The sequence below is a fragment of the Lissotriton vulgaris genome, chromosome 1_1 (assembly GCF_964263255.1).
Source record: "Lissotriton vulgaris chromosome 1_1, aLisVul1.2, whole genome shotgun sequence".
NCBI classification, from domain to species: Eukaryota; Metazoa; Chordata; class Amphibia; order Caudata; family Salamandridae; genus Lissotriton; species Lissotriton vulgaris.
This window is the reverse complement of record NC_141685.1, coordinates 1,914,778,830-1,915,067,187: the sequence shown is the minus strand read 5'-3', so window position 1 is coordinate 1,915,067,187 and position 288,358 is coordinate 1,914,778,830. Positions and strand designations below refer to the sequence as shown.

The 288,358-nt window shown below is 43.7% G+C and overlaps 1 protein-coding gene across 1 annotated transcript; it reads left to right on the top strand.

Moving 5' to 3' along the window:
• The first annotated feature begins 77,853 nt into the window (after nucleotides 1-77,853).
• Nucleotides 77,854-229,103, top strand: EPYC (epiphycan). Its single transcript, XM_086919545.1, has 7 exons — nucleotides 77,854-77,955; nucleotides 79,418-79,606; nucleotides 177,877-178,039; nucleotides 190,556-190,714; nucleotides 212,936-213,138; nucleotides 220,918-221,013; nucleotides 228,306-229,103. Exons 2-7 carry the CDS (start codon nucleotides 79,442-79,444, stop codon nucleotides 228,474-228,476), a joined length of 957 nt encoding a protein of 318 aa, XP_086775671.1. The 5' UTR covers nucleotides 77,854-77,955; nucleotides 79,418-79,441; the 3' UTR covers nucleotides 228,477-229,103.
• Nucleotides 229,104-288,358: the final 59,255 nt, after the last annotated feature.

Genomic DNA, 288,358 nt, shown 5'->3' with positions numbered 1-288,358 from the left:
CAGATTCTCTGGGTTCACCTCATAAGGAAGGAAGCCACTCCTTTGAGTGTGTGGTTTGTGATTCTGATCTGGCATGGTCATTCAATGAGTGTGTGGTAGGAGATGGTGTCAAAGGATCTTGAGGGCAGCTTATTCTCCTCTATTGAGTAGAGTGTGGATGTCATCTGTTGCGGCAATCAGGGCTGTCTCAGTACTGTGATTAGCTCTGAATGCTGCTTGGAATGGGTCCAGCAGGTTGCTTCTCTCCAGGTGTTCCGTGAGTTAGAGGTTGATGACCTTCTCCGGGACACAGTGAGATTGGACACTAGTTCTGTTGCCTAGGGTTTCTTGGAGAGTGGTCTGACCTCTGAGTATTTCCAGGCATCGTTAAAGGTGTCTGATACAATGGAGGTGTTCAGGATGTAGGTGAGCTGGAAGTTGATCTTGTCCCTTCTTAGGTGTAAAGGTTAGTGTTGGCATGGATCGATGGGTGATCTCAAGTGCATGGAGTTCATTAGAGTGTTTGTGTATGGTGTATTGAATTGTTCTCATGTGGTGAGCTGGTGGACAGAGATCATGGTAAAATGGATGTTGGGTATGTATAGATGTTTAGTACATAGCAGTCAAACAATGTTTAGGAGAGTGAGCACAAGTACTTTAGGACTGGTCAGCAGTGGTAAAGTGCACAGATTCCTAAAGCTAGCAAAAATGAATTCAGCAAAATTGAAGGCAGGTGGGCAAAATGTTGGAGGGAAGGCCACCCTAAGGCTGGCAGTTCTAACAATGTCTGAATTATGAGGATTGTTTACTGGGTCCACAGTTATCATTAAAAGTCCAATTGCCTGGCTCAGTCCTAAGAACAGAGGTCTTACCGAAAAGGTACCCCATAAATCAGAATGAGCCTAAATCTAAAGCAGACCAGGCAAAGCCATGACAGTACATAAAGAATTAGCACATAACCTATTTCCTTCACAATTTTGCAGGTACAGGTGTCGGATGATTTTGCCAATATCTAAAAAAGCAGCAATTAAAATTATACCACTTCCTAGCAGTAATCTCTTATTCATAATGCAAATGTGGATGCAAATATGAAGTTAGAAACACTGTACATTCTCGTATAACGGTAATCAGGTGCACACTGAATTTTTCAAAATGTTTAATACACTTGGTATGTATTTGATATCCTTCACCTGTCCCAAACTTTGCATCAAAAGTATTGCTGCTTGTCCTAAAGAAAGAACTTGTGAACATGTAAGAACCGTGAGACAAATAAATATTATATATTTACTAACCAGCCATTTTGTAGAGAACAAACATAGCATAAAAAGTGACATTTTTAGGTTTAGACCCTATATCTTATTTAGGATATAATGACAATTATACTCTCAGACTATGACAAATGGATATCATGCAGATAATAAAATTAAGAACCACCCTCCCACAGGTTTAATATAGGCGGAGAGATCATTAAAGCATTTCCAACCAATTAAGAAATTAGGGGCGACTGTAGGCTGATGGCTTTCTGTAAAGGGGACTGCAGTGAGACTTCAAAATATATATTGTTGTCACTACAATGCAAAGTGATGATGTTGATGTGTTGCCGATAGGAGTCCCGTAACATCCTGTAATGAGATTTTATCCTCATACATTCCATTTGCTTTTCAGAAGCAGAAGTTGGATGAGGATAACAATTTCATTTCTTTAATCTTTTCAGCAATTGAAATATGATCTTTAGCAAATATACAAATATGTATAACTCATTACAGTTGGTAGGTACAATTTACTGCTCCAGGTCATGCAATTTTGAATTTTTAAATACCACATAACTTGCCCATGTCCACTTTATACAAAGGTGGTGTTCCAGTGCAAGATGGCTATTTCTGAGAATCATAAATATTATAGTATTCATGACCAGGAATTTTCAGTTCTATTAGGGGCATGGAGGGAAATTATGCATTATCCACATTGATTTATTTTAACAGCAGCCATGTAAATAAACACAGTAGCCACAAAGTTGTAGAAGAAAAACTACAAATCCCAGAGTTCCAAAATCACTACATATGCTATTGCTCAATTATGAATTTACCTTTGAAAACAAATGACAAGAGTTGTTTGTCAAAATAGGAAAAGTAATTTTATTTAAACACTTTGGCTTGACAGAAATGGATCTGAGTACAATCAATCTGTGCAAGTTTTGATATAGTTTTTGGGTATCATAAAAATACTTCAGGTGAACCTTTTTGGCAAAAGAATGCAGGCCTTTTCTGTGGACTCATAAATAAGGGCCCTGGTAGCAAATGCAGGTGAGCCTCGACCTTGCGTGGACACAATGTGGACCAGTGGGTAAAGTGTCCAGATGTCCGGCATGAGGGGCATATGATCCCTGCATGTACTCTGTGTGCGGTGTCCTGATGGGCTATGCGTTCCTAACTCCATGTGGCATCTGACTTTATGACGTTTTAGGAATGCGGGCATCCCTCTGGCAATGTGTGCTTTATTGGGACCAATTTCCCATTCACAAATTTGTCTGCCGGCTATGCACCACCCCACCTGTAATGCGTCAAACAGTAATCCTAAGCCTATATTGCAGAGCCAGCCAGACTACACATTTTTGAATCAGGGTTGATGAAGAGTTCATGACAGGTGAGTTTGATAATAGTGTTAATAGTGATGCCAGCTCACTTGTCCATGCAAGTGTATTATTGTAAAAGCGATAAAAACAACAAATAGAATAATAAGAAGATTTAAAGGAGTAAACAACACAGGCAACAACTTATTACAGTTAAAACATACAATCTATCATATGCATGGCTACAACAGAAGACCAGTATAAAATTCAGCACATCAATAGCACCCAGCAATATTAAAACAACGTAAATTAATAAACCGTATGTTGAAACAATATAAGAGAGGAAGGGGCGTCACATGATTTCACAATTAGGGCCTTAGCAACTGGACCCAGTTCCCGATACCCAGGGTGCCTAAATATTGGTTATTCCGACCCTACTCTGGACAACATTCGAAGGGGGCTGTAAGCGCCAAAGTGCCTGTGCATACCATATGGGTCAAAAGATAAAGTGCTGTCCAGTGGGCCCTAGTGCAGCTGTATGTGGTCCCGATCCTGGAGTGTGCTATAATGTTCCTATCTGGGCCTTTCGTCTTATGAACCATGCATGGCTTAGGAACTTGACCACTCCGCAAGCAAAGAGTGGTCTGGGGTCCGACCTCAAGATTCGCAAGGTGACCTGATGGTTCCGTGTGCAAATCGGTGTAAGCCATTTCAACCTTGGTTTGGCATATGCCGGGCAAGCAAACATGACATGGTCGACACTTTCCAACAGGTTCTTACAGCATGGGCAATCTTTTGCAGTTGAGTTGCGTGGGTACCAATTAGATGTTACTTTCCATAGACAAAGTTTTCCAAATCTAAAACGGATGTACAACATTCTGTACCGAGGGACCTGGATTATGTCTAAGTAAGTTTCCAGGTATCTAATCTGTTTATGGAGAAGGAATTCAAAAGTTAGTCGCCCAAGGTTAGGTTTGCTTGATTCTTGCTGGCCCACCCAGTCCCAGTAATGACGTTTGAGCACATCTTTCCTCGGAGGATCCTGCTTGGCCCACTGGGTTTGGAATCCTCGTGCAAACATCAGCTTCTTGCCATTGGTGATCCAGCCTACCTTGTTGCTTGTATCTCACCTGATAACCTCACACAGAGCTTCTGCATTGAGTAGGAGCTCTGGGCCCACCTAATGCAATCCCCGAAGAGCAGAAGGCGAAGCCTCACTATGTCATCGATGCAACACCTACCCATGTTGAGAATTAAGGTAATGAGCAGGATATTTTGGGGCAGCATCACTAAATCCCTTAGGAATTTATGCTCAGATCTGCAAAGATTGATGATCTTGTTGAATCCCCACAGCTCTGCACCACACAGAGCTGTACTAACAGCCTTTGCATCAAACATCTGAAATTGTTCTAATTCATGGAGGATCTAATTGTGTACTCATGATATGTATTTCTGCACACCTATGTGACATGTTGCCATTTGTCTCAACTTCAAGATATACATCAAACATACTGAACATTGAAAACTATCCTGGTTCAGTATTGTTTCACTTATTTTTATCAAATTCTTTCACTGTTATTACACACACTTTTCACTTTTTTTTATGCAGTAGCTACACTACCGACCCTGAAAGAAGAAAGCTGTGACACGAATCAAGGTCTATCAGGCTGAAACATGTTGGTCTTGTAAGAGCACAGGGGTCTTGAATCCTGGCAACTGTACTACGAGTGATACTTTGGTTTTAATACTGACACTGGGCAGCTGAATTAAAAGTTGACCCCGTAGCCAGTTTAAATCATTTCTAATCACTCACAATATAGCACTGCACTTTAATTCAAACACATCGAGCCCTCATGTGGTTTTGGTACACCCACCTTCCATTTTAAAACATCCCTGAGCTCCTCCCTCGCAACGAGGGGGTGCTCTGACCGGGTTTTTGTTCCCCTTTTTGAGTGAAGGTGACTTTAGCCTGCTATCATTCTAATAGAAGGATTAGAGCCTCAGACCTGGCCTATTTACAAGGTGTTTGATATGATTCCCTATTCTTTTCTTTATTCTAGGGCCTATCAGTTTATGTTAGGGAATAGATTCCTTAGTATTAGTATTATTCTGTCCTTTTGTGAAGCTATTAGTATATTTCTGATGGAGTTATGCTTATTTCGAGCCTTGTAGGCCTCAAACGAGAGAGACTCTGTCTTTCTTTCTGCCTCGGCTGCTTGAGATGCTTTTAGGTCAAATGTAATGTTTTAGTTATAAGGTGTTGTTCGCTTGGAGAGAACCGACTCTGGCTGGCCCTTATCGAAAGACTGTATTTTTCTTCGTGTCGAAGACATAACATCAGGCCGGCCGGCTGAGAACGTGTCCTTGGCACGGGGTGGTACAAGAATTTGGTGGGCGGCAGGTTACTGGCTGGAAATTTCCATGCATGAACAAGGTTCTATATTAGCGAAAGTACGGAGAGTTCAGAGAGTTAGTTAGTAGACGGAAGCTAGTCATTAGCATTATTGCAGTTAATCAACTTAAAGGCAGACAGTCGCCATTTTGAAGTCCGAAAAAGATTGAAGGCTGATAATCTCTCAGAAAGATTGAAGTTACTTTAGTTGGAGCAGCTGGTGAGCTTTGATACTAAGATCAGAGCATACAGAGTGAAGAAGTTAGCGGAGCGAACGAATACTAGAGCGGCAGAAACTGATTTATAAGATCGAAGTCGGAGGGTGAAGATAGTCCGTGATCGAGAGGAGAGAGGAGCAGTGCAGAACGACGAGAGTGAGACAGACGAAAAAGAGAATGAGAGAGAGGTTCTAGTGACTTGGAGGGAAGCAGAGGAGACAGAGTATAGCGGTGCAGACGTGTATCCGTGACTGCAAGGGTGATCCTAAGATGAGCCAAGGCACAGACGAGAGGGGAACCCAGATGACAACTGAGTCCAGACTTCGTACTCATAAGGTGACGTCGACCCTTTCTTATTAGCGTGCACGCACATTCTAATTCTTTCCTTTGCTTTTCAGGCTACATGTTATATTGCAGTATTATATTGTTGTTATAATTTGTTAATGCATAATAAAGGGACCCCAGTTCTTAGTGAACCATTGTGTAATTGTTATCTATATGACACAGTTAACCTTCCTTCTAGTCAGATGCTGTTATGTGGACGGATGCGTTTCCCGTCCGGGTAAGTGGTAACTGAGCAAGGAAGCAGGGAGCACTTGAATCAAAAAATAACCTTTGCATATCGTAATTCGGCTATTCTTGTGTGAAAGGATTAAACTGTATATGAGATATTCCCAGTAGTATATAATGAAACTTCCCAATAGAGAGAGAAAGAGCTAAAGGTATCAATAGGACAGTGATCGTCGTTGGGTAACGGCGTTAGTGAGAGCACTGGGAGAACCCAGTGTGTATACCCACAGGATTGTGGCTTGTGTGAGAGAGTGAGAGCATCGGGGGGATACGATGCCTGTACCCACAAGATTGTGGCTTGTGTGAGAGAGTGAGAGCATCGGTAGGATAGGGTGCCTGTACCCACAGGATTGTGGCTTGTGTGAGAGAGTGAGAGCATCGGTAGGATACAGTGTCTATAACCACAGGATTGTGGCTTGTGTGAGCACTGATTGTGGTCAGTGTGTAATGGTAAGTAATCAGAACTGCCCCCTTTCACTATGAGCAGGAGGGTAGCATAGTCTGGTCCCACGTTGCCGCGAGACTATAAGATATAAGTGTGGTGTAGAAAATGGAATTCCGTAGCGATTAGTGATTGTTTTTAGTAATCCCTATAGATTTGGTGGTGTGTTAGAGGATCTAAGCTTGTATATTGCTAATTCCTCATCCCCAGGTAGGTACTCAGGTACCGTGGTAAGTAGGTCCTGAGGAGCGAGGTGGTTACGTTTCTGCTGGATTGGTGGTGTCTTGGTGAGCTGATTCTATCTGGTCCGAAAATCCGGTCGTTACAGGGGGTTGTAGCCCACATGAGGACTAGGTTCTCACATGAGGAGGTATCCCCATGATGAAGCATGATACCTCTGGTGTGTGAGGGAACTGTCTTTAAAAAGGGGATCCCCTGCTTAGATATCCTGCTTCACATGCTAGACCTCCCTACGAACCTGGACCCTGGGCTTCTTTTGTTATGTGTTAGTATGAATGGGGAGTTGGCTCCCGCTGGTCCTTAAACCTCCTCTAGCCCACGTTGTGTTATTACTCAGCCTAGTAATGTGCATCTGTGCGCCCTGATGATGTCATCTTTAATGACCGAATGACAGCCCCTAATGTGGTGGATCCAATGGATCGCTTTGCTGATCAAAAAGTCTTCCCCCTCATATCCCTTCCTCATGCCAAGTTTAGGGACATTACCCAAAAAGATATTCTGGACAGGTGGCAAAACTGGAGGGGCTGGTTGTAATGAGTGGTTCCTGCCATGATGAAACAACAGTTGTCCTCGAGACTGGTTGGTGTTGCTAATCCCCGGGGGATTACAGGGTCCATACTCAACCATTGGATTGAGAGAGTAATTTACTCGATTGGCAGTGGGGTTAGAAATATGTGGGTGCAGGAGACAGTAGCAGGGTGTAACTCAGGGGGCCCAGGGGTGGGGGTATCCCTTTGGCATACATTTAGCTGGTGGGGCACAGGATGATTACAATTGGGTTGTGTGTCATTTCCCAACATGGGTTTGGCAAACAATGCGGGTGGTGAGCCATTCTGTAGTAATGATTTGCCTTGTGTGGTAAGACCACCAATCATCACTCTCAAGGTCCCTGCTTTGGCGTTATGTCGATGATTAGCTGGTGGGTGATTTAGTCCAGAGACTCGGGGTTTGGAGCAGCTGTGATTGCATACAAAAACCCAGGAGCATGTTGGAGAAGGTCTTCCTTGGGCTCATCGGGCAGGGCCAAGAGGGGAGTGAACCTGTTGGCACAGGGAATGGTGGGTTCTAACTGTGGTGGTGTGCTATAGGGAGGGTTAGGAGAATTAGGAAGGGGAGAATGAGAGTGAGTCCTTGCGATGTGGAATGTGGAATGAGGCCTCCTGATTACGTGCAAGGGCCCCCCTAGGAAGTGACTTTTTAAACATAACTGGGTTGGCCGGAGGACAGTTAGGACTAGTAGTTCTGGGAGAGGGTTTGCCAGTAGGGATGAGTGAAGAAACTGGTGATTCTACATCTAATATATCTTCACACTCAACTCAGGTTGTCAATGCGATCTAATACTCAATTACTGGCTGTATGTTTTAAAGATTTCCTGACCTTTTTCCCTTTCCCAGGTTGTCCGCCACCCATGCCCTCCATAGATTTTCTCTTCCCCATCCCACAAGCCTCGGAGGACTCAGCCTAAGGTGAATAAAAGCCAACTACGGTTCAAATCTTGTTCAACAAGATAATAAAATGGAGCGGCGGTCATGATTGCAACCAGCCCAACAAATGGCCTAGACAAGCAGAGGACTGTAACCCAGCGCACAAAATGGTTAAAATAATAATTAAAACAAGGTGAGGGGAGACACAATCCAGGCAACGCAAAACGTAAGCTGTCTACATTACTCTCCCCCTGTAGCTGTAGCAAGGGTACAACCTATACAAAGTCCTGGGGAGGCAGCCACAGGAAAAAGTAACTAATTTAACATACAAGGTCCAGGGTCTTGGCAAAAGCAAATAGCCAGCATCCACAGTCCTTAAAAAGTGTATGAAATGAGTCAGTAGACAGTACCAGATTGCTTGCTGAACAAATATTCTAATCCCTAATCTTGGCCGAGTCCGGTGAATCGAATGAGTCAAAAAGACACAGTACCTAAGGCGCCACAAATTGCCATGCGCAGGACTGCTGATGGTCAATCGTAAGAGGGGTGGTCCTGCCCTGCCTCTTCCTGGTAATGTCTGGCAAGGGTGGGCCAGCCCTTGGCCCGGGCTTCGCCTGTGCAGGGCCCACACGCCTCCTGCATCACGGGAGTCAGTTGGTGCTTTTAAGCGCTTTTCCGGCCCCTCCCTTCTAGGTGCTATGTATTCTGGGGAGTGTGGTCCCCACACAGAAAAACAGCAGCAGCAAGGATGGTGTCCCGCATAGCGGGAGTCAGTTGGCGCTTTTAAGCGCTTTTCCGGACCCTCCCTCCTGGGAGCTATGGATTCTGGGGCATGTTGTCTCCACACAGGAAAGTGACAGAAGCAAGAAGTTGCATCAATGTTATCAATATTAACTTTCCTCCCTCTAGTTGAATTTTCTACTACATTATCTAACCCATACTTCATGACAGTCACATAATTGTGGACATGTTCTTCTTCAGTTTTGAACTATTGCTACTTTCCTAGTTAATCTCATTCTATCTAGTTTTGGGACTGTGTTTTTACTGCAGGAAACTCCCAATTGTAGGAAACTACACAAATAAATACAAAGATAAAAAAATATGAAGACAGGCAACAATGACAGGCACAGTCCGGGGAAGCCAGAAAAACCAGTGGGGCACCTCCCTCCTCATACATGTCTCTTTTTAAATGGCTCAATGCTTGCATGGCAAGAGTTAAAGTCCATTTGCCTATATTGTTGCCTTGGATACACGTGCAGCAGGATGCTCAATCTTATTGCATTCATTTAGTCCAACACATATCGATGTTGTACTACCATGAGGCGGCTGGCTCTTAGTTCTTCCTTGATTACATTAAGGCCAAGCTCAGTGTGAATGAATGAATGAATGAATGAATGAATGAATAAATATACACTTATAAAGCGCATGGCTACCAAAGGCCTCCCAGAGCTAGAGACAAAGCCCTCACTGAAGTGTATCAGGAGATTCAGGGGAACAGCAGAGTCTTCAAAAGTTTGCGGAATGAGAAATTGTTGGTTTCAAACCGGATATGATCTGGTAGCTGATTCCAGCATTTCACCGCGATTAAATAAAATAGACGGCCACCACTCCGCACTCGATTTACTCTGGGAATGGTTGCAAGATGTTTCATCTCAGAGCGCAGGGATCTTTTTGAGAGGTATGGGGAGATGATAGATCAGAAAATCGGCTGGGCCCTGGAGAAAAGCGACTTATGGGCGATGTACAAGGCCTTAAACTGGATTCTTTCGGCCACCGGCAGCCAGTAAAAAGAGATGATATGTGGCTTAGCGGATTCCTGATTATGAGCCTTCACAAGAAGTCGTGCAGCACAATTTTTAACCATTGCAGTTTCTTAATGGTAGAGCAGGGAGAACCTAGATAAAGCATGTTCGCGTAATCAAGCCGCAAATGGATCAGGGCCTGCACCGGGAGTTTCCTGGCATTAAAGGGTAGAATGGGTAGAATTTTCATAATCATTTTCAGGATACTATAACAGGTACCTGCCACCCTTTGTGCCTGTTCCTTAAAGTTCAGGTTGTGGTCCAGCCACACCCCAAGGCTTTTTATTAGAACTTTGGGGGGTGGCATAGCACCTAGGCATCTAGGCCAAAGAACACTGGTATCAAGATTGGTGGTCTTGCCCAAAAACATCAGCTTGGTTTTAGATGCATTCAGCTTTAGGAAGGATCCATCCATCCACGCTGAGACCCTTTCCAAGCAATTGGCTAAGTTGGTCTTGGTATTATCCAAAAGATTGAGGGACACAATCATCTGAGTATCGTCTGCATACGTGATGAACCTAACCCCAAAGGGCTTGACCACCTCAGCCAAAGTTCGCAAATAAACGTTAAAAAGTGTGGGGCTCAAGGAGGAGCCCTGAGGCACCTCACATCGCAAAAGCATTCTTTCAGAGATGAAGTTGTCCTCAAAGACCTGAAAGGATCTATCTCCCATTTGAGTAAAAATCCTGTGACCTTGCTTTCTTTGAGTCTCACTATCAGTAGTTGATGATTGACCGTGTTGAAGGCCACGCTGAGGTCGAGCAGTACAATGACCGTGGACCCACTGACATTGAAAATTGTTCTGGATTCTTCAACTACTGCTAATAAGGCCGTCTCTGTGCCTTGTTGGGGTCTAAACCCCATTTGGAAAGGGTGAAGGCATTCATTCTCTTCCAAAAACGTGCAGAGAATGGAGTTGACATACTTTTCACTTATTTTAACAATCCCTGGCAGGAACGAAATCGGTCGATGGTTAGTAAAGATTTCAGGGTCAAAAGTGGGTTTCTTCAAGAGAGCTCTAACCATTGCCTGTTTCCATGGGGAACGAACAATCCCCAAGGAAAAGAAAGTATTATTGAGAACCAGAATAACTGGAGCAACGGAATCAAAGACCTGATTAAGGATGATGGGAGGTACCATATCACTATGGGAGCCGGATTTCAGGCGGTCAAAGTAGATTTTTAAAGATTTCATGTCCATGGGAGGGATTATAGCTATAAAAGGGTCTTGAGGACGAGAATGATCATCTACCAGGGGGGTATTTGCAGAAGCTGATAGGGAGGGAGCAGGTAGAGTAAATGTCTTTAATTTCGTTATAAACAAAGTATGCCAAATTGTTGCAACGTCCTAAGACATCTTCTGAGGACAAAGGTGGTTTAGGGTGTTTAAGGAGGGATTTCGCAATTTAAAGGGAGTTAGAGGCTGAGATGATCTTCTTTTCATAATACCCAGATTGGGCAGTTCTAATGTCTGCCTTATAGGCTTTAATGGCTGCAGCCTCTGACTCCTAGTGGGTTTTCAATTTCATCTGCACTTTGAAGAAGGCAAAAGACCCTCCTGCGTTTATTTTTGTGCCTGAAATTAGTCTGAATTCTTCTGGGATTCTGGGATGTCCTTGTTTTGAGCCCAGCCAAAATACTCAGCAGTTCTTTTTTCTTGAGCCTGATGCAAGAGAGTTGTCTTGTTCTTTAGAGGATGTTGGTGCAATTCTGGCAGGTCTTCTCCAGGAATGAGCAGGGTTAGGTGTGTATGGTGGCGAGGGAGCAGAGGCCACTTCATCTGGGGACAATCTAAGATTAGGCAAACTCACCACACTAACAGTAGGCATCCATCAGCCTAGAGGTGCTCCATTGCATGACCAGAATCTGCAGTACTAGGCCACAGTTTTCTGTTGTTCCCAGTGGGATGGTTCCTTTACCTCTGAAACATAAGGAATGTAGTGCACGTGTCCCTTCACTTGTAAACATGTATACCTATCACCTCAGTATCCCAGATTTCCTGACATGTGGTATCTTTGCTGTGCTTCAACCCTCCCCTACGAGACTAGTTTCCTTTGTATCATCAAGGTGGATGGACCTACACTGGAACTCCATGGTCTGGGGTTTATTTGTTATTAAAAAAGACAGCCCTAGAAATGCTAAGGGCTACCCTGGGACCACAGATGGAAGCAGGAGCACATGTTTTCATGCATTGGTGTGGTAGTTTTGCTACCTCCAAGAATCTCTTTTCTGGAAAGTCTTGGGACCAACAGTATCCTCCCCTATTGTGCCCCTCCTAAACAACCTATCTAGCTCAGTCTGAATGTCACTAGGATCAGCAAAAAGGCACAATGCTGTGGTATTGGTCTAGTACCGGGTCAGATTCACTTTACTCTATGAGGTTCTATTCTTTTGGGTTGTATCCTGGCCCTAAGCCCTACATAGGTATAGGTGGAGAACACATTTTGCTACCTCTTGGGACAAATAAAGCCTGTCTGCACCTACTGCATACAGTATCAGCGAACTGACAGAACATGGCCTGGCAGTTGTCTTGGAGCACACGCTGGTCATGTGCTGATACCACATGATGTGTAAGAGAGCGCTGTGTATTGCGTGTAGAATGCTAGTGTTGGGTTAGGTGTAATTATAAGTGATGCGGGGGAGTTCCCTATGGAAGCACAGTGATAGCTTCGAGGTGGACTCCATCAGACTGATCATTGCTTTGGTAATAATTGGGTTTAGGTTGGTGCAGCATTTTTGCAAGGTAATCTCGTGAACATGGGATGGTATTAATTTTAACTAGTGTTACATGGGCGTTGCCAGCCCCTCTCTAAGATGTATATATGGGGGGTGCTGTTGGTGCGATTGGTGTCTTTTAAACTACACATGTAAATTAGGATGTGTGTTGCAATTGAATGTTGTTGGCAATCGCAGCGTGCCCTGAGGTCACGTGTATTTGCCTCCACTCCCATCATGCAGATTGCAATGTGACCCTCCCTAGTAATCTCCCACCCAGTATGGATTTAGATAGGACATTGGGACAGCTGATCAAGGTTTAACTTCCATTTATTAATATTCGACTATGTGCTTGCTAAGGAAGGATGTCACTAGTTTGTGTTTATGGATCTGAGTGCAGCATTTGATAACGTTATAAGATCAAAATTGTGGAGTATGCTATCAAGTAAGGGTGTTAATCCATATATTCTGCACCTTCTTGCTCAGCTGCATTTCAGTGTTGAGGACTGTAATAGATTTGGTCCAGGTGGGGAGTGCACCCCTTATATTAAGATCAGAAAAGAGGTTTAGATAGGGGTGCGTATTGGCACCATTCCTTTTCAGCATGTATATCAATGTTCTCGATGATCAACTTGTGGGTGCTGCAGCCTGTGGTGTTCTTGAATAAGTTGACAGGAGATTAAAGGTGATTCAAGAGCATAGTTTATTTGCCTCATCCATGAACAGCTTCTGGAAGTAACTGACACCAACATCACTAACATTCCTATTCTAAGAGCTATCAAAACATTCCTATTCTAAGAATGGAAACCAGGAGAGGGAAAGCATTCTTAAAGAGCCAGAGTGAATACATGTGAGTTACAACATCACACATCTCCCTCCTTTACAACAACTTAGCAAGATATAAAAAGAAGGAAAGATAAGTATAAAAAGAACAAACAATAAAAGCGAGATCAATCTTGCTTACACATAATCTTTCATATACATGGGAGCACTGCGTAATCTCTGACTCCTCCCACGATTATCAGATGACAAATTTGAACAGGATGAAGAAGGATTAATAGTACCACAAAAGTTGGATTCAGAATCATCGTTAGCACGAGAGGTGTTCTCAGACTTAACCACCACAACTCGACTTTTGTTCCAAATCCTCCCATCCTGTGTTTTAATTGCATTGCCAAAAACTTTAATGACAGGTCTAACATTGGTGTATTTTGACCAAGACCTTCTCCCTACGGGTGCCTTTATCTTCACAAGATCACCAACCTTTACCTCATGGAATTTTACACATTTAATTTTGTCAAAATATGTTTTCCTGCAAGTTTGCTTCTCAATTTCTCTCTCTCTCCATGCCCCAACACGATTATCAACAAACCCCTTCTTCAGATTCATCCAACCTGGGCACCACATAGTGTTCGGAACTCTACCCCTGAACAGTTCAAAAGGAGATTTTCCAGTGGTTGAATGAGGGGAGCAACGATATGCATCAATTCTTTCCCTCAGTGCCTCCTTCCAATTCAAGCCACTAGCTCTAGCTAGCTGAATGCACTCCTTTAAGGTACGGTTGACCCTCTCAACGGCACCATTTGTCTCGGGATGATATAAAGATGAACGTTTATGTACTATTCCACATTTGTTAAGATAATCCTCAAACATGGTAGAGCAAAATTGCGGACCATTGTCTGATAAAATGCTATTTGGAAAACTTTCCCTCATAAATATGTCAGATAAAAATTTAATAATAGAACCGGACGTAATGTCACTTACTGCAGTTACCTCTATCCAACGTGAATATAAATCAATCAAGACAATCAAGAAAGATGTGTCAGATACACCTGTGAGGGGACCCACAATGTCAATGGCTAATTCATCCCAAGGATGATTGGGCAAATCTCTACATACCATAGGCATTTGTCTGACTTTTAGAATCTTGTCACTTGCACAGCATTCAACACAGTCCCTAACCATCCGCTCTATCTCTAAATCCATCCCAGGCCACCAGAATTGAGTACGTATCATCTCCTTGGTTTTCACGATGCCTAAGTGACCGGAGTGTGCATGTGACAACAACCTTTTCCTTAAAGAAGAGGGAGGAATAAGTCTTAATCCACGAGTTAACATGTCCTCAGAAATGGATAATTCCTGAGAGACTAACGACCAAGGTTTGTCTAGACGTTTATTGTCTTTCAACAATGACATTACTCTCACCAACTCTTCATCTTTCGATAATTCCTCTTTCCACTCATCCTTTCCTACTACTCCCTCTGTAACCTCACAAACATTGAGATAGTCATCTTCATCAATGTAGTCTTCTTCACAACATAAATTATCACCCCTCACTAATCTAGAAAAACAATCTGCAGCTTTGTTTGAGACACCAGGTAAATATTGTACCTCAAAGTCAAATTCCTGCAAGGATATTATCCACCTTCTAATCCTTGAAGAGATAGAATCTAAACCCTTTTTACAGAAAACTTCTTTTAATGGTTTGTGATCAGATTTGACAATGAATCTAGTCCCCCACACCAAATTTTTAAATTTCTTAAGTGCCCAAAATATGGCCAAAGATTCCTTTTCAATAACGGAATAATTCAGTTCCGGACCACGGAGACACCTGGATGCGCAGGCAATTAGTGAATCATGTCCATTTTTATTCTGTACCAAAACCACTCCTAATCCCTTATCACTAGCATCTGTGAATATATACGTGGGTAAACCAGGAACAAACGCCTGTAGGCAAGGAGCTTTCTTTAATTCCTCCTTTATACCATCAAATTCTTTTTTACACTCCTCTGACCAAACAAATGTGACACTTTTCCCAGTGAGTCTCCTCATACTCTTTGTTTTGTCTGCAAAATGTACAATAAACTTCCCATAAAATTCTACCATCCCGAGGAAGGATAACAATTCATCTCTATTGACTGGTTCAGCCATGTTATCAATAGAAACAACCAAGTCTGACTTAGGAAAAACACCTTCACTTCTAATGCAGTGACCAAGATAATTCACTTCCTCCAACCCAAATTTGCATTTTTCCTTCTTGAGTGATAAACCAGAGTCAGACAACCTTTTCAGCACATCACACACACGTTCATTGTGTTCTTGCATGTTAGACCCATATATCAAAAGATCATCCTGGTAGCATTTTACTCCTTTCAACCCTTTAAGTATATGTGTCATGATTCTCTGAAATACAGAGGCCGCTGAAATTAATCCAAAAGGCATCCTTTTAAATTTAAAGGTACCCATGGGTGTTATAAAGGCGGTTAAATCTTGACAAGAGATATCCAATTCAACCTGGTGGTAGGCTGATGCCAAATCCAGGGTGGTAAAGTATTTGGCACCCTCTAATGTACCAACGATCTCGTCTATATTAGGTAAGGGAAATCTGTCTACTACCACCTCCTTATTTAACGCTCTTAAGTCAATACACAAATGAATCTCCCCAGTAGGCTTCTTCGCTACTACAATAGGAGCCAACCATTCTGTTGCTTCTACTGGTTCAATTATGCCATTTGCAATCAGTTTTTCAATCTCTACTTGAACTTTTACCTGTTCTGCAAGTGGAATCCTTCTTACCTTTGCTATAATAGGGATGGCATTTTTCTTAAGCTTTATACAATGTTTGTATCCTTTTAAACATCCTAGATTATCTTTAAATACAGCAGGAAATTTTTCGGCAAACATTTCAGACAAGTTTTCTATCTCTAATATTTTTACCTGAGGTGAGGCATTCGGATCAAGAGTGACACCAAGATCACGTTGATCCCTCCAGCTAATTAATGCATCACCAAAATTTGTTACATAAATCTTTCCTGGAATGATTCGGCAGCCCAATTCCATTGTGGCCATGAAATATCCTAAAATCTTAATTGGTTTGCTGCCATAACCTAGGGGTAAAATATCACTCTTAAAAAGTTTTACATTTTTTCCAAAAGTCTTATGCATTAAATTTTCATCAATCATAGTAATCTGAGAACATGAATCAAATTTAAATTCAATCATGGCATCATCCACTTTGACTAAATGCGTGGGATGTTCTAGATGACCACTACTGATCTGGAAAGTCACAGTCTTGACCTGTGGTTGGGACCATCTCCTACTGGTATTATCCCTCTTGTTACCTTTTGTCCTACAACATTTTGAAAAATGACCCCTTCTTCCACATTCATTACAAATAGATTTCAATGCAGGACAGTTTGGTGAATTAGCTAGATGACCTGTATTACCACACCTGAAACAAGAAAACTTGTTAGACATGTTAAAACCTGGATTGAACCTATTCATCCCATTGTCACTTTTCACACTGTCAACTTTTTCTTCCTTTTTTACTTGACAAACAACTTCTTCGACTTTGGATTCCGTTTTCTTCTCAGATTCCACTGTCTTTTCTTTTTCTCCTTTTAGTTCATCTACACATTTCGTCATGTGTTCTACCTGCTTCGCTATTACCAGAACTTCCTCTAATGGTGGTTCATCCTTTAGCCATAGTTCTTTCCGAATGTTATCATGAGCACATTTTAATACAAACTGATCCCTTATCCTTTCCTCCAATGTTTGACCAAACTTGCAGGAAGAAGCTAACTTTCTTAAAGCAGATACATAGTCTTCGACAGACTCATCTCTTTTTTGACCTCTTAATCCAAAATGATACCTCTCCATTATCGTGCTCAACCTAGGAAGATAATGACGATCTAACTGTTCTATGGCTATTTCATATTCATTTAAATTCCTCTGCTCCGCTGCAGTGAGTTCAGGTAAATGTTCCAGTACATCTTGGCCTTCTCCTCCTAAACAGTGTAATAATAAAGAGTGTTTTCTTTCAGCACTTAAGTTTGTGCCACACACCCTTGCATAGTTAGCAAATATTTTCTTCCATTTTTGCCATTTCACATTTGGTTCTCCTGGACTTATTAAAAAGAATGCAGGTTGTGTCACGTTTTGCATTTTTCTTTCTCTTTTTTTTTTTTTATTCCTTAAGAATTCTGCTTGAGTAACTAATTTTCATTAAAGTAATTCTTCTTTACCCTGAGTATTTTCACTTAACAATGTCCTATTTATTTCCAGTCTTTATTAAAACAATTGCTCTTTTTATTGTGTATTGTCATTTAACAATGGTCTGATCACTTCCAGTATTCTTTCCTTTTTTTTTATGTCATAAAGGAGCAGAAGATAAATGTTGTACTCTTTAGCCCCTTCTTTGAACAATGCTTTGTTCCTTTTCGAATCTAAAGAACAGAACGTTCAGCTGATGTTCTTTTTTCCTTCTAGCTGCTTTATGCGTCAATGCTTTGTTGCTTTTCGAATCTAAAGAACAGAACGTTCAGCTGATGTTCTTTTCTCCTTTTAGCTGCTTTATGCGTCAGTGAAACGCAAGGAAAGAATGAAGCGCCGCGTCTATTTGTTTAACAGCGTGAGTCATGAGTCAGTGACACGCAGCGTGCGAGAAGGTGAAACGCACTACGTATTTTAAACTCAGATGCGTTCTATCGCACGAGCAGCGCGAGCGTCTTTCAACTGTTATTGTCTACGAGCGCATTAATTATTTTCCCTTCTCTTTTTTTTTTTTAAGTCCCTTTTTGATTAATTATCCTCCCGCTATCTCCTCACCGCACAAAGAGTTCTCTTCTTCGTTTTCGGTCTGCCGCTGGGAAGACAACACTTCCTTTTTCTTTTATTCTGCCGCAGGAGAGGAAAATCGATATTGGGACAGCTGCATGTTGAGGCGTGTCGAGGTAAGGATCGTCGCCAATTTAAATGTGGTGTTCTTGAATAAGTTGACAGGAGATTAAAGGTGATTCAAGAGCATAGTTTATTTGCCTCATCCATGAACAGCTTCTGGAAGTAACTGACACCAACATCACTAACATTCCTATTCTAAGAGCTATCAAAACATTCCTATTCTAAGAATGGAAACCAGGAGAGGGAAAGCATTCTTAAAGAGACAGAGTGAATACATGTGAGTTACAACATCACACAGCCCATCCAGCTAAAGCATGAAATTGCCCAATACCCATCCTTATGTACACAGATGACAGCATCCTTATGGCTGGAGCGGGACTAGGACTCAGAAAACTCCTGGACACTTTTATACATCTTATGTCTGACATTGGCCTAACAACAAATACATCTAAATCAATATGCCATGGTCTGTGGATGCCCCAGAGGCAATTAACGCATTTCCAAGTCAGCAGGAACACACTTAAGTGTATGACCTCCTTTACCTATTTGCGGATTCCGTTCAACAAGATCTTCTGGGAGCACTTGAGGAGTGTGAGAATAACCTAGTACAAACAAGCCATAGCTTCCCTGGTTAGATTTGCTGCTTGGATATAGTCTACACCCCTTAAAGCTTCCATTGCAATATATAAAGTCAGATCTGTGCCGATTGTCACCTATGGCATGGGGTGTGGGGATTCATTGACAACTCCTAATTGCAAATTAGTTAACATAGATTTCTCTGTAGAATAGTGTCACTTCTCAACTCCATCCCACACATTTTAGTACATGAAGAACTGGGACTTCAATATGTGGAGGACAAATTGAGGTTGGCAACCACCCTGTTATGGGTTTCAGTATGGACCAGGCCAGAATCAGTCATAACACAAAGTGTAATTACTGACTGTCATACGTTGGACAGGGTTTACAATTTAACTGGCGAACACATATTAGAGATCATCTTCACCTAATCAGCAGAAGGGATGTGTTTGATAATCCATCAGCAATCAATCGAAGCCACAAAACCATGGTAAAATATGACCAAAGTGTACTTGAAAGCAGAAGAGAGGTGGGAGGCTGAAATTAGGAGGAAATCTGTTGAGTTATATTTATCAATACGTACAATCCCAGCCATTGAGCTTTACCCACTCAAAAATCCACGCAACCAAAGTTTTTACCCTATTAGATTTGGGCTGGGAGTGCCTAATGTTTTAGTATCATATACCTCAAGCGTATATCACAATAACAATCTTCTTCCTTGTCAATATAACTCGATAGCACTGCAGTCACAACTTCATTTGTTCTTTTTCTGTGAGTCATATAGTGAACAACGAACCTGCATTTTGAGACCTTTACTGAGAAGTTTAAATATACTAAAATGTAAAGAGGCAGTAGAGCATTTGCATTTGCTGAAGATTGTCGTATGTCATACTGTTTAAAGATTCCTTGTTTCTGTAGTTAAACCCAGGAGAATGGTCAGGAAGTGAGTGTGTACATATGTATAAATATCCAGTACATTTTTCCAGTTAAGTCCAAAGCTCTGCCTTTGTCTACATAACATCGACATAGCCCAAAAGCCATGCATTGTGTACAGTATTAAGAAGGGGAGGGAATGGACTGCACTGCCTGTTTTAACATATTTAGATATTTTATGAATTTTTTTCACAGATTTTATCTGTTTTGTTGTGTTTTTATATTAAGGAAATTGTTTATATTTTTGTATCATCCTTTATTATTTGTACTTTTATGTGTGCTTTTATGCTTTGATATAAACCGAATTAAGCTTTTCTGAACTGAACTGTACTGACCCTCCCTAGTGCTAGTGTCTTGATTGCACCCCTTTTCTAGAATTATTTTTTGGTTTAGCTTTGGGCTTTTTTTATCGGTCTTTTAGGCACTTTCCCTCGGTCTCACTTGATCTTCTATTCTTTTATATAAGGGAAAACAATGAAGGTGTTAGGCAGGCTATCCCGTGGCCTGTGTATGCTTGTGATATTGGAGTGTCAAAGATTTGGCTTGCTTATTCCTTCAGAGAGTGTGTGGAAGGCCTGGTGTATTTGGCAGATTGCTAGGCCTGATACGAGGGAGAGCACATTATTTTTAATGGATCTCACACAAAGCCGTGATGGGCTTACAGATTAGGCGTGAGCAGAGAGTTCCGTTCTGCCTGCGTAGTGTACGGAGATTTGCCTACACCGCGTTCCACGGAGAACGTGGAGTAGGCAAATCTCCGCACACTCTGCAGGGGAGCGGAGTTGACCAGCCCCCACCTCCACCTCCATATTAAGAATTAATCAGAAATGCATTAAAGGTAAAAGAAAAAACATATCTTGACTGCGGCGTCCCCCGGCTGCCCTCATCCTCTTCCTCACTGCCCCTGGGTGATCTGCCAGAAATGCACATGCGTGGGCGGCGGAGTGGAGCGGACAGGAGTTCCACGGCCTTTGTTCCCAACTCCGTGGACCTCCACATGGTCCCGCTTCGTCAGCTCCGCCAGCTCTGCCTAAGACTCCCTTTTCCCCTGTACCTCCTCTCCCTCAGAACAATGTCTTTTAATTGGCAGCATGTTTTTGTTGTTATTCTGGAGAGTCATGACTGGGCGAACAGACATTGGACACTTGGAAAACTTTGACGGGAAAGGGAAAGTAACATTACTGAAGAGCTCATCAAAATTCATCTAGTGGAGGTGCTAGACTGAGACAGTTGGTTATCCAGGTTGAACCCCCATCCCAACTGACTCGGCGCAGTGCAGTGCTTCACAACCTGTCAGATCTTGTGCGGTGGAGGTTATTGGATATTCGCTATCAGAAGCGAATGGGAAACCTGACTTCCGACACTGGAGGACAGCTTCTTTTTTGAAACTTAAAGGGGGCCTCAATTGGCTGGAGGCTGCTAGCTTTTTGCGGGTGTTATGCCATGAAGAAATTTTGGTCCCAGACGGGGGCCCTGAGAATGCGGTCCTTTTGACTTGGTAATCCAAACCCATCACAATTGACTTGTTAAAGTGTGGACATGTGTGCCTGTTTTCAAGGACTGAAAGGGTAGCCACCAGGGTGTGGTCAGCCAGCCCCGCCCTGAGGGGTCAGCAGCAGAGTGGAGCCTAGGTTCCCACAGGCACCGTGAATGTCAGACTCTAGTGAGGATCCTAATTTAGAAAACATGTCCAGCAGCCCTGAATTCCTGAATGCAACAGTGAATCGTGAGGTGTGCATGAAACGGATACTTCACGTTGGGGGTTTTGCCTTAATGCTCATTTAGGTTCTTTGTCTGCACGAAAGCGTTGCCTCCCCAGACAGTTACCCCTCACTCCAGTGAATGTGGAAAGGGGCGACCACTCGGTCCCCCCGAACGTATGGTAGGGTGCCCTGACCCCCCCGGGAGACCATTTTGGGCGGGGGGCGTGCCCCGGCTGGTATGCCCGAAGCGGCGTAGCCGGGGCGCGCCTTTTCCCGCCCAAGAGGGGTTGTCCTAGACACCTACACCGCTGGCCACGCCCCGTAGGCGGATCGGAAGAGGGTACACGCCCTCCCGAGGAAGAATAAAAGAGCAACAATCTAAGGAAGCATCCTCTTGTTCCTGTGCTTGGAAGCTGCACCTCCTCGTTGCACGTGAGCCCGAGACGGAACAAGGAGCCAATTTTGAGAACTTGTAATTTTTGTGTTTCTCTTTTCAGTGATTCCGAAGCTTTGGATCCAGGACCTCGAGTCGAATATCCGTGAACGATGCCTGGCAAAAAGGTCGGAAAGAAGGTTGGGACCGAACAAATGCTTCGCATGCTGGTGAAAGACATGGCGAACATGAAGAATCAGATGGCGGCAATGAATGGTACGGGTAGACCGAAGAAAGTCATCGGGCCAGCATTGCTGGAAGTAGTCCCTGCCGGGTGAGGTAAAAGGGCCAGGAATAGGGCGGCAGGGGAGGAGGCCCCGGTTCCCGAGTCACCTCCGGCGAGCCCGGTCAGTCCAGTGGAGGCCCCAGTTTCGATCCCGAACGCGGGACAGCCGATCCCTGTGGTAGTTACACCCGTTAACGAGGGGGATATGCCTCCCGAGCTGGCCGCCCAGTTGGCAGCGTGGTTAGGCAAGAGCAGCGAGGGTGCTGTGGCACCGGGAGGCCAGGTTAACAATGAAGCAGTTGCGGCAATCGAGAGATGCTGCGAAGGCACCTTGTCCTCTTGTTTCCCCGCAGAAACCTTCGGGACAACCGGCGTCGAGCGTTGGAACGACAGCAACAACAGATCCAGCTACTGGTTCGGGTAAGCAGCCGTTGCCAATGGCGGGGGAGGGATCGTTACCCTCGAGGAGGGAAAAGGTGGTCCAACATATCCCAATTGATGTGAAAGAAAGGATTTGGGCGGATAAATATGTGAACATGTTTTCACTGTTGACAGATCATTATGAGATAGAACACGTTAGAAATCAGAAGGAGTTGTTACATCCGAGTGTATGGCGTGCCAAAATGGCGGGTTTCAGGGTAGATGAAACAATTGCTAATTGGGCCAGAGCGTTTGGAATGTTTACTGCAATCATGGGGGAACGTAGGCCTGAAGTATTGTCGGAATAAGCTTGTTACCAGACACGTTTAATGGAATTTTATGAAACGTATGAAGGCAAGCAATGGATGGGTTATGATAACAAATTTCGTAAGGCCAAGGAGCACGACTCATCCCTGACGTGGGATTGTTTCGACTCCATTTCCTGGCAGAAGCAGGTTATGCCGAACACGACGAAGTCGTCTTCTTTCGGCGGGAATGGGGCGGAGCCTTCCCGCCATAATTTGGCGGCGCCCTTTCGGGCGGGCGCCAACAGTAATCAGCACACAAAGAATAATGGGAACTCGGGCGGAAAAGGGGTCTGTTGGAGCTTTAACAGGGGCAAGTGCACTAGGCCACAAGGGACATGCAAGTTCAGGCATGAGTGTGCAGGGTGCGGACAGGCTTCACACCCCGAGAGTTCGTGCAGAGCCAAGAATGGTGATACAGGAGGTAGAGGAGGGGCCAAACAGGTCTAACGTCGACCGAGGGGCACCGTTACCTACTCCCGTTGATATCATGGCAATGATCCCTTGGCTGAACGAATACCCTGATCATGTCTCTGCCGGGGTGTTGCGAGACGGTTTCTCATATGGTTTCCGCATCCCGGCGGGGGATTTTCGGGGGGAAGCACAGTGTAAGAACCAACTATCGGTTCAACAAAATACGGCGGTGGTACAGGCAAAGATTGCAAAGGAAGTGGCCCGAGGTCGGGTTACGGGTCCATATGGAAACCCGCCAGTTGTTAACTTTGTTTGTTCACCGTTGGGAGTAGTCCCCAAGAAGGACCCGGGTGAGTTCAGGTTAATCCATAATTTTTCCGCTCCTAAGGGTCTTTCGGTGAACGATGCGATTGACCCGGGAGTTTGTTCGGTGCGGTATGCATCCTTTGATGAGGCCGTCACCATGTTGAATCGCCTGGGGCCCGGAGCGCTGATGGCTAAATCAAATATCGAGTCAGCGTTCCGGTTGCTCCCGGTACACCCACACGATCAGCGTCTTTTAGGTTTTGTGTTTCAAGGACGCTACTACATGGATAAATGTATGCCGATGGGTTGCTCCATCTCTTGTGCGTATTTTGAGAAGTTCAGTACTTTTTTGCAATGGGCGTTCACCAGAGCCACTGGCTTTACGCAGGTTATGCATTACCTTGATGATTTTCTGTTCCTGGGGGCAGCTGGGGACATGGAATGTGCACAGGCTTTGAGGGAATTCCGTAATCTCATGAAACGTTTTGGCGTGCCACTGGCACCGGGCAAAACGGTAGGGCCATCTACTTCACTCGAGTTTCTGGGAATTGAGCTCGATTCGGTAGAGGGGTGCTTCCGTTTGCCCAAGGAGAAGGTAATGAAATTTATAGCCTCACTTGAAATGTGCCTCAGTGAGAAAAAAGTAACTCTCCATCAGTTGCAGCAGGCTGTGGGTCAGCTTAACTTTGCCCTTCGAGTGATACCGATGGTTCGCCCCTTTTCCCGCTCTATCGCACAAGCCATGGTTGGCCTCAAAGAAGGGCACCACCGCACACGACTGTCAGCAGAGGTTCGCCAGGATATGCGCATATGGCTGGCATTTCTGGCGGATTTCAACGGTCGCGTCGTGTGGAACAAACCGCCAGCTTCCTCCGAGGAGCTGGGGTTGTGGACCGACTCGGCGGGAAGTGTGGGCTTTGGCGCCATCTTTGGTAATCAATGGTCGGCACGAACATGGCCCGGCGTGGTGGCACGATAGTGGGCTCACAGGTAACATTGGGTTTCTTGAGCTGTTCCCCATTTTGGTGGCCCTGAAAACATGGCCAGAAGGGTTTCGTGATCGCACTGTGGTGTTCTGGTCCGATAATATGACAGTTGTTGAATGTATCAATAATCAGGCAGCACGCTGCAAATGGATTTTGAGATTGCTGAAAGAAATTGTCCAGCTATGTATGAGACTAAACGTCCACTTTAGGGCAAGACACGTGCCTGGGGTACTGAACCAGGCGGCTGATGCACTCTCTCGTTCCCACATGCAGGCCTTCCGGGGTTTTCTGCCCTCAGTGGACTTGGTGGCGGCACCATTTCCCGAAGCTCTCTGGTCTCTCGGTGCCCCGGATTACAAAACCTCGTGGGAGAGAGTCTAGCACCCAGAACAAGGAAGGCATATGAAGGGGCGTTACGTTCCTATTGGGAATTTTTGTGTTCAGCTAGGGGGGAGCATTGGGGGCAGGAGGAGTATGTCCTGAAATTTCTGGTATCACTGCATCAGGCAGGCCGAACACTGGCAACAGCCAATAGGCACAGGGCCGCCATTGCCTTCATGGCGCAGGCTCATGGCATCCGGGACCCCACATCGTCCTTTCTCAGAGTGGAGCCTAGGTTCCCACAGGCACCGTGAATGTCAGACTCTAGTGAGGATCCTAATTTAGAAAACATGTCCAGCAACCCTGAATTCCTGAATGCAACAGTGAATCGTGAGGTGTGCATGAAACGGATACTTCACGTTGGGGGTTTTGCCTTAATGCTCATTTAGGTTCTTTGTCTGCATGAAAGCGTTGCCTCCCCAGACAGTTACCCCTCACTCCAGTGAATGTGGCCCAAGTCTCTGTTGGGCTGGGTTTCCTGTCTGTTAATGCTGTTGCCAAGCGTGTGTCTAACTACCGGATCCCTGTTGTGGTGGTGTGGTAGCTGACTGATTTCCCTGGGGCTGTGTGTAGGGTGTAATCGGGTTCCCCTGGGCTTGGTTTTGTAGGTGAGGGTTTTGTGGGGACTGGCCCAGGTTTATCAACCTCTGTACGTGGTATGCTTCTAGGCAGCATTGGTCGGCCATGTTGCCCATTCTGTGGCAATGGTAACATTCTCTAAGGTCTGGCTACTGCCATCCTCCGTGATGTCTGCCGTTATAGTTAGGCTGAAAACCAGGCCTTTCATGGTCCAATCTTCCTATGGTATCGCTGACTGGGGGGAGCATGTGACTACCTGCTCATCTTATGCTCGGCTTGCTTCCCTGCATGGTCAGTGGGTACGCATTCTTGTGCTGATTTTCTATTTACCTATTCCTTACAGTGGCCAAGCATTTCAGTACCATATCTGACAGTGGAAGGGGGGCTTCGGGCATGGGGAATGGCCCACATAGTGCCAGGCAGCCTGGCCTGTTCCACTTCCTCGTGCATGGAGGTACTAAGGTGGTGGCAGAGGCTGCGCTTGGAGGGCCTAGAGGCATGTATGTTCCAACTGTTGCCACCATTACTCCTGTGTTCCTTAACCCTGCTCTCGCCTTACCTCGGGGGACCCAGCAGGTGTGTTCATGTCATTGTCCTGACTCTGTTCTTCCACCTATATCTTATTGACTATCGAGGTCTTAATCTTTTTGACTGTCTAAACTAAGAGGTGGTGTGAGCGGCATGCCCACTATCAAGCAAGTTTGCATAATTCAAAGCGATTCTCCGTATATTCTAAGACTGCCTCAGAGAAGGGGGTCTGATTGGTAGAGATTGTACATGCAATGTTGGAGTGTTTTAATGGTTTGGGCTCCAAGGAAGGGCATCCGATGGAAGAGCGAGCTATAGTTCCGTCATCGGAACAATAGATGGACATTTTGAATTTGATCATCAGTTCTCGCCCTAGTATATTAGGCAATTGATGAGGGACAGTAGAATAAATGTTCCTTCAACCGATTTTCCCCTACCTGTAACTTAAGAGGTTCCTTACTTGTATCCCTGTCACCATGCCCAAGAATCATTTTACACCTGTGGTAGTTTTTGACAAGGGGGCTACTCTTTTCCTCATGCATGTCATTATCAACCCTTTGTTTATTAGGAAACTGCACGGGATGCTGTTCACAAGTACTGGGATGGTTGGATCCATCTCTGATCGGTCTAGGGTGGAAAGTAGGGCGTGGGTATGTTTGGGAGCCTATTCTGCTTCTGGCATTGATTCCTAATTTCCCCCCTTGGTCAGCTGGGCCAACCCTGCATCATTATTTTTGCATTCAGACCTCAGGGTACTGAGTCCCCCACCCTTGCTATCTGTATCACTATCCAACCTCTTATGAATCTCCTTGCACTCAGTGTGTTTACCTGACACAGTGGGAGTGTGCATTCTTAACTTCGCTGGGGTTCAATTGGCTGAACATGATGGCCTGGAGGGTTGAACTTCAGGGAGCTCTAGCACTGGTCTGGGATGGTGCTGGGATCGCCCAGGTCTGGTGGCCTGTTAGATTCACATGCCTTGACCTAACAGTTTGTTGTTCGTTTGGGGACCCTTCAGCTCCATCATCTGGCGGATTGGTGTATCCTAATGCTGGAATACCTAGCATCGGGGAGAACACCTCTATACCCTCATATGGTGGGAGAGGTGCAGACCCTGTACATATTATCTTTGGGATAGGATCGTCAGTCTGGGCCTCCTTAAAGATCACCCACAGCTCTAATAGTGCCTCTCTCCTGTCCTTTTTTCTGTCCTGCGTTAGGCCATATGCATGTCCTCATGGGTTCGATTATGTTGATGTTGAAGGTTCCCTCCTTTTAGTCAGGGCAATGCATGTACTTTAGTATGTGCATGCCATTTGTGGAAATATTTGTTAAGTGCTTTAGCCTGTGTGTGGAACGCGGTCTGCATGTGTTTTAGTGGTGATGCTGTGATAAGCTGGGTCCTTTTTTTAAGGGACAGATGCGCCCTATTTTTCTGGCTTTTATATAATTTTTAAGTTTTCCTCTGCTTGTGGGGAAATATGATACATGGGGATTGCTGGTTCTAAGAACTTGCTATGAGCACAATGATATTTACAGATGTATCAATACAAACGTTTCACAAACACAAATAGCAATGCGTATGAAGAGCCACAACTTAGAAGAAAGTGCAATTGTTAAAATGTAATGGAATTTGGCACTAAATAGCAGATTTTACTTTGATATGAAATAACAAATGAAAGAAATAGCAACGCCTTCATATAGACATCGACAAAAACACAATACTCAAGAAAAAATACTGTTGCATTCATTTACCAGCACAGCAGTAGCAAACTACATCAAATATACCATGCATTAATTTCAGTACCATAAAAGAAAAAACCGACAGAAAAAAAATTATGAGTTTCTCAAAAATACCTTAGCATGCTATCCTGCGACCAGGGGAGACCTGTGTGGTACTCTGGGCTAAGTGAGCTTGATAGTATGTTAATATAGGTTCCAGGACAAAGAAAATGACAACTTTTTTGCAGTGTAAAGTAATAACTCAAGAACCACAGACCTCTCTAGGCCAAACACAACTACACCTAATCGTCCAACTCCAAATCTTTTCCTAATGTCCAAATTGCACCCTGTTTCAGCCCAGGAGCTTCCCATGCCATTTGTATCATTCCCAGCATTCTAAGTGAACAACACTTCTCACTTCTTTCAGATACTAACAGTGTTAAGAAACTGGTAGCACTGAGGAAACCCTTTAGACTGAAAAATAATATTTAGGTGCCAGCCCTATTTCACACCAAGGGCCCATGCACACCATCTGTATCAAACCCAGCAGTCCATGCTGTGAGGCCTAAACCCTGTATTACACCCAGCGGATAAGAGTACCATCTGTATAACACCAAGCTGTCCAAGAGATAACCAATTTCAACCTTCCTAGCTATTGAAAAAAGGTGATCTCCGCGAGAACACTTCTGAGACTTCCTTGCGGCTACTCAGTTTGTGCACATAAAATAGGTAACATGCCAGATTTCTGGCAGGGAGCTCAAGTTAAACTTTTGCGTTTCTTCCTAGTTTTCCATACGCCAAGTGCTGGGTACTAAGGATCAGATGTGGTCTGTTACCCTCTGACAGACCATTGATTACATGCTGCTTGATTATGTCTATGTGTGGAATCCGACCAGGCTTTGTAGATGAGGTCAAAATTCTGTCCCGGAATTCCCAGCACTTGCCAGCATCTCTGACAAGTCTCCATCCTATTACCCTCAACTAATGTGTCATGACCAAGGGATTTTGACACCTGAGATATTCCCAGAGGAGAGTTGGGAACTAAGGACATAGGAGAGGGAAATCGCAAGAAAGTTCCAGTAAAGTCATAAACCAACTCTGAGTCCTCCAAACAGTCAAGATCAGGATCAATTCTGCTGTTTGACATCTGGCCTGTAGGACCCCTCCAAAGGCATATTTCAGTCCAGGCCAATTCTGCAAGAATGCGTCCAATTCTAGAGCTAGGAGGTCCGGCCTCCAGCTAGAGAAGTATGGTAACTGGAATGTTAGTAGAGATGCAAACAGGTCCATCTGCCATGGACACCATTCCTGCATAGTCCTGGAGAACAGGTTCAGATCTAGTTTCCACTTGGTGGTATCTGTGTTCTGAGTGCCCAGGAGATGAAGAGCTATGATTGAAATCTGCTTCTGGAGGCAAAACTCCAGAAGTCTTTTGCCATCTCTGCAAGAAGTTGCTATTGTATGCCTCCGAAACAATTGATATATTGGACTGCTGACATGATGTCTATTTTTAGCAGGATACAGTAATGTGGTTGTTGAGGTGAACAAGAGTAAATGACAAAAGAACATTTAACAGCTGTAAACAGTTGATATGTAAATAGAGTTCTGTTCTAGACCATCCTCGCTCTATTATGTTGTTGAAGAGAGCAGACCAACCCCAAGGGCTGGCATTGGATTCCACCATCATGTCTAGAACGAGACCAAAAATTGACTTCCCATTCCAGTCATCCATGTTGTCGACAGCCGCAGCCAGTGCAAGTAAGAGCAGTGGAGCCTGGAAGGGGGGATTTTGACAGACGACGACTAGGGAAAATTAATTATTTATTTCATTTTCCCTTGTGGTCATCTGTCGAATTCTCCCCCACTCGGCCCCACCACTCTTACCTGCATGGGCAGCGGCTGGTTGTCAAGCCACTACAGCAGTTTGTGGCGCACTTCCTGAGTAAGAGCAATCTGATCTGAATAAGACACGCTTTTTTGTAAGTCAGCAATTTCCAGTTACTTTAGAGCCCAATAATGAAGTAGTCTCAGAAAGATGGCCTGGACGGATAATGTCAATATACCTAATAATCTCATAAGCCATCAACAGGTGTTCGTTGTTTGTGCAATAGTCTTGCATATATCCTTTTTTATTGCTCTGATCTTTTGATCTGAAAGAGCCAAAGTGGCTGGAACAGCATTAATTGCAAATCATCCAAAAGCCATTAGTTTGGCAGGAAGAAGGTTGGACTTGTCATAGTTAATGATAAACCCTAGTGATTCCAACAGGGCAATTGTGATACTCTACTCATTCTTGAACATACCTGGGTCATGAGACATCAAGAGGAAGTCGTCTAAGTACACGATCAACAGGATCTTTCTGGCTCTCAATAAATCTACCACTGGTTTGAGAAGTCTGGTAAAGCACCAAGGGGTTGAAGATGGGCCAAATGGCATTGCCAAAAATTCATAGGTATGAGTCCACCATTGACACAGACACTTCCATATTTTTAGTCCACGAGGAAAATATTGTTTAGAAAAACTGTGGAATGAGGATTGCATGAGGCTATGGTTTGCTTTTGTAGGAGAGACGATAACGAATGGCCTTTGAAGTGAACCTTGTGAGACTAAAAGTGAAGTTAGTAGTGCATAATAATCTGGCATGGAGTTGCTTAGAATTCCAGCTGAACACCTTGAACTGTCTGCAAAACGCACGCATCATGGGTTATGGAGCTCAAGTTGTTTTGAAAATACTGAATTCTGCCCCCAAATTCTGCATAGGAAGAATGTAGAAGACTCACTTGGAAAGAGGAATCGGTAGCTGTTTCAGTGAACTTCCTGCAGTGGAATCCTCCTCTGGAACCCTTTGCATGGGAAGGAAAGGAGGGAGTTCCCCTTTGTGTATCGTTCCCTTTCGCAAACCTTCTACTGTTCTGTTAACAAAAGGAGGAGCGTTAATATTGAAGGTGGCTGGACCAGCCCAGGAAAAAAAGGTGGGACTGGGAAAAGTTTTTATTTCTGGCTGGGCCGCATCTAGGGAGGTGAAGGTATTCACAAATTTTGTCTACTCCTTTATGAAAGGATCAGCAAAAGCAGCCCATCGGCCAGTGTGCCTGCTTCTTTTGTAGCCAATTTGCAGAATTAAGGGTCTATTCTAAGAATAGAATGACAGCGCTCTAATGACAAAGCACAATCAGCATTGCACAATAAGCAGGTGGCCCATTGGGCCCACAGCCAGAATGTCAGGATCAGTGATGGTGCCTTGGTCTGAAGTCATGAAGGCCATATTCAACATTTTTGATAAAGGAAATAAATATTTAAGAGCTTGTCCTGGCAAGCTGTCCAGGAGAGATCTATTCATTAATTAGGATCCTTAACAAACAGTCTCGGTCAGGTGGACAAATTTGGGTCAATGGCAGTGGTCATGGCAACTTTGCCCTCTCTAAGGAAGGTCTGGACTATTCTTCTCGAAAGGGGCTTTCAACCTCCTTGGGGAAGATTTAAAAAAAATCTGCTTTGGGCAATGGCTTCCACTCAAACATGGATAAACAATATCTTCAGGATCAAAGCTATCCCGTAAAAATAAGGGCTGAGATAAAGAACCAGCTGGGCATCACCAGAGTCAGAATGTTTTAAGTGCCTCTTTTGAGTAGCATGTAACCAATATATATTAGATTGGTCCCAGTGTATTGGTGGCTTTCACATAAAGGGGAGACATAAACACATCAACAAATATTCAAGGTATTAAATGAGGGAAACAAACACAATCATATTCACCTAATGTTATTTAATCACATTGGAGTTACGCATTTTATGCAGGGATAAATCGTAAGAAAAACCTAACACAGTAACATGATTCACATAAATAGTACCCAGAGAAGGGGAGTAGGGAGTGCAAGATGGTAGGGCAGAGAGAGAAAGTTAGTGGTGGTGACAAAATTTCACAAACCATTCTGGTATATATATTGTTCATATACCGGATGGTCAAAGTACACATAGTCTATACATATTTAGCACGTAACCAAGGCCTAGAGCCTGATTATGAGTTTGGGAGTGTGGGAGCGGGTTGCCACAGCAACACCCCGTTCGCACTCCGCCAGACTAGACTCCCGACCACCCGCCAGATTAAGAGTTTTCTCCTGGTCTGGTGGACGGTCCTTTGGTGGCCCCGCAGTGTTGCCGTGCTAAGGCGCATATGTTAGACTTAGCACAGCATTGCCGTGGGACGGCCAAAGCAAGTTCCTACATGGGAAACTTTTGTTTTTTCAGTGAATAGCTATAAATGTAGGTAGAGACATATAGATATAGATGCATGAATAGATATAGATAGATAAATATACTTGTAGATGGGCCCGCCAGTTTTATGTGAGGCTCAATGTGTGCCCCTGCCAGAATTCACTTCTAGAGACGCCACTGTGTGGGCTGGGTGGAATCCATCTTAGATTGCTACAAAAACATGTTGTACAAAATAGAGGTAACAGCAGCCTACCAGGCAGGGATAGTGTATTGCTTGCATTCCTGTAGCCTTTGTGTTAAAGGGCTAAGCATTACAGGTTTTCTCAGACCTAGTAATCACAGTAAGTGTGAGTACAATGTGAGAAAGCCACAGACAGAACTCTCCTTAGATGTCCGTATTCGGGATTCCTGTTTTATCCCACTTTATATGCATGTTCCATATGGTTGATAGGTGCAACATGCAAAAGCTGCCTTTGTGCTAATGTTATAGGTGTCTGGAAGTAGATTACTATAAGCGCCCTTCCCTCCTGTCTAGCATGCACCAATGACAAAGATGATGTCTGCCTGTCAAAGTAAAGCTACACAAAACAACCCTTCAACCTCATCTGGTTCCAAAATGTGGACCAGGATAGACATTCCAATCTAGGATGTAAGAGAAGAACTGAAACATGCAGTCATTGATCAAGGCCTTCTCACTGTCCAGTGTAGGCACTTACCTGATGGCTGGTGGAGAAATTCCTGAAGACCAGTGCTGGTGTCCTTGACAGCCAGCTCCACAATCAGGTGAGGGAACTTCACCTGAGAAGTCTATAACCTGCTCCTATCTCTATAAGGTCTAACCCACTTCTTGCCCTCCAAGGTCCTATTTATTTATTTATTTTAGTGTTTTATAGAGTGCAAACCCGACCTGTGAGGATATCAGAGTGCTTTACAGTAGTAACAGGTAGGATACAAGGACATAGGGGGTATAAAGTCAAAGGGATAGGGACAGGTGGATACAGCATATGGTAGAACAAACAATTATAATATCCGGATACATTTTGGGGTAGGATCAAATCGATGCATTAAGTAGAGAAGCAGTCTCAATACCTGGGGGGTTGTTCGGAAGTACCGGGTGGGTATCATAAGGAGAGAAGGCCCTGGGCTAATGCCGTGACTATAGGCAAAGCCAGGTTACGGAGGTGGTTATAACGTGAGCATTAGGATAGGAATTTGCCCATTAGGAAAGTTTTGGCCTTTTTTTTAAGTGAGCTAGATACTGTATTCTTCTGATGGCGGGTGGGAGTTAGTTCCATATTCTTGTAGCAGCCCCAGAGAAGGCACAATTATACGATCTTTTTTTACTGAAACGTGCAGGTTGGAGCAAAATGTCTCTGGCGACCCAGGAGTTTCTGGCTCCTCCAGATATCACAAGTTTCTGAGCAAGAAAAGCAGGGGACTTGGAGTATAGGGCCTTGTGGGTGATGCAAGTCAGCTTGAATTGGATTCTGGACTCAAGAGGAAGCCCGTTTTGGATGAGGAATAACCTTGGTTGCTGAAATGTGCACTAATCCCCTGCAGAAGCATCTGTTAAGAGGATAGCCTAAGTGTATTCCTGGTGGAGGACACAAAATGAAGAAGTCTACCAGTGACAACCACACTGGTATGTCTCTTAGAGGAGCAGAACTGCTGGTACCTTAGATGAGGGCTATGAGACGTTGGCCTGGCATATGCTGTCCACTATTCTAGTGGGCACCTTGCATCAGTACAAATGAACCCTTATTGATGGTAGGTTGAGGCAACCTTTATAGAAAGCTATCCTAGTGGTAGCTGTGGAGAGCAGCCTTCAGGCTAAGTCTTGGAGGAATGCAAAGCAGCTTGTTTTACCAGTCTATATTCTCATGAATGACCAAATGAAAGGAGAACCACACCAGGTATATATATAAAATATACAGTGAAGTGAGTGCCAAACAAGTATGGCCTCAGCTTCTTCAGAGCCCTAACCACAGCAAAGGCCTCCCTCTCAATAGCTGAGCGCCGTTTCTCTTTAGGCGTCAGCCTTCTGTTAATAAAAGCTACTGGTTGGTACTGACCTTCATCATTCAATTGTGACAGCACAGCCCCTACCCCCAACTCAGATGCATCTGTTTGGACAATGAATTTTTAGAAGTAGAGCAGAATTGGGACAGTGCACATGACCTGCTTCAGGTCATCAAATGCCTTTTGACAACTGACTGTCCACTGAACTTTCTTAGGCATTCTTTTAGAAGTCAAGTCATTTCACCCCCTTCTGATTAACCTCCCTGTATGCCAATAAAAGGCAGGGCAGTAGCATATCAACTTTGCAGGCCCTTTCCAGTGCAGTTATCCATTTGTGGATGTCATCCCTACCCTGGCAGAGAGGGACAATCTTGTTTAAATTCCTATGGTCATAAGTTATTTATCTACCACTAGGGAAGTTGCTGCCACCATGGGACTCTATTCCCATCTTTTTTTCTAGCTTTTTCATGCTCTGGGGTCTCCCTTTCTAAGGCTACCTGCTGTCTCCTTATTCTCAGCTGGGCTTCCTGAAGCCTCATCAGTCGTTCTCTCTTCTCATGGGAGGTGTCCCTCCTATGAGAAGAGACAGAGGTCCCCACAGATACACCAGAATGGTCAGACTCCACAGAAGGAGATCTGGGCCTTCACGGTGTACCCCCAACTCTTCCAGGGGGGATAAAGATAGAGCCACCTTGGCATTTCTTCTCATCTCCAGTAGGAGCTGGATTGTCCAGGTTAAAGTCATTGTTACCTTCCTGGTCAGCATCAGAGTCTGAGTCCTGGTGGTTTGGACCACTGGACCCTTCCTCCTCTGCTGCTCCCACCCCACTGCCTACCCTTTCAGGCTCTGAAGCCTTTCTAAGGTCATCTAGCAGTAACACCTCCTTGAGGCGTTGGGTGTTGGCACGTTTGCCTGTCTTCAGTTTCCTCATAGTACACAAAGCCCTTATGAATGGGAATGTGTCATACTTGGATGCCTGTAACATACTGACATCTGGCAGGGACCCACTGGTTCCTGGCCCTGAAGACATTACTAGTGGGTTGTGGTGAATGCACCTACCTACTCTAATTGTAACCTACTAAATTCTCTTGAGTTGTAGAAAGAGTTTGCTAAGCTCTTAGCACACAACCCTAAGTTCAGTAGGACTTACTGTATTTAAGCTTGTATTATATGTACCCTTTAGTGGTTTTCAGTTATTCAAACACTTGAGATTATCTGGTAAAACAATGGCAAGCTGGAATCCCACACACTGCACACCAATGTGACAAGTTGGCCTGGCCTCTGCTGTCCACTATTCTAGTGGGCACCTTGCACCAGTCCAAACGACCCCCTATTGATGATAGGTGAAGACAACCTTTATAGAAAGCTATCCTAGTGTTAGCTGTGGAGAGCATCCTTCAGGCTAAGTCTTGGAGGAGTGTAAAGCAGCTTGTTTTACCAGTCTATAATCTCATGAATGCGGTACAAAAGGGGGTGGTGATGGACGGAGCATCTGAGTCAATCAAACACTCACACCCAGTCAACAGATCTGGGTTTAATCCATCACCGTTCTTTAGCCCACTGTGCCACCAGAGTTCAGACATAGCTATATGCAAATCAGTCTGTCCCTGTGCCTCATGGGAACAGTCCAGCCTGAACTGCCAAGCCATTTCTTCCCTGGACCGGAAACAAGCTTCCGAGGACCGGTTTCTGGCATTCCAGCCGTCTTCAGCCCGACTTGCTTGAATCCAGTGGCAAAGTGTGCAAGGGACTCACGTCTGAGCATACCCAGCCACACTTATGGCGGCCAAAAGCGGTACAAAAGGGGGTGGTGATGGACAGAGCATCTGAGTCAATCAAACACTCACACCCAGTCAAAAGATCTGGGTTTAATCCATCACCGTTCTTTAGCCCACTCTTCCATCCCAGTTCAGACATGGCTATATGCAAATCAGTCTGTTACTGTGCCTCATGGGAACAGTCCAGCCCGAGCTTCCGAGGACCGGTTTCTGGCATTCAGCCGTCTTCAGCCCGGCTTGCTTGAATCCAGTGGCAAAGTGTGCAAGGGACTCACGTCTGAGCATACCCTGCCACACTTATGGCGGCCAAAAGCGGTACAAAAGGGGGTGGTGATGGACGGAGCATCTGCGTCAATCAAACACTCACACCCGGTCAAAAGATCTGGGTTTAATCCATCACCGTTCTTTAGCCCACTCTGCCACCCCAGTTAAGACATGGCTGTATGCAAATCAGTCTGTCCCTGTGCCTCATGGGAACAGTCCAGCCCGAACTGCCAAGCCATGTCTTCCCTGGACCGGAAACAAGCTTCCGAGGACTGGTTTCTGGCATTCCAGCTGTCTTCAGCCCGGCTTGCTTGAATCCAGTGGCAAAGTGTACAAGGGACTCACGTCTGAGAATACCCTGCCACACTTATGGCGGCCAAAAGCGGTACAAAAGGGGGTGGTGATGGACGGAGCATCTGAGTCAATCAAACACTCACACCCAGTCAAAAGATCTGGGTTTAATCCATTACCGTTCTTTAGCCCACTCTGCCACCCCAGTTCAGAGATGGCTATATGCAAATCAGTCTGTCCCTGTGCCTCATGGGAACAGTCCAGCCCGAACTGCCAAGCCTTGTCTTCCCTGGACCGGAAACAAGCTTCCGAGGACCGGTTTCTGGCATTCCAGCTGTCTTCAGCCCGGCTTGCTTGAATACAGTGGTCAAGTGTGCAAGGGACTCACGTCTGAGCATACCCTGCCACACTTATGGCAGCCAAAAGCGGTACAAAAGGGGGTGGTGATGGACGGAGCATCTGAGTCAATCAAACACTCACACCCAGTCAAAAGATCTGGGTTTAATCCTTCACCATTCTTTAGCTTATGACCAAATGAAAGGAGAACCAGACCACGTATATATATAAAATATATGTATTTATTCTAAACACATCCCACTAGTCTCTTTATGAGACTAGTGGCAAAAGTACATAAAATTACGTAATAGCACACAGTAAATTAGCACAATATACGTTGAGCCCTAGGGGCATACCGAACCATATATTAAGAAAGTAGTATAAGAACCATGACTTGCATAGATGTAAGGCCTAGAGCCTATAGAACGTCTGGGGCCACCAGGAACGACCCAAGGTAGTGACACAGGGGACCCACGGGGGACGCGTTCAATGTGTGAACACAGCCGCGAATCATCATTAACTTCTATGGGAAAAGTCACACTTGACATTTTAAAGAAAAAGGATACTTAGAAGAGGATTTGGAGCAAAGCCCTTTAGAACTTGGGGGTTCTAGAGCCAATACTCACAGGAGCACCGGAGTACTCAAGTTACCTCACCCAGGGAATCCAGGTGCATAGGTGTCTTTTGGTGTCGGGTTTCGCTGTCGTTTTCAATGGCGAGCTGCTGCAAAGTGCTGCTGGCGTCCAAGTGGAAAGTGTCTGGGGTGATCCAAGCTTGGATCGAAGATGAGAAGACCCTGAAAGCAGAGGAGACAGAGTCTGGGTCACTTGCCAGTGACCAGGGGCACAATAGTCGAATGCCCACCGATGTCGGGTGATTTCAGATGAAGAAGGAGAAGCTTCACACTTTAGCCATGAGGACCAGGAGGCGTCGACAACAACCAGGATCTGGATTCTAGCTGTCCCACAAAGGATGTTGAGTGCTGCGGTGTTGGTTTCCTGGTTAAACCCAACATGCCTTGGCAACAGCAACCCATTCAGAAAGCAGAGGTAGGCTTCGGTGCAGACCAGCAAGGTCTGAGGGACTCATAACTTGACAGGAAGTCAGGGCATGCCTGGGGCAATCAGAAAATCCCAAGGAAAATCAGAATGGCCTTCATGGGGACCCACCAGTTGACAGACCAGGGATCGCGACGGAGCCTCAAGCGGAAATGCAAGAAGGGGGCCCATGGAATACTCGTAGAGTGTAGGCCCACAATCTTCAGTGCAGATGGTGCTCGGGGCTTGGGCTATAGTAACCCAAAGCACAACTTCAGAAAAGCTCAGGAAGTTAATGCACTAGCAAATGTGTACAGTGTCCAGGGGTTCCGGTTCCACATCACTCGTGAGGGCTGTGGGTCTCATCTCTGCTGGGAACTCGGGTCGGCCTTCGAGAAGTCTGGAAATCCTCTTCCAGGGGAGCAAATACTTCAGAGTCTGGCAGGAGCTTCAGAGATGCAGACTGGAAAATGCTTTGTTGGTATCTGCTTGAGCAGGGGAGTTACTCCTTGACCCCAAGGGAGATTCTTCCATCCTTTAGTCTTTAGTGGAGCGTCGAAGTTTCAGGATTCGGTTTCAGAGTCTCGCCCAGGTGTAATCTTAAGTCCATGTTCCCATGGGTCCCTTACTTATACTAAAAAATGGGGTTGGACATACTCTGGGGACCTACCTATGGGAGGGTTTGGAAGGAGGGGTGGCTACACCCATTTACTTTGTCCAGTTTTGTGCTAGAGCAGGGACTGGTAGCCCCTGCAACTGGCTTGAACTGGGCTATGCCCAGGGACACCAAATGTGCCCCTAGTGCAGACTTTCCGGCACTCTCAGAGTGCACCCACCCAGCCCCAATACACTAAAGCCTGTCTGGGAGGTGGTTACACCTCCCTGTGACAGGAAACCTATTGTCCAGGCCTCCCCTGCCAGAGTATCATTCAGCAGCAGGAGGCCAAACGTGTGTCTGTGGCTGTAACATCCATTTTGTGATGTTGGGCTCTTTTAAACTTTTCCCGGGCAGACTAGTGTGTACATGTCTCTCCCTCTAGAAGGGTGGAATTCTACCACTGCCAACAGGACTGGTGGGGGTTAGGATTCCAAGGTGTTTGACACCAAACATGACATGGTACCATGCAGCCATTCCAAAGTTAGCATTTACGGCAAGGTTATAATGCACTTAAGAGTATATAAGGTCTGGCTGCATTACAGAACAGCCTCAGAGAATAGATTCCGAAAGCTGCAGAGGAGTCCTGCCCAAGCATGGGCACCCTCTTACACAAAACCAAGCACTCTGCCTTCAGGATTGACAAGGCCTGCCATAGGAGTGACTGATAGGTTTATATGTGTCAGAGAATAAGGTAGACATAGGTAACCTATATCTTAGCAAGAGGTGCATGCACTGACGTACCCAGGCTGCAGTAGCAGTCCTTTGGTGCCATTTTGGAAGGCTTCCCAGGGGTGGCATAATACATGCTGCAGCCCTTGGTAGGCCTCTGGGGTACCTATGCCCATAGTACCAAGTGTACCATATACTAGGGACTCACAAGGGTACCCCAGTAACCAAACCGAAGTGTACCTAAAGTACATGCAATCATTTTAGAGTGGAAGCAACTAGACAGGGGTCCTGGATAGCAGGGCCCCAGCCAGACTAAAGTCGAAAAACAGTGAAACACCAGCAAAAAGTGGCGGTAACCATAGTAAGCAGATCCTACTCTCCTACAAGGGCTGCCCCTCATGTCTATATGGCTGCACCCTCTCATCGCCCTACTGGGTCTTGAGGTGATTTTCAGCCTCCGCGCTGGTCTGGGAGTGATTGACACTGTAAAAGATTAGGACACGGGTTAGGATGGGTGAAGCCTTTCTCAAGCAGCAACCACAAGTCTTCCCAGAATGAAGTCACAAGCAACTGTAAATTAATTTGTGCTCAACCCTTGGATACAATGGAACAGAGCAGTTTGGAATAACTCACAGGCAATGTGTAAAGTATTTTTGGAGCACTTAAAATAGTAACACATTGAAAATACACCACAAATAGATTTAGAACAATAGATTTAGAAAAATAGAGTTATGTTTAATGAATAAAACAAAAATGACAAAAATCAGTAGAACCCGATATAACCAATTTGAAAGTTTCAGTGAAAATAGCGCCAACTGAGGTTATCTGGTTACTCTGAACTGGGAGAAAGTCACAAGTTCAGGCTGACCACAATGCAGTGCAGCCCGGTAATCAAGAACCATGTAGGTCTGCTGGACAGCGGGCCAGATTAGGAGTTTGTTGAAGATCCTGTTGCAAGATGTTCTGATGCAAAGTCCGGCACGAGGATGCGTCATGAAGTCATGGCGATGCATCAGTTCTGAGGAGGTGCGAGGATGCAATGAGGAGTCTGACGTCATCGTCGCGGCTGTCATTGATGGGTAATGCGTACTCCTGCACTGAGGATGCACAGCACAGTGGTGGTTCACAACAGTTGTGGCTCGCATGAATCTCTCGCGGGTATGGGTCGCACGGGGGTTCGCGAGGGGGGAATTAAAAAATATTTTTTTTTTACCTTATCAGGTCCTGCGCCACCTCTGCTCCTGGTTGGTTCCTGCATTTTCCCTCTGCTTTCCTGCCTCTGGCAGGAACAGGAAGCGGGCTGCCACCTTCCCCTCCCCTAAGCCATTCACAATACTATTGCAGGGTTGTGATTGGTGGGGACAGCGCCAAGCCAGGCGCCTATGGGGAGGCCATTTTCTCTATCTAGGCTGCTGGCAGCCTATATAGAGAAAATGCAGAGTGCGCATGACTGGTTTGGTCAGCCCCAGAGGGCAGACCTAACAGTCAGGGCCCACAGTATTGGTCAAGCCACTCCACCCCAACCCACCAACCCACCCGCCCGCCCCCAACTAGGCATACCCTTCTGCTTTCTCGCAGCACGAGAAGCAGAAATATAAAATGGTATTTAAAACACCATTTTATGTTTCTGCTTCTTGCACTGTGAGAAAACAGTGGAGAGACTCTCCTCCGCCCTAATGGAGGAGCGGCCCCTGGTTTAAAGTGCCTGCAGATGTAATGGGGATCTTTGTGACGGTTCCAATCCACGAAGTAGCTGCGATGCATCAATTCTGATTGGGGTTGAGCCATGTACCAGAGAAGGTGCTTTGGTTCCCCTGGATCCACAGTGGCTGGCAGAGCACTTTAGGCCCACTCCAAAGGTCCAGTACTAGGGTGGCACCACTTAGCAGTGTGGACTCACAGATGGTAGAGACCATGGTGCTGGGTGCAAGGTTGTTGGAGCCTCCAGTCCCTGAGGCTTCTGTCAGCAGGCTAGCCCCTTAATCCTTGGAATCACTCTGGGGTCCCTGGTACAAGATATAAAGGTCCAGTCCTCCTCACTCAATCAAGAGGGTAGCAGGCAGCAGGTTAACATGGCAAGGCAGCAGTTCAACAATCCAGCAGAGCAGTAGTTAATAAGAGTGACATTCCTTCAGCACAGCAGTCCTTCTTCCTGGAAGAATATCTGCAGGTCCAAAAGTGCACTGAAGTGTCCTGAAGAGGCGGTTTCTGAGGTCCAACATTTATACCTGGTAGCCTTCCTCTGGAAGATGGGGGAAGCTTCTAGAAATTCCTTTTGAAGTCCCCAGGCTTCCTGCTTTCCTTGTCCTGACTCCAGACTAACTACATGGGATGTTCAGCCTTTTGTGTGGGGGAAGGACACAGCTATTCAAGTGTAGCTAGGTGTGTGTCCAGATCCACCAGCCCATCCAGCCAGTGATGACCGATCCAAGCATCCCTAAGTTCTTTATTGTGTATGCCTGTCTAGGAGGAATACACAAAGCCCAACTGTTAGCTACACCCAGTCTTGTAACCCAGAGACAGACTATAGGCACTAAATGGCGAAGGCAGAAAAATGCCAACATTCTAAAAGTGCAAAAAGAACAAATGGTGGACGGAATGCTGAATAATGTCAAACACTCTCCTCAAATACAGAGATCTGGGCCTAAATCCACTGTTTTGTGCTCAACACGCCATTCCAGTTTGGACCCAGACATATGCAAATCAATCTTGACCGTCCTCCCAATAGGAACAGTCCAGGCTGAACAGCCATTGGACTCCAGCCAGCCTGGCTGATGAGGGTTGTACCCCTGAAACCCGTCCCAGGATGATTGTTTCCAGTCCAGGGAGGACCAGACCTGGCAGTTCGGGCTGGATTGTTCCTATTTGGAGCAGGGCTAGGACTGATTTCCAAATGTCTGGGTTGCATTCTGAAATATCTATTTATATAGTCTTGAGTAATAGTATAATAAAATACTTTTTCTCTTTAAATAAAAGTATTGACTGGATAATCCATTATTTAGTGTTATTTTGTGCACTATGGAGTCTGGAGTCTCTAACCCTATACTACCACTTTACATTGCCTTGGCCTGTATGCCTCACTGCCTTAAGAGTTAAATGTTAACAGGTAGTACTTGGTGTTCAATTTTCAGGACATTAGTAAGTCAGCCCGAGAAAACCAATAGTAAATCTGTAAAATCACATTGGCCGAGACTGTTGGGACAAGAATGTTCCCTTCATGGTAAACTGATGAGCAGCTCTGCACTGAGACAATTGACTACATGTGAAACTGGTATGTTGGTTTTCTTTTGACCCCAGCACACACAAAATACTTTATGCCTGAAATTGACCCTCTAAAGGACATGAGAATACTTTCTGTGGCAGTTTGGGATGTGTACACTGAGCTGTGGTAGCAGCATACCATTTTTTAACCCACTGCATTGGGCAGGGCAGTAATGCTTGATCCAAAGTGAGAGAGTGATTCTTATGGACCAGCTCATGTAAATCTGTGCTTTGATATCATGCTTTGTGGTATCAATTTTGAGTTGCTCTTGGTTTGACCAAAAACAGATGGAGAATGTGATACAACATCCTGAGACAGTGAATGTGTGTTGCCTGCATTTCTGAGCTGGAAGGTGAATCTCTAGACATTAATTACAATAGAAAATCTATTGTAACCCTTTGTGGTACTACATTGCTAATAAGCCCTCACTGAGCACTGATAATTGATTAACATTGAAGATACAGGGGTGAGTCAGCAGATTTCATTCTGGTGGAAAGGAAGCTCAGAGCTCGGTCCTTTACTCTTCCCCTTGAATTACTCATCCAGGAAGACTGATGATAGCCAGGTGCAGAGCTTCGTGCTCATGTTATTGATTTTCCTATTTAGAGGAAGCTTCATCACTCCCTGCTTGGAGAACCATCACCGTACACATAGATGGAGTATGCACTACAGCCAGAAATAAAAAGTGGAAAGGAACCTCCCCAAACTGTTTCCTGGGTTTAAACAGTGGATCCACATCCCCTTACTTGAAATCTGGCATAAAAGTGGACCCAAACGTTCCCACTGGGTTCCTATTTCAATTGTAATACCAGACCAAAGATGGAAGAACTGTGCAGAGTACTTGGACAGCACTGCGATCCAGGGCTGGTATCACTGATAGGTAGGCTTTTGCGAAATTCCTGTAAGTTGCTTTGGTGGAATGACACAACATTTTAGTAAAATTAAGCTTAATTATATGACCTATAAAACTGTTACCTCACACTATACTTTATTTATTTTACTGAGAAATGCCTTCTCGCCTATTTTGGGGGTGAGGACTTATGAAACCAAAAGCAAAAATATATCAGCTCGCAATCTGTTGTTCCTGTTAATTTGCAGTCAATTTTTACTGTGAATAGAACGTTTTGCTATGAATTTATACCTCAAATTACATATATTTACGCAAAGGGGTGCAATGGTGTAATTTTGGAAATTTTTCGTAACATGTGTAATGTGACATTCATGAAATTAAGCAAATTACTCCAGTGTGATTAAAGTGTGTCCCAGCCTACTGGTATCCAGACTCCCAGAGGTAAGGGGGCCACCTCTTCAAATCTTCACATTGTATTGGGGAGCTGTGTACCTGCCTGACCTGATAACCTCCCGGCCTGGTGAGAGGACAGAAGGAGGGATTTATCCAACAGGAGCTGTCTGCTCAGGGAGAAATAGTGAGTGTGTATCAAGCTGAACCAAGTGTGCTTGAGGTTTTTTTTTACATCCCTATAGGCCCAAGATAAGCCAATGGAAACCTATGAATTGTCAGAGTGCCTGCACCAGTGATGGACACGGAGGAAGACGAGAGGACCTGTACTGACTCACTGACTCTGCTCTTGCTGAACCCGGAGGCCTGAGACCTTACAACTCGAAGGAAGGAACTCTTAGCTGTGAGTCTCCAACCTGCCCGCTAGGATGTTTTCACCAGAGCTGCTGCAAGTACAATCGGCCCTACAAGGAGAAAATAAGGCAAGTTGCCCCATTAAGTCCCTGTGACAGCGATTGCAATTTCTAGCATCATGAAGAGAACACCTGCTCACTGGTGCTTGGAGATCCCTGTGTGCTTCATCTCCATTATTAACTTAAATGCCTAAACAGATCATTGACAGAAAATATGGCAGTGGGATTTTTTTGAGATATTGCAACCTTCTTAGAAGAACTGCCTTGTCAAAGCACAGAGACTTACCAATGGGTTACAGAAATCAGAAAAGATGCTTCATTTCATCACACAAAGACTGACCTGTGTATAAAATTGGAAGTTTCTGTCTGGCTTTGCTGTAACCGATTGAGTCCCTTCACTGCGTATATGCCTCTTGTGTAGTAGTACTGGGTTGTGATGTGATCAAATTATTTCTCTCTTACTCAAAGCAATAGCACTAGGTTGGAAATGTACTTATTGTGCCTGTTGTTTGACTAAGTGAGTTCTAAGTTTTAACCTCTATAGTACTTGCCTGAGATTAAACTGATTACACTCGCTATTCCCAGAGACAAGTGGTTTCCAAGTTGCAGCTCCAAAGCGGGACAGACTTGACGACATTATAGGCGACACCCCCAGAGACATAGAAGGTAACCCCCGTGATTCCTGAAAAGCGAAACCGCAACCAAGCACAGGGGGCCGCCATCTTAGAAAGGGGGGAGTAGCAACAAAAACAAAGAAGGGCGGAAAGAGCCCTCAGGGTAAACGGTGCCAAACAGAGCCGCAGACCACCGCTGCCCGCAATAACAAAGTTGTGAACATTCCCCCCCAATATTTCTATGAGGTGCGAGTGCAGGATAATGTGGTGGTTTAAAAGGGAACCACCCAGAGCCAGAACAACGAAAACGAAACCAAAATATACACAGGGGGGGCCGCCATCTTAAGAACAGAGGCAGCGACACAAAACAAAGAACAAGTGAGCCAGCGAGTCAGTGCAGGCCGGGCAGACAAGAGCAACCAAGACGGAGAAGCGCAACAAAAAAAATTGTGCAAACAGAGCCGCTGACCACTCAAACAAAAGTGTGAGCCCCCCCCCCCCGCAGTTGGTGCAACGCGGAGCTGGGGCCCAGGTGCAGATAATGGTGGTGGTGTAACGGGGAGCCAGCAGAGCCACAATCAGCAGAACAAAGAGAGTGCTAATGGGGAGTGGAGGCTCATCTATAGCCTAAGCTAGTATCAAAGCACATCACCGCACAAAAAGGGCAAAGGAGGAGAGCACTATAAGAACAGCGCTGGAGTACAGGAGCAACTTTGGGTGCGCAGAGTAAAGAGTAAAGTCGCCCAGCAGAACTGAAACCACAATCTTAAAAGCACACAAGGGGCAGATACCTTGCAAGCCAGCTGATAAAGCTGCGATGACAAAGGCAACAAAGGTGAGACGGGGGAGACACAGGAAAGTTCACTGTGCGGAAGGCCAAGGCAACCGATCATGCGAAGAGCAAGGTGCCACAAGTGGCAATAGGGGGACAACGGTAACCGATAAAAGGGTGTCAGCCAGAGCTAAAGCACAAGCCCCTGTGGAAGCAGACCACAAAAGTGGGCAAATAAGGGCAGGGAGCCCAAGAACACCAAGCACAAACACCCCATGAAGGCACAGGGCTACGCCACAGGGGAACACCAGGATACACTCCCCAGAAGAAAGGGCAATACCCAGAAAAGAGTGCAAAAAGCTGGCACAAAGGGGGGGTGGCCGCCGGGTAGACGATAAAGCTGCGAGCTGGAAACTCCGCCACAGATACTAAGCCAAGTAGCTGCAATTAATTGAGGTGCCATCAACAAGATCATCTCAAAGGCAACGCAACCAACAAGAAGTGCAAAAGAAACAGAGTGCACTACATGAAAAAGGTGAGCATCTGACCCTCACAGAGCACGCTTGCAAAACAACATTTCAGGAGGAACAGCGAGGGAACAGCAAAAAAGCACAAGTCACGACCTCTCAGGGGCAAAAGGGTCAGCCTATAACGCAGAAGAAGGGCAGAAGATTTGAGTTGCTACAAGCGAAGAGAGATTTGTCAACCATGGCTGGTAATGATGGGGAAATCTAACAGCAGCAGAAAAAGAACAGGGAAGCCACCCTCACGGACTCACTTATCAAGCAAAGAGCAGATATCAACGCTACACTAGACATGATCCTGAAAAAACTAGCCGAGGTACATGACCTACCCAAATCAACAAAACAGACCACGGACGCAATACAACTAGAGCTAGCGGCAGTCAGAGGTGACATCCACACAGCAAACAACAAACTGTCAGTGGTAGAGCAGAGAGTTAGCAACACAGAGGACGGGGACCAACAAACTAACAAAGCCATAGTTTCCCCTGACAAAGACCACTGCTACACTGCTGAAACAGACGGCGGAGCTGGACGATCGCAACCGAATGGACACATAAGAATCCTAGGAGTCCCAGAGGGTGAAAAAGACAAAGCAGGGTCCTGCATGGCCCTCATCAAGGAAACGATTCCCAAGCTCATGAACGTCAAACTCGACCAACCTTTTGAGCTAGACAAGGCATACAGGGTGCCATCCTTCAAAGCGGCAAACAGGACGGGCCCGTGCCCGATTATTTGCAAACCATTGCACTCACAACACACAGAGGTTATTTTTGGGGTAGCAAGAAAAAAACAAATCATGCAGTAGAACTGTCATAAGATAATCCTTACTCAGGACTACTCCAAACCCACAGTGGACATTAGAAAGGGGTTTCTGGCCCAGAGAGACAAACTAAGAAAAGAAAACATCTTGTTTTCATTTGTGGGCACCACGAAATTCAAAATTAGCGATAAAGGAAGAACGCACATCTTCGAAGATCCTAGAGAACTGTGCAGATATCTACAAGGTCCGGCACATTAAGATATGGAAACCACACAACCAGGATCAAGCAAGAGAAGAGCATTACTGGAGTTAAGACTGGAGTGAGCAGATGGGGAGTAGGAGACAAAGGCTTACCCAGGGATAACAACCGTATCTACCTCAGAAACCGTATCTACCTCAGATCAAACAGTCCCACCTCAGTTCTAAACTAGTACCCCAACGAAGCTACCTCAAGACTTTGCTCCGCAACACTCTAGAACTTTCTCTCCCACAACAAGCTGAATGGAGAACAGGCACAAGGACAAACAGTATGTCTAAAAACGGAGAAAACAAGATACTATAATCTGTATATCTGTATATCCTTTGGTAGTTAACTGCAGTGATGGACCGGGACAAACGGGGCTTATTTGGGCGCGAGAACCAGTTGATTGTGTTACACAATAGGGAGTAGGAGATTTCTTCTAGTCTCTGACTAGTATACTAACATAGAGACTCTCAGGGAGGGCGGAGGAGGATCGTGCCGTCCCACGTCCAGTGTGCAAGGTTTTAGGACGGGGAGGGAGGGGGAAGTGGCGGGTTGAGCGGGGGCAAGAGGGGGTTTTCATCTGTTTTGTTCATTTAGTCCATCTTGTCTGTCAGGTCTGTCTCACTTACCTAATCTGACACTTTCCACTGTCTTCGTCCCTATCTGCACTCCTATCTGCATCCTTCTTGCTACATACCCACACACAAGCAGAAACACGGGAAACAGGTCTGGTGAGAGGCATAACAGAACAAACGGGGGCAACCTAGGGGGGAGCCCACGATTACACAGGATGCACTAGCTAGACAAAAGAGTTCGAAAACACACTCCACAGGGAAGAGAGGAAAGAATTGCGACAAACACACACTCTAAGTAATGGCACAAAGTAACATGACCTCTCTGCTAGCAAATCTGAAGATAGTCTCCCTCAATGTGAAAGGCCTCAATTACACTGTCAAGAGGAAAAAGATTACCTAGCAAAGACCAAAGGGGACATTATTTTGCTACAGGAAATGAAGCTCTCCCTTGAGTACGCAGCACAAATTAGAGCAAGATGGATAGGACAGGTAGCCTGCTCACCAGCAACAGGGAACAAGTGGGGAGTTAACACGCTGATAAATAAGAACACGGAGATAACCATAGAGGACCAACAACACGATGAAGCAGGCAGGCTACTAATAACACAACTTAAAAGGGGTGGCAAGACCATCCAGGTAGTGTACATTTATGCCCCAAACACAGACGAAACCGCATACTGGGAGGGAATCTCTAGGAGACTTCAAGCAATTCCCCGAAATGACATGACGGTGCTGGCAGGTGACTTTAACTTAGCTCTAGACTACACACTGGACAGACAATCACAGGCCCACTCCCTTCCACCAAGCTCACACAACATTCTAAAGAACATATGTAACAGATTCAACCTCAAAGAACTATGGCGATTACAACATCCTGACACCAGAGACTATACCTTTTATTCGAACCTGCCCAACTCCAACCTTAGAATAGACTACATCTTAATCTCAGGCACACACAACCACTTAATGGAACACTCTGAAATAGTGGCTAGAACATTCTCAGAGCACTCATGCATCAGCTTACAGTTGTCGGGGCACCACAACCAGGACCTCCCTCGCAGGTCGAGGTTTAACAATGAAGTTCAGGAAGACAAAAACAGGATAGAGCAAGCTATTAAAGACTACTTTAGACATAACGACACACAAGGCACGGACCCTGTGGGACGCACTCAAAGCAACAGTCAAAGGAGCACTAATAGAAATCAAGGCTAAACTGAACAAAAGCTAAGCTACACCTAGACCAACTAGAAAAAGACATCACAAACCTAGAGGCAAGCCACATCAAAGACACAAGGAACTTGAGCGCCCTAAAGAAGCTTAAAATAAAATACAAATACAAATCTTGAGCAAAAGGGACTGTGGATCAACAAATATAAAGAGATTAACCTTTGCAAGGCCAACAAAGCAGGGAAGATCTTAGCGTCTTACCTGAAACAAAACAAAGACAGCACACCATCCCATCAATAACTGACTCACATACATGCACACACAACACAAGGATATCCTGCGCACATTCAGTGAGTTCTATCAAGAACTCTACAAAAGGGACGAAACACTAGACCAAGGTGGATGCACCAGGTACCTGGACAGACTAAACCTCCCAAAGATAACAAATTAGAAAGAACAGACACTAGGACGGGAGATAAGCTCAGTGGAAATTGAGATGGCGATTAAGTCTCTTAAAGACAATAAGGTGCCGGGTCCAGAAAATAGAACTCTACAACTTCCTTAAAATCAGAACGGCCCTAACCAAATCAAAACTCACAAGACACAAACCCGTAATCATCCAATAGATGAAGAATCTAAACAAAGTAGGCCACCAGGTTTCCCACCTCTACAGACTACTTCGACCCAGTTCCTCCAAGCTTAACGATAAAATAACCAGATACTGGGAGACACAACTGGGTACCGCACTTAGCGAGAATGAAAGCCACACCCTGTAGCAGGGATTCTGCTCCTACACAGAACTGTGCATAGAGACTTGGAACCTCAGTGAATTAGGGTGTGCCAAAACTCACCCTAGTACCAAACATCCCCTACCAGGCTAGCATCAGTGTCTGATTGGCTCTTCCATACCACCAAAGATTAGACAACCCAGAACATGGAACTAAGATTACCTCAGGCAATGTGGAACACATGAACACTCTTTCTTTATACTCTCATACCAGTCCAAAACAGGGAGTAAATGAAGACACGTGCAAGTTTGAAATGTTTATTTCTAATGCAGTGTTCTCATGTGCAGTATCTTAGCTAATACAAGCAGACATATTATCAGCAACAAGATTATCAGCAAAGTTACTATTCCATAAAATACAAAGGGAGAAAGCATGTTATAATGCTTAATGGAAACAGGTTTCAATTATACCAATATTTCACCCTCCCTTGCTAGTAGGTTATTTTATATCTGGAGAAGGTCTCTTGGGATTACAAGGGCGGTCCCATACCTCTGGTACTTAGCAGAAATGGATCACATCAGATTCTGCACCAGCTCTCAGGATGCGAATGTTCTCCAAGTGTGTGTGATCATGCCTACGCCATGCATTATTAAACGCGCCAAAATCAGAGGTGGCCACAGCTGCATATATGATATGTCTAGAACGTGCGCTGATCAGTCTGAACAACAACCACTGTGTTGAAATAACCTTGAAGGGCTTGAAGGGGTCACCATAAAACTCGATAATATGCAGACATGTTGCATAACACTGTTGGCTTAATTACGATGTAGAGCGGTCTTGTATCTGCCTGATAACGTTGCTGTCTCAAACTGACTGACCATAGGTCAGCGGTGCCAAACACCAGATTTGGACGACATCCATTCCCGAATGGCAGCTTGTGCGGAGGGCGGAAAAGGCCTGCCGCACAAGCTGCCATTGGAAATGGATGTTTTCAAACATTTCTGCACCATGTGGTGCCTGCTGCACGGTGTGGGGATGGTTAGGGGGGCACCATTGGTGTCCCCTAAGCTCCATAGCGATGGGCCAGAGGGAAAGGGGCCCTGCTAGGGGCCCCCAAAACACTTTTCAACAGACTTTCCATGTTGGAGGGGCCGACATAAAAAGGCTGTTGGAGAGTGCCATCATAATCCAGACAGCGGAGCCGAGCCTGGTTCCTCTGTCATTAGGGGACTATGGGGGCTTCCAATGCCCCGACTGGCTCCTTGAGCTCCTCCTTGGGTGGAAAGCCTCAGACAGCTAGGCGAAGGCTTTCCACCTGACATCGTATTTAGTCCCTGTGCTGCCTATACTGGGGGGGAGAAGAGAGAGCCTATTTGCACCATGTGTAATTTCATTAATATTATCTGAACATGCCTTGGATTTGTGCTATAATAATTGTATTGTATGCCTACTTCAGACTAATCCAATAGCATGTGCAGGGCCGGCTTAAGTGCTGGTGGTACCCAGTGTGACACTTTTGTTTGGTACACTCACCCTCCATGACCTCCTCTTCATATTCCCACACTACCCTACCACCCTGAAAAGTACCCTTTGTCTCTCCTTAGCTCCCCTCTTTCTCGCATTTTATTTGTTTTAAAGCGCTGGTAAGGGCTAACTTTACTAATCAACTCAGCTATCCACAGAAAATACAGACCTATTCTTTGCAGCAGCCACATGAACACTCTGGGCTGCTTTATGGCAAGTCAAAAGTACCACTAGACAAAACTCTGATCTCTCTCTCTCTAGTAGGAACATTAATCACAAGAGTTATCTTGACATTTTTATTGCTGCCTGTAAGCTGGACTCACAAAGAACTCTGCAGCTGGTGCTTTTAGATCTTAGGTTATTGCTAAACACAGCACCCACTCCCCCTCCAGGGTAAGATTTGCCGGGCCGGATCAGCGCCCGGTGAAGCAGCAGTGGTCATCCCACCCAAAAGCTGGTCCTCATGCATGTGCTCAGGTTAACGGAGAAATTAAAACGATGACGTGTTATAAGATTTTCTATCCCTTAATTGCATTAAAGCACCAATGGCAGCTGCTCTGCTATGGCGGTGGAGCATCGCCCCCCGTCACCCTCAAAATTTGAAAAATAAAATGATAATTAAACAGGTTTTTTAATCATTTATTTTCAAGGTTCTGGGGGCTGATCGAGCTTTGGGTCAGGGTCATCGCGAGGGCAGTGGCAGAGGGAGTGGTCGCATTGTCTCAGACTGGCCAAACGGACATACACACAGAGCTGTCTCCAACCCAGCTGAGTTGCTGGGTTGGAGACAGCACAGCACAGGCTCCCTGTCTCTCTAGGAGCGCGAATTCCCATAGTAGTTCCATCGGTACGCCTCTGCCCACAACCTCCCCAAGCCAAATGACACACAGACAAGCATGTTGGGATGAAAAAGTTGCAGGTTTATTTGTAGTACAAATAACAGAATGGGTTAACTGACAGGCGACCCCCTACAACCGCAACCCCTTGTTGCAGGGCGCCTGAAGTTGAGCCAAAGAAGCGGACACCAGCGGCCATAGCCCGGTGTGGTACCTGGGAGGAAATCCTCCCACCAGCGGACCTATCGTCCACCCACCCCACCCTCCGGACAAGGGAGAGTTAACTCACACCTTCTCCATCCAGGCTGGGCGTTATCGGCAAGCCCCCGGTTGTTCAGGCTTACAACCGCCCTAAGGACTAACGGGCGCCGTCGAAACTAAGTCCCCAAGAAGGGCCCCTTGGATTATGTATGACTCAGCACGGTGGGTTTCGCACTGGGGCTTCAGATCCTGTTTCTGCGCCTGTCCTGTATGGGGATCGCCTTGTAACTCCTCCTGCAACCTAGAAAACATAAATACATTGTTAATAACCCCCCCTCCCCACTTCCTCCCTTTTCAGCGGGTGAGCAGCAGGGAGGGGAGCTGAAGAGCGCGGGCCTCGCGTCCGTCGGGGGGATGGGAGGGGGCTGGGAGGCCTAAGGACCCTACAGCTGGTGAGGAGCAGCCTAGGAGTGACCGACTAGTGAGGGGGGCAGCAGCAAAGAGGGCGCGAGGTGGGAGGGGCTACCACTATATACTGTCCCAAGGAGGACGGCCTTCCCCTCAGTTTGTCAACGCCCCCACCTCCTCCATCCACCGGAATGGGCGGTCGGCTCCCCACGCTCTACTACAGGGTGTGCCCTCCTATGGGGTCCCCTGCAGGTCAATCCTGGCACTGCTTTCAAACATGTAAGCAGTGTCAGGATTGGCTGCAGGGAATGCTGGGAGCCTGTGCAGCAGCGTGGACATCGAAAAAGAGCACCGGGAGGCAGGCGGAATGTAAGTTTTTTTTGTGTTTTTTTTTTAATGTTTGTTATGCATTTCCCTTGGCTCCCCCACCTCCCCGTTGTCCCCTCCAGCCCTCACCCCGCCCGCCACTCTGCCCGCACACCGTCTGCTACTGTCTGGCACAAGGAGTAGGCTTGTCCATCATTAACGAAGTAGTGATCATTCTAAACAACATAATTAGCTTTTCCTGTTATTTTTTTACTACAGACGACAGAATGCCACAATATTTGATGTATTACGTTCATTGAACTGTTTTCTATTTGCAAAACAAGAATTCTTCTTCATGCTAAGTGTACAAAGCTAACTGTAGACATGAATAATATTAACATATATCCATCTCGATGACTAGAACAGTCATCTTGGTTGTGGTTAGATGTCTCTGTGGAAGTTTCTCAGATACGTAACAACTTGTAACTACTTTTTGCCGGTGCACTTATAATTCTATCAGAATTCACAAGGCCAACCAGTTTAACAGAAGCTCTCTGTCTGCCTAAGCCTTACAGGAACTTTTTGTTTGGCGGAGCCATTTTTCCTCAGCTCTTTTAACTATCATTGCATCTATGGGCCCAATTACAATTAGTGAAAGAGTGAGCAGACCCACGCCCAGAATTACCCATACGTGGGTGTCACTACTTCCAGGTTTTGGGAACACGGGGCAACTTAAACTTCTCCCCTGAGAAATGAGTAATAACACGAGGGAGTTGGTGTTTCTATTCTGATTCCCACATTCTTATTCCACATTTTTGGAAATTTTTCACCCTAACATGTTGCCTACTCCGCGTAGGAGAAATGTCCGGGTGAAACTCGCATAGTAATTCTGATGCAGCTGGTGACTTCAAATATTGATCTCACTAGAATTACTGGCCCACCTCATAATAATGGCGTTGGTTATATGAAATATATACTTGTTCAAAATATCTTTTTATCTCACGCTGACGCATTCACACTGTTTTCCTGTTTGCCCCTCTAGTGTAAGCCTCATTTGCTCACCTTAAACAATATATTCTGGCACTGAATAACCGTTTATCTCTATTTTTTTTAGGTCCCCTAATAGTAACTATTGACTTTCCAACGATGTGTGCTAACTTTCATTAATATAACTTGGCTCTAAAGAACTTGTCATTTTACAATGGTCATAGCTGTTCTATTTATTTCCCTATTTGAGGAAAGTAGCTGAAAAGCCTTATGCTTTAATGCTTCACTTCTGAATACCCAGATCAGTTGACTGGGGGTGAGTGTTTGATTTGCTCAAACGCTCCGTCCATCATCCCCTTTGGTATTGCTCACTTCTGAATACGTCAACTATCTTAATCTCAGGGTATATGTACTTCTCCTGTCTCCTTCTCAGCCAGACTATCAATATTTTGTTATGGTATTCTGTTGTGAGAAACTGTGATGTTGGTTGAAGTTGGCGTGAGCCCTTCTCAAGGAACAGCAACAATCCTTGTCAGGGTGAACCACAAAAATTCACTAAATTAATCTGTGCCTAACCATCTGGTGCTTGGCACAAAAGCCGTCAGGCGTAACTTAAAGGCAAAATATAAATTATTTATACAGCACTTAAACAGTAATATAGGAAATCACAACACAAGAAACATTCCACACTAATTTAGAAAAATAGAGTAAAAATAAATTATTTGATACCAAAATGACAAAAATCCAATCTCCAATCTGTAGAACTTGATATATGCAATTTCAAAGATTTAAGGCAAGTATAGAACCTAAAAGCACAATTTACCACTTACAGTTATCTAGCCGTATGAGGTGAGGTGAAAGTCACAAATTCAGATTGACTGTGATGGAGCTTGGGCGAGGTGCAGGGACCTGGCTAGTACAGCTGAAAACATTACCTACAAGGCTAGCACAAAGAGTCCAGTTCTTGGTGAAGAGGCTGTGATGAGCAGGGAGTGTGTTGCAGATGGTCACCGCTGAAGAGAAAAGAGCAAGGCGGGCATCATGACCGTCGTCACTGTAGCACGAAGATCCTGTCAGACTTTGTGTACAGTTGTTGCTGGAGCATTGCGTTAGCAGTGGAGTGTTAATTATGTAGCACCACGCGCAGATCTTGCATTGCTGCTCTTCGCTGGTGGATGCTGTCGCTCAAAAAGTCGAGCTCACTGGAGCTTTGCATTGGCGGTCATCATGGCCAGCAAGTTCTTGGCATGAACGGGCCTGTTTGTCGTTACACAGAGCCCAGAAACCTCAGGATTTCTCATTTGTGTTAAGCAAAGTGCACTCTGATGCCAAACAAGTGCCTAGGACCTGGGGAGGTGCCTCTTGGGGATCAGTGACTAACACTTGCAGAAGCCAGCAGGGCTCAGGCAGATCCATTTGCAGGTCCAGTTGCATCAGGTAGGCTGGGCAATAGAAGGGTGGCCTCTGGAACTTGTTATGTTCCTGCTGCTCTGATCAGAAGGCCGGTTAACTGACCCTTAAAGTCACTTCCAGTAGCCTGGGATCAAGGGAGCAGGTCCAATCTTCCTTTTCAGACAGCAGGGCAGTCCTCTGGCAGCAGGGAGGCCCTTCTTCTGTAGTATCCACCGAGTGTACTAAAGTGTTGGTCTGATGGTCCAATATTTATACCTGTTGCCTGCTTTGAAGTGGTAGAAACTTCCAGAGATTTTTCCGCACTGATGGTTCTGGAATTTCCTTTCTCCCTGCTCAGGACCCAGGATGCCTTGTATGACAAAAGGCTAGTGTGATGTCCTTTGTGCATGTGCCAAGACAGCTTCTTTGAAATGTAAGTGTGGTAGGTGAGAGCTCCTCTCCAACTCATCCGGTCAGGATAGCTCATCCTGTCAATACCAAGCCCCCATTTGTACTATTGTCTGGGAGGAATACACAAAAACCAACTGCTGAGTACACCTAGACATGAGACCCAAGACAGAGGATTGAGGCAGCAAATGGCGAGGACAAGACCATGTTTAGAATTGTGGCTTACATTTCAACTTTAAAAAGGATTTTAAAGTAAAATGCTTTAAAGGCCAAACAAGTAATGTTTACCTGTTCCCAAGCAAAAGTTATCACTAATTAAATGTAAAAATGCAGCCCAATCTTATCCTATGGGAGAGGTAGGCCTTGCAGTAGGGAAAGAATAATTTAAGGATTTGTACTACCAGGACATGAAAGAAAATTAAAAGTACATGTCCATTTGTTTAATTACAATGCACCCTCTCATATAGGCTGTTTAGGGCCTACCTTAGGGGTGACATATGTATTAAAAAAAGGAAGTTTTAGGCCTGGCAAGAGGTATATTTTGCCAGTTCGAATTGTCAGTTTAAAACTGCATACAAGCTCCAATGGCAGGACTGAGATTTGTTTTAAAAAGGTTACTTAATTTGTTGACACAACAGAGCCTGCAGGCCCACTAATACCTAATAACCAATAGCATTTAATTTACAGGCCTTGGGTACTTGTTGTACCACTCTTTACTATGGGCTTATCAGTAAATAAAACGTGCCAATTCGGGGTAAGCCTATTATATCATGTTTTTAAAGAAAGCCATGCACCTTATCACTGGTTAACAGTGTTAAAGTGCACAGAATCACAAAAGCCAACCAAACCAGGTTTAGAAAATAGTAGGGGTGAAGGCAAAGAAATTTGGGGGTAACCCTGTAGAGAGGGCCAATTCCAAATGCTGACCCAAACACATTAGGAAATTACTTTTACTAAATATGGTTCACACTATTGTAGTCCCTCCGGATCCCTTTGTGTTTTGTATAAATATCTGTTCTTACCATCTGGGCATACCCTACCAACTTAGGGTGAACTAAGCAAACACAATGAGATTATGGATGGTGCACTGAAACTTTTTACACACTCACCCCCAGTCACAGATCTGGATGGAATCCATGATTGTTCTTTAGCTAATTTCACCACCCCAGTTCAGATTGAACTATTGGCAGGGTATGCCCAGATGCGCGTCCCTTGCTCACTTTGCCACTGGGTTCAAGCTAGCCTGGTTGATGCGGAGTGTTACCTTGGAACCGGTCACAGGATGCTTGATTCTGGTCCAGGGAAGACCTGACTTGGCAGTTTGAGCTGGACTGTTCCCATGATGAACAGGGTCATGACTGATTTGGAATATGGCTAGGTCTGAACTGGGGTGGCTAAATGAGCTGAAGAACGATGATGGATTCAACCCAGATCTGAAACTGGGGATTAGTGCCTAAAAAAGTTTTAGTGCTCCGTCCATCATCTCCTTGTGTTTGATTTGTTCACCCTAAGTTGGCACAGTAAGCCCAGACGTGGGTCCCTTGCTCACTTTGCCACTAGGTTCAAGATAGCGTGGCTGATGAGGGGTGTTACCCTGAAACCGGTCCCAGGAGGCTTGTTTCCAGCCCAGGGAAAGACCTGGCTTCGCAGTTCAGGATGGGCTGCTCCCGTGAGGAATAAGGTCATGGTTGATTTCCATATGGCTGGGTCTGACCTGAGGTGGAGAAGTGTGCTAAAGAACGATGATGGGCTCAACCCAGACATCATCTTGTTGTGTTTGCTTTGGTCGGATACATGTTCCATGAGGGGAGTGTAAAAATGGATGAGTGGGAGGACAGGAATGTGGCACGTTGTTTGGACATAGCGATGGGACCTTGGTTTCAGTGTGACATGTACTGGAGGTGCTGAGGCTAAGCTTGGAACAAGGGTGTGTCTTTGGGCAGGATTCATTCTTATCACATAGGAACAGCCATAGAAGGTTTCAGGAGAGGCATGGAAGAGTAAAATTTAAGAGGTTAGGGCGGTTGAACAGTGCTGGCATGTGGGTTTATGTAGGACCATGAAAGAGGGGATTTGTTCTGAGGAAGAGTTCTTTTGATTGACAGGTAGGGATTAGAGAGGAAGTCCAACAAATGAAATCTGGATCTGCGACCACTTCACCGTTAAGTGGGCTGGAGTGCAAGTTGAGAAACTGAGGGAAAGGGCCCAGCTGGGTTTGTAGAGGAGAAGGTGGTTGTGCGATGCTATGGCATTGGTGGCATGCAATGGTAGTATATTATGTAGACACTGTGGGAACTGATTGAAAATGGTCATCTGGCAAATATTTTCTTTGAGGGAGAATGATTTTGTTCAAGCAACATACTTGGACCTGATTAAGATAATGAAACAAGATTGGTGGACTATGAAAGTGCTATGGCCAGTGATGGTCTTGATGTGGACATAGTTACTGCCAAGGAGAGTGTGACTGAGAGCACAGGAACCAGCTGCCATTAGGAGGCCAGAGGAAGGTTAGTAGGGAGCTGTAAGGATTCTGCAGAGTGCATAGGATAGACATGGTAAAACATTGAGACATAATGTGAACATTAAAAAAAATTCTGAAATGGCAGAGTGTATTTATCACAACTGTGGAACAGAAAATACTTGAACAAAACAGGTGACAGAAGAATGGGTTAGATAGTGGCAAGGGAGTGTTAACGCCTCTCCAGATGGAGGGACAGAAGCACCACCTCAGGAAGGGTTCTTCTGGTGACAGTTCAAAAGGTTTTAAGGACAAGGTTAATGGTATGGCCTAACTCATACTCCCATAAGGGTTCTAACAACATTTTAGTTCTTCATGAGCTGGAAGAATACAAAAAAGTGTCAATAAATGATGCTTCAGGATTAAAGCATTTATACTCATATGCTTAAGGCCCTCTTGACTTTTATAAACTGCCCCACTGGTAAACAACAGCACAGGCTGCTTTTCTACTTCCTGGGCACTAATTAGATACATTTGTCAATTTGGATTAAGCCTATTTAGCCATGTTTAAAAGGGAAGCACAGGCACATTAATCCTTATTAACAGAGGTAACATTCACAGAGTTCAAAAGCCAGAAAAGCAGAAAGAGCAAACCTTGTTGGATATTATGCAAAAGATAGTCATTTGGAAAGAAGAGGTCCACTGCCTAGCAACGACCATGGGGGCTAGCAGAATCCACCCACCGCCTTCCCAAAGGGCTGATGCAGTTAATAAATTGTCTCCTGGGACGTCCCTAAGAGTGGGACAACACAATTCTTCCTCCATGATCATGGCTGGGAAGATAATTTTGACTTGTATATGAGTAGCTACTGGTGTATATTCCTGTATCCCTGTACCATTCTGCATGTCAAAGGTTTGACAGGGCCTAAAATCGCCCCACCTTGCAGAGCAAGAGAGAAGTGCCTCTCCCCCTCATTTGCCCTAGCACAAGTTAAAAACAGTTAAAAACAGCCCTCTTTTTTTTTTTTTGTATTCCTCATATACCAATTTTTTGGGTGCTCTAGACGGAGATCCTCTCCCCCCCCCTGGCATCTCGATGTTACGACCACAGAATTCGATGCCAGTGAAGGCAGGAAAAGATACCCCCCTCTAGTGTTTACTGTTTGCTTTATCCACCTCAGCCTCTATGACTTGGCGACCCCCGGATTGGTTGAGGACTAAGCACCGACAGTACCCAGGTGAAATCATCGGAATACTCTCATCTGTTCCGCCATGCCACAAGGAGCTCCCAGATCTTGGACACTGAAGAATTATCACATGCTATATCAGACTCACTAATATATATAATATACCTTAAACATTCAGAAAAAGTGGGAGCATCTTCAGATTTCCATACTTTACATATTTCTCGTCTTGCCAATAACATCACATAGAAAATAAATTTAGTCTGCTGATTATCGAGGTGGTAATCCGTCTCCAGACCGAACAGAATCATTACCGGTGACACCACAATCCGTGTTCCTAGCACATCCATCAAAAAACCCTCAATTTTTTTCCAAAACAGGTTAAGGCTAGGACATTCTACAAACATATGTAAGTCATCTGCCTCTAAAGATTTGCACCTTGGGCAGCTATATTGTAGGTTTGTGATCTTTGTCAATCTTTTTGGGGAGAAATACACCCTGTACAGTGTGAACAGATGGTTTCGTTTAAGAGGAGCTGATTTTACTATTCCGTTCACCAGGCTAAAAGAATCCCCCCACAAGTCTACCAGTTTGTTACTATCCAGCCCCTCAACATTTCCCCAGAGATTCTGAAGTTCCAAATCAGTAACTCCCTCTTTTTCCATCAATGCCTCATACCAAAAAGCGAGCTCTTTATCCCAACGCCCCTTTCTATTTACAAAATCAAATTTCGGGTTAGATGTACAATCCAATATTTCCGTAGACCACCAGCTTGACAGCTGGTAATATTTAAATATTGTAAGGGTTCCTCCCGTCAACGTGAAGAGGGAATCCCACCCCAATAACTGTTGATCATTTTGTAAATCTCTCCACTGCATTTGCCCTGCTAATTTGAGAGGGGTTGACAGTTGGTCTCTAAGACATTCTGGGGTCCCTGGAGAGTCCCATATTGGGGCCTGAGAAGTATAGTATGGAATTTGTAATTTTTTCCTGAAGAAAACCCAATTCTTCAGAGCCGTGACTAAAACCTTTAGTCTGACCTTTTTATAAAATCTGGGGTCTCCAAACTTAAATAAGAAGTATTCGTGGCCTTGGGGGATACCATGCAATATTGCCTGAAACAAACGTCCCAAAAAAGATGCATCTGCCTTACCTGCCATAACTCTGAAATTTTTAAAGTGGAAGGAATGGGCATAATGCAAGATGTCAGGTAGCGCCAGACCTCCCATTTTTAATTGTCTTCTTAACTTTTTAGCAGAAATTCTGGGCATTTTGGAGTTCCAGATGAATAAACCTATTTTTCCTTGTAGTTTACCCACCGCCTTTGTATCAAAAGATAAAGGTATTGAGTTAAACAGGAAAGTTACCTTTGGTAGTATAATCATCTTTATAAGATTGACCCTCCCGAAGATGTTTAATGGAAGCCCGGACCAACGCTGTAATTGTCCACAAATGTCCTTATACACCTTGTCCAAATTAACTTTCGATATCTGAGTAATGTCCTGGACTAACTGGATCCCAAGGTACCTCATCCTTAATTTTGCTTCAGGCAACACTACCTCCTGATTCCATTGCATGATTTTCGTTTTATCCTTATTTATTCTATATCCAGAGGTCTCTCCAAAAGCTTCTGCATGTTCAAAAAGTCTAGGTATTGCTACCTCAGGATTGGAAGTGAACATTAAAAGGTCATCTGCATATAGGGCGAATTTTAGATCCAGATCGGTTATGGAAAAGGGTTTTATTAAATGATCTGCCCTTAATTTATTCACTAATGGCTCAATATATAAATTAAACAATAAGGGGGAAAGGGGGCACCCCTGCCTAGTACCCCTTGATATTTGAACCCAGTCTGTGAGCGTCCCATTTACAAAAATCCTTGCCTTTGGGTTCAGGTACAGTGCTTTTATAGAGGTGATGAAGTTAGTTGGTAAGCCGAATCCGGACAGTACATCCCAGAGATAATCCCAATTTACCTGATCGAATGCCTTTGTGGCGTCTATTGCTACAATGGTCAACGGAAGTTTCTTATCAGTAGCATAGTCTATTGCTGTGATGGCCTGAAAAGTCAACTCGTTAATCTGCCTACCTGGCATGAAACCCCTCTGATCCTCATGTACAATAGTTTTAAGGAGGAAGATGGCGGCAGGCTAACGCCGGCTGCGAGAGCACGTCCTTGACCTGGGAGAGACTGCCGAGTGAGACTGCGGTGTCAGTGCCTGCAGGAGCGAGATTCAGTGATGTAAGCGGTGAGATTATGCGGGGCTTTTGTTAAGAAAATAATGGCTCGGGATTTTGACGGTTCTGTTTGATTTTCCTTCGAGACTCTGCTGCCGCCGAGTGGGAACCCAGGGGCGCTAGGACCTTGCGCACGCATGGGACGACCTCGGGAGAGCTACGCGAAAGACGCGACGCTACGGGCAGCTGCAGAGCAGCGCGGCGCCTGGAGTTTGTCAAGAGTCTGGTACAGGACGCGAGCGGCAGCGGCGAGGATTTACCTACATGGCAGTGGTAGAGGCAGGTTAGCGGTGAACACGGTGAGCGTGATCAGTTCCCCTTATGAAAAGCAAAGAGGGGGGCTGCTGAACGATATATGGGTGTCTAAGGAAAGTGTGGAGCACTGGGAGCGGTTTAGTGCAGCGTCAGTGGTGGAGTTAAAGGGTCAGGCTCCAGCAGAGTATAGGAGCCCCGAAGGAATGGACATTGTGACAGCATCAACCATAACTAGTATTGAGGAGAGGCCGTGTCCATTGCAGGGGAGTCAGGGTCAAAGGGGCCAGGAGAGCCAGAAAAACGGAGGGGCAGGCATAACATTGAAACAAACTCCAGGAGTTAATGCCCCCCCAGTAGCTAGGAATAGATACCTCCTACGCTCCTTACATGATAAAGAGCTGCTACTCTCAGGAAGTAATGGACCAGGCTGCCCAGCCACATTAACCCCCTTAACCCCGAAACAGAAGAAAAAAGAAAAAAGTAAACTAGGGGATTGTAAAAAGCAGAAGAGAGGCTGTATTATTGCCAAATCAACTAAACCTCCTCCCTCTTTGGTATCTTACTTTAAAATAATGGAGAAGACAGTCTCCAGCCCTGTATTAAACATTGGATCAGGTCCAAAAGGGAGTGGTGGGCAAATGGAGCAAGTGGAGCAAGCAAGTACTGGTGCAGGTACAGGACAGGCCCCCCCGGCTAATGCATTGGGAAATTCTTCGCAATTAAATGTTACGCTCCAGAACAAATATGCCCCTCTGCTGTTGGACCCTGAGACTGACCTGGGAGATTTAGGGGGGACCCCAGAAGAACTTGAGCTCGAGACAGCACCCATATCTATATCTTCCTCTATACCCATATCTGCTTCCATGTCCATGTCAGCGTCAGCATCATCATCAGATGAACCGCGGAAAGAGAATCAAAGCTTAGAGACCCTTTTACTTACTCTGAGGGAAGATCTCCTGGCGAGTTTGCTCCCTAAATTTGCAACATCGGAAGCCAACCAGAGTGAGATCACTCGAAAATGCACAAGTCTGGAGAATAAAATGGATGAGATAGGTACTAGAACGGAGGCCTTAGAGGGAGAAGTTGCTACCCTCACAAAAGTCTATGAGGCACACTCAAAGGCCATAACTGAATTGAAAGAGCAGAACAGGTCTCTGCAACTAGATTTGGAGCGATTGGAAATCCATTCCAGGAGAAATAATTTGAAGTTTCTAAGAGTTCCGGAAGGTATAGAAAATGGGGATGTGAAGACTCTAGTATGCAAACTACTGCGAGAAGGCGTATTGAAAGATAGACCAGACATTGAATTGGAAAAGGAGATCCAAAGAGCACACAGGGATCCATTTCGGGCACATCCTGGGCGGAATGCACCAAAGAAAATCTTAGTAAATTTCCTAACATTCTCGGTGAAGGAGCTGATTCTGAGCAGGGCGCTTACAGACACATCATTGCAGATCAACTCAGTTAAATATTCAATTCGTTCAGATGTAGGCAAGGTAACAGCTCAGCGACAGTGGGAGTTAGGATCACGTATGCAGGAACTGAGAAGTTTTGGCGCTCAAGTCATGATGAAATTCCCAGCATCATTACGAGTTGTTTGGAACAATAAGACTTATAACTTCATTTCCCCACAGGAAGTAGACCGTTTTCTTGAAGCTATGAAGGATCACCAAGAAGTTCAGCAAGCGCAAAGAGAGGCCCGAAACTAAATAAATGTTAAAAAAAAACCATTGTAAAAAAAAAAAAAAACATCGTAAATAATACAACAAAGAAGAAAAAAAAATAGGAAGAAGGGAAGGGCAGGAAAAGAAAAAAAAGAAAGGAAAGGGGAAAAAAAAAAAAGAGGGAGTTAAAATAAAAAAAAATAAAAAACAAAAAGGAAGGGAAAAGAGCAAGAGGGGGGAAAGGAAAGAAGAGAAGGGAGAAGAGAGAAAAAAAAAAACTTTATTTATCACTATTTTCTTTCTTTTTTGCAATTAAATACACAGATATGAGGTGGAGATAGAGGCATTGACACATTATATATATTTAAATACACGAAGGTGCGGCAGAGACCAGGCCAGGGATAAGGCTCTCAACGGCGATAAGATCGCCAAGGTTCAAGAGGGGGGGTTCCTCAAGGGAGGGGAGGGGGGGAGGGGTTAAAAAATATAAAAGAAAATGTTCCTCATATATCAATGTTATCTGAAACGGCTATGGAAATTATAGTAATAGCAAATAATGACGACAGAAGGGTTGGAATAAACGCAGTGATGGTCATCTTTTTCTTGTTTCTTCTCTATGATTAATGGCGGGGATAATTTAAAGTTTATAAGCTGGAATCTGAAAGGGCTTAGAGAGGATAAAAAGCTTAAAAGAATCTGTGAGTTTTTGAGAAAATCAGAAGCTCATATTATTATGCTAGAAGAAACACATCTAGACCAGAAAGAATGTAAAATAGCCTTCAAAAATCAAAGATGGATACAAGATCTCCTCTGCTCCAATCAAAGCAGCAAAATAAGGGGCGTGGCTATCATTGTCAGAGTAAATAGTGGGATAAGGGTGGAAAAGTACGATACTGATGATACGGGAAGATGGCTGACTGCCTTCCTAACTATTAATAACATGAGGTTGACATGTGGAGTGTACTATGGGCCAAACCAGGATTGTCCAGATGCATTAATTAGCTTAAAATCTAGTCTATTGGAGCAAGATACACCTATTATCTTAGGAGGTGATTTTAATTTAGTTTTTGATTCGAAACTCGATCGTACTTCTAGGGCTGTCTCTCTCTCTCAACCTAAATCGAAGAGAGAGCTTAAAACTATCATGAAAGAATTTAGTCTTTTAGACGTATGGAGAGTCAAAAACCAGAAAAATAGAGATTACTCATTTTACAGCCACAGGCATAAACATCATTCGCGTATAGATTTTTTCTTAATCGATCAAGAGCTCTTATCTAAAGTTATGACCACTTCCTATGTTCCAGCAATATTATCGGACCACTCAGTAGTAACCCTGTCTATAAAGATTCCACAGGGAGGGCAGGCCAGAAGGTGGACATTAGACAGATCGATACTACAACAGGAGGAAATCAGGGGAGATCTGAGGAGACAAATGGAGGAATATTTTATGTTTAACAAGGCCACCGCTCCAGAACAAATAGTGTGGGAAGCTTTCAAGACCTACTTAAGGGGTCTATTTACCACCATAATGATTAAGAGAAGTAAGATTAGGAAGGAAACAGAGAGGAATTCATTACAGGAGATTAAGCAAAAGGAGCAACAGCTGCAGAAGGCTTCACTTGAACAACATGCTAACATGCACATCTTACAACAAGAGTTAGAAATATCAGGCAAATCTTGATAAGATCATCAAAGAAAAATGGGATTCAAGTAAACTTAGCAACTTCTCATATGGGGAAAAATGTGGCCGCCTTCTTGCATGGAAGGCTAGGTCTGATAGAGCAAGAAATCAAATCAATGGCCTTAGAGTGCAAAGCTCTGGTGATGTCTCCTATGCTAATGAGGTAATATCGGAAGAGGCAAGAAGATACATGCAGACCCTATATTCCGAAACCAAGGATAAATCTAATTTGGATGCAGATGGATGGTTGGAGGGGGTCAGACTTCCGCAGTGTCAGGAGGACGACTTTGACTTTGTAAGATCTGAGATAAAAGAGGGGGAAGTACATAATCAGATGAAGAAGATGGCAAAAGGAAAAGCTGCGGGCCCGGATGGACTCCCTGTGGAGGTATATCAAATTGGTGCGGAGATAATTGTCCCAGTTCTCACTTCTTTGTTTAACAAAATATATCTGGCTGGTGAACCTATTCCAAAGACCTGGTTGGAGGCCTCAGTTGCTTTGATCCTGAAGCTGAATAAGGACCCCCTGACTATTGAATCATATAGGCCAATCTCCCTGCTGAACACTGATTACAAAATTTTTGCAGGAGTCCTGGCGGCGAGGCTGGCCAAAGTGATTAAAACTATTGTACATGAGGATCAGAGGGGTTTCATGCCAGGTAGGCAGATTAAAAACAGCCCTCTTGCAGTTTGGAGGGTACAATGCCTCCAGCCCTCCATACATTGTGCAATGAAAATAGGGGAAAACTGGCACACTCACCTTTCCTAAGGATGAAGTGGGGGTACATTGATTGCTCCACTCTCACAATACTAAATACCGAGGTAAGGGAGGCATTAAAGTACCAATGCTCTGGACTTGTGCACTATTCAGCAGTTTGGCACAAGCTAGAGATGACCACAACCCTCTCCTCCATGGCATATACAATGCTGCAGGCCATGAATGAGCAGATCAATTTCTAGAACAAAGTTTGCAGGGATAGGTAACAGGTGACCTACTCTTTTGAAACCTGTAGCATTGTGCATCCTATAGAGGAGCATAAGTTAGCTGAAGCTCCTTCTTCTTCTGTATCTCTCACATGGAAACAAGGTGCTTTCCTGGCAGGGGTCTGCCCCTTTGCCATTTCCAGCCATGACTTTGCACCCTCCATCAAGCACCATCAGGAAAAAAGGGCAGCTAATAGTTCCTCATGTGCCTCCCAGTCTGCCTGTATGTCTCTGTGTCCCCTACTCCGCCATGTCTCTGGTTGATTGATTAAGATATGCCCACCATGGTAGTGGCCAATGTGGGTCCTGCTTGACATGAGGAACTCTTGCACAATCATCTGAAAACTAGGGAGAAGTTTGCTATAAATAGGGACACACCCTATGAGCCACTGCTTCTCAACAAAGCAAACTTCCTGAAAGACCAGCAGCATAAGATTTGGGAAAGAACCAAGTCTGTTTTAGTTTAGTGTGACCTTCCATTCAGCCATGGCCCATGGAGGGAGTTTCGGTGGGGCGTAGAGGCGGGGCAGGGGAGGGGCAGGGTGGGGGGTGCTAAAAACTAAAAACTGGAGTATGGATAATTGAAGGTAAGTAAACAATTTAATTAAAAAAACGAATTTAGTAGCGCGCACCTGTTCTTTGAGACAATGAGTACAGAGAAGCCACAAGCATACAAAGATAAAGGCACTAAAGGGAAGCTCATTCTACTCTCTCATTCTACATTTAACTTTCTTGAGTGCTGCCTGTCGCAACATGGCATGGGATTAGGTCTTTGTGAATTTTGTGTAATCTGCTTATGTGTCTTTACGTGAAATGTCAACCAAATTAGTTGTAATTTAGTGAAATGTGAAACGGCATTTGGTTCTGTTTCTTAGTGTAAAATGCATCGTTGAACTCCACTTTGAATACGAGAATGCATTTTGTGCTAAAAAACTGTACAAAAAAAAGAACCATGAACAACAGTCGCTTGTGCTCTGTCATTCACGTTGTTTCAGTGCATTTGTGGTAAATTGTTATACCAAGTGTTGTATTTGGGATACATTTTTATCATGAGCAGTACATAATCACATGATGTGGATTAATATCCTAATTTTGGGAGTTTTGCGTAACAAGAGTAACATAAAATTATTTAAAAGAAGCTAATGTTGCCAGTGTAGCTCAAATTTCGAACAGGCCTACATGGGACCTGTTATTTTCATAGTTGAAAGGATTCTTGTTGAAGATTGTTAGAGGACTTGCATCCCTTCATGGAGGGGTAGTGGAGGTGGTCTCCATATTCTTTTGAATTATTGGCTTGTGGATCCCACGAGTTTGCTTGCAAGATATTGAGGATTCTCGATCATTCATTCTCATAGTTAAACACCCATATTTTGGGGGGATAGACATGGTCTGGATGATCAGTATGTAACAAAATTAGGCCAGGACACATCATGCTGAAACAAGTAAGTGCCACTGGAGAATGGAAAAGAGGAGTGAGAGAGGCATGAAACAATAGTTTGTGATTTGACACATTGCTGTCTTCTTTTTCATTAGTTTGAAATCAAGTCTGTATTTAATGCCTGTGAGTTGATCTTCATTTTGTAATTAAAATTCACTAGTGGTAATTCACAAAAGATGTCTGATGACCTAGTTTGGTGAACCTAATCCTTATTTTAAACATGGGTGAAACTTCTCCCAGAATCACCTGTGCTGTGAAGGGTCACTTCTATGGATTAAACAGGCTATCATTTTGGAGGCGTGGCTTGGATGGCGAGGAGGACAGGCGCCTAAGTCCGGAGCCTCCACCACCCCGAGTGAAACAACGGCGATTGCAGCTGCGAAACAGCCCAAAGCAAAGAAAAAACTAAAGGAGAAGGCGTCTAAAGCTGTGAGGCACACAAAGAAGCAGACAATTATATAAGGGAAGCAACAAGAACTAAAGAAAAGGAAGAAATTGAACCAGAGAGGGAAGGCGAGGAGGAGCACAAGATTGCGGCGTGCAGAATGAAGGTAGCAGCCCACTAGAAACACAGCGAGTACGGAACAGTGGGGTACGAGTCGGGGACCAGAGCCAAGCAGTACGTCCGGAGCAGCAGAGGAGAGCGGGTAAAACAAGGCCGTTCCAACGCTGCAGCTGGGAGGAAACCAGACAAGCGAAACCGAAAGTGCGGCCATCTTAAGCAAACAGAACAACGGCCGGGAAGGGGGGTAGCTCCAGCAAGACGAGGCAGAGAGGCAAGGACACAAGTCAGACGAGCCCACAGCAGAACACCAATGGGAGAGCAGTCGCAGCTGACAGGTCTGGAGTGAATAGGAGCTGCAGGCGAACAGGCACACAACGAAACCAGCAAGAGACGAGGCGAGCAGGTACGCGTCAAACACCAAGCAGCGGCAAAGCGTAGATGCCCGGGAACCCGCACACCACCAGGCAAACCCGCAACAAAGTCAGCGGCCCCCTGTGTTGTTCCAAGCTCAGACTCATTCTCACTCAGCAAACAGCACTGAAACGCACCGGGAGGGCGGCCATCTTGGTGGAGGACCACACAGGCGGGGAGAGCAGATACGCGGCGAACGCCGAGTGAGACACAGAGCGGGACCCCGAGACCCAAGAGCCCACACAGTAACCAGGCAAGCCCGCAACCTTACCCAGGGAGGTACATCAGCTGATCTTTGCCAAATCTCACTCACCCCTGTAAAACAAAACGGAAGCAGAACGCCGGTGGGGGCGGCCATCTTGGTGTGGGATACTGGGTGTACGCCGAGAAAGACACAGAGCGTGACTCAAGACCCAAACCCCATACAGGGACCAACCGACCAGGCGCACCTGCAACCAGACCCAGGCAGTTCCAGGGAAGAGTACCATTCGGAAACTTGCCAATCCTCACAAACCCCTGCAAAATCGAAACCGGGAAACCAAGGGAGCGGCCATCTTGGGGTGGGGCAACAACAAGCAGCGGCGCAGAGCTAAGACCCAAGACCCCCCCAACCCGCACAGGCACCAGGAAACCCACAACCAATCCCAAGGATGTGCACCATCTGTCTCACCAAAGGGGCAGCCACCTTGATAGGGGAAAGCGACCTGGATGTAAACATAGACCCACCACGGTCTGAGCATCACTGCGAGCCACACAGTAAACCGCATAAAGGAGAGACAAGAACAGCAGCAGGGGAGCCACCCAGCCGATCACAATTATGCACGTCACGAACCGCTGGCCATAACGCACAAAAGAAGAGGCATAGGCACAACAGTGCACAGAGAACAAGAACAGAGCGGACAAGGGAGAACCCAGGCACACAATCGCCAAGAAGCAGCGAGGGGAGAAAGATCACAAACAGAGCAGCGACCCCAGGCAAACACAAGCTGCAGGGCACGGAACACCACGACAAGCTGAACGAACTTCAAGCCATCTAGGCTAAGCAAGGCAGACCCTCTGACCTGGCGGGAGCGAAGACAAGAACCAGGATGGTCAAGTGGCCAAGCAGATTCCACGAAGAACCCACACCCGCGCAGAGGAAGACCACAATGAAAGGAGCGAAAGAGGACCCTACCAAACAACAAAGAGAAGGCAGACTCCACACGCATCTAGTCAGAAGGGGCTTTGATACAATGGCGGGAAGCGAGGAAAAAAAACGCCAAAGACATAAAAAAAGTCAGGAAAGACTTCCCGGAATCGCCAAACAAACAAAAAAACGGCCAACACAACGAAATAACACTGGACACACTCCTAAAGAAAATCACTGAGGGCAACGAACCAGCCAAGGCCACGAAAAAAACAATAGACAATATGCAGATGGAGCTGACAGCTATAAGGGCAGACCAAAGCAAAACAAACGGCAGAATCGACGTGGCAGAGAAAAGGATCAACGACCTAGAGGACATAACTAGTATAACACACAAGGACCTGGGCCTAGTAATAAGAACAACAAACAACCTACAAAAAATGCTAGCAGAACAGGACGACAGGAGCAGGAAGGGGAAAATAAGGCTCCTAGGTATACCAGAGGGAGAAGAAGACTCACAAGGCTCATGCGCAGCCCTACTTGAGGACCTACTGCCCAAGCTGACAGGTCTGACGTTCAAAAGACCTTTCGAAGTAGACAAAGCGTACAGGATTCCAGCAACAAAACTGCCACACTGCAGAGGCCCAAGACCAATAATATGCAAGCCGCTGCGCGCTAACCACACTGAAGCAATCTTCGCCTTTGCCAGAAAAGGACAAACTCTAAAAGTGAATGGGAGTAAGATCATCATCACACAGGATTTCTCCAAGCACACAGTTGAAACCAGGAAAGGCTTCTTAGCCATGAGAGACAAATTGCGAAAAGACAACATCACCTTCAGCTTCACTGGGCCGGCTAGGATGAAGATAACGGATAGCCGCGGCACCATAATCTTCGATGGACCCAATGACCTAAGGAGATATCTGAGAGGCCCAGAACCAGAGGCAATGGAAGCACAGAACCCAGGAGCCAAAAGGAGAGCCTCATCGGATGCGGCTGAAGGAGGAGCGGAGAAATGCTAAACCAACCAAAGGAGCACCCAAGCACCAAACCATCACTAGACGGACTATAACCATACCAACCTCAGGCCGAAGCTCATAAGACCCTCCCCACAGAGAAAGAGGATATAAAGAACTCACTCAGAACAATGATCTACCTCAACGACTGACTTCAAACAAACCAATGCAGGCGGACAATATGCAGAGACTACAACCATACCTACCTCAAGCCTATTGCACACAAAGCCCTCCTCACGGGGGAAGAGGAGCTAGAGAAGTTATTTTGGAAATGACCTATCAACGATCTACCTTAGACAGATCGGCGACGGCAAACAAGATGCTTGATGTCTGCATCTATATCCTTTACCCTGATCCATTTTATATATACGACTAATGTGGTGAAAATAACTAAACCAACATAATATGCAACAAGACACTACACCAACAAAGGGCTCATATACGCTAACTCGGGGTGGGCCCTTGCTGTCACACGTTCACAATTCTGGATGCGGGGGAGGTGAGAGGGAGGGGAGGGAAGAGGGGAGGGGAGGGAGCAGTCACAATTTCCAGTACAGAATTATGCATTTCTTTTTCGCTATGTCTTTACTATATCTATGTCCCTATCCACACCCATCTACTACCGAGGGGGGAACATAATGACTAGCACACACAGGTCAGCACCTCTTAGCCAGCACAGCACAGCGAGATCTAGCAACATCCCAACTCAGCGATTGAAGGAGACAGAAGCACACATAGCAAAACTCACAAAGGGAAGCAAAAACGACAAACCACCATGACTACACAATTACAGACCTACATAAGCACAAACCTTAAGATAGTATCCCTAAACGTGAAGGGCCTCAATCACCCCATCAAGCGTAGGAATACCCTAGACTACCTAGCAAAACTGAAAGGAGATGTTTATGAACTTCAGGAAACTAGACTCTTGGAAGAGGACGCAAGTCGTCTCAAAGCAAGATGGATTAGGGAGGTCTTATGCTCACCAGCCAAACACAAGAAACGAGGGGTTAGCACCATAGTAAGCAAGAAAGCCAACATGACTCTAGACAGCTCCCACACAGACGATGACGGCAGACTACTCCTAACGAGCCTAAAGAGAGGGAAGGAAACCATACATGTAGAAAATGTATATGGTCCCAATGCAGATGACAAAGATTTTTGGCACAGCGTAGGAACCAAACTAGAGGAACTACCGCAAGGGGACCTCCTCCTTCTAGCGGGAGACATGAACCAGGTCATAGACCAGTCCACTGACAGGCATACATGCAGACCAAGCCACGGCTCCCAAAACCAACGCATCCTCCAAGACATGTGTACTAAGTTCCACCTTAGGGACCCATGGAGGCTACAGCACCCGGAAGCGAGAGAATACACCTTCTACTCACACCCACACAACTCATATAGCAGAATTGACTACATCCTAATGTCAGCCACACACACACACCTGATCGATCAAACGGTCATCGCCCCAATTACCATTTCGGACAATGCACACATATCGCTATCTATGAACGGAAGACACAACAATACACCCAGCTGCAGATGGAGGCTCAATAGTGACATTCTACAACACCCAGGCAACATAGCAGAAATCAAGGAGTCATAAAGGAATATCTGGAACTCAATGATAAAGCCGAGGTAAACAAGGGCACAATTTGGGAAGCACTAAAGGCCACACTCTGAGGCAAAATTCTAAACATCAAAGCCAGAATGAACAAGAACAGAAACAAGAAAATAGCCGAACTGGGAGAACAAATCGGGGACCTAGAAAAAGGACATTGCGCTAACCTCACCGACAAGAACACACTGACAACACTAACGTAGAAAAAGTACGAGCTGAACAAGATTCTGAGCGAAAGAGCGGGCACATGGATCAACAAATTCAAAGCCATAAACCTCTGCTCTCAAACCTGAAGGCGAAACAGAGGCAACATTCAATTGCAGCGATAACGGACAAGAAAAACAAATCGCAAACAACCAACAAAGGTATCCTAGAAGTCTTCAAACAATTCTACCAGGAGCTATACAGCGCCGACAGGAACCTAGCAGCAGATGGGGGAGCGGAGCTACTGAGCAGAATTACACTACCAACACTGACAGAGACCCAGAAAGAAGCACTAGAAGGAGACATCAAAGACGCAGAGATAAACACAGCAATAACAACTCTCAAAGCGAACAAGGCACCAGGGCCCGACGGGTACACAGCGGCGTACTATAAGAAATTCCTCGAACAACTGAAACCCACCCTGGCGGAAGTGTTCACCCACTGCATCCGCGAAGGTCGTATGACGGACTTGAGGGCGGAAGCCAACATCATTGTGATCCCAAAAGAAGGGAAGGACCCCCAGCAGCCGCAGAACTACCGGCCAATATCACTCATCAATGTAGACTGTAAAATCTACGCAAAAATCCTAGCAAACAGACTAAACACAGCCCTGCCCCACCTCATCCATAACTCACAAGTAGGATACCTCAAAAACAGACTGTCCCAAGACAACACAAGACTACTCTGCCACCTCATTAACCAAACAACGCACAGTGCAGACTAGGCAGTAATGATAGCGCTGGATGCGGAGAAGGCCTTCAACAGGGTCTCCTGGCCATTCCTTAACCTATGCATGGAAAAATTTGGCCTAGGCACCAACTACCGGGGCATGGTTATGGCACTGTATAACAGACCGAGAGCAAGGGTTGTTGTGAACAGTGGCACATCAGAGCCACTAACTCTGAAAAGAGGTACAAGGCAGGGCTGCCCTCTATCTCCAGGCCTCTTCCTACTAGCCTTAGAGCCGCTACTAACAATGATAAGGGTGAACCCAGATATAGCGGGAGTCCAAATCAAGAGCAAGACAGTGAAACTGGCAGCGTATGCAGACGATCTGCTAATCACGACGAAAGACCCAACCACGTCCATCGCGGCACTGATGAATTCCATAGAAGAATACGCAAGAGCATCAGGCTACAAACTAAACAGGGACAAATCAGAGTGTAAACCCATGAACGTGCACACAACAAGAGCGGTACTAGGTAACTCAGGCTTAGCATGGCAAACAAAACCCCTTAAATACCTGGGCCTACTCTTCGGTAGAGACCTCAAAACAACCCTGGAGCATAACGAAGAAGCTACCCTAAAGAAAATAAAGGAAAGACTGGACCTATGGTCCCCCAAATACACGCTCAGAATGCTGCCCCTAACAATGACAGAAGACTTCCACAAAAAGCTTGACAAACTGATAAACAGGTTCATATGGAAGGACAAGAAGCCTAGAATCAGGCTACAAAAACTGAGGCTCAACAAAGAACTCGGGGAACTGAACATTATGAACTTTAAAAACTTCCAGTCTGCCTGCCTAGCTAAACAAGGAATGGTCTGGATTACCAACACGCAGGACTACATACCGGAGTGGCTAACACTCGAAAGGAACATCCTGGGGGGCCTAAACCTCATAGAAATGCTCACAGCGAACAAACACCATGCCAGACATGACCCCATCATCAAGCACACCAAAACAGCCCTACTAAGAGTAGACAAGCAAATGGGACAACGGATCAGAGGAACCAACTGGGAATCAATCTGGTTTAATACAAGAGTCCAATACCAAGGGAAGGTGATGCACAACGAGGCCTGGACCAAAAAGGGGATCACCACCCCAGCGCAACTGGAAAAAACCCACTCCCCAATCACATTCCAGAACCTCAAAGAGTCGCACAACCTACCAGACATAGAACTATACATGTTCCTCAAAATAAGAACATCCATCAACAAAGCGAACCTAAACAAAGGAACGCCCACCATCATACAGTACATGAGCAACCTCAACAAGGTTGGACACCAGACAGCGAATATCTACAAACTCCTGAGCCCCAAAACATCTACACTGAATGCAAAAACAACAAACTCCTGGGAGACACGGTACACAAGACATCTCAGTGAGGAAGAAAAGGGTAGGCTATGGAAGTCAGCCACAACAAATAAAGTCACGCCACAACTTGCACAGACAAAATACTGGCTCTTACACAGAGCCTTCTGGACTCCTGCCAAACTTGAAAAAGCAGGCATAAGAGACAGAGACACATGCTGGAACTGCCAAAGGGAAACGGGTAGCCTAGAACACCTCATCTTCGAATGCCCCAAGGTCAGAACGTACTGGACAAGAGTGAACAACCTGATCAACACTGTCGTAGGGAGAAGCATACAACCAGGCTTCGTAGGGCTAGCCCCGCATTCATGGCACCAGACTTAGAAAGCAAGGAAGAGAGAGACCTAGTAGACATCCTACTTACAGCATCAGTTAAAATCATATTAGCGAATTGGAAAGACACAGCCAAAGCAACATTCAAGAGCTGGATAAACTGGGTCACCTTCCTCAGAGGAGCAGATAACATCACGGGGAGTTTCTCGTCCAGCCACAATGCTAAGAATGAGATGGGGTCGGCCCTAGATGCACACCTGGGGTCACACAAACCCCCGTAAACCCGTAAACGCACAACATACCAACGCACACCACAAGCATGCAGCCAAGGCTAAGAGATCCCCCCCGACCTTTCTCTTTTTCTTTCACCTTCTCCAGGGGAAAATCAACCATTTTAACTATGTATACTCGGGGCAAACATGGAACTAGGGAAATACCAAGAACTCCCTGCTGTAAATTACCCCCCCCCCCCCCCCCGCATTAATACTGTACTGTATTGGAAAATTTTCTAAATAAAAACATTTTGAAATAAAAAAAAACAGGCTATCATTTAAAATCGCTGTACAGAACACACAATAAGTGCCCCATCCTAGTAGTAGTGATCTCAATGGCCATCGACTGGAGGTTGGTTTTCTTGACCTGTCCCTCCTTTGTTCAGCAACAACATCATTGGAGTCTGTTTTTCCCATGCTTCTTCAGTTCCAAGTGGGAGAACTCATTAAATGTTTACACACTAAATTGATCTGTTCAGAAACTCACGAGCTCTTAACTGGTCTCTGTGGCCCTAATTTCAAATGTGTAGTTAAATTATGAAACATGGTAATTCTTTTGTTTGCCTAGGCAAACAGGAGTTTGACCAGGTTTCATAATGGCCATGTAGTGGAGTAGCCAGCGTATCACAGCCCATAGTGCAAGGAAGGAAATGGGCCCCCTAGATGATGTTTGAACCGTGAAATACAGAAATAATCAGGGTTCACTTGGCCCTACAGGCCTCTAGCTACTGCACCTACTGCACAAATGGAAACTACTCACATGTGTCAGGGATCTGAATTTTGAATAGTATACTAATAATTGCACCCTGCTTATGTTTTCTGTACAGATTTCATCTTCGAAAAAAACAGGTAACATTTCTTGGGGGAAAATGGCCAAAACAAAAGCAATTAAAACAAAAAAGAACGAGACCCATCAAAACCAAGGGGACAGGGTCAACCCACTGAAAATTCCCATAGGAACAAAAATACCTACCCTGACAGACCATATGCAGAAGGTGATTTCAAGCTTTCCTACCCACCGAAACGCGTTGACAAGCATAAAGGCTCAATGATTAGAGCGGCAGACCCTGATGCAGAGGTCTAGCCCGGGACCAGGGTTCAATTCCCCGCCTCGGCGGGTCTTGGGCTCAAAATTCCACGGACCTGATAAATCTCGCCTCGGTGCCTTTTCCAATCATTGGGCCTCATTTATGAGCCCTTGTTTCACTTTCATGCCGCTGGTGCGTCACTTTTTGTGACGCACCAGTGACGTAAAAAATGCGCCTTGTTGCGTCATATTTACAAAGTGACGCATCTAGGTAGATGCGTCACTTTGTAAACCCCTGCGACACATTATACCTGCGCCAGGTATAATGTATGCAAGGGGGCGTATTGAATCAAGGAAGGGTCATAGAAGTCACGCAGTGAAATCTATGAGATTTCACTGCGTCACTTTTAGGACACCATTGCGTTAAAATCCTGCGCCTGCCTCACAGCAGGCGTAAGACTGACGCAGGCCCTTTCACATGGGGTTTGCCCCATGTGAAAGGACGCATTGCTGGAGTTGCGTCACTTTTGTGACACACTCCAGCAATGCGTCACTTTTGCGCTTACAGATACGTCAGAAAAACTGACGTATCTGTAACTCCTTGCGACTTGATGCGTCATACATTAAATATGACGCATCAGGAATGTCACAAGGAGTGCGCACTGAGAAGTGACGCATCGCTGCTTTCACGCAGCCATGCGTCATTTCTCATAAATGAGGCCCATGGAGTCCCACTCTGCAACTCTGGGCAATAGCTTGCTTAATCTCCACAACGGCCCCCACAACGCTAAGGATGCCTGGCCTCCACCTTGGGGGTGCCCAGGAGTGGACGCCTCACAGGGAAAGCCAGGATGGGTTCCACAGCGGTATTCGTACAAGAGCCTTGAGACCCTTGCGGGTGAGTAGTGCGCTATACAAGTATCAATTGTCATTTACATTTGTTTTTGAAATATGAGAAAATTACATATTCTGGACCACAGGATTTGAAATTGAAAGAGGCAATGTTGTTACCAACCCATTTGTATGCATTTTTCTTCGTTTCTCTCTGCTTATGTCCGATATTGTTTGTCTTTATAAACTCATGTTATTATATTTGAATGAATAATATAGTGTTGTCCTTCTATATATGGCACACCTTGCATATGGTCTCTCATGACAGAAAAACGGTAAGCCATGTATGAATAAGTTTGGTAAACAATGTACTCCATCGTTTCCACCTGAAAATATGGGAATAGGAGGTATTTACTGCACCTGGAAAAATAGCATTTACTTGATGAAATCTGAGCTTTTGAGATAAGATGACTGCTTATAACTAAAAGGAAGTGGCACAGAAATGTGAAAATGAATTACTATGCATGTTTTAGAAAAAAAATGTCTTCAAACGTCAGTCTCAGATAGCCTTATAGTCCCTTGTTGAGGGCTACACTGCATTTTGCCCTAAGTTATAGGTCTGAGCTGTAGGTGAGGACCCAAAACGACGGAGAGGGCCTTTAACAACCAGTATAGTCTACGGCAGAAGGGCTATGGGACTTTTAGAACAATCCACCCAATGAGGGCAGAGTTTTCTAAATTAAAAAGGAAGAAACAGAAAGACAAACATTTGAATGTTGGAGAAGAAGGGTATACCGGCCATTATTAACCAGAGACTTCATTATCTTAAAGGGAACTCCCAGCATTCCAATGTTCTAAAAATAAATACTGGATTGAGTCAAAGTTTTGTAATGACATGAATTTCATAGAAAATCACTTAATCTAAAGAAGTACAATTGTACAAGGTTGTGAGATATGCTAATTTTGTCCCTAGAGCTAACACACTTTTTAAATAGCCATTGAATATTTTTTTAATACATGTAATTTTACTTCGACTTCAAAAAAGATTGGTCAGTTTCCTACTCTGAATTGAAAGAAACAGTCGCTCATTTGCAGATATACTTGTTTACGTGATTTAGCAGGCATCGGAGTGTGAGCTTGTGTACCTTGCGGATTCTTGCTTTGGTCTTCTATGAATGCGGATGCAGTTTCCTCTGGCATGTGAGTTACAATGTTAGCAATACCGCCCTTGTAAAAGTTACTTTCAGGAAACGTTATTTTTTTTTTACCACTGCACGTCATGGTTTATCGCCAAATGGAGGTGTAAAATAATCGCTGGAAGGATTTCCACTGTAAAAATAAACGGACCCCTTAGCTGTAAAGTCACTGGCAGATGCTTAAAGTTGTAACGATAGTGCCCGCCCACAACCGCAGGACCACACCGCGATTGGTCAGGGTAAAAGACCACTGGTTCTGCTTTCACTCCAGCTGTGTGCCATTTCAGAAGGTGAAAGCCAAAGGTAAGTTTTTTGTCCTTGCGCTGCTCCTTGACTTGAGAACAGGCATTATAGATGATGACCAAAGATGTATTTTCAAATGAGCAAAACAGGATTCTTTTTATGTAAGTGCTTGTGGTGATGTACTGTGTGCAGTTCGTTGTGTATTTTGAAACTATGATCAGCACGTCAGTTCAACTATTACTGCTCATTTGATAGCCACATTTCTCAAGAAGCAAATGCACGCGAAGTTGGGGAAATGTTATGTACATGTTTTACATATACTCCGACATATACCTATATGTAAATACAAAAGTGCAGGATTAGAAATAAAAGGATTGCCATAAATTCTTGTTCATACGTTCTAGTTTATTGGCCACAGCAAATTTTAAAAAAATGTATCAAACCGAGAAACGAGCAGAATACCGTTAAATTAAGACTTCACGTAAAGTAGTCAGGATTTTTAACAATGTTTTGAAATTCTGTGATGGGGAATTTCAAAGTCTTAATTAGATTACCGATTTCAACTAACGTTTTGCTTGTGTACAAAAGGCATAAGTTCCACTCAGAAAAGATGATATATTTTTATATAAGACACATAAACAATGTCTGGTTGTATTTCTGTAAACTACTGATATACTTTACTAGCAATGTATGGAAACACACAGATCTAATTTACAAAAAGGAAGTAATGTAGGCTAACTTTAACATTTAAGAAATTCAAATATTGTTGATGTGATTGGCAAATTAGGTAATAATTTAAAAAGAAGACCACTATGTGTCTGTACAAATATCACAGTCTTGAGTCTCTTTCAGTCAAAATGTTTGCTTAAAATGTACAGAAGGACAAATGAATGGCTTGTGCTGTTCTCATTTCCCAGAGGAATTTCATACCCTCCTGCCTAGAGCTGCTACATAAAGACTTTCTTTCATACTGATGAAATTCCCTCTGACTTTCGGAGCAATTTACATCCCAACGTAAATTCTTCAAAATTTGATAAGTCACGAAATATGGCTCTGGTCTCCTTATGACTGAAACACAATACTCTTTTTACACCATGCTGTGCGAAAGAAATACCCCTCTATACATATGGAGTCTTGTGGCACATTCTGCTTTGCATTCACTGCTACTCCCCGTTAAATATAATTTAACAGCATAAAAAAGAATGCAGTCGCTTAAACTAGTGTTTTTTGTATGTTTAAATCGAAGTTTAGGGGTTAAATGCAGGCTTCTATTCCCCTCCCTCCTGCCATCACAGCTGGATTGCCACCCACTAATAAATGTGTACTGAGACTCAAAGCACTTTGAAATAGTTGAGATGTGGCACACATCATTTTTCCAACTACAATATAAAGGTCAATGTGTTTGAAAATGTATGTGACCACCTGTTATGGTGAACAAATGATGGATGCTTCCTTTCTGCCTGCTGTATATATGGCATATGCCTTAAGTACCTTCCAATGTGTATATACCTTATCGTTTCAGAAAGGATATCAAAAGGAGAGAAGAATGAAGACTTTTGCCAAATTCTTTCTGGGGCTTTTAATCTTGAGGACAATTGAGGCTGCTCCCCCAGCAGTCTCCATCTATGACACTGACGCATACGACATTGATTTAGATGATGTGGTCAACATTTATGATTACAATGACGGCTTGAACATTGACCAGCCAGAGGTAATATTAAATATTTTGACTCTTATTTACAATGTTCACATCATTCAATCCAGGTGTGCATTGTTATTTGGTCGGTTGATGTAGCCCTAAAACGAGACCCACAGACCTGGATTAAAGGATGGATCATGCCTGTTGGACACCTTATAAAGTAGTTTATGGAGTTCTGAAAGAGAGCTCCCATTCTACAAGCCTACAACTATATTCTTCAATGGTGTTCACATATATAAAGGGGAAGTTGATGCAACTTATTAGCGCATGCCACCATAATACAGCAAATAGTGGGGTTTTCTTGTTTACACCCTCCCTCTCTATGCTAATAGTGTTTGTTTGGTTACAGCATACAATTTTAGCATTGCTCTAGAAATGTGGCACTTGCTGGCAGTAAGTAATGAGACGTTCACAAAGGAACAGATTGCAGGTGCAGCCATATCGCCATGGCACCTGGCAGCAGCTGCCTCCCACCAATGCCCCTTCACCTCCTCAGCCACAACAGAAGTGAGGGGAATGATTGTTGTTGCTGCTAAGGCCATCTTCTCCTTCTCCTGTGTCTGCAGAGGACAGAGGGAACTAGTGGAGAGGCTGGTGCTCCTGCATTACCTCTCACCCCCGTTCCAAGTCTTCCTTGGGACTACACAGACCCAAGGGAAAAACAGAAGGAACATCAGTTCTCAGGATCAGATGTGTCGCTCTCGTACTTTGTGCTTTCCAGTCTGGTGGCTCCTTGTGCGCTTTGACAGCGTTGGGTCACTCACCACCCGAGTGGACGACAGGAAGAGCACAAATAAAGGCGGAGATGAATGGCAAGAGGTAAGGTGCTACTTTGTATTTTAGGGTGATAGGAGAAGGGTGACCCTGAAAGAGATGGGGGCGGCATGGAGAAGGGTGACCCTGAAAGAGATGGGGGCGGCGTGCACGGTGCTAAGTAGGCTTTAGTGTATGTTTCTTGGGAGACTGGAATGGGCCTCCCAGACAAAATTGTGCGAAGGTGGCTGGATGCACGTATATCTTCCGGAAGGAGAGCAAAAGGGTGGATATGCTGTTTAGAGCTGCCACACTACACTTCTCCTCAATATATGTGTTTCTAAGGACAGGCAATTAATGGGGTGAGTGGAAAGGATCATGTGTCTACTACATACTAAATACAAATGTACATGGTATCACCAAAGCGATGTTTTCGAATTTGAAGCCTAAAAGAATGTAATCTTGGCACATCGTGTCTATGCTGTCCCTTGGCACAGTTAGATGAAACCAGTCCCATTGTTGATGCCTGCACATGTACAGTGCAGTATGTTCCCTTTGGATGTATGACGTTACAACGCATACCTTTACAACGCGGTTTTTACAACGCATGCCTTTACAACGCATAGCGCTTTGGGCTGCTGGATAGTGAAAAGTTTAATTTACTATTCCAACCCCAGTCCCCGTGGACACTAGGGAAGGTGTTGGATAGTAAATTAAACTTATTCCCTATCCTAGAGCGCCCCCCAGCGCAATGCGTTGTAATGGTTTGCGTTGTAATGACTGCGTTGTAATGGTAGTGCGTGGTAAAAGTTTCGTTGTAAAGGTTGTAAACCGCTCCCTTTATTCATCACTGATGATGATTATTACACACACAGCACCACATCTCTAGCATCTGGGATATACAACTCTAATAAGTAGACTCATCCTTAATAAGTAGTACACGGATGCATTACAACAATAACAATTACCGTTTTCAATACGTTCATCATAGTTTGGTTGACGTATGACATAGCTAGAACACTTATGCAGCAGAACACACTATTCATATATGACATGTTTTAATATAGGAAACTGTACATGTTCAAAACAAAATTGACAAGTGGAAAGCACAACATATGGTTTGTCTGTAAGCATCCACGGAAAGTACAGGTTACTACTGCAGAATGCAACACATTTAGATGCTTTCTTGAGGGAGTAAACCTTGTCCCTGACAGTGTCATATTTCCTACACCAGTTATAACTTCTGAGGTTTAATACATTCAAATGCCCGAGCCCTGGTGGCTGCATCGAATACAGACTGAGACTCCTCAGATTCCATCTAATTACATCACAACACAGCTGACATACTAGCATAACACATGACATAAGAATAAAACGAATCCCTGATCTGCCAGGACTAGTTTTATGTCTTAATATTCTTTTCGTTATAAGTTACAGTGTAAATGAACGAGTTGAAAACATGACTGTAAACAAGTAAACCAGTAAATATAAACTGCTACGCATAGGCGAAAAAACATTCTTGCAATATGCAAATTAATCCAAAAAAGTTTCAAATGCACATTACAAATGCGATGCTGCACAATTTAACGTCAATGTTACAAGTCATTTGCCAGCCTAGTGGAAAATATTGCATGCAATATTATCGAATGCAAAATTGACATGATTAAAAGAGACAAAGCCACTAGCTTAAATCTCATAAAAAAGCGTCCCAATAAAAAATCCTACTACCTGGGAACTTCGTGCGGAAATCTGTGTAGAAACACTGATTTCAACATGGCATTGCCTCACTTCAGAAGGAACCTATCTACTTATAATACCACTGCAAGAAATGACGACCAGCAGAAAAACAGGTTGCAGGGTAGCAAACCTCTCACCATCATTTGTCAATGATTACATTTTTAGAAGTCAGACAAGACCAGGCCAGTGAAGATCTGTCAATTGAAGATATTTCTAAATGTATGCTTGGTGATTTGCAGGGTGAATCTTTCCACTGTTAATGCCAGCAGTTTTTATGGGCAGCTGCATGTTTACATCCACGAGAGGGATGCTTAGGGAACTATCTAAGTGAGCCCTTTCTGAGGGTAGTTAACGAATATTAGCGTTATGGCTCTGCAGACACCAAGGAGGCAGGGATCGGCTAGAAAAGCTATGCACGTTGTCTTATCCTGCAATATAATCCCTTAATTTATGTGACATCTCTAATGTAAGAATTCCCATCTGGTCATAATATACACTAGCGGCCTCATTAATGAGGCTGTGCGTCACTTTTACGCCTGTGATGCGTCACTTTTTGTGACGCACCAGTGACGTAAAAAATGCGCCTTGTTGCGCCATATTTACAAAGTGACGCATCTAGGTAGATCCGTCACTTTGTAAACCCCTGCGCCACATTATACCTGCGCCAGGTATAATGTGTGCAAGTGGGGCGTGTTGACGCAAGAAAGGGTCGTAGAAGTGACGCGGTGCATCTGAACAACGCATTCCTTTACCACACATGCTTTACCATGCTATTTCCTGGTAAAGGCAAAGCTGGTAAAGGGATGTGTGGTAAAGAACAAACTCAAGGCTACCCACCCTTAGCCTTAAAAACTACACCGACCCCCACTGAGCGCTAAAAACTACCCTGACCTCACCCTAAACCTTAAAAACTACTCCACCCCCAGCTGTAAAACATTTCCTGAACGACCTGAGCCCTAAAAACTACCTCAACACCCCACAGCCCTCAGAAGTACCCGAACACCCCTGAGCCCTTAGAAGTAACCTGACCCCTGAGCCCTAAAAACTACCCTGATCCCCCTGAGCCCTAAAAACGACCCCAACCCCCATCAAGCCTTAAAAGCAACCCCAACCCCCCTACCCCTGATAAAAACCCTGACCCCCCCAACTCTGAGTGCCAAAAACTACCCCAACCCTTTAAAACTATCCCCAACCCTCCAAAACCCAGCCCCACGTACCAGTCCACATACTCTCCCGATCCTTCCTCTTCCTGCGCCCGTCCATCTCAACATCTAGACCATGCACTGCCTTACCCAAGCATATGCGTGATTAAGGCAAGCGGGGTTCTGCTTGCGGGGAAACGACGCGCATGGCTCAGCCGGCGTTGTAAAGGCTATTTTACTTCCAAAATCGTCTAAGGCCTCCAATCAAATGAAGAGGCTTCAAACATTATGGGGTTGATCATTAGTCACCTGGTACAGACGGGCCAATACTATGGGTTTCCCCATTATCATTACTGCCTGGTGTTCTTGCATCGCTACCAGACCATTACGAAAACCCATCAGGAAGTAGGAATGAAGTGGAAATTGCTGTTGCCATGTCGATTCTCAATAATTATTCTATATTTATGGCCAGATTTTCACCTGAATGTTTTGCTTACTTTGCACAGATAAAATGTTCCAGTGAAATACTTGCAACATGCAGTGGTGATGTGGGATTTGTATGCAGGTTCAGCCAGACAATATTTTGACTGGCTTAATTGGGATTTTTTTTAGTCAACAGAGTCAGACTCAAGCTAAAATCAGCCCTACAAAGAGGTTCAAATTAGCGCGATGTCACTTTCCTCGTGCGACTGCAATGAGGTCATGGATGCATGGTTGGTTCATGGCAGCCCCTCCTGCTCCGAAAGTCCAGTAAATAGTAACCTTGAAATATCAATGAGTGATAACCTGTTAGATGTACATTAACAGTCCATGTACAGAGTCACCACTTCTAAGTAGCACTTGTACTATAAAGATAGGGAAATCCCTAATATTTTCCCCATAACTTAATATTGTCTTACTTAGAGGTATGCTAGTTACAGAACTGTCCAAAGACTTCTTTAATAGATACAATTACTGTCAATATTGCAATGAAATATTGTAAACTTAGACCTCATACCAAGATCCCAAATGTGAAATCAGAATTGCAATACCTTAATTGGAAGTATAGTTTTTAAGGTTTAAGGGGCAGATTTACAAGCCCCTTGCGCGACTTCTGCGTCATTTTTAACATGGGAAAAGTGACATAAGTGTGGCGCAAGGGGCTTGTAAATAATCCCTTAAGTTTTTAAGGTTTATTTTTTGCGATTAATATGTTGGATTTTTACCTAGTCACTGTTTGAATGAAAGAAATGGGCTTAGCAGCATCTGGAGAAAAAAATCCAATGTTAAAATGCAAATGTTTTTTATTGTAGTGAATTCACGTTTTTGCTCATAAATCTTTAGAGATTTAGAGACATTTTATCTGAACTGCTCATGGGTGGTTGCTCTCTGCAGGTTTTCTGGATACCTTTGATGTTTGAGTAGTGAAATGATGGCAAGAGAACAAGTGTGCTGTACAACAGAGACCTTCACCATGGTGGCTGATAAATTAAGTAGACAGTGATACTGCTCTGTCAAGAAATAAGGCCTTGCTTTGTCTGGTATCATACAGCATTTAAACAGGATTGGATACCCCCTAGGAACAGCTATAAATCAATAAAATTGTAGCCTTCAATGGAATGTTGGCATCAGCGTTTAAACGTCCTTGCAGTGTGGGTTCACTTTGTAGGGTGAGGTACATCAATACTGAGGTTTTAATATGGAACAACATTAACTGTAGAATACTACTTACCACTAAATTGTCAAGGTGAATATATATTTGTGGATATACATGTACTATTCTTAGCTTCAAATCTACCTACCTTGATGATAAACATATCATCAAGGTCAGTAGGAATTGTTCTAACAAATGGTTAAAAATAGCAAATGTACATCTACATATGTATGTTTGCTTTGAGAAGTCAATGTATAAATCATCAAGATAAGCAGATGTGAGACTAGGACAATGTAAATGTACACTTTCCAATGTATAAAAACCTTCACAATATAGTGGTAGTTGATATTCTGCAGGTGATATTTTTGACTTCAATATTATGAAATACAACCCTCTATTGAAGCCTTCAGAGAAAGTGTTCCCTGGCTCCTGCTGAATGAGATGTTTGAGGTTCATCCTGTGTATTTACTGGAATTGAACATGCTGCCAGAGCTAAGGAAGACAGAGAATCTGGCAACCAGAAAAGGGGAATCCCTGCAGTTCCGGCACTGTTGTGTTTGAGAATGATATTCAGATTAGCTGCAAAGTCCGTTGGGTTCCCATAAGTGAACAGATTTTGTAAGGCACAGTCTTCAAGAGTAACTGAAATCATATAGGAAGCAATGCTACCATTGTCATCATCATGTTCAGGGCCGGACTGGGAACCACAACCGGCCCTGGCAAAGTGCTCGGCCGGCCCCACTCGGGGAGGGGGGGTTGGAGGTGCCGCCGAGCTCTTTGGCGGGACCGATTTTCGGCCGATTTTGGTACAAGGCCGATTTTGCAACTATGCTGCAAAAACGTCCCTGTAAAAAAAGCGGCCCCCAGGGGCCCAAACCCATCCCCCACCCCTGCGGCGCACCGGGGCATTCAGGCCCTGATCATGTTTCCTTTCTTTTGTTAAATAAAACCATTAAAGGTACAGTATAAACATTTAAAAAGTTAAGGTAATAAATAATTCACTTTCATTGTGCAAAACTATTTCTAAGTGGAACTCATTGTGTGGGGAATTTCGGTCTAGCGTTACAAAATCATTAAACTATTCTAGAAAAGACTAAAAGAGGTTCAAATAAAACATTCTAAAACGTATATGGTTTGAACTTTAACACAAGGGAATACCTTGATAAAAAGGCACAAGACCAACAAGACCGGTCATAAAAACAATTGGAGCCGTACATTTAATATACATCAAAGTGCTATTTTGAGTAGCATTCGCCCTAATGTACCTTGTAGCTGACAGGTATCTTGCAATTGAATACACCACACAGTCTCTGGTGTTGGTTTTACATATTATGAAAGCTGTATATTGGTGGTCCCTACACCCAAGAAGATTACAGAGGGGAATAATTCAACGTGTGTGTTGTTTAGCATAAGCCTTACAGAAAAATAGCCCATGTTCAGTATTCTCTGGGATTCGACAACCCATCGGACACCGGATTGACGTGTCTCCCTTTGTCGTCCAGGAGTGGGTAAAAGAAGCCAAAGGTAATATACCCAATCTGATTTAACATAGAGTGCACATGCAACAGGGTTGGTAACCTAATCCAGATATTGCACATGTTCGGGTGCACATTTAAACAGCAAGAAGGAATCTACCAGGGTACCAAGAGTAACCGCAGGGAGTTTTGCACCTAGTTTTGCACCTAGTATATAATTTCAGAAAGATGTTTTTAGCTTCTCCCAAGCATCTTTAGGTAATGCTGAGGGCTGTAGCCAGAAACCTTCCAGACCTAACTTAAATAGCCAATTTTTGATATCGACAAGCCAGGGAATCTTCTGATCATAGTGGCCATCTATTATAACACTAATACAATCCCTATAGGGACGGAGATCCTTGTTTGTCCAAAGCCTTAGCCAATATTGGATAGGTGTCAACCTGGCACTGTTGATGTTAGGCTTAGGTTGAATATGACAGGTCGGGTCAGTGCACTGGTGGGGAGTCTCAAGAGGGACTGACTAAAGGTGTTTTAGGCTTTTTTCAAGGATTTCGAAATTACAGTACCCCCATAAATCTGTCCCATACATGACCCCACTGCATGCTTGAATCTTATATATCTCCAAGGGAGGGGAGATAGCAAAAGTGAGTGATCTATTGGCAAATCTTAGAATAGACCCAGATCTTTGATTTAGTGTCTTGACACTTTTCTGTACCTGTGTTACCCATCTATGGGAGTCTTCCAATCTTGCACCCAAAGAGTCAAATTCATGGGCCCTATCAAGTGTCTCTCCCCTTAGGAGTACCTTACTCTTAGGTTTTTCCTCCTGTTACCAAAGACGAGGTTCTTGGTTTTGTTTTTGTTAATTTCCAGTCCGTGGAGTACCATTGTCTTGTCTCCTCAGGAGCAGTAAGTTTATGAAATAAAAAGGCACTACTGTCAAATTTCCTTTCAGACTGCCCAAGAAAAGGCTGACTTGTGCCAGTAGCCAATGTGTCACCCAGCACAGAACAATATATATGTGAAAGATGTGATGTGTTTCCTTACAATGTCACTCTTAGGAGGCAAATCCCACCAAGGGAAACACATCATTTGGTAATCTTGTAATCTTGTAATTCTCACTTGAAAGTGATGGTACCAATGTAGAAATCAACAAGGCAGCAAACTTCTACTATCATGAGGAAAAAGAAAAGAGGAAGGCAATGCTTAGAAAAGATATCTGTAGGAACACAATATCACCTGCTGGATGCAAAAATCGGGGACAAAATAGTAACAAAAGAGCAAAGATCGCAAAGAACAATCAGGGTACAAAATGAACTGTGATGCCTATTCCTTGCATAAAGATTCCTTTACATATGCTTAAAATAGGAACTGACATAATTGGAACTATGCTGGAAAGGGCTTCTTACAAGGCTTGGTCCCCATTCTTTCCAAGTGCTCTTGGTCTGTTTTTTACTATAAAGAAGCCAAAGTGAGACATCCTGAGTCCCTTGCAGAATTCTGGCATCCTGCTGCTGTCCTTCATGGCCTCTCCTTACTTGGGGAAAAATCCCTCTGGGTCTCTGCAGAAACCACCCAGGCAGCGACAATACTGAGTATCATTCTTAGCATTGCATCTGGAAATGCACTGATGGACAGTGAATAAAAAGCTTCTTTCCATTCTGAGCCAATGTGACCTCAGGTGTACACTTAGTAGTGTCCAGAAGCAACATGTCTTCCTTGGAGTAATATTAAGACTATAAAATCAGTTTGTGGAAGGGTGCTTTGACCAGACTCTCATCACACAGAGTTCTAATAATATGTTGCTTCCAGCAAGTATAGCATTCCCAAAATCAAGTCTAGGGAGAGAAAGTTCATTTACTGCACTTTTCAGCTGGCATGGTTTAAGGTATATGATTTTTATGAGTGCAGAGATAGACATTTGGTGATTTTGTGATCTTGTTTTATGCGAAATAAAGGTGAGAGCTGTGTCAAGAGGGAATTTTGGACTACAATGAAGATCAGAAACCATCACATTTTGAAGTGTCAGGAAGAGAGAGGTCATAATTACTTTTTTAAAGGGCTAAGGATGGATAAAAAGGAGTAATACAACTCAATTAGTGAACTAATTCTGCAGTCTTACAAGGCAAATTTGTAGGGGGATGCTGTCCCTAAATGTGTCATGATTGAAAATACAATCAAGTGGTTTTTTTTTGGTTTTTTTTCGGGTTTTTTTTTGTTTTTTTCTTTTTCTTTTTTCTATTTTTTTTTCTACTTTTTTTTTTTTTTTTTACAATCAAGTGTTGGGAGCATGTTGCTGCACAGAATCACCTATAACCTTGAGAACTAAAAGACCACTAAACAAAGTAACAGTGCTAAGCTCAAAATTGAAATTGTCGGTACTCCAAATGCATTGATGTCTGTTTGAGATGTTTTTCCACTTGAACTCTGCTAGTGAGTGAGGAAGCAAACCTTGAAAGCACACGCGGTGCCCATTGTTTGAATTAATCTGTCATTGTTTACTGTTTCATAGCCACCAATGAGCTTAGAAGAAACATATTGAGTTTAGAAGAACAAGTAATAAAACATTCCTTTGTCTAACAGGTGATGTGTGTCATCTCTTTAAGTCTATCCTACGTCAATAGTTTTGGTTTAGGTTGGAAATTGAAGTGTTATTTTGATTTGAGATAAGGTTTGTTTGAGTATGTGGGTGCTGGACTTAAACCTTTAGGCAGGTTCACCCTGAAACCTTTTGCATTTTCTTAGCCTTTTTCTCTAACCTGGTGTTGGTGATTTTAGGCCTCTGAGCACTTTAGCACCGTGGTCCAGTGTAAAGTGTGTGCCCGCTCTGAGTGCGTGTGGTGAGATTGGCCTGCCCTCCCATAGGAATGCCTGGGGGATATGTGTGTCCATGGTAATTCCTGGTATGAGAGGAGTGCAGGGGCAAGTTTAGCATGTATGAACTCGTGAGAATAAATGCTGCGCAATGGTGTGCACAGATTTATGGTGACTGGTGGGGAAATGCCACTTTTAGAAGTTGGCATTTCTGTGTGCTATTGTCTGCCTGCCTGATGTGAATTGCATGTCTGGCTTGTAATTGACAGGGGCTGAGATGTGTGGGTGGCTCCAGGAGGGGCAGGATGAATCATTGCTAGGCTAAGTGGGACACCTGAGCTGAGAGTGGTGTGAGAAGAGATCCCCTGACTCTGAATAGGAAGGTGCTTCCCTAGTACATTGCTGCTCCACCCCTTGTGGTGTGTCTGATCACTGAGCCCCCACCTGGCAAAGGGGAGAGGAGCTGGTCTTAACAAAGTGCTCCAAATCCCCCATGAACCAGTTCTGACTGGTATCCCCAAGCCGTGTGCTGTGACACAAAGGGAGTTACTAGTATAAATATAGTGGCTGTGACCCCATGAAAGTTGTTCAGTTCTGATCCACAATCCTGCCGGAGCGTGCTACTGCTGGGGCACAGGGGGGACTGCCACCCTGGGACCTGCACTGCCCCTTCATCCCTGAAGACCTCTTTGTTGGGATCTTTTTCTTCATCTCTTTATCCCAGGACCTTCAGGACTTTTGGTGCTTCTAGCGCCCTGTGAGCGCTTTATTTTTCTCTTGCCAGGAGGGAGGAGCTGGCATCTGCAGCACTGCGCTGCAGGAGGAGAGCGGGGGAATCCCCAGCATAGGGATTCCCCCGCAGTGTGCCCTGTTTGGAGGGAGCCCACCCCGCTCATTTTTACATTCACATGGCGGGTACCCTCCCCGTATTTTGCCGCACGGAGCGGGTGCCCACCCGGCTTATATATTAAACTAGGAGGGAAAATACCCCTCATTAGCCGCTTATATGTTATTTTTCCTAGCGGGTGCTCACCCCGCATCTAGGAGTCTTCACAGGGGGCACCGCGATCGAGCTCGGTGACCCGGAAGTTAGGCAAACTGCCTGGCGGTGGGCGGGACTTCCTCCCGGTGGCCGGAAGTCAGCACGGGCTCCCGTAAGCCTGGGAGAGCCCCATATATCTGAATTGGAATCCCGGGTCCCAGGAGGGGGCCTGGGTGAAGTGAGAAGAGCCCTGAGCAGAGAAACCTGGCAGGAGATCGCTGCATGAAGAGCTAGAGGATATCGCCGCATGAGGAGCGAGAGGAGAGGACGCGGAGACAGCCCAGTGAGTAAGGGCTTGTCTTGGCACATCGGGAGTGCCTGTTCTTAAGAGCAGACCTGCCAGAGGGCAGGCCGCTCCAATGTGCGGTGGCCTTTTTATTCTTTGAGGGCACCGTGAGTGCCCCCATCATTTCCTGAGTGGACCCGCCATTGCGGGCCGCTTCAACGATGGGGGCCAAGTTAATTAGGGTTAAAGTAGGGTCCGGAGGCCACAGAGGTGCTAGGGCCCCTTTAGTTTCGGCCATCCCAGCTGCTCCGCCGGACAGTGGGCAGCTGCATCGTCTTTGGGGCAAGTCGATTTCCTTCCACAGAGCCCATTGTCGTTGCTCGTGCTCCTGCCCAAGCTGCCCCGCTTGACAGAGAGCAGCTGCAACATTTCGCATATTTGTTTAGAGGGCACATTGAGTGTTCAGGCCCACGTTTTGCATTCCCAGCTGTGCAGCAATTAGTGCCAGCTGCAGTGTTTAGGCCATTTATTCCTTGGAGGCAGTTCTTTGCCCCATAACATTCAGAGGTGCACAGCACTTAGTGCCAGCTGCTACGTTTAGGCCTGCGCAAAGTGCGCACCCTTGATTTTCGCTCCCTAGGCAGCACGCCCTGACTTTTGGACATAGGGCATTTGAGCCCCTTTAGAGATGGCTAGATGTCCAGTTGGTAAGATCACAAATCCAGAATTGGAAGTTGGGATGCGCACTCCTGTGGTTTAATGTGTTTTGGTTAATTCATTAAAGGTGGGTGGTGCCTCTGAGGTTAAACCCTCTGTACTAGGGTGAAATACAAATCTGTGATGCACTGTTCTGTCGAGAAAAGTGTCTCCCCAGAGCACTCGTTCAATAATTTGTTCAATAAAGTTCAAAAAAAGTTCAAAAAAACATGTGATTCAATTTCAAAGCTTTTCTTTACTGGTTATTCATTTCATGATTCCTCTCATGGTGTATGAATTATTCAACTCATTGGCCCAATGCATTTCGGAACGCGGAGGATATTCCGAACGCACACTGCTCAACTAGAATCCCATACAGGATTCAGCGAGAACACTTTACCCGACATTATCTGACGCCTGTGTGGCACTACAAACGCCTAACCAGAATTGCACAGGGCCCCCGATGAAGGGCATAGCCCGAAATGCATTGGGCCAATGAGTTGAATAATTCATACACCATGAGAGGAATCATGAAATGAATAACCAGTAAAGAAAAGCTTTGAAATTGAATCACATGTTTTTTTGAACTTTTTTTGAACTTTATTGAACAAATTATTGAACGAGTGCTCTGGGGAGACACTTTTCTCGACAGAACAGTGCATCACAGATTTAGATGTCCAGTTGGCCAGGTGGAGTTTGTAGGGCACCAGGCCCTAATGTGATATGTGGTGCTAGGAAATGTGATTCATGTAGTATGATTTACGCACCCTGTTTTACACCTCTAAATGTGTTTTTTATGATTATGAGGATGTTTTGCATATCATGGTTTGTGATAGTGAGATTATGTTCCACTGTGATTTATGCCCCTAATGTGAGTTATGCTTAGGAGGTTAGGGTCTAATGCGGTTAGACTTATGAGATGATTGCATAATGTGTTTATGCTAGCGAGGTCGGCGCAGAATGTAATTCGCACTTAATGTGATACGGTGCATAATGTAGTTTATGTTACAGGCTGATGCTAAGTACAGTGATTACCAGTGGTTACTTTTACTAAGTTCGCTTAGTGATGGTTCTGACAGTGGTCCAGTGGGCCCTGTCAGGTGTATATAATACCTTGTAAATATCACCTAGTGCCAGGTGGCACCATGTATATTATGTGTTTACTATTCTAATGTGTTATGAGAATGCAAAGGCTATTTTTGATATAACCTTGTGTGGAATTCCTTTTGGAGTGTGCCTGGGATGTTGTTGTTGTGTGCGTGCGCAAATGCTGTACACATGGCCACCGGGATAAGTCTGACTGCTCGTGCCAAGCAGCTAAGGGGGCGAGCAGGGGGTTATCTTTGGCGTGTGACTCCCTTGCCCTGAGTAGAGTGGTGGTCTCTGCCTGGCTTTGGGGCAAGCCTTAGTCAACCAGAGATCCAATTTTTGACAGTGGGTAATTTGGAAAAAAGAGTCTGAGAAAGTGCCTGGAGAAAATTAAGATATTAATCAGCAGATGGTTCCAAGTATGGTGAAATTGACATTGATTATATTAACAAGAAGAAGACCAAAGTATTATTGTGTTTGTTTGAGATGTTTGATACTGGCAAACAATTATTTGTTTGTGATAGGTAGGAAAGAGTCCCAAGTATATTTGTATTTTGGCAAACCTACACAAACGATTGGTGAATCAACATTGCTGAAAAATTGATTTCTCATTGAAAATACTTGCCTAGAATGGAGGACTTAATAGCATGTTTCTAGAAGGGAAATAGTATGTGTTCTTCACATGTTGATGGCGGTGTTTGCCAGAATAGAAAATAGATGACACAGGAGATAAGTCACACTCGTCTTGGATAGTTGGACTCAGCAATTAAAATTGTATTTTTGAACTCTTTTCTTGTTTGTTTTAACTTGGAGAACATTTTGTGTAATATGGGTTTCTTCTATTCATTTTCAGTCTTTTTTAATGTTCTTCTTGCCTGAAAAATCAATTCAATGAACCATGGCTGACCTGATTTGTTTTGTGAGTTTTCCAGTAGCATGGGTGCACGATTATGTTATTATCATAGTTCATGTCCAAGCCAATAAAACAAGATGAAAGGTTGCATTATTTTACTTTTGGTATAATTAGATCCAGTAATATAGCAGGGGAGAGTTTTTTTCAGAAGACAAGTGGTGGAGAAAATGTTTTTTTTTACAAGTGCATTCCCCGTCCCACTTAGGGCGAAGAGTATAACTGCAACAAATGATGAATGGAATGCTGAATGATTCCAATATTCTCCCCCAGTCAAGAGATCTGGGTTAAATTCATCGTCCATCATTCATCCATGATACATTCTGTCCATTATTTGTTGCAGTTACACTTTTTGCAGTATGTGGGATGGGTATGCCCAGACGTGGGTCCCTTGCTCACTTTGCCACTGGATTCAAGCTAGCCTGGCTGATGAAGGGGGACATACCACATAAGTCAAGGGTCCAAGGACCTTAGGAATACCACTTGGTACTCAAGACTCACTCCAGCAGAAGCCATCAGCAGGGTCCATGACAGGTACAGTTAGACTCTTTGGGAAATCAGCTTCTAGCAGCTTGTTGTGTCCCTGTGGCTTAACAAGAGGTTGCCAAGTGGCCACTGGAGGCCACTAATTTGTCCAAGTGAGAGCAGATCGAGCCTTTCAGGTCTCCTCACAGATCTCAACAGCAGATGCAGATCTTTGTCTACCCTTCTGTCTTTGAAGGGTCCAGTAGTATTCTGAAGAGGGTGCCCAGGTATGCCTTGCAATAATCTGTGGGTAGGAATTACTCCAGGCCCATCCCAAACCAAAAGGGAAAAGTTCCCAAGAGTAATTGTTGCCACCTTCGCAGCAGATCCTTTGTAACGTACAGCAAATAATCGCACAATGCTCTTCTCTCCCTAAATCCAATATAGCAGAAACTTTTTTTCCCTTTGCAGAGCTCCTGTGCTCAATCTAGAAGTATTGCCAAGAAAATGTGCAACCCTGTCTCTGCTGTCACTCGAAACCAGTTCTGGAGTAACTTCTCTCCCACTAAGATTTGTGCCTAGCTACAGGGACAAAGGAGGATTCAGGCCCATGTGTTAGCTACATGTGCCTGTGATAGGGTAGGCCTCTGATGTCCATTACGCTCCTGGGCACTGCCCAGATGATAATCCTGTCAAAGGAACAGAACACCTCCCCACACGCAGGTGTTTGTCTCAGCCCTGGGAGCAAGATGACAGCTCCTGACAGGGGTTTTTTAGCTCCCTGGTGACAGTTGGAAGCGCATGCCAATGGGCCTTTAAGGCTTAAGTAGCTATTATAAAACTTGTAGCACAATCTGACTTTACCAATGAACTGGGCTTGAAATAAATATGTTTTAAACATCCCAAAATGTACTTTAAAGCTGGTTTATAAGCAGATATGACAATATCTAATTTTAATATTACATCCCAATGCTTTCCTATGGAACAGCTTATCTGTCTATAGTGAAAAATGCTTTTTTAGCATTGTCTCTGTAAAGACATGATTTAACTTGAACTTTTCTATGCCCTACCTTTAAATACCATGCATCCTGTCTTTATGGGAATTAAGGACTACTTAGGTGTGGCTTATGAATATTTAAAAGGAGGGTTTTGCGCATGTCACAAGAAGCTATTTTGGCAGGTCAAAGCAGGTTTTAAAACTGCACAGACAGGATACAGTATCAGGCTTGCTGTCATGTTTTGCACTGTCATTTAAGTTGTGGCACAATATGTGCTGCAGTCCACTAGCGAAAATTTACTTAGAGGCCTTGAGTAGAATTAGTACCATATTCTAAGGCAGAGCTTTCCAAACTGTGTGCCCCGACACAGTACTGTGTCGACTGCAATTGGTGGGTGTGTCGCAGGATGACACCAGTATTAAGGGCACTTAGCACATAAATGCTGCTAATTAAGAGGCATTCCTTTGAAAGAGTTTCTCGGAGTCCGCCACAGCAGTGCGGACTCTGAGACACACTGCTCCATGGGGGCCGGGCGATTCACAATAAAGCCTCAATAACAAGTAAATGGTCTTTTAAAGACCTGTGAAGTACTCGGGTGCTGCTGTGTGTGTGCCTGGGAAGCTGGCTTGAGGTGACCGAGGGTGACAGACAGAGGGTGACAGGCAGAGGGTGACAGGCAGAGGGAGAGAGGCAGAGGGGGATTGAGGGAGGAAGACAGAAAGAGAAGGAGACAGAGAGAGGGAGACAGAGAGAGAGAGAGGGACAGAGACAGAGGGACGGAGACAGAGGGAAGGAGACAGAGGGAGGGAGACATAGGGAAGGAGACAGAGGGAGAAAAACAGACAGGGGAGACAGACAGAGGGAGGGAGACAGACAGGGGAGACAGACAGAGGGAGGGAGACAGAGAGAGAGAAGGAAACCGTGGTAGACAGAGAGAGAAGGAGACAGAAGGAGACTGGGGGAGTCCGGGGTAGACAGAGGGAGGGAGACAGAGGTAGGGAGACAGATGGAGGGAGACAGAGGGAGGGATGCAAATGGAGAGGGAGACAGAGGCAGACAGACAGAGGGAGACACAGAGAGAGAGGGAGACAGAGAGACGGAGACAGAGAGAGGGAGACAGGGCGACAGACAGAGGGAGACAGACAGAGGGAGGGAGACAGAGTGAGAGAGAGGGAGGGAGACAGAGGGAGAGAGAGAGAGGGGGAGACAGAGAGAGGTAGACAGATTGAGTGAGACAGAGGGAGACAGCGAGAGAGAGAGTGGGAGAGAGACAGAGAGAGGGAGGGAGACAGAGAGGAAGGGAGATAGAGAGAGAGGGAGGGAGACAGAGAGAGAGACTGAGAGAGGGACGGATACAGTGACAGAGATAGAGACATAGACAGACAGAGACAGGGACAGACAGAGACAAATAGAGACAGGGACAGGGGCAGACAGACAGAGGCAGAGACGGATAGAGACGCAGAGGGAGACAAAGGGAGGGAGACAGGGACAGACAGGGACAGACAGAAAAAAGGACAGACAGACTGAGGAAAAGTAGAAAATGACTCACTCTCCCCACCAGGGATCTATCCAGCAGTTTGCATAATAAAGCAGCAAAGGAATTGACAGCCAATCTGTAAAATTAAAAGACATCTTTATTATAATTAATTATGAGGCTTCGTCGTCCAACCGTAGTTTTACAATTGAAAGAGGGAGCCTGCCTGAGCTTTCTCAGGCAGGCTTTTTATACAAAAAGTTTGGCCCTAGGCTCACATTCTTGCTGTGAAACACATCATTGTAGGTCGCTCCCATGGTACCATAACAAAGCAGGCTATAATTATGAATTCCATTCTACTTGCCCAAACTGACCAACCCATCTTCCATCATGAACATATGTCAAACTTCACATATTTTCCTGTGCAGGCCGGAGAAACTCACAATAGAACTGGTTTCCTCCCCATCATATAAACGGTCACCTCCCCATTGTAAAAGCCCAGAAGCAGAGAAACAGAGCCAGGTGTGGAAGATAGAAATGTAGGATAAGGGATGCTTGTGGGTCATAAACAGGCATGGCTACTGTATTTGGCCTTCTAATCTTGCTCAGGCCAATGTACACAACAAGTTGCTCAGATCTTTAATATAGATTGACTAGAGGGCATGGACTGGTTTGGTGAGGCCAACATCACGTAGGCAGATTCAGCCTGTTTAGGTCAAATGGGAGTCAGGAAGAACTCAAGCTAAGGGGTACGTGTCCTTTAATACTTGCTCTACCAGAATCATTGGCTCATGTATATGCCTATGTAAAGGGCAACACCTAAGATGACTGCTGTTCACAACATGGGACCTGTGGGCTCAGAATGAATTTGCCAATAACTCCTGCATGCATCATTGTATCGTGATGAAAATACACACACATATAAAACTTGCCATTTTCGTTTCTCTGATATCAAAATCATAGCAGAATAATGATATTTTAAACACAGGTTCAGATTTCAAAGAACCTCAGACGCCCCTTTTGCCCTTACATAGGCAATTACTCAGTCTATATTAGCAGCTGTGTCCAAAATCCGTTATAAGCCTCTTGGAAGGCTTCTATTGTCCATCAAATCCGCTTCCATCATCTTCTTCCGCGTTGGGCCTCTCGATCCAGGCCTTTTCATGCTCAGTAGGAGTGCCCTCCTGGAACACCCACAGTTCATTCAAAGTCTCAATGTCTCAAAACAAATGCACCAGTGTCTCTTCTCTGTGACACCTCAGGAAATGTGCTCTTCATTGATCAAGGGCACAAAACATCTTGTGCAGAAACAAGCACCACTGAGAATCAACCTCTCAAGATCAGTAGCTCCTTTCAGACTCCAACACTCATCATTTAGTGTCAGAGGACGATCAAGCTGCTCTTCACATGGGCACCGGAATGTAGTGCCTTTTCCAAACTTGGATTCTCAGGTGCACTGCCTTTCTGCTGGAGCAAAGGGAAAAGAGGTGTGTGTGGGGAAAGGCCAAAAACTCAGGCCAAGGGGGTCAGGGGACCGCGCGCTGCCAGAGGTTCAAGCACATGACAGTTTGAACAAATTGCACAAAGTGGATGACAGTCCTGCCATCAAAAGCAGGGATCCTTCGCACCTTTGCACTGAACTTCTGAGGCAAAACAGAAAATCAGCTCCTTTTTTTCTTTTCTTTTTACAACGCCTTCTGATGAAACAAATGGCTTGCTTAGGAGGTACCACTGGAGGCACGCTGATGACCGCTACCCACGCTGCTGATTGCTGTTCACGCTGCTGATTGCTGTTCATGCTGCTGATTGCTGTCAGGAATTGCAGGGCCAAGAAGTCTGTAGTCGTCTGCCATGCTCACTGATGGGGACCAGGCTTTTTTTTGATCACCGGTCTGCAGGATAACATTCTTCCTTTTTGACTCTGGAAGATCCCGCAGCCTAGTGATATAGGAAATGTAACACAATTGTTAGTTTCCTTCAAGTCAGATACAAAAACAGTTAATGGGTTGGCTTTTTGACAAGAGGGCTGCAAGCAAGTGGCCTGCAATCTGCAAAGGAGTGGCAATTCGTCATGGGAACCTAAATGGGTGCCCTCATACAGTGGCATTATCTAATAGGATACATTATTTAATGGGGTAAATACATATTCTCCTTAATGATGAAGCCTAGGTGTTCCTAAACTCCTTATCTAGAACATCTCAAATAGAGAAATGACATAATACACATTATCAAGGACATGAAGAAGTCCCTTCTTTAAACAATGTGCATCAAATGCGCTATGTAATACAAAGGCTAATGATCAACTGTGCAGACAAGAGGACAAGAACTAGAGAGTCCTGGTATCTGCATGATTAGAACACATCTTATAAAAAAAAAATTGAAACAGCAGAAACAGAAAAGAACTGAAAAATTAAAAATAGACATTAAAAATATGTCGTACTAAAAAGAATGTAAACTTGAGATATCTCCTATTGAGATGGAAAATCTCCTATTGAGATGGAAAACTTGTATTGGGTCAATTAACCAGGCTATCACTATCCTGACAGTCAGTCTGAAAAGACATTTGAAGTGGGCCTAAAGAAAATTCTCGAAAACTAGTCTGATCAATCAAAAGGGAATGTATGTGGCATAAGGGGGGTTCCTACTACATCACTGCAGTTTAGAAGTGTGAGCATGAACAATACACCCATAATAATAAATGGGTTGACTGGTGAAAGGAAGATGGAGAAGGGAAAATGGAAGTAGGACACAACTAAAATCTTCAATAACTAAACATGATGCAACATTGGTCAGGTAAGAAGCAAAAAGAAAAATCTATAGGAAGGACAAGAGTTCGCTTGGGTGGTCTAAGGCATGTGACACAGCACCAAGAGCACGGGGATACATGAAAGACCAATGTTACACCAATTTAACTCTACCGCTGACAATCTATACCCTACACGGTAATTCTAACTAATGTTCAGTTGTCTCTTCAGGGAAAAAAATGAATCCATAGGCTTATTCAGGAATCAAAAATGCGATCAAAAAAAATGCGATATCGAAATTAGGCCACCTTTAGTCACGGATCTATAATTCCATCCTTAGGCCCAATCAAGGATACATAAATGCAGAGCTGCCTGTCCTTAAGGAAAAAGGGCAGTTAAGTGACTAACAACGGATGGCACACTTTGATCCAGTATATCATTTTAGTTTTCTTAAAAATCATTACAGCCAAATTTAGGCATGCACTGGAAAAACTGCTGCCTTACTCGCTCACAGTATGAGGTCCATATCTGTGAAATTTATCTTAATACAATATTCATCCAATTTATTGTGAAATAACACATATCGTCATATGTGTTCCTTCACAACACAGGGGAACTTGTAATTCAAAGTAGCACCATAGAACAGAACATACACACAAAACATTAAAAAAATAAATACACATATCAAGCCATCTCAAGCCATAAGATATACTTGCTGTATATCAAGCACAAGGAAAAACAGCCCAGACAAACAAACAGTATATATGTATAAACGGTCATACTATAAACCTGCAGCCCAATCTTAATTGTCAAGTCTAAAATCCTATACCCTTCTTTTGACAGCAGGGCATCAGGTAATTGATACTCTGCTGTAAAATATAGTGTCGCTGTGTCAAATAACGCGTTTCAGTGGACCAAATGTATAAATGAAACATAAACACACACATTTTTTTCTTAAAGAAATTACGCAAAAAAAACATTTCTCTTCAACCAGCCAACTCACGTGTCTTGTGAATTAATCCATGAATTATCTGTAGGAAGAAGCAGAAAAGATACACAACGCACACATTTCTCATAATACAACATCAATTATAACCCTTTTTATCAGACTACAAAACATGACACAATGTGACATACAAAAAACCTTTCATTATTTACCTGTAACTTTTTGTCCATGTACCTTGCAAAAACGCCCATTCTCACTCAGGCCTAAGGCCTTTAAGTTGCAGAATTTTGGGGAAGGGCTTCTACTTATTGCCTATCTAAAACTTAATGTAACACTTCGTTTTTCTTTTTGTCAAATAAACTTAACTAAAATAAATTAGTTCCTAGCATGGAGACACACATATACCAGTTCTACAGATCATTTAGCAGAATGTTTGATATTTTTTTTAAAAAAAGAAATCACTTTTGCATTTGCCCTTTTTAAATCATGTTCCCTCATTTACACAGTGCTTAATTTGTAAGACATGAAGTGCAGGTGCTACAATTTTGCATGAGGAATACCTTTCCTATTTGTTTATTATCTCAGATGTGCGCTTTTAACGCAGATGTAATGCGAATGCGGCAAATGAGAACAAGCCAGCCTGCAATGAATGAATGTTACATATTTAAATCATATACAATCAACTACATCTCATATAAAGCGCTTGTGTGCAGCATTTTGAAAGCAACTGGGAGCTATGCAAACCACGTGTGGGCTCTACAATCCTTCAGGGTACTGACAAATGAGGCTGCAGTTTTACAAATTAAATAGTGTTCCTTTTATTATTATTAGCGGGATGCAATGCTGTGTCAGCCCTGCCGTATTTCTAATTTGAGACAAATGTGTTGATGACATAATTTATCGAACAACAAGCGTTTTGTAGGAACATGCTGGAGCTATTATTTATTCTTTGGCTAAAATGCAATCATCATTGCTGTACATGGCCCTGCATCCTTTGCTCATTTTAGTTCCCAAAAACAAAAATCCCATCCCAGCTAATGTCATATTTGTAACGCGCTAAGAAGATACTTTTAAATTATAAACATGAGCAGGAATTAAATTTATCGGAGCAAGTCAGGCTATTCAAGTGACCTCAGGTCAGGACCGTGGCAGGGGCAGGGATTTAAATACAAAGAGGCAGCTGAAGTTAGCATCAGATGCATGTTTAACCAAGTCATGCTGCATTCCACAGGCGAGGCCCTAATTAAAAGGTCATTAATGTCAACAAGACAGCCTTACAAGATAACATCTCGGCCGCTACTGCTGGAACACGTTATACAGGTTCTGCCAGTCCCCTGCTCGTGGTAACTGAAGCTGACAAGGCCAGTAGGTTTAACCACTTCTACATAACCTGCAATATTTCACTATATTTAAAACAATAATTTCTCTCTTTTTTCTTGCAATTCTATGACACATTGGCTCGCTAAATCATAAGAAGGCACAACCTGCAAACATATATATTAAGATCTAAATGTATGCATTTACTAAAGAGACACTTTAAAAAGGGGCCCTGAAACCATATAAAACAGTCTATTTATCTGAAAATCGACTTTGGTATTCTAGATACTAAGAAATAAATATCCTACAATTTTTTTGCATAATGGGTATTACTAGGATGTCTACTACCCAATTTACGAGTCATACATTTGAAAATAATAATTTATACCTTATAGAAATGAGCTTGTTTGCGCCTAGGGTAAGGGAAATTGCGCACAGAAGTGTTTGGTCATTTTCGTGGTACAACATAACTTAAATCAAACATTTTAATGCTAGGGGGTCATAGTATGAGTGTTAAGCTTCACAAATATTAAAAAACGATTTTTGTAGCACTTGTTTTTAATTATTATTTTTCAAAATTAACAATTATTTTCTCCTAATGAAACCTAATTATTGCTATTTGTGACTGTTCTACACATAAAAATGCTCACTACATCCCTTGCCTTTTATTTAGATGCATTAACTCACAAACCTGAGCGCATATACCTAACTTAAAAAGCGTCACATTCTGCGTCACTTCTTGGGCCTCTTTTATGTAAAAGGGCCTTCATGCAAAATTCGGCCTGTGTTTAACTGCAAAAAGTGCTGGCTGAAGAAACATTCCTATCAAATATACTGCAGCTAAAAACGTTTGCCTGTGAACATCTAACACAGTGCATCTAAAGAACAGGCAATTTCGTTTTTTCATTTTTTTTTTCTTTGGAGCCTTATTTACATCTATTGAACGTGACCCATAGACATACATACATTGAGCTCATTCCAGACACAAAACAGAAGGGGGGTCAAACACTCAGGACACACAAAACAGCGCGTTCTAACCATTTCTTGTACATAGCGCCGTCGCAATTTACAACAAAACCCACAAACAACATAGACATTTAAACACACATTTTAAGCCATAGGTCAACACTTAGGACAGGAACAAGGAACAGCCTACAGACTGTGCTCACCAATACTAGTTGTAAACCATATTTACAACAAAAACGTTTTTGTTCCTATTTTTTTTGTTTTTCTTTTTAATTCTACAACAGATTTCCAGAAGGCTGCAAAAAGGGACAGCCTCACAGACCTTTAGAGAGAGCTCATAATTGGAGTTCCAACCGGAGGTATCAGACGCGAATCCTCCAACCGGGAATCCTTTGTTGCAACCTAGTCAGTACTAATACAAAACAAAATACCGCGACCAGGCATCTGCGCTCACTAGTCGGGTTTCAAACTTCATGGGGCTATCTCCAACGATATACACGCAAATGTACGTGACCCACGGTTTTTGAATACTGCAGTGTTCAAATAAAACTAAGGAACCAATACTGAGGAAGATTGTCCAACTAAAGCAACCGGCGATAATCTGAACCACAGCAACCAAAGGCCTACCAAATGAACCAAATGTACTGGTACCCAAACCAAAGATTATCTTAACAAAAGCAACCAGTGATATCAATAAATACTAAGGGCCGCGTCACATTTCTGCGACCAATAAATAACTAAGGACTCAGAACCACAAAGAACTGGGAGCGACCCACTTTTATTCTTCAACTAAAGCAGATGGAGAAAATATCTCTTCAACTGCCTATACAAATTGCAATTTGCATATACACAAATATTTGTCCAAATTATAACTGTCAATTCCCCACTGCACTAACAGTCTGTTAAAAAATACTTACAGCAAAAAAAGAATGGGTTCCTTAGTCAGGAGTGACATCTTTAGGAGAGTTTTAAGTCAGAAAAATCAAAAAACATACTGGGCCACAGAGACAGATAATCCCCCAGAAAACCCTGTGCCCAGAGTACCTCTTTTTGGTAGAATTCTGTCTTGTCTTCCCCAGTAGTTTTCCATCCTTTGACAAAATACTCCTGTAGATAACCACTCCATGATAAGGCCCTACGTTGGGCGCCAATTGAGGAAAAGTAGAAAATGACTCACTCTCCCCACCAGGGATCTATCCAGCAGTTTGCATAATAAAGCAGCAAAGGAATTGACAGCCAATCTGTAAAATTAAAAGACATCTTTATTATAATTAATTATGAGGCTTCGTCGTCCAACCGTAGTTTTACAATTGAAAGAGGGAGCCTGCCTGAGCTTTCTCAGGCAGGCTTTTTATACAAAAAGTTTGGCCCTAGGCTCACATTCTTGCTGTGAAACACATCATTGTAGGTCGCTCCCATGGTACCATAACAAAGCAGGCTATAATTATGAATTCCATTCTACTTGCCCAAACTGACCAACCCATCTTCCATCATGAACATATGTCAAACTTCACATATTTTCCTGTGCAGGCCGGAGAAACTCACAATAGAACTGGTTTCCTCCCCATCATATAAACGGTCACCTCCCCATTGTAAAAGCCCAGAAGCAGAGAAACAGAGCCAGGTGTGGAAGATAGAAATGTAGGATAAGGGATGCTTGTGGGTCATAAACAGGCATGGCTACTGTATTTGGCCTTCTAATCTTGCTCAGGCCAATGTACACAACAAGTTGCTCAGATCTTTAATATAGATTGACTAGAGGGCATGGACTGGTTTGGTGAGGCCAACATCACGTAGGCAGATTCAGCCTGTTTAGGTCAAATGGGAGTCAGGAAGAACTCAAGCTAAGGGGTACGTGTCCTTTAATACTTGCTCTACCAGAATCATTGGCTCATGTATATGCCTATGTAAAGGGCAACACCTAAGATGACTGCTGTTCACAACATGGGACCTGTGGGCTCAGAATGAATTTGCCAATAACTCCTGCATGCATCATTGTATCGTGATGAAAATACACACACATATAAAACTTGCCATTTTCGTTTCTCTGATATCAAAATCATAGCAGAATAATGATATTTTAAACACAGGTTCAGATTTCAAAGAACCTCAAGACAGATAGAGGCAGAGACAGGGACAGGGACAGACAGAGGCAGAGACTGAGACAGACAGAGAGGCAGAGAGGGAGACAGAGAGGGAGAGGGAAACAGAGGGAGAGAGAGAGAGGGAGACAAGAGGGTGACGGAGGGAGGGAGTGGGATGGAGATGATCTAGCGTGGCTCCAAATTAGACCTACAAAACCATCACTATATCTCCTAGGAGCTATCCTATCACACTCTACTCATCGATGGGGCCCATAACACCGTGAGTCATTCATACACACAATTCACCCTGCTCCCAAGAACAGTAAAGACTGGAGGAAGAGATGCTGGATTTTAGCGGAGTGTCTTATTTCATTCTAATTAATCCTAAAATTTTATACACTATATACACCTGCAGTTTATCAGATTTACCATGGTTTTACCTGTAGAAACTTTAAAGCACCCCACCATTTTTTGTCAATGGATCAGCTAGTAAAAGTTAACTAATGAACAACAAGACCAGCTTAATTCTCCATTTATTTAATTTTTATTTAGAGACTTACTCTCCTAGCATGACCTTATTTTGTTTAACCTTAATTCAATAATCACTAAGACATTTAGGGCCAGATGTAGGAAGACTATTACCGTCGGTAACGGCCGAAATTAACGAATTTCGGCCGTTACCGACTGGTAATAGGCTTTTCTGATGTAAGGGCCGAAATTAAGGATTCGGTGATTTGCCGAATCGGTAAATTAAGGAATCAGTAAATTACCAATTTTTTAAATACCTATTTGGTAAATTACAGAATTCCTAATGTAGGGAGCACTTAAATGAGGGCTTATCCCATGTTAGGATTCGTTATTTACCACCAACTACAAGTTGGTGATAAATAACGGAAAAAAACAAAAAGCTATTTTATGCAAATTGCTTCAGTGCAATGTTGCAGACATACATGCCCTAGGGCATGTATGTCTGCAACATGTGCACCCATACACAATTGAGGGGTGCAACAGGGTGTCAAAGTGACACCCTGCCAACCTTCAATTTTTACCGATTCGGTAATTGCTATTCATTCCTATGGGACTTCTGGCCCATAGGAATGAATGGCAATTACTGAATCGATAAAATGCGATTCGGTAAATACCGAATTTTACAGATTCGGTCAAATTTACCGAAAAATTACCTACATACTATTTACCTATTCTTAAATACCGAATCAGTAAAATTCGGTATTTTAGAATAGGTAAATAGTATTTACCTACATCTGGCCCTATGTAACCTGGAATAAAAGGAAAATTCAATTCAAATAGTTTACATTTATTAGCAGAACAATTCAGAAAAATAAGTCAAAACCATATTACCAAGATCTCAGTAAATGGACTTCAGTATTAATACAGATAAGTTCCCAAAAACCGCCTCTCTATTCTTTATTGATGTTCACCTCCCATCCAGACTCTGCACCCATCAAAAGTTAAAATTGCACCATGGAAAAAATGGCTCAGTCTGACAGCATGTCGTGGTGCGAAAATAAATTCAAAAGCAAGCTTTTATCTAACTTTCAAACGTCCTCTTTTATATCCTTTTTCCCTAACTTATCTACCTAAGATTTGAAACTCTCATTGGTCCATGTAAGGGATGTTTGAGCATAACCTCATCTCCTCATTGTCCATATTTCCGCCAAGTCATTGTTATAATCAAAAAATAAGGTTTTGATTGTTCTTTAACAGTTTTTTCACTTGTCTCCTTTAAATTGTCACTTCAGAATTAATTCCCAGGCTCACCACACAGGCATACAAAATCTTGGCACTCTTCTACACTTCCAGGCCACGCTGACCTTGACCCACGCTGTACAGGCACAGACTGCTTGCACATCTCTCGAGCATAATCTCGCATGCGTAGATCACCACAGTTTCGGAGTCTCGCAAAACTTAATTTTCTAGTAGGCAGCATGGGCCATAATAGGAACTTTTATAGAAACAAACACAATAAAACGTTAGATTTCAAAGTATAGCCCTTCTGTTTACCTCCCCCCATTCTAAGGTAACCTTGTTAGTTATTACCTATCAATTTAGCGACATTTATGCGCTGTTTTCTTACCATTCTCCATCATTTCTGCCACAATAAGACATACAAAAAGCCTACATACACAGGTTTTGATTAGATTATGACATTTGCGTACCATGTTAGTAGAACAATTTCACTTACTTAGTATATTATGATTCGCAACATAAGGAAATTAGTATCCCGCGTATCTTTGTGTGTGTGCATTGTATTCTACGTTGGTTAATTTCAAAACCACACGATTAATACATATTACTGTTATGGGAAAGAGACTTTGAGAGGGGTATACAAAAAATGTTTTGTTGTCACCCTCGCTCCATCAGAGACAAAGAGAGAGGGAGAAAGAGGGAGGGAGGCAGAGGGAGACAGTCAGGGGGAGGCAGAGGGAAGGAGAGGGAGACAGAAAGGGTGAGGGAGACAGAGGGAGACAGAGAGAGACAGAGAGAGAAGGAGACACAGAGGGGGACAGAGGGAGACAGACAGAGGGAGACAGAGGGAGAGAGAGGGAGACAGAGAGAGGGAGACAGAGGGAGGGAGACAGAGGGACGGAAACAGAGGGAGACAGAGGGAGAGAGACAGATAGAGGGAGACAGTTAGAGAGAGAGAGCGAGAGACGGAGACAGACAGAGTGAGTGAGAACCCCCCCCCCGAACCCCTCTTAGGTGGTTCGGGCTCATGGGCTAAGCTCGCTTGCTACAGTGCCTTACTGTGTCCCAAAATGATCTCCAAAAAGTGTGTCACCAACATGAAAAGTTTGGAAAGCTGTCTTCTAAGGACTTACAAGTAAGATGATTATGCCAGTTAGGGGCATAGCCAATTTAAAATGGTCAGAGCACATACATTGGGCACTGGACATCAGTGTTCCAGTGTGCAAAAAACTGCAATAAAATCTCGCAGAAAGTTGGGGGCCGGGATGCAGAGGAAAAAGGGGGAAAAGGAAAGGAAAGTGCAGACATGGTAGTATAAGGTGCCAACACAAGTGACACAGATTACTGATAATGGTCAGGAAAGATTACTTTTATTTTTGTAATTATTGGCTCTTGGGATAAATAGCGCAAAGAAGAGCAACATAGGGAAGGATCAATAGAAACTGGGTAGTTTTCTTTTGTGTGGGAGACTTTTATGTGTCTTATAATGAAAATGCTAAAGTAAACTTCTGTGATGCTTCTAAATCATTGACTAGAGCATATTTTAAGGAAATTAGAACAATTATTCTGATTTAAACAGATTTGTGGCAACAAATATGAAATAATGGCATTTTTACTAGGTATTAACTACATCATGAAATGAGTTCTGGGCTTTTGTCTTTCTAAACTGTTAATGTATGAAAACAGAAAGCATAATAAAAAAAATGAAATTCACCATGATTTAAAAAAATGAGTCTCAAGTACATCAATGCAAAGATGACAAGAGATTTGGCTCGCCATCTACTTATTGATATGAATATAGAATCATCTTCTTGTACTACACTTTTTTTACTAGGGATCATCAGTTTCACCCTATGAAAAATCTGGCATGTCATATTTTACTTATCGATTAGGAAATATAATATTTTCTTTTACTACCATTTTTCACAAGTGATTTTCAGTTTTTAACCAATGAAAAATCTGGCATGACACACTGTGTCAGTTTTCATAGTGAATGTTTGTTATCCCTTTTAAAATAAAGAAGATATATTTGAACTGGTAAAATGTAAAGGTTAATAGTACACATACTACAATAATTGTTGAACATCCAAACATAATCCATACCACAAGAGATTAGCATGACAATATTTGCAGATTTTTTAACACAAATCTATTAGAACAGTGATTTTGTTTCTATTTAAAGGTTTTTTTGACCAAACATTAGAAATGAACGCCTTCATGCCTGCTTTAACTAAAATTAACTAAATAGTTGATGTATTCCAATATGTTAGAAAGCCAATAAGTACGAATACACGTTAAAAAATACTTTGTGTAATTAATTAAAAAAATGACAATATAAGAGTAAGTAGTAAATCAAGTATTTAAGTGCAGAACTTTCATCTGATGAACCACAGTAGAAACAAAAAATTAAAAGTGTTAAATAAGTGCAGACAGTATCTTGAAAGGTTTTACCAGATTAAAATATGAAAAGCCTTCGACAAGAGTTCGTATCTCACGAAACAAATTAGTAAAATTGGCTGGCAGGTTGCCAGTACTGGGCCTCAAAGCTATGTGAAACAGCTTAGTGATATTTGTCTGTAGGGCTATAAGGTGCTTGAAGACACTTGTACCCAGGCTAAGAAGGTGAGTTCACCTGGCAAGTCTAGCTGTTATTTGCCAGCCGGTCACAGCATCTGTAGGCTCTGAATGAAAATTGCTGCCATTGATCAGTAAGTATGACTAATTTCAGTAATAGAAGTTCAGGTGTATTTGTCTTGCCAGCCCATCTGAGATGTGTTCTGATCCTGGCATAATCCAATATTGGAAAATAAGTAATGCTATCATGAGGTATTATTCAAATAATGTTTCAGGGAAAACTTTAAACAATAGTCAAGGCTTTCTCCTTTCTAGAAAATACACATAAGTTAAGGGGGGCACACATTTGAGATTTGAAACCAACAATGGCTATTTGTGTAACTTATGAAATAATGAAAATTGAAGAGTTCAATATCTGGAGCCATATGCTTGTATCTGATCAGGTTTGTATTTGCTGCTTACAATATCACTTTGGGCCTTATTACAATGTCGGGCGGACCGGTTCGGTATGGGAACTGCCCGACCATTGGTCGTCAGTTTCTCATACCTAACTACAATGTGAACGCACATGGTGCAGTCGCAAACTCCCATTTGCCTATGGGGGCATGTGCTGCTACTGTAAACTGGCTGTAGCACAAGCTCCCTATGGAAATAGGAGTTTGTGTGAATCCCTTCGCCATGTGCCAGGCACATCACAATGCCTTCCACACGGTGGAGGGATTCTCAGGGGGGCACCATGGGTGCCCCTTCGGCCCCAAACAGGAGACCGAAAGGAGAACGGGGCCAACTAGGGACCCCCAAAGTCACTTTCCGACAGGCTTTCCATGTGGGCCTCATGCTCACCATACCACTGGAGTCAAGCTAACCTGGCTGGTAAGCGGTGATACATGAAACCGGTCCCAAAATGCTTGTTTCTGGTCCAGGTAAGACCTGGCCTGGCTGGTGGGGCTGGACTGTTCCCATGGAAAGCAAGGTTAATACTGTTTTCCATATGGCTTGGTTTAAATTAGAATGGCATGGGGAGTAAAGAAAATGATGGATTTAGACCCAGATCTCTATCCTGGCCATAGTGTAGATTATAAGAAGATTTATTAGATCTAGGTTTCAAGTATATAGCTAAGCCCCACCATAAGTGCATCCAGCTGCTCAGCCCATAGCTCCAACTGACACTCCAATCCCACAGATGCTCTCTGCATTCTCTAGGCCTCGCACACTAGCTGAGCAACAGGGACTTGGAACTCTGAGAACTATATTATGCATAGGTTATGTAATCAACATTGCAGCTACAGTATGCAAAGGACATTGTACTCCATCTTGCAGTGTATTAATGTGACAACAACAAAGATGTATTGGCCGTACACTCCAGTGCCTGACAATAACAGATATAGCTCTGCTAATAGGTATGGCATGATATGGCAGACTATGCCCAGGGAGGTGTTATACAACTGTTCAGGTGTTGGCGAAGTCAGCGTCTCCTGTGGATTCCAGAGGCTCCTGCTGCTTCCTAAGGTGCAAATAGGTACTAAAAGCTTCCCAAATATCTTTAGGCTGGGATTTGAGAAGCATGGGTTCCCAGTAAATTTCAAGCTATTTCTTGTAGTATAGAAAATGTTTTAGCCAGCTCTTTACTTACAGAGCAAACCTACAGCCCCAGTGCATAGCCACCCCTTGCTTAGCCACTATGAGCAGTAAAGCTATTCATCTTTTGTCTCCAGCTGGGACATTCTTAACATACCCTAAAAGTGCAACTAATGATACTCTTTGTGTATGGAAGTCAGGGATTTGATCGAGTTTGTCAAACACTGATGTCCAGAACATAATCACTTTCGGGCATTGTCATGACAGGTACAAAAATTCAGGGTCTAAGATATGGTAGCATGTACAGAGAACATTATCTATAAGACCCTTTTTATATAATGAAACAGAGATGTGATACATTCTGTGTTGGAATGTATTATGTATTAATCGTAGTCGGTAATTGAGTGAGAGTGCACTTGTCTGGATGTAGCCGTACAGCCACTGTTATTCAGTGGGCCATGGGTTTAAATCAGACTGGCACTCACCTTTTGATATCCAGAAGGAGGTTTATTTTTGCATGGTTGTATATAATCAGGTAATGAGCTTCTATGAGGACTAGGATCCCAGCAGTGTCTGGCATGTATAAAGCGATGGAGGAGCTGAGGATATTAAATCTGGAATGACCGTGTCGCGAGGGAGTCTCAGTTATAAAAGTGGCATATCATAGTCCAAGAATATGTGACCACTAAAAATAGCGAATAACGTGTGGACTTATACCAATTAATACATGACGTGGTCTTCTGTTGGAACAGAGAGACAAAACATACCTAGGGACAAACGAATACCCACGACAAGACTTGGACATGTTTATATTACTGTTTGGTCGCCCATGCAAACAATGATTGAAGCCTTGAAAAAGTTTCTATGAAACGAAACTCGTGTCGGCTGCCGGTTCAACGATTGAAAGGAGGATTGTCATATCAAGCTGTTTAATCCTGATTATATTGTTACTGTTTTTTAACGTTGTAATTCAAGATTCTGGCATATATTCTTATTAAATCGATATGGCAAGAACAATATTGATGTCCTGCTGGTACTTCGAATTGACTTACGTAAATACTTTATGAATCAACATAAAATCGAATAGGAGTGCTGAGGTTTATTTTTGCTTTATGTTTTCACTGGGTGCAATTGGTCTTCGGTGTTTTAGCACCTTAGGCAGTGGGGTGCAGTCATCTTAATCTTGAGGGGCACTAATACTTGTATGTTCATATTAAATACACAAGGGGAATACATGTGCTACCAATTATTCCACCACTGCCATTTCTAAATATACTCAACTTTTGATATGCAGAAGGAGGTTTATTTTGCATGGTTGTATATAATCAGGTAATGAGTTTCTATGAGGACTAGGATCCCAGCCGTGCCTGTCTTGTATAAAGCGATGGAGGAGCTGCGGGATATATGTTGTGTACAGCATTATAAGTGACTCTGAGCCAGTGAAGAATAAAAAAGGCCACGGGTGTACAGTGAGGATCTTCCCTGGATATAACACTTTCAGTGTTGTCAGCCGTAGGTGTCTCATTTGAAGGAATAATTTCCAGTCTGCAGTTAGCAGCAGTACTGGTTTTGAATAGGAGAGATCTCACCTTCAAACAAGCAATTTAATTTTAAATAATTTCTATGACAATTCTAGGCCAAAACAGAGTATGTCACTGTGTTAATTTAGAATTTAGGTGTTCCATAGTAGAATTATCATATAACAGTAATGAGTAGGATGGTGCTGTGGTATCAGTTTCAACTGCAACTTGTAGCTGGAAAGGTGTTAACTGAGAATAAGCTCAGTAATAATACAGTGTATGTCTGGTGTCAGATCCCACCTTGCTCAAATGGTAGTGTAAGCACTTTCCAGACAATTGTGGGTTGTCTGTCTGCCTGCCCATGTTACGTTGATAAGGTTTGTGAAGAAGCAATTCAAGAAGTGCCCAGTGAGTGAAATAGAAATGTTGACAAAGAGATTACAACATTTGGGGAGAGACAATATTTTAATTATGAAGATCCTACCAGCCGTAGACAATGAGACATTATTTTAGTGATTAAGATCCTACCAACCATAGACAATGGCAATTTAGAGCAAAGACACTCATTCCTCCAGCTATGTAAGTGTTCTTCCATAGTTCTCACGCCACACATCAACAAGCTCATGCTAATTCATATGTCTAGGTATTTGATAGTTGTGTCTGACCATCTCAATGGGAATTCAAGAGCAAATACCCTCATAGCAGGTAGCTTAGGGGGAACATAACTGTTTTGGTCCAATATGTGGTTTTCCCTGTGAGGCATCCAAATTTGATAAGTTCCCTAAGTATTGGTGGAGTAGTGGTCACAGATTCTTTAACATTCACTGTGATATAATTTGTATACATAACACTACCAGTTTCATAATGGTGTAATCTAGGTCTCTACTTCTACATTAGTGAGGCTATCTGACTTCGAGTGGCCCGATAGCTATGGCAAACAGTATAGAGAGGGGGACAGCTCTCTCTGGTACACCTAGCTATGGCGAACTAAAGGGTCACTGCCCCATTTACACAGAGATGGGCAGTGTGCCTATCGTTCAGCAGCCTAGTCCATTTAATGAACTGGCTGCTAAAGCCAAGGTGCTCTCTAATCATTATGTGAGTCAAATGCTTAAGTTGCATGTACAAAATTAGGTTACTGGTTCCAATTGAAGGTTCAGAGAGTGTAGTAGTGCGAACGTGGTTCGTAGGCTGAGGGGAGTGAAGTGCTCCTTTATCGGGTCTTACAATGTCAGATAGTAATGCGGCTATCATATTCATGATTTTGTGACCAATTTGGCAAAAATCTTCATGTCAACATTTATCATAGATAGGGCTCTATATGAATTGGCCCTTTTACATGGTTTTTTAGGTTTTAATATGGTGACTATTAGGGCCTCTCGGAGGGAGGGCAGCAGACATCTGGTGCTCAAAGCCTCTTCATATGCCATCAGCAGATATGGTGCTAGTATGTGTGAATATTCTTTGCAAAACAAGGTAGCCAGGCCAACTGATCATGGGCAAGCTGTGAATCACTTGTTCAATGTCCTGCATCATGAAGGGAACTTCCAGATATTGCATTGTCCAACCACAGAAGCATGATAGAATTAAAATAGTGACATATGTTTTCTGAAGTAGGGCTCACATTAGCTTGATATTGGTTAGGATGGAATCTCAGCATTATTTGTGCAATGTTATCGTTGTTAGATTAAGCCTCACCATCATAATCTATAAACTGTGTAATGTATGAACTTACCCAGTGTCTGTGGAGCAGTTTAGCCAACTCCCCATTCATATTTCCTAGTGGTTGCTCTCTTCTATAAATAATACATTTCTCTGAAGCTGCTTCATCAAATTCAGTTAGTTTATCCTTAATATCTGCCAGTATCTGTGTATTTCCAGAGGCAAAATAATCTAGTTCTAGTGCCTGTATATCCCTCTCACATGCATTTAATTGTTGCTGCACCACCTCCAGTACCTCCTTTTATTTGGTCATTTATGAACCCATAATTACAACTTTAAATGCTTCCCTCTGTGTACATGCTGAAGTTACTAACTGAAAGTTAAGAGCAAAGAAGTCAAGAATTTCTATTTTAATTGCTTCTCTGAATAGTCTGTCTCAGAGTGCACCAGGTGGGAGCCTCCATTACAATGCTCAATCACATGTGCCCTCAAAGGTCAGTTTCAGTAGTTTTGTCAAATAGTCAGAGAGCATTTTAGGGAGATGACCTGCTCTTGTGGTTCTAATACTTATAGCCCTAGTGACCAACCAGTAGTCTATCCTTGACCACACAATGTGTGCGCATGTGATGAACGTCCCCTCACTTTCATCAGCATGTCTGGTTCTCCACATTTCTTATATGTGATTGTCCAGCATATGGTTTTGTAGTTGAAGCGCTGCCTGTGTGTGTGAACGTCTAGTGGTATCAGACGTGTACAATGCTCTGTCCACTACAAAATAGAAATCTGCCCCACCCCCAAATAATAGCTCTTGGACTAAAACTTGGTATCTGCTAACATAACTCCCCCCCAAAAAAAGCAGTCTATCGGTTTTAGACCCATATGTGGAGGAAACTATGATGGCCTGCCCATAAAGAACACCATATCTTCCCTCCTCATGACTGACAAACCTAAATCTATGCTGGGAAATCCCCACCACCACTCCCTGAGTATAAGCCAAATTTGAGGCAACACAAGTTTCAGATGTCTCGCCAGCCCGTACTGTACATTTTGTATTATTTGTCAAATGCACCTCCTTGAGTAGTACTCCATCTTTATGGTGTCAGTCAAGTTATACAAACACCTGCCCACTTTTCATGGCTCATTCATCCCTTGAGTATTCCAGGACATAAGTTTAACTGTATGCATTTAGGTGACCGCACAACCAAATATATGAGAAGGCACCGAGGGACTCCTCCATCATATTTAGACATTGCATGGGACTATTGAGCCCTCTGTCGACTATTAGTGTGCTTGGGAGTAACTGCAGCGTACTGAAGTGTATCAAAACTAACATCACTACCACCCCTATCTTGACAAGCCAGCCAGAGTAATCAAACAGACACCCCCAAATACTTTCATCTGGTCAAGCGAATACCACGTCTCACAAGAACATTGGTGGCTGAGGAAGTTATACTATTAGAGTGATCACTCACATTGCCTCAATAAAGTTAAATCATATAGTGCAGGTGTTCACAAGGTGTGCCGTATATGCGTGGCATGCAAAAAGGAAAGATCTCAGAGGGAATAACTCAGTGTAGGGTTAATGTGATAAATCTCTGCAGGAGTCATTCCTGACATACATTGTCCATTCCCCAACTTCGGAATAGGATTTACTTATGTGCAAACTTATTCTATTGTGAGGCAATATTGAAAGGAATAAAAGGAGTTAGGGGAACATGTTAACCTTTTGTAAATACAATTCAACTCGTAATTCAACACATTTGCAAGTGTAACGTGTATGGACGTGCACAGGCAGATTAGGGAATCCGGTTCAGCCAGTGCTCTTTAAATTGAAGCAGGTCAACCTAAATGAAAATATTTTAAATGAAGCTGGTCAGTAAAGGTAAAGCCACATTTTTATAGGGTAACAATTTGATTTCTGAATTGCCATTTAGTTTTACTTCAGATATGAGGAGAGCTGTTGAAGAATATTAGTGTAGAGATATTTCACATCATCCTTAAAGGACTCTCTCTGCATGAGAGAGTTCATGTTCATATTCCAATTGAAAGACCCCCAATCAACTAATCTTCTGTGAACCACATTTAAAACCTAATCAAATAATACTGATCAGGAAAAAATACAATGGCATTATTAGTTACTGTTCAAACTGCCGATGGAATAATATCAGAGCACTGGATACTCTGTGCGCTCAGAGCATTTGATTGTTGTGGGAATCCTTACAATCTCTATGTTTCTTCTCACCATGTTCTTAAACATCTGCCCCCCATTCCCAGCTGCTTTTCACAGTATTTTTCCAGGTATATGGAAAATAGTTTTTCTACAAGGTATTGCAAATCATGCAATAGCACCTGTTCACATAATTATGAGTAATTAGGCACAAACATCCTTCTTCTGCTTGCTGCTGTTCTTATTTTTCTTTTGAATTTAAGCCAAAATGGGCCATTGGGTCCATTTTGGATGTAAGGATGCATTTTGTGCTAAGAAAATACTTCTAAATCCTGGGTTATGCTCCTCCCACACTTCCACATAATCTTGTGTAATTATTTTGCTGTAACTTCACGTAATTGCATTTATACCCAACCCTGTGGAGGTGATGCTCTCTCTGGTCATTTTACGCTGCTATAACAGTTCCCGGCAGTATTCACCACGCGATCCAAAATGCTACAATGCACTTCAGATGTCCTGGTGGGCTTGTTTTCTCATCCTGGCCATTTGACATTTATTGAACCTGGGGATTTAAGTGCAGAGTCTGGCACATCTGAATTGAAGTATGAAGACTAGTAATGCGTGGCAAAAAATCAACAGCAGATAAAAGTTATAAGACAAAACTTTTATCTCATTGACATTGGGTGCAGTGAATACCCAACTGTACTGAAGTATACTTTCTTTCCAACTCATCACCAGTCTTGATTAATGGAGGATTACAAAGTAGTTTGCAAGGTCAAATTAATGCAAGGAGTCTATCTGATCACATATTTTATTGTCTGTGCTATGCCCCAGCCTATCACCTCAACCTCACATATGGATAATGAAGAATCTTTTTAATAGAGGATCTACAGTGATGAGCATTGTTCGAGACACTGTGACAGCATATACATATGTCATAATTACAATTTACACCTAGCAAAGCAATCGAGATAATAACTGTCGTTTCCTGGTGTAGGAGCAGCGAGCAGAGGCCACAACAGGCTTGGCGGGATGTCACTGTCCTGCCAAACATATTATGAGTTTCCTCTGTGCCAGGCTTTTCATGGCGATTCCAGCGCCACGAAAAGCCTGGGGGAGAGGAAACTAAGGGGGCCCCACAAGGCTCCCCTATGCCTCAAACATGTGTGGATGCACACGGGGGGCATAACATGTGCCTCCCTGTGTGCATGCACATAAATCTGCATTATTACAAGTGCTAAAGGCAATAATGCAATTGTAATTCAGCCGGGAGGCCAATTGCCACATTTGTAATGGAGCATCTGCAAACTCTAAATAAGGCCCTATGTCTATAGCGGACACAAAAAAATGGCAAATTAGAAAATAATACAACAGTATTTTTTGAAACAGGGGCAAAAACCACAGAATGTAGGTCATTTCAATCCAAATATGATGACCAAAACCGGAATCCTAAAGGTATTCCTCCGGAGATCATATAAACTGTGCAGTCGAGAAATTCATTTAACAACTTTACTCATTTTCCAAGGCCCCCTTACTAATTTATAATGAAGTTAAACCATTCCTCAATGTCACATCACATACATGGTAAGAATGCTTACTAAGCCCTGAACTGTACATTAAACCTTTCGCAATGTTGATACCAAAACGAAGCAATAATTTAGATAAAATAATAGAATGAGATCCAAAATAACCTTGAATAATTAAGATTTGATGGCTTATTGCACCAGTCTAGCTAGATGAACCCATAATGCAAAGGTTTCTGATTTGGGGCTGCTGCAGGTTATATGATGAATCAAAACAAAACAGATAATATCACAACATTCTTAAAAAATGAGAATTATACTTCAGTGTCCTGATGTCATCTGACATGTAAGAGACACCTATGTTAGTTTACAATGTACAGTGTACAGGTTAGGAGAGGTGGCACAAAAGCTCAACTGGGTAGGTAATATAACGCTATCATGTAACAATACTGGGGTAAACTAAGACCACAAATTACTAGATTCTTGTGGTCAAATAATTAAAAAAACAGACCGCTGTATGAGAAACGTGGAGACTCGTAAATTAAGGAGGATTGGAGATAACATATTTTAACATATATTATAATGTGACAACCATGGATAGGAAAGATCAACGTTTTGATAAAGGGAGAATTCCTAGAACTCCACTGAAAATGCTTATGTCTTCCAATTCTACAATATAAATTGAAAAAAGTATCTGGGATAAGACGGTATTACAGAAGAATGTAAAGCAGAATTAAATATTATGATGGGAGAGCAGAAGGATCAATGCCTACTGTATCCACACAAGGAAACCTGCAGTGTAATAATGCACCCTAATAGGTATTTCATGCTCTCTTATAACTACCACTGGCCATTGTTGGGACAAAACAGTAGTTCAAACTAAAACATCAAAAACTAATTTTACTGATTATCATCTGAGCATGTCCCTAGGAGAATCTGGGAAACAATCATTTTTACACTACACAAGAGAAACAACATGCATGGCAGTAACTGACAAGATATGAGTTCATGTCAACAAAATTTAGTGCACCATTCAAACCAGAGTCAAATCCCTGACTGTTGCAAAATTATAGAAACAATCTATTTTAACACTCATCAAACTGTACCTCACCAAGTGCTTCCTTAGCATGTGTCCTCATACATAACTCTTCACACCTATTGACCCAAAAGTGATTTATTAAATCAGAAGTGGTCACTGATCTCAACTGCTCAACAGAAAGATTATATCTGCAATCCTTTTTCTAATATTCTCTCATGTAAGTCTACAAATTGGAAAAGAAGGAAGTGAAGATTTATTTTGCCTCATCAACTTTGTCATAGGCATCCCTTCTGACAACATAAAAAATATTAATTTAGATTTTTGGAATAAATGGTTTATTTTTACTATCCAGTCAGGTACAAGCAAATTGTGGAACGCGGGATTCCATCAGAGGTGAAGGCCACCTTCTTTTGGTTATTTCTTTTTTCCAGAATTGCTAGAATTTTCTTTCAAGCAGTGGACAGTGGATATTACTTAAGAAGGACCATGGTTTCACAGCCTTAGAATGAGCATGTTAAAATCTACAGTAGGGGAGCTTTTCAGAAAAGTCCTGAGTTGGATGAAGTTGTTTCTATCCCACACTAATGCTTATTTTGTGTCCTGATCTCTCAATGGAACAACAAATATTTCTACGCTTTAAAGCATTTAAACTGTACTATTCCCTGTAGAGTCTGGAGCTTCCAGTATGAAGTAGCTTGATGATGGCTGAACCTTTATCCACAGGGGCAGTAGCACAAATTATGTTCACTGTCTCAGTTTGCACCTAAGTGCACCTCCAAATTGGTGTGCCAGTTCCAAACATGGACAGTAGGCAATATTCCTGAAAATTAGCTGCCCTGGAGGGACAGAACATTAATGAAAGTTGGGACTGCTGCTTCAAGCAGCCCTTCACTTTTCACTGTGTGGCAACACCCACCTCGACTTCAAAGTGGGGAAGGAGATCCCCTTTATGGCAGGTTCAGTAAGTGACTGCATCCACCTTCCAGTGGATGTCTGTAGAGTGCATGGAACCCCTTTTCTCCCTTCCAAAAAGCTGCTATCAGGTAGCGCACTGAGGTTACACCACCTTTATGTGTTGCACAGTAGCACTACTCCTGATGCCCTCTTTGCGTCTATCCCCGCATCATTAATATGGCACTGACAGAAAAGCAATTGCATCGGGACACACCTCCATGCGAAGGAGGTTATGTTCCTCTGTGATATCGCTGGTGCTATCTGTATTAAACAAGACGTCACACAAGGGTCTGCAACCCCTTCTCTAATAAAACAGGACCTCAGGAGTGAAGAACATGGGGCCTGTTGCGCTTTGAGTTCACTGTCTGGAATATGGTCCCCGAACTGTTTGTAAACTTGTAAATCAACATAGGTTAGTAATGCCTCTAGCCTCTAGAAGATGTGTGGAATCCCTCCATACAGAAAGCAAAATGGAACTGAGAATGCAAATATGCATCCCCCATGGAGACTCATAGACCCAAAGAACTATATTACACTAAATATATGAGCTAAAAAAACAACCATGAATGAAATAAGTGAAGTAAGGGTTTCTGTAAAAGCGCGTAAAAGTAAAATGTAAGGATGCAAGACTTGAACATTTTGAAAGGGGCACCCCTATTTGTAAAAATGGCATTAGTTGACAATTACGGGGCTTCTAATTATTGATGTTATATTGAGAGAAATTAAGTATTACCACATAATTCTCAGAATGACTGAAAAGCAGCAAGCAACATGTTTGCTCTTTGTAACCAAACTTTAAAAGCAGGTGGACCTGACAGAAAATCTAATAAAGCACTGATTGGTGGTCTCTATGTAATTTCATTTTGAGGGCAACTAGCCAATGACACACAAATCAGTCTGATTGGGACTTTCACACCTAAATCTTCAGGGACAAACTCTAGTCTTATTCAACCCATCAAATGCAGTGCTGTACAGTTTTATTCAACCCATCAAATGAAGTGCTACAGCGTTTTGCTCGAAAAACTAAGCTACAGCTCCATTAATGAGTACTGAAAGGGAAAAAGGACTGAATACAGACAGTTCGTTGCTAAAAATAACAATCCTTTATGTAAAATGCCTCTCAATTCCAGCTACAAACCTAGAGCAACACATTTTCAAAACACTAAAACCCAAAGGCTGACTGCTGAATTTGAACTTCTGCCTGGAACAAAACCAAATAATTCACTGAAGGGCTTATTATTGATTCTAAAACAAGGTTGCAAAGTTATTGAGAAGACATAAAAAGGAAGAACATCTGAGAGTCGTCAAGGGCTCCTTGCCTGGCGCAAGGGTTCCTTTGTATGTGCAGAAAACAAAGCCCTTAGATGTGTCCCCAGTAATTCTACCAGGATGGCCAATCCTGTCCACACCTTTGGGTTAGTGTCTGGAAGCAACACAAAAACCCCAAAAGCAGAGCTATTTAATGTCATGTAAACCAGGACACTAGCAGAAGGCACAAATGGTTGGGAGAAGAAAAATGACAACTTTCTAAAAGAGGTCTTATCTGAGTTGTGACTTAAAATCTGACTTTACCATTAGGGAGGATATTAAATTACAATTCAATTGAATGTAGAAAGTATATCTCTATCTGCTCCAAATCCAAAGTTAGCCCTTAATAGATGTAATAAGGTAACCCAGTGTTAATCAATGGGAGAAATAGGCCTAACACTGTGAAAAACGAATTTAGAAGTTTTCCACTGCCAGGAAATGTAATCCTAAGCAAACCTTTCCTACTTTTTACATACAAGGTACACTGCTCTGTGAGCCATTAATGCCTACCTTAGAGATGACTTATAAGTATTAAAAAGAAAGGTTTAGACCTGGAAAAAGATTTATTTTGCCAGGACGTTATGGTAGATTAAACTGCACTGCAGGCTTCAATGGCAGGTGTGAGACATGTTTTAAAAGAATACTTTAGTTGGTGGCACAATATGTGCTGCAGCACACGAGTAGCATTTAATGTATAGATCCTGGGTACATGGAGTACCATTTACATGTGGCTTACAAGTGAATTCAAAGCACCAATTGGGTATTTGATAATTTTACCATGTTTTAAGGAGTGGGAACAAGCACTTTACCATAATTGTCGTATCTCTGCAGCTAAACATAATAACAGTTGCGGCTGCTGCCTGGAAGCAGCAGTGGGGTGGGTGGAGGTAAGTGGTGGGGAAAAGGTGACAGATCCGTTTAAAAAAAAAATGTACCTTCCACATGGCCACTTACCTCCCTGCCGGCCACCGCCGCCTCTCCTGCGTTCTATTCCTGGGAGAAACAGATAGCAGGAAGCACCAGGGCTCTCACGCTCTCTGCAGCCAATCACACCGCAGCAGCATAGCGATTGGTGTGAGCGCTGCATCACGGCGCTCAGCCAGGGGCTGGGAGAGGTGGCATGCTCTCCTTGAAGGCTGTAATATAGCCTGCTTGGAGAACAGGGAAAGTGCGCATGACTGTTTTGGGCGGCATGAGAGGGCCAGCCAAACAGTCATTGTGCACTTAGAAGTGTTCTACCACTCCTCCCCTGCTCTGTGCCCCGCCCGTCACGCAAGATGCTGCAGCAGGAAGACACAATAAAATGATAATAACATAACGGTGTTATAATGTTATGTTTTCCTTTCTTTTGCTGCTTTATGGCAGTGGGGTGATGCTCCTCCACCTCAGGAGAGGAGCCACCATTGCGCAATAAGGCAAAAAAGTCAGACGGCTTCCAGATTAATCTTGTTATGTGTATCCTTAACTAAATAAGTTACGGGGCAAAATTCCTTTCAAATCAGTTGATGATTGGATAACATTACACTTGTTAATGAGATCAATGCCCAGCACTCCACAATATAAGTTGGCTTCTGTGGAGTAGACTAAAATATCAGTCCTGGGAGTAATTAAGAGCAAAAAGTCCATGTCCAAAATTAGAATCATTTAATATTGTTGTGGCGAACATCTAGGTATTCCTCATTTCATAAAGATAAACGTTATCTTTTTCCCACAAGAGAATTTAACAATGTGTTGGGCCCCTGCAGGAGAGAGACAGAAGAGTACCTGAAATTCAGAATGTGCCTTCCCTTGCTCCATTCTAACAAAAGTAGGGATTGCAATAGGAAAGCTCTCACAGTGTTTTTGCTAGGACATACCTGGTGTGAACCATGCATACAGTGGTAGTTGCCCAAAATTGAATTCTATTGCATCATAATTTGCTTATATTTCTAGAACTGCCTAAGTAGAAAAGTAGCAAAGCACAAGCTGTAGGGACTCTCAATGTCAATTCTATTTGCACTCAGACCATAATCCGATTTCTCAATGTATTTAGGAGGTCTTTTTAACAGGAGGCTACTAAATTTTTCAACCAGAAAGTAAATAACGCCTCACTCTTCTAATATTTGATACAAGATGAGTTAAAACACTAGAACTCAAATCAAATAAAATCAAGCTTTATCCGGTTTGTAAAGTACAACCATAAGAGCATTCTAAAAAGGTATACAAAATTAAACGTACAAAATCAGTCAGATAAATTTCAATGCATAAAGTGCATGACAATTGAGAAAGATTAAGAAAAATGGTTTAAAAAGTTTACATACCGGTACATAAAGTGCATAACAATCGGAGAAGATCTAAAACAAAGTGGTTAAAAAGGTTTACATTATTCCTCTAGATATACCATATACTTAATCAATCCAATGTATTCTATTACATAAAGTGCATGGCAATTGGGGACGATTAAAATTAGGTTAAAATTTTGTTCAAGATCAGCTATGTGAATTGGGTATTTATAAGGAATCAGAGAACAATGTAGTAGAATAATAAGGTATTTTTGTCTCAGGAACCAAATTTCTCATATGTTAGTGCCTCCAAATGGGAATTAACTATTCTTCTTTTGATCGCCATTTGTACAAAAATAATAACTGCATTTCAAATCGTTTCATTTTCCAACCTACAAATATAGTTAAAAGCATGTTTATAAAAATAGTTTATCAACAATTAACGTGCGTAAAACATATTTTCTAATATCTCTATAAAAATGGCAAAAGAGCATAAGATGCAGTGTCATCTGTGGTGATTTTCCATCGCATGGGCAAAAGGAAGGGTCTGATTCCACTTGTCCATCTTTGGGAATCCAAACAGGGGATGAAGAGTACCCAAACGTAATCTAGTTAGATAAAACCTATTTTGTACATTTCTTGTAAACAATAAATATGGTTGGGTATTTGTTGATACTGGCCCTTCACAATATGATTTTATCGTCTGTTTAGAGCAGACTGCCCTATCTCCTAGTGCCTTTCTTGATGTTATATGTTTTAAATCCCTCTTACTGTATTTCTGGATATTTGTGGGATCTTTAAAATCAACTTCCACCTTGCACTCTGTTAAAAGATTATAAATATACTGAAGCCAAGGGATTTTCCTGTAGTGATCTAGGGCTAGATAGTCTATTATAATCTCCTTTGTAAATTTCGTTTCCTCTTTAGTCCAAATCCCATATCAGAGCATAAGAGCTGCCATGCTAATGTAGTCACTAATATAGGAAACGGACAGTTCCTTATGGACTATATATGCAGGAGTCGAGTGAGGAACTGCTAAGAGCCTCCTTAATAACGTATTTTCCCCAGTTTGCAATAGGGTATAATTAGCTCTCCCCCATATTGTTGCTTCGTAGCAAGTACCTGCTCCTATATAAAGTTAAAATCTCTGGGACTGTTTTATTGCCATTTTTTGGGAGAATCTAAAAATGGCCTCAACTACTCGTATAAATTTCAGTTTGCAACGATCTAAGTGGGTGTCCCAACTTCCATGGCTGGTGAAAAGATGGCCTAAATATGAGAAGGAGGGTGTTCTTTTGATGGGGACCCTTTTCATGTAGTGATTTTTAAGTTTGGGTTCTCCCCTTCCACAAGTCATTATGAATGAACTCTAGAGCTCATACAATCTGATTTAGAGAACAGCAAGGGAGTTTAACATCAAAACAAGTCTCATGTCAATCCAACATTTACTCACAGAAATTAGGATTCTCGTTTGAGGAACTTGGATCTGTCAAATCATGCATAATGCTGCTAATACTGTGGTTAATGACATCACCATGGTTACTTTTGTACATGGTAAAGTCGAGGGCTCAGAGCAGGTAGGAATCAATGAGTTCCTTCTAGAGATCTCTTTGCTCTCTTCCGGTCACAGCTTTCAGCCACGAGGCTTCTTCGAAGTTGAGGGGATAAACAATAGAATGGCACAAATAGCTGCAGAACACTCCAGAGATCAAACTGTTAAATCTGGAGCTGGCTCCTGATGTCTGAGAGAAGAGTTTAGACCAGAAAATGCAAGCGAAAACATATTTCTGCCTCCAGGAAACAATGAATCTTTTTTACCCAAAAATAGTACAACAAGATTGTAGGAACAGTTCAGCATTCCATTTCATAACGTAAATTCCAAACCCTGTTGATTCAATGTTCACACCTTTATGTATCAATCTTAGTATTTTCTATAACTTATCATACATACGCACTCTTATTATCAAGGCGAAACAATTCTCAATCGTGTAAGGTGTGATTTGGAAAGGTTAAACTCAAAATGCAATATTCAGCTGCCATTCATGAAGGCTCAGACCTTTACTCACCTCTGTGCTTTGTTATGTTTTGTGTATATATAAAGTGCACTATCACCATGTGAGGGTATCCTCGCACTGAGCAGTTGTATGTGATTAGCTCTGCCTATATAGCTTGGTTAATTGAACAGCCAGGTCTTCAAAGAGAAAAGAGGAGGTTCTGATGTGCAGGCGGAGGCCATTCTATCCTTTATGTGCAATGTAAGAGAACGCCCATCCTCTTGATCTGGTTCTGTGTATGTATGGAATGCGTGCGAGTACGAGTCCTGCAGAGCAGAGGTGTCTGGTTGGAGAAAGATGCAACTAAAGTTGTGTAGTGCCTTGAATGGGCGTGTGAGTAGTTTAGAACTAGCACGTTTGTGTATCAGAGCTCTCTGAGGTGTGGTGTGATCTGAGTTCTGTATGGAAGGCTGAGGATAAGTCTGGCTGCTGAGTTCTGGATGGTTTGCAGTCTTCTAGTGAGTTGCTTGGTGAAGCCAACACAGAGGGTGTTCCTGTAGTTCAACTTGCTGTGACCAGGCCCCGAGAGACAGTTTTTTTAGAGTTGCTTGGTGTCCATCTGAAGATCTTCTTCAGCATCTTCTGAGTGTGGAAGCAGTTTGCAGTGTCAGTGTTGAATTTTACCGTCATTTCAAGTTTGCTGTGGATAATTATTCAGAGGTACCTGGCATGGATGCTGGTCATACGTGTGGGTCTGAGTTCCAGTCACCAATTGGAGTCCCATGGTGAGGTGTTCAATTCTTGCTGTAGACTGTCTTGTCAGTGTTGAACGTGACACTGTTGGCTTTTAACCAGTTAGCGACTTTGGTCATACAGATGGTGAACTTGTTTATTTGTTTCTTGTGTGGGGAGTCTCCTCCGAGAGGAAGATTATTAGTTGTGCATCATCAGTCTAGGAAAGAATGCTGACAATGTGTGTTAGGAGGATGCAGGCTAAAGGGATCATGTTTGAATTGAAGAGGATGGTGCTGAGTGATAAGCTTTGAGGCACTCCACAGATGAGCTTGCTGCTTTCCGAGGAGTAAGTTTCCAGCCAGGGAGACAGCTTATGTTCTAGCCGTTAATAAGGATCAGATCCAGCAAAGAGCACGTCCTTTGATACAACCCTTGTGCAACCCCCTAATGAGTATGTAGTGTGAGACCATTTCAACTGCTGATGGAAAGGTCCAGGAGAATGAGTGTTGCTGTGTCTCCTCTGTCAAGGATCATATGGATGTCACCTGTGGCAGCGATGCCAGCAGATGCTGTCTGTGGCAGCGATGAGTGCTATTTCTGTACTGTGTTTGACCAGAATCTAGACTGGGTTGTGTCCAGTAGCTTGCGGTTGGTGAGGTGTTTATTGTTTAGTTTCTCTAAGACCTTTGCTAGGTGCGGATGGAGAGAGATGGGTCTGTAGCTGGAAAGCATGGCTGGGTCAGCGGATGGTTTCTTGAGCAGAGACAAGGCAGTAGTATGTTTCCAGGTGTCCGGGAATGTGGCTCAGTAGATGCATTGAGTATGGGTGTTATTGAATAGCTAATTGGTAAGGAGTCCTATGGTGAAGCTGATAGAGTGCGCAGGTCACCCGACTATAAATTTACCAATACTCACCTGGGCCCATAATTCAATTTTCCACATTTACTTAATCAGGTAACCCACGTTCTACTACCAGTCTATTTTATTTCACTAGTTCCTATACCATTGACTTACCAATCCACTGTCACTGGTACCTATGACCACATGGATCAGGGAGTTAGTTTTAAAGAAGGCAGTCAATAATACAAAACCATTTGCACTCATATAATAACCACAGACTCGGGGAAGGTTTAAGCTCTTTATCTAATCATCATCAAAAGTCATGATCCAAAGATTGAAAACAATTAGACTATCAATAACCAAGATCAGAAACAGTGTATAACTAAGCAAAAGATATATTATGCCAACCATTTAGCAAATTGAAATAAAGGGAAGGTAAGAACAAGGAACATGCTTTTTTGAAAACAGACTTTCATCACTTGACTAAAGGAGGGTAAAGAAAAAGGAACATACTAAACCAGCAGCTTTAGCAATTATCAACGGTTAGGAAAAAAGGAACACAATATGCAATATCGAAACTAAACCTTTGCACATAACTATAGGGAAGGTAAAAATGGAACACGCTATACATCAAATAATCAAGCTTAACTACTTAAAGGGAGGGTGAAGAGAAGGAACATTTATGCAATCATGAAAAAACATTTAGCATTCGACTAAAAGGTAGGTAAAGAAATTGAACACGCTAATAAACAGCAAAACATAAATTTATCATTTACCAAGGGAAGGGTAAGAAAAGGAACATATGCAATCAAAACTTTAGCAAATTATGGAGGGTAGAGGAAAGGAGGCAATTTATAATGACGATTACCCACGCAGATTTATAATTACCTAGAATGGTGTGAAGACCAACACTGGCCACGGGTCAGTTGAAAAGGACAGAAGAACCCCAAAATTGGAAGTGGCAGTAGGCCAGCAGGTGCAGATTTGAAATCAGGACAGGATAAACCCAGATTTGGATCAGGAAAGGACCACCAAAGGTTAAGACCAGCACCCGCAGTTCAGTTGCAATGCCTGCGCTACTCCCTCTCTGCAAGGAATCAGCCAAAAACCCCGATTGGGTTACAGCTTTCACCAGCAAAGTGCTTCACCGGCACTTCAGCCTCCCAGATCCCCGATTGGGTCAGCGAACCTCCCGACAGAGTGCTCCGCAGCCTTCTGCTCTTAGTCACCTATTGAGTGCATTGGGTCAGTAACAGGTCCGCTATTCGGACAAGTCGGACAATTTCTCCAGCTAAACCTACGTTAGATATCCAGTTCTCCAAGTCAGTGTACCACCCCCCAATGTTGCAAGTGTAAGGATCCCCAATTTCGATTGGACAAAAGAGGAGGACAGGTCATCACACCACCTAACATTTAGAATGTTCAAATACAAATTTAGGTACACGCCCATCAAATTCAGGTTCTCAGGCTGGTTCATTATACCCAACATTATATATTCTTGAGTCCGGGACGCCACTTTGCTGTAGCAGCTGAGCGCTTTACAAATTTTATAACATAACAACATAACATGGGGCAAGTTCCCAGGAGCATCTTCTCAGTCAGTCAGCTCCTTGGGTATAGTCCAAAGATCATTGTTCCAGAGACTTGCAATTCTCACGCAGTCGCAGTGTCAACAAAGATGGAGTACAGTGGTACAAGCCAGGCCAGTTTTCAAAGTGTAACATGAAATGGAAAAGAAACAGTTTAAAGAACACAGAAGAAATGAATACACTGTACACCATGAATTTCTACACTATACCCATTACTTTATAATAAACTATAGCATTAGGATTAGGATTAGGCAGAACGAACAGCTTAGCAAAAGCAGCAGTGCAAGCCTCTCGCATGTGAGAACACAGAGCAGCCATATTAGCTCTAATGCGCAGATGCAACAGTTTCCCTCCAAAGCTGCGAGTACGTCATGTCATGTGAGTATGACAGACTCATGCGCAGTAGAAATTCCCGCGTAGCAGCAGCCATTTTATATGCACGCGTATTAGGATTAGTAAAACACATAAGCAAGCTTCACTCTGACACCCCATGTCAATATAAAAAGGGGCAAATTAGTAAGACAAACATGTTGATTACATAGTTAGCGTTATTCGAGGTTCATGAGTTCAAGCAAGTCGCTTCTTGTGCGAATCCTTGCTCCATCAAAGGCATGGTGGAAGCACAGGTCAGATGTGGCCCCAAAAGTGAATGATTTTCATGGTAGCAGCAATTTTGACGGTGTGATTGTGAACCATGAGGTCAATGTTTGTATTTTGGAAATGATGGAAAGTTGAGTTGTGATGGTGACAGGTGTCTGCTTGAAGGTCGAAGTTGCAAAATATGGAGATTATTTTATGCATGTGCTCTGACCTTGCCCCTCACCGATAAATATATGCCCTGCACAATACATTTCACACAGAAATGTACAAGGCAAATTCTACACATTAAAATGTTTACATTTTGAACATCTTAAAACAAGGATACTGCAAGGACAAGCGTGTGTCAATATGACATTAGATTCAAGAATTTTAGCTAAAAAATACATATGAGAATGCAAAGGGGTGTATATTGGTGCCACCTATAGGTAGCAAACAAGGAATACTTTAAACTCCCTTTAAAGGCTGCATCGTTCTAAGGAAGTCAAGGGTCATGGAAAAGATGTTTTTTCTCTCTGGGACTGTTTTCAAAATTTGCACAGTGTTTTGTATGGGCTTCTGACCACATGCACAGGAAAGTCGTTCATATGTGCACTAATTAATACAACTGTCCACTGGTATATTCAAAGAGGCCGACTTGTTTTGAACCTCATTCGTTTTACTAGTGTGGTCTGTGCTTGTGTGAAGTGTTGGTTCCATTTATGGAAAAGGATGAGGCAAACCTTAAAATCATTTTGGCGATTAATGAACAAGTACTGTGTAGTAATATGCAGAGTTCATTTACTCTTCTCTGTACAAATACTACACAGAGTTCTTGAAGCAGGAAGAAAACATGTTTGCAGTCAGCCAGGAAAACATGTTAATGGCTGACACAAATCCCCCTTCATAACACTTCTTCTCACATTCATTTATGCTTGAAGAATATATCCATTCACTGACTGAAAAGTAAGTAGAAGTAGAAGTTGCTATTCAAAGTCTGGAGCTGTAATAACTCACAAACCAAAGCTCTATAATGTCTAGAACTTGATATTTTCGTCTCTAGACGTAAATGGTAAGGTAAGCCATGGACTTTATTGACCTATGACGGAATAGGGAGTCAAAATCGTAATATAAAACAAAGTGCGGGGTTAACACGGGCCAGATTCAGGAATATAACCCTGGGAGCCTGTGGGTTGAAGTTACTCATCTCTATCGTACTCATATTGGGAACGCTGGTGCAGCTACTGCTCCTTTGTCACTACCGAGGGAAGCCGATAATATTTACGTTCCTTGAGAAGATGTTTTTTTAATATAACTGAAGCTGTATCAATCTGGGTACAAGAGTCAAGTCAGGTTAATACCAAGTTGAGTAAATTGCTATGTTCGATATAATGGTCAGGCTGATGAAGTGATCGTCGCAGGAGTGTGACCCATGGTAAAAGGGGAAAATGGTTTCCTACTGTCAACAAATTATGCAAACCTATGTGTGATATGAGTGTGATGAACTGTTACTTAGTGGATAATGACTCTCTGATGTGTAACAGAATTGTAATCACTCCACCTCTTGGTGGCTGGTTGACATGCAGCATTCTTTCTCATTTGTTGCATGCTTCTGTATCTATGGGCGCAAAGTTCCAAGATGATTTCACAAAGCAATTGGGGAGTTTGCAATACCAACTGCTTTGTGACATCATCATGTTATGCAGGGACTGATGTGTTACTAACTTGGCGTCACAAAATGCCCAGTAACTTGGAGTTCTAAAAACGCCTGCACAACTAGTATTTATGAGGCAGGATTGCTTTTGTGAGTCCCTGCCAATGACTGTGAATACAATTAAGGATGCACTGGACAAAAGACCTCCAATAGAGGAATCCCCACTCACTGAACGCTGACATGTCTTTGAAGCACCTTCATTGTCTTTAGTGTACAGAGACTATTTCCAAAATTGTCAATGGATTACCAGCCCTTTTATGGAGCTGTTAACCGATCAATGTTTTACGACAGCAGTTGGGGGTTTATTACCACAGAGGAGGAGACTCCTCATTACCCTGTCCACAACTATGGGTGTCAACACAAGCTCTGCACAAATGAAAAAGCATTTTCCTATCTTGTATGTTGGGATTAAGGAGCACATTGGGATTGTTTGTAGTAGGGCAAATGGGAACTGCTGCAAAAATGGCTTGAATTGCACCTGGAAACATTTAACCCATTGGTTAGAGAATGCCCAGCAGTACCCCCACCCACTAGCTGGTGCCTAACATACATGTGGCACCCCAAAGCACAGCAGTTTTTCAGAACACTTTCAGGACTTGTGAAAGATCAGAAGAGGACTGGAACCTAATGTTAGTGGCGTGAGAGGTGTCCTGAAGTACTAGACCTGCTCCCTCTTATACCAAGGACAAATAAGTTGACTCCAAGGGTCAGTTCACTGACCTCCTGGGTGACTTCAAGGACACAGCCTTTTTTTCTGAAGTGCTCAGCTGACAGCAGCAACTCAACCTGGATTGGATTCTGCTGTTGGCCTCTGCCTTACAACCCGAGAGTCTCTGAGTACCTCTTGTGAGGTTCTGAGGACCTCAGATGTGTACTCCTGTAGCTGTTTGGCTACCAGAAGTGAGTTTGGAAAGTATTGAAAATTTTATCTCTGGAACAACATCAGGACCAGCCCAAAAAATTATGCGACTGGCAGTTCCCTGGAATTGGATTGGATTTCTACTTTGCCCCACACATCCCAAAAACTACTAAGCCAAATTCTATGTTGGGACTTTTAAAAAAATGTGTGCGAAATCTCCAAAGCTCCTGAGCGCCAGCAGGTCAAACTTACTTCAGCTCTCTGGCTATATGGATAACAAAGGCTGTATTCTTTCCAGGAGATAGATGCACAAAAGCATGAAGCCCGTGCTTGTTTACGCTACGGCTCTATCCAAACATACCTTTTTCCTCACATAAACAGGGCTGCAGTTGTGGATCTAAAGCTGGTTCCCTGCCACAGGCATCTTTTCAAGTGACCGCATCATTACCCACGCAGACAATGCTCTACATGCAGTCACGACCAAACATTTTGCCTGCATTCCGCCTCTTTTTGCTGATTCTTTTTGTTGGCCTTAGTGCATGTGCTTCTCCCATAAACATAGTAACATTGGTGTATACAGAATTTGCATATTTACTTTATTTGTAAGCCCCTTGTAAAGTGGTATACCATACACAACGGGCCTGCAAATTAAATGCTACCAATGGGCCCCAGTACTGATTGTGCCACCCACACAAGTAGCTTTTAAAACCTATCTCAGGACAACCACTGCAGGGTCTGTGTGTGCAGTTTACTGCCACTAAGACTCAGCATTTAAAGCCCTTTGCCAAACCTTAAACTCCCCTTTTATTACACATAAGTCAGCCTTAAGGTAGGCACTAGGTGGCCCAGAGGGCAGATTGCAGTGTAAGTAAAAGGTAAGACATGTACTCTTAGGTTTGCATGTCCCGGTAGTGACAAACAGCCAAATTCATTTTTCACTTCTGTGAGGCATACTCTTCATATAAGTTAACATTGAGAATTCCTTAATACACCTTTAAGCTGTAATTCCTGCTTTGAAAGGAGAAGTTGTGTTATGTTTTATATCTTTGGAATGGTAATGATAAATTCTCTTTACTGATGAAGTTGGATTTCACTTTACTTTTTAAGTATTGACACTTTATGTAAATGGGCATTTCTCTACTCTTAAAACTCTATAACTCTATGTGCCTGCAGCATGTCTCCAATACAGTTCTGGGGTGGATGAAAGCTACATTTTGTACATTCCCTCTAGACAGCCACAAACACAGCATGGTTAGGTGTGTCTGTATACTCATCTGCATTCTGATGGCTCTTCCCAGCGAGGTAGGAAGGGAGGAGCTAAGATTTGCACCAAAATAGGTAGAGTCCTCTTCAAACACAAAAGGCTGATTGCCCCCTACTGATAGCCTGGAACCAGGGCTGGGGAAATAGGACCTTTGTGCACTTCAAAGACTCTTCTTTGAAGTCATCCTGCTTCAAAGGCACAACCGAGGACAGGCGCTGGGTCTCTGACCCCTCCAAACCAGACACTAATGTACCTGTGTAGAGCTCTGTCGGGAGGAAGAACTGTTGTGCTACTACAAGGACTGCCACTCTGCTGAACTGATGCTCTGGAAGAATGTTTTTTTTGCTCTGCTGTGCTGCCCTGCTGCCTGCTACTTTATGCAATGCTGAGAACTGGACTGGACCCATCTCACTTGAGCCCACAGTGACTCCAAGGGAATGCTGGCTTATCCTCATTCTGAAGTCGTAGGGACATCTAAGACTTACTGCAACCCTGCATCTGCACCTGGACTTTGCCATGTGTGAGTCCCAACCTACCAAGTTGTGCAAACTCATCACTGGGCTCTTGGAAGTGAATTGTCTGTGCCCACCCATCAGAATCAATGCATTGTCTCCATAGCGCTGATCGGAACCGACGCATCATCTCTGACGCAGATGCATTGCTGCTTGAGGACATTGCTTTGAGGGTTGCTCGGCTGACCAATGATGGACTGCATTGCAAAGCGGTTTACCCATGGAGCAGAACCGAGGCATCTCCAACATCCAAGGGGTTGACAACGACACCTCACCTTCTCTGCTCCTCGCATCGGATCTTTGACATCAATGAATCCTCCATTCAAGTTACTTTCTCAGCAGACCAAGGCTGGTCCCTGTATTGGAACTGCTCTCCATCGCAGTTCTCCTGAACTTTGGATTTGCCCCAGTCAAACGTGACCAAATGTCCCAGTTGGTGGTTTATTCTTTCAAAATTCATAACTCTGGTTCTAATTATTGGATTTTTGTCATTTTGGTCTTGATGTTTTCATAACATTATTTTCTATTTTCCTAACTCTGTGTGGAGTCATTTTGCGGTACATTCATTGTGTAACACATTGCCTCTTTAGATAAGCTTGACTGCTCTGTGCAAAGCTACCTGAGGGTGAGCACAGGCTATCTTTTAGGGTGTATCTAGTCTATGCTGACTAGGATTGTGATTCCTTATTGGACGGGGTATATACCTCTGCCAACCAGAAACCCAGTTTCTAACACCTATGATGAGAGCATTTCCATAAGAAGCAAGAAGCAATGGTAACTTATTTCCTTAAACTTACATTTGCATCATTTCTGGTTAATGGAGTTCATTCATGTTCAGTTGCCTCTAAAGATCTCGCTCAGGGCATTAAAATATGCTGCAGCATATGCCAAATGCACTATTCCTTGGCACAGAGGGAACAGGTCACTTGTCACTTAAGACTCTAACTTATGCTTAACACAATTCAAATTCTATATCACAATAAACACTGTTTTAGACAAGATCTGCAATAATGAAACATCATTTCTGCTTTAGGCAGATAAGACAACCATAACAGCATGAGTTATGAGAAAGCTCCATAGCAACAATATACACATTTAAAATTACTCCACTAAACTAACATTGACAAATCAATAGGTCTGCCTTTTTCACGAGTGACAGTTCTTCATTGACTTGCATGTGTGTGTGTGTGTGGGGGGGGGGGGGGGGTTTGACTGAAAATCAATGAATGAATGAATGGATGGAAGGAAACGTGCAGGATCTGATGAACAGGTGAGTGATTGAGTGCATGGATTGATGCATCATGATTTCACCTTTTCATCCTACCATGTACTCACTTATCCACTCACTGACCTATTAATTGATTCTTGTGCACTGTCAGTCATACTTTTACAAGTTCTTCTATTCATTCATTCACTCGCTAATTCATTCATCCATTCTGCCAAATGTGCACCCACTCAATTATCATCTCTGAAGTAATTTATTCATCCCTCAGTCCATACATTGATTCAAACACTTAGCTAAAAATACCTCCACTCACAGATTGACATTGTCTTGCCTTCACCCGAACTTATGTATGTAACCACAATCACCTGCACGAACAAACAAAAACACACCACTCAATTAAACAACTGATTTCCCTTTACAATAAGTCAGACTTATCCGCTTTGTCAATGCTTGTTTTTATAGGATTCTTTATGTAAAACAGATCCTTTATAAATTGTTATTTTTTGGGATGTACATCCCAAAAGGGTTGGGTGCAATGAGTGCAACACTACATAAAGATGACCCTTAGACATTTCAAAACACAAAAATAAAAAGATAAAGCAAAAACTCATAAGTAAATGCTGTTGTGAGTAAATACATAACAACACATATACTTATAAAGTTTCTACTAGAAGTAAAACGTCAGGTCTAGCAGCAGACAATATGCAATGAAAGCATGAATGGCCTTGTATATTTCACAGTGCAAAAATGTGCCACTGTAATGCAGTTATGAATTGCCAAAATGAAGCTGACCAGAAAACATAACAGATGGGGTTACATTATGTAAAGTGCAATGTCCTTGATTGTGCCTTGGTGCATCATTAACAAATGCTCATGTTTCAAGGGCCAATGAACACAATTCAAAAAAATGCACTGCCCCATGGCAGATGCAAATTTGTGCCTTTGCCTTCCCTAGGGACAGTTCATTGGCGGAATGTGGAGCGACTGCTACCTCTTTCATAGAGCAGGTTGCACCCAACCTGTAATTCAAAGAGGGGACAGAGGTCTTCCTATAGGTGAGTGCAGTAAGTGACTGCATCACGCATTTGTGTGTGCTTGTTTATGTCTGTGCATGTGATGGTGTTTGCGTGTGCATGTATTTGGGTGTTTTTGCATTAGAGCATGGGATTTTATGTGTGCTTGTGTTCTTGGATGTTTCTGTCTATGTGCGTGTCGGTGTGCGTCTGTGTGCATATGAGAGTGTGAGCTCACATTGGTGTGTGCTTGTGCATGTCTGTGCGTGTGATGGTGTGTGCACACTGGATTTGTTATTTTCTGGTGGCCGCTGTCCTGGATATTGACTTCAACTGCCTGATGTCTGACCTTAGGATGGCCACCAGTGTACCAGTGTACAGTACAGTCCCATGCCTGACCCCAAGATGGCTTCCATAGTGGTCCCCTACATGTTGTTTTACTTCCCTGGGACAACAATTGGACATTGACCAGACCTTGAACCTATCCCCTAACCTGCCTACACATCAGGACTCGGAACCTGCGGAACTTACACCAGACTGTGGAGACCATTGCGATTTGGCTGATGCCCGGTGGAGACTACCATATAGCTAAAGAGGAGATGGGTTGTGGACTCCCCCTCCCTGCCGTCACCTACCCAGCCGGACCTTGGGCATATTTTCCCCTCGTCGCTACATCCTATCTTCCTCCAACCCCTTCACCCTATCCCCTTACCCTTCCTTGCACCATTCACCTTGTCCCCTATGTTCTTTAAATGCTTTTCTTGATACTTATGTAACTTTTAACTGATGTAAATTGCAACATTATTGTCCCTCATGTAAAGCGCTCTGATTCGATTGGGTCTAGCCAGCGCTATATAATAGCTCATTAATTAAATTTGTTCCCATTTAGTACTCTTTCTCTCTTTGTCTACCTCCCTAGCTCCTAGCTCCTATTCACTCTCCCATGAATCTCTCGCCTTGCCTGCTAGTCTGCCTAGCCCCCTGACTTTTGTGCCCTTTGTCTAAGCACTCCTTCTCCCCTTGTTGGGGAAAGATCCAATATTTGTACTCTGGAGTCTCAGCGTACCTGCTGAGGGACCCCACAGCGCCAAGGGAGCCACTCACAGCTGAGGTATGGTATGGCACCCCTTGCCAAAGCACTCCCTCTCCCCTTTTTGGGGAAGGATCCAGTATGTAGTCCTTGGAGTCTCAGAGACCCCTCTGAGAGAGTCCACTGCGTAAAGGAAGCCTCCCGCAACAGAGATAGGGAAGTGATACCACTTCCCTTGGGATCACAGCTTACTGGACTTTGGACGTTGTTTTGACTCGCCTACCGGTTTGTGTCCCCATCGGCCTTCTCCTCCTCTTTCCATGCGGTGTCCTTCACATTCACCTCCTCTTTCCCGCATTCATTACCTGTCTACTTCCCTAGCTCCTTCCCCCCTCCCCTGAATCTTTCCCCTTGCCTGCTTTTCCCCTTACGTAGTTGTGCTTATTGTTTATCTTGAACTTACAAGTAACTATGTTGACATGCTCTAATAACTGTGTAACCTTTGTAACAATATAACCTGTAACTATGATCTGATGCTCATGTAAAGCGCTCTGATACCTCCGGGTCTAGCCAGCGCTATATAAAACCTATAACATAAATAAAATAAAATAAATGTAGGGCAGTGTCTGGGAGGTCCATGGGACTGTGGGCCACGTCTTTGTGGCGCACAGTCAGTGTGCCTTCTGACAACCACTTTGCTTCTGCACCTGCAGTCATATTATGGCACAGGTGCAGAGGCAAAGTATTTCCCTCATGTGCATGTGGCCACACCCCATGTAAATGAAGGAATGCCCCCTAGAGGTAACTTCCGACCGAGGTATATGTGCACCATCACTCTCTGTATTATAGAAGCATCCCCGCAAACATCTGTTGCCCCTTTTATAATACCCATTTGTCCTGGGGGTGCACAATGTGGGTGCAAACACCCATTATGCCCTCATGGAATCTTTTATAATACAGCTCCAATTGTCTTTGAGAAGAACAAATTTTAGCCCAGCCTCCGAATTGGTCTCCGTAAAAGACCTGCATATACAAAAGATTTTCAGAACATTTGGACTCTAATAAGGTGGAACTATGAGGAATTATGTTGTTGGTTGACAGGAATGAGTGCCCTGGTCAAGCAACAGCCAAAATCCCTTGCAGGATGAACCACAAACAGTCACTAAAGTAATCTGTGCTTAAACCTGAGTAACTTGGCACAAACATCAATCAGTCGTAACATAGAGGCAAAGTATTTATGCAGCATGGAAACAGTAATAAAGTGAAAGCACGACACAAGAAAAATCACAACCAATTTAGAGAATTAGAGTACATTTGTATAAATGATTTGACACCAAAACAATAAAAATCTAATCAATAGAGCCAGATTATGAATTTATTAAGTTTTTAGTAAAACCTAAGGCCTAAAAAATCAACACACCAACAGTGGACATCTAGACACGTGAGATTGGGTCAAAGTAAAAAAATATGGCCAACTCTGATAGTGCTTGTCTTGGAAGATGGTTATGACCCTTTGGGCTGCCCAGATTTTCCACTTTTTGAGCGCCTAATTGTTGAGCTTTTACTGTCGGGTAGCTTCATAAATTGGGACTCAACCACAGTGAACTCATGGGGATTTTACTGGTGTCCCCCTGGCTTGACCAGGCCACTGCGCAGCAGTTGGATAAGGTACATCGGGCTGGTTACATCAGACACATGTGTACATGTGTGTGCACACGTGTAGGGGCTGCGCAGGGGAGGTTCCTAGCATGCGTAGCCAAGGAGCAGTACAAATATGACTTTGGACTCTGCAGAATACTTCTTCTCACACCCGTTACAATGGACTTTAGTGCATGTCTGGAACGTCCAGGCCTTAGGAAAGTAAAACTAGCACAAATGCTCCCTATCCCCATAAGAGAATAATGGAATACACACTGTAAAGCACACTGACTTTCCCTGGGCTGTTTCTTCCCACTATATAAAGCCTATTCCATGTCACTACCCCCTTCTGCATTAGTCCTGCCAGTCTATCTGCCCTGCTCCTTGGCTGCGCATGCTAGGAATCTCCCCTGCGCAGCCCCTACACGTGTGCACACGCATGTACATGTGTCTGCATGTAACCAGCCCGGTTGCTGCTGAGCAGTGGCCTGGTCGAGCCAGGGGGACACCAATAAAATCCCCATGCAGTCTCTTTCATTATGAGTTCACTGTGGGTGAGTCCCAACTTATGAGGCTCCCCCACAGTAAAAGCGCACAATTAGGTGCTCAAAAGCAAAAACTCCGGAATGCCCATAGTGTCGGAACCACCTTCTAACACATGCCGCGCCCAGCTGATTCCTACAGGGAAGAAGAAGCCACTCTACATGGATATACTTCCCGTAGTCAGCGATAACTAGCTATAAGGGGTTCTGACCAGACCCTCATACTCACCAGTTATACGCTCAGACCACCTACTCCTCCCATCCATGAAATCTCCACCCATGACAGGGATCCCAGACTACCCTAAGAACCCTCCGGGCTCTGGGCTAGATACCTCTAGGTCACTCAGGGTCTACATGGACTCAGCCTAACTAGGCCCACCTTTGCCCTAGGGAATGCAACACTATGCATACCACTTTGCTGGACAAGGGTACAGTGCCTCAGCACCGATGCGGTCTTCTGGCTGGGATAGGCCTACATCCCATCCCCTGGGTCACTAGCTGGTCTCCCTTCCGGAGTTTGTTCCAACCAGTACCCTCACTCTGTTTGGTCCTTGCACCCCAAATATGGAACCTCGCTGGACCTTCACCCTGCCACTGGGGTCATTCTGCTGCCACCACCCTTTAGGGATGCTTGGCGTCCCTAAAGAAAGCACAGCCACTTCTGCTTTCTACACAAAGAAAAGCACCCTTTGGCCATTTTCCTGACTCCCTGATAGGACCTCAGACCGGCCTCACCCCCACACTGGCAGTTCCAGGGAGGAACACTGAGGGTGCCTTGTCAGACGTCCTACAGCTCATTCCCCCATCAGTAGCTCCACACGGAAACCTAGACCCCTTCCTTGATCTCTGCGAGAACAGGGCCTATGCTCCTTTCCCTCCAAGAGGCGCGCTCTCCTCCCGGAGTACCCTTAGAGAGCCTGTGGGCCCAAGTTAGCTAAACCCAGTCCCATCTATCATGGCTCTCCCCGTTCTCCCGGCAGCGCCTTAGGAGATCGTCCGGGGACTCACAAGGTCCCTGGATGACCTGCACCATCCCTTATGAAGAGCAGGGTCCCTTCACTTAAGATACGCCCCACCTGCCTTCAGGGTAGTACTACCACACCAAGCCAGGGACCCTAAAGATCCCGGCTAGGCTTGTTCCACCCCTCTGTGAAACACAGGGTCACTTCACTCAAGGGGCGAGCTGCGCTGTCCTTCCTGGTGCTTACCATCATCTTTGGGGGTCCGGTACCACCCGGACCCGGTGCCTATGGTGAGGGCTCCTGTGGCTCCAGGAGCCCACCCCCGGCCGCTCCAGGACATCTGTGGAGGTCCAGTCCCACCTGGACTCCATGCTACCAGTGAGTGTTTTCCGCGGCCTGGGGAGCCCACCCCCAACTGCCCCTGCCAGCTCCCTCCCGGGCCGCACCCTCATGTGCGGCCACGGGAGTCAGCGTATGCATTCTGATCTGTAAAGACGTTCATAAATATAGCGATTAAAAACTAGATTTACTGTGAGAAATCTCCTGCAAAAATATTTGGCTATGGATATTTGTGAAGTGCACAAAATTCAAAACATTGCAAAGTTTAGAAGTTGTAAATATTGCACAGTTTCCCCAACATATTTTAATTGCACACAGTAATGGTTTCATTGTGTCATAGCTAGCAGCCCTCTTTAGGGATGGCTGCAATGAAAATTCACAAGCTGAATATCAGTTGTCTTGTTTGTAACAATGCTCGTTGGCGTGCAGATTAGTTACATGATGCTGCCATGTTTATGCCATCCTTATCCTTTTAAATGACTAAAGTTGGACTCACCCTGTTTGAACCTTAACCTTCACCATTTACAATTGCCCATGTTACTCTCCAGCCTGCATTCTTATTTATTTTCAGACCTGGCTATTAAGAGACTTTCTCTGCTCCACCTCAAATGTCTTGAACTTTTCTGCTGCACCGCTTTCCAAATTAACATTTGTTCTTGTAGAACATTGTAGATTTCCATTAGCTTGGTGTTCAGAAAATCTGGATTTTATTAAAGACTGGGAGGCTAATGGTATTGCATCACTTCAAATGCCACCACACAGCAGCTGCTGTGTAGTGGCTTTAAAGAAGTAACGCAATAATGTTAGCCTTTGGTGTTGCCATAAAATGTGCTGTTTTATCTCCATTCTTCCGTCTGGTCACGAGCTAACTATGCAGTTGCCATCTCACACCCATTCCACCATTTATCTGCTTTTCCCTGGTTGATGTTTGCCTTAACTGAGAAGCATGGACTTTTTTTGTTCCTCTTTAGCGTCCGTCATTTTCGTGAAACACCTCACTGGTGGCCTGTGTGTTTTAAAGCACGAGTGTTGTTCTTTGGCCCTGCCCCGTTATTGATTGGTAGAGGATTCTTTACGGGGCATGGACAACAAGCTAATGCTTTTCTCTTTAAAACCAGACCTTTTCTTCTAGCACCTGTCAGTGACCATTTTGTTATACATACTGGTGTCCTCATTCATTTTGACTTCTACGAAGACATTTTATACCATTGAGTAAGTGTAACGAGTTGGCAATGCAGCGAGCGTAAGTTAAATACTTTGATTTATTTATTTACTTACTTTACTCCTTGTCGTCGTTTGTCTGACTCCATTTTGCTTTTTTGAATGAGCTTGCGGCTGGATGTTCGCTAGAGACCTTTTAAAGTGCAAATTTACTGCTTCTGAGATACACCCATAAAGTTCTCTGAGAACAGAAAAAATGTCCACTGGTCTTCCTTCCTAGTTATCTAAGTGGATTGCCCCATCCCCTTGTTCTCTTGCATGAGCACTTACTAGTGGCAACCTTTTCTTGCTTTTGGGGTACACTTGGTGCTTCCCACTTCTTTTTTATGGTCGGTATGGTGGCAATTCACATAGTTTCCCAAAATGGTATCCCCTATAGACTATAAAAGGTCCACTGCACATAGACAGAGATCCAAACAGTGTACTGTTGACAGATAGCTTTCTTATACCTCAGACTCCTGAATGAGGAGGAATATACTGAACATGTCTGACTAGCAGACCGTCTGGATTGAGAGATGAACCTAGCACTGATTAGCTATGAGCAGCTGCCCAAGTGCCTGTCTTTGGCAATATACAATGTAGCTGCCCTGCAACTCACTGAAGATCATCTTCCAGTTACATCTGCATAGATCATGTAGGTGTGGTCCATCATTAGTGTTGGACTAGCACATTGCCAACTTACTACTAGCCAAGGCTGGACTGAAAGGCCTGCTAGAGCTGTTCTGGCCTTCCCTCCAGCTGAAAGTGTCACATATAAGACTCGAAGTCGATCTAAAGTACCCTACTCTCGCCAAACTACTGAAGGCGGGCTGTAGAAGAAACACACTTGAGAACAAGTGTTGCTTTTGAAATCCACTGAGCACCCCAAACACCAAACACTGAAACATTGTGTACTTTACTTGCAGGTGCTTTTGACATTGTTTTCGAACTGCCTTGGTGTTTGCTTTATTCTGTGCTCATTAGATGTTACCATTTTGAGAAAACAAATAAACCCATTTTAGTTCAGACGATTGTAATCCTCTCCTTAAATACTGTATTCATTCACAGTTTTGCTAATGTTAGATGTTTGCGAACCACCATCACTATATTGCTGATTCCGGACTCTGCTGCATTGATTCTGTGACTTTTCATTTCAGGTTTTCATTTCAATGGTAGTGTTTGATTAAGCTTAAAAGAAACTACCTGTTTTTGCATGATCACCCCCATTATTTTGAACCAATGCTGTTGGCTTTTTAACTCTGTATACTGGGACCCTGCTAGCCAGACCCCAGTACATGTGATCCTACCCCTAAAAACATGTTGAATTGGTTAACAATCCTAATTGGCACATTTAGGTTTAATTTACTAGTATGGTGTACCCAGTGCACCCAAGGCCTATAAGTTAAATGTCACTAGTAGACAGCAGCACCTATTGTGCCACCACTAAATTCACAACGCAAAGCATGTCTTCATGCCTGCCCCTGCGGCCTAAGTGTGCAGTTTTAAAACTGAACATTTGGCTTGGCAAAATGTAGTTGTTAAATGTTAATTAACATTTTGCTAGGTCTAACCCTTACATTTATTACTTATAATTACTCATAAGTCATCCCTAAGGTAGGACAGGGTTCATGATATTTAAAAAGTAAGACATGTGTACTTTTTCTGAATATCTATATAGCAGCGTTTTTAAGAGAAAGAACATAAACATTTGTCAAGTATATAAGTGAATTGGACCTGTGTACCTAACACAAAAAGAGAACATCTGTTCCGAAATGCCCCGCTCTAGTTGGTAGTCCTCAGGGATTGTAAGTGTAGGAATTAGGGTGGAGGCTTGCCCAGGGGAAACCAAGCATTCCACTGAAGCTACTTTGGTCTCTGTGGGTGTGTGGATGTTGAAGCTCTGGCTGCCTAACCGCTCAGCATGGTGAAATAAAGGCATCATCAACAGGAAAAAAATTAAAAGCTCTGAGATGTACAGGAGCCAGCATGAGCACTGTGGATGGTAAACTGTTTTCCCTGGAGCAGTTTATCTCAGATGTCCTCCATAAAGTGGTCAACGCTACCAATGAGGTGAAGTTCCATCTCATGGCAGTGGTAAACTTTGAATGAGGAGGAATTAATGGCCTGAAGAAGCTAGATGTGAGCCCTGCCATCCCAGTTTAGTGTCTGTTGTAAAACTGCCTAGATACACTGTATGGCCTGAGGTGGAAAGGAAGACCAATGCAGAAATGCTCAGTCTTACTGAGTGAGTGTTTGTGGCTACAAGAGCCCAGACAGCAAGACAGGGGAGTGAGGGGAGTCTGGAGATTGGAACAATGGCCGATGATCCAACAACCATGAGTAGGGGCGAGAGATGTAGGAAACCAGCCTCACAAGTTCCCTCGGCCAAGAAGGAATCTGGTACCAGTGAGATGATCTAGGATCTAAAAGGTGCCTTTGGCAACAGGGCTGAAGCCCATGCACAAGGGGATACCTGTGGAACCCGCAGGATCTACTGGGAGAATGGTGTCATATGCAATGAGGCTGTGGACCCTTAACCCTGGACATCCATGAGATTGGTGGTCCCCCAGGAGTGTATGGGCTTCCTCCTGAATGTAGCCCACAATAGCCCCATATCTGGACATTTGGGTCAGACCAAAACCTGCGACAACCTGCTCAACCACTTTTACTGGCCCCAGATGTATGAGAAGAAAAAGGAGTTCTGTCGCTTCTGCACCATCTGTCAAGCTAGTCGAAAGACAGCAGGGCAACCAAAGGCTCCCGTAGTTCCACTGTCTGTGGTTGGGACACCTTTTGAGAGGGTAGAGATTTACAATGTCGGTCCCTTGGACCATCCGGCTGCTTCAGTAAAGAGGTTCATTTTAGTGGTGGTGGATTATGCCAAAAGGTATCCTGAAGCAATACCTCTGAGGACAGTGATTGTGCCATCAATGGGCAGGGCTCTGCTAGGTGTCTTCACCAGAGTAGGGCTCCCAAAAGAGGTAATATCTGACAAGGGCACAAACCTGATGTCAGTGCACTTGAAGGATTTGTTGGATGAATGTGGGATGACTTACAAGCTCACCACCCCTGATTAACCACAATTAAATGGTCATGTGGAGAGATTCAACAAAGCCTTAGAAGGAATGATTATGAGATTTCTGAGAAAAGTCATAGGAATGAGCTAGTGACATGTTTTTAATTTGCCTACGGGGTGGTACCATGAAAGAAAGTGAGCTTCATCCTCTTTGAACTTATTATGGGCATCATATTAGAGGTGTTTTTAATGTAGTCCAAGAAGGATGGGAAAAGCGTGTCAACGAATAAAAACAGAACATTGCAGTTTACATTCTTTCCTTCATTCCTACATGGCAGAGTATATGAAAAGGATTGATCAAAACCTACAGGCTAGCCAGGAGCTTGTTATACACTGATATCACCAAAACGCTTCCTTTGTGGAGTATCAGCTCAGTCAAAAAGTCTTGGTGGTGGAGCTTCTGGGTTCCAGGGCCCTTTCGGACAAATGGATTTGGCCCTACACAGTGCTAAAAAAAAGGGAGAGGTCAGCTACCTGGTGGAGCCGGGCACTCACAGATACGCCCACACTGTGAGCCATGTAAACTGGTCAGAACCACACTTTAACAAGGCAGACATGGCTATGCTTAGTGTGACTTATGGAAGAGATGAAGAGGAGGAGAGTGAATCACTCCCAGGTCTCATGTCCAGTAATACCAGGAGTGGGTAAGTGGAGAGAGAATTCCTCTCTTCCCTGCTGATGCAACCACAGCAAATTGACCATCATAAGTTACTGGAACAATTTTCTGGACTTTTCTTGGCAAACACATGACCAGACCCAGTGGTATGTCTATTGCATAGACACTAGTGATGGTTTACCTGAAAGAAACCAAGGTCTATAGGTTGTTTGATAAGATCAAGGACATCATTAGGGCAAAGGTTGCCAAGATGTTGGGCCCATGAGTGATTGAGTCCTCTAGTGCTGGTACCTAAGGCCAATCTTAAGGGGGGCTCCAGAACTCAGATTCGATGTAGAATACAGGGGACTCAGTGATGTCGCCAAGACTGACCCACAACCCATCCTTAGAGCAGATGAGCTTATTGACAATCCAGGACCTGCCAAGTACTTCAGTACCTTTGATCTCACTTTTTGGTACTGGCAGGATGCACTCAATGAGGGAGCAACAGAGAAGTCATCATTCTCTATTCATGATGGCGCCTTTCAATTTAAAGTAATTCCATTTCAACTGATCAATGCCCCTGTTACCTTACAAACTCTAGGGTAAATGGTTCTGTCTAGGCTGAAGGCCTTTTGTGCAGCATATCTTGATGATATAGGTCTCTTATTCTCCACTTAGCAGGACTACCTGACCCACCTCAGGAAAGTGAGGCAGGTCCTGCAATAGGAAGGCCTGACTATTCAGTCCAGAATGTGCCACAGAAGGCAAGTATCTGTGGTGTATCTTGGCCACCTTTTTGGTGGGGTACATGCGCAGCTTCTCCAGCCCAAGATGGAAAGGAGCCTCCGAAAACTCAGACCGAGATCAGAGTCTTTCTGGTCCTGACTGGAAGCTACAGGAGATTTGTGAAGGTGTATAGCACCACTGTTGGCGCCTAACAGAACTCACCTCTAAGAAACAGCCCAAGTAAGCCATTGGACTGAAGAGTATCATAAGGCCTTTGTCCCTCTAAAATAGGCCCTGTGCACAGCACCTATACTCAAAGCACCTTTCTTCACCAGAGGGTTGTGGCCCAAATACATGCTTCAGAAGGTGGGATTGAGGCAGTATTGTCACAGCTGAATGAAGATGGCCAGTGTTAGAAATGGGGGTCTCTAGTTGGCAGAGGTAGCTGCCTCTGTCCAAATACGGTCCCTTGCTTCTAGTCAGGGTAAGGGGGATACACTCCTAAAATAACCCCTGCTCACCCACTTGGTAGCTTGGTACGAGCAGACAGGCTTATCTCAGAGGCAATGTGTAAAGCATTTGTGAGCACATACAGTAACACAGTGAAAACACTACAAAAGGACACCACACCAGTTTAGAAAATAACTAATCTTTATCTAAACAAGACAAAACGACAAAATCTACAACACAGTGTCAAATATAAGGTTCTTAAATGGTAGAAATAGTTCAGTTCAATGCGAGTTGTAAATGCAACACTTTTCGTACAAAGTACCTTACATGCGTCAGGCAAACAAACAAAAGGGTCGCAGGGAAGGTGATGCGTCCGTTCCTTGCTTCTGGGGAGGTGAAGCGTCTGTTCCTTACTGCAGCGCAGGGGAGGCGATGCGTCTGTTCCTTACCGGAGAGGAAGCAATGCTTCTGTTTATTACTGCGTTCCGGTTATGATGCGACAAGATGGTGCCTTGTGGCGGCGATTCGGTGTGATGCAACAAAATGGCTGCTCGATGCGATTTGACAATCTGGTACGATGAGTGACCTTTCACAACCGCACAACAGGGGCTGCAATAGTTTTCTTGGCCATGCGTTGGGACCTGGTGTGGATGCGGCGCGTGTCTTCTGCATGGCTCGGCGATGAGTAGAAACCAGGGGAGGATGCAGTACTCTTCTTCACCGTGACTCGGTGATGCCTTGGGAATCGGTGCGGATGTGACACGCTTCTTCTCGTTGCGTCGATCTTCCAGCTCGCAGGAACAAACAGACTCTGGAGGTCCTAAGCAGCAGCAGGCACCTCTTTGCAGGTTGGAATTCCCAGCAAGGAAATTCAAAGGAGCTGGTGGTGAAGTCTTTGTGTCCCTGAGACTTCAGAACAGGAGGCAAGCTCAGTTTCAATTCCTTGGAGATCTTTTCTTCAAGCAGGTGACAAAGCAAACAGCAAAGTCATTTTTCTCCTTTCCTTGGCAACAGGTAACCACTGCAGGCCAACCCCAAACAGCAACCAGCACAGATGCAGTACTCTTACTCAGCTTCTCCGGTTCTTTTCCTTGGCAAAGGTTCCTCTTGATTTTCCAGAAGTGATCTAAAGTTCTGAGGTCTGAGCTCCACTTTTTATACTGTTAGAACTGGGCGTCTCTAGTTGGCAGAGGTAGATACCACTGTCCAAAAAGGGACCCTTGCTTCTAGTCAGGGTAAGGAGGAAACACTCTTTAGATAACCTCTGCTCACCCCCTTTGTAGCTTGGCACAAGCAGTCAGGCTTATCCAAAAGCAATGCGTAAAGTATTTGTACCAACACTCACAGTAACACAGTGAAAACACCACAAACTGTTAGAAAAATAAAGGTATTTAATCTATACTACACAAGACCAAAATGACAAAAATCCAGGGGTCCTGTACTAATACCTCTAAAAGTCTTTGTTCTCTTTGTGCATGTGGGTCCTGAGCCAGGTCTGAACCAGTTCTGGGTGTTCCTTGAGCACTTTGTTTTCCTGGCTTCTCCTTTCCTTTCAGAGTGAGGGGCAGGGTCATCAGCCGCTCAGCAGGAGATGGAGCCAGCATAGTGGAAGGCAGGCACAGCCCTATTCAGGCCCAGGTGCTATCTCCTCCCACCACTCAAGTTGCAAATGCAGTCATTCAGCCTAGGGTTGGCTCAGCCAGCCTCCTGGGGAATCCCCAGCCCCTGTCTCTCAAACCAGACAGTCAAGGCACACAGAAAGGTCAGACAAGAGAACAACAACTTTCTAAAAGTGCTGTTCTCAAACACAGGATTTAAAAACAACCTTTCCTAAAAGATGTGCTTTTAAATTCTGAGTTCATGGATACTAGACCTTTACGTCCTATCTTGTTCCTATGGGAAGATATGCTGGTAGCCACTGTAGACAGCATCCCCTATGATAGCCTATGGAGCAAGATAGCCTTGCAGCAGTGAAAAACTAAAATGGCTGTAATTCACTTCCAGAGCATGTCGCCTGCACAAGTCCATGCTCTACCTTTCACATACTCTGCACCCTGCCCAAGGGGGTACCTTGGGCCTTCCATAGGGGTGACCAATGTGCACAGAAAGGAAAGGGTTAGGCCTGGTCAGTGGGGACACTGACCAGGAGGACATGGCAGTTCACAGACTGCACACAGGCACTGCAGTGGCATGCCTGAGACACCATTTTAGGGCTACTCATGTGGGTGGCATAATCAGTACTGCAGGCCCACTAGTAGCATTTGTCATCATCAGCCCTGGCACACCCAGTGCACTTTACTAGGTACTTCTTGGTGATACAAATATGCCAATCATGTATATCCAAACATAATAACAATTTACACAGGGAGCACTTACACTCTGACACTGATCAGCAGTGGCAGAGTGTCCAAAGCATCTAAACCAGCAAAAACGAAATCCAGCAGAGCATAAAAAATACATGAGGTAGAGGCAAAATGATAGGGGTAAACCACGCCAAAGATGCCAGGTCTAACATATACAATCAAATCCTTTGTTCTGTGAAGGCAGAGAGGGTGTGTACCCAGCCAAAACCAGTTCTATCCTCTCTGGTGCAGCTTCCTGGCAGGAGGTGGAGACAGCATTGTTTAAAGCAGACCTGGCCCAGGCAGGGGAAAGGAAATCTCCTCCCCCTACTCTAAATTCAACCCAGGTCCATTCAGCCCATCCCTGACTCATCAGACTGCCAGAGTCGCTGCCCTCTCCCAGCCCCTGTCACTCACAAGCCAGAAATGAAATACACAAACCTAGTAGAGGCACACTGGATGGTTAGGCAAGAAAATACCTACTATCTAAAAGTGGTATTTTCAAACACAGAATGTAAAAATCACCCACAATAAAAATGCACTTTAACATTCTGAGTTCAAGCATAGAAGACTTTATTTTTCTATCTTGTTCCCAGGGTCAGTTATGTTTATAAGATGTTATAAACAAACTGCCTATTCTGGCCTATGGGAACATTTAGCCTTACAATGGTGAAACAATAAATAGACATTGTTTTACTATCAGGACATGCCACACACATCAGGGCATGTCCTACCTTTCACATACAATGCACCCTGCCATCAAGGGTAACTTGGGCCTACCTTAGGGGTGACTAATATGTAGTAAAGGGAAGGTTTAGGGCTTGCCAAGTCGACATGTCAGTCCCAGATTGCACATAGGGCTTGCTATGGCAGGCCTGAGATACACTTTACAAGCTGCTTCTGTGGGTGGCACAACCAGTGCTGCAAGCCCACTAGCAGCATTTGATTTACAAGCCCTGGGCACACATGGTGCATGGTACTAGGGGCTGATAGATAAATCAAATAACCCAATCATGGAATAACCAATTAGTACATCAATTTAACATAGGGAGCACTTGCACTGTGGCACCAAATACCAGTGGCACAGTGCCCAAAGTATATAACCAGCAAAAACATATCAAAACAGAGGAGGCAATCCATAAAAATGGAAGGAAGACTCACGCCAATGATGCCAGGCCTAGCATGTGTTCTCTCCAGCTGAAATGTGGGGAGAACCACCCTTCCCCTTGGGAGTTCTCTTCACTAAGGCGGAAAAATATGGACAGACCATCAGCATTGGAGTGTTCTGTACTAGGGCCGTGTTTCACCGTAAAATCCATACCATGTAGTGAAATGGACCACCTGAAAAACTTTGGGTTCTCACCCCTCACCTGCATTAGCCATCTGAGGGGCCTGTGGTCGGTCTGAACCAGGAAGTGAGTCCCAAACAGGTATGGTCTCAACTTCTTCAGCGACCAGACCACAGCAAATGCCTCACGCTCAATTATACTCCACCTCTGTTCCTGAGGAAGCAACCTCCTACTGATGAAGGCTACATGTTGGTCTAGGCCCTCTTCATTAATCTGTGATAGAACAGTCCCCACACCGTGCTCTGAAGCCTCTGTCTGTACAATGAATTCTTTTGAGAAGTATGGCGCATGAAGCACGGGTGCTGTGCACATGGCAGTCTTTAGGGCGGCAAAAGCCTTCTGACAGATGCCAGTCCAGTTCACTTTCTTGGGCTGCTTCCTGGAATTCAGCTCAGTCAAGGGTGCAACAATGGTGCTATACCCCTTGACAAACCTCCTGTAGTACCCCGTGAGTCCTAAAAAGGCTCTCACCTGTATCTGAGTCTTTGGGGGCTCTCATGCCAGGATGGTATTAATCTTGGTTTGTAGGAGCGCCACCTGACCGCTTCCTACCTAGTGATCCAAGTACACCACGGAACCCTGCCCGATCTGGCACTTACTCGCCTTGATCGTGAGGCCTACCTTTCACAGTGCCAGCAACACTTCCCAGAGGTTGTGCAGATGTTCTTCTCAAATGGCGCTGAACACTGCCATGTCATCCAGGTAGGGGGCACTGTAATCTTCCAGTCCAGCCAACAACTGGTTGACCAACCTCTGAAAGGTGGCAGGGGCATTCTTCATCCCAAAGGGCATAACCCGGAATTGGTAGTGCCCGTCTGGTGTGGAGAATGCTGACCTCTCCTTAGCCCCATTAGTCAAGGCGATTTGCCAGTACCCAGACGTCAAATCAAACGTGCCGAGGTACAGTGCAGCCCCTAACCGATCAATGAGCTCATCAGCTCTGGGAATGGGGTGTGCATCAGTCCTGGTGACTGAATTGAGCCCTCTGTAGTCCACACAGGACTGGATTTCAGGTGTGGCACCTGGTGAGGCAGCCTTTGGGACAAAGACCACTGGGCTGGCCCAAGGACTGTTTGAGGACTCAGTTACCCCTAAAGCAAACATCTTGGAGATTTCCTCATTAATGTAAGCCCTAACCTTGTCAGTCACTCTGTAAGCCTTGTGCTTCACAGGAGGACTGTCTCCAGTGTCCACATCATGGACGCACTACTCTGTGACACCAGGAATCAAGGAAAATAGATCAGAGAATTGCCCCAACTGTTGGCGACAATTTTGCTAGTGATCAGGGGTCAGTGTGGCAGAGAGGCTGACACCATCCACTGACCCACTTGCTCTGTTGCAGACAGGAGGTTAGGAAGAGGCTCGGTCTCCTCCTCCGTTCCATCATCTGCTAGGAGCATGCCCACCTCGGACCTTTCTAAGTGGGGCTTCAAACGGTTGACATGCAGGACCCGCAAGGGGTTCCTGGGAGATTTCAAGTCCACCAGGTAGGTGACATCGCTCTTCTTCTCCACAACCTTAAACGGTCCAGTCCACCTGTCCTTGAGCGCACAAGGTTCCACAGGGGACATGACCCACACTTCTTGACCAGGCTGAAGCTCTACCAGAGTGGCATTCCGGTCGTACCAACGCTTCATCACCAGATAAGTGACATCACTCTTGCGCTCCACCACCTCATATGGACAGGTCCACCTGTCCTGGAGCACACAAGGCTTCACAGGGGCCATGACCCAAACTTTTTGTCCAGGTTGAAGCTCAATCTCATTGGCATTCTGATCGTACCACCGCTTTATTTCCTCCTGGCTGGCTTCCAGATTCACCTGAGCGAGATCTCTGAAACACAGAGTCTGGTTCCTGAAGGCCAGCATGTAAATATACACATCCTGGGAGGCTTCCTGGGAGATTGCTTCCAGCTTTCCTTGACCAAACTCAAAGGTCGTCTTACCGGGTGTCCATACAAATGTTCAAAGGGGCTGAACCCTATAGACTTTTGTGGCACCTCACGGTAGGCAAACAGAAGGCATGGCAAGAGGATTTCCCACTTAAGCCTCATTGGTTCCTCAAGAACCATGATCATGCCTTTAAGGGTAGGGTTGAATCTTTAAACCAGCCCGCTACCTTGTGGGTGGTAAGGAGTGGTGAACTTGTAGGTAACACCACACTCCTTCCACAGAGACTTCATATAATTAGAAATGAAGTTTGTATCTCGGTCAGACACCACCTCTCTAGGGAACCCCACATGGGAGAAGATCCCCATCAGTACACGTTCCACCATGGGGGCCGTCACTTTCCTGAGTGGAAAGGTTACCTGGTACCGGGTAGCATGGTCCACCAAGACCAGGATAAACCTGTTGCCCATGGCTGGCTTGGGGTACAGTTGCCCCACAATGTCAATGCCCACCCGTTCAAAGGGGGTACTGACTAAAGGGAAAGGTTGGAGAGGGGCCTTGTGCCTCCTTCCACTTTTCCCACTTGTCTGGCAAGTTTGACAGGTCCTACAATGAGTATCTTAACTCTTCCGCATCTGGGGCCAATAAAAGTGGGAGACAAGCCTTTCAAAGGTCTTGTTCTGCCCCAGATGGCCAGCTAAAGGAATATCATGAGCCAACCCTAAAAGGAAGGCTATGAAGCGCTAGGGTACCACCGGAACATGGGCTGACACAAGCTCAGCAACCTTAGGCTCGCTATACAGGAGACCGTTCTCCCAGTAGATCCAATGTAATCCAGACTGATCACCTGCTGCCTGGTTTGTGGCCTGTTGCCTCAAACCCACAAGAGAAGGGCACCTCTGCTACTCTTCACAAAATTCCTTCCTGGAGGGACCCCCTTCTTGCTGCCAATGGGTCAGCTCAGGTAGGTTCCCCAGTTCAGAAACTTGCTCCCCTGTAGATTCCAGGGCATCCCCCTCAAGGCCTGCCTCCTCATGGACCGTGGGAACAATGGGGCTGGTTTCCCGCCCCCTCTACCTCTTCTCTTCAAGGCAGGTTCCTGGTCCATACTTTCAGGCTCCAGGGTCTCTTGAACACCCTTAGCTACCATAGACCGAGTGGTCACACACGGTTTCTCAGGCAGACCCAACATCTCTAAATGCGCCTTCCCCTGCCCCAAGGGGAGCTTTCTAATTCATTACATAACAGACAATCAACAGGCATGAACCAGAGCCCCGCCCCCTACTCAAAGGGAACTTGAGCCACTTTGCAACGGATCTTTTGTCAGCGGCAACAACTGGGAAGAATGCATTGGGGACTACCAACTTGTCAGACACCAAGTGACACTTGACAGCTGTCACACTTGCTCCTGTGTCTCTCAGAGCCTCCACTCTATGGCCATTGATGGTCACCCACTGCCTGTATTTCTTAGTGTTAACAGGCAGCTGAGTTCTAGGGACCATCTCAAAATCTCCTAATGAGACAAGGGATATTTCTGCGGGACCCCACCCAACTTGGGTACCCATCTCCTCCCCACCAGATCTACACTGGCCATCTGACGGGGTGGTGCACGGGGTGGCATATTGTGAGACAAAACAAGGACCCCCTGATTCAGTTAAATTTCCTGGGTCAGGGCAAATTGCATATGTGAGTAAAAACCCAGGCAAATTATACGGAACAACTAACACATATGGAGTGGATGATCCACAAAAAGAATTACATACCACTACTAATTGTACATATCAAATTACATATTTAATACACATTTGAATCACATTCAATAAAAAATTGATACATTATTTCATACACAATGATAAAAAAGCATTATAACATATGCATAGCTACAATCATAAGGATAATCATTAAAAATTTGTTAGATGGTTTCCTGTCTCCTGTCTACGTGTTTCGACACTGTAAAAGTGCCTTCCTCAGGACTGTACCATCGTGCGGTTGAGCAGACAGAAATGAACTAAAGATCACTTGGATTGGTATGAGAAACGGGATATGTACGCGTTTCGACACTGTAAAAGTGCCTTCCTCAGGACTGTACCATTGTGCTGTAAAAAACATTTTAAAAAAGATTCTTATTATATTGTATTTCTATGTACAAATTAGATAGTGTTATAACTATACAGCATGTGCTAGTTGTTATCGTCATAGCTAGATAATACCGCTTATACATATCTTATAGTGTTTGCAATACACAGCTTTGCCACAGTTGATACATATATCCTAGATATCCCATTACACATGGATTTCACTTTTATAGATACAACACATTATATATGGCTAAGAAACTGGTGATAAATGTATTTGTTCATTACCACATTATACATGGATGGCGTCTTTTTCCCAGTGTTAACACAGTATTTAGAGTTATACAAGCGTTTTTAAATTTTTCCAGTCATTCTTACTGCATGTATAGGTAGTCTAATCCAACCAGAATAGATAAGGAAAAGAGAGAGAGAGAAAAACAAAGGGAGAAGGAGGGGATATAGAAGTCACAGAAAGATACAAGTACTTTATTTTGCACTTCCACATATGACTAATATATTGACTATTGGCTTATTACATTGTTTAGTGTTTAGGGGATCTTTTTACAGTTTTAACCTTATCAGATGAGCGTCCTAGGTGTTAGGAGTATATCATATATGCTTACCGGTTGAGCAGACAGAAATGAACTAAAGATCACTTGGATTGGTATGAGAAACGGGATATGCCGAATCTGCAAAGTTGAAAGAGTGTACATCATGATTTCCCTAGGAAGGTAGCATCCATCACTCATGCATATATACATAGCATTCTCTTGATTTTTTATCTTAGCAGTGGGGTATATATACCGTCATTTAACAGATATATTTTTTGAGAGAGGTACACGGTTAATTTATTTATTCGCTGCATATTCATGATTTTAGACTGTATTTCTGCTGTTATTTTAGAGTAGTTCTTATCTTAGTCCATAGTTGTGATTTACTCACACTAGATGCCTAGTTGCACTTTGTATATGTCTACCCTTATAAATATAGGGTGTTTCTTACCATAATGGTGGGCAGGTCTTTAATTAATGCTGATGGCTGGTAACTGGTCAAGTAGGGTTCAGAGTACATACGGTCAGAAACCTATCAAGAAGACAAGATAATATTTACCTTTCTAAGTGTATACTAAAGTTTCATTATTGTTGAAGGGAATTTACTTAATTTACCTAAGTAGTTTTTTCAGGTAGGGGGCCTGCTACCAGTCTCTGTTAGTAATATGTTCCCATTGTTCTACCGGTATACTGAACCTACAGTCAAAAACGGGAGAAACATACACGGGATTATGCTCCAAACTGTTTATCACACGGATCACTTAGAGTGCGTTTTGTGTGCACACAAAACGCACATCATCATCTGCCACACAGGAGGTGGAGTCAGCACAGGGGAGGGAAGATACAGCTCTAGAGCACTTTGTTGTCAAGATTCCTTCTCTCCTTTCACAGTGCAGGGCAGAGACATCAGACAAGCCACAGGAGGTGGAGCCAGTATTGTAGAGGGAAGGCCCAGCCCTATTCAGGCCCCGTGTGCAACTCATCTCTCCCATCTAGCTGCAGATCTCTCTATTCACCACAGAGCTGCCCCAGCCTGTCTCCTGGAATTCCCCAGCCCTGTAACTCACAAACCCAGACAAGGAATACATAACCTAGCAGAGGCAGACCTGGACAGTTAGGCAAGAAAATACCTACTTTCTAAAAGTGGTATTTTCAAACACAGAATATTAAAACTAACTTTACAAAAAGATGTATTTCATTATTCTGAGTTCAAGCATACTAAATTAGAATTTCCACCAAGTTCCATGAGTCAGTTAGGATTATATGAATGTAATAATCTAACTGCCCGTTCTAGACTATGGAGAACAGATAGCCTTCAACAGTGAAAAACTAAATTGGCTGTAATTCACTATTAGGGCATGCTACATACATCAGAGTATGTCCTACCTTATACTTACAGTGAACCCTCCCCTTGGGCCTACCATTGGGGTGTCTAATATGAAGCAAATGGAAGGTTTAGGGACTGGCAAGTGGGTGCACTTGGCCAAGTCGACATGGCAGTGCTAGACTGCACATAGGCCTAAGACACACTTTACAAGCTGCGTCTGTGGGTGGCACAACCAGTGCTGCAAGCCCACTAGCAGCATTTGGTTTACAAGTCCTGGGCACACATGGTGCACGGTACTAGGGGCTGACAGATAAATCAAATAACCCAATCATGGAATAACCAATTAACATCAATTTAACATAGGGAGCACATTTACTGTGGCACTGAATAGCGGTGGCACAGTGCCCAAAGCATATAACCAGCAAAAACATATCAAAACAGAGGAGGCAATCCGTCAAAAAGGAAGGGAGACTCACACCAATGTTGCCAGGTCTAACACCCACCAACAGACTGGCACAAGGCATAAAACTGTCACCCTCCGTACCTTCTTCACAACATCTCTGGAACAGTAGAAACAGAAGAAGGGCTGCAACCTGTGGAGAGAAACCCCAAGGGCTGGACATACTTCCCGCTTAGAACCAGAAAACTCCATGGGCTAGGTGGCTAGCCACATTTTCAGCTCTGGAAACACAAAGGCTACAAGCCCAAATCTCTGCTGAACCCATGTTACTAGTTCCAACTGCATTTGTCCTGGACCCTGCTGGTGGCTTCTCAGAGACTGAGTCCTAACCTCCAAGTGGTGCCCAAACGTTTCTGGACCCTTAGCTGCTTTTAGAGTTTACTTTTTCTACCACCAAACTTTGAAGACTGGACAGTTAGAAACATCTTCCAAACGCAAAAAGATCCACATGCAACCCCAGAACTGCTGCTGAGCCGCAATTGCAGCTTCCGGCATCGAACTGCCAGTCGGACATAACTTGCTAGTTTACCCCGATGAAAGGATCCTGACCTCAAGGAAAGCATTTAAGTTCGAACATAAAAGATTTCACTGGGACCAACACCGAGCAGCATCCAGTCGGCATCTTACATTGCCTCCTTGGTGTCATCCTGCTATCAATCCAGAGAGCCTTGAAATTGCTGCCAAAGTTAAGGCTCCGATTGAGGTCATGTGCTTAAGCCAGCCGATGTCAAAGAGCGCCTCTTCAATCCCAGCTGAGACCCTGGCCCATCAGCAACTTTGTTGATGAGAACTATTCTACAGGAAACTAACCAAATTAGAAGGTAAACTTTCTACCTGGATGAGGCTGGTCCCTGTATCCAAACCGCACTCCATCGCAGTTGTCCTTAACTTTTGACTTTGAACCAATGTTGCAAATCGTGTGATTGGTTTAGCGGGGTGGAAACCCCACTCAAGTAACAACCACAATCCTTGTTAGTGTGAACCATAAAACTCACTAAATTAATCTGTATTTAACCCTCCGCTAGTTTGGCACAAAGCAGTCAGGCTTAACCTAGTGTAAAGTATTTATGCAACACACAAACAGTAATGAAGTGAAAATACAACACAAGAAAAATCCCAAACTGATTTAGAAACACAGTACATTTTAATAAATCAAATGACACCAAATGACACCAGAACAACAAAAATCCAATCAGTGGAACCATAGATAAGCAATTTCAAGGTTTTCGGTAAGTATAGCTCCTAAAAGCACAAACTGCCACTGGTGTTCATCTGGTCTTGCTAGACCAGGACAAAGTCACAAGTTCACACCAACAGTGATGGAACACAGGCTAGATCTAAGAACCAGGTTGTCCTGCTGAAAAAAGTTATCTTCTCAAAGTCCAGCGGAAAGAGTTTTGCTTGCAGTGGAGGAGGACATGAAGAGTTGGAACACTGTCATGTGTGGCTGTTGCTGTAGCTTTGAATAAGCGGTCACTGCGGGTTATTGCTGCTGTACCACGAAGTGCAGATCTCACATTGGTGGTGTCATAGGCGGCAGAGTCTTGGCACGAGTGAGCCCATTAAAGGTCGCAAAGAGCCCAAAACTTCATAAATTCAAAGGGGGAGCTCACCTGATGCCAGCCGAGGGTCCAAGACCTGAGGAGGACCCGATTGGTGATCAGAAACTCACTCCAGCAGAGGGCAGGAGGTCTGAGTGCAGGTCCAGGCAGGTCTAATGCAGAAGATCAGCTGGGCAGTTGCAGAAGTTCTCTGGACCATGTTGTGCCCTTGTAGCTCAGGTAGGAGTTAAGCCAGGATTTGGTATCACTCAGGTAGCCTGGGATGTAGGGAGCATTTCCAGTCTTTCTTCTCAGAGAGTAGGCAGTCCACAAGAAGCAGGGCAGCCCTCTGGGAGTCGAGGCAGTGCTCAGAAAGCAGGGCAATCCTCTGGTAGCAACAGGGCAGCCCTCTTGGAGCAAGAAAAGCATCTAGCAGCAGGGCATTCTGCTGGGGAACAAGGTAGTCCTTCAGTAACGTCTACATCTCCAGCTGTGTACTGGGAAGTTCTTCCCTTCCCCTACCAAGGTTCAAAGAGGTCTATGGTGACAAATCACTAGTGTCAGGTTTATTTTTTGCAAGCTGGAGGCCAGTTCTTTGAAGTGTAAGTGGGATAGGGAACAGCTCTGCCACCAACCATCCTGGCACCGTGGCAAATCCTGCCCACACAGAGTCCCCTTTTCTGTCACAGTCTGGAAGAAATTAAAAAATCACAACAGCAAAATCAGCTATTCACAGTCATGTGGCCCATAAAACTGGCAGAAGGTAGTAATGGTTAGGACAAGAAAATGCCAACGTTCTGAAAGTGGAATTTTATAAATTGTGACTTAAAATAAGACTTAACCTTTAAAGAGGATGTAAAATTATAATTCATTTGAGTGTAAGCACCATCTTCCTACCTATTTCTATTCAAAAGCTATCATTTATTAATTGCAGTAAGGTAACCCAGTGTTGGTCAATGGAAGAGATAAGCCTTACCATAGTGAAAAATGTATTTTGGAATTTTTCACTACCAGGATGTGTAGAACTTAAACGCACATGCACTTCTAAAATACCATGCACACTGCCCTATGGGCTTTTAGGGGCTACCTTAGGGGTGAAATGTAAGTATTAAAGAGGAAGGTTTGGCCTGGGAAAAGGTTTGTTTTGCCAGTTTAAAACTGGCCTACAGTTTGCAGTGGCATGCCTGAGACATGTTTTTAAAAGCTACTTGAGTGGGTGGCACAATGAGTGCTGCAGCCCACTAGTTGCATTAAATGTGCAGGCCCTTGGTACATGCAGTACCACTTACTAGGAGCTTAAAAATAAATTAAAAGTACCACTCAGGTGTTTGCCACTTGTACCATGTTTTAGGAAGAGAGCACAAGCACTAAGCCCCTGTTTAACAGGGTAAAAATGCATAGAGTCCTAATGTCAACAAAAATGGCTTTAACAATAAAAGGCAAAAATCTGAGGAAGGCCCTGCAAAAAGGGCCAGGTCCATCGCCCTGTCTAGTGTGACCGATACCTGTGGTTCAGCAATTGTATTTTTTTAGGTGCTAGAAACACCTAAAGCTAAATATATATATATATATATATTCACTGAAAAAACCATAGGTTTCACACCAGTTATAGTTAGCTGGAAATTTTACTGATATAAAACCATTGAAATTCCCACGTTATAGTTAGTCGGACTCACTATAACTTGCGCGTGCAATGCACTGCTGATGACATCACATATTACATCACTCATGACATGGTCAGTGACATCACTCATGACATCACTGATGACACCATCCTTGTGACACAGTGACAGACCTCCTCTCAGTGTAAAGTAACCCTTCAGACACATATTCAAAAATAGAAACTGAAATTTTTAAAAAATGGAGATACCTATATCAGTTACAACAAGCAATTCTGTACTTCCACTATCTATATACACATCCACTCATTCACCAACAGTTCTATATAGTCACTCATACATATACTCACTCATCATATGAAGAGATACACCTATACATCCTGTTACACACCGACATTCATCCAAAAGTTACTCACACACATATTCACACGTGCAAATAAACTATTGAACAACCATTTATTTGAATATAGAGTTATACACACACTTCCACCTTACTTCTATTGAAAATTACACATATTTATTCTCTTAAACAATCACTTATAGAAACACATACTTATTTAAACAGGAAATCTTACAATCTCTTACTCTCACATATACTCACTTATATACATCAATATTCATATATACTAGATTAAAACATATGTAGTTACTGATAAAGACACTAGCGAGACAGTCATTCACTCACTAACAAACACATATAGACACTCATCCACCCATACAGTCCTGTACATATGCTGTCTTCAAAACACATACAAACAAAGAGTCAGTCACTCATGCATCTATGTGCTAAGTAATACCCCCACCAAACCATATAGACACTCATACTGATACTAATAAAAATATCAAATAACCCATATACATACGCATGTAGCTACTTATCAACACATGTAGCCACTTATACACAAAGTGAAACACTAATATATGTATTTAAATATTTAAACATAACTCACTAATATTTATTTTTCAGAAAGACACATATTCACTGGATGGTGTCATCAGTGATGTCATGAGTGATGTCACTGACCATGTCATGAGTGATGTAATATGTGATGTCATCAGCAGTGCATTGCACGCGCAAGTTATAGTGAGTCCGACTAACTATAACGTGGGAATTTCAATGGTTTTATATCAGTAAAATTTCCAGCTAACTATAACTGGTGTGAAACCTATGGTTTTTTCAGTGAATTTAATAGGTTTTTTAAATGCTGATTCCTAACTTTAACCGGTGTGAAACCTATGGTTTTTTCAGTGAATTTCATAGGTTTTTTAAATGCTAATTCCTAACTATAACTGGTGTGAAACCTATGGTTTTTTCAGTGAATTTCATAGTTTTTTTTAATGCTAATTCCTAACTATAAGTTTCACTTTATAAATAAGACTGTTAGCACTCTAGTTGTTCTTTAGAACACTCTGGTACATTCTGTCATTGGGCTACAGTTGGGCTACATCTAGTTGAAATTTGGGCTACATTTACATTTTTTGGTCTCTGGTGGCCATCCTTGGGCTACATTGGGCTACTTTGGGCTACATTTGGGCTACATTTTGGCTCTAACATATATTAAGCCCAATGTAGCACAATACATATTTTTCTAAAGTTAATTTTTTTACAAACCACTTCAGAATAGGGCTACCTGTCCCTACAATTATCCCATTTTTTTTTTTTAATTTTTTTGGGGAGCGCTCCCGGAGCGCGTCCCGAAAAACGTACTTCTGAAAAGCGCCCCGGGGCGCGCTCCGGGGAGCGTCCCAGGAGCGCCAATATCGCAAACGAAAACATGATCGTGACGTATCGCGTAGCCGCGACCGCATGATACGCACGGCGTAAGCGCTCCCGGAAGTACTCGAGCGAATACGATCGCACAACGTAAACATCCGACGCGCTTATGCTGCGCGACCCGGGGCGCGCCCCCGGGCGCGCCCCGGGCGCGTAGCGTAAGCGCGTCGGGTCATGTGAGCAGAAAATAACACTTTTCATTGGTTTATAACAGTTTTAGTTTCATAATGATGAAGCCCCTGGTCATGTGACCTGAAAATAACACTTCTCATTGGTTCAGGACAGTTTTTTTTTTCTAAATGATGAAAGACCCCACCTTTTTTCCTTATTCTGACTTTGTCCTTTGACTGAGGAAGACCTGTTTGTTGCTCTCTCTACTTTTTTGCTCCAAATAATGGCTTCAGTAGTAGCATCAGCTGGTGCATCTGCCCTACCACCACCACCACAACCACCAAGAGGACCAGCTCCAAATTATATTGGTGGTCAAGAACAGGAGGAGGAGGAAGAGGAAGAGGAGGAGGGGAGAAGAAGATGGCTGCCAGAAGAAAATACCCCATACAAACCCAAACCACACATTGTATGGCAGTTTTTTTCAATCCCAGAGGAGAAAAAAAAGGTGAATGCGCCCAAGGTGACTTGCCTCATCTGCAATGATGAACTTTCACGGGGCAACCCAAACAAAAAATATTCATTTGGTAACTATACCATGATTCGGCACATGACCAGAAAGCACCCAATCAACTACTCTCGTGCAGAGTTCAGGGAACTGGCCAGTAACCTCCCCCAGTCATCAAGGACCCCCTCCCAAAGAAACCAACCCACTTCATCGGAACCAGAAACATCCGAGGTGATGCCTTGCATTCAGCCGAGATTTGCTGATTTTAAAATCACTTGTTCTGCATGTGGCAAGCTTATCGCCTATGGCGAAAAAAGCGTTAAGCTCATCGTCCTTGCAGGTGATAATCACAAGTGCCCCAAAAAGAAGTAATTTTTTGGGTTTTTTGTTTTTTTGCTCCAGTTGAGCCAGTTTCAATTCCCTTTTTTTGTTTCTCCCCCTAAAAAAATACAAAAAAAAATATAAAACTGTTTTGAAAAGCCAAAAAAAGTACAAAAAGTTTAAAAAACACAAAAGAAATATAAAACAACAAAAAGAAGAAAAAAAAAAGTTCTTTTTAGAACTACCTCCAATTTCTAAATAAAAACTTCATTTTTTAAAAACTCTGTCACCTTTTTCCCTCATAGTACGCTCCCCGGGCCGCTCCCCGGTGCGCGCACCGGGCGCTTCCCCCGCGCAAAACGAAAAAAAAAAATATTTTAAATGCCCCGCGGGGCCCTTTTATAGCCCCCACATCAAACCTAGGGGGTCAAAGGGGTCTATCCCTGACGCCTTATGGTCATTTCCCCCTTTGTTTTAGCCACCTCTTATGTCTCGATTTTACCGAGACACAAGATGGCGGCCGCTCTGGACTGTTTCGAATGTTTACAGACACCCGAGAGCCAATCAGCTTTCCATGCGCACCTCGCGTCACGCGCCCGGAGCGCTCCCCGGTGCGCGCACCGGTGCGCTGCTATAGATATATATATTTTTTTGAACCTAAATTACTCAAAATCCACTGCAGCACATATCTTGAGACATAGCAAAGGCACATCGGGCTACCAGTCCCTACAATTTTGCCAAATTTGGTGGAAATCCATTCAGCCGTTCGGGTTAAAAGTGAAATCGACCGCCCTATGGAAATTAACATGGGGAAAACGCGTTTTGGGACCCCCCTTTTATCTCGGCCCCCGCTTGACTTATCCCCCCCAAACTTTCAAGGAAGGACCGGAGCTCGACGAGGCCATTTTCAGGACATTTTCAGGCAGATTCGTCAACCGGTGCCAAAGTAATTCCAAATAGAATTTTGAGATTTAACATTGAAAAAAATCCTAACTATAACTACCTACTGGCGACCGCCAGTAGGTAATATATATATATATATATATATATATATATATATATATATATATATATATATATATATATATATATATATATGTAAGAAACCTTGGGACTTATTCTGATGTCTGTGGGCTCACCACTGACAGGCCGTCGGTGGCGGGCCCACCGACATCTACAGGAGCGGTCCGACCTCCGGATTCGTATCCGGCGTTCGGAGGCATTGGGCGGAGTTACCGAATGCTACTTTTCCAGCAGGCTCACGTAGCCCATCGGTGCAGCTGACGGACAGTAATCCCTACAATAGGGGCGGTGCCTGCTCAGGCACTGCCGTAGGGATTACAATGCTGTTTCCTTCTTCGTTTTCATGGTGGTCCCACTGCCATGAAATGGCAGACAGAAAGGGAATTTGGGGGCGCATTGCAGGGCCCAGTCCCCCTGGTCCTCCGCTACCCAAATCCATGTCCAGTGTGCCAGGCACCACGTTGTGCCTGGTAGAAGGTGCATGGATGTGTAAAATATGCCTTTTTCAATTGTCGCTTGTGCTGCGTACCTTGTTCAGACCATGGCACGAGCTGCAATTGTAAAAGGCATATTTACAACACCGTGCTTGTAGTCACATTGGAATACCAGGAGTGGAACCGCCGACTACTAGTCGGGTGGTTCCACTCCCACTGCGATGCCGGATGGGCACTTGTCTGACCAACATCCAAATGAGCCCCTTGGTTAATGGCTGAAGGGGGTGACTACCCCCTCAAGCAGCAAGCACAATTAATGTCAGGGTGAAGTCTCAAGCAAACCCCAACTTAACATGTGCTCAACCCTCTGGTAACTTGGCACAGAGTAGTCAGGCTTCACGTAGAGGCAATGTTTGAAGTATTTATGCAGCGCTTCAATCAGTAACAAAGTGAAAACACAGCACAAGGAAACTGTACACGAATAGAATACATTTAAATAAATGAATCATGACCAAAATGACAAAAATCCAATCAGTAGAACTGGAGACATGCAGTTTTAAAGATTTAGGCGAAAAAAGCTCCAAGCTCAAGCCAGACCAGGACAAAGGAACAAGTTCAGATCGACTGTGATGAAGCATGGGGCAGCTACAGGGACCCAGTTAAGCCTGCTGAAAAAGAGTACATTAAAATCTTGTTGCGAAGTGATGTGAAGTCCTATGTCAAGGATGAATCAAGCAGCAGAGGTGCTGCGAAGTCCAGGCAAGGAGATATGTTGCACAGAAATGGTTCCGTGGAGTTGTGAAGCACAATGCTATGTCCTTGCGTGAGGATACATCTCATAGCAGGTGTTCCTATGGGCAAGTGTTCCTATGGGCTGCCTTGAGTGAAGCGAAGCCCTTGCATGGATATTCGTTGGCTTTGATAAACTGCGATGAGCGATTTGAAGTCCTTGGTCTGATACATGTGCACAACATAAAGGATGCATCAGTTCTGTGGTCAATGTGTCGAGCAGCAGAGGTGATGTGCCAATTCTGCAGGAGATGTGTTATGCTGAGAAGGAGATGTGCTGTTTCTACTGAATCCACAGATTGGCTGGCAGAGTACCTTCAGGCTTACTTCCGAGGGTCCAGTGCTTGGGTGGCATCACTTTCAGGAATCACAGATGGCAGAGTACAGGTGCTTTGTTGAAGGATGTTGGAAGTAGACATGGGCGGAAAATCCGTTCCGCTCGCGGATTTTGCGGATTTTCGGGAAATCCGCAATCCGCGAGATTTGCGAATCTCCCGCAAAATCCGCAAATCCGCGAGCAGCGGATTTTGCTCGCACTGCTCGCACTGTTCGCGTGAGTTCGCGCCCCGCGAATAAGTGCAAAATTGCAGAAATACGATTTTAGCAAAACTGAAAGTAACTACTTACCAGGTTCAAAAGTTCAGGCTCATCATTAGTAGCCATTTCCTGTAGTGCTTCCTGAGGGCCCCCTCCAGAGTTCAGTTGCCAGTTGCAACTATTATGTGACCCTGCTCTGAACCTCAGAATAGTTACACATATGCCACAAAGGTCCTGAATTACAGCTAAGGGAGACAAGCAGGAGCCAGGCTGGAAGTTAAAATCCATTAATCAGCCCCTAATTCATTATTGTCAGTTGGGGCAGGGCAGGTGTTGTAACTAATTTTGCAACAATGAAAGCACTTAGCAAGTGCAAAAGATCACTAATCAGGGCGCACTAAGGAAGCAGGTGCCAGCTAAAAAAATATTCTGTGACACATTAATCAGCCCCAAATTAATTCAGGTCACTTGAGGCAGGGAAGGTGTGCTTTGCTTTGCCGAAAATAATGTACACTGGACAACCAGAGGGTGTGGTGATGAAACAGAGGGTGGCATGGGTGGGCCAGAGGGTGGCATGAGTAGTCAGAGAGTGGCAGTGGTGACAGAGAGTGGCAGTGATGAAGAAGAGTGTCCCAAACAGGCTGGACACGTAGAAACAACAAGTTCGCAAAACTTGCGACCCGACAGGTAAGTTCGCAATTTGCGAAAGTGTATAAAACCCTCGCGAACTGGCAGAAACACGGGCGAACACAAAAAAAAAAAAATCCGCAAATTCGCGGGAATTTGCGGATTTTGCGGATTGCGAATCCGCAAATCCGCAAAATTCGCGAACGCGAGATCCGCAAAATTCGCTCATGCTTAGTTGGAAGCCATTTCTGTCCCTGAGTCTTCTGATACGGAGGCCAGCCAACCAGCCCTTGGAGACACTCTGGGGTCCTGGGTCTAGAGATGCATGTCACCCAGGCAAGGGTGCAGCAGGACAGCAGGTCAGCACAGCAGGGCAGCAGTATGGCAGTCCAGAAGTGTACTGAAACCTTGAGTCTAAGGGTCCAATATCTATACTTGGTGCTCACTTTGAATTAGAGGAAGTACCTAGATCTTTCTATCCACCCCTTGAGATGTGAGGCATTCCCTTCATCCCTGCCCTGGCCCCAACGTGTCTAGGTACATAAAAGACCCCTGTAAAACTCTTAGTGAGAGTGCTCAGGCCAAGCCTTTGTGCTGTGCAAGTGTGTTTGGTGACAGTTCCTCTCCCTCGATTAGTCAAAGTGGCCCATCCTGCCAACACTTATCTTTCCTTTGTCTCACTATCTGGGAACAATACACAAAGACCAATTGCCAGCTACAACAAGTCATGTGACCCACAACAAGGCTGCAGGAACCAAAAGGGTTAGGACAAGAAAATGTCAACTTTCTAAAAGTGTATTTTCAGAATTGGAATTAAAAATATGACTTTTCCATTAAAGAGGGAAGTAGAGGATGACAGAAAGCCAGTAGAAAGTCAGTGAGAGTAGAGTAAAGAAACAGTGACATCAACCTGCCAGGAGGTTCTGGGCATCAAACAAACACCAGCATAAAGAATGGATCTCCACTGAGACTGTGAAAAATACAAGAGAAAAAGGAAAAGAAACTGCAGTCAATACCAGTCGAACCAGAGCAGAAAAAAGTAAGCTTGAGGCAAATATGCCAAAACCAACAAGGTAGCAAAGAGAAGGTTAAGAGTAGACAAGCAAAAATTAATCGATGGTCTTGCCACAGAAGTCCAGGAATCAGTAAGCAATGGAAACTTGAATGAACTCTATGACATAACAAGGAAACTCACCAGCATGTACAGCAAGTCAGAAAGACCTGTTAACCTTTCCGATCTGCGCAAACGTCGGATTCGGCTGCACCCCGGTGGAATGTCCGTCGTGGCGAAAAGGTTAAAGACAAAACTAGGAAGACAATCATGGGTAATGAAGTCCAACAATGAAGATGGCTGGAGCACTTTCAAGAACTGCTGGACCAGCCTGTGCTGCAGTCTCGACCAGACATACAGCCAGCTGAAAAGGACTTGCCAGTCGACTGAAGCAGACCAGCCAAGGAAGAAATACAGCAAGTCATCAAACATCTGAGAACTTGGAAGTCAGTAGGACCTGATAACATTCCTGAGAGGCAATGAATGCAAATTTGAAACATCATTAGACAAGCTCTACCCCATGCTAGGAAGGATTTGGGAAGAGGAAAAGTTGGCCTCTAACTGGAAGAAGGGAAATCTCATCAAGACTCCAAGAAAGGTGAACTGAGTAACTGCACAAACCACACAGTATTACTTCTTCTATCAACCCCAAGCAAAGGGTTCAAGAAAGTAATCCAGAACAGAATAAAACCACAAGCAGATGGCCAGCAAGCTACATTTTCCAAAGATAGATCCTGCACAGACCAGATTGCAACACTGCACTTCATAATTGAGCAATCAATGGATATGAACTTCCCTCTCTACATCAACTTTATTGACTATGAGAAGGTATTTGACTGCGTGGACAGAGAGATCCTTTGGAGACTCCTCCGCCAATCCACTGTGCCAGATAAACTCATATGAATCATCAGGAACTCTTATGAGGGAATAACCTGCAAGATAGTCCATGGAGGACAACTTAGGAAGCCTTTAAAGTGAGTACCAGAATCTACCTGCTGGCCATAGCTTGCATCATGAAGACTTCCACAGCAAGGAGAAGAAATGAGATCTAGTGGATGCCTTGGGTGCAGCTTAATGATCTGCAGATGAGCTGGCCCTACTCTCCCATACCCTCTGTGGATACAAGAGAAGACAGACAATGTGGCAGCCACATCAGCATAACTGGGCCTCAGCATTCACTGGAGAAAATCGAGTTTCTGAAGGCTAGCATGGCCTGCACAACTGCAGTCACTGTTACAGTTGATGCACTGGAATAGGTTGAGGATGTCAACTAACCGGGCTGTGTCATAGATAAGCAGGAAGGCACAGATGCCGAAGTCAAGGCAAGAATCCGCAAAGCATGGGCTACCTTCATTCTGCTAAAGAAAATCTGGAGCGCCAAGGACATAACACTGCAAACCAAAAGCAAGCATTTTAAAACAAATGTAAAATTGATCCTTCTGTATGGGGCAGGCAGAAACTTGGTGGACAACTGTGAACACCCTCAAAAAAAGTCCAGTCCTTCATCAACACTTGTCAGAGGAAAATACTCCAAATCTGTTGGTCAAACACCATCAGCAACAATGATCTACAGCAGTAGACCTTCCTACATCATGCTCATAAAGAAATAATGAAAATATGCTGGGGCTGGATAGGTCACACCCTCTGTAAACCCTCATGTAAAACTCCTCCAGGCAAGCCCTGACCTGGAACCCTCTAGGGAAAAAGATAAAAGGAAGGCCGAGAAACACCTGGCTCAAAGGCTTGAAGGCTGACTGTAATGAGGTGGGTTACATCTGAAGTAATATTGAAAAATAAGCACAGGACATAGATGACTGGAGAGTCTTGGTTGATGTCCTATGCTGCAGGAGGCAGAGTAGGCATAAGTAAGTAAGTGAGAAGGCAAAAGGTTAGGGAAGAACCATGCCAAGGATGCCAGGTCTAACCAGTGTCCCTCCTAACTGAAAGTGGGGAGAACTACCCAACCTCATGGGTGTTCTGATCAACAAGGTGGTAAAAACTGGCAAGACCTTCTGCATTAGTGTGGTCTGTTCCAGAGTGGTTTTCCTCAATTAAGCCAATTCCCTGTAGGATGATGGACCAGCTCAACAATTTGAGATTCTCATCTTTTACCTGCATTAGCCATCTAAGGGGTCTGTGGTCTGTCTGAATTCAGTAGTGAGCACCACACAAGTACGGTCTTAACTTCTTCAGTGCACAGACAATTGCAAAGGCTTCCCTTTTCTATTGCACTCCACCTCTGGTCTCTGGGAAGTAAACTCATGCAATTTAAGCCTACAGGTTGATCCTTTGTGAGAGCACGGCCCCTGTGCAATGCTCTGGGGCATCGTCTGTATGATGAATTCCCCAGAGAAGTCAAAGGCCTTAAGCATGCATGCTCTTCACATGGCCTTTTTTCAGGGTGTCAAAAGTGCTCTGGCATGTCTCTATCTAGATCACCTATCTGAGATGTTTCTAGGAGGTAATTTCTGTCAAGGGAGCAACAATGGTGATATACCACTTAACAAATCTCCTGCGGTGAAGGGTGAGATGCAGGAAGGCTCTCACCTCTGTTTGGGTCTTGGGGGTTCCAAAGCCAGGATTGCCTGAATTTTAGCCTGGACGTGCTGCACCTTGCCTCCTCGCAATTGGTGTCCCAAGTAGACCACTAAACCCTGCGCTATCTGGCCTTAATAGTCTGCAAAGCCTGATGCACCTCCTGGAGGTGACACAGGTTTTCTTTCCATCTAAGTAGGCGGTACTGAAGTTCTGCAATCCAGCAGGACCTGGTTGACCATCCTCGGGAAGGTGGCAGGGGAATTCTTTAACCCAAGGGGCATCACCCAAAACTAGAAGTGTCCTTCTGGGGTACAGAATACAGACCCCTCTTTGACACCCTCAGTTAGGGCAATCTACGAGTACCCAGATGTTAAATCAAACATGTTGAGGAACTATGAGCTATTTGTGCCAGTCTTGGTGACTGCATTGAGCCTCCAGTAATCCACAACTTCAGGGGTAGTTCCTGGAGGAGCAGCCTTCAGGACCAGCACCACTGGGCTAGACCAAAGACTGTTTGAAGGCTCAATCACTCCCAACTCCTGCTTTTTAAAGCCTTTCTCCTTTATGCTAGCTATTGTCCCCAGTATCAATATAATGGGTACACCATGTCGTGAGCCAAGGGTTAAGTGAGAAAAAATGCAACCAGCCCCAACAATTGGCGGCAGTACCTCTTTTGTTCAGGGGTCATTGTAGGGGAGAGGCAGAGACCCTCCACTGACCCATCCTGCTACTTGAAAGAAACAAGGCGGGAGAAAGGTTGAATCTCCTCCTCCACCCCATCATCCATGACCAGGAGCATGGTTAACTCAGATAATTTTTTTCAGTGGGTTTTAAGGTGACTGACATACAAAACACTTAAAGTGTTCCTTGGGGTCTTGAAATCCACTGGGTAGGTGACCTTACTCTTGCTTTCTTTCATCTCATAGGGCCAAGACCATTGGTCCTGTAGGGCCTGGGGCTTCTCCGAATCAATCACTCACACTTATTGGCCAGGCTGAAACTCAACTAGAGTGGCCTTCTGGTCATACCATTGTTTCATGATTCCCAGGCTGGCTTTAGATTCTCCTTGGCTTCTTCAAGAAGCACTTACTTTTGGTACAGATTGCCAGCATGTAGCTTACCACATCCTGGGAAGCTTTCCTGGGAACTTGCTCCCAAACCTTCGTTACCAGGCTGAGAGGCCCTGACAGAGAATGCCCATACAGAAGTTCAAAGGGGCTGAATGCAACCCCCTTTTTTGGTATTCCCTGTACGCAAACAACAGGCATGGCAAAAGGACGTCCCACCTCGAGGACACTGATAGGCCCATGAAAATTCCCTTTAGTGTCTTGTTGAACAGCTCAACAGGCCTGCTAGTTTGGAAATGGTAGGGTGTGGAAAATGTATAGGCTACACCACACTTCTTCCACCTGGACTTCATGAATGCAGACATGAAGTTGATACCCCAGTCAGAAAAAAACCTTCTAGGGGAATCCCACTTACATACATTACCCCCATCAGTGTCATGACCACTGTCGGTGCAATCACTATCCTCAGAGGAATAGGCTTTTGGTACTAGGTGGCATGATCCACCAGTACTAGGATGAACCAGTTGTCCCAGACTGTCTTGGGGACCAGAGGATAAATAATGTTGATGCCCACCCTTTTTAAGGGAGTTCCAATGACAGTATATAATATAACATAACATAACGTGTATTTGTAAAGCACACATTCACCCATAGGTCTCTTGCCGCTGAATAACATATGTTTATTGTTACCCAACTCAATGGTACTCATTTTATCGACCTCAGGTGGATGAAAGGCTGAGTGGACCCACCAGAATTCGAACCTGTGACCATGAGGTCGAACACAGGCCCCTGCAGTGGATGCATTAGTCCACTGAGCCACCAGACCCAGCTCAGGGGAGCCTTGTGCTTCCCTCCTGACATACCACTGGCCTGGTAGGTAGTGTATGACCTGCAGAACACATCTGAGGCCATCCTCATCCAGGGCCAATAGAGTAGGTGACAAGCCTTTCAAAGGTCTTGTCCTGCCCTAGATGACCTGCCAGGGAAGCATCATGAGCCAGCACCAGTACGAAGGCCCTTTAGCACTGGGGGACGAGCAACACATGGGTTGCACCAGGCTCAGGGACCTTAGGCTCGCTGCACAGGTGACCATTCTTCCAATAGATCAGGTGATCACTACAGGTGTCACCAGCTGCAAGTGCTACAAACACACCGCACACATGCACCAGTAACACCTTTAAAGACCCTACTCAACACCACACACCACAGCAAACCCTCGCCCCAACACCCAAGTGGGTGACCTTGAAACAACAGCAACACCCACCGACCACACCAGAAATGTGGGGATCATCCTGGACAACAAACTCAACATGACTGCACAATAGAACACAGTGAGCTCCACTTTCTTTCACATCCTATGTATAATGTGTGAAAACTTCAAATGATGGCCACAGCACACCATAAGAACCATCGGGAAACCTGTCCTCACAAGTAGACTTGACTATGGAAATCACTCTTTTCCAAACATCTAAGCAGAACCTGCTCAAAGATCAGACCATTCAAAACGCCACTGCAAGATTCATACTTAGCCTTCCACACCACATCCACATCTCACCTCTCCTCAGAGTGCTCCACTTGCTCCCCATTCACAAACACAGCCACTTTAAACTCCTTACACACACCTATACAGTCCTACACAACACTGGACCTGCACACCTGAACAAACGCATACCTTTCCACCACCCTGCCAGACACCTATTTCAATAGGCCTGCGTTCAATTGGAAACATTTGTTCCAGGATCTTGTCTGTGCCAGGCCAAGTTGGGATTTATGAGACAGCAGCACAGTTTGTCCTGCAATGTACATTGTTAAATGGCTGATCTTACAAGAGCATCAATAATGTTCTATACAGAACTTAGCACTGACTAGCAGACTGCTCAACCAGCTCAGTTCTAAGGGCCTGGGCCATAGAGTTGTGAGTGAATTGTATGTCTCATTTATTCCTTTTCACTGACATGATAACACGATGTTTTGAATCAATGTCAGGAACCCCTTGGATGAATGAAGATCTAAAAACATTGTAAAGTGCAACACTTAATTTGTGGACTGTGCTTCTTAACAGTTTCTAATGAGAGCTCTATAGTTTCTATATGAAATTATACGTGGGCAATATTGAAATAATATTTTAAAATACACAAGACAATGATGAAAATGATTAGTGCGATAAATGTTGGAAAAGGATGAATTATGGAGGATGACAAGGGTATATAGGTAAGTGACACCGTGTTCCTGAGTTCCAATGCTGACATGGTGCAATGGCAGATCAAAGACTGATGAATTCAAAGCATTGGTCATCTGCCAACCTTATGCGAGCTACATGCAAGCACACACTTTTCGTGTTGGCAATACTCGCAGTTAGCATGAGGTTTGCAGATGTGTAAGCTTTCATATTCTGCAATGACACATTCATCTTTGAATATTTTTATGTACTGTGCAGCTACATCAGTGCTGTCTGGTAACGGCATAAAGGGGAGCAGCACAGACCATTTACTTGCTGTCTTAGTGTATGAAAATAGCCGCTTCATTGAAAACAGGTGCATATCACAAATTTCACCCTAGGCCTTAGCCATTCAAAACTAAACCTCACTATACAACAAATCACCTACGTCATTACCCCCTCCCCGAATAATTCCCCCTCCTACTTTTATTTTGAACCTTTGTAACTTCTATTCTGTTATTAACCTGTTGACCTTTACTCCCTTAACACTTTACACTACATCTATTAACATCTAACTATTTAAGTATACTAACCCATAACTTTTAATTTCTTACTTCCTCCAGGTGTCATTTTCTTGCCATCCCCCATTGTCCTGAATCACCTATGTTCACAGCAATGATTTTAATATAGCAACATGGCAATTTAAGCTGCCAACTGCCAATCAGAAAGGCATTGACTTTTTTATCCACCTAGGAATCCCTGTTCTCCATCTCACATTGAGTGTCTTCTCCATTGTACAAGATGTAAAGTCACACAATGAGATACAATGTGGATTTGCTTTGCTTCCCCCTCCTCACTTCCACATAGCTTCTCCATTACCTCTTTCACTTGCATCAGGTAGAGCTCCATCCCATGTACTCCGCCCCTCTAAAAATTTCTGGAGCGTCATATTTCAATTCCAGGTGCGCCACCTGACCAAAACCGTCGTCCCAACAGCAAATCCAGATTAATCTTGCACCTGATCTTTTCAATGGCTGCAGACATGTATGCCTTCTCAACATTATATTCAAATACTGCAACAGTTTATTTTACTGCATACCACCTCTACTGTGCCATGTACCTTTAAACAGCCAGCGATCACAACCAGGTTTCTGTACTTCATACCACTCAGCCCATTTAACAAAAGAATGTCCTACTATCCAAACCAATAGCTCGACTGACTCCAGACCAGCCACTTGACCTGGAAAGAACAGTATATATAAGATACATTAGAAAACATGATACTATTAACATCCCTCCTGTCCCAACCAGTCATAGAATGATGAATGTACATCTCTAAGCTTTCATCCGCACCCCCAACATCCTCCCTGACTAACACTGTAACTCCCTCCCGCCCGACAGTTCGGACACTCTTAAGGCACCAAAAAAACATCCATGACATTAGTGTTGAGAACTGAATTATTCTTCCCTGCTGCTGTATACTGCAGCCGGCACCCCACCACTTTACCATAAAGTTGGCTTGATAATGGCTTCTGCACTCAGGATTGGTGACCCTGTTCTCTCGCCCACCCCTAGAGTATCCTACTCCCCAGTTCCCTGGCCAATGACACATAGCCTGTTAGGTGCTTACCCATAAATTCCCACCAGCTTCAATTTGATTGTGATTCTAGATATACCCATATCAATCAAAGCTAGCATGTACTGCACCCCAACCTCTTTGCAAATATCCGACCGCCGACTAGACCCACTGGCTATGAACTCCTGCCAAGCCTGTACATTTGACTTCCTAGTGGATTCTGCCAGAGACCCTATCACCAACTGAGGCATCCTTTCTCACCTATGCTCCAAATTCATGCTGGCACTGGTGTCTTGACCTTCTCTGCATCTGTGGCCCGCCCATGGATCTCTCACACTGTAAGCGAGACAGAGCATCCACAATGTCATTGTCCACCCCCGCCCTCCCACATGCCTGTGGGTAACATGATCTTCATATACAACTGTACTGGGTCTGAGGCAGTAGGCCCCCTCACAGCAAGTGAGGAGCACCAAAGGGCTGGAATATGCCCCCCTAGCCAGCCTCCCACTGGCCGTGGGCCTGCTTGGTGACCCTTTCTCTCGCGGTTGTAACAACCCATTTGGGTTGCTGCATTGCCGAGGCCCCACCAGACCTTCTCATGGCAGTGTCGTCTCCACCACACGTCGGCATCCGGCTAGCTGCGCTAGACCCTGCCATCTTTCCTCTCTGGCCCATGGAGCCACATAAAGCTCTCTTGAGTCTGCACCCCCGCTGTCATGACAAGCCTGTACAATGAAGGGTGGGTTTGGGGTGCCGGGAATAATGTCCTTGCCTACCTGTTTGGAACCCTGATTTGGGATCCTGAACTAGCGCCCCCCACTCTCCTGACCTTGTGACTCCACCACCTCATTGCCCCACCCACCCGATGCCTTGCCATCAATATCGCTGCACTGGGTGCCCTCCTGCCATGCTGGGGCTGCTGCTCTCTCTTGCCACCACGCAAGCACACCTTGTACCCTGACCTTCTATCCCTGCCGCTCCATTACCTCACCCCTTTCCTCCCCTACTCCTTCCCCCATCTTCCTCCCCACTCCAAAATGACCTACTACCCAGCCCCCATCCTCACTGTCTCTCAGGTTCAGAATTCACTCCATCACCTGCCTCCACCCTACCACCTCTCACCAGCATGACTGCATTCCCCATGGGGCTCTCTCTAGCCATCCCACTGTGCCAACGACACTGAGGGCAACTGCTTCTCTAACCTCTTGTCTTTCTTCCGCTCCCTCCCCATGTTGGTACCCGTGGCCCCGGACGCCCTCTAAGGCCCTCTTCATCTCCCCAAACCGCCCCATAGCTGACTTCAGCTCTTTGTGGACCTGCTCCTCCCCTCCCTGGACCCACAGGCCTCCTCCGGTTGACCTATCCCTGCTTTCTTCACTATCCCAGTAGACTTGCGCCTGGGGCCTAATGACCCACTTTCTTGACATATGCCTGCTCCCCCCGCTTAACCCTCACTGGTCTGAACCACATTGCCCTCCTCCCCCGCCAAGCCATTTTTCTTGATTGTATATGTCATGGGAGGAAGCCACCTCTGCCATATGCTGATGTTTGGTGATGACCTCTACCTGCTTATTGCAGGCCCCTCCCCCCTGCCTCTCACACCACGCATGCCAGATGCTGAGCCCAGGGCCATTCTCCTTGTTCTCATACTGCCCATCTTAGTATGAGACTCATCAGAGCACATGAGGACAGCCATTGCGACTTCTCCGGCTGCTACTCAGAAGCTCAGGATCACGAGATCTATGCATCATTTATCCGCCAGCCGGCATACGGACTTCTTCACATCGTCCCCTGCAAACATGTTTTTAAAAGAATTGAGCATTTTTCCAATCTTTTTTTAAATTTGATTTATTGAAGAAAAAGGGTAAGAAAGCGGGAAAGGGAGGGGAAAAGAGAAGAATTACATTAAGCAAGTGGAGGAAGTAAACATTAGAAAATACAAAATTCCATAAAAGTAAGCATTACAAGCATGAAAATATGAACATATCATAGAAAACAAAATACAATACGCAAAATACCGGTCCTTTTTTGGAATAAAATTTGGACTAAACTTCATAAGACCTCCAGAGCTGCTAACACTACCCAGACTTTATTTTTTATCTATCACAGAATTTTATTTACTCCACTTGCCTTATCCCGTTTTTCAACTGACACTTCCTCTTCCTGTTGGTCCTGTCCATGCCCCTCTGCTGATCTCAAACATATGTTGTTCGACTGCCCGCCTATCTCCCAGTTCTGGCAGTTGGTCTGGAAGCAAATTCAAAAGATTTTTCAGTTTCAGGTCCCCTTCTCACCCTCATTAGTTTTCCTTGGTTCCCTCTCGTCGCATTTGTCCAATCTAAGCTCTAGCCACTGAGTCATTTTACCCAAAATGGTGGCCGGTGCATGAAAACGGCTGGTTATATGGTGGGCCACCCGCTCAACCTGACAAACCTAAAAACAAGCCCAAATGCAGCCTGTGCTGTCCCATCTGCCAAAAATCTCAGAGACACACCTCCCAAGGTCAGGTGCTCCCTAAAGCCCAATTTAAAGGCAACAGTCACCAGACAACAAACACAAAGCAATGTACAATAGGGATATCTGCAGGATGGGCAACAATTGGCACATGGAATTCACATGACATACCTCTGAGGATCAGCTGCGACTCCTCCGCTAAGGTGGAGGAGCATCGCCGCACTGCTCTTCAGCAGTGCAAAAAAGGAAAAAGAAAATTATGATGACACAAAGTTATTATCATTTTATTTTGCAGTGCAAGTTAGGCTAGGGAAGTGCGGGCTGGTCTGTCAGTGCAGGGGGAGGAGGAAATATGTACACTGAAGTGCACATGACGGTTTGGCAGGCCATCTTGAGCTGGCCAAGCAGTCATACGCACTGAGCATGTTCTCCACTTGGCTGTATTGCACAGCCTGGGTGGAGAAGATGCACAGGCTCCCACTCCCTGGTCTGAGCATGAAAACAAGCTGCTGAGACCAATTATGAGGCTACTGTCATGCAGGTGAGACAGCAGCGTTGTGATTGGCCGATTAGAGCCTGTGTACTTCCTGCTTCCAGACGTAGAGAGGATGGAGGAGAGACGGCGACCCTGCAGAGGTGTTTTTTTTTTTTTAATCCTCTACTCCCTCTGCCCCAGCACCCTTGTACTGTACCAGCCTCCACTGTTGAGGATTATTTGACTATGGCAGACCTACCACAACAAAACACATGTCTTCTCTTTTTAAGTTCTCAAACGTGTTGGAACAATAAACATGAATTTCAGGAGTTTGGCCAAAACCAGCCATGATTGTCTTGAAACGAATGTGCGTTTACTAATGGCCTACATAATGAATCAGATTATTAGCATTAAAACAGGGGCTTATTTACAAGCCTTTTGCGCCACTTTCGCGTAATTTTTAGATCTCGCTAGAGCCAGCACATGCCCTGTCTGGCGAGAAATTTAGTAGCAGGTTCCACATAGCTTTCACTTGTAAAAGCTGTCCGGTGATCTTCCCCGTGTTTGGTCTCCCCCTATGTCAGAGGGGAGCCAACAAATACAGCTATCACCTAACTAGATGATATTCCCCGTCGGTTTTGTCTCCCCCTGTCAGAGGGGAGCTTACAAATACAGCTACAAGCTAACTGGATGCTCTCCCCCGTTGGTTTGGTCTCCCCCTACAGGGTTTATGGGAAGCGACGAGATCATCCCGATGTGGAGATTAAAACAATGGAACTCCAGCATACACTTGTTTGAAATCCCAGTGACCTTTTTATGATGGTGCAGTATAATTGGCCACTGTATCCACCGTGTACAAAAATTGTCCAGTCAGAAATATTTTTAATTTGTGTTTTCTTCCTCCAAGCCTGGCGCCCCTTTGCTCTAATTTATCATAACTTTCTGGGTCTTTCAGTCTCCATTTTCTCAGGTGCAAATGTCCCCTCCCTGCTCTTTCACGCATTTCCACAGTGATCTCCCTCATCACTTTGGTGCGCTTTCATTCAGTCCTACATTGTTCGTTTTTATTTCATGTCACTCTTCTGCTTGCTCAGTTACTTTCACATGCAAAATATTTTCTTCAGTGCCAGGCACTAGTATGGTAATGTGTGCCATGTGAAACAATACTTTTGCTTTCAGCCAATGCAGTTTTTAAATTGCGGACGACCTGCACCCTCCCAGCCCCCCCCCCCCCCCCACAGCCGCCAGTCCATCCAAAAATGTTCGATCGAAACCTTAATGGTTACAAAATTGGCACTAACAGTGAATAAGCATTGGCAAAGCCAATAGGTCTTGCTTTTGGGACCTTATAAGTATTTAGTTATGCAGTACAATATCCTTGGCGCAACAACATCAACTGTTGCATGCCTAAATACTTATAAGGTCCCAAAGGCGAGATCTATTCGCTATGCCAATGCTTGTTAACATTAGAAAAGTGACGCACAGGTCGCGCAAGGGGCTTGTAAATCTGCCCCACAATATTTTGTCTACTTGTATTAAGAAAAATATTGCTGCCTTAGATATTACTGATTTGTATTAAAGAGTGAAACACTGAAAAGCATAACAAAATAGGTTTCCTATTTCTTGAAAGCCCTTTCACGTATTTAGAGCAACGAGGTTAGATATTTGCAAACGATAGTGGAAAAATAATGACGTATAGTCGATATTGCTGCAACTAGGGCCCTGATTACAAATGGGCCGCAAACCCATGTTTGCGTATATTTCATATGGTACAGATTAGCAAAAAATTGTACTCACACATTGTCTAATTTAAAGAGTACTTATAGACCTAAAGGACCGAAGCAAGGAAGAGCTGGAATTGAGTCTATTGGCGCCATCGTGTGGCTAACTTTAGAAATAGAAGTTCGACTCGTTCGTTTCACGTTTCAACACTAGAGAAAATAATCTGTTTGTATTGCATTGTTTTTCTTTTAATTGCATGATTATCTACCTCCCTCCGGCAGATTGAGATTGGCACAGTCCTTCCGATCGTGGATGGGGATGCCCAACCGTCGTTGCTGTTGACAGAAGAGGCCGAAGAGGAAGAGTCGACCTCTAAACAGATTGATGGATCTTCACCACACGGGCCTGGGTCGCCTGGGGTCCTCGGACCTGAAACAAGCGCAGGTTAAGATTACAAGAGTGCTTAACATGTTATGCCAACTATCCAGTTAATATTATTATAGTTAATAGTTTAACATCAGTAAGACTAAGATAGATTTTGACTAAAATAGATCATAATGGTGCATGTTGCTGAACAAAAAAAAAAAAAGAATATTGAAAGAAACGGCATCCTTAAAACTTTTTCTTAGAAGAGCTACCACACTCTTGCTGTTGGAGGGCTTTCGAGGCTGTCTGGTCAGAATAGATAGACATTTTCAAGTTTTCACGGCCGTTTTCATAGCCAATATTCCCTAAAAACAGTTGTATCGTTTATCGGATAATTATGAACCAGGAAGTCAGACTGTAAATACTGTTGAAACCCTAGTGGGAATACTCCATAGGTTATGTTACATTTAAATTCATTTCCAGAACGCACGTTCTCCAAGGAATCGTCGGCCCAGGTGCGCTAACCGCTTGAACAGGTGCAGTGGCGGCCGGCAAGAATCGAGGGGTTGCGGGGCGTGGTGTGTGCGTGGGTTAGGGGGTGCGGTGTCACACAATGGATTAAAAAAAATAATAATAAATACACTTACCTTGCTAACAGTCCAGCGTCTCTGCTTCTTGCTCCTGCTCTGCTCGTGGGACAGGAAGCCAGGAAGAACAGCCAGGCTCCCCTGACAAATTTTGTAATTGGTAAGCACCTAGGCTCCCCTGACCAATCACAACGCTGCAATGCAGCATTGTGGTTGGTTTTAAGCATCCTGGTTCGACGCTCAAACAGGGAATAGGGGCCTGGGCTTGTTCTCCACACAGGCTTTAATGCACCCTGCATGGAGAAGGTGGACAGTGCACATGACTGGTTTCGGCAGCCCAAGAGAGGCGACCAAACAGTCATTGCTCACTTAGGAGTGGGCAAACCACTCCTCCCCTGCCCTTCTCCGTGTGCAGAGCAACCCCGGCCAACTGCCCACTCACAAAGGAAACATAAATGATAACTCAAAGTTATTATCATTTTATATTTCCGTTCCGTTACACTGCTCAAAAGCAGTGGGGCGGCGCCATAGCAGTTGGCACTGCACAACTGCTTGCAGGGACAGACATGCCAATATCGCAGTCTGGCAGTGCCCGAAGGGCTAGTCTGACAGATCAATGTACTGGCCGTTTTTGTGGCTGTTAGTGTGCCTGTTTTATGCTCATGTGGACCAGTGTTTACCGTTGATTTCTCTGATATTGCCACAAACATTATGTGCAGAAACAGAAATGCATCGTCCAGTCTCCCATACATTATAAAATACCTATACGGCTTGACTGTACAAGTTAAAACTGGCCTGATTTGCAAATGTGGGCCACTTTGTTTTAGCTATCTGATTCTTTAAAGGGGCCACTTTCAATTTGGTCTTTAGACCAGAATTTCTGTCCCAATCCGACCCCGGGTGCTTGTATGAGAGTAAGCATGGTTCTGTGAGGTTCTGTCAACCAGGGGTGGTTTGTCCATAGGAGGGTGGGGACATTTGGCATCCAGACCTCCGCACTGCACACACAGCAGTTCAGTAAGAGGACCTGAGGCTGTGTTAACTGAACTGCGCATGACAGATTGGCCAGTGTTTTCACTGTGGCTAGCCTAGCAAACGAAGTTCAGGCTTCTGCAATCAACCGCTGAAAGGCCGCATAGAAGCAGAGGTATATCCCCATAAGTGTCCTATGCGGTGTTTGCCTGCTCCATCCAATCCTAGCACTGCTTTTGTGTGGTGAAGCATTGAAAGCAGCAAGGGAGCAGTGCTTGGATTGGCTCTGATGCTATAGTCTAGCAAGCAGCACGAGGCAGGAGGAATTATGGGTGTGTTTGCAGCTGAAGTGTGCTGAAAAAGGTAGCAAGGTAAGTTTATTGCTAAAGGGTATAATGTAATTTTTTATGTGCCTCACCACTTTTAAAATGTAGCAGCTGCCAATGATGGCAACTTGAAACAATGGTATTTGGCACCAACAGATGTCCATTGCAAAGTTTTGAAATCTGTTTGTGTCGCACAGTGCCAACCTATTAATTCAGGCCAAGGGTCATAACTTGGGTGGAGTAGCACAAACACCCTTTGATTTTAATGCAAATCCAGACCAACTAAAATTGACTGTCTTGGCTTTGCATTGTATTCTTGCACCAAGTGAAACCAGGCACAAACAAGGGATGTAAACATGCGTAAGGTGAGTGTCACAAAAAAACACTCATTGTACATGCCATATCTTGTTCTGGGGTCCTTGCGTCTGGGCTGGAGGGTGTGCACCCTGGACGAATTTCCTGGCAGATAACCCAAGCTCACCTGTGCACATAGCACAATGGTGAGTACCATGCAAAACAAGGTTTATTGTATAATAAAAACCAGTGACATCATCAACCTGTGACAAATTGTAAGTCTGGCAATGATTATCTTTTTACAATTTCTACAATAGATCACAGTACAGCAATTGTAAACCCAATGCTCTGTTGCATAAAGTGCAACTCATTTCGGCTTTGAGCAGAAAATGTAAACACAGCTAGGACTCTTGACCTACAGGATAAAGAGCAAAGGCCAGATGTACCTGTATTGGATTGCACTTCAAGATCAATTTGTGCACAGCATTTGCAGAGTGACTTGATATTTGTTCTCTGTCATAAATGTACTAATCTGTCACAGCGCAAAAAAAATGATGGTCTTTCTGGATTATGTGGGGAGGCATCTAAATGTCTTTCAAAGCAGGCGGAGTGTGAAGAAGCAGGCTGAGGAAACTGGGTTGATTTGGCAGTTCATTGAGAGCTCATTGAGTATGATTCCAAGGTTGCGTATGTGGGCCGTAGCAGTCGGAAGGGTTACCTAATAGGCTTGCCACCAGGAGTCGTCCCAGGCTGAACGGGTGAGACCCAGGATGAGCACTTTGGACTTGTCTGAGTTGAGCTTCAGGCAGCTGTCTTTTATCAAGGTTGCAATGACCTTCATTCCATTATGGAAGTTGGTTCTGGTGGTTGCAGGTTCATTGGTGAGGGAGAGGATCAGCTGGTTGTCGGTGGCGTAGGAGACAATATTGAGTCTGTGGCTTCTAATGATGTCTGTGAAGGTAGACATTAAACAGGATGGGGCTCAGGGAGGAACCCTGGGGCATTCCTCAGCTGATCTTTGTAGATTCTGAGAGGAACAGGGGTAGTCTGACTCGCTGTGTCCAGCGGTGAGGAAGGAGTGGATCGGGTCCATTTGGCTGGGTCCAAACTGGAATGGCATGGTGAGCAAAAGAAATACAGATTTAGGCCCAGATCTCTGCACTGGGGTGAATGTATGACATTGTTCTGCATTCTGTCCATCAGTTGTTCTTTTTGCATTTGTCATCCAAGTGGGATGGGTATGCCCAGACATGGGTCCTGTGCTCTCCATGCCACTGGAGTCAAGCTATCCTGGCTGCTGAGGGCTGAAAGCCCGAAACCGGTCCTAGGATGCTTGTTCCCAATACAGGGAGGACATGGCCTGGCAGTTCGGGCTGGACTGTTCCTATTGGGCGCAGGGTCAAGACTGATTTGCATATGGGTGGGTCCAAACTGGTTTGGCATGGTGAGCTAAAAAAAGATGGATTTAGGCCCAGGTCTCTGTACTGGGGTGAATATATGACATTGTTCTGCATTCTGTCCATCAATTGTTCTTTTTGCAAGTGGATCGAGTCCAGTGTCTTATCTTGGCTGCTGGCGTCGTGGAATCTCATGATTAGGGTGCAGTGGGAGACGATGTCGAAAGCGGCCGACAGGTCCAATAGGATGAGGGCTGTGGTTTTGCTTTGGTTGAGGAGGGAGCACATGTCATTGGTGGTGGCGAGGAGTTTGGTCTCCATCTGTGGTTGCTTCGAAAGCTGGATGAGGCAGAAGTCTGTAAACTAATCCTTCGAAATGCCTCAGAATGAAGGGATGGAGGCCTACAAGGGGCAGCAGACCTCCACCCCACAATGGCATTTGCAAAGTGTCAACATTGCAGAACATTTTCCCTAAAGGTACAGGAGCTGCAATCTAACAAACAAGTCATGATGCAAGAGACGATGTGAGGAGCATGCAGTGATCTCTCAAGAATGTTCAAAGCTGTAATTTTGAAAGTGGAAGCTGTCCTTCCTTTTTATAGGGCACATCTACTGCCAATAATGGCTTCTTGGTGACAAGAAAGACATAATCAAACACAGAAAGCATGGAATAAATTGGTAATAGAAAATAAAGAAATCCATGGCCTTTCAAAGATGAAGCAATTGTTTTGACTTAGACTAAGAGCTAATTTATTCTATAGCTTAGCTCTTCAATATTGCAAAGATCAGCCTTATCTTTGTGTAGTGGTTTATGAATATGGACCAGGGAAATTTGTCTGATTGGTAAAAAGCTTTATCGATTAAACACAGGGCCTACTTTAGAGTTTGAGGGATATAATAGCGTTTGTGCTGATGGAAGAGAACATTTTGTCAACTATCCCGACGGTATGCACAATGTCAAATTTAGATATAAAAGCCAGCCTGGCAGTCATGTCTGTCCCTTGAAAAGAAAAGCCATTACAGTGGTTTCCTTCAAGGTACTAACATTTTGGTGAATTGTTGTCATCGGTTTGATGACCATTCACCAAAAGTACCTTTTTTGTTTATTTTTAATCAAACTCCTGAAGTTATTATTATTATTATTATTCTGAGTTTTGTATAGCGCCTGGTTACCAGTAGGCATCCCAGCGCTTCCAGAACATAACACTACTGAAAGAATGAAGGGATTAAACGGAGAACAAAAAAGTTTTTAAAAGTTTACGGAACCGAAGCAGACTAGCTTCCGATCGCAGCTGTAGGGGCAATGAGTTCCACAAGGAGGCCACATTTATTGAGAACCTTCTGCCACCCGTTCTAGCCTTTTTCACCCTGCCAACCTGGAGAAGGTGTTGATGGTCAGAGCGAAGAGAACGAGAGGCCTTGTAAGGCTGGACCATCTCCTCAAGAATAGGAGGGCCTACCCCGTGCAGAACTTTGTGGGCAATACAAAGAGACTTAAATTTCACCCTGTCCCTCACAGGGAGCCAATGCAATGCCCTCAATGCCGGGCGAGCAGATTGACGCTCGCCCGGCATTGAGGGCATTGCAAGTGGATTTAATTTCATGGTGTTGACACACAGAAATAAAACTCATCACACGGTCTGCTCTTTACAGAGTTGGCGGTGTGATGGCTTCACTTCAACAGACCCTACTCCATCCGATAGTTGGAGTAAGCGTTCCCTGGATGGAGCCAATTAGGGCTCTGCTGACATAAAGTTTACAGTCTGCCCGTTTCCAAATCAGGCAACGGGAGTGAGAGTTTGATAGACAGATACTCCATCAAATCCACATCACAGTACCTAGCATGCCACTGTCTAAAAAAGCCCCAAATACTTTTGAAATGCCACTAACAAATGTAGATTTATGCAAAATACTGAACTATGATCAGATTTCCTCTCATACAGATCAGTTGAATTGCCAAATTTGGCATGTTTTTCAATTTTGATTTACTTGTCATTGGCAGTCCCAAATAAAAACTATTACATTAGTTCTATTTAGTGATCTTGCAAGCCCGTACAATTTGAGCTTGTGTGTCTTTTAGAAGAAAGAATAGTTTGCATATTAACACAAAAATGGCATAGTATTATGCATTGCGCATACAATTTGGACATAGCGATAACTGGTAATCTAGTAATCGCCCTAAAGATCTAACCTTATTTGTTCAGCAGAAACCTAGTCCTAGAATCTGGGTTATGCTAACTCTGGTTCGTAATTTTACTACTTCCAAAAATTAGTTCTGTCTTCTGAAATCTAATGCCTCAGGAGGATGCTGATCAAAATGGATTACCAGCTTGGTGTCATCATTGTATGAAATTGCAGTGCATTCAACCAATTGAATGAGTCTGAAGTGTCATGTTCTACCCAATATTATTGGGAGTCATAAACAGTAGTTGCACTTAGCCCCAAAATAAATGCACCCTTTACAGATAAAATGAAAACTAGCATGTGTCTCTCACTCCTCTTCTAGCACGTTATGCTCTATTAGATGGAGAGTGTTAGAAGTAGGGCAAACATCAAAGAATCTCCTGTAGGAAGGTGATGATAAATGGAGAGCAGAGGTCCCTCACTACTACGCTCATTGGTCTCCCCTTATGCAGCCAGCAGGAACCTTGGATCAGCCTCTGCCCACCTACTAAAGGCCTACAGAATGCTGAGATCATGATGGGGTGGACACTCAACATCCTTTCTGGCACCCAAACTCTGGAACTCTTTCCCTCAGCTGTTCCGTCAGCTGCAGCAGGAACGTCCATTCCACAGAGCCTTGAAGACCAGGCTATTCAAGGATTAATGTCACTCCAGTCTCAGTATTTGGTAGCCGCAAACAGCACCGGAAAGCCTCTGGGTAGCCATGCGCTTACCAAAAACTACACTATAGAAAAGAATAGCCACCTCTATGCAGTAAATTAGTTACTAATAGTTAGTCTAATTCAAATTTTGCCATATATATATTGGCATATATACATGCCCCTGGAAAAATATTTTTTCACGGTTTTGAACCCGGTAGAAAATTCAGATGAAGCAGATAGACCATTCAAACCCAAAAGCTACTTCATGGCACCTATGTCTCACAAAAGTCTGGACACCTTTGAAATCTTAGTGAAAGCAGATTTAAGCAAAATACACTACAAAAGGAAACTAAACAACTTGACAAGGGCTGAACAAAGGGCTATTCAACGATTAGCTAGGAATGACAGTATTACAATACAAAAAGCAGACAAGGGAGGAGCACTTGTTATAATGGACTCTTCCTTCTACAAACGAAAAGGTGATGAGCATGTGAATGATACAAACACCTATGCTCAGCTAGGACAAGACCCAACGACTAACATTGTTCAGAATTTGGAGGAAATACTGAATAAAGCTGAAGAACTAAACTGGATAGATAATAACACCAAAAGGTATCTCAAGCAAATCTATCCAAGGAGGCCAAAAATTTACTTTTTGCCTAAGGTGCATAAAAACATCGTAAATCCACCCTTTAGGCCAATAGTTTCAGTTGTTCGTCTATTTTTGAAAATTTGGGCATTTTTATCGATGCACACATGCAACCATTCATTCAAAATTGGCCAACCTATCTACAAGATACATCAGACTTCCTCAGAAGTCTGGCGAATATCAACACGGCAGGATGTAGGGAATGGACTCTTTGTACCATAGACGTCACCTCGCTGTACACATCAATACCGCATAAGCAAGGGATAGAGGCCATGGAGTGGGCTCTCCTCAGAACAGACAAAACTAATGAGCTAAAAATACTACCTTTGCAACTACTGGAATTTTGCCTCCTCAACAGTTATTTTCTTTGGCAAGATAAATACTACAACCAACTGACAGGTACAGCTATGGGTTTTCCAGGGGCATGTATATATGCCAATATATATATGGCAAAATTTGAATTAGACTACATCTTGGAGGATCCAACTTGGCAGCAAGGTCTGATTTACTACAAGCGCTATATAGATGACATTTTCATCATATGGAAACGTCCAAAGGCTGAATTACTGAACAATATTCACAGTTTGAATCTTGTGGACCCAAGGATCCAATTTACGTATGATGTAAGTAATATAGCATTACCTTTTTTGGATGTTGTTGTCGAAATCAAGGAGGAATCCATCCAGACTAAATTGCACAAGAAAATAACGGACAAGAATAGTGCGTTACTACACAGTAGCTTTCACCCAGCCAACTTGATAAATAACCTGCCAGTATCTCAATTCATGAGGATTAACCCCTTCACTGCTGGCCCGTTTCCGCCCCTGTGCTGTAAACAAATGAACAGGGGCGGGTCATGACGAACCCCAGCCGTCATCAGCACACGAGCACTGTAGTGCATGACGGCTGGGGTTCGTCATCAGCATGGAAGGGGTTAAACGCATATCTTCTAATTCAGAACAATGTGACAAGAGTCTAAATGACCAAAAACAGCGGTATCTCGATAGAGGCTACCCAAAAAAACTATTGGAAGCACACCTTGAAAAAATCAAAGCAATACCGAGAACAGAACTCCTCAAAAGAAACCGAAAAATTCAAGCACTAGAATGGTTTTCGTGTCTAAATATTCAACTGCTTCTAGGGACATAAAAAGGACAATATCAAAAAGATGGGAGATTCTGTTAGCCGAAAAAGACTTTGGAACACTGTTCAGTGAACGACCGCTATTCGCATATAAAAGAGCCCAAAACCTCAAGGAACTTCTTAACAAATCAACTCCATTACAACAAGAATTGGCTCACAAAGGAACTACGAGGTGTTTCAACTGTAAAAATTGTAACAATGTAATTTCAGATAACATTTTGCAGCACCCACGAAATGGAGAGAAAATAATGCTTAGACATTCCACAAATTGTGACTCAGAGCATGTAGTTTACTCGATCAAGTGCCCGTGTGGACTATTATATATCGGCAAAACCAATAGAAAGATGAATCTAAGACTTTCTGAGCACAAGAGTCGCATACGAAACAAAAACTTAACGTCACCTTTAGCACAGCATTGGATTGACAAGAACCATAACATAGCTCAACTTCGCTTCCAAATCATAGAACTGATACCTCAAAGACTAGGAATGGATAATGCCAAGGTACTACTGCAAAGAGAAGTCTACTGGATTCGTAAATTACAGACAATGGCCCCCCTTGGATTAAATGATAAGATTGAAATGGCATGCTTTCTTTAATTATCTAGGCGAATAGGTATCCTTAAATTCAGTAAAACGCACTTTATAGAGCATGCGATTCAATTGTATCCTATAATAATGAGATGCTAAATTCTAACACTGACACACCATAATACTTTTCATTTATTATATGTATATAGCTTGTAAATAGGCAGGAATTAAACTACAGAAACTGTGTTGTTTGGACCTTAGGTCTTGTCTAATAACAGAAAGATATATTATTTACTTTTTCCTTAATAAATAAGATAGGTATTAGATTAATTCAGATACTACAGGGGAGTTAACACAAAAGCTTTTTTTGATTCCGTTACAACAGCCTAAAAATCTATCAAGCTTATCAGCCATGAATCAGTCTTCCGCTCAGCGTATTAAGCACCATCTGTCAAAACAGCTTGTATGAGCATACTTTGCATCTAATCCCTGCTGTTCACATTGAGTGCGTTCACAACATATAAAATATATTCTAGATACTAATATGAAAGTCGATCTTCAATATGTTTGTCTATATAGAGAACTATACTCCTACAGTTCGAAAAACCGAACTGTGTATCATATTACTGCCGTTCCGGTCCACCGTGTCCGTTATTTCATCAAGAATAGTTTTTCGATCAACGTTTCTATCGAGTATCATTTGTCACATAGCTCGTAATTAGCGGATCTAGCATCATATTAACGCTACTCATGTTGAGTACATTTAAGATACTCTAAGCAATCTCGATATTAATAAGAAAGTCGATTATGAAGACGACAGCCTTTAAAGAAAATTATATTTCATTACTTTAATAGAACGGACCTTGTGTCAAATTACCGTTGTTCATGTCTAAACACGTCTAAGACACATAAAGTTTTCCTTATGGAAAAGGGAAGCCTACTACACAGTCAGTTTGGTTAGAGTCTGTTGTCGCTGTCTACTCTTTTCATGTGGACAGCTGAAATAGGTGAAGGACTCGCGTATCTAGTAGAGTTCCCGGCCGGTGAGCTAGGTGACGGTTCAACCTTTCGAAGGAGAGCACTAAAAATGTCGAACGGTGAGTTTACCTGCAGCTACTTCTCTTAAGCTCGAGTGATCCACTAAGGTGAAAAGAGCAATTCATAATAGTCTTCTTATCTCTGTGTTACCAGTATCGTGAAGGCACACAGTTGGGAGGTCGAGGTCTCCCCGGTTAGACTCGCAGGTAAAGAACGTCGTTTTTCTTGTGAACCTGCTTTATCTATTTAAACTCTTTGAACAGCATATTGATGGAAGCCATTTATTCCACTAGGTGTCCTTTGCGTATACGAGACTTGTCTGATATGCAGGTGAGCCCAGTAACTTCAATTTCATGAAAACGCATACGTGCTATATATGGCAATTAAACTATAAAAATTCAAAAAACAATTTCCATTCACAGATGCAACTTTGACTTTCGGGCAGGTAATTTAAAAGCTTCACTTTCCTGCATACGCATTGTAGGAATGATGTCCCTTGGATAGACTCCTCATGATCTTTTATTTTTGGTGTTTCAGATATTTGTCTAGAAAGACAATACAAACCACACGCAGGCTTCAGCTTAGTCTCTGTTGTTTAGGTAAGCTCTAATAGAAAAACTCCTGAGGGTTAAATATTCAAGTACTCCGAGAAATTTATAAATAATAGTCTTCTTGTTTGCTTGTTTTCTTTTTGAGACCCCGACGAAGGGGCAAATGCCCCGAAATGCATTGGGTTTTTTCTTTGTTTTTTTCTTTTGCTTTTGATAAACCTGTGTGTTGACAAACTGTTACTTTCGTTGCCATGCAAAATTATCTGTACTGAATTTGTTATTGATTTTGCAAACGATGTTAATGATGAAAAATACGTAAATGCAATATATCTGTTGGTTTCGAGATAATGATTTAAAATAAACTTAATGGTATAAAGCCAAAAAAACCAATAATTTGTTGTAGTGCGTACTAGAGTCCTAGTGACTTACGACACTAGGCCACATACATTGTTTCAATATTAGTTGGCAGGCACTAATCTGGTACAGCACACGTATCGTCATAAAAGATTTAAGTCACAGAAAAAATTACGAGTGCAATACCCTTCTTCATTCATTTAGGTTTAAAAGAGAGGCAATTTGTAAAGCATTTGTGCAACATTTCAAACAGTAAAACAGTGCAAACACCACACAAAAATAATCTCACACCAAGTTAGTAAAATAGAGCAACATTTAATAAAAACAATCCCAAAACGACAAAAATCCAATCTGTTGAACCGGAGTTATGAATTTTTAGAGAATAAACTGCCATATAGTGCTTAGAAGCATAAAGTGCCAACTGTGGCTATCTGGTCGTGCTGGACCAGATCAAAGTCAAACTTTTAAGCTGACCGTGATGGAGCATAGGTCCAATACAGTTTCATATTCATCGCACTGAAGGTTTACCTTCTCATGGTTTGTGCCATGAGCCCTGTTCGCTTTGGAGAGGGTCGCCGGGAGCAGGGAGAGCATCGCAGGTGGTGGTCGGTGTGGCACGAAGAGCAGGCTGGGCAGACTGATACTGCATGTTGGTGGTACTCCATGGGCAATCGATGCTTGGTGAGCGAAGAGACTGGCTTGCAGTTGCTCACTCTGACTTTCCGTGTGTGCCGGGGGGACTGTTCTGGTGCAAACGGGCCCATTTGCCATCACAAAGAGCTCAAAAGCTTGAATTTAAGAGCTCAAACCAAGGGTGTAGGACCTCTGAGGCACCTCATGGGGGTCAGGATCTTGCTGAAGACCGCTTTTATGCTCCTGAGGCTCAGATCAGGAGAGGAGCAGACCAGCCCTTTGAATCATTCTGGGTTCCATGTCCAGTTCTTCCTTACCAGGCAGAAGGTCAGCGCAGCAAGGCAGGAGCTCCTTCAGAGTAGCAGCTCAGCAGAGTGGCAATCTGGAGTGGCAGTCCGCTCAGCAGCACAGCATTACATAAACATAAGATGTGTATTTATAAAGTGCACGTTTACACAAAGGTATCTTGGTGCTGAATAACAGATGCTTATTATTACCCAACTCAATGGTAATCATTATATCACCCTCAGAAGGATGAAAGGCTGAGTGGACCTGCACAGATTTGAAAACTGTGACCATGAGGTCTAACACAGGCCCTTACATTGGACACATTAGTCCACTAAGCCACCAGAGCCACCAGTCTTTCTTCCTGGCAGAGTATCCACAGGTCCAGAAGTGTACTGAAGTGGTTGTGTTTGAGGTCCTTCTTTTATACACAGCTGTGCCTTTGAAGTGTGGAGAAGCTTCTAGAGCAGGCTTCTCCAACCTTTTGTGTAATAAGAGCTACCTATTTTAATTGAAAATCATCGCGAGCTACCAATAGTAATAGTGATATCAGACAAGATTACAGAAGTAACCACCATTTCTAGGATTACCAGTATAGTTGAAGACCGCATACTTTTCCATGGCGGCCTTGACCTACGATTATGCTCCAAAATAAATTTATGGATTGTGTTAATCTGTGAGTAGTTGGCTATGTTCTCTCCAAATGTTTGGAGGTGGTAGATTCATTATTTTCTACTTTGAATTAATTTAAAATGCAACAGTCTTACATCGATTTTTATTGATGACATGCTTTCTTAGTTCATAACTTTAGTGCTCATTTTTTAATTTTACAACTTTTTTTTGCATTTTATTTGATTACTTAAACTTGTTGTGTGCATGATTTTAAGTGACTTCTGCAGCATTTTTCATTGTTCTCCACTATGTATGCAATATTGACCACAGTACGCTGAAGAGCTGAATGTAAGTGTGATGTTCCATTTTTTTATATTTTGTGTTTGTTTTTGTTTTAGGCCTTCCAACTTGCCTCTTGTGCACCTGCCTGATTACTACAGTTTATTGTGATGATCATGAGCTGGATAATATCCCACCGCTACCGAAGGCCACCACTCATTTCTACTCTCGTTACAACAAAATCGGCAGGATAACCAAAAATGACTTTGCTAATCAAAGTATGTATGACAAATGTTTAACAGAAAATATATTTTTCAATCACAGGTTAGCAAATTCAGCTCACATTAAAGGCAATCATGACGTTTTCCGTGATCAATATTACACAGCTTTAAGAAATCATATTAATGTGTTTAGTTGAATGTTTCACACAGAGTGAAAGTGTTGTAAATGAGCACAGTCTGGTTACACAGAGTGCAGAAATGCAACCCCCCCAAAAAGGCGATGTACAAAAGAATAAGGCAACATTGCATTTCGATTCTCACTTATGATATTTGCAGAGCGTTTGAGGAACATATGTAAAATCTGAATTTTTTCATCCAACTTGCTGCACTGTCCCTCAAATACTTCAACTAAGAATGGCTGGAAACCTCTTCTGCAGTAGTGATTGAAGAATGGCAATTCAAAGCACAGTGATATGTTTAGTGATAGGTGTCTGCAAGTTGTTCGGTTTCCTATGCGTGTGGCTGTTTTACTTTGAAAACAGTCATATTAGTAAGCCACAGCATACAACCAGTATTCAATTGGTATTTGATTATTTGCTCCTACTGTGCTTTCTTGAAAGTTAATGCATTTTGCATGGCACCTTGGAAGAGTGTCTCAGAGCTGTGTAATAGTTACTGATTAGTCGGACCGCCCATTCGAGAAATACAATATCTTGAAATTTGTAGGAGTTGTCTTGATGTTTTGTACGGTAAAGCATGGATGGAACAGTGAGCATAGGTGAGAAGGTTGTGTTAATGCATAAGGGGTTGATGTCAAAGCACAGACATAGAAAGTTAGGGGGGTCTAAATGGGTTAGTTTATTGTCATCACACCTCACAACCCAATCCATAATAACAATAATTGAAAAGAGGTGTATAGTCAGGTAAAATGTGTGCTGTTCTGAAATCAAGTAACAGTCAAGATCGTGAATAAGAGGAATTACACTAGGCTGAAGAAACTCCAAATCTCGCCCAACCCATCCAATGATGGTCATCCATCTCTGCACCATCATTGGATGGGTTGGGCGAGATTTGGATTAACCATCCGTATCCCACGTGATGAAATTCCGCCACAATGGTGGGCTGATGGGAGTTCCTTCAGCCTAGTGTAATTCCTCTTATTCACGATCTTGACTGTTACTTGATTTGAGAACAGCACACATTTTTCCTGACTATACACCTCTTTTCAATTATTGTTGATGTCAAAGCACCACACTATAGGAAGCTAGTGGAGCCACAGTAGGGCTAGAGAGATATGGCCTGTTAGCAGTTAGCTGAATATAAATTCTCTGTAGATGGCATATGAGCCAGATTGCGACTGGGAGTCCAATCATGAGGCTACCATTGCAGTGATTTTTAAACCCACAGAGGAGAAGCATACTTATGACAAGATTTTCTTCAGGGTATCAAGGAGGAAGAAGCAGATCTCGGGGCTGAGCAGACATGTAGATATATTAGGGCCCGATTTATATGTTGGCAGATAGAGAACTCAGTCGTAATAGCGACTGAGTTCCCTCCCCACCAACGCAGTGGTCCGCCAGCCCTATTTTGATGCAGATGGACCTTAAGTTTTGCCACAGCGGTGATTACTTCCTTTCCTTCTGGCCAAACTTCTCTTATGGCTTCACAGAGAGAGGGCCATTGGAGAATTGGCTTTATGTCAGTCCGCCCAAATAATATGGCAGTGAGGGACAGTAAAAATAACTAATGCCCCCTTTTCAAGGGAGTGGAGGGCATTATTCTTTTTATTTTCATAAATTAAATCCAGAAATGAGATTTTCTTTTTGACAATAAAAAAAACGGTTTGGTGTAAGGCTCCTTCATGTTGACGGAGCCTTACACCAAATACAGAAATGAACTGACAGGAACCACTGTCATGGCAATTCCTGCCATGCTTTATAAATGACTGCCAGCTTCGTGGTCATTTATAAATTTGACAGGCTGCATCTCCGTCAGGGCGACGGAGTAAATTACTCCATCTCTCTCATGGAGAACGAGCGGTCCGACAGTCTCTCATACGCCCTCGCCGCCGTTCCACGCATCCGCATAGCCACCGCCGGTGGAAGATCCTTCTCCTACCTGGCAGCCAAGACATGGAACTCTCTCCCCATCCACCTTTGGCTAACCCAGGACCATCTCTCCTTCAGGAAGCAACTCAAGACCTGGCTGTTCGATCAGTAACGGACCCCTCTCCCCCAGTGCCTTGAGACCCTTCCTGGTGAGTAGCGCGCTATACACATGCCATGATTGATTGATTGATTGATTGATCAAACTCTCCTTCAACTCATCAACTCCTTTATCTGCTCTTCCAGCAAGAATTGCAAACTTCCGGTGATGTGCCCATAGCTCAGGGTGTAGTGTAGTTCCTATATTCCCAATAGGCTCTGCACATTGGAATAACATAAACGATAGTTTAGACGTAGGACTGACGTCGACTAGGTCTCTATTGAATATGTTAGACTTAATTTGTGAATGCCAGCTAGCTCAGAGGTCACTAGAAACTTTCTCGAATACACAAGAAGGGATTAGTTTCTGACAACCATATAACATGACAACTTTGTTCCCAAGAATAAGGAATATATCTCCAGAGTCGTGCAAACAATAGATGGCTATTTCACTCAGTCAATCGTGCATGCTTAGTTTCACCAGAAGTGCAGAGAAATAGAGAGACGGGCGTTTCTTTCTCATGCAAGAGAAGTGAATTGCTACAATCGCAATACTTGTCATAAAGTAAAGTGCGTACAGTAAAAAGAGTATTATGAAATAATACTGTAAAAGCATTTATATGGTTTCCAAGCCATAAGATACTTGAAATGGATAAAATACATACGATGATAAAAGATGACTAAACATACTCAACTGGTGCTTCTAAGATACGTCTACCCCGGTGTACTTAACCTAAGCCTAGTACATGGGAAGGAGTAAGTGAGATGTAGCTTGAGGTAAAATAGTTTCTGCCAAGAATCTATCCAATAATTCTCTAAGGGTCTAATCAGCTCTGTATCTTGTTTATAGAATGTAGGAGGTCTTGTATCTCTCTCTCAGGGCTCGATCTCCCAGTAACCCGCAAGGGTAGCCGGGAAACACCGGAGCTGGATTTCTCGGCAAGAGAAAAGACAGTGTCTCTCTCAGTGCGTCAGCTGGAGGGTCGGCTTCCTTCGGCACTCGCTACAGCAGGGCGTCGGGCAAGTCGTTAGTCGATCTGCTCCAAACCACCGTGTGTTTTGCTAGGGCAGATGCTGGTATATTTATACCTGGAAGGTGCCGAGTTTGACGTAAGGTTGGACATAATATGTCACTGAGAACTCGCAGTTCTTTTAGGACTCCAGGAGTTCTAGGACGAATCAATATAGAAGCAGGAGAAAGTCCCGGACGGCTGGAGGTTTGGTCTCTCCAAGAACTCGTTGTGATTTCTAGGAAACTGTGGAAGTAGCCATGCCGTATTTGGACTTCATTGGCTGTGTCTAAATATGGTTATGATTCTGATGCCTATATAAGGATATGATGAGTTATACCTATATAAGGGCATGAATCGGGAAATTACACTAGAGCCCTAGATTCGTCTACAACAAGGGAGACTGTCTGTCATGCCTGTGGGGAAATACCAGCTTTTCAAGCACTCTGCAGAGCACTCTCGTCATTGATCATGAAGAACTTGAAATGTGATTAAAGTGAAGTGGTTTAGGTCCCTCTGAAAATCGTCGAAGCAGGTCCCCTCCTTTCCTTCGGGTAATTTTAAGATTTTCATATTATTTCTCCTCTGCATATTTTCTAGCCTTTCGACCCTTTCTTCTAACTCACATTCTCTAGACTTAATTGCGACAATCTCCTTGTGATTATCAAAGACCCTCTCCCGCATCACTTTTACTTCTGACTCCAGGACTTCTGTGCGGGCACCCAGAATATCAAACTTAGTCTCAAGCTGGCTGCAAGAGGCTCTAATACTCTCCTGATTTTTCTTTGAGTCTTCAAAACTTCTATTCGACGCCTCAAACCCCTCGTGAATATCCTTCTCCAGCTTCCTAAGAAGCGCCACTACCGAGAGATCCGAGGTATCAAGTTCAGGGTCCACATGCCTCTTCTCTAAATCTGTGTGGATTAAGTCAACACCCCCTCCCGCTACCTCACCCCGTGTACTTACTCCGGCAGTTAATCCCACACTTAACTGCGGTGAGATATCAATTCTATCCGCTGCTGAAACAACGCTTGACTGTATTAACTTATCCTAGTTGTCCGTGCAATCTACTTGCACCAGCCCTCCTTCATCCGCCATAGTGAAGACCTGAAATCTATTGGGAGTTGTATGTCGTGACCAGTCTTGAGCTGCAATATTCTCTAAATTATTTACTAAACTAAAATCTTCTGAATCTAGTTGGGATTTTAGTTGATTATTTTGAGTGTCTTGCGGTTTTAGAACCTTTTTTTTTTTTTTTTACATTTTTTTTTATTATTGCATGATAAGACATAAAACATAATAAACAAATGTATAAGTCATGTAACAATAAACTGACATAATATTAGCTTTGTATTAGATTTTAAAGTGTTCAAGAAGGTCAACAGAAAGGATAGGGAAACAAATGTAAAGATGTAAAGATAGTGAAGTACTTATGAACTAGCTGTAAACAGTTCTCAGAGAAATTAAATAGTCTAATATAGATAAAAATTCCCACTTTTATTATTCAAAAAATTGTTTCCAAATCTTTTCTTTTTTAATAAAGGCTTTTGGGCCTCTATGTTTAGCTAATGTAAGTTCCATAATTCTTATTTCGCTAACCAAAGCGCATCATTCTGCAACGTTTGGAGGGTCCTTAGATATCCATGTCCTAGCTATAACTAATCTTGCACATGCAAACAGAATGGTTATGAGATCTTTGTTGAGACAGTTGATTTCTTGAATATCTAGTAAAACTAAGTGTGCAGAGAGTACTGGAGTTGCTATCTCTTTAATTCTTAGGATTTCCATTATTCCGTTCCAATATATAGATAATGCGGAACAGGAGAATAGCATATGTTCAATTCCAGCAGCATATAAATTACATTTTGAACATTTAGTTTTATCTGTTGTAGAGTTCCCCTGTGTCCGCGGTTTTAGAACCAACATTTTTGGAATAGGTTTAAAGAAAGTAGTGAGGGAAGGTGTTGTTACTAACTGATGATTAAGCCGCTTTTTCCAGCTCCTTTTTTTAACTGGCTCCACCCAATTCTCCTCTCCCCTGTCAACCACCTTCTGCGAGTTCTTCAGCTTATCTGAGGAAACCCCCAACTCTACTTTCTTAATGCTTCTTAATGGGTACCGGGAGGGCTCTACACTGTTTGTTACCTTATTCTTCCCTCTTCCTACTTTCTGTTCCACCCCGAGCTCCTTCTCAGCCGCTGCCGTCTTGCCTGCCAACTTCCTAGTGTCAGCTAACTTAAGTGACAGTCTTCCAAGGATTCCACACCTTTCCCTCTCCCACCAACTCCTCTCAGAGAAGACCTGGCCACAGCTCGGCGACCTCTTCAGCTCTAATGCTGCTCTTCTCCAAGTAGCAGTCCGTATAGATGTTACAGGGCGCTGCACGCTTTCATCTTCATCCAGCCCCTCCCAAAGATTTGAAGATCCCTCAGCCTCCGCCATGCGACACTGGGCGGAGAGTCTGAACCACTGAAGTACTGGTTCACAATGGCAATAACAAAAAACAATACAACATATGCCAGATTATCTAACAATGAGCTCCCTATGTCCATATGTCCATACCTCCTCCCAGTGCCTCTCGTACCTCTAACACCTCCAAGCAAGTCCTCCGCCTCTGCTCAAAATAACCAAGCCTCTGCAGGTAGCTTCTCCTATCTTTTCAAGCCCCCGTTATAGGGGCAACATTACTGAGGCTGTTTTTTACCAACCCACGGCCGCCATCCGCCAGTCACAACCAGCAACACAGCCTGCAGAGCGACGGACCGCGTCAAGCAGGTCACGGCAGTTCACAGCTCCTCCTCTCCTCGAGACCTCCGCAGCGGCTGCCAGTGCCCGGTAGCCAACAAACAAGCACGATAACACAGGAGCCGGGCCACAACCTAACAGAGAAAGCCTCTGCTGCTCAACGCTCGACAGACTGTCCGCGACCGCGGTCAGCTGAATGTCCAAAGCAGCTCACCGTTCCGCTCCTCTTTCCCGCTGCCTCCTAGCGGGAGCAGTATATGGCAACCAGACAAAGCAAATACCGGAGCCGCAGCCACGGCCGCAGCCGCCGCCGAGCCTCAGCAGAGTTGCGAAGCCTCCAACAGACAGAGAAGCCGCTCAGTAGCACCCAGGTGAGAGCTACAAACGCCCAGCACTTTTCAGCAGCACCGCCACTTTCCTGACACCCGCGACCCGCTACCTAGCTGGCCTCCATGTTTTTCCCCCTGTTGCACTCATTGGAGTGGGAATAGTAATTTTTACCCTCCTGCTATCCAACGCTTTCCTTACTGTTGCACTCTCTGGAGTGGGAATAGTAATTTTTACCCTCCCGCTATCCAACGTTTTCCATACTGTTGTACTCACTGGAGTGGGAATAGTAATTTTTATGCCTACACTATTCAACGCTTTCCCTACTGTTGCACTCTGTGGAGTGGGAATAGTAATTGTTATCCCTACGCTATACAACGCTTTTCCTACTGTTGCACTCTCTGGAGTGGGAATAGTAATTTTTACCCCTACGCTATCCAACGCTTTCCCTACTGTTGCACTCTCTGGAGTGGGAATAGTAATTTTTACCCCTACGCTATCCAACGCTTTCCCTACTGTTGCACTCTCTGGAGTGGGAATAGTAATTCTTACCCTCCCGCTATCCAACGCTTTCCCTACTGTTGCACTCACTGGAGTGGGAATAGTAATGTTTACTGCTACGCTATCCAATGTTTTTTCTACTGTGGCACTCACTGGAGTGGTAATAGTAAATTTAACCCTCTCGCTATCCTATGGTAAATATATTGTATATTTTATTATTAATACTATGAGTATATATATATATATATATATATATATATATATATATATATATATATATATATATATATATATATATATATATATATATATATATATATATATATATATATATATATATATATATATATCCAATTACCGCTCGGGTGCTTCGGTCCACCAAAAGGAGAAACACGGACTCCAAAATGACTTTCTTCACTGCTGGCCACAGTGACTTTATTATTTACACCAATGCGCATATAAACGGACAGGATGACGCGTTTCGGCTAGCGTGTAGCCTATATATATATGTATACATGTATACATTTATCTTTTTATATATTATTTATCTATTAGTTTTAATGTTATTTAAGCATTTTAAGTTTTTTTAAGTTAGTTATATTTATTATTTTATTAATTTTAAATTAATTTTAACTATTTAAAAAAGTCGATATTTTGACTATCTATATTTTTTACATCGATATTTTTTATTCGATATTTTTGTACTTACCTCTTTGGAGATAGGAAGTCAATATTTTGGCATTCTATATTTTTAAATCGATATTTTTGTATATCAATATTTTTGACATCGATATTGTGTCATTGATCCAAGTATTATAATAGGGCCCTTGGGCTTAAACTTTTGTTCATGTTCTGGACTTTTGGAAGGACTCTCTGAGGAATGCCTGCTGCTGTGGCTTGCGGTATAATTCACAAGACTGATTTGCTGCAGCCGTAAGGACTAATTTGCTGCATGGAGCTTGCCTTGAACCCTCAGAGTCATGCCCTGCTGCTTGAGGCCTGCTTCACTTAAACCTCAGACTACCAGAGTGACTCCAAGGGCTAATGTAATCTCCTTCTGTTCAGAGCCACAGGGACAAAAAAGACTCCCACCATCTTGACACCGCACTTGGACAGAACCTGAGTGAGTTCTAATGCCCCAATTGGTGCCCCCTTCCAGTCCTGGGTTCTTGGTGGTAGTGCTAAAGGTACCCAGATAGCCAAAATCAATAACTTGGGTATTAAAATATTTTTGGCTAAACCAATGCAGGTTTTGTACTGCAGAGTGTGCTGCAGCCCACAGCACATGCCGCAATACAAAAGATACACAATGCAAACGCCGTGTAGGTGGTCGCATCGTAATGTGGCCAGCCGGAGCTTCGACTCCTAGTCAGGAGGTCCTGCTCCTGCATCGGACGTCTGCCCGATATCATAATCAGGCCCTTAGTTTGAATGAAGAAATCTTCACAGAAACTTCGCCCACAAGCTCTCCAATGATGACGCTTCCTCCTTCGACACCGCTTACATCTTTGCCCTGCTGAACTTCACCTTCTCAGAACTTTCTTTCAAAAACTTCTTCTATGTCCGAATGAAAGCGCCGACCAGACCCAATCCACTTCTTGTATTCAACCTGGGCTCCATTGCGGCCGGCCATATTGTTCAATTTTGACCCATCTCACATGACTAGATGTTCGTGGTTGGCACGTTGATCGTTTTAGGTGCTAGTTTTTACAAAACATTTTGGTGTTTAGACAAAATATTAGCAAAAAATATTGCAATAGAAAAATATTGTGGCAAGAATATCAAGATATCCAAAATATCGTCAACAGGATATCAAACTGTTTTTAGTGTCGTTTCAATGTAAAAGAATATCAACGTAGAAAATATTGTTACATGTAATATCTTTTGCAAGTGTTAATTAGTATGTATTTTATTGTATTGTTTGTGATTGCATATGTTTATTATTGTTTATATTTCTGTTTCAGTAAGATAGTTTTGTAGTCATGAAATGATTATAAATTAATATTTTAGTTGTAATAATGTCTTTATAAATAATTGGTTAATAGATTTTTTTGGTAGTGGGATACTGATTTTTTTGGAGTTCGAGGTGTTGAGATTTTTAAAAACTATGTATTTTAAATGAAATATTAAGGTGATAGTTTTAATGTAATGTCAATGAGATTATTGATTTAGAATTTTCTAAATTATTTTGTTATATTCATATTTTGATGAATTTTAGTTTTATAATATTTAGGATACATATTAATGGTATAAAATATTTTTTTAAATTAAAAAACTTAACTGACATAAAAAGTAAAAATATATAACTACATTTTTTATGATGAAATATTTAGAAATAGTTTAATGTAAATTAAAAAATTGTATAATTAAACAAATGTAAATGGTAGTATTATTTAACATTCTTGTTATTTTGAAATTGTGATTTTCCTGTAAAAATATTTTTAAATTGTTTTTAAATATAAAAATCATTTCAATATTTTTTTAATTTATTATAGTTCATTTTGTATCATTAATTTATTTATATTTGTATGGTTTAACGTTTAGGAATGGTAGTAACTATATTTAAATATACAGTAATTATTAATTAAAATATTTTATCTATTTTAATATTTAAATATTATATATAGATTTGTAGTTTTGGTTAGTTTTGTTTACGATAAAACTTATTTTGTTTTATAGTAAAAAAAATGAGTGAGTATTGGGTATTGATTGATTGTGCATTTAAAATGTTACATTTGTATTACCTAGTTTAAAATGTTCTATTTTGAAGTGGATATTGCAAATTTCACCTCTTTAGCGTCTAACACCTTCTTGAAATACCCTTCGAATGGAGTGGAAATAGTAAATGTCACCCCTTTAGTGTCCCAACGCCGTCCCCCAGTATGGATTATATTGGAGTGGGAATAGTAAATGTCACTGATTTAGTGTCCAACAACTTTCTCAAATTGGTTTCTATTGGAGTGGTTGTAGTAAACATCACCCCTTTAGTGTCCAACACCTTCTTCAAATTGGTTAGATTGGAGTGGGAATGGTAAACTACACCCTTTTAGTGTCCAACACCTTATCCAAATTTGGTACATTGGAATGAGAATAGTAAACGTAACCCATTTAGGGCCTCATTACGATCTCAGTCGTAAAGCATTAACATCCATATTCAATCAGTGCTTAGTTCCCCTTGATAAGGGTCATTTATCGGCTGTCAGCCTGTGTCAGTCTCATCTGAATCGAGTGGTGCACACGATCCACAACACTTATGAAGGGGAACTGAGCACTGATTGTTTATTGATGTGAATGACCTAAGGAATCTGGTGTAAGAAAACAAGAGATAGAGTTCAAAAGAAGTATTAAGACAAAACTAGAACATTATCCAGTACGATGGTATTAATAACCAAGATAAAGGACGTGGAGAACTAGAAGATATTTATTTAGGCGCCCTGAGGAAGTGCGTTTGGGCGCGAAACACGTGTTGCCTGTTTGACGCTAATTATAGTATTGGAGACTGCCTGCTGTATTTAAAGAACACTTAGAGAAAGAATAAAAAAAATCTTGAGAAAAGATATAAGCAGTCACTGCTGTCTGTTCATTCTCAGTGCACTGTTGTTTATACATCTTCTTCAAATTGGTTTATATTGGAGTGGGATTAGTAAATGTCATCCCTTTAGTGTCCAACAGCTTCCTCAAATTGGTTTGGATTGGAATGGGAATAGTAAATGACTCCCGTTCTGTTTCAACACATTCCCTGAACATGGTTAGATTGGAGCGGGAATATTAAATGTCATGGCTTTAGTTTTCAACACCTTCCATCAATATGGTTAGATTGGAGTGGGAATAGTGTCCAATGCCTTCCTCAAATTGGTTTAGATTAGAGTGCAAATAGTTATAGTCACCACTTTAGTTTTCAAAACCATCCCCCAATATTGGTAGCTTGGACTGGGAATAGTAAATGCCACTCCTTTAGTGTCCAATGCCTTCCTCAAATTAGTTTAGATTGGAGTGGGAATTGTAAATGTCACCCATTTAGTGCCCAACACCTTCCCCGAATATGTTTAGACTGGAGTGAGAAAAGCTAATGTCACCCTTTTAGTGTCCTGCGCCTCCTCCAAATTGGTTAGATTGAAGTAGGAATAGTAAATGCCACCCCTTTACTGTCCACCACCTTCCTCAAATTAGTTTTGATTGGATTGCAAATAGTAAATATCACCCCTTTAGTGTCCAACACCTTCCTCAGATTGGATTAGATTAGAGTGTGAATAGTAAATGTCATCTATTTATTATCCAGCTCATTTCCCAAATTGGTTTAGATTGGAGTGGAAATAGTAAATGTCAACCCTTTAGTGTCCAACATATTCCCCACATTTGTTGAGATTGGAGTGGGATTAGTAAATGACAATGCTTTAGTGTCCAAGACCTTCCTCAAATTGGCTTATATTGCAGTGGGAATATTAAATGGCAGTACTTTAATGTCCAACATCTTCCCCAAATTGGTTTACATTTGACTTGGATTAGTAAATGTCACCCCTTTAGTGTCCAACACCTTTCCCCAATGTGGCCTGATTGGAGTGTGAATTATAAATGTCACCCTTTTAGTGTTTGACAACTTCCCTCAATATGGTTAGACTTGAGTTGGAATAGTAAAATGTGAGTCCTTTAGTGTCCAAAGCCTTCCCCAAATTGGTTTAGATTGGAGTGGAATAGTAAATGCCAACGCTTTAGTGGCTATCATTTCTTTTCAATTATTTATGTTGGAGTGTGAATTTTTAATTTTATTCTGGAGTCTTTGATTTTACTTTTATTGTTATGTAGCAGTCATACTTTGTGCTATTTTACTAATATTTTTGGTGATTAGAAATATAATTACAAAAGAGGTGCTTATATGTTTGTAGCTAATAATATTATTACTTACTTTTTTGCATAATAAAGACGTCACAAATGTTAACATTTTATTTATGTTTTCAAAGTTTATTTATTGCATATTTTTCTATTTTTAATCCTCAAATCTTCAAGTTATAAATAAACATTTATACAAAGTTAAGTAAAGAAAATTTTCACAAATATTTTTTAACACCTTCACCGAGGGTGAAATTCCCCCACGGCGCGGGGGTATGGAGGGGTGGGAACGGCGCAGCGGTGCTCGTGACGAGCCCAGCTCGTCATGAGTCACAGTAGTGCTTTGCTCATGACGAGCTGGGCTCGTCACAACCCCGCCCACTGATTCATTCTCCTGCACAGGCGGGGAACTGATTGCGCGTGGATGCGCCGCAGCAGTTATGACGATCCCAGCTCATCATGAGAACAGCTCCACTGTGCCTCATGACGAGCTGGGCTCGTCATGAGCATGGAAGGGGTTATTGATAAAACAGCATGCAAAATACTTTTAAATACTTTTATGTTATATATTTTCAACTGGTATTTTCCATTGTTTAAAAGATTTCACGTTTCTCAAAGTTTTTTTATATACATATTTTCAACATTATTTTAACACTTTTTTCGAGTATATATTAAATAATTTTGCATATCTTATACTGCTATTTAATTTATACTTGACTATTTGTTATCATTTTATCACATTTTGTGCCATATTTGATATTTTTAATAACTGCTTACATGTTTTCTATACATTTATCCAACATTTTTCCAAAATATCCCAATCATTTCTATGGGGAGATAGTCTATTTTTGTTTCATTATCGACTATGTTTTTTTTCTGCTACCTTCTACTTTTTAGTCTGTTTTTGTGTATTTTTAGTATATTTTCCCGGACCCACTTACTATTTTTGTAATGTATCAATATATTACATTGTGTTTTATTACTTATATTTTGATGATTAACTGTTATTCATACGTATTTATGAGAATATAATGTGTTTTACAGATTTGTTTTTTAATGCACTTTGAGGTTTTTGTCTAAGAACCTGTCCTATGGGCGTTAGGAGCTCAGTTTATTTTTTTTTTAAATGAAATCATTATTGGTTTATAATAAACCAATGCTTTTTAGTTTGAACTACTTTTTGGGGGTTTCCTTGGGTCTTACTTTATTAACGCTTTTTTGAGTTCTTTATGGTTCAGAGATACTTGGGATTGTTTCAAGGGATTTCTATTGGATTCATTTTATTTTTGAATGTTTTGGGGACTTTTTGGGCAATATTATTACCATTTTTGGTGGATTTCTATTATTTATTACATGGGTACTTAGAAAGACCTGCAGCTAAAGAACAGTGAGTGTTATTTATTTATTTTATTTTGTGGGGGAAAAGTGATCTCATATTTTCTGTGCAAATATATGATTGATATGTGGAATTATTTAGTTTTTGTGTTGTAAATGTTTTATGTCATGGATTGAGTTTGCTTTGAACTTTCTTGTTTGGTGATGGTTACATTTTGTTTAAAAAATTTATATATAAATTAGTTATATCAGTTTTCCTTAACACTGGAATTGTGATACTTGTTTTAACTAGTGTAATACACTATTATATTTATTAATCTGAATAAAAAAATGTTTTCAAGTTGTTTAGAATTTTTCTGTCTTTGGTAGGTTGCTCTTCATTTTATAATACCATTAGGGCTATGATTTCTCAATAATCAACTCCCTTTATTATCTGTTAAAAGTTTTACTTTAAAATGTAGCATATCGTATATTTTTGGTATGTTTGCCACATTTAAGGCCAATTTGGCTAACAGGTTGATTAATTTCATTTGTAGTTCTTTGTAGCTTTACTTTTTTTGTAATGCTTCAGTTAATTTGTAGAGTGTAGGTTGGGTTCGGCCTATTGTGAATTGGAAGGCACTGTACCAATCCTTCCACTGCATGTTTTTTTGGCTTCCTGTGCCAAGGTGCTGTCATAGACATTTCACCATAGTATTTAGAATTTGCGTTCTTAGGACCGGTTTCGGGCTATCAGCCGTCTTCAGCCAGGATAGCTTGACTCCAGTGGCGTGGAGAGCACAAGACTCAGGTCTGAGCATACCCTTCCCACTCGGGGTGACAAATGGAAAAACAACAATTGATGGACAGAATGCAGATTCCGGTCCAGGAAAGACATGGCTTGGCAGTTCGGGCTGGACTGTTCCCATGAGGCACAGGGTCAAGGCTGATTTGCATATGGCCATGTCTGAACTGGGGTGGTGTGGAGTGCAAAAAAATGATGAATTTAGGCCCAGATCTCTGTACTGGGGTGAATGTATGACATTGTTCTGCATTCTGTCCATCAACTGTTGTTTTTGCATTTGTCACCCCGAGTGGGATGGGTATGCTCAGACGTGAGCCCCATGCTCTCCACACCACTGACGTCAAGCTATCCTGTCTGAAGATGGCTGATAGCCAGAAACCGGTCCTAGGATGCTTGATTCCGGTCCAGGAAAGACATGGCTTGGCAGTTCGGGCTGGACTGTTCCCATGAGGCACAGGGTCAAGGCTGATTTGCATATGGCTATGTCTGAACTGGGGTGGTGTGGAGTGCAAAACAACGATGGATTTAGGCCCAGATCTCTGTACTTTGGTGAATATATGACATTGTTCTGCATTCTGTCCATCTACTGTTGTTTTTGCATTTGTCACCCCGAGTGGGATAGGTATGCTCAGACGTGAGTCCCATGCTCTCTACACCACTGGAGTTAAGCTATCCTGGCTGAAGACGGCTGATAGCCAGAAACCGGTCCTAGGATGCTTGATTCCGGTCCAGGAAAGACATGGCTTGGCAGTTCGGGCTGGACTGTTCCCATGAGGCACAGGGTCAAGGCTGATTTGCATATGGCCATGTCTGAACTGGGGTGGTGTGGAGTGCAAAAAAACGATGGATTTAGGCCCAAATGTCTGTACTGGGGTGAATGTATGACATTGTTCTGCATTCTGTCCATCAACTGTTGTTTTTGCATTTGTCACCCCGAGTGGGATGGGTATGCTCAGACGTGAGTTCCATGCTCTCCACACCACTGGAGTCAAGCTATCCTGCCTGAAGAAGGCTGATAGCCAGAAACCGGTCCCAGGATGCTTGATTCCGGTCCAGGAAAGACATGGCTTGGCAGTTCGGGCTGGACTGTTCCCATGAGGCACAGGGTCAAGGCTGATTTGCATATGGCCATGTCTGAAATGGGGTGGTGTGGAGTGCAAAAAAACTATGGATTTAGGCCCAGATCTCTGTACTGGGGTGAATGTATGACATTGTTCCGCACTCTGTCCATCAACTGTTGTTTTTGCGAGTGTTCTAATATGGAGCAGGTGCTTTCTTTTCTGCTGGATGAAAACAAAATGTAAGTTTGATTTTAAATGTTAATTTGTTGGTAGTATGTAGAGGTTGAGGTCACAAGATTTATTTTTGCTCCCTATTTGGGTGAGTTTATAGTTTTTCATTAATTTATATATACTTACTTTCTTTGATCTTTTTGCTGATTTTTGATGCTTGTTATTTTCCGGCAGCGCTGAAAGGGACAGGAGCTGGCGAAACGAGAATTTGTAACACCCAGCATAATGCTATCACGAGTCAGCTGAGTGACTTCCATTTGGATTTATTGAAAAACGAGTGCATCAGGGAGCTGAACAGTTTGTTATTTACTGACAGCAAAATGAGAACTTTTTGAATAGCACTCACCTGTATGGAATGATGCACTCTGGGAAGTGTATGCCATAGTCAGTCATGTGATTAGAGACGTTATAACTATGCAGGCACGAATTTATGTATTTATTTATTTATTTTACAGATTTATAGAGCGCATGGCTGCCCATGGGCGTCCCAGCGCTGATAGACAAGAACCTGGTGAGAAATGTTTTATGGGAAAGGCCATGTTTTAAGTGCTTTGCGGAATGAGAGAAGGTTAGGTTGGGCTCTAAGGTTTGAGGGAAGCGAGTTCCATAGTTTAGCCGCGTTAAATGAAAACAGTCGGCCGCCTGAGCGGGCTTTTCTGATCCTGGGTACCGAGGCTAGATTGCAGTTAGAAGAGCGGAGCGTTCTTAAGGTGGTGTGGGGTGAGATAAGGTTTTGGAGTATGGGAGGGGCCTTGCCGTGCAGAATCTTATGGGTCGTGCAGAGTGCCTTAAATTGGATTCTCTCTTGAATGGGCAGCCAATGTAGGGCCTTCAAGGAGGGTTTGGCTGAGCATCGACGATGGGTTCCTGTAAGAATGCGGGCTGCCTCATTTTGAGCCGTTTGAAGTTTTGCTAGAACTTTTTTAGGGGGGCCCAGGTATAGGGCGTTGCCATAGTCCAATCGGGATAGTACAAGGCCATGGATGAGGAGTTTGCGGGATTGTGCCGGAAGCAAGGGTAGTATTTTCCTTGCTGATCTTAGCAGGCCGTGACAGGTTCCAGCAGTTTTCCGCGCTTGGGCTGAGAAGTTGAGCTCTTCATCTAACCAGATGCCCAGGCTCTTAATTTCTGGTTTGGACACAGGGGAGGGCCCATGGCTGACGGCCATACGGAAATGGAGCTGTATAGAGATTTGTTGCCTAAAAACATTATCTCGGTTTTTTCGTTGTTTAACTTGAGGTGGGAACTACTCATCCATTTTGTTATTTCAATCAAACAGGTGTGAAGGTTGGGAATGGAGTGGTCTTGCTGGTTAAGAGAGACCACCAGTTGAGTGTCGTCAGCATAGGGCAGTAGTTTGATACCGTAAGGGGCGACGACTTTCTCGAGGGGGGACATGTAAACATTAATGAATGATGTAATATGTGACATCATCAGCAGTGGATTGCGGGTGCGCGAAATATAGTTAGTACAACTAACTATATAGGAGCAATTTCAATGTTTTTTTAAATATATACTAATTCCTAACTATATAAGGCCTGAAACCTATGGGTTTTTAAGTGAATTTGCAAGGTTTTTTAAATGCTAATTCCTAACTATATAAGTCTTGAAACCTATGTTTTTTTCAGTGAATTTGCAAGGTTTTTCAAATGCTAATTCCTAACTATATCAGGCGTGAAACCTATATTTTTTTCAATAAATTTCAAAGGTTTTGTAAATGCTAATTCTATTAGCGGATAATGTTTATATATATGTTATTATTCTTCTGGGACCACCTGAGCAGCCATCTTGTTTCTCAGGAGAAGTGAGGCGCAAGAGAGCACTAAACAAGAGTGGAAAACGCGAAAAGGGGGCAGGGCTGAGACCCCCTGACCCCCTAGCCCTTCTCAGGGGGTCCCAGAAGGACCACCAAGTGCAAATAAAAATATTATTTTTTTTAAATCGTGGGGTACGCACACGGTACGCGTACTCTACGCGTACGGTGTGCTTACCCCGCGTTTTCTTTTTTTTTTGCCCTTGGGGGTCCTTTTGGGACCCCCTGAGAAGGGCTAGAGGGTTGGGGGGTCTCTACCCTGTCCCCTTTTCGTGTTTTCCACTCTTGTTTTGGGCTCTCTTGTGCCTCAGTTCTCCTGAAAAACAAGATGGTGGCCAACACTTCCTGGTTTGGACAGTTTGGAATGTTGACAGTCGACTGCCAGACAATCAGAAACTCGCTCGCGCACGTAAGGGTACGCACACGTACGCGTACGGTGCGCGTACGGTGAGCGCATATAGATATATAATTTGATCAAATTAAATTTTCTCAACAACTACTGGAGGGATTTTCAGCAAATATAAAAAAGGCACTACTGCATACCTGTCCCTACCATTTTGCCAAGTTTGGTGTAATTCCGTTCAGCCGTTCGGGCTCTAGCCGTGTCTAAAGGTCCCATAGAAAATGCCATTTGAAAAATTTCAAATGAAATTTTCTAAAGAACTACTGGAGGGATTTTCACCAAACATAGCAAAGGCACATCTGCATACCAGGCCCCACCGTTTTGCCAAGTTTGGTGTAATTCCATTCAGCCTTTCGGGCTGTAGCCGTGTCTAAAGGTCCCTATGGAAATCAACATGGGGAAAACACACTTTGGGACCCCCCTTATGACCCCTGCTTGACGAATCCCCCCCGAAACTTTCAGGGAAGGAGTGGAGCGAAGCTGGCCAAAATTCTGGAAAATTACATACAAATTCCTCAATCGGCGCCAAAGTTATTCCCAATAGAATGTTGAGCGCATATAGATATATAATTTGCTCAAATTTATTTTCTCAACAACTACTGGAGGGATTTTCACCAAATATAGAAAAGGCACTACTGCATACCTGTCCCTACCAATTTGCCAAGTTTAGTGTAATTCCGTTCAGCCGTTCGGGCTGTAGCCGTGTCTAAAGGTCCCATAGAAAATGCCATTTGAAAATTTTCAAATTCCATTTTCTCAAGAACTACTGGAGGGATTTACACCAAACATACAAAAGGCACTGCTGCATACCAGTCCCTACCATTTTGCCAAATCTGGTATAATTCCGTTCAGCGGTTCGAGCTATAGCCTTGTCAGAATGTCCCTATGGAAATTAACATGGGGAAAACACGTTTTGGGACCCCCCTTCTTTCTCGGCCCCCGCTTGACGAATCCCCCCGGAACTTTCAGGGAAGAAGCGGAGCGTAGCGAGGCAAATTTAAGGAAAATTACAGGCAGATCCCTCAATCGGCGTAATAGAATGTTCGGAATTTCCTATGGTAACTAGGTCCTAACTATATATACCTACTGGCGACCGCCAGTAGGTAATATATATATATATATATATATATATATATATATATATATATATATATATATATATATAAATATATAAAAAGAGGTATTATGGGAACTATTTTTTATGTGAGCAAGGGCACCCGCCCGAAACGCGTCATCTGTTAGCGCTGCTGTGACCTTCACTTGAATAAAGTACCTCTTGCCAGCAATTTGGGATTCGTTGGTTTTTCTTCTTGGGATAGAAACAACAACTGGCATTCTTAAGGTGAACCTACATCGTTTGATATATATATATATATATATATACATTTATATATATATACATTTATATATATATATATATATATATATATATATATATATATATATATATATATATATATATACGCACATATATATATATGTGTATATATATTTATTACTATTTAGGTTGGTGTTTAAATTTAGTTACTGCTAATATGTTTTGCCGGTTCTATTGTCTAATGCTACATACATGCAGTATCCCCATTGCTAGATGGCCCCTACTCTACTATTGTCTGGGGTCCCCTTTTTTCATGTCCAGCTATATAAAAAAAACTCATTTACATTATTATTAAGGCCACTAGACAAATAGCACATGAACTCTATTCTTTGGGCTGACGTGGGATAAATAGTGAAATGTAAGATCTTTAGCTGTCCACTTGCTAAATAGCAGAGATTTACAGTTTTGTCGGCCTCTGGGTAAATAGCAGAGCTGATGTATTATATGTCGGGGTGCCAGATAAATATCCACTTCTGATATTTAACCGCATCGCTGCTGCGGTTATTTTTGCGCTGTGCGGCTGTTTTCGATTTACCGCGATACATGACGAGCTCAGCTCGTCATCCGCACACGTCACCCGTGGCTGATGACGAGCTGAGCTCGTCATCAGCATCGAAGGGGTTAAACATGTGATATGCCACTCACGTTTTACAAGGGTTGCTTTATCAGACATTGAGCGCTACAGATACGGTTTCACCCACATTTGCTTGTAGTGCACGGGGATGGGGCACTGAACAAAATAATACTGACAGAGAAACTGTATTCTATATCTTTTCTTCCTGACACCGAAGCAATACAACACCACTCCTTGACATCAATATTTGAGCTTTCCTTATCATGCACTTTACTGAAAGTGAAGAACAGCTCACTATAGTGTGTTTCTTAAGGAGTCCTCTGTGCATAATTTATACTTATTTGTTTATTTTCAAACTGATGCTTTACATTGAAACCAAATGGACTGGTCAAAGGTCACAGCCTTGAATCCCAGCAAGCCGATTCAGATTTTGACTAAATAAGTTAAGAACACCATTAACTTTGACAATAACTTCTATTATTTGAGCTACAAATGACAATTTCATTTTTTATTGCGAAAAGGAGCAATTTTTGGGGGTAATTTAAGACTGATACCAACATTACTACTCGTATATAATTCTCAGATGAAGCTGATCTCAAATTAAAATGGTGGTAAAGATGAACCTTGCATGCTACTTTTTTCTGAAACACAAAACATAAAATGGCTGCTGAGGGATGCAACACTATTTCACTGTGACTGTTCTAGGATTCATAATGTTTGCTGATCGAAGAAAGTGTTGTTTTTGATACTATAGTTGTCATATAAGGCTATATGGCTTCTGTTAAATATGATTTACTCAATTGACACTTTTTAACTTCCTTTCTTGCAATTTTTTCTCCTAAGTATTGCGCCTTGTCGCAGCTGTAAGGCACTCTTTGGTGCCAGAAGCCATTTTCATCCTAAGGGCGAGATGTACAATATCGAGGGATCGCGATTAACTATTGGCCCATTTTTGCGATCCGCTATTAGGTGAGCGCAAACAGCGATGTACCAATGTGTGTGTCACACACTTAGCGATTTCCTGTGGGTCTCAGTGAGACCTACCTTCAATACTATTCATTAGTTTGGGTCTTGGATTGCGACCCTTTGGGAATCGCAAAAGTCACAAGGATGGTGTACTTCTGGAGTCAGCTGACCACCCTGTCTGTGATTACTTTTAAATAAAGCAATGTTTTTTTCAAATGCAGTCCTTTTTCCTTAACGGAAAATGGGTTGCGTTACAAAAAGAAAAATGAAAAGATTCCTTTTAATTATTTAAGAGCAGGCACTGGGCCATGGGCCCACTGCCTGCTCTTAAAAAATGTTTTTACAAACATTCACAAAGGGCCATGGGTTTCTTGGGGACCACTTCCCATTTGCGAATGGGTTACCAGCTACTTGAAGTAGGTGATAACATGTGAATTTTGGTTGCAAAACATTCACACATACCACTGTGAGTCGTTTTCAGAAAGGGACACCCTAAACACGCCCCTTCCTAAAACCCAATCACAAGTCAGTTTTGCAATTCGGTTAAAGGTTACCTAATCGCAAGATAGGGTTTGGTAAATAGAAAAATGTTTTTTTCCAGTCGCATATGGCCAGATTTTGCGAGCCGGGCCACTTGCGACCTAAACAAATATTGCACGTCTGGTCCTAAATTCTGAAAACTAAAGAAAAGCTAAACGATTTGCAAAATAAGACATTTCTGGAAATGTCACATTTTCCCCTAGTGAGAAATGTATTAAATGTAATAAGGGGAAATGATGATTACCAGAGTGTTGTAGCCAGCGATCAAGGCATCCTGTGCCTCTGCAAATTGTTAAGTTACCCAGTCTACTAGGTAAGGTTGTTAGTGTCCTATCATGTATTCTCAGCTTACTGAATATCATTGATGGGCCAATGAAGAATACTATTTTTGTATTGATGAAATAACATTGTGCCCATATAGATTCACATAAATAAAACAAATCTGGTTGGTTTTGCTTAATTACCTCTGCTATATTTCATCCTGTCAACAGAAATTTAATTTTCTTTCTGAGGATCTGCTCTCAGTGGTCCTCTCTCTGTTTAACCTAGTACTCTTTGTAAAACGTGAAAACCATCTGAATGTGTTATGAAAATAAATGCAGAAACAGAGATGAGTCTGTTTGACACAGTGTTAGTACACTCATTGGGACCCTAAGAACACAGCATGTAAGTAAACAAGAGAACATTTACAATTGTTATCTAATGAAGCTGATTTATCTTTTAAAGAAAGATGTAGTTATCAGTCTTACACTCCCTATTTGAGATTTTAAAACAGCAAGGTTGCAGCCGGGATTATCAATCTTCCGCAGAAATGTGCTGCTTCAAAGAAAGCAACAGCCATGCCGGAATAGATGCCAAAAGAACGAGAAATACTGGCAATTCATCATTTTATTGCCTACAGTCTCAGTTGAGTTCCTGGACCTGGATGGTCAGTCTAGGCATACTTCCAATGTCTGGAATATATTTCTGTCTTTTGGGGAAATCATAGAGATCCCAGGGCTACTCTTGAAAATGTTTGAATGTTGTAGATTTCCATGTGTATGCATACTTCTCAAGATGTTCTGATGTGAATTTTAAACAAAGTTGTATTTTCCCTTATCAAATCTCTGCAATGCACATTTGCCAATGTTTTTTCAATCACAGGTTACATTTTTTACTGTGAAGTAACTCTCCTCATACACCACAATAGAATGTGAAGGTTTTCCATTCCTATTCAAGAGATACATTGAATTCTGCCTTTAGATGAAGTAATCTTTGCATTTGACTCATATGTGGAAAATAACCTGCCAAATTAATTTCAGTTTGTGCGTGTTAATTGCATTTTGTCCGAACCTCACACCTACATTTTCCGCTTTTCTGCCTCTTAACTGGCAGGACAAGAAACACCGTAATGATGTCACTCTTTGTGTTTTTCTCAATAGTTGAAGTTTCATGACAAATATTACATTTGATGCAGATCGGAGGATAAATTAAATCATTTTTTATTGTATTCCTGCTTTATAAAATGAAAACTAGTCTAATGTCACTTTTTTTGTATTTAGTAAGAAATTGTAGAAGTAATTTGCCATCTTTCCGACAGACAATCTGAAAAAGATTGATTTGACATCCAATGTTATAACTGACATTGATGAAGATGCTTTTAGAGGACTTCCCAATCTTGAGGAGCTGGTGTTAAGAGACAACAGGATACGGCAGCTCCCAGAATTGCCTCACAACATGATATTTATTGATGTCAGCCACAACAGGCTTGGCCGAAAAGGAATTAAAGAAGAAGCATTTAAGGTAAGTTCTTAGCAATTCAAAATGATGGAGTTTTATTTAGCAGACCAGAGCCCTTTAATTTCTCATTCATGGACAATTATGATAAACTGTTTTCCTTTTGTTGTTCCCTAGCTCCTCAGAAGAAAATAGTAGAATGTAGAGGTAATAAGAGGTCAACCCTGAGATATCAGTGAAATATGAATGCTATGTAATGCCACTTAAGTTAGCCAAGGCATTTTGATGAATTGATGCTTATGTACTTAGCAATATTATGGACACAGATTAAAAATATATATGTTCCAGACCCATGAGATGAAAATAAATGACAGCTGTAAAGGAGGTTTTTGCTTCACAGTCTAGTTCTGAGAAGGGTTTCATCAAGGTATGTTAAAATGCCAAGGCAAATGAGTTAACATGATAATCCCCATTTGGTTTGCTTGTCATTCCATTACAAGTGTATGTAACACAATTGAGTGATTAGATATCTAGATGCCGGTGTTAATGTATGCCCCAAAATAATGATTGGCAAAATACTAAATATTCATCAAATCAGTAAGAAATATATAGGATATATGCACCAAATGTACCAGATTATTTGATGAATGGCACAAATACAGTGAGAAAGTACCATACCCTATGATTAAAAAATTGGAAACAGCAAACGTAGTCATGGTAATTTTAATATGGAAGCAGCAGAATAGGAAGCACAATGTCCAAGAGCCATTGGAACTACATTGACTCAACTGACTAATTGAGAGTTTAATTTAGAATTTAGGCCACAGATTTTGTGCCCACAATTCTTCTGGAAAGATGGCAAGAGGTAGACCTGTTTAGTTTTTGAGTTCAAAGCCAATTCAAGATTAGTTCCTCCACCAAAGTTATTATAGTCACCTTTAGATCCACGACTCTGAGATAACCTCTGGTAGAAAATGTGCTAATGCTTTCATCATATGGTGGATCTCTGCTAACTAAATTGTCACTAGAAATGTAGCTGAAAGCAAGCAAAGCATAGTCCACACACCTTGTCCTTTCTGAGGATTTTCACTGCAGATCTTTTATGATATTAGGGGGAAGACTCTTGATTGACGCACTGATCTGCCACCATTTATTGACAATATTCCTTCCACCCACAGCTTGGTAGAGCAGGTGGTGGTGTCAAGGTGTTTCCTCTGAGTTAAATCCACCACCTGCCAAACTAAAAAGTGGATGACAAAGCTGCCATTTAAAATCTCCTGTTCTATTTCGCTTTTCACTTTAATGAATCCTAATTAACATTTCCTGAACAAGATATGTCAGACTTTTTATCATTTCTCATTACATTCCCTGAATTGGAAATTCATATAGCCTTTTCTATAACAAAATGTATCCTTCAGACAATGGAAAGCTAGAGGAAGATTTCCACCCTTGGTAAATGTGATATTCCCAATTGCTAGTTCAAAAGTTACAATATCAAATATTCTTGGAGTTGGTTTGGTTATGTTAACAATTCTAAAGATCTTTAATGGCATAATGATACAATTTATCTTGCTCCAAAAATTTTAACTGGTCCCTCTTTAACAAATCATACAAAAGATCTAATTTTCTAAATTATGGCATTGTTTGTGGGAAAGGTGACAAATTACTATTACATGTTCCTATATGTTGGACCCGGCCTCGTGGCGTGGTTCCCCCCGCGACTCAGCTCCCCGATTAGCCCAGCTCCATACATAGAAACTCCTAGCTGCCCTGCCCTGCCCATGCCCAACCAAACGCCCATGGCCCGCATCGGCCTGTCCCCGGCCACCCTTCCAACCCACAAGGCCCCATAGGCCCATCAGCTGCCATTTTCCCTTCCCGAGATCCCTGATGCCGTGGGCCTAGCCTGACCCCAGCCCCAGCACAGCGTAGGCTCCAGACGCGCCAACCCCCATTGGGAGGGTGAGGGCTACCCTAGTGAGATAAGGCGAGGAGTTTCGATGGCTCCTCCGGCCTCCCTGGAGAGACTGGTTTCGATCACACCTCTGGTCTCCCCCCCGAGGGCCAGTTTCGATGCCACCTCTGGCCTCCGGGTGTGCTGGCTCCAGGCCTGCTGGGCGTCTGGGAATTCCCGGACGCATCCTCAAAAGGATCAAAGAACCAACTGCCGGAGCTCACCCACGGACCGCCCCCACAGCCTCGGACCTCCGTCTGCGAGGGTGCGGACATCAAAGGGGCACTGAACTATATCAAGGGTCGCCCCTGAACTAGCGGGCAGTTGTATCTTGGACAAGGAAGCCCTGCTGATCTGATCGCGGCTGACTGAACCTCGTGAACTCTTGAGCCCTGCTGACGCTGTCGCGGCTCGTTCTTGGAACTGATCCATTGGAGCCCTGCTGACCTTGTTGCGGCTCGAGCTTGAATCTTGAAGACCTCTCCTGAACCATCTGAGCCCTGCTGACCTCGTCGCGGCTCGAGCTTGTATAAAAGAAGACCTCTACTGAACCTTCTGAGCCCTGCTGACGTGGTTGCGGCTCCTCCCGAACGTCCTCCAGAGCGATCCCTGCTGACGCTGTCGCGGCTCGAGGGACATTCTAGTCCGGCTGGACTATCGAAGATACCAACCCGAGGAAACCAACCTCAAGCAACTACCACCTCCCGTATCCCCCCGGCTCGAGGATTGAGAGCTGTGCGCAGGGTACGCTACGTGCTGGCCTACAAGGTTAAGACTGTCCCGCTACCCCCTCCCTAAAGACTTGAAACTCTCTGCGATCCCTCGATCATTGTACATAAGTGTGATATTACTTTTCTTCGTGATTACAAAGAAGTTGATAACTAATCTTTCGGTGTTCTGTCTGTTCATAAGTGTGGTGTGGTCCTCGTGTGTACGATTCGCTACTTGAGGTCTTCCCCAGGGGAGATCCCTAACAAGGCTCTGCATTATTGCTGGGAGAGGTGGGTCACGGAGGAGCTGGGTAGACATAACCCGACCTCTGAGATCGCCCCTTCTAACACTATACCTATGAACAATAACCATTTTGTACTGATAGTGTAAGAAAATGTAATGTATTTGCACTGATTTTGATCTTTTCACAATCCTTTATTACTGCAATGATGTTGCAGAAGTTGAATTTTGTATGTTAAAAAATTAGAAATATCCATTATAACATTTCAAACGCAATTCTAGCATTTTTGTCAATAAAGTTTGTCTCAAATGTTGAGCTCAAACTATCCTAACTTTATTGTAAAACATTTTACAAATTGATATAACTACAGAAACATCAATACAAAACGTGTTTAGTTTCTTCACAACTCACATTTTTGATAGAGTATAAAAGCATAATTTAAACTTCTTAAAATGCATACTAACATTTTCAGATATCTGAAAGAACCTTTGAAAGCAAGCGTAACTGGCTTAAAATTTATGAAATGTATATAGGATTTAAGAAAAATTGGCTTGTCGATTGAAAGTAAAAATTGTGTTCAGTGATCAGATAGGAATTTTTAGTGGGGCCACTTCTTCTAATGCTATAATCTTCTTTTTTAAAGTGCAAGATTTATTCTCCACTTGTAGGGCTCTCGTTGGATCTCCGTTTTTATGCTATACGAGACTTAGTGGCTATTGAACCAAAATAAAAAGTCATATCCATTTTACCCCGTTTAGGAGATTCACATTGTCCAACCTCCATTGTGTCTGAGACTAATATATGTTTTACCCTGTCCCTCAACATTTAAATCTTGGTTGTCACAAACATCCAATTTCCTTGCTCTTCACAAATATGTGCTTCCAATTACAAGTCTTGGTCAGGCATCTTCTACATGCTGAGAAGGTTGTCTTAGAGAATGTATTTATTCAATCCGATCTGGGGTTTGACATTGTTGATTAACAGTGATATAGTGAATTTGGTAAAGAATGAAACTAAGTAGCTGATGTATTTCTCTATAAATACTCCCCCATTCTTCATCATAGAATTGGTATCCTAAATCGAATTACCAGGTTTCTTTTACTTTTTCATAATTTGAAGCTTTGAATTCCAGATATTAAGTATAGCATAAAGCCTTATATAACCTATAACCTATAGCCATGTGAGGTTTTGCAAATGTTATCCAATTACTTCTGGCAACAACCCACCTCACTCCTCTTAGTGTGTACCTGCCCGTTCTAACTAGGTTGCACCAGAGAGGGACAAACTCCGGAGGTGCTTGGGAATGCATACGAGAGAGAGAGAAGCAGCATGCCCAACTGTACTTTGGTATGGCTCTCTCTGGTATTATGTCAAAAGACTCCCAGGAGGTCGTTGAAAAAGCTACCTGTGGTATTTTAGTGAAGAAATACAGGACATTCCAAATAAATATGTTATATGCATAAATGCTCACCATAAGGAAGGGTCACCGTGAACCTAAGCCAGCCGGAAAAGAACCATGTGAGCCTCAAAATCAGACAAGGATTTGAAAGAGGTCTGAGTGAGAAAGGGGAGTGGGTAAACAAAGCCAGACAAAACAGTTGAGTCTAAAGAGCATGGTCAGTATAACAGAGAAAATGAGTCAGAGACATGAAGGGGTCAGTCCTCAGTAAACCACCAAAGGGTCAAAGAGCTGGGGAGGAGAAAAGCCATAGCCAAACAGAGTCCAAAGAGCAAGGTCAGTGTGAACAGGGAAAGATGTCAAGGGAATTGAGGAACCATTCGGGGAGTAAACATCAACGGTAAGGGATGGGAATGGCAAATTATGGAGCAGGAGCAAAAAGCCAATACAACATGAGGTTGCCAGGCTGCTTCCTAGTGTTTTCCTGAAGGCTAAATACTGCAACTGCCTGTTGTGAGACAGATGTCCTACTCTTGACCCTGGCCAGCTAGCTTTTTACAGTGCTCTAGCTATGATAGAGCCATATGCCACAGCCTTAAAGAAAAACGACTCACTGCTGTTCTGGTAATCTTTCTAGAACTCAGACACCTTGCTGATTCCTGATGTCACACAGACAATGGAATATTTCACTGAATATTCCTGAACCCTCTCTTCACTGAATATTTGAGAAATAGCTTCTGAACTGAAACTTGAGAAAATAATGATAGGTTAGTTTTTTTTAGTTCTTTGATTGTCATAATTCTACATTGACTCCCAATCTAGTCAAATTACTAAACTTTTTTCTCTCATTCTGAAATTGTTTTTGAGGTATACTCTGGGAAGTCTTGAGAGACACTCTGCCTAACTGTTGTGGTTCTTCTTATGCAAAATAAATAGTTTACAAAGACACTTAAAGGTGGAATGGAATCCATATTTCCATGTCAACATATTTCCCTCTGATTACCTTTAAAGGAGCACCTTGATTGTGTTTTTCATCAATGATGCAATGATTTTATGCAACTTATGGAACACTTTTGCCAGATAATACAATTTAAAAGTGGGGCTTGTCCATCCCCTCCTCTAATTGGAAGGATAGTATTTTCCAAGCAAATTATGGTAATTTGTAGCCCCATATGAATGGTGAAATCATCCCATTGATTTTTTTAACATCTAGATAGATAATATGGGAGAGGCTGAAACAAAGAAATAATAACTCTACCAACTATTAACACATATAAATTGTGTATGATACTAAAATATTTCTCTAATTCAAACAGTAACCTGATTTGGTTAGGCAGTATAAATCGCATGCATACTTACCATGTTGCATAATTTGTTTGGCAAGTATAGAGGGCTGCAATTCACCAGCATTCCTTCCATCTTCAAAACATTTAATTAATACCATTGCATTATGAGAAAGAAATAATTGTGTTGCAGACTGAGTGCGAGCTTATGGTCTTATTGTAATGGCTTTATGGACCGCTGGAGCTCCCCGAATCAATGTTTTCAGTTAACATAGCAAGGTAATTGCTCAGTGAAAAGAGCAAATTGCAATGGAAACTATGGAGATCCCTAATGGGTTCCCCATTCCATTGAGATTTCTTCTCGTTGTCCATGTAGGGGCCGATTATGATGTCATTCGGAAAGGCTCCAAATGGGATTTGATATTACAGAATCCGCTCCGAAACCCTTGTTTCTGACTGAATCACACACATTTCCCAATGACCGATTACGATGCCCGGAAAACGTTCGGCTGTCCGATTTGGTTCCGATCAGCATTTAGACAGCCTGAGTCTTTCCGAGCCGAATCGTACTGCTCTATGGACAAAGTTTCCGAACAAGCGATTACGATGACTGATTCGGAAGCTGCTCCGATTTGGTGTGCCCAACACGAAACAGCTGTTGAAAAGTGTCTTTGGGGGCCCGATGCGGGCCCCTCTTCACCCAGTGACTTCCAGTTGGGGCCAATGGGGGTACCTAAGGGACCCCTCTTCCCAACCATGCACATTGGCAGGCACCATGGGTGCAAGGATTTCCTTAACCACCCTTTATTTCAATGGGAGCCTGTGTTCTCGTTCGGAACACAGGCTTCCATTAAAGTCAATGCGAATCTGACCAAATGATGTTGGGAAGCATCAAAATTGGTTGTTCTGACTCGAGGACATTATCAGCAATTTCCAGTTCAGCAGGTCTAATGCATTTCAGCACACCAAAAGATCCTCAGCTAAATCAATTACCTTCCATAAATAATGGGTATTTAAGGATAGTAGTAACCCTGAAAAAAAAATCTGTTCACCTCGTACACTTGCCAATTTATTAGAAAGAATTTTCATTAAAATGTTATACTCAGGATTTATTAATGTAAGGAGGTTATAGGCTATGCAATTTCCAAAGTTCATCTCCGGTTTTCAAAAGGGAAACACGTTTCCCCGCATGCCCCTCTCAATATCATTGAGCAAAATAAGAAGTGGAATTATCAGGTTTCACTTAAGCAATGTATACTCCTGATGCCTTTGCAGCCGTCATTGAAAGGATGGCTTTTTCTTTTTATTCTTACACGGTTGCCCTCGTTAAAACCTGTTGTTGTTCTGTTTTTTACCCTTTTTCTGCCCCGACAGAAAAGCTTTTTTATGTCTCATGCTTGGGAGCTTGTAACTCTTGATGGAGCTTGTGAAATAATTTTAGAAAAGTGTTAGCAACTTTTCAGAATCATCTAGAAAGTGGGATAAGCTTTGAGCTAAAAATGAAAGGCTTAAGGACAGTGGGGCATATTATGAAGAACTGCGATAAAATTATCACTACTTTAGCCGCTAAAACAGCGATAATGGGCTTGATAACATGCCCTTGTGAATTCCCATAACAGCCCAGGTTAACACCAGAACCTGGGCTGCTATGGGAATTCACAAGGACATATTATCAAGTCCATTATCACCGTTTTAGCGGCGGTTTCCTGCCGCTAAAGTGGCACTAATTTTATCGCTGTTCTTGATAATATGCCCCAGTGTTGTTTGAAGACTGGAGTTGAACTGGAGTTGAATAGCCACTGTCGGTATGCGTATCCAGACATTAAGGAATACAGAGATGTTTCCATGATGGGCTTTATGGAATGGATGTCAATTTTACAATTGACTCCTTTACTTTATTTAGTTCTAGCTTCTATATATGTGATCATAAAAATTCTCCTTAATCGTATCTGAATATAAACATTCGTCATCATGTTTCACTATTAAAGGAAGCATAGTCCAGTAATTTTGAAAAACAGTTCCTTTTTGAATTAGCTGATCGCTAGTGATCTTGTAAGTGGAGAGGCAGGACCTAAGTATCATAGTAGAGAATCGTTATTACAATACATTAGGCTGTTCTTACAAAATTATCTTAATTTAAACAATTGGCTTTCTACCTACTAATTAACCAAATCAAATGAGGACGTCTGTATACATTTTAACGTTTTTCATTGTAGTATCATAAGTACCTAAACTTATGAAACTTTATTTTCTACAGGAAATGGACAATCTCCACCATCTTTACCTTTCGGGCAATGAGCTGGATCACATTCCACTCCCTCTCCCCGAATCACTGCAGTCTCTCCATCTGCAGGTAAGTTAAATGTAAATTACACTTTCTTTAAATTTGCCAATGTGCAAACGTTTCTCCATGCCTTGATGTTACTTAGGATGGCATTGTTTTTGTTGATATAAGACCCATCAAAAATTACTGTTCAATGCACAGATGCTCATTTGGGTCGTCGCAATTCCTATGCGGAAAAAATGTATCACAATTAACACTGTGCCTGGTCCTATGGGCATGATGCATGAAGTGCCACGACATTCCATTTGTCACAGAAGGAAATCATTAGCTTAGATGGGTCATTGATTTATCCAGTGATTTCCTTGAACATGTGCACTGCATGTCTATGGAGGTTGTGTTTGATAAAACGGGCTGCTCTGCCTGAGTGAGTGTGCTTGCATCAGTCCACACTGATGCAAAGATTTTCCCCAATCACGTCCTCTCTGTGAAGTGGCAGAGGAAGCATAGATCTGGGTCAGACAAGCCTAAGCTGTAAATTGTGACAGCTTTCATCTGTCCCTGCTGTCATGCTGTTCCTTCTATGACCAGGCCTTAGCAGAGCCAGGGAAAGACAATCTTCAGCACCACCTTACCGAGGAAGTTTACTTGGATTGAAGCACCTTGTGAATAGGTGACTCTGAGTAAATATATGCATGTGTTATGTGTTATTTGGTTTACAGGGCTTACTTTAATAATCCCAAGACTCTATTTGTGGTAGTGTGGGCAAACAGCTTAGGCTTATCAGAGAGGAGTGCTGAGCATTTGTTGTGCACACAAAGTTCATAAATGAGACACCCACTCAATAAGAAATCTGGGAACAATTTAGCAAAATGACAGATTTTTATATAATTTTATATAATATTAGAATGCATAATCAAGGAAATCAGGTAAGTACTTTTAGATTTATCTTTTTTTAAAAAAAATAATGCAATAGAATATGTGACTAAAGTTATCGTATGTACAGACACTGTGGGCCTGATTCACAGAACTAACTTAAGACAAAATCCTAAACTTACTACCATTTTGGTATTCACAGAAGGCACTTACTCATTTTGGTATTCACAGAAGGCACTTACTTATGTCGGTATTCACAGAAGTTAGGAGTCCTAACTTTAGGACTGATAAATGTCTTCTGTGAAAACCGAAAGTCTTAAAGTTAGGATTTTTCTCAGATTAGGAGTAGTAAAGTTGGGAGTCCTAACTTTAGGACTCCTAAATGCCTTCTGTGAATACCGAAAGTCTTAAAGTTAGAATTTTTCTTGGTTTAGGAGTAGTAAAGTCTAACTTTAGGACTTCTAAACTCAGAAAAATCCTAACTTTAAGACTTTTGGTATTCACAGAAGGCATTTAGGAGCCCTAAAGTCAGGATTTCTAACTTTACTACTCCTAAACTGAGAACAATCCTAACTTTAAGACTTTCAGCACTCACAGAAGGCATTTAGGAGTCCTAAATTTAGGACTCCTAACTTCTGTGAATACCGAAATGAGTAAGTGCCTTCTGTGAATACCAAAATGAGTAGGTGCCTTCTGTGAATGCCAAATTGGTAGTAAGTTTAGGATTTTGTCTTAAGTTAGTTGTGAATCGGGCCCACACTACATACAGTTTTCGCTAGAGGTTCTTTAGGGTACCATTTGGTACATAAGGTGCTTATGAGCCAAGAAACAACCAGCAATTTGGATGTACCTGCCCTAAGGCGTCTGGGTGCAGAAGTGCTGACCGCGTTGGTAGCCTTGTGTGCTACATGTTAAAGTCTATGGGCAAGTACCTGTAAAAAGAATACTGCACATGGGAACTTAGGGACAAGTCCTGCAGAACTCAATGGTGGGCTCAGCTTTTGAGGGTCTCTGGAAAAAGGGAACACTGTTGATTAACTCAAATGTCGGGCTGTGGGGCTTGGGTGCAGAGGTGTTTTGGTCAGTGGGTCTCTTGAGTTAGAGTCTCTCACGTCCTGGGTTAACCTGGAGAGGAGAGGAAAACAAGACTGAAGGGCCACTCTGGTGACACTCTCATTGGTCTTGAAGTCCCTCATTAGTTATTCGTAGGTTGGCGTTGGTGTTGTACGAGCTGGACACTGAAAATACCTTTGTTGCTGTAAGTGCTACGGTACCAAGGGCAGTGGTGCTGTGTGGCTCCTGGAGATCCTGGTGTCTCCGCACTCAGCAAGGAGGCGGAGCTGACCTCCTAGAAACATGGTGGCATCTTCTTGGTGTGATGCACCCTCGGTGGACCCGATGGTCAGCAAGATGATGTACCAAAAAAGTGCGGTCAGTGAATGTAGCTACAGGGGAGTGGCTCCTCCACCCCAAGGGAGTTGCTGCTTCATTGTCAAAGTGCTGACCAGTCCTCCAAGGCTTTGATGAGGCTCTTCAGCAGCAGGGTGAGGCATTTCTTGCAATGTTTGAGAGAGCAGCTGCCAGGCAGGGTTTGGTGCCAATTTCGATGCTCCTCCACAGTTCATGAATTGTTGGCTCTTCCTTATCCTTCTTCTGTTCCCAGGTAAATGAATCTGAATTCCTGGTGTCAGGAGGCCACCTAAATACTGAAATTCGGGGTGTTAAGGGGGTATAAGGCAGTAGCCAATGGGCTACCCACTCTAGAGGTCACTACTCCCCCTTTATGGCCACTTCCTGTGGGGAGTGAGCATAAACCTAACCCAGGGTTACTAGTTTCACCAAAACTAATATGGTGAAAACGTTCTCCGAGTCTCCACATCAGGTGGCCCACCTTAGGGGTGTGCCTAGCGTCAGTGGCGACTCCCCCACTATGGCAGAGGAGCGTCACCCCACTGCTTTCAAGCAGTGCGAAAAGCAAAAACATAAAACATAATAACTTTCTGTTATTAGGATTTTATGTTTGTGCTGCTTTGCATTGGGCTGCTCTGCTCTTGGAGCAGAGCAGTGAAGAAGTGGTTTGCTCACTCCTAAGTGCGCAATGACTGTTTCGTCAGCCCACTCAGGCTGGCCAAACCAGTCCTGCGTTCTCCATGCTGGCTGCATTACAGCCTGCATGGAGAACACTCCCACCACTCCAGCCCATGGTTGAGTGCCACGTCACAGCGCTCAGACCAATCACAATGCTGCATTGCAGCATTGTCATTGGCTTAGGAGAAGGAGCCTAGCTGCCTGCTTCCTGTTCCTGAAGTCGGAGGCAGGAGAGCAGGAGCAGAGACGAGGGAGCTGGCAGCGGCAAGGTAAGCAAGTTTTTTATTTTATTTTGCTCATTCTCTCCATCGCAATGACCACCACATGCCCCCCGCACCTCACCGGCGACCCCTGCATTCCTGAACCCCACCCGCGAACCATGCTGGCCACCACTACCTAGCCTGATAGTATGACATGCCTACTGACTAGCTATTTTTCCTGCCTGTTCTGGTGCCAAATAGGCCCTAGTACAAGGGTGGCATTCTCCAGGTCTGTAGGAGGCTTGGGTCACATATCAAAGATGGCAGAATCCTCTGGCCTTGACATGCTAATTTGCTAGCCATCCATCTGGAGGAGGTGTGATCACCTTCCTGAGGAGCAGGCATTGTTCCTGACCTCTGAGAGCGTGGGCCCTCAACTACAAGGGGCCAGGAATTTTTCTGTGGTGGCAGGCTGGACGATACTAGTAAGCGAGAGCACTAGAGAACTAGTAGGTTTTCAGATGCCTTCTTGGTGCATATCACAATAAATCTGATACTGGAATCAATATAGGTTTATTGAGACAAGGTGTTTGATACTGAGCACCATCATTTCCAGTGCAGCCATTATGTAGCTGGCTAACTTGTAATGACCAGTTCCAACATGGCTGCCTGATCACTTGCAGTGCTCTAGCAACGGAACTAGGCATCACAGGGGCATATCTACCCATGTAGATACGCCCTCACATGTAATGTATTGCAACCTTCCTTAGGGCTCTTAAGGCGTGCTGTAGGGGTCACATACATGCTGTATGAGGGCATTGCACACCTGGAGCGAGTAATTTTGTGTTTTCAGAGGGCTTGTGCCCTTCCACGCATGCCAAAGTGACAGTCAGCATGCAGTTTTTGTGTGAGTCCCTTTTGGTGGCATAATGCAATGTGCTGCCCATAGGGACCTCTTTCATGCCTTGGGTACCATAGGTCTCATTCATCAAGGTCTTACAAGGGTGCTAACGTACTTGCCAATTAGTTTACAATTGAACATGTGTTTTGTTTTAGGGAAAAAACGCTGGCACTAATGGCTGGTTAATAGGCCTCAGTGCACTGTCGAAAAACCAGCATCTATTAGTTCAAATGAGGGCAAAAGGTGATGACATCTACAAAGAAGTTCAGCTTTCCACACTTGGATGAGACAAATTGTGAATTAATCAGTCTGGATGGAGATACGGTTAGCCTGGTGGAGGTCGAGCAAGCAAGCTCACTTTTTTTTTAGCTAATGGACAATTAAGTATATTCACCCAGATTTTAACATGGACATGCTAGCCACAGACACTAATTATTTGACTAGACCTGAATATTCATGAATCTTAATAGAGAGAAAAACCATAAGGAGATGTAAGTACACAGAAAATCCACCCTCCAAAATTACTCAAGAGTATAATTATGATTTTCAATATTTTGATGGCCTCTCATATCATAAATTCATTTCCTGTTTAATCATTCATTGGTGAGGAGGAAAAATGCATGTTATTTATTGTCAGGTATATAACTCAATCAAATCTATAGTTTAAGTAAAATTGCATTGTGGTACTTGAGTGTGCTTTGGCAGATTTCACTTGCAGTGCAGAGAGTGCCGAGTAGGAGAGTAGCTGCTATTCTCCCTTAATAAGCCCACACGTGTACTAAAGGCCTTGTTGAATGGTTTGTATACAAGTTTATAAGGATAGCAGCTCAAACACACTGACACACTTCAAAAAGAGCCTAAAGACCTGGTTGTTTTAGGAACCTAGGCCGTCCAATGAACATGTTTTCTGTCTTGCCGTGTGCCGAGAGATCTCCCTAGGGATCATTCGACGGGCCATACAAATGCTAAATAAAATAAAAATAAAATAAACAGAATATAGAGGCTTATATGGAGGTGGATTAGACTGCAATATTGTAATTGCCTCAGGCTGGGTTGACAGGTCAACTGAATATAAAAGATTTCAACCTAAGATCCCTAAACACACCTAAAGACCATACCTTTTAGAATTAAAGGCCTTATTTGGAATTTGGCGGATTGGATGCTCTTCCACAAATATTACGGATGTCATATCCATTGTGTTACAAGTGCCTTTGAATATAATTTACTTATAATATAACATATGGGATATACATCACATTTGTAATGGAATATTCCATTTACCAAACTCTAATCATTGTTCTAAACCTTTGATTACTTAGTGCACAACAAATTTAGAGCCAGATGTATAACGTTTATTGTGGTTGCAAAGGGGTTTTAGGCCCAACCCTATTTTGGGAGTCACAAATAGTTTGCGACAAGCAAAATACAGTTTAGCAACTTGTTATTAGGAAGGAGCGTTCCCTTCCTAATAGCAATCCCAAAAGCTATGTAAGAATGTTATGGGACCGCAATTGCGGTCGAAAAACACTTGCAGTTCATCACCCTTCTGAGAAGGGTGGTAAAGCACTTGCAAACAGGAAGGGGTTCCCAAGGGACCCTATCCCCTTTGGGAATGTATGCGCACATTTTTTAAGGGCATGCAGTGGTATCAGGGACCACTGCCTACCATTAAAAAATTAAAATGATAAGTTACATTTTTATTTTTTAAATGCATCCCGTTGTCTTTTAAGGAAAATGGGCTGCATTAAAAAAAACTGCTTTATTTTAAAGCAGTCCCGGAAATGGAGGTCTGCTGACCCCAACAGGCCACCATCCCGGGAGTGCCAGCGATTCCCAATTGGGGCCAAAAATTGTGACAGCCTCATTAATATTCATGAGGCATGCAATTTGCAACTCCATTGGGAATTAGACACTGTTATACATTAAATTAAATTCGACTCACAATTTGTCGCAATTTGCCAGTCGCAAAAGTCAATGGTCATACACCTGACCCTGAATATTTTAAAACAAATAAAAGCATGTCTATAATGGGAGAAATAGCTAAAATAGCAATGGATGCTTGATACTGTTGTTTCCTTGCCAGGCGAAGGGTAAGTAGAATGAAGTGGCGATTTTGATCAGTAGAAGTGTCAATTTCAATAATGTAAATTGAACAAAATAAACCAAGGGGAGCTTTTCCTTTATGGAAGCCAGAAACTAATACCAGCATCAACAATACTGCTAGCAGTCCCCCCTCCTGCCCACATGTGATCACCCACAACTCTGGAAGAAATTAACAACAGATCTGGCATTGATAGAATGAGCCTGATTTAATGACTAACATCCTACTTGACTGCCTACCAAAGTTTAATTTAAAAAAGCTAGATGACCACACTGCATTGGCAAAATTCATAAATAACGTAAAATATTTGACTCATGGTGACTCAGCTTCACTTCACCAAAATGGTTTACCACTTTCTTAAATACAAGTCAACCTCACCTGAGAAATGATAACTTCTTCATATCAGGGAATTTCCTGTCTCAGCTATTTGGCCTGACATCGATCTTACCTGTGTGTCTGACAATGCCTTCATAGCAAGTAAGAAATCAGAGGTCAGACTTAAATTATGAGTAGCCATGCACTAACATGCAGGTGAGGAGACAAAGTTTTTGCTGATTTTTATAAAAGTGTAGACCAAGTTGAAGCCCATGATATGGTAAGAGATTTGTTTTCCCAATATGCCCTTCATCAGGAGTTCTCTCTTGGGGGTTGTGGTAGAGGAATCATGCTAACAGTCTGAAGAAAGAAGGCTGTAAAAAGATTAACTAAGAAGCCATAGGGGGGTGAATGAAATTGCCCTATGTCTAAACAAAGAAATCTCACAAAAAGCCACAACATCTAACAGTATCTTCTACCATGATGGTTTAGAGGGTTTTGGTTAGATCATCACAATTTTAGGAATGCTAGACTTCTATATCAATTTAGTGGGTATTTTATCAATGTTTGTGAAAAAGTAACAGAAGAAAGATGTTAGAAACACAGGTAACATGTAAAGATTCGAGAAAAGTCTCCCATTTTGGAACAAGTGTGAGAATGTATCTGTTTAGAATGTATGCAATTGTTTTAACTTTACTGGGTTATCGGAAACAATACCCCTTAGTATTAGTATCTTGGACTGACGTTGAAATTAGTGTTGTATTACTTATGCATGCCTTTTTCATTACTCCATAGAAACATGCATTGAATATTAAGTAGGAAGGGTCATAAAAAATAGATGTATATTTGCTTAAGAGTTTTACATTTGTATTTTTTATTTCAGGATAACAACATTCAAGAAATGCATGAAGACACATTTTGCAATGTTAAAGATGTCTCATATGCCCGCAGAGCTCTGGAGGATATCAGATTAGATGGAAACCCCATCAATTTGAGCAAAACACCACAAGCTTTTATGTGTCTACCTCGTTTGCCTATTGGCAGGCTTGTATAAGTTATGGAAAGGCCAACCAAACAGTATAAAAAACATTTGTTATAAATAAACACATAAATTACTGCTAAATAAGAAGCAATAAAAACCTTTATTGTATTAACAATGTCCTAATGTATAAAGTAAACAAGGATGCAACAAAAAATATGCCATAACAAATGTAGTTTGTTAATTCACTTCAAGCTGGACTACATCATTTTACATGGTTGGATATAAGTAAACTCAAAAATACCCGAACAGATGAAGCTATATAGTGAAGCAGAAATATTGGCACAGGTCTTCATTGCAGTTTTCCCCCCAAATTTCTGTCCGTCATTTATCTCTTCTTATTCGCTTTTAATTACATATAAAGTGTGCTGGTTTTAGATTTCACCATGGTTCTAATTAAGCACTCAACTTTATTCTCTCTTCAAATGTGTATGATGTCTCTCTACTTTGTGTGTGTCGAGAGACAGGATTTCAGGACAATGCAAGCAACACTAATAACAATATATTGATATCACCTCCAATTACCAAATGCATATTTAAATAAAAAGTACTATGCGTTAATGTTTTGCTTTGATGTAAATAACGTTTTTTGGGTTGTATTGCTGCTTTCAAAAATTAGATTAAATATTTCAAATTTTTCTAGTCAGATCTTTTGGTAGACAAAAACAGGTTTATTTTAAAGATGCACATACATTCTGACTGTGTATTTGTAATTGCAACATGGGCTGACAGACCTTTGGTTTGTCAGTATATAAATAATATAAATATATATAAATGTTTATTTAAGAAAAATATGGACATTCTAAACAAGTTCACCTGCAAAGCCAAAAAGAATATTGAGAATGATTACACATCACAAATAAATGTACTTTAGGTGCATTCAGATCTGTTGATGATGCCTCTGTCTAATGTTTAATTAATTTCTATTTCCATTTTATGAATCTACATTGAGTTGCTTTGAAAAATAGTCATTCCCAGAGTGCAGGAATTATAGCAGGCATTTGTGAAGATAAAACCAGAGCTTAACATGTTGCAGGGTTTCTACTCACGAACAGAACTATGCTTTGGACCACAGAACATTAGTAGATGGGGATTGAGTCCCGACACCACCTCATTACCATGAGTCCGACTAGCTATAAGTGAGACTATCTAAAGTGTCTCACTATCCTCATATCCAGAGACATAATTGACACCTCAGTACACAATACTCAGGGATAGCAGTGACAGGACACCCCCTTTCACTCACACACTCATACCTGTCCACAATAAGATATGACAGAGACACAAAGGAAGTTTGAAATGTTTATTTAAACTATTGTGCTCTAGAATGCAGTATACGTGCCACAATCAGAAAACAACTGCCTAGCAAAAATACCATCAGCAAATGTCTATAGACCATATATTATGAAATGCCCAGGGATAAAACAGATTAGCCTAACCCCTTCCCCTCTTTTTCAGAAGCAAACTGATCATACAGCAAAGATCTCTGAGATTAGTAGCGGACTCTGTACCTTAGCATACACTGATGAACATTCTACATCTCAAATGCAGCCAGGATATTTTCTCAGAAAATATCTGTCTCTCTCTCTGTTTGTTACATTGCTGAGCATACCTATATGACAAGGTTTACATGTTCATAAACAACAACTGCATTTCTGTGTTGTGTCTAGGCGCGAGTACCTGACAAGAACAAAATAGCAAGAGACATTGTTTTTTAACCTTGTCTGCTATTCAAACTAAATCCCAGGAAAGAACAACTACAGGTTCTGTGTGAAAATATAATGTGGCACAAAAGCAAAAGTGTTCCTATAGTAACCTGTGCAAAGCAAATGCGGCCTCTGTTGTGCACAATTAGGCTAACATAGGGAAAACTACAATGGGCCCTGTACAAAACAAATGCCAAACACAGACCTTGACAATGAGAGTTGACAACTCAGAATGATGGAAAGAAAATGGAGACACCAACCCTCTCTAGCTCATCTGTCTCTCCTCCAAACGGAACTGTTAAAATATAAAAAGTACATACACAATGGAAAGCCTGCAGGATCATCAAAAACCAAACCTCCTCATTTCCCCAACATCGTACCCATGCCTCCACTAAACATTGTCAAGAGTTTGCTAAATTCTTAACAGAAGATAATAAACATTGAAATCTCATTAGATACTCTCCCCCAGCTGCTACCTACAAAGACCCTGTATCCAATACTGGCCCCGCACATACCCTCTCTCCAAATTATGTCAATGAGGTGTGAGACATCCTCAACTCCTATATCCACAACTCTGACACCTCAAAATGCCAGGACCACAATGTAAGCAACCTCCATCCAAAAAACCAATCAAACTGGTCCGAATTTGCAACCATATCTGAAAAGAAAGTCAGGCAAATACTATCATCCATGAAGCCGACCTTTCACCTATCTGACCCAGTCACATCCTCCCTTGTAAAAAAAAAAAACTCAGTCACATCACCACTCCAATCTGGACTAATATCATCAACTTCTCCTTATCCAGCAGCACCTTGCTGACCTCTGTTAAACTTGGCCAAATCACCCAACTCATCAAGAAGCTTGACGAAGACAATGATAACCTAAATAGCTACAAACCCACATTGAGAAATTCCGTTTATACAACACATTCAAATCTGGATTTTGGAAAGGCTGCAGACTGCAATCCTGAACATCACGGATGAACTATAGAGACCTCTCGACTAAGGGGATGGCACTTACCTCATCCACCTGGTCTTCTCAGCGGCCTTTCATACCATCAACCAAAACACTCTTCTTAACACCCTTGCACAACCAGCAGGGATCAGCTGCACCATCCTACAATGGTTCTCATCATACCTGAACGAAAGAGCTCATCTAATCAAAATAAACAAGTCAACATCGTCAGTAACAGCAGTGACCCAAAGGATCAATTCTATCCCCTATCCTCTTCAACCTTGACATGGAGCCTTTTGCACAGATCCAGAAACACACCAGAACTGCCTACCATCTCTATGCAGATGATGCCCACATTTATATCAAAATCGTCTCCATCAAAGACATCCAACATCTCTGCAACACTATCTCTTTGATACACAACTGGCTCAACAACAACCACCTACAATTGAACCCTAAAAAAATTAACTCTTCCTCATCTAGCCTACAAACAATCCTAACCCCATCCACCACTGGATCAACAGTTTAACTGCTCTAAACTGTAATCTATCTACTTCCGACTCCTTCAAGTCACTTGGGGGTACTCTCAACACAAGCCAGAATATGAAAGAACATATCAACACCCCTGCAAAAAGTGCCTTCTATACCCTAAAACACATTAAAAAAATCAAACCATTTATGCCTTCTGTAGACTTGAAGACTGATATCCAGCTGGACTACGGCAAGGCAACGAATACTGCAACTCCAAAAAGCCACCTTCTGCCAATTAAGTCCACTCTCAATGCAGCGGCTAGACTGATCTCTGGAGAGAGATGATTTGACCACATCACTTCCACCCTAAAGAAACTCAGCTGGTTACCAATTGAAATGAGGAGTATATTGAAAATAGTCTGTACAACACACAAAGCACTTTATTTCAGAAACCCTACCTACTGCGCTAACAAACTCACTAAAGTAGGCCAAAAGACCTCTAAGTAGTTCCAACACCCTTCTCCTCATCTCCCAAATTCAAGAAAACAAATCCCTCACCCGATCCTTCTCTGGAAACGCCCCAAGAATCTGGAATGCCCTTCCTAAAAAATTGCATGACATCCAATCCTACCTTCATTTCAATAAAAACCTAAACTGTTCTTCTCAACAAGTTCCTACGCTAATCCAATCCTACATTCACTTCAAGAAAAACGTAAACCTGTCTCCCATACTACCTTGCTTGACTCACCTAGTACCTGATACAATAAACTCACTGATCACTCTGGTCGTGATCCCGGCCCCCTCTGGTTACCCCCTTGATATATTCACTTTTGCTCCCCACCTGTACTTATGTCCCATAAATGAGCCATGTGGGCCTGCTTCCTGCCCTATATTGTATGATTTTTCTCTCCCACTCCTGCTATGCCTACTGTAAATTATGTAAACGATACACTTGTAACTCTTGTAAAGACTTGTCTTATGGCTATAGCTCCTCTAACGAATCTATATATACATTTTGTGAAGTCATGTCCTATGATAATAGGTCCTGTAATCGCTCAGTATGTATTTCTTGTACAGAGCTTTGATTCCCACAGGTCTAGTTTGTGCTATAAAAAGCTCAAATAAATATATTTTTTTTAAAAGAGGTCCAAACGGAAAAACTTCTAGGAAACATTGGAATAAACTATTGACTTCATAAGAATTACATTTTAAGAGCACTCTTGATGTTTTGAAAATGTTGGACATTCCTAGGAGTACTTGGAAATTTTCACATCCTAATGTTAGTTTTTTTTGTTCTCTAGGGAAATAAGTGGCAGCAGTCTAATTGAGTGATTAACCCCCTATTCGATCGACAATCTAAGTTTTCCTTAAAAGCCCAGCTGACCATACTGTTTCCATGTAATTCATAAATAACTTTCAGTTTCGATAACTGACTTGTCTTACAATTTCGCCTTCAAAATCAACCCCACATGAGAAATTAATATAGTCTTATATCCAGAAATCGGGCCTGACATAAATCCTAAATATATGTTCAACAATGTTGTTATCGCAATAAAGGAATCAGAAGGCAGGTTTTAAATCATCAATAACTATGCAATAACACGCAGGTGAGATGGCAATGAGTCCCCTATATTTATAAATGGGTCGTACCAAGCTGAAGCCCATGGTTTGTTAAAAAGTTTGCATTCATAAACATGTCATCGGTCAGGATTTCTCTCTTGGTGGTTGTGGATTATTGCTAAGAGTCTGTAGAGAGAACTTTGTAAGAATGTTAAATGGGAATAATTTCCTATGGAGAAATACCAGACCTATTTTTGTAATTCATGGTTTCCTACCTCCCAATTCCTACCCCACACAAAAACGACTGCTGCCCTGGACAGAGTACTTTTGCCTCCACGTTGGTGACGTATAGAAGTGGGAGTAGAGTCAAAGGAGCTGTCAGAAGGCATACAGACAGTGTGCCACCTAAAGGGCGTGAACTGTCAGTGCACCCACTGATAGCAGCCCTCTGGAGAGGGGAATGTGGGTCCTATGTACTCCCCAGTCATCCCCTTGCATGTGGATGCAGTCACTCATTGCACCCGCCTGCAAGGGGATCTCTAATACCCCTTAAAAGTGCAGGTAGGCTGCTTCAAAGACGCTCTATTTTTCACCTGAATGCGCTGCCTGTAGAGTGGCACGAGTTCCCGGCTGCCCAGGGGGCAGCAGATTCTATGTAATAGGGTGCTCCTTTACTGTTTGCACCTGGCGCACCTGTTTTAAGGGAAAGTGGGCGCTATACATAATAGGACCCCATGATGCTCTGAAACTTTTTTGAAGTACTTCTTTGTCAGATGTGTATTTCTGGTCTGAAATGCTCCAGGCAGTGCTAAGTAGGAATAAAAGGAGTTTGCGGTGAAGTCGCAAAACATTTCCATTTGCAAAGAAGGGCCAACATTCCAGAGTTCGCTTAAAGTGACTTTACCTGTAGCTACATGGCCTGCCCAAGATGGTCAGGATTTCAGACCACAGGAAACTGTGTTACCCACTTTAATTCATGGTTGCCCTAGACCTGAGTGGCAATGGAGAAACAAGCCTTCACATGGCAGCCAGATACCTTATTCTCTACTAACAAATGTCCTTCACTGGCATTTCGCCCATGGGAAAATGAGGTTACACAATGCCATTCTTGCGTGGCAAGCAGTTATTGAGCAACTGGTTCAAAGCTGTGGGCAGCAGCACACGTTTTCCTGCTGCTTTGCATGTCCTCTTTTTGCCGTCAAGCCTTTTTTTAAACGTAGCTTGCTTTGCACCTTGCCAAATAGATAACGTTTTATGCACGCTTTTAAAGCTGCAGCTTCAGAAACTAATGTTACACAGCCAAAAAAACGATTTACATTTTTAATGTTATAGATACTTATACACACACACATGCACTTAAAAAACCAAGGGTTAAAGGGACGTTATATTTTGATGAAAATAGCTATTAAAACATACTGTTTTAAACAAAACCACTGAAAATCACCAGTTATAGAATCTCAGGTATATACAACTCATGCCCTACAGTAACTATATCCTGCTCCCACGCCATGCACAACATCAATGTTGTCATTTCAGATGTTGCAGTGATATTATCACTGTTGTCATAGAACATGTCATGAGTGGTGTAATATGTGGGAGAAATTAGCAGTGCATTGCAAGAGCATGAGTTATAGTTACTTTACAGCACCAACTATGTTACTTGAGATAACTGGTGAATTTCAGTGGTTTGGTTAGTTTAAAATGGTATGCTTTACCTGACATTTCCCTAACTATAACGTCCCTTTAACCTTTGTTTTTTACTTTCAACATATTTAATGTAAAGTAAGATATTATTACAATTCCTTACATAACATCACTTTAACCTTTGTTTTTTTCAGTGAATTTCTATGTTTTTTAATGTTAAGGAATATGTCCATTGCTGAGCGTAGCATCACTTTGGGAGCAGGGCCTGGCCTGCAGCCATGCTCTGCACCAAGGTCTCCCACAGGAGCCCAAAACCTGCCGCACACAGTCTTCAGCAATGCACGGTGTGGGATTGGGCGCAAAGCAAAGCCTGTGGCTCCCATGTGCCAGGCACATATGGCACACGGACGGTGCCTGGCACATGGTGCATGGATGTATGCAAACATGCCTTTAACTACTACTATGGCTTGTACCCTTTTTGGGGATGCAGCATAAGCTGCAATGGTAAAGGGCATCTTTCTGACCTTCTACACGACCGCCTCATTATAATATGGTCAGTGGAGCTGCTGACTACTCGTCAGCGGTCTCCATCCCACTACGATGGCTTACACTCATCCAACAGCCACTGTAAAGAGGCCCTGTGTGTTTGTTAAGGTTTCTGAGGGGCTCCAGTAATCCCTGCAGCTCTCAACAATATTACAAAAATGTTTAGTGGTGCCCCTGCCCCCTCTTGAGCGCACACCAGGACACAAAACTAAAAATAAAAAGCCCTTGCAGGGCATTGTGGTTTTCTCTTTGCTTGCAGTAGTGAGTAATGAATGAGCAACTCATACCTTAATGTAAAATATATATTAAATAATGTAATCTTAAATTATATACATTTTAACAAATAATTACAAGATACATTTATTTCAATTATCTAAAATATACTTTACACTTAAACAATTATTTTTAAAAATTCACTTTAATTACCATTACATTATTCTTTAAATATATTATTGATTTTTTCAACTATATCTAATTTTTCGATATTTTTATAATTTTTGTTAATTCTAATTTTAATTTAAAAACTCTATTCTTGGAATCTATATTGTTGTTTCAGGTATTTCTTACTGTACATATTTTTTCATTACATTTTTTAGTCAATATTTTTGTTATCCTAATTTTAAACATATTGCTGATGATATTGTGGTAACCTGTATTTTGACATTGATATTATTGTAGGTTCTTATTTTTGATTTCAATATTTGAGACAGCCCAAAAACGATTTAGTAAAACCTTCTACAGTCTAAATACTGCATCATCATAATTGAGTTAAACACCTCCCCTAGTTGTGGGGGCACCTGAGATCCGGTGCACAAAATGGCTGCACTTTACAGAGGCTCCTGCAGTCAGTTGACATCATCTGCCTTAATTTTTACACTAAGTAAATTGATTTGTCGCACAGCAAAGTTCAGTGTAAGGGTCAACACACAAAAGGACCTAAATAGTAAATGTTGAAGAGGTTTGCAGCCCAGGTGGCGTCTCTTGTCAAGGACAACCGGTTGAAATAACAAAAACAAGTGCCTCCAATATCCACTGGAGGCATCCCTAGGCGCTCCACTCACAGAAAGTTCAGATTATTTCAAAATAAAGATCCATGCAATGTTTTCAATTCATTTCATATATTCAAATTCTCAGGAAAATTCTTTTAAATCCATCAACATCCGTTCGTACTACATTTCCAATTTTGTAAATACTGTCATGATAACATAAATCACAGTCCAATGCATTTCGGGCTGTAGGCCCTTCATCCGGGACAATGGCTAGAAGCAAAACGAAATAAAATCTATAAATCTCTCATATGAAACATGGTAACAAATTAACACAATATCGGCATCAAAACCACATTCAGTGCTCTCCCGTCGAGTGTGTGCATGCAAAAAAAATATAACATGTAAAAGGTCTCACGTGTTATGTTTCGGAGTTCTACAGTGCAAACAAAACAGGTGATGGACCGAATGTGGATCAATGTCACACACTCACCCCAGTCCGAAGATCTGGGCCCAAATCCATCGTTTTTTTGCACTCCACACCACCCTGGGTTAGACAATGGCGATATGCAAATCAGCTCTCACCCTGTGCCCCATAGGAACAGTCCAGTCCGAACTACAAAAGCCATGTCCTTCCCAGAACGGAATCAAGCATCCGAGGACCGGACCGGTTTCGAGGTAACACCTCTCATCAGCCCGGCTAGCTTGACTCCAGTGGTGTGGAGTGCCTGGGACCCACGTCTGGGCATCCCCAGCGCACTTAGGGCGGAATATGCAAACAAAACAGGTGATGGACCGAATGTGGATCAATGTCACACACTCACCCCAGTCCGAAGATCTGGGCCCAAATCCATCGTTTTTTTGCACTCCACACCACCCTGGGTTAGACAATGGCGATATGCAAATCAGCTCTGACCCTGTGCCCCATAGGAACAGTCCAGTCCGAACTACAAAAGCCATGTCCTTCCCAGAACGGAATCAAGCATCCGAGGACCGGACCGGTTTCGAGGTAACACCTCTCATCAGCCCGGCTAGCTTGACTCCAGTGGTGTGGAGTGCCTGGGACCCACGTCTGGGCATCCCCAGCCCACTTAGGGCGGAATATGCAAACAAAACAGGTGATGGACCGAATGTGGATCAATGTCACACACTCACCCCAGTCCGAAGATCTGGGCCCAAATCCATCGTTTTTTTGCACTCCACACCACCCTGGGTTAGACAATGGCGATATGCAAATCAGCTCTGACCCTGTGCCCCATAGGAACAGTCCAGTCCGAACTACAAAAGCCATGTCCTTCCCAGAACGGAATCAAGCATCCGAGGACCGGGCCGGTTTCGAGGTAACACCTCTCATCAGCCCGGCTAGCTTGACTCCAGTGGTGTGGAGTGCCTGGGACCCACGTCTGGGCATCCCCAGCGCACTTAGGGCGGAATATGCAAACAAAACAGGTGATGGACCGAATGTGGATCAATGTCACACACTCACCCCAGTCCGAAGATCTGGGCCCAAATCCATCGTTTTTTTGCACTCCACACCACCCTGGGTTAGACAATGGCGATATGCAAATCAGCTCTGACCCTGTGCCCCATAGGAACAGTCCAGTCCGAACTACAAAAGCCATGTCCTTCCCAGAACGGAATCAAGCATCCGAGGACCGGACCGGTTTCGAGGTAACACCTCTCATCAGCCCGGCTAGCTTGACTCCAGTGGTGTGGAGTGCCTGGGACCCACGTCTGGGCATCCCCAGCGCACTTAGGGCGGAATATGCAAACAAAACAGGTGATGGACCGAATGTGGATCAATGTCACACACTCACCCCAGTCCGAAGATCTGGGCCCAAATCCATCGTTTTTTTGCACTCCACACCACCCTGGGTTAGACAATGGCGATATGCAAATCAGCTCTGACTCTGGTCCGGTCCTCGGATGCTTGATTCCGGTCTGGGAAAGATATGGCTGTGTAGTTCGGACTGGACTGTTCCCATGGGGCACAGGGTCAGAGCTGATTTGCATATTGCCATTATCTAACCCAGGGTGGTGTGGAGTGCAGAAAACGATGGATTTAGGCCCAGATCCATGTACTGGGGTGAATGTAAGACATTGATCTACATTCTGTCCATCAAATTGTTTTTTGTAATTTTCTCCCTGAGTGTACTGGGGTAGCCCAGACGTGGGTCCCAGAGCCTCCACACCACTGGAGTCAAGCTAGCCGGGCTGATGAGAGGTGTTACCTCGAAACCGGTCCGGTCCTCGGATGCTTGATTCCGGTCTGGGAAAGATATGGCTGTGTAGTTCGGACTGGACTGTTCCCATGGGGCACAGGGTCAGAGCTGATTTGCATATTGCCATTATCCAACCCAGGGTGGTGTGGAGTGCAGAAAACGATGGATTTAGGCCCAGATCCTTGTACTGGGGTGAATGTAAGACATTGATCTACATTCTGTCCATCAAATTGTTTTTTGTAATTTTCTCCCTGAGTGTACTGGGGTAGCCCAGACGTGGGTCCCAGAGCCTCCACACCACTGGAGTCAAGCTGGCCGGGCTGATGAGAGGTGTTACCTCGAAACCGGTCCGGTCCTCGGATGCTTGATTCCGGTCTGGGAAAGATATGGCTGTGTAGTTCGGACTGGACTGTTCCCATGGGGCACAGGGTCAGAGCTGATTTGCATATTGCCATTATCTAACCCAGGGTGGTGTGGAGTGCAGAAAACGATGGATTTAGGCCCAGATCCTTGTACTGGGGTGAATGTAAGACATTGATCTACATTCTGTCCATCAAATTGTTTTTTGTAATTTTCTCTCGGAGTTCTACAGTATCAAACAGTGTTCTGTGAAACATAAAGATAAGGCGCTGTTATTTTGCGTTAACACGAGACAAAAAACAAGGTCTTAGGCATAATAGGTCACTGTTAATGCTTACTTGTAATACGCAGAACGCGTTTAGACAATGTTCGTGAAACGGGTTGTCATTCCTATCTGGCGCGAAAAGGTTTGGGAAAGTGTCAGCCAATCAAGATAGGTTTAAATTAATTGAGTCTGGGCTAGTGTGTGTGACTCAGTTTGATTCGGTAGATTGTCCGATCACGTGATGGGTAAACCAGCCAATCGGCGGTAGATGTCGAATGTTTACAAACAAAGTATCGGAAAACTGTCGTCACTTTTAATCTATTGTGTCAACTAAAGTTATACAAACCATATATTGTGCGAAAGCTGAATGTGGATAGAAAGACCCATGCAATCTAACCAGTATAACCCAAAAATATTTTTTTTATTAGATAACACAGAAATTCAATGCGCTCATTGAGCCCATGGGGCTGGCTTGAGTTCAGTAGGTAAAACCAGTGGTTCTCCCTTTGTAAGAGAAAACGATTGTTGTCTCTGCCTTCGATTTTTTCCACAGTTTCAAGTACCACAAATTGCAATTGCGAAATGTTATGGTTGGCCTCTAAGAAGTGAGTAGCTACAGTAGACTTCAGATTTTTTGTACGAATGTTTGACTTATGTTCATTCAATCTTATCTTGATCTTGCGTTCAGTTTTTCCGACATATGGTTTGCCACATGGGCATTTCAGCATGTAGATCAAGTTTGAACTGTTACAAGTTGCATTAACTTTAAGCCTGATTTTGTTGCCCTTCATTGGATGGGTTATGTGATTGCCTCTTATTATGCTGTTGCAATTACCACATTGTAAGCAAGGACGGGTACCTCTGTATTGTTTGTGGTCAGGTGTGGTCTGTTTAAGCATTTCGCCAAAGTTCCTGTTCCTGGTAAATGCAAAAATGGGAGGATCTTGGAAAGATTGTTGAAAATCGGGTTCAGCTTTGAGGATGTTCCAGTGACTCTTGATGATCCTTTTAAAGTTGAAACTTGCAGTGGAATATTTGGACACAATTGTCATTCTGTCTTGTTGAAGTTTTTGTTTAATGGTTAACAGATCTTTTCTTTGCATGTTTTCAACTTTTTCGACAGCTTGCTGAATCAGTGGTTCTGGGTAGTTCCTCTTGCGGAATCTTTCTCCCATTTCTTTGATGTTAGCTGAAGCTTTTGTGGGGTCTGATGTAATGCGTTTCGCTCGCATCATTTGAGATACGGGTAAATGTCTCTTTAGCGATTCTTGATGAAAACTGTGATAGTGAAGGGTATTGTTCTTATCTGTACTTTTTCTGTACATTTCCGTTTCAATCTTCCCTTCATGTAAATTGATTCTGACATCCAAAAAGGTCAATGATTTTGTTGAAATTTCGCAAGTGAATTGGATTCTTTCTTCTTGTCTGTTCAATTCATTCAGGGCTAGTTCTAGAGATTCTGGAGTGTTCTTCCATAAAATGAAAACATCATCGATATAGCGTACAAACATTTTAAGGTTGTTTTTCCACTGTGCTTTGGTCAAGATATGTTGGGTTTCATAGGCTTTCATAAACAGATTCGCGTAGACTGGGGCTGCGCTGTTTCCCATGCTCGTTCCAATCAGCTGTTGGTACCATGAATTATCATATATGAAATAACTATGATAGAGCGTGAAAATCGTAAGTTCCATGAGAAAGGATTGGAGTTTAGGATCATAATCTGTCGATAAAATGGCTTCTTCCATTGCTTCAATGCCCGAACCATGCGGGATAGAGGTATACAGGGACTTGACGTCTGCTGTGCACAGTATCAAAGGTTCTTGGTCGTCAAGATTTAGAGCATTCAGTTTGGATAAAAAATCGGTGGTATCTCGGATGTAAGTAACCATGTTCTGGACTGTCGGTTGCAGAAGTCTATCAATAAACTGACCCGTGGGTTCATGAAGACTTTGCATGGTCGATACGATGGGACGTAGCGGTGGATCAAGTAGGTTTTTATGAATTTTAGGCATCATGTAGAATGATGGACTTTTAGGATAGGTGGTTCTCAAAAAATTGCTCGTTTTCTCATTGATAACTCCTTCACTGAGCGCTTTGTCGATTAGATTTGAAAGTATCATCTGGTATTCATTAGTAGGATTATACTCAAGAAGCGCATAAGTGTTTTGGTCGCTGATATGTTCCTGCGCTCAGTGAAGGAGTTATCAATGAGAAAACGAGCAAATTTTTGAGAACCACCTATCCTAAAAGTCCATCATTCTACATGATGCCTAAAATTCATAAAAACCTACTTGATCCACCGCTACGTCCCATCGTATCGACCAGGCAAAGTCTTCATGAACCCACGGGTCAGTTTATTGATAGACTTCTGCAACCGACAGTCCAGAACATGGTTACTTACATCCGAGATACCACCGATTTTTTATCCAAACTGAATGCTCTAAATCTTGACGACCAAGAACCTTTGATACTGTGCACAGCAGACGCCAAGTCCCTGTATACCTCTATCCCGCATGGTTCGGGCATTGAAGCAATGGAAGAAGCCATTTTATCGACAGATTATGATCCTAAACTCCAATCCTTTCTCATGGAACTTACGATTTTCACGCTCTATCATAGTTATTTCAAATATGATAATTCATGGTACCAACAGCTGATTGGAACGAGCATGGGAAACAGCGCAGCCCCAGTCTACGCGAATCTGTTTATGAAAGCCTATGAAACCCAACATATCTTGACCAAAGCACAGTGGAAAAACAACCTTAAAATGTTTGTACGCTATATCGATGATGTTTTCATTTTATGGAAGAACACTCCAGAATCTCTAGAACTAGCCCTGAATGAATTGAACAGACAAGAAGAAAGAATCCAATTCACTTGGGAAATTTCAACAAAATCATTGACCTTTTTGGATGTCAGAATCAATTTACATGAAGGGAAGATTGAAACGGAAATGTACAGAAAAAGTACAGATAAGAACAATACCCTTCACTATCACAGTTTTCATCAAGAATCGCTAAAGAGACATTTACCCGTATCTCAAATGATGCGAGCGAAACGCATTACATCAGACCCCACAAAAGCTTCAGCTAACATCAAAGAAATGGGAGAAAGATTCCGCAAGAGGAACTACCCAGAACCACTGATTCAGCAAGCTGTCGAAAAAGTTGAAAACATGCAAAGAAAAGATCTGTTAACCATTAAACAAAAACCTCAACAAGACAGAATGACAATTGTGTCCAAATATTCCACTGCAAGTTTCAACTTTAAAAGGATCATCAAGAGTCACTGGAACATCCTCAAAGCTGAACCCGATTTTCAACAATCTTTCCAAGATCCTCCCATTTTTGCATTTACCAGGAACAGGAACTTTGGCGAAATGCTTAAACAGACCACACCTGACCACAAACAATACAGAGGTACCCGTCCTTGCTTACAATGTGGTAATTGCAACAGCATAATAAGAGGCAATCACATAACCCATCCAATGAAGGGCAACAAAATCAGGCTTAAAGTTAATGCAACTTGTAACAGTTCAAACTTGATCTACATGCTGAAATGCCCATGTGGCAAACCATATGTCGGAAAAACTGAACGCAAGATCAAGATAAGATTGAATGAACATAAGTCAAACATTCGTACAAAAAATCTGAAGTCTACTGTAGCTACTCACTTCTTAGAGGCCAACCATAACATTTCGCAATTGCAATTTGTGGTACTTGAAACTGTGGAAAAAATCGAAGGCAGAGACAACAATCGTTTTCTCTTACAAAGGGAGAACCACTGGATTTACCTACTGAACTCAAGCAAGCCCCATGGGCTCAATGAGCGCATTGAATTTCTGTGTTATCTATAAAAAAAAATTTTGGGGTTATACTGGTTAGATTGCATGGGTCTTTCTATCCACATTTAGCTTTCGCACAATATATGGTTTGTATAACTTTAGTTGCCACAATAGATGAAAAGTGACGACAGTTTTCCGATACTTTGTTTGTAAACATTCGACATCTACCGCCGATTGGCTGGTTTACCCATCACGTGATCGGACAATCTACCGAATCAAACTGAGTCACACACACTAGCCCAGACTCAATTAATTTAAACCTATCTTGATTGGCTGACACTTTCCCAAACCTTTTCGCGCCAGATAGGAATGACAACCCGTTTCACGAACATTGTCTAAACGCGTTCTGCGTATTACAAGTAAGCATTAACAGCGACCTATTATGCCTAAGACCTTGTTTTTTGTCTCGTGTTAACGCAAAATAACAGCGCCTTACCTTTATGTTTCACAGAACACTATTTGATACTGTAGAACTCCGAAACATAACACGTGAGACCTTTTACATGTTATATTTTTTTTGCATGCACACACTCGACGGGAGAGCACTGAATGTAGTTTTGATGCCGATATTGTGTTAATTTGTTACCATGTTTCATATGAGAGATTTATAGATTTTATTTCGTTTTGCTTCTAGCCATTGTCCCGGATGAAGGGCCTACAGCCCGAAATGCATTGGACTGTGATTTATGTTATCATGACAGTATTTACAAAATTGGAAATGTAATACGAACGGATGTTGATGGATTTAAAAGAATTTTCCTGAGAATTTGAATATATGAAATGAATTGAAAACATTGCATGGATCTTTATTTTGAAATAATCTGAACTTTCTGTGAGTGGAGCCCCTAGGGATGCCTCCAGTGGATATTGGAGGCACTTGTTTTTGTTAATTTTTACACTCCCATTGCAGAAGCCCTGCAAAAAATACTTTCACTCAGCCTTATTTTTGCACTCGCAACTAGATCACAGAAAAAGCATGAAGCAGCATTTTGCAGGCGCAGTGACTCCAGCTGTTGAGCTTGCTGAGCTGAGACCCTAAGCCTTTTCCCTATGCTGTTGATCGGAGGTGGTGTTTAAGGCAGAGACGTGGCAAGAGCGTAGCCATGAGGCCAGTGGTGTTAGCAACCCTCAGAACAGACTCCTTCTAATGCAAAAGAGGCAGCCAATTGGGGTTGCTGGTTCCCTTATGCAGCAGCTGCGGCCCTATACAGGCAAAAGAATGAAAGAGTGGCCTCGAGCAGTAAGGACAGGGCACGGATTGCTGCTAGTAGAGACCGCTCTGCTGAGCGTGTTGTGGCGACCTGGTGTCCTGGCGATAGACGATGAGTGAGGGGGCCTGGGGGTGACTGTTCCTCCTTGTACTTGTTCTCATTGTGTGTGGGGGGGTTGGGCCCTCTGAGTATTCTGCTCACATCCGCGGCACTGAACCGGGTCACTTCTGCTACCATCTCATGTGAGGTGATAATGCCACCTGGAATATTCAGCTACTCCTGCCTGCGCGCTGTGATTCTGTGAGCTGCCAAGGGTGAGACGATGAGCCTAAAGGTAAGCGGATGTTGGATTTTATATGTGGCCCTCTGCCAAGGGCTACCAAATATATAAAAGTAGTTGATGAGTGTTGGACTTAGCCCTTTCTGCATGGTCACCTCCAGACTTTTTTGCCTTCAGTCCTCCATTTTTAGAAACCTGTTTTTGCTTTTTTTTACAGTTCTGTGCACTTGATCACAGCTAACCAGTGCTAAAGTGCTTGTGTTCTCTCCATAAAACATGGTCGATTTGGATTATGCTCAATTTCCATATTTACTTTACTTGTAAGTCCCTAGTAAAGTGGCAGCACTACCTGTGCCCAGGGCCTGTAAATTAAATGCTACTAATGGGCCTGACTATAGTACCCACTTAAATAGCACTTTAAATATGTCTCAGGCCTGCCATTGCACCCTGTGTGCAGGTTTAAACTGCTATTTCGACCTGGCAAAGTAAACGTTTTGCCAGGTCCAAAACCTGCTTTTAAATACATGTAAATTAATCCTAGGGTAGGCCCTGGACAGAGCAGAGGGCAGGGTGCAATGGCACACTTCAACAATCTCGCTTTATTATTAGCTAAGAGTCACATCAACATACATTGGAGAACCCAACAACCCACAGTGGTTTCCCAATGGCACAGTGCACTCCTCTGCTGGGGAGAGACAGAAAGCACTTCTCTATATTGGGAAGGTGCTAGACCCAGAATACCATAGGATCTGGGTATCATGTAGTATAAACAACACACAAATCCGGGTGGTTTCCAATTACATGCATGACCAAAAAAAATTAAAGGTCATCCAGAGGCATTAATTGACAAAAACATGGCGATGTAGAAAACACACCCAGTGGAAATAATGACTGTACAATGGATGTATTCAAGGGCAAGTACATGAAATTATCTATGTACAATAAACTTCAGGTTGCTCCAAAGACTGGAACCAGTGAGACATTAGTGCATGTGCAAAGTAAACAGGTAAAGGAAAAAGGGACTGTACATGCAATATACAATAAAATATAGAATAGTACAGTGCCTCTGCAACTGCAAGCTGTATGTACAAAACACAATGCAAAATTCCTCATTCAGAGGGGTATCTGAAAATTTCATAGAGGTCCAGGGGAAATTTAATGCTATAGTACAGACAATTAATATTGTCAGCATTTGCACCCAGACAGTCATGGTTACTCGAAACCATCACAAGAGGTCTTCATCAGGACGTGGAGGAGGGTCAACCTGCGTAGCAATGACAGTGAGTGATTAGGAGAAAACTATGGCTGGAGTGTTTACTAGGAACCGTACTGGTCTCATGCTGGTGGTTGGGCTGACATCTTGCAGGCTACCAAATCACTGCGTTTTTCTATATTTATATTGTATTTTACGTGCACAGTCACTTTATTCTTCACCTGTTCACTTTGCAGGAGCACTGATGGCACATTGGTTCCATTCTTTGGAGAACCTGGCGTTTATTATACATAGATAATTTTGTGTACTTGCACTTGAATAAATGCATTGTGCAGTAATCATTTCCACTAGTTCTGTATTCTGTATACCCAAATCAAATCAAATCAAATCAGAATAAATCAAATAAACTTCCCAAAAAAACTGTCCAAGGGAAGCTTTATAAAAAAAAAACATAACACAACCTCCCAAAATAATCTTTGACATTAAAGTGCATAATCAGAATGTAGCAATGTCCCCCTCGTATTAGCACAACCTCTCATAATAGTCTCAAGCAGTAAAGTGCAAGATGGGAGTCAGGTAGTGTTCCCAGATGGATTTGCATACCCCCTAGAGAGTTATCCTAACCTTCATAAATAAATATCTCCACGAAGACTTGTCAATCAAAATATCTATCTAGCCAAACAAGCCCTTGTCTTCACAGAAAATGGATACAGAAAATGCAATCAGTCTTCAACAGTTGGAGGAACAGGAGAGCTGGACGAGCCTGATTAAAATTCATTTTCTTTAAAACAGGGACTAAGGGCCCGATGTAGGAGCCTTAATACCGGTCGGAAACGGCCGATTTCGGCCGTTTCCGACCGGTAAATGGCCATTTGGTATGTAGGTGCCCGTTTCCGAGGGCATATGTAGGTAACTGCACATTTACAGAATCGGTAAAATTACCTAATCGGTAAAATACCGATTCGGTAATTCTACCGGTTCGGTAAGTTCCTAATGTAGGTGGGACTCTTCTGAGTCCCACAGGTGTTACCGAATCGGTATTTTACCATGAAATACAACTTCATGGTAAAATACCGATTCCGGTGTGCATGCACATGTGTGCATGCACACCTATGCCATGTGGCAGGCAGACCTGCCCCTAGGGCATGTATGCCTGCCACATGGCACCCAAGCTTGTATTGGGGGTGCTAGGGGGTGTCAAAGTGACACCCCCTGCACCCTTGCAGAAATCGGTAATTACCGAATCGGTAAATACCGATTCGGTAATGCCCTTTGATTCCTATGGGCTTCAAGGCCCATAGGAATCAATGGGGGATACCGATTCGGTATTTACAGAATCGGTAAATACCGAATCTTACAGATTCGGTATTTACCAATTCTGAAATACCCACATCTCCCCCCCTCCAATTTACCACTTCTCAAATACCGAATCGGTATGATTCGGTATTTAAGAAGTGGTAAATTGGAGTTTACCTACATCGGGCCCTAAGAAATACCTCAGGGGTACTTTGTAAAATTTAGAAAAAAATATAAAATGTAGCAGATCCTGTGGAGACTCTCTGTCGCAGCCACAGGATGCTAACAATTGTCCTCTACTACACCCTCTTGTAGTAGCGCGCAGAAGGTAAAAAAGATCCAGGCAAAACCTGGACATTAAAAATCGCTCGTAAGTAGATAAAAACCCCAGAAGGTATGGCTCGACAGATGGAGTTGTCTTCAACATTAAAAATTCACAGACGCTAGGTTTTCGCAATTCCCGCTCATCCCTTTCCAATTTCCTTGAAGTAATGAAGTATTCCCTAATTATCCTCACATCTTTTTTACATTAGATTTGGGTTTGAAAAACAAATCAGCATGCCCTAACTCTTCAAGGCTACTTTTGATGGATATGAGCCAAGGTATTCGGAACTGCATTATCAAGGGACATGCTTTCTTTTAAAATCAAATGGGTAAGAGATAATTCTTTAATTAACCAGCAATTAAGCCAAAACACCAGGGGTCGCAGTGCTAGGGTGTCACTTAAATAAGGCACTCCCAATTCTTCGTGGACCACCAAAGTAGACATACCACACGGAACACCCAACAGGCGATTTAAAAAATAGTATTCCCAGCTCCCTGGAGTATATCAGTGTTGGTGTTCCCCCGAACTTCACTTTCATAACAGGCTAAGGCTACACTTTTTGCTTGATATACTTTCAGCATAGCTGCAATTGGTCTTGAAAGCATAATGACATTTGCCTTTTACAACAATTGTCAGGTTTCCGGAGGTGGGGGAGCGCGAGGCTCAATCAGGTGCCTGCTGGTGATGGGAGCAGGTTGCTCAGTCTTGTACCAGTTAAGAGAGGAATAAATCTTGTAAACGAGACCGGGTCGGTCGTGGCTCGTTCTTTGCCGGTCGCTCGATGGCATCCACGGCGTCAGGCGGGCGGGGATCCCTTGACAGTGGGGATCGCTTGGCACCTGATTGAGCCTCGCGCTCCCCACCTCCGGAAACCTGACAATTGTTCTAAAAGGCAAATGTCATTATGCTTTCAAGACAAACATGTACTATATTCCTGTCCTGAAGAGGATGCCCTGTATTTAAAGTTCGGCATCGAAACGTGATCAACAAATTAGCACCATATGTACTAGAAATGTCCAATAATGACTTGTGCAATGGTGTTTAAAAACATAAGTAAGTCTGTCCACTGAGTACCAGTATACAGACCGCCTTGTTCGTTTTTGCCTGAATTTTTTGTTGTTTTGTCTTGCTCACTGTGGGTCACGGGTCGTGCCCACTTGTCATTTATGGAAAATCCTTGTGCTATTGTTTATATTCACTAAATAAAATCCTGTCCGGCTGGACAAAGGACATACTTACTATCTAGTGTATGCCTATCATTACTTCAATCCTTCAAATACTAGGGTCCACTGTTCTCTATAATAACCCATTGAAGGAGAAGCTGGAATAAAAAAGACTTAAAGCTATCCAAAAATAAGCTGCTATCCACCAACCATGTTTCTTGCAAACAAATCACACTATAACGATTCATGAAACTTGTTGGCCAGATCTGCAATGTTCCACGATAGAATATTGATATCAGATACACATGGACCCCCCTTATCTTGCGTTGGGGCAACCTGTTGACTTGGCTCTGACTCAAGGGTTAACAATGTGGGGCTTATAAGTCAATCACACTCCTCCAAACTAGATAATGGAGAAAATCTATGAAATAACTCCAAAGAGGGTGGGGCCATTTACTGGTGACCTGAAGGCAAATGATTTGAATAAACTGTAGGTGGAGTTAATTGGGTGTATACAGGGGTAAATCCATGTGACCATCCATCTAGAGGGTCTTCCATGTTGGTGCTCCTGTGGGTATTCCCTATTGTGCGGGTTTTGTAGAAAAACCCAGTGCTAGGAGGAATAGAATGTCAGTCCCTCAGCAGGATCCGTTCGGCAAGGTGTGGACTATTAAAATTTACAATAACACAATCATCCGTGCCAATTTTACAGGAGCTGCCGATCCAGCTAACTTGTCGCACCATGATGATATTTATTTCCACCCTTGAGCCCAGTGCAGTGTTATTCGAGAGCCAGTGGAGTACTTTATTCTTTAACTGGCCATAATCCTCTTTCGTTCCCATAGGGAGTGATGGGACATTCCCCAAAACCACTACATAAGGTGTAGATTCGGGAGGTAAATCAATAGCTGGAAAATACTGTGTCTGAAACTCACTGCTCCCCTACAATCATTTGTCTTTGGTTTGACTTTCTTCCATAACTTGTGCCTGTGTAGACATATCCCTACTCTTGTTAGAGCCTTTGCTCGTTATTGCAAGCCCACTCCATACTAGAGTCTGCGGCTCTGAATGATTTTGTACTTGTTCTATGACATTAATGGACAAATCTGGCACTGACATAGAATCTCTTGCCGTGCTCAAGCCCGGATTGACCCTTGGCCCTCCAATAAGAGGAGGTAGTTCAGTATAGTGTAAAGACTCAATCAAAGTCAGCCTTTAAAGAACCGGCACCAGTTTTAAGTCCAACAGGCTGGACATCGTAGCCTGGAAGGTCTCCAGAGCAACTAGTGGATCCTTAATAGGAGATACTAAAGAGCGTTCCGAAGGTTTTGGAGCCAAGTTCGGTTTGGATTTCTTTGCCTTACACCCCATGGTTTGAGATTTCTTTTTAGTGCCTGTGCCTAGATGTGAATTCTCCTTTGCAGCCAGATTTACACCAACTCTTCTGGTGGATAAAGAGGTTTCCGCTGGCTTACTGTATAAATTATCTGTATTCCATTGTGGTAGATGGTGTTCGATACCGCCCATGTTGCTTATTGTAATGACGGGAGAAAGGGGCCTTGGCAAGAGCTTATGAGGGACTAATAACAGAGTAGATAACCCAGCATCGGCCCACGAACCATCGAGGATCCCAGAGCTGATGGGAGGGCTCAAAAGATCATCATTAACCTCCACCAGGGACACATGAGTATCATCAAGCAGGGGACAAGAGATGCTGGTTAGTGAGCTAGCCCGCTGTAAAAAAGAATCCATGGTTAATACTGAAGCGGAAGTACCAGTCTTTACCCTTGCAGAGGCTAATGCTGTCTTACGTCTAACCATGGCTCCACAAAGTGAGAGACGCAAACAAAGAAGACTACAGTCCCAAATATAGATGTCCAATAAGCGAGCCGGAAGACGTAAAAAGTTAAACGCAGAAGACACCGCACGATTACTCTAGGCTCGAGTTTATCAACGTACAATATTTGGAAGATCAGTATATCCAGCAACTAGGACCGACCAGCAACAAAAGCCAATCCTACCTCCCCGGATGCTGTCAAGCAGAATCCCAATATCCCAGTTGGAAATACCAAGTGGATAGGCCCAGCCAACCCTCGTCCGTGCGCAGATGGGCCCGCCCTTGTCCCAAGCTTGTCCTGGGCATGACCCAGAATGTCCCACGCCGTGGGAGCCCATGCCGGTGTTTTAAAGCACCTTCAGGGATGATGTCAGTGGCTCCTGCAGCTTTAAATAATGGATTCTGAAGTGCACAAGCACAAAGAATGTGTTACAGTTGAAAGAAAGATACGTAGTCCAGAGGTGTAGTTCAGGATCACAGCTTTATTCTTCAGTTCAGATCCATATTATATGCCCCAACAGGAGAAGCCACTTCGCTGCTCACCCCTTCGCACCAACTGATTCCTTCTTTCACTCGAACCCTCTCAACATTCTGATGACATCATGTAGGCCAAGCAGCAGAGCAGGGGGCAATTATAGGGAGGATGCATTAATCATTTGCTAGATTACAACACATCTCCCCTTCATCAAAATTGTAAAAATACAAGCATGTGAGATTATAGTACATACATGCAATATGACCAACAATTGAAAAATGTGCGTAGATGACATACACACATGCAAAAAATAAAAAATGAAAGAGATTCAAGAAAAGCATCAAGTTTTAACAATACTACAATCTTCAAGAATCTCATCAAACACTTCAAGGGTAAAATCAGAGAAGCTTCGCAAGAAGGTGTCTTCTCTTAATACAGTCCAAACAGGGAAAAACCTTCCAATCACACAGGTGACAAACTCATGTCAACTAATAACCACAAATCAGTGGTACACGCAGAAAAGCTTCGTAAGAAGGTGTCTTTTCTTAACGCAGTCCAAACAGTGAGGGAAACCTTACACTCAAACAGGAGACACACTCATGTCAACCAATAACCAAAAATCAGTGGTAATGCAGAAAAGCTTCATAAGAAGGTGTCTTCTCTTATCGCAGTCCAAACAGTGAGGGAAAGCTTTCACTCACACAGGTGGCAAACTCATGTCAACCAATAACCACAAATCAGTGGTAACGCAGAGAAGCTTCATAAGAAGGCGTCTTCTCTTAACGCAGTCCAAACAGTGAGAGAAACCTTTCACTCACACAGGTGACAAACTCATGTCAACCAATAGCTACAAATCAGTGGTAAACCAAGGGCTAAGGGAAACACTAGGGGTGAATACTCTACCCCTAAACTCAGGGTACTTCTCAAGTCACGCACAACTTAAACACCTCACACGAGGTAACACTTACTCACAGAATATAAGCACAACTACGCGCACTAAAGTGACCAGGGACACTCACACCCTCTATTCCATACAATAGCAGAACCAAAGACATTACGAAACTCAATAGAACATGGCATTAACATTATTGCAAATACATAGATGTCACATTCAAGTTAGCAGAACAGTCAGAAGTCTAATTCAGGAACCACGCCCCAAACGGTCTACTATCTTAACACCCGTTCCCTTGTTAAACATCGGCTAGATATTCTCTCCTTGCTGATCTCAGATAAAGCTAGTATTCTGTTGTTAACTGAGACATGGCTTACTGATGACTCTGGCATGGATATGTTAGCGACCATTCCTAATAATTACTATTTCATCCACGCAAATCGCCTATCAGATAAACAAGGAGGGGGCGTAGCAGCCATTATTCATACTGACTTTAGATTTTGTTCCCTACCTAGCCTTTCTCTTAAAGACACTGAGAATATTGTAATAAAGCTTGAATCTCCCCATGACTGCCTTGTCTGTGTGCTACTTTATAGGCCTACCAATAAGTTTTTGTTTCCTTTAGAACTCAGTGATCAGATGGCGAAACTTGTAACTGACCTGGTAAAGTTCTGCTTGTGGTAGACTTTAAATATTGGTACAAGGACCCTCATGAAGGTCTACATTTGGCTGAAATGACGGACCTTCATATGAACCTAAACTTTGTTCAACAGGTACTCTCCCCCACCCACCAGAAAGGGCACACTCTAGATCAAGTTTGGTCTAACAACATGACCACTTCCACCCCTATCATTGCGCCTTGCTGTTGGTCCGATCACCACCTATTGAAATTTACATTCAGATTCTCGCCTATTGAGAAACTAAGCATGACCAAAGGTGGCTTTGCTAGGAAGTGGAACTCTGCAAATAAAGAAGATTTCCTTTGCATGCTTTCTGATACTGCCCCGTTTGCCGGGACAGACATCAAGGCTATAGAAGCAAATGTATCCAAATAGCTACTGAACGCCAGCGATAAGCATGCTTCCCTGACCAGGCAAAAATCAATCCGTCGAACCGACGCACCTAGGTGGTTCTCCTCTGAGCTCAAAAATCAGAAACTGTCACTGTGTCAACTGGAGAGACAATGGCGATCAAAATATTGTCCGGACAAAAAACTCATCTATACTGTTGCTAGGAAAGCATATAAGAAACTTATACTGACAGCTAAAGCTAGCCATTTTTGCTCACGTATCATCAACTCAAACAAAAATTCCAAAGAAATATTTAATATAGTTAACGAACTCTCTAACCCAGAGAGAATCTTATTGAAGGCCCCACCTTCCAAGGCATTATGCAACTCCCTCAATGACTATTTAATCGACAAAATCACTGCTATTAAGGTTAACATCTCTAAGCACTCTTCTACTCCTACAGCCTGATTCATGTACATGCCGTTTTGCGTGTCCCTAATAGCGAATAATAGCGACTCGCAATTGAGGAAACGCAAAACGGCATTCATGTACTTTTCGGGGAAAAAATAGCGACTCGCACGCGGGCGCTAAAGCCGTTAGCGACCTACAAAAAACGCAGAATAATCGCAATTTCCGGCCACCAGCGATCGGGATTGCGACACGCAATCCCGATTGCACGGGATTGCGACTCGCAATCCCGTGCGATCGGGATTGCGAGTCGCATTCTCGCGGGATCCGGAAATACGGGAAGACGCATTCCGAGCACCGTGATGACATCACAACCAGGAAGCAGCCAAATCCCACCCCCAAACACCACAGTGACACTACCATACGAGTGAAGACGACGGAAAGCTGACGCTAAACCTCCGTAAGCGACTCTCGACCCGGGCAAAATAGCGACCGCCATGTCCGACGAACCTGAACCTCAGCCTGGCCCCAGCAACAGCGCTGGCCGCAAGCGCAAACTCAAGTTCTCCGAGCAGGAGCTGGAGAACCTGATAGAGGGGGTGGTGGCCAAACACGACCAGCTCTTTGGTGCCAACTCCAAGAGGGTCCCAGAACAGGAGAAGCGGAGGATCTGGGTGGGGATTGCCTCCAGCGTAAACTCTGTGGGCGTTGCGGACAGGTCGTTGGGGGAGCTTAAAAAGCGCTGGTACGACCTCCGAGGGCGTGCAAAGGAGAAGGTGGCGGCGCGCCTCGGTGAGACATCAGGCACTGGAGGTGGTGGACCGACTGTCCCACCCAACACCCCACAGGTGCGGATGATAGCAGTGACAGCGAGAGGCTGGTGATCAACGAGGAGGCCCAGGAGGAGGAATCCCTACCCTCTACCCAGCCACCAGCCCCTACCGCAGCGCCAACAGCAACAGCCAGGCCCCCCACCTTACCTGCTGCCAAATCTGCAGGCCCACCGGCTGCCAAGGCCAGGCCCCCCACCTTACCTGCTGCAAAATCTGCAGGACCACCGGCTCCCATGGCCAGGCCCCCCACCAATGTGCCACCAGTGCCTGCCGCACCTGCTACACCAGCTGCTACAACACCTGCAGCTCGTCCTACACGATCTGGGCCAGCCACATCCGCCACACAGCGGCGGCACAGCAGGAGGGGCAATGGGCATCTCTATGCCTGCATGAGCGTGGAGCGGCGAATGCTCCGTCTACACCACCGCCAGTCGCAGCAGCAAGGAGCCATCCACCTCCAGCTGCAGAAGATCGGCCGCAATGTGGCGGGAGTCGGCGAGCGGGTGGACCGCATGACGGCGGCCATGGAGCGCATGACGGCGGCAATGGAGGCCAATACTGCAGCGCTGGGGAAGCAGCGCAGTGTTGCACGCAGGCGCCACCACCAGCTGGTGAGCCAGCTGTCGACCTATAGTCGATCAAATTATGTGGCAGCAAATGCCACCACCCAGCTGTCGCGACGCTCTATGACCCAGCAGCACCAACTGGTCCAGTGCTGCGAGGAGATAACCCGGGTGCTGGAGCACTTGACCACCGCCGTGATCCCACTGCTTGCACCTGTCCTACCGGCCATCGTAGGGGGAGATGATGCGAGTGAGGCTGCCTCCAGTGTGAGCAGCAACTCTGCCACGCAGGCCCCCCCACCTAGGCGCAGCACCAGGGCTACGCCTGGTCCAGCTGCCCAGGATGAGGAAGAGCCTCACAGGCGCCTGGGAAATGTGCGCCGGAAGCACCAATGACATTGTGTCAGGGACACAGGCGCAGGCTGATGCTAAGCCTGCCATGAACCTTTCAAAGCAGTATGCTGGAATACTGGATTTTGTAAATAGTTGGTACCATGAGCCTTTTTTCTTGTGATTGAAACAAATACATTTATTTTGCAGCACACATTCGCCTTGTGTAATCATTACATTCTGCATGCTATTGTGATATGTGGGGTGGGGGAAGGGGGTGGGCTAGAAACTGTTCACTGTGATGTGGTTGCGACGTCTGTGGCCTTCAGCTGGGTTCTCCCCGCGTGCATGGTGCGCATGTGCTGGTGGCCGGTCGTCCCCCTCAGATTCACTGCCTGAGATGTCAACTGGTATCCGGCGCTTGGTTGCGATGTTATGAAGCATTGCACAGACAGCCACAATGCGGCAGCACATTGCAGGACTGTAATACATGGCCCCACCTGTCTTGTGCAGTATACGGAACCTGCTCTTGAGCAGGCCAAATGTCCTTTCAATACAGTTCCTTGTCCGGATGTGCGCAACATTGTATCGCCGTTGCTGAGGTGTGGCAGGGTTGAGGTAAGGGGTCAGGAGGTATTCCTGTAGGGCGTAGCCACTGTCACCTGAATGAGAGGAGCAGATGTTGATTGCCTGTGCAGCGCAGTTACTTCATAGCAATGTGACATTGTCGACAAAGTGTACTTACCAAGTAGGTGTCCTTCCCCAAACTCTCCCCTGATCAGTCGTGTGTGGAGTCCGCTGTGCCTGAAGATGAAGGAGTCATGGGTACTCCCTGGGTACTGGGCCACAATGTCAGTGATGATGGTCTTGGCATTGCAGACCATCTGTATGTTGAGGGAGTGGTAGCACTTCCTGTTGCGGTACATATACTCCATGCCAGCTGGTGGGCAGATGGCGACGTGGGTACAGTCTATGCAGCCGAGGACATGGGGAAAATGGACAACATTATAAAATTGTAGTTTAGTGAGGTCCAATTCCTGTTGGCTCGTGGGGAATGTGATGTGCCGGTGGAGCTGGCTGAGCATGGCGTCAACAAAAGTGTGGAGGCAGCGTGACATGGTGGGCTGGGATATCCCCCCAGCAGCGGCTGCTATGCCCTGGAAACTGCCGGAGGCTAGGAGGTGCAGGCTGCACAATACCTGCACATGTGTGGGCACAGAATTGTTTCGCCTTGTTGGGTGCTGCATGATGGGGTCGAGTTCTTGTATCAGCCAGGTGATCATTTCCCCATTCAGCCTGTATTTTGCATAAATCTGTTCTCTGGTTTGGCCCAGCAAGGTGACCCGCTGCCGGTAAATCCTTGCCTGCCTCATGCGTCTCCTCCGTGCTGCTCGCTGTAGCCTTCGCCGCCTCACCACCATGTACATCCCAGGCATTGTGGAACGCCTAATGCTGCTGCTGAATGTCCTTATGTGTGATTGGTCAGGCCTGGACCTGTTGGTGATTGGCTAACAGTTTTTCAAATTTGGCTTCATCATGGCTTTTATGGTTACCACCTGCTTTGAGTTGTCCTTAAATTGCGCCACGTAAACGTGCGATTTTGCGCTTTTTCGCTAATGTATTTCTTTCATGAATGCCGATTGCGACAATATTGCGTTTCGCTAATCATTTCGCAGATTCCGTGGTTGGTCGCTATTTCCGTGTCGCTAATGCTCGACTTCCCGGAGTCTGCGACTATTACTGCGTAGTCGCTATTCCAATCGCTAATATTTTTTAGCGAATTCGCTATTTCGTACTTGAATGCCGATTCCGTGTTTTGCACCCGCAATTGCATTTTCGCAGCCATTGCGGGCGCTATTTCGCTCCATGAATAGGGCAGCTAGTCCCCCTGCTTTGCCCATTAACAATAAAACGATTAGTCACTTTCCGAGCATTAATATTTATACTTTCCAGAAACTTCTAATAAAGGTTAAATCAGGTGCTCCCTCCGACTGCTGCCCGTCCTATATTTTTAGAGATTGTCTTGCAGCCCTCCCTGGTCCTGTACTTACTCTCTTGAATGACTCCTTATCATCTGGTCAAGTTCCCATGGCTTTTAAGAAAGCCATAGTGGTACCCCTATTAAAGAAACTAGGAGCTGATGCCACGCTCCTATCCAACTATCGTTCAATTTCTTTGCTCCCGTTCCTTGCCAAGATACTGGAGGCTTACGTAGCAAATAGTCTCTCTAATTTTCTGGAAGAATCCAAATACCTTGATTTATTTATAAGATGTATTTATAAGATTTATAGAGCGCATGGCTGCCCGTGAGCGTCCCAGCGCTAGTTAGCGAGTTAGTGCAGAAAATGGAAGGAGGTTAAGGGAAAAGCCAAGTTTTCAGAAGTTTACGAAAAGAAAGAAGATTGGGTTGGGCACGGATGTCAATTGGAAGTGAATTCCGCAGTTTGGAGGCATTAAATGCTAAAAGGCGTCCCGCAGATTGAGCCTTCTTGATCCTGGGCGTAGAAGCAAGGTGAAGGTGAGTGGAGTGAAGGGTTCTGTTAGTTTTGTAAGGGACAATGAGATCTTTTATAACAGGGGGGCCATTGCCATGGAGAATTTTATGGGTGGTACAGAGAGTTTTAAAATGAACTCTTTTCAGTATCGGTAGCCAGTGAAGTGAGCTAAGGGCCGATTTCGCTGAGCACCGATTATTAGTGCCAGTAAGGAGCCTGGCGGGTGTGTTTCGCACGACCTGCAGTTTGGTAGTGACTTTCCTAGGGGCCCCGAGGTAAAGAGCATTACCATAGTCCAACCTGGACAATATAAGGCCCTGGATCAGAAGCTTCCTAGATTGGAGGGGGAGCAGAGGTAGAACTTTATGGGAAGTGCGAAGGAGGCCGTAACAGGTTCCCGCGGTTTTCCTGGCTTGAGTGTTAAACGTGAGGCCTTGGTCCAGCCAGATTCCCAAGCTTTTGATGTCTGGCTTCGGGATCGGAGGCGGACCCATGCAGGGAGGTCACATAGTCTCTGGACGAAAATGAGATTGGTTACCTATAACCAGAATCTCAGTTTTGTCACTATTTAACTTGAAATGGGACCTATCCATCCAGCTAGTTATGTCGTTGAGACAGGAGTAAAGGTCGGTGGACGGACGATCCAGCTGGCTCAGTGATTCAATGAGTTGGGTGTCATCAGCGTAGGTCAAAAGTTTGACACCATGTGGGGTAACAATTTTCTTAAGGGGAGACATGTACACATTGAAAAACGTAGGGCTCAAAGATGAGCCCTGGGGAACGCCACAGTGCACCGGGGTTATGTTGGAGATAGAATTGCCCTCGTCCACCTGGAAAGAACGGCTATGGAGAAAGGATTTCAGCCAGGACAGGGCAAGTCCAGTGACCCCCAAACCCTTAAGTCGATGGACCAGGTTAAGATGATTCACGGTGTCAACGGCTGCACTCAGATCCAGGAGGATCACTGCCACTGATCCTCCTGAATCTAGGATCTTTCTAGCCTCTTCTACCACCGCAATCATAGCAGTTTCCGTACCCTGGCCTGGGCGAAAGCCTGTCTGGGAGGGCTGGAGTAAGTCCCTTGATTCAAGGTAGTCCGATAGCTGGCGGTTGACGAATTTTTCTGCCACCTTGCTAATACCTGGCAGAAGGGAAATGGGCCGATAGTTGCTCAGCTCCAAGGGATCAAGGTTGGTTTTATTGAGCAGGGCTTTTACTATGGCCCACTATGGCCCTCTTCCAGCTCGGAAGGACAATGCCCTGTGAGAGGGAGATGTTGATCAAATTCTCCATAGGAGCAAGGATGGTAGGTGCGACTAACTTTAAGATGTTGAATGGGGCTGGATCTCACGGGGAGTCGCTTTTAATTGATTGGAGAATGAAAGAGAGTATGTCTTCTGTGATGGGCGAAAATGTTTCTAACCTAAAATCAGTTCGCTGTGATACTGAAGGGAGAAGTTCTAATAGGTTGTCAGGTTTATGCAAAGGGAGATGTTTCAAAATGTTTTGAATCTTGTGGTAAAAAAACTCGGCTAGCTCGTTGCAGCAGTGATTAGAAGAGTCCAAGGGACAGGGGGGTCAATGGTTTTGAGGAGCTTTTTCACTGTACGAAACGTTTCTCTTGACCAGTTTGAAGAGGATCTAATTTTTCCTTCAAAAAATGCAGCCTGTGCAGATTTAAGGGCCTTTTTATAATTTAGAATCGTACGTTTGTAATCCTGCTTTTTTTGGGATCAACATTTTTCCTCCATTCCCTTTCTGTTTTTTTTTAGAGTATTTTTAGGAGACGAACCTCCTTAGTGAACCAGGGGGAGGTGGTCTTTCCCCGTGGTTTAAGGGCAGTTTTTTTTGGGAGAACTATGTCCAGTGAGTTTTCAATCCACATGGACAACTTGGTGTCTGCTGATACATGGTTGGAGTCACAAGTAGGGGTGGAGAGCTTCAAGATGTGTCTCCCTTTTTCCGATTCCAGTTTTGACCAAGGGCGTGCGAGTGTGCTGGGGACAGATCTAGGGCGAGGAATAGCAGGAATCCGCCAGCTGAACTGTATCAGGAAATGGTCTGACCAGGGTACAGGGAGGGGTGCCAGCACTTTGAGATCAGCAAGATTGGAAAAAATAGGATCTAAAAGATGCCCTAATGTATGGGTGGGTTGGCAATTTCCCAGGTGGGGCTGATAAGCCGCTAAGTCCAGTGCCAGTTCGGCTGCTAAATTGTCTCCAGCATTATCAAAATGGATGTTTAAGTCTCCTAAGATCATAAAGTTAGGGAGTGTACTAGACAAAGCAAGCGACGTTTCCAGAAGGGAACTACAGAATTGTCCAATAGAACCTGGGGGGCGGTGGATAAGGATCCCGAGAGAGAATTACAAGGGGAGACTTGGATGACAAAATGGGCATTTTTGCAGTGTGATATGGGGCTGCCGCGAAGGCGACAGGAAAGATGATCTTGATATATTATTGATATCCCCCCTCCCTTTCCCTTAGATCGATCAAGATTTTGGATGAGGAAGCCTGGAGGCAAAGCCTGGGCGATATCAGGGTCAGATTCTGGGGATAACCACGTTTCTGTTAAAAGCAGAACCTCAAGCTGGTGGTCTTCTAGAAGTATGGAGATTTCCAGAGCATGTTTAGGCAGGGACCTGCAATTTAACAGAGCCATGCTAATAATAATGTCAGAAGTGTAAGAGGGCTTATCAATAGATAGCGTATATGAACAATGGAGGCAGTAGCTGCGAGGGTCCCCAATTGTAATTGAGTGGGCGCAGGGAGGCAGGGGAAGCTGTCTCATTTGAAGCAAGGAGTCCATAGAATACACTAAAGGGATCTGAGGGTTAGAGGATATAGTGCTGTGCACTGGGCCCGGTCTGGTGCGGACGGGTGCAGACGGGCTTACCTCTGGCATACCTCCGTTGCGCCAGCGGCACGCCCGCTGCGCGGTTATTCATGGCGTCTAAATACTGCTCCGCCTGCCGCCTAGCTCCAGCGTCTGGCATGCCTGGGGCGAGTGTCAGGCTGTGTGTGTCCACCCTCTACTCAAGCAGCGTCAGCTGTGGTGGATGTGGGTCGGAGCACACGAGCCTGAAGCCTGTGCCTAGTGCCAAAATCAATGCAATATAGGCAGCGTGATTTTTAAAAACATGCAACAGTTCCAGACAGGTAAATTGTAAAATAAACAACGTCCGTGCAAGCAGCACTCACACTAGGCTGTGTGCTCTCAGTTTGCTGTCTAAATACTGCTCCGCCTGCCGCCTATATCCAGCGTCGGGCACGCCAGGGGGAGTGTCAGGCCGTGTGTGTCTGCCCTCCACTCAAGCAGCGTCAGCTGTGGTGGACCGGGGTCGGAACACACGAGCCTGAAGCCTGTGCCTAGTGCCAAAATCAATGCAATATAGGCAGCGTGATTTTTAAAAACATGCAACAGTTCCAGACACGTAAATTTTAAAATACACAAAGTTCGCGCTAGCAACACTCACACTAGGCTGCGCGCTCTCAGTTTGCCATCTAAATACTGCTCCGCCTGCCGCCTAGCTCCAGCGTCGGGCGTGCCATGGGGAGTGTCAGGCCATGTGTGTCCGCCCTCCACTCAAGCAGCGTCAGCTGTGGTGAACCGGGGTCGGAGCACACGAGCCTGAAGCCTGTGCCTAGTGCCAATATCAATGCAATATTGGCAGCGTGATTTTTAAAAAGATGCAACAGTTCCAGACAGGTACATTTTAAAATAAACAACGTTCACGCTAGCAGCACTCACACTAGGCTGCGTGCTCTCAGTTTGCCGTCTAAATACTGCTCCGCCTGCCGCCTAGATCCTCACCAGGCAGGGTTTTGGCCGGCCATTCCACTGAAACCATCATATTGGCAGTCCTGGATACTCTTTGGGACCGTGCTGATAAGGGCTCCCCTCATGCTCGGGTATTGTTGGATCTATCTGCGGCCTTTGACATGGTCGACCATGATATTTTGATCGACCGTGTCAAACTTGCGGGTATCGAAGGCGCTGCTGCATGCTGGCTCACCTCATTTCTGGATGATAGGTCTCAGGCGGTCCGCCAAGGGTCCTTCCTGGCCCACCCTCGTAAAATCACATGCGGAGTTCCACAGGGCTCGGCGCTTTCCCCTCACTTATTTATTATCTATATCTCTCCCCTGATTAAATCTCCTAAAGAAAGAAATGTGACTGTATTTAATTATGCGGACAATTTACAGCTGGTCTTTAAGATAGATGCCTCCCACAGCTCTGTGCTGGATTTTCGGGCTACCATGTTGCACATACAACAGTGGATGGACCATAATCATCTTAAATTAAACCCAGGAAAAACAGAGATTGTCTTGACTGGGGACAGCCATAAATTCTGGGGCCCACATTACTGGCCTCCAGTGCTGGGTCCCTCACCTCCTCCTTCTACTTCGGCCAAAACTCTGGGAGTCTCCCTCAGCAGCGAACTTACACTAAAATCCCAGGTTGGCACTGTGATCTCTAAATGTTTTTTCCAGCTGCAAAAGATTAGGAAGATTCACCGGTTTTTCAACACATGATGCCCTAATTCAGATCATAATTGCCACGGTTATGTAACACTTAGACTATGTCAATTCGGTGTACCTGGGAATGCCACTCTATTTGTTCAAATGGCTGCAGCTGGTTCAGAACCAGGTGACACAGTTTATCTTTCGACAACCAAGATGGCAACCAGTTACGCCTGTGTTAAGGAAACTACACTGGCTCCCTATTTCTCAGCGCTGTACCTTTAAAACAGGCTGCCTTGTATTTAAAGCCTTGCATGACAAAAGCCCTGCATTTGTCAACAGCCTGATTTTTAGACACACTCTGACACAAAATCTCCGCTCTGCCTATCTCTCACTGCTCACCACCCCAACTTTTAAGCGAGTCAGACAAGGAGGCTGCAGATTTGCGGTCCTTGCGCTTAAACTCTGGAACTCGCTCCCTTTGGAAGTCCGGTCCAGCACTGACATTCTGAAATTCAGAGGCCTTCTTAAGACCTGGCTGTTTGTGCAAGCGTACAAATAGATTATTCTGGCAGTTATTTAGCCTGCCTTGCGCCAAGAAGCCACCCGGTGTAAGTGCGCTCAATAAATGACCATTAACATTAAGATTAACATTAACGTCAACATCGACCGGTGAGCGATTTCTCACCCGAGGCCACTATCCAAACCGCATCTTAAAGGTAAAGATATTCATGTCCATTGACTGTTGCATTAACAGTTGCTTCTACATGTGTATGAAAATACAGAAACAGTCTTAACGGATATCCAAGGCGAAAGTTAATTCTCAAAAAAATAAAAAAAACACAAAGGATGCATCGCTGCAGAATGCCACCATAAAATTCCTTTAGCTGTAAAGTCAAACTCGGAGTCAGACATCGCTCTGAAGCTCTGCATCAAAGCAAAATCCTTCATTCAGTCATCTGAGACAGGAGACAACGGCTTCACGAGGATCCCACGACGTGAAGAAAGTCCATTACCATACGCGGTTGGCAAAACGCAGAGGAAAAATGTTGAAATCTGCAAAGCACGAAATGGAAAACTCCAAATCAAAGATGACGCCATGTTTTCAACGCAAGCGCAGAGTGGCTCTCGGTGTGCTTGTACACCCAAAACATCCCTAAGCAGCAACTAGCCTTGAACCGGCGTCACAGAGGATCCTTCGGAGCTGTGCGCGTCTTTATGTAGGTAGGATTGTGCACTCTGTTGACAGCTCGATGTTAGGTTTTTGAACTGCAACACAGCAGTTAAAAAATGCCTATCAATGTGTAAACTCAGCGGACACCAACAAAAATTAAAGTGAAAAGGTATCTCACCTTAGACTGCCACCACACTGCAAGTGCATGAACACAATTTTTAAATCCATCTTCTCAGACCTACTTGCGTGAAAACTCCAGATGGCAGACACTACTAGCGCTTAAAGACACAGGCTTGGGTGGCACACAGACTCTGGGGGAACAAAAACCTTAATAAATCATTGTTCCTCCTCCTGACAGTGACGAAGAGAGAATAGAGCCCACAAGCAAGAACAACAGGGCTTCTCTCATGCGACGGTGAGGGCTCTCAACGCTGTACTCCCACCATACGCTCTTCCCCATCGACACCGGCACTGCAGCTTCAGAAGACCAGAGACAGACATAGAGGAGGGGGTATACTGTGTTAGGAACAACTCTTACTGCCGCAAGCAGCAAAGGAGGGAAAGAAAGTCCAAGGGAAACTGGCACTTTCGTGGTAGGGCGACCGTTGATATGGTCACTGGTGGGGCATTGGGAGTACCACGTTTCATCAAATCCATAGGTTGCAGTTCCTTTCGTTTCTTTGGTTTAGAAATTCCATTCACCTTAAAGGTAGCACGCTGGTTCTTTAAAATCGTCGCCAGTGTTACAGTTGAAAGAAAGATACGTAGTCCAGAGGTGTAGTTCAGGATCACAGCTTTATTCTTCAGTTCAGATCCTTATTATAGGCCCCACCAGCCACTTCACACCAACTGATTCCTTCTTACACTCAATCCCTCTCAACATTCTGATGCGATCATGTAGGCCAAGCAGCAGTGCAGTGGGCAACCATAGGGAGGGTGCATTAATCACTTGCTAGATTCCAACAGAATGCTTTCCTCCTCACCACTGCAGACAAGGCACTTGAAACGAGTCCCGAGCTGCGGGAGCCCGCGCTGGTGTTTTAAAGCGCTTCCGGGTGCGCTGGGGTAATGTCAGCGGCTCCATCCGCTTTGAATAATGGGCTCTGAAGTCCACAATTACAAAGAATGCTTTCCTCCTCACCACCGCAAATAAGGCACTTGAAACCCATGTTCTTGCCTATTTATGCCTCTGGTTGACCTTTAATTAATCATTCAATCAATCCAACTTTATTTCGGCTAAAAGGCAATAAAAATGCATACAAACACATAATACATAAATAGTTAAAACATAAATACTTATACAATCCTATTTATTATATTCAGGACAATAGTCAAAGGTACTTTTGACAGTGCAAGCTTATGGAATTAAGCACAAATAATAAAAAAGGGGGAACAAAAGGTAGGATCGATTAAAACATGCATTAGCATCTGTAATCTGTACATAAGTAGTACAAAATTATAATTTCAATGAATCCACCGTAGATTGCTTCCCAATTAGTGCACAAAGCTTTGTCCTTACTTTCCACTTAGCCAATAAATAACGGGTTAGTGCAAAATTCAAGGGCTGGCTAAAGTCAGTGCTAAGTATCTTTAGGGCAGCTTTGTATTCTCTAGTACTTAGGGAACGATATCCAGCATCGGATACTACTCTCGTAGGCAGGACAGAAAAACATATTTTAAGATTTCCTTAGAGACTCCACATGCTGGACACAGCAAATCAACAGTGCCAGGGGTGTTAAGCCATCCGACTGTAAAAGACCAGATGGGCAAGGCCACATAGCATAGCTGCAAATTGAGTCCTAAATATGTTCTCTACGGTTGACATTCTTAACTATGAGAAATGCATTGGTCAACAAATCTCTGCTTCCCTGGGAGTGCAATACAACTATTGTGTGCTGCCAATAAGCTTTTTTAATGATGCTCTTATAAATCCCCTCTAACTCATTGGGACTACTCCACAGGATCCAAACTCAAGTTCTCCCAGAAAAGATCGATCCTACTTGACCCAGGGTATTTCCCAGAACCTATAAGATTGAGAATTTCTACAAGGCCCGTCCGCGGCTGTTGTAGCCTCGGAGTAATCCATATTGTCCTCCAGTACAGGATGAGATGTATACTGCTCTTGTCTGACAAGACTCTCATCCCGAGGTCAAGTCTGAGAGGAAGCACGGGTACTTATAGGAACACCTACCTGTAAAATCGGTTTTCCTCTAAATGTAGAGGAGTAGCAAATACATCGCCCCAGAGCTTCGCACCATACGCTGCTAACCCTGCGCCTGCTGTTGGTAGACTTGCAGTGCCTGACTTACAAGTCCAACCAGAGATCTATGCACCATCTTTGCAGTACCCCCCGCAAGTTGCTCTAAATTGAGCCTACGATGAATAATATCAGTCTGCCATCCCATTAGTTTAGTTAGTGTAATGCCCAAATATGTATAGGAATGAACTCTTTCTAAGAGAGTCGCTGCTAGAACAGGATTCACCCTGATTCTACCTTTGATTTAGTCCCCAGACGTTGGGTCTGGGGACTAAATCAAAGGTAGAACGAAGGTCCACGAACACGATGCTTACAAGTCTGTCCCCCAGGGTTGACCTTTAATTTATTTTGGTCATTCATGTACTTAGCAACCAACAGGATTTCTGTTGCTTATACTACATTGGAAGGAAACTGAGCACTTCCAGAAGCACTCAATTGTAGTGTCCTGGATACCATGCTTACTTAATTTTGTATGCCCAGATGAGGGTCCCTTGCTCACCTTGCCACTGGATTCAAGCTAACCTGGCTGATGAAGGGTGTTACCCAGAAACCGGTACCAGGATGCTTGTTTCCGGTTCAGGGAAGACCTGGCTTGGCAGTTGGGGCTGGACTGTTCCATTGAGGCACAGGGTCAAGACTGATTTACATAAAGCTGTGTCTGAACTGAGGTGGCGAAGTGAGCTAAAGAATGATGATGGATTCAACCCAGATCTGTAACTGGGGGTGAGTGTCTGAAAAGTTTCAGCTCTCTGTCCATCATCTCCTTGTGTTTACTTAATTTTGGGAGCATGATTCGAGAAGATCCCCCCTTCCCCATGATCCCTTGCCATACTGCCCTGCCACTGTCACCGTCCTCCAACTTGACTAGTTTCACAATCCCCTCCACACTGGTCCAATGTTTCCCTCCTCTCCAACAAACCTAGGGGGTAACCAGGCTTGCCAAGCAGCTACCGCCTCAGCGTCCCTGCTTCTTACAACCCCCACACAGGCCACTTTCTTTCCTCCTGTATGCCCCTTGGCAACCTCGCTTGTGTTGGTCCCCTTCGTTGTTCCCTTCTCCTTACAACTTATCTTGAGCATTGCTAAGCATGAGGATCTAGTTTAGGAAACAAATGTGAGATCACACTGCTTCACCTCCCAGCAGGTTCGCCCCTAGGCATCATGGTAAATGCAGTTCACCAAGTGTGTGTACTTGCAAAGTCTCTCGAGTGTTTCACCAGGTAGGTGCAGATTAGTGCTTGCCATCTCTAGACACGTTTTTTTGGATTATTATCCGTCATCAGTCGAGATTAAGCAATTCGAATGTATGGGATTGCTGAGCAGGCTGCCAAAGTATTCTCCGGTCACAGTACCTCTCCAGGCGCACAGGTGCCTCTCCACGAGCTCGTCAGCTCAAATGGCTCGAGGGAGAATGAGGATCTAGTTTAGGTCCTGATAAAATAACGTGTATTTTGTGCATTCCCACAGAGCATTTGAAAGAATATTTTTTCAGATTCTTTTGATAAAAGGCCTTTGTTGTGGAGGTTTTTTCTCGTCTGTTGGTGGTGGAGAGGGTGCATTATTCCTTGGCAGTCAAACCTCCCCAAGGAGTTCCTCATGACCCATCATTGCATTACTATTGCACTTTCGAGACAGGAACACTGCTTTGTTCTTAGTAGAGGAAAAACTTGAACTATCTGTGAAGGGTAATGTAATCTCGCTCTAGCCGGATTTCAATATTGCTGTACAAGAAGCCAGAAGATAATTTGTGCCAGTAAATCAGCATCTTGTCATAACCAAAATACAGTATTCCATGCTACGTGGGAGAAAAAATATATCCATGTTTATGTATCACATAGATATGGCAATCAGTTCCAAATCTCTCCTGTTCTATGTCAAACCTAATGAGCTATCTATTTCCATCCAAACACAAAGGAGGGACACTGGGCTTTTTGGACAGGTCCAGCATACGTGCCCAAATTTAGGAAAGTTACGAGACAAGGGAAAACTAGGGGAACCGGCTTTGCGTGATCATGAGATGTAGGAGGACGGGGATTCCTCCTCTTGGAATTTGGGCCCCTCACACACCAGTCTGGGTGTCATGCTTCACCATAGGGCTGCTCCTCATCAGGTCAGCGCTGCTGAAAGTTTCCTAACGGATTCTGAATTCAATTTCTTCAATAAGAAGAATCCTCGTATACCCACCATACATGCCCTCCCTAAAGTCTATAAATCTTGAACATGCACCAGGGACACCAACTGTTTCAGGGTGCGGTTCCATCTAGGAGACGCTAAATACATATATTGACACATTCTTGAGGCCATGGGTAGAAAAAATGGATCCTATTTCAGAGATGCCATGAAAGTCATACAGCTGGTAGAAAATCAACCATTTGACAGTAAAACACAATTTTTAGTAACATTTGATTGGCCTCTCTGCATACCAGCATCCATCAGGATCAGGCTCTAGAGGTGGTCCGTGAGGTTCTTAACAAAAGGGATAATCCATGCTGGCTCCCAACTGATTTCATAGTGCAACTACTAGATGTGGCTATGAGTAGGAACTATTTTGTTTTTCAATGCAAGGGAGTAACGATGGCTTCACCCCCAATCTGGCAACTTTGTTCATGGACAAATATGAAGATAAACATATTCATAATATGGAAACCCCTTTCCTAGATAACATCTTGATGTGGAAATTATAAATTGGTGATGTTTTAATGATTTGGACAGGAGATTAATTGAGTTTGATTAATTTCACTCTTTGGCTAAACGGTACATCTTAGGACATTATGCACATCATAACACCTGAACGAGAGACCAAAAGCTTTCTTATTCCTCAAGATCAAAGATGCTAAGATATTCACCACTCTTTTTAGAAAACCTACGGAACACTTTTGACATACAATTCCCTCCACTCTGGGTATCTTCGTGATAATCTTCCCTAAGGCCAATTCTTAAGGTTGAGATTTAATTGCCCATACAGAGCAGATCACTTTTGGTAAACTGATGTACTTATGACCCGATTGAAGGAAAGAGGATACCCCAAAGATCTTCTGAAAAGAGATAGAAAATGAACAGGGTGCTGCCATCGTGATTCCTTACTAGAGGGATGCAACAACTAAGAGACTAGTGTTTGTTGCCACATTTAACACACCAGGAGCAATGGCATTCAGAAAGTGACGAACAAGAATTGGAGCCTTGTTGCCACAGACAACATTTTGCCTGACAAACCATTGTTTGCCTTCAAAAGAGGCACAAATGGGAGAGACTTTGTGGTGAGCTCTTTTTTGAAAATTAACCACACTCGATATATCAGATCCCAATTGAATCAAGCCTCCTCAGCAACCCCAAATAATGCCTAATCTCTGCTGATGACAGATAATAATCTAGAAACACGTGTCCAGAGATGGCCAGCACTAATCTGTACCCACCTGGTGAAACACTCGAAAGACTTTGCAAGTGTACTCGCTTGTCGGACTGCATCTACCAGATGCTTAGGTGCGACCCTGCTGGGAGGTGAAGCAGTGTCCTCCCACACAAATTTTCTACTTGAAGGCTCCCTCGAGCCGCTGTGGGCGGACGAGCTCATGGAGAGGCACCTGCGAGCCTGGAGAGATACTACGTTCCAAGGATACGACAGCCTGCTCAGCCTCCCGGCCGTATTTATTAAAATATGAAACAAAATTAAAACATTAAATAAAAGTTTCATAATCATGTACAATTTTCATTTATTACATTTCGATGAAGACATGTTATTTGGCTAACCTTAACACATCTCTAATACAAAGGTATCCTAGCCGAGTCTAACATCCTGCAAATGCATACTTTCTAAATTAAAATTGTACATCCTAGCATTAAGGGCCAACGGCAAGGTCTTAACCGGTGTCAGATCCCTACTACCAAAAACTCTCGCCCTCACGGTGTGAGTGACGGCCGCGCAGAGGACTGTACCCTCATGGCCAACTGTAATTTCCCTTGTCTTGTTGTGGGCCCCTCTTTCCGCTCGACGCCATCTTAAAGGTCGTCCGAGCACCCGTGTGAGGTATCTGTAGGAAGGACAGCGTGGACTCCCCACCCACCCCCACACTCTCTATCACATCCACCGTCGTGGATATCCGGGCCCCGGGAAATTCGTAGGAGGGGCATACAGCCACCTCCTCCCCTGGGAGGGGCCTATGGTGTCTCTCCTCAGGCGACCCATCCTTAGTGGGTGCCGCCTCCCAGTGGGAGGGGCCAATGGCCGCCTCCCCCCGGGCGCTCCTATCCATAGTGGGTGGAACCCCCCCTCTAGGGACCTTGAAATTACTGCTCACCGATCATGACCTTACCGCCCGACCAAGAAATAAATACGACATTTGTTCACCTACTAAGGAAGAAAATATCAGCCTACCTAATTGTATCAAACTGTTTACTCCTAAAAGAAAAAACAGACAGACAAAAGTCACATCGTCAATCTAGACATTCATTCTCCTGCTATACGGAGGGAAAAAGATGTTATCAGAGCAAAACTTTATTGCAAAACCAACATTGCCATAAGGGGCTGGTGGGTGGGTCAAAAATGGCTCCTTGTTCCGTCGAGGGCTCATGAGCAACAAGTGGGTGCAGCCTTCCAAGCACAGGAACAAGAGGACGCTTCTTCGGATTCCCGCTCTCTTTATTCTTCTTCGGGAGGGCGTGTACCCGCCCCAGGTATGCCTACTGGGCGTGGTCATCGGTGTAGGTGTCTAGGACAACCCTTTTGGGCGGGAAAAAGGCGTGCCCCGGCTACGCCGTTTCGGGCATACCAGCCGAGACACGCCCCCCGCCCAAAATGGTTTCCTTGGAGGATCAGGGCACCCGATCATACGTTCGGGGGGACCGAGTGGTCGCCCCTTTCCATATGCCCGGGATGCCCGTCACCCCCTCCCAACACAATCCCCAAGGATGGGAAGTCGGACGCAGTTCTGAACTTTTGGAAGGCGGGAGGGAGTCACCCTCCCGGCCGTATTTATTAAAATATGAAACAAAATTAAAACATTAAATAAAAGTTTCATAATCATGTACAATTTTCATTTATTACATTTCGATGAAGACATGTTATTTGGCTAACCCTAACAAATCTCTAATACAAAGGTATCCTAGCCGAGTCTAACATCCTGCAAATGCATACTTTCTAAATTAAAATTGTACATCCTAGCATTAAGGGCCATCACAAGATCTTAACCGGTGTCAAGAGCCCTACTACCAAAAACTCTCACCCTCACGGTGTGAGTGACGGCCGCGCAGAGGACTGTACCCTCATGGCCAACTGTAATTTCCCTTGTCTTGTTTGGGGCCCCTCTTTCCGCTCGACGCCATCTTAAAGGTCGTCCGAGCACCCGTGTGAGGTATCTGTAGGAAGGACAGCGTGGACTCCCCCCCACCCCCACACTCTCTATCACATCCGCCGTCGCGGATATCCGGGCCCGGGAAATTCGTAGGAGGGGCATATAGCCGCCTCCTCCCCTGGGAGGGGCCTATGGCCGTCTCCCCTTAGGCTACCCATCCTTAGTGGGTGCCACCTCCCAGTGGGAGGGGCCAATGGCCGCCTCCCCCCGGGCGCTCCCATCCATAGTGGGTGGCGCCCCCCCTCTAGGGACCTTGAAATTACTGCTCACCGATCATGACCTTACCGCCACAGGCCGGATAGTTGACCGGCTATCCGGCCCCCCCCAAACTCCTCCTAAAGGTCATGCTTCCTCAAACCCCTTAGCCATGCTATGAAGTCTCCTATGAGTAAACATTCCCCTCCCGGGACAGGTGAACCCCATCATTCAGATACATGTGATCACCCCGAATGCACCCATGAGGAATGCTATGCAACTGCGCCGAGCGAAACAATCTACCAATTTTGTTGTTAACCTTCTTCACCGAATGGTTCAGTGCTGATACTAAAAGGCCCCCCCGCCACACCTTTCTGGGAACCATGTGGGACCAGGCAATCGTGCACTCCGGGATTCTTTTTGCCAACCAACTAACGGCCGACAACACTTGCTCGAGTAATACTCGTCTACCCAGAGTCACCAAGTCATTGCCCCCCAGGTGTACTATGACTACAGATGGCGGTGACCTCTGCCGCCCTAAGAGATCCTCAATAAACGATTCGAATTGGTCAACACAGAGCCCGCCCCTTCCATGGAAGGCCACTCTGTACCCGTATTCCCCAGCTGCGCGAGTCGCGTCACCTGCTTTGAATACGTCCCCAGCCCGCCTCACGTATGAGTGGCCCACGACCCAAACCACTCTCTCCTCGGACGGTGATCCATGACCGCTGGTCCCCTGGTACTGGGCCGACTGCAAATTCCGCCCCGCATGACATGCTCGCGAAACTGTAAATCAAACAGAAGACAAGAAGCGTGAGTGCATGTAACTTGACTTCACAACATGTGCAATCGCACATACCTTTTAAAACAATTCGAGGACCATCGTCCTAACTGTTTCACTTCCTCTGAACTCTGACCCCTGGCTGTAGCCTCAGTAGCAGCCCCTATCCTAAAGGAGTGGGTCCCGAAATCGCACGGGTCCATGCCCGCCGCAGCGATTGTCAGTGCTAGCACCCTCTGGAACTGAAACCTCGTCAGTGGAGTGGCATCGATGTGCCTCAGCAAACTCCCCCCCATGTATCCGCCCTCAGTGCCCAGTATTCCTCAATACACATTATCGGGCACGTGGGGGACCCTCGCATGCGCTGGACAACAACACTGCTTCCCATCGCTCCCTGGTCAGTTTTGGACTTAGTTATCGTGACTATCATCGAATCACCCCTAATTAGGATGTGATCCCTGCACAAGCCACCCTCCACATCTTTCTTATTTCTTGCGACCAGTTCGCTCACCCGCATAGCCCCATGGAACGCTAATGCGAAAGCTGCCCGGAACAGCACCGCCTCGAATTGGGAGGAGCATGTCGTGCCTAGTTTTGCCATGAGCAGGGACAACCTTTCTAAGCCAATCGGGCGCCTCTCGTCTTGCTTGCGACCCTCGAGGCGCTGCCAGCCGCGAAGGGCTTTTTTCGCCAAAAAGGAACCTGTTGGGTCTTTGATGCCATGCACCTGCGCCATGAATGAGATGGCCGCCCTGTGTCTATTGGCCGTAGCCGCTGATCGGCCTTCTCTGTGCAGTGCTACCAGGAACCCAAGGAAGGAATCCTCCTGACCCCAGTTCTGACTCCCTGTCGGACCCAAAAATGCACAATAGGAACGAAACGCTCCTTCGTATGCTTTCCTCGTCCTGGGGGCTAAGCTTGCTGCCACGAGGTCTTGTAATCCGGGGCACCGATTAGCCAGAGTGCTTCGGGGAATGGTGCAGCCACTAGGTCCGCTGTAGGTAGATAAACCCTGAACGCCTGCATATGTGAACGAGAGAGTGCATCAGCCGCATGATTCAGTACACCCGGCACATGTTTCGCCCTGAACTGTACAGTCAGTCTCATGCAAAGCAGCACAATTTCCTTCAACAATCTCAAGATCCATTTGCAACGTGCTGCCTGTTGGTTAATGCATTCGACAACAGTCATATTATCAGACCAAAATACCACCGAGCAGTCTCGAAACTCGTTCGGCCATGCCATTAGAGCAACAAAAATAGGGAATAGCTCGAGGAACCCTATGTTACCTGTGAGACCGCTGGTGTGCCACCACGTCGGCCATGTTTGTGCCGACCATCGATTACCAAAGATGGCGCCAAATCCCACGCTTCCCGCCGAGTCGGTCCACAAACCCAGCTCGTCCGAGGACGCTGGCGGCTTGTTCCACACCACTCGACCGTTGAAGTCCGCCAGGAATGCCAACCAAATGCGCATGTCCTGGCGAACCTCTGCAGACAGTCTCGTGCGGTGGTGTCCTTCTTTGAGACCAACCATAGCTTGTGCAATAGAGCGTGAAAAGGGGTGGGCCATTGGTATCACTCTCAAGGCAAAGTTAAGCTGACCCACTGCTTGCTGTAACTGGTGCAGGGTCACTTTCTCCTTACCAAGGCAAAGTTCCAGGGAAGCCCTAAATTTAGATACCTTTCCCACTGGCAAACGGAAACATCCCTCCACAGAATCGAGCTCAATTCCCAGAAACTCGAGTGAAGTAGATGGTCCAACCGTCTTACCAGGTGCCAATGGCACTCCAAATTCCCTCATAAGGATGCAAAAGTCGTGTAGCGCCTGCGCACATTTCGTGTCACCGGCTGCTCCCAAGAACAGAAAGTCATCTAGGTAATGCATAACATGCCTATGCCCCGTGGCCTCGTGAATGCCCACTCTAAGAAACAGCTGAATTTTTCAAAATAGGCACAAGAAATGGAGCAACCCATCGGCATGCATTTATCCATGTAATAATGTCCTTGGAACGCAAAACCTAGGAAACGCTGATCCTGTGGGTGTACCGGGAGCAACCGGAACGCTGATTCGATATCCAATTTCGCCATCAGCGCTCCGGGGCCCAGGCGATTTAACATGGTGACGGTATCATCGAACGATGCGTACCGCACCGAACAGACTTCTGGGTCAATAGCATCGTTTACTGAGAAACCCCTTGGAGCAGATAGATTATGGATCAGCCTAAACTCCCCCGGGTCCTTTTTGGGGACCACCCCTAACGGGGAACAGATGAAATTCGCCACTGGCGGGAGCCGAAAAGGCCCAGCCACTCTGCCTAGGCTCACCTCTTTAGCGATTTTTCTTTCCACCACACCTGGATTCTGCTGTGCTGAAAGCTGGTTTTTGCAAAAAGGTTCCCCACGAAAATCCCACGCCGGGATGTGGAAGCCATATAAGAATCCCTTCCTCAACACCCCAGCGGAGACATAATCCGGGTATTTGTTTAACCAAGGAGTCATAGCCATGAGATCAACAAGAGTAGGCAATTGTACCCAACAATCCACCTCAGTCCTGCTTGGACCCTCCTTTACCTCCCGCCCCGCTATTTTTCGCTCTGCATGAATTCTCCGTGTGAGAGGAATTCCCACAACCCGCACACACGTGCTTGAACCTACATGTACCTTGCGGTCTGTTACAATTGCCTCTATTGAAGCCCCAACAGACCCCCCGCTTTCCACCATTCCCGCCGGATTTCGGCTGGTGATCGTCGCCGGTGCCTGCTCGAAAGGGCACCGCGGGCTTCTGGCGGGAAACCCCCGACCCATTCCCACCTGCCGAGGAAGTTCTTGCCGCCCCAGGCAGGAACTGTTTATGCCAAGAAATTGAGTCGAGGCAATCCCATGTCAGAGAGGAATCATATTCTTTTGCTTTACGGAACTTCATGTCGTAACCTTTCCATTCACCCCCCTCATACGTTTCATAAAAATCCATTATACGTGCCTGATAACAAGACAGCTCGGGCAATACCTCGGGCTTACGTTCACCAATAATCGCAGTAAACATTGCAAAGGCCTTCGCCCAATTCGTTATCGTCTCCTCAACCCTGAACTCTGCCATCTTGGCGCGCCAGACGCTCGGGTGCCACAAATCTTTCTGTGTTTTAGCATACTCCATCTCGCGATGGTCAGTTAACAACGAAAACATATTGACATATTTGTCTGCCCAGATCAACTCTTTTGTGGCCATCGGTATATGTTGAACCACCCTCTCCCGCCTTGAGGGTAATGAGCCCTCCCCTGCCACTGGCAAGGCGAGCTTACCTGGTGCAGTCGTTGTTCCCGCCGTTTTCTCGAGACCAGCTGCCGGTCCTTCTGGTGTTGCCTGTGGGGAGACAAGAGGGAGATTCGCCTTCGCGGCATCTCGCGACTGCCGCAACTGCTGGATTAGTAATTTGGCCTCTTCGGCCGTGTCTCCTGGCGCCGTAGCACCTCCTGCCTTCTTATTGAGCCATGCGGCCAACTGGGTGGCCAATTCAGGAGGCATACCCTCATCGTTAGCGGGCGTAATCACAACCGGAATCGGTTGACCCGCGTCTGGGGTTGGTACTGGGTCATCGGCTGGTATGGCAGGGCTGACCGGGGGCACCTCAGGGACCGGTTCCTCCCCTGCCGCCGTCCTCCTCTTGACCCGTTTCCCTCTACCCTCGGGGATGACTCCCGACAATGCCGGGCCTATTACCTTCTTCGGGTTACCAGGCTTGTTCATTGCGGCCAGTTGCTTCTTGATGCCCGCCATATCCCGACCAAGCGCTGGGACCTGTCCGATGCTTCGTTCTATTCTCGCCATTCTGTTCACCAACATGCGAAGCACCTGATCTGTCTCGGAACCCTTCCCTGCCTTCTTGCCCGACATGGTTTTGATTATCTACTCCGGGTCGATCGACACGGTCCTGGATCCTTCGCTGTAAAGTCACTGAAAGAGAAACACAAGAATTACAAGCTCTCAAAAATGGCTCCTTGTTCCGTCGAGGGCTCACGAGCAACGAGTGGGTGCAGCCTTCCAAGCACAGGAACAAGAGGACGCTTCTTTGGATATCCCGCTCTCTTTATTCTTCTTCGGGAGGGCGTGTACCCACCCCAGGTATGCCTACTGGGCGTGGTCATCGGTGTAGGTGTCTAGGACAACCCCTCTTGGGCGGGAAAAAGGCGCGCCCCGGCTACGCCGCTTCGGGCATACCAGCCGAGACACGCACCCCGCCCAAAATGGTTTCCCGGGAGGATCAGGGCACCCGATCATACGTTCGGGGGGACCGAGTGGTCGCCCCTTTCCATTTTCCACTTATAGACTCCCTCGAGCCGCTGTGGGCTGACGAGCTTGTGGAGAGGCACCTGCACGCCTGGAGAGATACTACGTTCCAAGGATACGACAGCCTGCTCAGCAACCCCAAATAATGCCTAATCTCTGCTGATGACAGATAATAATCTAGAAACACGTGTCCAGAGATGGCCAGCACTCATCTGCACCCACCTGGTGAAACACTCTAAAGACTTTGCAAGTGTACTCGCTTGTCGGACTGCATCTACCATAATGCTTAGGGGAGACCCTGCTGGGAGGTGAAGCAGTGTGCTCCCACACCAATTTTCTACTTGAAGGCTCCCTCGAGCCGCTGTGGACTGATGAGCTCGTGGAGAGGCACCTGCGTGCCTGGAGAGATACTACGTTCCAAGGATACGACAGCCTGCTCAGCAACCCCAAATAATGCCTAATCTCTGCTGATGACAGATAATAATCTAAAAACACGTGTCCAGAGAGGGCCATCACGATTCTGCACTTACCTTGTGAAACACTCTGAAGACTTTGCAAGTGTACTCGCTTGTCGGACTGCATCTACCATGATGCTTAGGGGCGACCCTGCTGGGAGGTGAAGCAGTGTGCTCCCACACCAATTTTCCCAATTGAATCTTCCACGTCTTCTGGGTCACTTCAAGTATGGTTGGTGTAAGGCTTGTGACCTCACAGTTGAGAGAAAATAATTCAAGCACCATGACTGGGTGTACACATTAAGACACCACACTAATTTTAACACTACTGGAGTGATATATATCATTGAATGCCATGTGGAAAAATGTTCGTAGGTCGAACAACACAAAAGGCCAAAGTAAGGGTCCTACAACAATGTAGCAGAATCAGATGTATGACACCAGTGGCCCCATTAGCAGAATACTTCCAGACCACAGGCCATGGGGCTGAAAGGCTGAAATGGTGGATATTGGAAAAAATAACCTATAACCCCAGAAGAGGGGATATCCAATCAAGGTAAACATCAGTGAGTGCAGATGGATATATGCACTTGGCACAGTTGCTTTGGCCCTTAATAAATTTGAAAAGACCAATCGGCAGATAGCCCTGCTTGAGCATGCTTAAAGTCTTCTCATATAGATACGACTAAAATGAGATCACTACTTGTGTACGTCTACCAGTGGCCCATGCTTTTGTACCTCATATCAAATTCATATTACCTATACTGTTTTCTGACACATTCGACTAGAGGCTCCACCTTTAATCACATGTAAAGAAATAATTGCCAATGGTGCATGTTGCCTGGTTTCACAATTGAACTGTATACGCTAAGGGGCCCATAAGGATCTCGGGCGGATCCGTCCAAGATCCGTCCCCGCCCGCCACCCATTTCCCCCGTCATATTACTATGGCGGGGGGGCCACGGCAGACGGAACTACCGTCCGCCGCTTTTCCGCCCAGTCAACAAGTCGACCTGGCGGAAAAGAGTTTAATATGGTGGCGGTGTCTGTTAGACACCGCCAGCAATACTACCATGGGACGGAAACATGCCTTTCCGTGATGGCATTGCCGCCACAGAAAGGCATGCAGGAATTGCTTGCGGGGGCCCGTTGCGGGCCCCCAGGGACTCTGGGGGGTGGGGGTGCACATGGGGTGTACCTATGGTACCCCACCCCCCTGCAGTTCCATGTACAACATGGCAGGCACGGCGCAGTCCTGCCATGTTGTGCATGGAAGTGCACAACATGCTTTCCTGGCATTATGGCGGGCCACAATGTCAGGAAAGCAGGATGTGCCTGTCACTGTGGCGGGCGCATCCTAATGGCCCCCACTGGACCCCCGCCCTTATGGCGGGTGGTCTTATTTCACATTAGGATGGTGGGCGGACAAAGTCCGCCACCATCCTAATGACCCCCTAACAGTTATGTGTACATATGTCGGTATGAAATTGACTACTTAATCAGATGAATTGCCTTATAACACTTTGTTAAGAGCTTTTAGATGCAGGGCTATACATGTAAGAAAATATTTGTGAATAGTGTCACTTATTTATTATATAGTAACTTTTATAAATACTGACGTGTTAATTGACAAATAAGTAGTATAACTGTCCTGAAAGCAGTATAAGTACTTTTGTTAGTTGTGACCAGTGGTTGCGCCTCCCTAACATATCTGACTGATTAGATCGTACATGGCTTTTACAACAGCCCGAAATTCCAAGCAATTTTCTTAGAAGTGGCTCTTTTAAAAGTGTGTTTCTTTAAATGTTTCCTTACACACTGAGTTCAACTTGCTAAACACTATGCTCTCTTGGCACTGCCATCATCAATATTTTAAACTTTATCTGCCCGGATCACGTAGCACTCCGGGCTCAATTCACGTTCGGATCCATCCAGGTCGAGCACCATGTGATATCCACTGCCATGCATTCTTAGGGTTCCTTGGAGATGCAGAGGCCATCTCTCCCTCTTTTTTAATGACCGATTTGCTGGCAGCACACGTTTTGCCGGTTCGTAGTTTACATTTACTGCCAGATTTCAGCAGGGAGAGTCAGCTTTTATCGCGATCCGCATGTTTGGTCATGGGATCGCTAGACAATTGTACTGATTATTTCCTAAAATTTAACTAGGTCACCTCAAGGCTAATTAATTGAGCCCGGACCCTTTTTTCTTTTTCGTTTTCTGATTGAATCTACAACATGGGCGAGTTGTATACCCTTACCTGGTCACACCTAACTGGGTTAGAAATATAAACAAATGTCGAAAGAAATTGAAATATATATTTTTGGGTTAAATACTTTGTGGTTAACATAATTTAGTTAAACTAATGTCAGAATCATATGTATCCTTTTAGATTTGGACACAGAGAATACTCAATCATGAATGACCTTCCCAGTATTTAAGAATTCAAGCTCGACTTTCAATTAAGGACTTATCTGGGCTTTTCCTCGCATACTCCATCCAGACCAGGAGGAGTACTTTCTTACAATTTCCTTCGCTTTGGTGAGTCGCCTTACTCGCCCCCCTCTACATTAGTGTTCTTAGCACTATACGTTTAAACACACCATGCTCACTCGAGTTTACCTATCCCTTCTACATAGGCTGTCTACAGGGCGTATACCAGTCCTGAGGAGGACCCTCCGTGATGTTCATATAATAGCACATACAACTTGAGTCAAAACGTCAACACTTAATTATTTCACATCCTGAGTCACTTCACCTTCTAAGCCAATGTCAGTGTGAAAACAGTTGAACTATGTATGTTGGAACAGGACAGATTTTCACTTTTTGTTTTGATGTCTCTAAATCTAGTTCAATTTGTGTTTGTAATTCTATTTTTTATTTTGTAATTTCTGTGAATATGTACTGAATATTGTCACATTTTATATTATAGCAGTTCTTTGATTTACGTTGTCTGTTATGTGATTTTATTGTGTAATAGCTATATAAAACATGACATATTCAAATTATATATAAATATAATACATTTACGTTTGTTTTCTGTTTGGTGTTTCTTTGACATATCCTTCTACTCTGAATTATTGTTGTGATTGATTCAGATGTATTATAATTGAGACTAAGTAACTACTTCTAGCTGCTGCTATGCTCTGTAATTAGACACACCAAGTGTACATTGGCATAAATAAATTGAAGAAACTGGCTATCGCCTCTAAGTCTGTATGAAAAACTATAGGAAGAAGCAGACAATGAGCAAACTAGAAGAAGGCGCAGACATTGAGCAAACTAGAGCAGGAAGCAGACATTGAGCAAGTAACTGGGAGTGCATTGACTGAAGAGGAGATTTTGTTAGCTGTGGAAGAAAGGAAAAGACAGAATTCGAACAGGAATGGTGAGTTCAATTCCTGGATCACAGGTAGAAACAGCAATGAGCACAGTCACCCAGCATTGGGACAAAGCATCCATTCTGCAAGAACTGTTCTGCCTGTACCTAATTTGCCAGCCCCTCCTCAAACAACTTCAATTTTCATGGAATGTTGATCCATGAAGAGTTATCAGAACTCCTACCAGTTTCTGATGACAACTTCAAAATGACCCATTAGTTTCTCCTGTCACTAGATGCACACATCAATTTGCTGGGGGAAGACGTCCTCTGTAAATTGCATGCAAAATTATATATTTTTTAAAATGGGATTAACTTACAAGTATCTGCGGACACGCTAAAATTGGCCAACAAAGCACTTAGTGCTTGAAATTTAAGTGAGGATTCTGTGTTACGCACACCCCGTCTTATCACTCTTATGTTATGTTATGTTATGTTACAGTTATAGCGCACGACTCACCAAGGGGCATCTCAGCCCTTGACTAGACATTTTTCCTGAAACTAGAAAAGCCAAGAGAGAATAGAATAGGAAGACCTTTAACTGTTACCTAAATGTGCTATAAATAGCGATTTTACGAAGGGGATCTGGTAGCTCATTCCAATATCTTGGTGCTAGATACGAGAAAGATTTTACTCCAGTGCGACTCAACCTTATACGCGGTCCTCGTAAAAGATCCAGAGCCCCAGACCTAAGGTTTCTGTTTGGTACGTGTTTAATAAGTCTCTTTTGAAGGTATTTAGGACCTCTTCCATTAAGTGCATTACATGTGAGACAACAAACTATCTCTTTCTCGCTGATAACCAATGGAGCTCTCGCAATTAGGGAGCCGATGAAGCGCACACTGGGACTCCATTACATGGAGATTTCAATAATGACATGTTTCAAAAACTGTTTAAATACAGCCCTGACACTGAGAGTGATTTGGTAACTCATTCAGTGCAGTTTACACTAGTACCTGGGCTCATGCACTGCACTGCAGCATTTTTCAGAGGACAGGTTTTTTAATGGTACGCCTCTACGGCAGACAAACATTTGTACTGGATAATGGAGTTGATTGAAGACACATTGTATGTAGGCAAAGAAGGGTGTGCAGTGAGTATTGAGCTAGGAACACAGGAAGAGAGATTATTTCAAGTGTCAGATTCAGAACTGCATGTGTGCATAGATGCAGCACCAGCTTACTACCCTAAAGATTTGGGCCCCATGGTCAAATGTCTTTAAGACTTAACAAGAATTAAGGATTTTATATTTCCTTTCGGAATTGTCTCTGTGTTGGGAGATGGAAAAGGATGGTGGTGAACATCGTGAATGCTCAGAAATTACAAGACTGCATTTTTTTACAAGCTTGAAGGGAATATGGTTTTTTAGCTGACTAAAAACAAAGGTTACTGCACAATCGTGCCCCCAATGTCTTGTCTCTGCCCGACATGCTAAAAGTCGGTCCCCTGCTATGCATGATCACTTTCCAGTACCACAGGCTCCCTTTACCAACATCCAAATAGGTTTTGCCTGTATGTCCCCTGTAAATGCATTCAAATATTTCCTGTTGTTTCTGGATCAATTTTCTAAATGGGTGGAGGTGTTTTCCGCAAGGAAGAATGATTCAGCAACTGTTTGATGAAAGATTTCATACCCCCGGTTCGGGATTCCCAGGGCATAAATAGTGATAGAGGGAGTGAATTTGTGGCTGTAGTTGTGCAAAAGATTTGTGACCCCAAAGTTCAGGCCAGGTGGATAGAATGAACTGCACACAAAAGAAATAGATCAGCAAAAACAACTGAAACAACAGGCCTGAAATGGCCTGATGCTCTGCCGTTAGTGCTGCATGCCATGAGGGTGATACATCTAGAACAACTCTTTTGACCCCCCATGAGGTACTGATGGGGTGGACTATGTCAGTGGGGTTGAGGTTGATTCTCACTGCATCCCATGCAGCATTGTTGTGGGTGGATGAGAACATTTCTCACTGTGCTGATAACTACCGTTGATGCACCACCATCTCTGGTGAAGGAAGCTTTGCCCCATCCATACTAAAAGCCTACACACTCTTTTAAAGCTGGAGACATGGTCATGGTGAGAAAAAGAAAACATGTTTCTGTTAGTTCTAGGTTGACTGGACCCCACATCGTGCTCCTAGAGGCAGAGCTGAACCAACAACGTCTGAGACAGAGGCACCTGTAATGGATGAGCACCATGCATCTGTAGAACAGTATGACATTCTAGAAAAGGAGAAGACAAACTAGGCCTTTCCTAAGAGCCATGGTAAGAGCCCATCATCAAGCGTAGAAGGGACAGTGACACCAATAGATGCTGTTGTGTGAAGCACACAATGATGTTTTTGAAGATGGTGATGGTCTGTACCTGCAGAAAAATAGGTTGAAAAGGACAATGCAAGGCAGGTCTGTGAAACTGCCTCTGAACAAAACAACGGCAGACCAGAAGAAGAAGCAGATGATAGCGCACTGCTGGCCTTTTCATTCCTGGCTCCCTGGCTTGCTTACACTGCAACGTGTATATTTTTGCATTGTGTTCTTCTAGTTTTGTGCTTATGTGGTAATTCTATTTTGTATATGGGTGCCCATGTTTGGACTGTATCCCCTTTTGTGGTTTTGATGATGACAGTGCTTTCTAACATATAGAAAGGCCCCACCAAAATGGATCAGGGCAGAAGAAGCTTGTTTGTAAGGCATTGGGATATGTGTCTGCCTTCTGCCTTGGCCTGCCTATAAGATGTGGTATCAGCAAATACATTTAAGATGTTATGGAACCACTAGCATCTGTGCTTTTCTTTGCATCACTACAAGGAGGGTTGGAAAAGTTGTTTTCTAACCCACCACAGCTTAATGTTACACACGAGGGGTAGTAGCATATTTTTTCAGACACTGTAGCAGGCAGTAGACTTCTTAAAAAAGATCTCATGATGGACATGGCAGGAGACATGAAGGGAGGGACGTTCTAGAACATTAGGGGATCCAATTTTGTTAATCAACACTGAGTAATATAGCACTACAGCATGCAACATGTGTACACTACGACCAGTTTAGCAACTGGATGCAAGCATTGTGGCATATATAGATATATTTGAACATGTAAATTTATGCAAACCACAAAAAGAATTTCATTACACATCCGATAAAATAACTAAGGACTAATGCATCACATGTCCAGAAGCAGATAGTCCAGATTAAACAATGACTAGATACAGAGCCAATCAAAAGAAACTAACGGACGCACCAAAGGAGCGCCTAAGCAAAGCCCGTCTGTGCCCGTCCATGCCAGGCCGGGCTAGGACGTGGCTGGGGGCTACGACGATGGGTCCATTATCCCCTGAACTGCTCTGCTACAGTGGAGAGCAGCTGCGGGAGCTTAGAGGCAGCGCGAAGACCCACTGCCCTAGTAGGACCCCCTTAGAGGAGGTATGGATCCCACGTCCTCATTGTAAACACTTAGGGACAGCACCCAGTAAAATGTAATCTTATTCTTTTCCTCTATTAAATTGGCGCTCCCTCCCGAGGCACGCGGTGGAAATTCGCCTGCTTCTGGAGGAACAAAACTTTGAAGCACTCTTTCTGACAGAGATGTGGCTAACAGAGACATCTGATCCAGATCTAGTCCGGACCCTGCCGCCAGGTTATTCAATCTGTAGGCAGGACCGTCAAATAGGACGCGGAGGAGGAGTGGCTATTATCTTTAAAAACTCCTTGGGTTGTCGAACCAATCAGAGTCCACTCTTAGATTGTGAGAGTCTAGGTTTTTCCATCTCTTACTCTCCTACTTCTACCTTTTCAGGTATTTTGGTCTATATGCCTCCTGGAGACTGATAGAGCAAGGTGAAGAACAAGATTTTGTTCAAACGTGTGAAGTTAATCTTTCATACTAAAGTAACCAGATTAAAAAGCTTGTGGGGAAATTATTAATCAACTTCGTTTTAGAATATATTCATCATTACACGCGGGATAAACTAATGTGCTCTATGTTGCAATTGCAAAGAAAAAATAATAAACTAACCTTGTCTATTGTCTTTGTCAGTATTAAATGCGGTAGTTAAACTAATGGCATGTGCTTATTTTATGTGCTTATGTTATGTCTTTCGTGATAAAAGCTCATGGAGTTCCTGCTGTACGAAAAGGAGAAGTAATTATGATGCTGCCTATTTGTGCTTCAGCTAGGTAACATAATTAACAGGGTTAATTAGAAAAGGGGAGGGTAACAGAATGGGTCTCAATTCTTTATTTAATTGATGTCTTGTGTTTGTTTAATAATAGTTTCCAAAGTGAGGCCTAAAAGATGGTTCAGAAAATGGCTGACATAGCTGCAGACGCAAAAGCTTGACCAGAGTGAATTCTGTACGCATGCGCAGCTGTGAAGATTTTTGCTGCATTGTCATCGTGAATTAAAAAGCAGTTCTTTGGTCGCATTGAACGTGCTCATGGAAAGATGTCCCAAGGACAGGAACTCGATTTGTCAGTCAAGTTTAGGAAGTGAACATTCAGAACTCGAGGAAAAGTTACTTTCTTGAGGAAGCTGAATATTTGGAAGTGAAAGACAATAAGCCTTATGTGGAGCTGGACTTGGTCAAGAGTCGGAGATGAGCTAAACATTTTATCGTGGACTGACACAGGACAGCCAATGAAAATCTCGGATTTTTATAAAAGAATGCAAAATGTAGAAAGTTTAGCTAGAGAGAAAGGTATAAAGTCTGACACAATGAGCAAGGAAAAAACTCTTACTTTCCGATTCCTGAGTGTCGTGACATGCTGATGGACCTTTGGCGCATGTAAGGACAGCAGACTTTAAATGATTTTTTCCTTTTCAGTTGAAGTGAGAAATAGACAGGGAAATAGATTTAGGGAATGGTTATTTTGCTAATAATTCATGTTGCTGAGCTTGCTTTGATAAGTCAGTTTTAATTTCATTTCCTTATTAAATGCTGCTTTCTTATTTGATAATAAAATAAAGATTAAAAATGTAAATGCTTTTCCTTATGATTAATAAAGATAATAAAATTAGATTTGAAAAGACAAGCTGGTCTTGTTTATTCATGGTCTAGTTTCCATCAGTTGATCCAATCGCATTAAGTGATTTGTTTAATAGGTGATAGTATGTTTAAAACCATGGCAAAGATAAATGAAACTCCAGTTGTATATAATAATGTGTGAATAGATTTATTAATCAAATCACCTGATTCAGTTGCTCAAAAATTGTCTCATTGGTGTTATGGGCCTGAATATGTGTCTGATGTTTAATGGTGAGTATTGAGGTGATAGGTAGCGTTTGTGAGACAGTTTTTCAATCAGAGCACTGGATCAAGACCATCACGGCTTCTGCAATTAGCTTCTGGATAAGATTACGCTTTCTATTAGTAGTACCTCCAACTTTTCCACCCTGGGTGACCTCAACATTCATCTAGACGATACAGATGCTTCTGCATTGCAGTATTTGTTGGACACCATGGGGGTTATACAACTAAAGCAAATTGTCTCGTGCTCTACACACATGACAGGACATTTGTTAGATCATCTTTTTACTAATCTTGGTAATGTTATCTGCGAGCCGCCCAGCTTCGTTCCTTGGTCAGATCACGCCCTGCTCTCATTTGTCTGGTCTCCCTCGGACCAAAGTCAAAAAGTTAGCCTATCAAAAAAATACAGTCGGACTTGGTCGAGTTTATCAGCGAAGGAATGGGAGGTCGCCTTGATGAGGTCCCCTTGGTTCATCTTGATGACCCCGTCCTTGCTAATGAGGCCTTTAATAAATGGTTAGACACCACATTAGACTGGATTCTCCCCAAAAAAGAAGTCTGTCACCGGACGGGCCCAAATAAAAAACCTTGGTATTCTGGGGAACTTAAGGAACTTAAACAACGATGTAAACGGGCGGAAAGGAAATGGAGGAAAGATTTTCCATTCCCTCTAAAGAGGAATATAGATCAGTGCTTAGATCCTATAAAAAAAAACAACTGAAAATGGCTCAATTGGAGTACTTCCAGGGAAAAATCGCGGAAGCCGCCAACAGGCTGAGGGAAATTTGTAAAATATTTCAAGAGCTGGTCATCCCCTCCCTGGCCATTAGGGCTGCACCCGATCCCCAGAAACGCTGTGATGACCTAGCCTCTTTTTTGTAGCCAAGGTTACGAATATATATTCTGGCTTTGTTATATTAGCTCAGACCTCTGGCATTAAGGAAATCGAGAACTGGGCATCCGAGGAGGTTCCTTCAGACTCTGCTGGACGTCTAGATGCCTTCCCACTGCTTGATTTGGCCCCAGTAGAACGATTACTTGGGAACCTTAAATCAGGTTCCCCTCTGGATGTTGCACCGCCGGCGGCTCTTAAACAGGCTTCTGGAACGGTGTGCCCAGCGATAATGCATGTCATTATCTCCTCCTTGGAATCGGGAGTGGTGCCCCCTTCCTGGAAGTTGGCGAAAGTCAAGGCACTTTTAAAGGAACCTAATCTTGATCCTGAAGACCTAGCCAATTACAGGCCTATCTCGTTGTTACCTGGAATCAGTAAAATAGCTGAAAAACATGTGAACCAGGTACTCTCTTCGTTTTTAGAGTCTGCAGGAGCCCTCCATCCCTCCCAGACGGGATTTAGAGCCAAGCAGGGGACAGAGACTGCATTGGTGGCGGTGGTGGAGGCGACCAGGAGCATTGTGGATGCAGGAGGCTGCGCTGCGGTGGTCCTGTTGGACCTCAGCGCAGCCTTTGACACAGTCAATCATCCTCTCCTGCTGCACGGGCTCAGCTGTGCAGGGGTCTCTGGAATGGCCCTCAAATGGCTCCAGTCTTTCCTCTCGGAGAGATTTTTCTCCGTCTTTGAAGAGGAGGTGTCATCGGACCAACATCAACTAGATCACGGCGTTCCCCAGGGATCTTCACTCAGCCCTACCATGTTTAACATCTAAATGAGACCTCTGGCTGAGGTGGTACTTCCCTGGGGAATTCAGCTTATCACCTACGCTGATGATACTCAGTTGGTCGTCGCCCTGGCGAGGGATGACGCTATAGACCAGGGGATTAACAACTTAACCCCTTGTCTTACTAAAGTCCTAGAGTGGATGACATCCTCCTTTTTAAAACTTAATGGGTCCAAAACTGACATCATGCTCCTGGGCTACAAAGCCCCCATTAACCTTGACCCTTGGTGGCCAAATTGTCTTGGCCCTCCTCCCACCCCTAAGAACCAAATAAAGAGCCTGGGGGTGTGGCTTGATTCCTCGCTGGGATTTCAAGCCCAGGACAAGAAGTTTGCTGGGACTTGCTATGGACTGCTCAGGGTCCATAGGAAGGTCCTCACCCTTCTGCCCTTTGAGGCTAGACGCCTGCTGGTCCAGTCGCTTATTCTGTTGCGGCTAGACTACGCAAATGCTGTCTACCTTGGGGCCCCAGCAGGTTCCATTCAAATTTTGCAATCAGTGTAGATCTGCGCAGCCCGGTCACTTATGAATGTACCCAGACGCAGTTCCGCGAAGGCCGCACTGCGGTCTCTTCACTGGCTGCCGATTCAGAAAAGAATCATGTTTAAAATTCTGTGCATGGCACATAGGTCCATCGGTAACATCGGCCCCACTATCCTTCATCCCTTGTTTCGCCGACATCAATCCATCAGGTCTCTGAGATCCAACCAGCGCAACCTGCTGGTTGTACGAAGGGTGAAGCGTGCCCGAATTAGATGGTCGCCAGCTCTCTTTTCAAGCAGCCAAGTGTTGGAATAATCTCCCAGACAACATCAGGCGGGAAAACAACCAGCTAGCCTTCAGGAAGCGACTGAAGACATTTTTGTTCCATTGAGTGTCTCCATCTAGCCCTGCGGTCTAACAGCACTGGGATGCCTTAGGGTAGCCATGCGCTATAAAAGAGCGTATTCATTCATTATTCATTCATTCATGGTGTGTGATACCTGCATGCTACAAGGTGGCACATTCCCACTTGTCCAGATTGTGACAGTGTGATATTTCCAAGCGTACACAAAGCAGTAGGACAATCAGAGGTGGCTGATTTGTCTCAACTGTCCATGGTGGGCTAACAGGCCTACTGGTCTTCTTATTGCTGGGCAAGCGTGGTATTGCAAGTCACAGGTGATGTCATTGAGCAAGCCTTGTGCTATGTTGCGTTAGAAGCTGTTTACTTCAGCAGAGTACATCAGTTCATAAAAGGTCATACATAAGTTGTGCACATTCTGCAGCCCTTCACATCATTGAATATCACAGAACTAAGCAAGACAAAATGAATTTCATGCATGATATAAAAACATAAATCCACATCTGCCCCCGATAGTCAATGATGCATGTTATACATGTTTTCCATTGGTAATTTACCTCCCTCCTTTCTTGTTTTGTTTATTTTGTATATATTCTTCTAATTTTCTCATATTCACTGGGATATGTTCGGGAATTGACATTGTTGTAGCAGCTATTTAACAGAATATTTATGCATGCTGGGCATACCTGTATTAAAACACATATAGTACCCACACCCTCCCCCCTTGGCCACCCTAATGTCTGTAGAGGAGACCACTGACACCTCCGGATAGTATCGCACACCCTACTGCCTCCCCATCACCATCCCCCCTCTGCAGTCTGCACCCACTTTGGCAGCAACTCATGCCACCATCAATTATAGTGGACATGGCTGGAAAGGATGCTACCCATCAACAGCGGTGTG

What these genes read in the sequence shown, in the direction of transcription:
- EPYC (XM_086919545.1), top strand. Translation starts at nt 79,442, where the DNA reads ATGAAGACTTTTGCCAAATTCTTTCTGGGGCTTTTAATCTTGAGGACA. An exon ending in TGAACATTGACCAGCCAGAG is followed by an intron (nt 79,607 to 177,876) that starts GTAATATTAAAT and finishes TCCCTCCGGCAG; the next exon opens with ATTGAGATTGGCACAGTCCT. An exon ending in TTAAAGAAGAAGCATTTAAG is followed by an intron (nt 213,139 to 220,917) that starts GTAAGTTCTTAG and finishes TATTTTCTACAG; the next exon opens with GAAATGGACAATCTCCACCA.